Here is a 251,299-nt window from a genome sequence, read left to right on the forward strand (position 1 = left end):
CGCCTGATCACTTTAGGTTCAGACACGTATACAGTGTGTTAATTACAGTAGCATTTTATGGTAAGTGCCTTTCCAGAGTTCAAAAAGAGCACTCCCAGGGACTGAAATTTTTTTAATTAAATATACAGACCTGTATTTTAACACTTCGTATATACCATATATGTAAATAACAATTATACTAGCACCATTACCAGTTGTTATATAAGCGTTGAAAGAGTGTATCTGACTGACAATATGACGTTAATACAACGATATTGAGTGTCAGTGGTGATTACCCCCAAAATAGCTAACGTTTTGAATACTTCGGCTCCTTAATTCCGTATCAAAATCAAGACAATTCCACATGGGGGCTGCATCTGCTGAGAACAGAAACCCACAAAAGGCAGCCGAACGGGTATCCTAGGGAGTGCATACAGGTGAGCAAACGAAACTACTATGAAAGGACTTGTAGTCTCTGTGTTTGATTTTGTCCCGTACGTGTAATATATCTGACTAATTAACTGAGGCTCATTTAAGTAATACAACAGGCATTCACATCAAAATTTCCTTATTTAAAACCCCTTCACACTCGAGAGGGTTAGGGGTGGCAGATCCCCGCGAAAGTTAAAATTCGCGAAGGATAGGCAACGCTAACCTCAACCCATAACAGTCTGCTAGCCTGGGGTGCGTTTCCCAAAACCATAGTTCCGAACATGCGTGGTTCGAACTACAGTGGTACGACGGTTTTGGATGTTGGTTAGTTTGAACTACCGTAGTACGATGTATCGTTAATGTTAACTTCCGGCGTTGTTTGGGAAACGCACCCCTGAACGATATCAGAGAAGTCTATTTATGACCAATTCCTAAACAAATAGTACTGCATTAAACACTTCGCATGTAAAATTACTTTGTCATTTGCTATCAAAAGCTTTTTGTTTAACATACAAACCAATAGGCTACCCCTGTATTTACAAAGTTTCTACTGCACGCACCGGGAGCACTACGTTTTGTACTAATTATTGAAAGTGCAAAATTAACGGCACTGAAAAGTTTAAAAGTTACTGCGGGAAACGGTCACAAAGACTGCTAACACGTGAGTGAGACTGGTTGCAGAGACAAACATGCGCAGCGTGGCCTACCTAAGCCAAGACATTTACATTAAAGATGCACTTACACTAACAGATACTATGTATTACTAATATTCGTATATTACATGATTTTATGTGATCTAAATAATTTTTGTCTTGTTTTTGGTTTACGCTTTGTTTGCGAGTTTCAGAATTTCAGCAAGCCCCAAATATTCCAGTTTAATTGATCACAGTCAACCGGCTAAAAACCAAAACCACAAATGTCGAATGTGCTCATGTGAATGGGTTACTAGATGCATTTGTCCTATACAACCACACGTATGACTGATTAAAGCTGGGGAATTTTGGCGTTAACGCATTGCGTTCATTTTAAATCCACAACGTGTTATTATTTCTTAGATAGCATTAAGGCATGCAACATTTTGTTACCCAGAAAGGAAAATAGTACGAGTAAAGATTTTACAATAGACACTATCAGTCAAAACTTTTTGCGCACCCTGAGATTTTCTACATTTGCATGTTACTCACTTAGCAATTACTAAAAATACACTCAATATTCTTTGCTAACAAAAAAAATTACAGTATGTTCACCATTTGAGTACCTTTTTTTAGCAAGATGTCATATCTTTGATTAATCAAAGTAACCTCCTCTAGCAGGTATAACAGCAGAAAACAACGAGGCATTCTGAAATTAAACAGTTAATTAACTAGTGCTTTTAAAGTTAAGTGATTTGACTATGCCATCACCACACAACCAATTAATCAAATATCAGACATGCACCGTTACATACTCTTTCCATGTTATAAAGCAAACTTGTTTTATATCACTTATATTTTCATTTATACTTGTTCACTCAACTTTGGAATGCTTAACGAATAAAAAATATGCTGTTTATGGTAAAAACCGGTGGTGCGCAAAAACTTTTGACTGGTAGTATATAGTGTTCCTTCCTGATTGTAAACAGTGAGAGTTTAGGTTATGACGTTGCACAGAATCTCAGTATTCAGAGCTAAAATCAAAACATTCAGATTAGCGTCCCATGGGAAGCCAATGTTATCTGGTTTATTTCATTTTTTTAAAAAATGCTAGTCGGAGCATAGAGCATACATGGCATAAAAATATCGTAATTTGCCAAAGTTATATTGAAGGCTTATGCCTTAAAAAACATGGAGTAAACTGTCTGTCGATCCGACTGTTGAGCGCTTACTATTATATATATGCTTGTGGAATATGCCATTAATCGCGTAGGTGTGTGATTTTTAAAAATCCGTTTAACTTTCCTTCTTTTAATACAAAACCTTATCTTTTCTTACTGTGATCTGTTCATGGAGTCTTTCTGAAAGCACTCAAATCCATCTTGTATTTGCTTGAAAGTAGTATTTTTGTTTGAAATAAATAATCTGTATATCATAAGCTTACCTTAAACCATTAAATAAATATTAAAGCATGCGTCATTCTCACAAACTTGTGAATTTTCTTGAAAGAAATATATACTATGGTGAAATACAGTGTTTTTTGGGTAGTGCAACTGACACTACCATAACTTTTTAAGTATATTAAAACGATGTATTTTGTTGCTCTGATTTGATGATTTTAAACCATTGTCCCTAGTTAGGTAGCCAAAAATCAGTAACATAAAACTATGTAATGTTTTTAAACCTTTCAACAATCAATTTGTATGATAAGATGTATATTTTCGCTATTTTTTTTCTCTCATCACAGTAATTTTTGCCATGGATGTTTTTTTACCGCAGAATTTTTACTTTTGATATAAGGTGTGATTAATCGCGATTAATCAGAAAACACTGCATTATTTTTTAATCAATTCCCAGCCCTACTGATAATACATCACAAGAATACAGCTGTCAACAAGAATTGCGAATAATAATATGAACAATAACAAACATGTCACTAGGAACAAGTACAAGATAGTTTTGGGAACAACAGCTATAAAATCCAGTGTTTTGTCCCAGAAAAGATAGAGAATCTCGTGGTAACTAGAGTCTGAAGGTAAAATGTAAGAGCTGAGCATCCGGTAGTGCCAAGTGAAACCATATCAACAGAGAAGTTAATTGGAGTCAGATCTAGTGAGTGTCAGCAGTTGAATGACATTAGGGTGACCAGATAATCCATGTCAGGGAGGATACTTTGAGCTACTTTGGGTTTTACAAACTACTTTCAAATTGAAAGGCTCCTGTGCTCGGCTAAATAGTTCAGTGGCCTGTACTACGAAGCGGGGTTACTGGCTTATCGGGGTAACTTGTCGGATTTAAGGTAACACAGTTTAAATGGACTTCATATTCGCTCACTTACATTTTGCCCAGACTACCTTAAATCCAACAAGTTACCCCGATAAGCCAGTAACCCCGCTTCGTAGTACAGGCCACAGCTCTTCTTGTGCTTTGACTGGTTTGTTTCCTTGACTGAAAGACTCATCCAGCTGTTTCACATTAGCATTAGTGACACATTAGATTAGATTAGATTAGACTTTATTAATCCCACAATGGGGAAATTCTTTGAGAAACAGCAGCAATAATGAAAAAAGACAGTACATGCATGATTATAGGAGACTGACCAATCAGCACACAGCAAGAGCTCAGTGCTCAAGTGAAATCCAGGTCCTTTTAATTGAAATGGTAGTTTACAATTCCTGTCCTAGCTCAGAGTGTCCTGCCTGACATGGATTATCTGGTCACCCTAAATGGCATTAGTCAAGGCGTTCTTTACCATGATAAAATACTCTCTCGAGGCTTTCTGTTGCTACTAAATCCCGATTAAACTCTGTCTAATTTACATTTTGCTATGTATCATTTAATTTTAATAAAAGTAAAAGTATTGTATCCTGAATGCTACTTCATGAGTTCTAATTAAGGGTTGCCTAGGGTAAAAGGCCTGGGTAAAAGGAAGCTATGCTCGATGTAACCACAAATTTTCCATTAAATAACGTACTTGCAGCCAGATCCCATGTAACTAATTTTGGAATTTACCCGGAAAAACAAATGCTATTTTCTGATTGGCTGGTCGATGGTTATTAACGTGCTTGCAGCGGGATTGCTTGTAGATTATTTTGGAATTCCCACGGAAACAACAAATGCTATTTTCTGATTGGCTGGTAGAGGGCTATTAACATTGTATAACTTGGGACAGCTATGAACTCGGCGGAAAGTTCTACTCCGTATGCAGTACATGCGCCTCCTCCATTAATTCTATATAACGGGACATCTTGGGGGGCGTTATGCGGTCCTTCATCGTGGTGAAGTTGGTTTTATGTTCGATATTTGCTAGGTTTTTGCCATATCAACGGCAATATGTTCCTGATCATGGCAGTAATTCCTTTTAGATTAGGCTCGGATTGGAAAGTAAAACGAGGGGAATATTTCACACTTTTAGATAGCTCCACATTGTACAGCAATATGAATAAAAAATATAAAGCAAGACGCGAATATAGCCTACTTAAACTAGCACAAAACTGCCCGAAAACTTAGGGACCGTCTTGAAAGTGCAATGCAGATCACCAGAACACCACTAGTATGTGACCTATAACCGGCTATCAGTATCGTAGTTGGATAATTTGTATATCAAACATCAAATCTAGTTAAACTAGTTCTTCAAGGTCTGTCTAATCCTTCACACCCCATTTTTCTTTTTAAAAAATGGAAGGGAAGCCATTTGTGGTTATTAAATAAAGTTGTTTAATAGGATGTTCAGGCTGTAACATACTAACATCAAACCATGCAATTAATGTTTCACTCTTCAGAAAATTTTCACGTAGGGTGTGAAAGATTAGACAGGACTTGGGGAACACACTGAACATCGTTCAGTGTTGATTGATTTAAAAATGAAGGAGTTATTACAATTTACTCAACTGCAATACTGATAGACGGTTATAGGTGACACACAAGTGGTGTTCTGGTGATCAGCATTGCATTTTTAAGACGGTCCCTACGTTTTCGGGCAGTTTTTTGTGAGCAGTAGGATAGTAGGATAGTCGTGTCATGTTGCTATCTAAAAGTGTGAAATATTCCATTCGTTTTACTTTACAATCCGAGCCTAATGTGAAAGGAATTACTTCAATGTTAAGGAAGTTATTGTAGTTTAGATGGCAAAACCCTAACGAATATAAAACCAACTTAACCGCGGTCCTTACTTCTCAGCGTGAGAAACACAAGATGTGCGGTGTAAGTGTGTGAATTGGTTGAAATGAGTGTCTCACGGTCAGTGCGTGAGACTTCAGAGCCCTAGTCCAACTGAGAAAAACGGATCCTGAAACGTAAAATAGTACTAATATAATCTTATAAAAATCTTAAACGTGCTTTAGTAAAAATGTATTAAATATGCCTATATCCAAGATGATATATGCCTATATATCATCTTTATTCCTCCTTATCCATCCACCCATACATCTTCTAACCGGTTTTTGTAGTAAATGAATATCTTTAGTTACTGAATAATTCAGTTGCTTAAAAAACTTAAAATTTTTCTTGCGTGAATTTGTCATTTTCACAGTGCTTACAATAAGCATTTTAGTACATCTTAATAGAGAATTTCCAGTTGGATGTTATTGATATGTTAGAAAGAAAACAAAGATAAAGAAAAACAACACCAACGTGACATTCAATATTTGTAACATGGATTTAAATAGAAAGTTAACTTTTAACCCCAAGCATTAAGTACTGCAATACGTTGCCGTATAGACACCGCGTAAATGGAAGAGTAAAAGCTGATGGTGCATATAGCTTACCATATTTGGCAGCTAAGCCATATTCTTCCATTTATTTGTGTTTTATCTCAGTATCTCCGTGCCGCCGTAAAATCTTATATTTACATATATTCAGTTGCCAGTAGATGAACACAACGATAAAACACCCGATCAAATGAAAGTAGATGAGTGACAGCTGAAACTTGTGGCACCCGCCTGAATCACAGCTTGCATAATCCACACCCAGAGCGACCGCATTCATGCTGAATGTTTGGTGCGCCGGTGAAGCCACGCCAGGAATCTAAAAAGAGCGTACACGAAAGAATAAATTACAAATATGTTTCAGTTATGTTTTTAGGCATATCAATACAACCTATACATTTAGCCAGGGGCGTCGTAGTGGGGGGAAAAAGAGTTACCAGGGCCCCATGTGGGGGGAGGGCCCCTAAGGAATCTGTAATTTTTTTTCCTTTAAATATTAATATTATTCAAAGATCACAATAAATGTTGCTATCTAATGTAAATGTAATTTTTGTGGGAAAATAAATCGGTTGACGGATTGAATTGTGTCCTAGCTTACAGTGCCTGAGGACAAGCACCCTCACCCCCTGCAATGGTTTAGTTTTTACCGGGCTTTTTAACTATAGGCGCATATAATTTAGCGGCCATTCTGCTGAAACAGCTGAATCCGTGCTGGAAGATGATGCCAAAGAAAGCTAAATCCGGTTTTCAAAAAAGAAAAGAGAGGCAGGAAAGAAACAAAAAAAAGAAATAAGGGAAAGCATGCTTACAAACTTTTTTCCCAAGAAAGGTGAACCCAAATGTGAAAGCAAATAGCCTACATCAAATTAACTGTGATTATTAAACACTTCAATACCACCGCGAAATTACACATAGCTTAACATGATGTAGTCTAGATAAGTCTATTTTTTTTTTTTTTTGCTTAACCCTCTGGGTTCCCGACGATGTCGCGTATCTTTCTCGTCTTTCAGTTTATATCTCGCTGAAATGTTCTTGTATAGAATCATGGAAAAAACGCTGGCTAAATCTGTAATCTGTCTTCTTTTCAAAACGTCCATTGTCGGAGGTATTTAAAGTTTTTAAAATTAGGTTAAATCGGCAAAAAGTAAACCATGTACCTTTCTTTGTTTTACCTGCATGGGGGGGCGTGTAGTACCGCCTTCGCGTGAAGATAGCTAATCACATTCTAAACAGCCGCACTTCCGCGTATTGAAATCGCATTCGCATGGTAATTTGATGAACAACGCAGCGGTGAAACCGTTTCACCGTTTCAAAAGTGTTACATTTTCATGCAGGCCTATGATGTTAGGCTACCTTTGGTGACATTTCCTATTATAGCTTTTAATCATTCTACAAATAAAACCAAATTCCAGTGAAGTCTTGTGTGATTAGGCTGTTTTTTTTTTTTGGGGGGGGGGGGGGGGGGGCTGCATGGGCACTGTTTGTGCATAGGGCCCAGAATTTGGTGCTACGCCCCTGCATTTAGCCTATAACAACCCAACTGGGGCGCCAACTCATCGCAGGGCACTCTTACACACCATTCACACTGACGGGTAATTAGGTAACTCTATTTCACCGTAGTATGTTTTTCGACTGTGACTTTGGTAAAATCTCGAGTACTCGGAGGGAACCCCACAACGATACGTGTGTATTATGTACATTTTATGCAGCAATGCATATACCAATCATTCTCATTGTAACACCCAGGACAGGACTTTTTTTTGTCAATTTAAACCAGTGACCTAGATGATTCCTAAATAATTTAGAAATAAGAAATTATACACTTCAAAAAAATTAAAGGGACACTATTTAATCAAAGTATAGCATCAAGTCAGTTAAATTTCTGGGATATTGATCTGGTCAGTTAAGTAGCAGTTTCAGCTGCTTTGGTGTTAATGAAACACTTGCACTGGAGGGGCAATAATTAGACGACAGGTGGAGGCCACTGACATTTTTCCCTCCTCATCTTTTCTGACTTTTTTCACTAATTTTCCATCTGGCTACGGTCAGTGTCACTACTGGTAGCATGAGGCGATACTTGGACCCTATAGAGGTTGCACAGGTAGTCCAACTCCTCCAGGATGGCGCATCAATACGTGCCATTGCCAGAAGGTTTACTGTGTCTCCCAGCCCAGTCTCAAGGAGATGGAGGAGATTCCAGGAGACAGCAGGACCAGTATCTGCTTCTTTGTGCAAGGAGGAACAGGATGAGCACTACCAGAGCCCTACGAAATGAGCCATGGAGAATGTTATGCGGCCTGTAACATTGTTCAGCATGACCGGTTTGGTGGTGGGTCAGTGATGGTCTGGGGAGGCATATCCATGGAGTGACACACAGACCTCTACAGGCTAGACAACGGCACCTTGACTGCCATTAGGTATCGGGATGAAATCCTTGGATCCACTGTCAGACCCTACGTTGGTGCAGCGGGTCCTGGGTTCCTCCTGGTGCACGACAATGTCCGGCCTCATGTGGCGAGAGCAGACAGGCAGTTCCTGGAGGATGAAGGAATTGATACCATTGATCGGCCCTCATGCTCGCCTGGGCTAAATCCAATAGGACATCTCCGGGACGTTATGTTTCGGTTCATCCGACGCCACCAGGTTGCACTTCAGACTGTCCAGGAGCTCAGTGATGCCCTGGTCCAGATCTGGGAGGAGATCCCCCAGGGCACCATCCGTCCTCTCATTAGGAGCAGCCCCGACATTGTCAGGCATGCATACAAGCACGTGGGGGCCATACAAACTACTGATTTATTCTTATTGTCTGCACTTTATATTTATATTATCTTATCTGCACTTTTTTTTTTTTTTTTTTAATACTCTTTCTTTCTGTCTTTGGATCAGTCAGGGTTCATTTCACTGCATGTTGTACTTGTTATAACTATGTATGTGACAAATAAAGAATCTTGAATCTTGAATCTTGATTAAGATTTTGAATTGCTGCAATGAAATTTCTGCAAAATGAACTAGCCTGCCGCATCATTTTTTCACTTTGATTTTCGGGGTGTCTGAATTCAGCCCTCTGTAGGTTGATAATACACACCGAGGTCTTTCTCATAATCAGCTACCTTTATTTCAGTGGAACCCATAAAATATCTGCACTTTATATTTCTGCTCCCTGCATGGATTACCTTACATTTATCTATGTTAAATTTCATCTGCCAAGTATCAGCCCAGTCGCTAATTAAATCAAGATCCCGTTGTAGCCTCTGTGCTGCTAGTTCAGTATCTGCTACACCACCCACCTTGGTGTCGTCTGCAAATTTAACCAGTTTACTGAATGTATGGGTGTCCTTATAATTAATGTAAATTAGGAACAATAGTGGTCCTAAAATTGAACCCTGCGGTACCGCACTATGAACACAGGCCCACTGTAACATTGTGCCTCTAATAATTACTCGCTGCTTCCTGTCTGTTAACCAGTTTTCAATACAAGCTGCTACAGTTTCTAAAATCCCTGCAGCTTTGATCTTAAGCAAGAGCCGTTTGTGGGGGACATCAAAGGTGTTCTGGAAATCTAAGTAGATCATATCGTAGGCCTTTTTGTGATCAATTTCTCTTGTAGCTTCCTCAAAGAACTCAAGTAGATTAGTTATACAGGATCTACCTCTAAATCCACGTTGACTATCCCTCAAAATGTTATTTGAATCCAGGTAATCTACCATTTTCACTTGGATTATAGCTTCCATTACTTTTTTACTTTGAATGCAGCCTTAGAAGTATACAGCCCCTCAATTCAGACATAGCCAATATGCATACTTGACCATAGGCTACTTGTGTTCTCGTGTACCTGTTTTACGTTATCTTCCATTGCCAAAGAGCAATTCCATTACTAAGTACAGAAGTAATAATTAGTTATTGTTTTTCATTTTTATCGTGGGGGACTCCCCCATTCAGAATTGAGTGCTGACACTGCAGTATCTGTGTTCATTTGGTTGCCAAGCATTGGAGCTTTTTTGTATTATATGTGGAAGTGTCCCACTTTTGTTCTCACTGGTTCTCTTTTGTCGAGAACCAGTTGAACCAGATCAAGTCAACGAAACAATATACCTGTGTTTCAGAAACCTTTTTCCAAACACGTTTGATTTAAAAGGTGCTTTTAAAATCACTACTCGTTTTATCTCTTGTGCATTGTTTGTTTGCATCCATCCACTTGCCTTGAACCAGTAGTGTAAGTTTGTGGTGGAACCTGATCCTAAAACCCGCAGTGAGGGTAGGAGGCGGGGTACACCCAGGACAGGGCATGCTCACACAAGTTGGCACAAGTAGCATACAGCAATTTAAATACAGTCATGCCTTGTGTAACGGGAATATGTTCTGAGAAATGTGTCTTTAGGGGATTTTGTCATTGTGCAAAGATCATAGTGTACTTAAACCTAGATAATATAGGCTACTGTTTTACAGTAAAGATTCTTTATAAGTAGAAAGAGCATACTCTACAATAATCATAAAAAGTCTAATAATTGCATGAACCAGTAACAGTTATCATTATCCAGTATTATGCAGACCTACTGTACATAAATGTATGTACAGTATGATACTTTTATACTGTATGACTGGCAGCCCAGTAGGTTTGTTTACATCAGCATCACCACAAACACGTGAGTAATGTGTTGTACTACGACGTTACGATGGCTGTGACGTCACTAGGCAACAGGAATTTTAAATTTTCATTATATCATAATGTCCGTGCGGCCCATTATTCATTGAAACATCGTTTTGCAGCACATGACTGCATGTATATCGTAAAAAGTAAAATCGTAAAAGCCCTTGATGACAAGCAATGTTGCCTTTCTTTGTTTTTAGACTTATCTAAAGCATTTGACACTGTTGATCATAAAATTTTGATTAATCGTCTTCTAGATATTGGTTTTTCCAAACAAACAGTTGGGTGGTTTGCAAGAACCCAGGCAGTTCAAGCAGAAGGCTCTACCTCAGACTATTCCTAAGGTGGTCCCACAAGGTTCGATTCTTGCCCCATTATTGTTCAGTATACAGTATATACAGTATAAATAACCTGGGACGGAACATTCCAAACTCAACTTTTCACCTTTATGCTGATGATACAGCAATGTACTGCTCTGCATCTACTCCCGCAAAAGCTTTAGAATATCTTCAAGATGCTTTTGACAAAGTACAAGAACATATTTGTCATCTACAACTCAGTTTAAATGCTGACAAAACAAAACTTATGTTCTTCACCACTTCAAAAACAGATAAATTAACATTAGCTGGAAAAATTTTAACAAGAGATGGTCAACAAATAGAATTGTTGTCTAATTTCAAACATTTAGGACTTTTAATTGACGACCACCTGACTTGTAAGGAACATGTTAAGTATATAACAAAAAAGCTGAAATCCCTTTTAGGATTCTATTATAGAAACAAATTGTGCTTTTCTTTCTATGTAAAATTAAAACTAGTTGAATCAACGTTTTTACCTATCATCGACTATGGTGATGTACTGCACATGCATGCATCTGCTCATTGTTTACGCATGTTAGTGTGTATCATGGAGCACTGAGGTTTATTTCAAACAGCGGTTCTCTAACTCATTACTGTGTGCTTTATGCCAAAGTAAATTGGTCTCACACACATGTGCACACCTACGGACAATTTTGTAACTCCAATTAACTGCAACTTGTTTTTGGGCTGGGGGAGGAAAACCCCGAACGACACGGGGAGAACATGCAAACTCGAGACACATGGAGCCGTGGCGAAGAGTCTAATCTCGGTCCCAGAGGTGTGAGGCAACAGTGCTAACCACCGTCAGCCCCTACATAGACACCCTTCGCTAAAAGGGGCTACTGATTTGCCGCATTATCTGGGAAAAATCAATAGAGCTGTCCATGTAAAGACTTACTGAAACGATGTTTGCCAAATAAAAGCATGCATACGATCCCAAAATTCACATTCGGGCTGCGGAAACCCTAGACAAAAATACAGGAGCAGTCGAAGATAAAACTGAAAACGAGGCGGTGATGCCTCACTGTAAAAATATGTAGGCTTGTCCAGGCAAACAATTTACAATCATGTTTTTTTGTACTGCTAGAAGTTATACCTCCAGTCCAACAACTTTTCAGGTACGTTATTGTAAAAGTGGGAGTTTTTTCTTGCTTACCCAGAATTACATTTTGCATTTCGTGAGTTCAGATTCATTAATAAAGTGCACCATGTGTAACCCACCAATAAAAATAAATTCTCGTCATCCAGCCGCTCTTAAGAACAGGACTGTCTTCCAAGGCTGCTCACATAGGCTACCACAGTTAAGCTGTAACTTTTTTTCTAGCAGCAAGAGACAAAGGAAATACAGAACCGAAGCACTTTTGCCATGGATAATCACCGACTGAATTGCACAGTTTAATTGATCATGCAATGCATGTGTGTTTTGGTCCTTTTTAAAACAAAGATGTTGTATTTTTGAAAACGTCAGTCTAAGTGAATTTCAGTCGGTTGGATAAATATTGTTGTGCCTTTAAGGAGCACGTTCCTTTAAGGTTCCCTTGGTTACTTTGCGTATACATTAATGGCCGCCCGGACGCCAAAACAGTTATCCAGGTTTCCCAAAATCGTAAAATATTTAATAAAAACATTTAATAAAAAAGTTCTGTCCTAATTGTTAAGGTTGTGTGCAGTTTACTCTCTTCTGCTTAACCAGTTGTCACTGGCAGTTCTTCTAAAATTTGTATCATGTTTGAACAAAAATCCGAATCACAAATTCATCACGTTTGCGATCCACCCGTTAGCAGACACAGACCTTCTTCAGACAAATCCCAGGTAGGACATATTTTATTAAATATAAGTGAAATTGTTAAATGGCAGCGTTCATCTTGTAGATCGTGTAATTTTGTGACTAATTTCCACTTTAAACCACCAGTGTATATGTTGCTAATTAGAGAAGATCCTCAGCTTTCACCTTAATTTAAATTAGCTTCTCTTTTAGTTTTTTATCATATGGTGTATATTTTTGTACACGGCGGCTTTTTGTGTCTTTCCATCAGGACATTTCCCATTTTCTGGCTAATATCTACAAATACATATATACGTCAGATGTTATTTCGAAAGAGACTGTCGCTAAGCTTAAGAAGTCACGAAGAGGAGATAACAGCTACCATGAAAAGTACCTGGACGACCTTGAACAGGTGTTAAAAGTTTATCTTTAGCACTACATGGAATGCAATTTTATTTATTCTTTTGTTTTTTTATTGAGTCGGAAAATAGACTTGAGATAAACGCATGTATACAAAGGCTTGGGTTGAGCTTTGGGGCGGTTGAGGTCTCCACCCATTTAAGGAGATCCAGGGGGTTGTACTGGCTGGTTTTAATAATGGGAGGGGGGTACAACCACGTTCCCCCATAATTTACGCCTATGCATGTATAACTACAAACACTTATAAATACATAAGTATATACGTAGGTTCAACCTACAGCCATTGATCCAAATGCTGGACCGCTTTCTTGCAGGCGCATGCGCAGTACAGTCGGCGGCTGAAGGACGCGGACGCGCTGGAGAAGCACATCATACAGGCGCGTGAACGAGCCGCGGCCGCGGAAGAGTTTGCGCGCTCCAATTTACTGGAAGATATAGGGGAGGCCTATGGTGAACTGGGCTTACCTCCAGGTATTCTGCTTTTATGAGAAACACTTTACGAATTCTGATATGTTTGTTCAGATAGATGTTTACCTGTGTTTGCAAGAGGGTGTCATTGTTCTTTTGTGTTTGGAGTTACTTGAAAGTAATTATGCTGATGAATGGGTTGGGGACTATTATCCTTCATGGGGTGGGATGTCACGTTGCCTGTGAGGTACCCTTACTCTCAGCTCCCATTGAAGTAACCTAATAAGAATAAGAGCATAACTCTGCAAACCTTACACTAGGCTTGAGTGATATTACAGTGAAATACTGCTGTGCAGTGCAGCACCAAGACAAGTAGTGGGGCTCTGGCTAACGGTAAATTTTGCCAACCGGGGCTGTCCTCTTGGGTGACTTTTGCATTTTGGTTATCAAGAAGGGCCATTTACAACCCGTGAAAGGGGCACAGTCGTTTGGATGAAAGGGGCAAGTGGTCAGGAGCCCCCCCCCTCCTCATGCATGTGCCAGTACCTGCACTTTGAATACACCTCAATAGAAAAAAGATTATCGTGGGGCCCCATCGGCAAAGTTTATTGTGGGGGGACCAAAATACCGGAATAGTGATGCTTTTGAAAATATTGTCAATATACCGCATGCTGCTGTATAATGCCTGGGGTATGAGACACTGGATAATGCCCTCAAAGCACCAGGGTGACCCGCTGCTGAGTAGCAGAATTTATGTATAAGAGGTCTTGTCTTTTTTCCTAGTTAAATCAGCTTTCAGGTGGTGTGTGGACAACAGCCTCCTCAAAAGCAACAGTTTAATTTGCCCGGAGGATTACAGCGCAGGTGCTGCACAGCTCATTAAAGCGCCTAAAGGTACATTTAGTGTGTCTATGATGTTTGACCAGTCTCACTCCACCAGAGATTTGATTCCTGCACCTTCCTTTGTGTGTGTCCTTGTGTTCATATGGGTTACAGTTAGGGTTGCACCAATCCGATATTCAGATCGGTATGAAAGGGAAGTGTACATGTCTTTTTGCATTTTCAGTATTCTTAATCCAGAAGATTAAGAATCCACAAAGTTAGGAAATCAGAATTTAAGTCAAGTATTTAAGACTGATGTTTCAGAACATAACAGAATCATCTATCTCCTCCTCACAGTGAGATATACAGCTTATTAATTAAGCACTGGTATCAGATCGGTAGTCAGGATCGACCGATACCCGAAACCCAGGTATTGGTATCAGTATTGGAACTGAAAAAGTCAGACGGGTGCATCCCTAGTTACAGTGGCAGACACAGGCTGTGAGTTTCTCCCAGTGTGTGTGTGAGTGTGATGGGTAGGTATCTTTCCCAGGGTGTTCCTTGGCTCTGTGCTTCCTGGGAAGGGCTCCAGGCTCACCCAAAGCCTGTGATGTGACAGCCTGCACAACACAACTGCTGCAATACACCTACCAAAAATTTAATGAGAATGTGACGAATGATATAACATGAATCATGATAATACGCCCATAATATTTTCATTTGTTTCATTTGTTTTTCCAGGCTATTCGTTTAATTTTTGGGCAGTAACGTGCAACTGTTCATTTGATGTGACAGCCATAACACTACTAAAATGCCACATGTTTCTAACATGTAAATTGATATATGAGGTTTGAGAAGGGGGCAGCACTATTGTACAGTGGTTAGCACTGTTGCCTCAGACCTCTGGGACCAGGGCTCAAGTCTCCGCCACGGCTCCATGTGTGTGGAGTTTGCATGTTCTGCCCACGTCATCATGGGGCGTCCTCCAAGTACCGCAAACCCCCCCAGCCCAAAACATGCACACACACCCTCAATTTTACAAAAATCTGTGACTGCAATAAAAAAAATATAAATGCCAAAAGACTTGTATTTTGCTTGGTTACTTATGGTTAGTATTAGGGCTGGGTAGGGGTTAAGGTCTTCATTTTTGGATTTTGGTTTTTCCCATAGAAATGAATGGATGGTCCCCACAAAGATATGAGTATTTGTGTGTGTGTGTGTGTGTGACTGTGAGATTCGTGTGTGAGTGCACCCTGCAATGTGTTGGTGCCCCATCCTGGGTTGGTCATTGCCTTGCACCCATAGGCTCCAGACCCCCCATGACCCTGGAAAGGACAAGCAGTTATACAAAATGGATGGAGTTTTGGGGTTCTGTCTATATTCATCTCAAGAAGTTACATGGAAAGACACGCAGTGTTCATGCTGTGAGACCTTTTCTTTGTATAGAGCCTAAATCACATCCATAACACTAGAATTGTGCTTCTCCCGCTAGGAAAATGTGCCCCAGGCTTTGCCAAAGCAACCATCGCTTATAATATGCGCATATGCCGCCTGGCTAAGGATGATGGGTACACTGTGAGCCCAGAAACAGACAGGAGGCCACCGGAAATGCCGGAGTCTGAGGGGACCCTAACTCTTCCTTCGACTCCAGAGTCTATTGCATCGAGCAGCAAAATTCCCAGCAAAGTAAGTCTGTTAGCATTTAACATAATTATCCTGTCTCTGTGGGCAAGTTATCAACTAACTTATGTATGACTAAGTGTAACAGAAATTTGGGTGCCACATTTGTGTGTGTTACTTTAGCTTCTCTATAGGGGGCAGTGTGTGGCTCAGCAGGTTAGGATGCTGTGATCAGATGGTCACTGGTTCAGATCTCCTAGCAGAGTGATGTCAGTGTTGGGCCCCTGAGGCCCTTAACCCCCAATTGCTCCAGGGACTGATTGACTCTGCCTTCTCATTTGTGTGTCATCTTGCTACAAATCTCCTGACAAACTTCATTTTTCAAGCTTTATTTTGGTGCTTAGTTTAGTGGGTTTTTTTGTACCCATCTGAGATAATTGAGGGTGAAAAGCACCAATATTTTAGCGGAAGAATGCTGTAAGATGACATTCAATGGATAATTTCAGTGTGGAAAATGACAAGACTAAAAGAGTAAGAGATGCCTGTTTTTTGTGAAAACATTACTTATGTGTGATATTTCTGGACTGAGAAGTTGAATCTGAAGCGTTTTGGACCAGTTCTTACGCTTTCCTTCAGTCATTGCGTTCACCTGCTGGCACCTGCTTTAAACACAGTTGTACAAGTTAACTGCATCCATGGCGACGGGCAGTACTGCACATGTGCGTATTTGTTTGCTACACGTGCGCAGACACGCAGGCCTGCAGGGGCCACAGCACTGACCGGGAGCAGCCGCGCTGAAGTCGAGGCCGCCCTGCTCAGGCTGAGCCAGCGAGGCAACTTCCTGCGCAACCCTCGCTTCCCACCTCATGGGGCATCCCGCGGGGGAAAGTCACTCCTGCAGGTCACCAAGGCGCCGGATGGGGAAGAGGGGTGCGTCCCAGTCTGACCCTCTGCCTGCTGGCTTTTTTGTTCAAATATAGCTTGAGGTCTGATAGGGTAGGTTTGCTCAAGTATTACCTCCCTTCCAGTTGCACCAGTGTTTCTCAACCCAGTCCTCAGGCATCTCCAAACAGTCCACAGTTTTGCTCCCTCCCAGTTCCCACACACCCAAAGCAAACAATCAAGAACAGGGAATAACTGGTACAGAGAAAGACTGCGACCTAATCAGGACACATATCATATGATAACCATCTCGTTGATCCTTCAGCGATATACACAGTGCTGTGTAAAAGTCTTAGGCAGTCAAAGAAAACGTTTGAAGTTATCTGGGTAGTAAGAGTATATTTACTCTGAAAAAAAAACACAAGAAAAAAAATTTACATTCGAACTTATGAACATTAAGAGTAATGCAATAGAAACTAAAAAGAATTTCTTCTGTTCTCCAAAAAGTTGCTGATATCCTGCTGGGTGGCTAGAAAAGCACCATTTCTCAAACTATTCTTCAGGGGCTCGGGGGTGCTGTAGCTATCCCTGTGATAGCCATAGCACCCCCAAGAAATATCTGTGGTTTATTTAAAAATAAAAACAATTAATGTGTGAATACTATAATTTAGGTATCTAAATGACCGTGTGTTTACCATCAGATGTCATTGTAACTATGGTGGAGCAGGTACTGCACATTTGTGCGCGTTTGTGTTCGTGTGTCGGGGGTGTCGCAGTAGACATTAAACTGTGGCTAACCCTAAACCCTAAATTCCGGAGTGCCCTCACTGAAAAGTCAAGCACCTCCATTCACCAGCTAGAGAAAATCTCTGATGCCGCCCCTGTGTATAACCAGCTAAACTAACTGCAGTGAAAGCCACCCATCATTGTGTTTTGGCAAACAGGTTCCCCCTGTACATTTGCGTCTCATTTTCCTCGTACATACTATACCCATGAAGAAACCTTATATTCATTACACACACAACATAACAGGCCTGGGCTCAAAGGGCCCTTCAAAGCCTGATAAAACACAGGCCCTCTTTCTGTTTACTGGCCGCTAAATGCTGCCGTGGCTAATTGTAACTTGAGAATGGTAGCCTGAGAGCAAAGGCCCAGTAATACGTTGTATGCGCAGCTTTCTCCATTTTGTGTTGTGATGGCCTGGTCACATCATGTCTGCCATGTGACCAACAGCACTCCCGACCAATCGGCTCCCGTCTTTCTCGCCAGCCCGTCCTCCATCATCTTCTCCCAATACAGAGTCGGGCAGGTTTACGAGGTACATCCTTTACTGTGTTTGCACTCATTCACTCTATACTTCCTGTTGTAATTTTTACTGATAGTCCTTAAGATCAGTATATTTTCTTAATTGTTTCTTGTGAGAAGTATCTAAATAAGTGTTTCCCAAGGCAGTCCTCAGGGACCCTCTGGCACGCCACATTTTTGCTCCCTTCCAGCACCCCTGGTGCAGGTGTGCTGTGCGCTGGGAGCAAAAATGTGGACCGTTTGGGGGTACCTAAGGCCTTGAGAGACACTGCTCTAAATGTCTGTTTTCATCCTTAGCCATCATTGACTATCATCTTTACTTTTGTATTACCAAATAAGCATTAATACATCAGTGTTTTGAAAACTACTCCTTGAATGAAGTAGAAATTTTATTTTCTATACTTTATAACTGTGAATTTTTAGTTGGGGGTGAGTGGTTGTTAGACCCCCTTCCCTCCATTATTGTGGTGCTGGCTAACCAGCCCTTTCCTGTCACTGGGCTTCCCTCTGCGGGGCCACTTCCCGGATGCAGACCACAGTGGAGCTGAGGAACGTGACGTCAGCCAGCCGGCACGTCCGCGTCATCCCCCCCGGCACGCCTCACTTCACTCTCGGCCTGGGTGAGGCTGCACCTCCTGCTCCGTCCTCTTCTAGCCTCTCCTCCACTGCGGTTGGCTGCTGTGGATTCGAATGTGATGTGAAATACGGTGGTGCATCTTTCTGCCACCGCCGCTCATATTTATTCATATGTAATGGATGTCGCTGTCTTTGACAAATCATGATTGGCTTGGTGCAAGGGATCCTGTGATTAGACGATACCTGTAATGCAAGGCATGGCAAGTTTATTTATACAGCAAAATTCAGATGCAAGGCTGTTCTAAGTACTTTAAAATGATATTTATAAGACAATAAAAATTAAACCCTAAAGATGAAAAGGAAAAAAAAATAAAACAGACATGAATAAGTACAGATGTTTAAGTTTTATAAATGCACTAAAATTATTAGTATTTTGCTGTTGTACCTGAAGCAGCTGGGAATTTTTGGTGTAGTTTCCTCTATTTTTAACTTCCCGCTCTTCTGGTTTGGTGCTGGCGATGCAGCGATTTGCGTTTTAATGAGAGCGTCGGTGTTCCAGGTAAATTCCCTGGAGACGGGGGTGTCGTGGCCCCTGGCATGAGCTGCCATTACACGGTGCTGTTTGCCCCGGACTCCTTGGCCAATTTTCAGGACTGCCTCCTGGTGGAGACTCAAGACCCATTTCCCCTCGTTGTTCCCATTGAGGCTCGACGCCCCCCTCCCGTTCTGACTCGTGAGTTCTGCGCATTTGCCTCCTAGACGTGTTTGTTTGGAATCAAATCTTTGGAGTAGATTAGCGGGAGCCAGCTGGAGCCCTGCGACTCTAGTCTGAGTCCTCAGGCAGACGGGGACTGCCAGTCTCCAGGGATGGATTAATCTGCTGCTGTGGGGGTGGCTGAGAATCCACACAGATTCAGCCCTCTGGGTTGAGGTACTAATGCTCCCACAGGTGCCTACGTGTTCCTGTCTGCCCATGCTGATGATTTACACATAATCGTACAGCAGGGCTGGTGAATTCTCAAACCTGTTTGGTCGGAAGGGTGTCGATTAATTTTCTGTAACCACTCACATAGTGTAAGCCAGGTGAATCACAGTAGTAAATCACTGTGCTATTATAATCTTTAATTCTGACTAATGTTACTTAAAATTCTGTATGTAGATCACTATTTAAAATATACAAAAACTAAATGGAAATGTTTAATTTTTTGGAAGAAAGCAGTGGTATTAATAAATGTGTTATTGGTTTGCAAACATAAAGTTGATGTATTTAGGTACAAACTTGTAAGCAAAACGTGTCATTGCCGTGGTGTAAGCAAAGTAATGCACTCATACTGTTCCTTATACCATTTTTAAAAAGTCTTTATTAAAAGCCTAACTCTGTGTGCCTGGTCTCAATGTAATCAGGTTCCCCCGATCTGTGTCTGTGGCTGTCCTTTCGTGTGTCACCCCCTGTATGTACTTCCTGTCAATCCCCAGTGCCCCGGGTGCTGGACTGCGGATACTGCTTGGTGGGCGGGGCCAAGGTCCTGGAGCTCCAGTGTAGCAACGTGGGCCTAAGTGGAGGCACCTTCTGCATCATGCCCAAGAAACTGTGGCCGGCGTCCAGCCTCAGGGTGATACGCATGTTTTGTTTTACATTATTTTTTATTATAAATAGGTTAAGGAGTCAATCAATCAGATCATAATTGTATGGCCATATGTTTTTGATATAGATGATATACTGTAGATATAGATGTTTCATTAAAGTTTAATATTCCTTAAAGAATTCAAGCCTGGTCAAAGTGGTTTTTTTTTTGAGAGGAACAATTTGTTGTATATCAGCAACTATACTGTTCACATTGCTGCCAAATAATCAGGATTCTTACTTCATATCCAGTGCACAATGTGAACAATGTGAATTTTTATATTCTGAACTTATCCATTCATCCATCCATCCATCCATCCATCCATCCATCCTATCTTTCTGTGTGTCTCTTCCCAGGCTGTGGTGACAGCCAGCTTTGCCGAGTTGCCTCCTTTCGGGGTCAGTCCCTCGCTCTTTGAGCTCCAGCCCGGCCAGGACACAGTTGTGGAGGTATAGCAGAGCCCCCACCGCTCACTTGTCTCGGGACTTGTCGGGGGGGCTGCAATGCTTTGAGTAGTCTGTACTCTTTTTCTTTCTGAATTGTCGAACCCTGCTCACCTCACCATACATTTTTCTGCTTCACGATGCATGCAGACATTAAACACTCAAAACATGCAGATGATTGGTACCCAGTGAGCAGCCAATAAAATGTGCCTCTCCCAGAAATCACACTTTTCTTTAAAAAAATTCAGGTGTTTATTAATAGTTTATTAAAAGTTTTATTGGTTTGCCTTAAATTCTTTGTAAAAAAATTTTTGCAATTGTCCATCACTGCATTCTTAATGATGCTCCAAAAGTTACCCAGGCACGGGCCTGGATGCCCGCCCCCCCAGCTGAGTGTTGCAGGGTGCAGACCTTCAGGGATGAGTTGAGAGAAGTTTCATAATGCTTTTCATCACCCAGGTAGCTTTTTTCCCCACGGCGGCTGACAGCTTCTCTGAAGTGTTCACCGTCGTTTGTGACAACTGTCAAGTGAGAGACATCAGCATTCAAGGTGTGTTCATGGGCTCCCCAGACTAGATTGTCCTCTTTTACCTTCTCAAATTGAATTTATCTGCTAATAAATACAACCAAAGCACAGTTGGAGGTGCTGAGTTTTGAAGTCTTATTTATAATAAATTATAACGACGGTTATAATACTTATTTAAGATATTGTAATGTTTTTCTTCAACTCTAAGTTAATGTGTTGCTTATTTACTTTCAGTACATTCACTCGGTACTTCCTGCGGTAGTTTTACTCTGATGTATTTGTTGATTTTGCCCTTAACATCTATTTATTTTGATAATCAGGCTGACTTTTTGTATCTGAGAAATGTCTAAATGTCAGGGATTACAGACTAACATATTTCCTTTACAATTAACAAATAAACATTAATCCATTGGTGTTTCACATCATGATTAAAATATAAGTGCAAATGTATTTAGGGACATGTGCATGCAGTGTTTAAGTGGAAACAGAGGGGGCAGTGGTTCCCAGAAAATGAATCTACTCCTTGAATGAATCAGAAATGTTTTTTTCTAAACTTTTATAACTGAGAATTTTGAGTTGGGGGGGCTTCCTCCATCAATTATTCCTTGGGAAACCAGCTTAATTTTGGGCTAAGCTATTTTAGCAGAATACAGTAATGGTTTATTGTGTAGCATTGTTGCTTCACAGATCCTGGTTTGTGGATTCCAGAATATCGCTCTGGGATCAATAATGTTCATTCTAATTTTAGTTCTAATTCTCATTTAAGTTTGACTGTTATATGTGTGTGGGTTAACGTGAATGATTGCCCTCTAATACGCTCATGTATGCCCCACGGTGTATCTGTGATCATTCTAGCCTTCATTTGATAAAGGATTGCTGAAAATGGTTGGACTAGTTAACTGAAAGCTGACATGTAGCCTCTGTATGTCTGAAATGGACGGCAGTGGTCCGTGCTGTGTGAAGGTGGTTCTCCTGGTGTGTGTCACCAGGTACCGGGCAGCTCGTCACCCTCCAGCTGGTGTCCGTCACCGGTGGGGAGGAGTGGCCCATGCCAGGCGAGCTGTGTGACTTCTCAGCGCAGCACCTTGTTCGCTTTGGGCCCACCAACCCCCAGTGCACGCTTCAAAAGGAGCTTGTCATCCGGAACAATGCGTGAGGCACTCGTCTGCCCTCCATATTAGGGAAATATCTATAATACATCGAGAAAAATGATTGGTCACGTTTACATGCCGTAGTGTACTATAGTGATCCTTTATTAATACCAAAGTGGAAGTTCTCTTTTCACCAATCCCATATTGCTCTCCATGAGACACACAGACACATGGTCAGCCAGTGTACAACGCACCTGGAGCTGGGGGTTACGGGCCTTGCACAAGGGCCTGCGGACTATTGTGACTATATGTGACTATTCTGCTGAGGCTGGACCTGGCGATCACAGACACAGACTTGGTGACCTCCTGATCACAAACACAGACCTGGCGATCACAGACACAGACCTTGCAACCTTCTGATCACAAACACAGACCTGACGATCACAGACACAGACACAGACCTCCCACATAGGAGCTGATGTTGAAATCAAGAAAATATGAGATTTTCAGAATGACAAAATGCTGCCCTCTACAGACATACGCAATAAGAATCACTTGCAAGGACACTGACAGGTAATAAAATTATGGGTTTGACCTCCACCCCCAAAATTAGTCTGAACCCCCCAGCCCTTCTTTGTCAATTGTGTTTATGATGGAGGGGATCCTCCCAATCAGCAAAATCTTCTCAGTTGGCTGGACACCCCATATCAAATATTTCTGGCCATGGAACTGCCTACTTACATATATATTTTTTTGAAAATGACACTTAAAGATAAATTACGAGTAGTTAATGCCTATTATTCCTATTATAATTAAGTTTATTCCCCTTCAGAGAGTTTACATAAAGAAGGACTGCATATCCTAAATTTAGTTTTCTTCATCCCAAAAAGACAAGGTTATAGTAAAACCTAGAGCTGCACCCCACCATCACATTACCTTAGATTATATTACATTGCGTTACATTACATTACATTAGATAAACTTTAACCCTACATAGGACAAACAGGTATAGAAACTGGGTATAGATATATGATATAAACTTTCTTGATCTGGGGATAATTCTTCAAATTGAAATTGATGCTGACAGAAACATCTGGCTGAGAATGTAAATTCACATACCATTATCATTCAGCTGACAGAACACAGGAACCTTTTAGGTAAGCTAATTAAATTAAGCAAAGATTATAACCTCTGTGGTTTCTGTTTATTATCAATTATTATGTCAGATGCAAGCTAAATTCAGCTTGTCGTCGCTTTTGTGCCCGCAAGACACCTGGTGCTGCCTTTCCGATGGCAAATCATGAAGCCCAACTTACAGCCTCACCTTTTTGGGGAGAGGGCAGAGCCCCCATGCTCGGAGCACCACGTGGACACAGACGCAGCCTTCGATATCAGCCCAGCAGACGGCCAGCTGCTCCCCCACCAGGATCATCGATTCCTGCTTAGCTATCGCCCTGAGGAGGTACGCACAGCCTGAGGGCGATCAGCGTCGCTGGACCCCCTAAACATGGAGTAGAGTGAATACTAAGGGCTCTGGTCTGAATCCTACATTATTAATTTCTGGTTCCCTTGGGTTTCATTTCAGCGATTCTTTTTTAAGTTCTCAAAAATGGACAGCTTTGAGCAGAGCTACTAGGCTATAAGTTGGTTAAAACAGTCCTCGAGAAATGGTACCGTTTTACAGTCATTCCCTAGAATTACCCAAAGGCCTTTGCTGTTGCCTTTCAGCTGAAGGATTACCATAGTGTCCTTCACTTGGTGCTGATGGACATCCCTGATCCTCCTGAGGAACACGACAGCGATGGGTAACGGCCAAATTAGTACAAGCTTAAGTCTCGGATTTGTGGGGCAAAATAGTTACAATATTACTGCCGCAGTATAAATGAGATAGAGCTCTTAATTCGGAGTTCATATTTAGGCTAATGGCTTCATAAATCCCAGGTTAAGTTGGGTCATATTGGTTTAAATTATGGTAACCTTTTAAGTTTAGTAACATTTGCTTTTCTCTCTGAATTATTGTCAAGGAATTCTAACTTTTAGATAAAGTTAATTTATTATGGATGCCGAATCTGTTTTGCATGTATTTATATACAGGTATTGACATAACTGGTACTCAAGTACACATTCATGGTGTAAAATTAACTTCTTGTCATAAAAGCATAAATGCGTGGAAAATATTTACATGTGTGCTGTTATGACAAGAAATTAACATGTATGAATGAATGCTTGCTTTAGTACCAGTTATGTGTCCTGTGTGTGTGTGTGTGTTTGTGTGTAGTGAATATATACACTACTGTATGTGTAACTGTACGGTTCTGTTGCCATGGAACCACAGCACACTTCATCATCTTGAGAGAGCGGCCAATGTGAATGACATCGTTGTCATGGAGATTGAGGTCAAAGGTTTGACGGAGCCTCGCCAGGTCCTTCTGGAGCCCTATGCCATCCTCTTCCCCGGGGAGACCTACGTTGGGGCAGCCGTAAGAAAGCATTTCAAGGTATATGCATTCTGCTAAAAGGTGGCCGAGAGCCTGTAATGCGGAATCGTGCAATAAAAATGACAGCGGTTATGGGAGAGTGAGTGTGACAGGTAGATCACTAAAGGACACCTGATCAAAGCTTTACCACATATAGTATAATAAACTCTTTATAAGATCAAGCTTTTCCATGGGTGTTTTTTTTATGTTCAAGGCCTGTCATTTTACATTTTACATATTTAACGGATACTTTTATCCTAAGCAATGTACATTTGAGAAAGCAGGGTCAGGCAGTCCCTGGATTAAGGGCCTTTGGTCAAGGGCCCAACTGTGAAATCACCGTGCTGACCTTGGGATTTGAACTGGCGACCTTCTGATCACAAGCACAGTGTCCCAACCCACTTCATAGACACTTTCTTGTCATCATGTTCACTCGCAATTCTGGAAATGGAATGGATATTGTGAATATGAGCACTTAGAAAAATTAACAATGTGGATTAACTGAGTAACAAGCACCTGCATATTTAGATGTTTCTTTATTTGACAACTGGACTTTCATTGGTTGGTGGTATACTGTACGGTAACCCCACCCATTCTGGCAGTCATGGCCTAATTTCCCATACTTACTCCTTAAACTTGGCCTATATTTACATGACTTTGTTTGCCGTATCAATTTATATAACATTAACTTGTATATTATTTAAAGATGTGGAACAACAGCAAATCAGGAATTCGATTTCAGTGGGACAGGATAAGTGACTGCCACGTAGTGGAAGTGAAGCCCCCTGCAGGTGAAATAGGTAAGATTGCTTATCTGACTGTTTATTCACTCCAAGAAGATTCCATTATCGCTTCTTTGCAAAGAAATGTAGTTAAACGGTAAAGAACTAGGAGTCCTTAATGGGAACCACAATTTTAGTTATTAATTCATGTAGTTAGCCACTATGCCACCTGCTGGTCTTATAGTGTATGTCAATTAAATAATTTCTCTATTTGAAAGCCTTGACCAGGGTGTGGGCAGCCCCCCCTCCTGTACGGGTGTAATCGAGGCTCCCCTGTTTCGCCAGGTGTCAGTAAATGCTGCGATCTGGAGCTGGTGCTGATTGGACGGATGCCTGGCCCATTCACATGCCACCTGCCATGCCACATAGAGCACTGCCGGCCAGGCGCCGTCCTTGTGGTGCAGGCTGCATTCAAGGTGGGGGGTGGAAACCTTGCAGCCGTCTCTGTGCTCGGTGATTGACCTTTAGAGAAATAAGCAAGTGCCTTTATCCCAACTATATTACAGTATTTCTATTCTATTTTAAATTTCTGCTGTAAATTCTACTATAATTGGTTAAAAAAATACTAAAAATCATGCTCGTAATTGGAAATTAATTTACAACACTCAGTCCATTTTTGTTGTTATTGTTGAGGTGAGACCCCCAGTGACCAAAAGTCAGGCTCGGTCCTCATATAGTCCAACAAATTCCTTAGACCTTTTTTTGGAAAACATACCCTGTGGATGCTGTCTTTGGTAAATCCTCATCATGATTGTATCGGGGGTCCTGATCTAGGGTCCTAAGCTGTCTATCAGCGTGCCCAGTCTGGACCTTGGGCTGATTAGGCTGGGAGAGCAGGTCTGCTCCAGCATCCTGGTCACCAACAGCACTGAGCTGGATGCTTCCTGGATGCTGCAGGAATGCTGTGAGATGAGAGGCCCCAGAGATGCACAGGTACCTCCCCTCTTGGTCACTGTGTCCATTTTAACATTCTAAATATATAGTGATGTCATGCAGATAGCAGGTGACTTTATTTATGCAAACCAGTTAGTGGGGATGTTTGTGGTCTTACTGGGCACACAGGTTACAGTGGAGCCCTGTAGGGGAGTCCTGCCCCCCCTGTCCTCCTGCACTGTAGATGTCTTCTTCAAGCCTGTGGCCTGTCAGCACTTTGAGACGGTGCTGCAGCTGGCTGTGGAGAATGGAACCGGCTGGTGAGGAACGCACAAGGGTGGCCTTTATTGGGGACATGCGTCACCAGGTCCATTTCCAATAAAACCAGTGTAATGTTTCACCAAATCCCTAAACCCACAAAGTGGTTAAGTGCTTATGCTAGGAATGCTTGGATGTGAGGCACGGGACACCCTGAATGGCACGTAAACACATTTAACTCTGTTAATTATGTAATATCCAGGGCAAGTTGGTTTCATAATCTTGAACATTATGAACAGCTGATTATTTATTAACCAGACTGGCATTCCTTCCAGTGTGTCTCCTGTCGTCTACCAGGTACTTTCTAGAATATTGTCCAGGCTCACTATACTCCTATCCTAGATAAACAGCTGGAAGATGGATGAATGGATAGATGAATGAAGATTTAACTATATTCACTATTCTATGTTCACATGTGTGCAATATATACTACAGTTTTTGAATTTTTCTGCATACCCAAATGCTGCAGTACATTATAGGTATAATGTTTCTGCATGCTGGAGTGTTGCAGTGCATTATGGGTGTAACGTTTCATCCTGCATACATGCGGTTGTTAATGGCGGCAACATGCTCGCTGCAGCAACCTGCTGGTGCAGGCCGACGTGCAGTCCACGCAGGTCTGCCTTCTCCGCTGCCAGCTGGAGATCCCGGAGCTCTTTGTGGGTGTCCCAGCCAATGGAATAGCAACCCTCTTCAACCAGACCCTCCTACCAACACGCTTCTCCTGGATGGAGGTGAGGAAGCTCTCCTAGTCCATTGAGGATACAGAGATGGAGGTTTAACCCCTTCGTGGGGGAGTCTCAGAAGTGACCTTTCTTTTCCTTTCCTTCCTTTCTTTTAGCAGCTTCAAGGTCAGCAAGCGTCCCTGTGCATGGCATCCTTCTCCCCCTGCACTGGCACCCTGGGCCCCAACGCCAAGCTGGAAGTAGCCGTGCAGTTCACAGCCCACACCGACGTACGTACAGCAGGCAGCTCTCGTTTTTCCACCCTGCGCCGCTCCGTAGGTCAAACGCTTGGGTCTCCTCCCCATCTCTGCAGGTGCAGCTGACGGAAGTGGCAGCCGTCTGCAAAGTTGAAGGCATGCGAGAACCTCTGCTCCTGGGGATCTTCTGCAAAGCTGAGAAGCTGCGCATCTCCTTTTCTCTCCCTGATGGGTACGAGGTGCCTACAGGGTGGAACAGGCAGAACAGATGTACAAGTCACGGACGGAAATTGGTTTGTTTTGGTAGTTTGCAGCCCTGGATGTGTAGGGTGAAGATGGGCTTTTTCATGCTACTCTACCATTTAAATATAACTACAGAAGGTGGGGTGCACTGTCTCAGAGACTAGCATGGCTGCCTCACACTTCCAAGGTTGAGGTTCTGAACCCTCCTTCCCCCCCACTTTGTGCATGTGGAGTCTGCATACTCTCCCATGACATATGGTTAGGTTAATAGGCGTCTCGAAATTGCCCGCAGTATGTGCCCATTGATGGACTAACATACTGTCCTGCGTGTCACTTTGCTTTTACACTGTTCTGCCTGGGACATTCTCCAGGACTGCCAGTGATCCTCTACTGGATAAGTGATTGGATCGTATGGCATAAAACTGCTGCTGCTGCAGATCTCTAGCCAGCTACCGAGTTACCTAGTTAGCCTCCAATTTATTTCTGCTAAACTTAAGAAAGGGTATAAAAATGAATGGGGGAGCTGGACCAAGTAAGAAGCCAAAAACCTGCCACTTCCATACGGAAAGGGAGGAGGACTGTTTTATTTCACCATGTCATATTCGAAGTGCGTTTGCCTCATCTGTCAGTCTACCGTTGCTATTCCGAAGAAGGGAAATGTGGAGCGGCATTTTCGGACTGTTCATTAAAACTACGACATTAAATTCTCTCCAAAAAGCAAGCTATGAAAGAGAAAGGTGAAGGAACTAAAATCCCAGTTGTAAGGACAAAAAAATGTACAGAGGTGTATTGTGCAATATGGGTCCATGCAGTTATGCAAGGTACACCAACATATATTGTAGATTAAATTCAAATTCAATTCAAAACTACTTTATATATCCCAAAGGGAAATTATTATTATTATTATTATTATTGTTAATAATAATAATAATAAGAAGAAGAAGAAGAAGAAGAACAACAACAACAACAACAACAACAACAAATACTCAATATATTTATACATAAATATATGTTTTGCATTTTTATAGTAGGTAGATCATTTTGACTTGGTCATTTATGAGTAGCTCGCAAGCTGAAAAAGTGTGGGCACCCCTGGTCTAGACCAGTTAGCCTGCTCACTTTTCAGAGACGCACAAATGAAAATAGAGTAACAATTCATCCAGATGTAACCATACTTGGGAGACTATAGCTACTGTATCTAATTTACTAATCTGTACCGAAATTAAAAACTAAAAAAAGTAATAGCTTAATTGGAACAGCCATACTGTACACAAGGAGGTGCCCAGGACCCGTGCTGAGAAACACTGGTCCACCTCAACATATCAAATAGTACACAATGTTGATAATATATTATTATTGTTGTGTTATCATTGTAGTCTGGGGCGTAAATAAATGAAATAATTGCTGATTAGGAATAGTCTTCATACGAGAAGAACCATATTCATCCTTCTTCTGTGATCATATGTTCTTAGCCGGATTCTCCTTCACAGCCCAGAAGAAGAAGCACAGGACCCTTCAGCATTGATGCTGGACTTTGGAGATGAGGTTCTGCTGAAAAGGGCCGTCACTAAGCGGCTGGCAATAACCAATCACACGGCCATCACTGCCGGGTTTACCGTGGAGGCGGAGTATTTCACTGTGCCTCGTGCTCCGTCACCACCCACGGACGAGGTCTCGCGGTTTGGCCACAGGTTAGTCCTCATCTCCGTGTCTGGCATGAGGTTTGACCCATGAATGTCTGAAATCAGGGAAAGATATTAAATAGATGTGAATGGGAATTAATTTAATTTAAAGCAAGCTGTAGAGTCCAGGTATGGTTCAAAATCAAGAGTGGATTTATATCAAATGTGTTCACAAATGATCTGAAATCAGCCAAAACCTTGCAAATACTTTACCAGATTCATGGCCTTTCCTGAACTTTCATCTTAGAAACTTCTTAGTCGTACATCAATTAAGGGTACGACAGTTCTCAGTTGTATAGTACAAAGCCCTGTCATGTTACCTACAGTTGTGTACCAAAAGTGTTCCCAAGAACATCAAGGCAGTGTCCAGTTCATGAAGAATATTCTGCAGATTTGTTGTTGTTCATGATTTCCTTCAATTTGACTCTACATCTCAGGACGTCAAACTCGAGAAGACCTCTGCACTCTCTGCATGCCAAACAAATGGAGAAGAAAGCACATGAAGGTATGTGACTTTGAGGAAACCCCTTAAACTATCTTCATACATGAAATGAATATAGCCTTCAAGCAGAGATAGAGCAAGGGATTCTGGGAATCTGGGAAAAAATATTGGAAAACCAATGAAAGTTTTTAGTTATAGTCCCTTTAAATCAAGCAGGTAAGGTTGCTAGTTAAAAGTACCTAAAAGACCTAATTGCCATTCCCTTTAATGAGGTGATTAATCCAGTTTGCTTTAGGAAAGTACCTTCGTGTAGGTGGATAAGGTCTCCAAACAACAATAAACAGAGACCCATCCAGGAGTGACCCATCCCAGAGTAACCCAGATGTTTTACCCTTAGACTTTGTGAGTGCTCTGCTGGCTCATGGGAAAGGTGCTGCATTCTACATCCAGCCGGCCTCCGGGACACTGGGACCTTACAAAACCCAGACCGTGGACGTCACTGCCTTCACCAGCATGTGGGGCCAGTACAGAGACCGTCTTGTGTGTAAAGTAAGCTCAGGAATGGGGTTTTGTACTGCAGGGTCAACACTCAATATATTGTACCCTGAGTTGAGAGAGAGAGAGAGATATATATACACACACACACACACATATATACATATATACAGACACTCCTCTACTTACAAATGAGATACTTTCCGAACGGCCGTTCACAACTTGAAATGTTTTAAGGGTATACACAAGTACAAAGAACTAGGATGCTGGGAGTCCGCACGCTACGCTGCTGCGCGGCGGGAGTAGCGGCCAGAAGTCATACTAGGCGGAATTGGCACGCAGAAAAAAAATTGATGTTGCAGACAGGAAATGGGAGCCCAAGGAACACAATTTGGACTTACAGTCCTCTTCGTTCGTATGTCTGAAAGTTCGTAAGTTGAAAGTTCGTAAGTAGAGGAGCGTCTGTATATCAACTCTGGGTACAACAATTTTCAGTTGTATAGTACAAAGCTCTATAATATTACCTACAGTTGCGTACCAAAAGTGTATCAAGGCAGTGTCCAGTTCATGAAGAATATATATATGAATATTCATAAAGCCTCTCACAGGTCAATCAGGTAGCACTTCATTTATGAATAATAATGAGCATTCTCCTGCAAACCTACACACCGGCCAATCATGTAGCACTTACTTTATGAATATTAATGAGCTACCCCCTGCCAGTTATTATATCTTTTGTTGACGTGTTAGGTGGGAGACCTGGAGCCAGTGTTCGTCCCCGTGACGATGACAGTGAAAGGCTGTGCCCTGCACTTCCAGCTGATGGGGCCGCAGCCAGAGAGCCAGACACAGGGACCAGTCGTCCGGTATAGAGCTTTTCCATCATCGCCGCAGTTGTTAAGGGGTGGCTGACGGGTTTCATGTATTTAACGATGCTGGTGGTCTGTCAGGTTTGGCACTCATGTCTCCGGGGGAGATACGATCTCGCGGGCAATTCGCATAAACAACACCAGCCATTATGGTAAGTCTGCGCTTCTCACTCTGTGTATGTTCCCCCACTATAATTATAAGAATTAGTTATGGAATAGGGGTGGTGCCATGGTTAGCACTGTTGTCTCACACCTCTGGGCTTCTAGTCTATTCCATGGCCCAATGTGTGTGGAGTTTGTTCTCCCCGAGTCGTCATGCGGTTTCCTCCAGGTACTCCAGTTTCCCCCAAAGTCCAAATATAAGCTGAAGTTAATTGGAGTTACCAAATTGCCCATAGGTGTGCATGTATGAGATAATGGTGTGTGGGTGTCCTGCGATGGGTTGGTGTCCTGCGATGGGTTGGCGCCCCATCCTGGGTTGTTCCCTGCCTTGTGCCTGTAGCCTCTAGGGGGTCCCTGAGGACTGGGTTGAGCGCCAAATAATATTGAACCAAATTTATTTCCCAAAAAATTGTGCATTAACAGTAGCACAGTGCCTTCATATACTGTTTAAAAAATATCTAAAATTAGAAAAAGAATCAAAAATATATATTTTTTAACTAGATACAAAAAGGTCCTGTGACCCACTTTTGGGGTTGTGACCCTCCAGTTGAGAAACAGTGCTGTACAGAGACTCGTGATGGGGGTTGGTGAAGCTGCGAGTGTGTGGCAGATATTCGTCTGGACTGGGAGACCTTCAACCAGGAGAGGGGCGACATGAAGCTGTTGGACCTGCTGGTGACGTACGGGGACCCCTTCCCCCTGAAGGACGCCGACGGGAATGAGGTTCTGGGAGGCGGGTCTGGATCCGGCGGGAACAATGGTGCGAGCGCAGGGGGTACAAGTGCCTCCATCGCGAGTGAGAGTGTGAGTCCATGACGACGTGCCGCCTCGGTGCCTCCAAAGGCCGCAGGAGGCCGGGGAGTCAAGGCGGGTTGATTCCTCACACCACAGGTTACTGAGGAGGAGTCCAATGAGGAAGAGGCGGAGAGCTGTGGGCTGAAGCCACCCAGGAAGCTGATCTCGGTGCACGTGAGAATCCACGAGGGCAACGCGTCGGACTACCCATACTGCATCACCCCGCGGCAGATGGTACCCGCCCCTCCGCAGGGCCAGTGGGTTTCGATGTGGCCCTGAAGGCCATCTGCTGGCCTGTGCTCTCACGCTTCTGCTCCGTTAGGAAACACGCTCCTGTTCTGTACAGCATTAGCGCTTTGAGGACTTCAGAGGAACTGCTTTTGGACAAACGGGGATCCTGGTTGGCCTCTTTGACTAATGATTTAATTTAGACTTATATTTAATCAAAATTCTGAAATTGGGTATCAGGCTTTGTTTACTTTGAGACAAATATCTTAGTTCAAGGATGCTTGGCTTTGAAGAAAATACTACAGTATATAAATTATAGTAGCTACAAAATCGACACTAAAACCAAGGCAAAACACCCTTTTTCTCAGTTTCAGGGCCCACGTATTAACTGTGTTTTGCCTTTTTAGGACAGTATATGTGTCTGTATGTGTGTTAGGCAGTGTGTGCCTATTGACTAACTGGCATCCCATCCAGGGTGTCCCCTGCCTAGTGCCCTGTGACTAACTGGCATCCCACCCAGGGTGTCCCCTGCCTAGTGCCCTGTGCATTCTGGGATGGCCTCCAGGATCACCGCCACTCTGCATTGGAAAAGCGATTACGGAAGATGGCTGGATGGATGTTCCTGTTGCTTCTGTCCTTGGAAGCCATGAAGCAGTAATTGCCAGCAGACGGGATCGTACCCAGATCTGGCTCTGGGCTACAAGCCCGGCTCAGATTCTGTGTGTCACTGTCTTTTTACAGGTGGTTCCAGCAGGGGGCAGCTCCACTGTCCACGTGTCCTTCACCCCTCGGACTCTCTCGGGGTCGACTAGGGACTTTGCCTGTCTGGGTTTTGGCCTGGGTTTCATGAGCCTGGACTGCGAGGTGAGGCCTCATTAGGGCCAGATGTGCCTTGGGGCTGTGTGCTAAATCAAAACATCGCCGGGGGCACATTTTACCATATCGGTCACAGGATAGTCAGGGAATTGGGGGGGGGGGGGGGTCTTCAGTTCACCCCTTAAATCTAAACATTTATCTAATATAATCATGTAAAAATGCTGGAAATTGTGATCAATGCAAATTATTCAAAGACAGTGAGAAGGTAATTTAGAGGACTTAGTGGCCTCCCACCTCTAGGGTTATGGGTTTGATTCCCACCCGCTGACTGTGTGCATGGAGTCCTTATGCTCCTCCTGCGCCTGTGAGGGCTTCCTGTCACAGTCAAAACATGCCACTAAATTGTCCATGCAAATGAGACCAAATGGTGAAATGATTTCATTTCATTTCAAATATGTGGTTTATCTGAATTTGTTTCTCCAAATTAGCCACACACATGAGATGAACTAAAATGAAATTTAATTTATTCTCAATATACATGTGTCAATCTGGGTACATATGTGGAATAGCTGAATTGGTCCCTCTAAATTGTCCAGAGAAATGAAATTAAATGGTGAAATTAAATGATTTCATTGCATTTCAAATGTGTGGTTTGGCTGAAATTGTTTCTCTAAATTGCCCATAGAAATTATATGAATGTTGTAATTTAATCTAGTTTAATTTAAATGTGCGGTTACATGTGCAATTTTGCTGAATTGGTCTCTCAAATTGTCCATAGTGTGTGACTGTGTTTGCCCTGAGATACACTGGCCTCCCACCCAGGGTGCCCCTTTCCCCTGTATTTATGCTTCAGAAGGTTATGGAGATTGATGACTATGCATTAACCCTGGGTTTTATTATATCCGATACATATCACAGAAGCTGAGTAACTGATCCTGGTTTCAGGAAACGTGCTGCGTTCCTGGGAGGGTGGAGCGAGCGCAAGGCCTCCAGCTGGAACCCTTAAGGCTGGACCTGCAGGCCAACGTGAAGGCTGCCCTGTGAGTGACTGCCCACCCGAGTGTGTCACATGAGCCCACAGCACCAATGAGGCTTCGCTGTCAGGTCACTAACTCAACGCAGGCTTTCTGATCAGCCCTGCTTCCTCTTCCCCCTGGCAGCCTTTGTGTCGAAACAGAGGAGGACAAGATGCTCGAATTCTACGCCATTGCCAGCGATTTGCTGTTGATGGGAACAGAGCAAGGGGTGAGCACACATGTCCCAAGGCAAACCACCAGGGGGTGCCAGTTTGGAAATAAATCTCACTCATTCTTCCAAGTTGCACGTCCAGGGATTCACTGCTTCCCTGTCCCATTTAAAACCTCCCACACCAATTACTCTCATGAGCATTAGGTCATACTACGCCCATGAAACTTATATTTAATTTCTCTGCATGCCTGAGATTTATATGTGTGTCATGTGGGTGCAGTTTCATTACTCATCTTCTTGATTACTTCGCAGCTCACGTACAGCTGTGTTCTTTAATGTATGGCTTTCTGTTTTAGTGATGTTCCCGTTCTTGCTGACCCACACGGCTGACCTTAGGGGTGCCTAATCGCCGTCGTACGCAAGGCCATTTTTCTCAGTTCCAAGGACACCTTGGGGAAGAAGGGGGGGGGGGGGGGGTGGAGGGGTGGTTGGGCCGCTGGGCGATTTGTGGAAAGGACCTTGAGATGGGTTTTGTGGCAAACCTCATATAAGTAATTCCATTTTAACTCAAGAAATGGCCTTTGCATCACCATATTTGATTTTGAGGAAATGTGAATTGCACCTTCCGGACTCTTTCTCAAATGAAAGGGATTCTGATGTTTTAGCCTAATTGTCAAGAGATGATAGAGCAATGAAAAACATATCATGTATCAAAGGATGACAGAGCAATGAAAATTCATCCAACAATGGATGAAGGAACTATGAAAAACTATACTGTTACAGATTTGTTTTCTTTTGTTACTATTACAGGTTTAACTTTTTTCTGTACCAAGGTTAATTGCAGATAACTAGAACCATGGACACAGGGGGACTACTGTAATTCATTCCCACGATTTATTAAAACATGATCTATATTGATGCATATGATAGTTTTCGTTATACCATAAGCAGAGCCCATGCATTTTGTTTGTTATGTAAATGCTGTGAAAGAGCAGCCATACAGATTCAGTACGTTTAGCTATAGCCAGCACTGTGTAGTGGCCCAGCTTCAGTGTTATTCTAAAGACAGGAGAGCTTATTTAAGATTTTAGGAAGTTAGCATGCAGTACAGTGCCAGGATGGAACAGACAATTATGGTTATAAATGGTTATTGTCACAAAACACCCTCCATACGTTGAAAATGTTCTTTTGTTGAAAAAACCCTTTAGGATATAGTGCCCTTTCTTTATCTCAGGTAGGAAAAAAAGAGAATTCAGAGTGTTTCATTATAAGCTGTAACTTATTTACTATTACTTTTTTCTTTTTACTATTATCGTAGCTCGACAAGTGAAGCATTACGCTAATGACACATAGGTGATGGGTTCAAAGCCCAGGGAGCACACATAAATTGTTTTTTTTTTTTTTTTTGTAACCATTCTTCCTACTGTAAGTCACTTTGGATAAAAGTATCAGACAAATGAATAAAAATATTACAGCTACATGGCTGTGATGGAGCCCATGTTGTAAAATGCAAGTAGCTTTAGCGCTTGTTTACGATTCCGGAAGCATTCGGGGGCAGACAGAGGTCTTGTGGGATGCCTCGCGGAGCTCTGGCCGAGATGCTTAGCTCCACCTGCTGAGCTGCTGTGCTTGCAGGTGGAGGAACCGCCGGCAGTGACCACCCGGAGCTTTCGCCTCAGGAACCCTCTAGAGATGCCTGTCTACTTCAGACTCAGCGTCCAGCCTCCCTTCTGTGTCCTTCCGCCTTGGCCGAGGAGCAGCACCCAAAGCCCCTGCGACCACGCCAGGGAGCCCCCGTACCTGGTCCTCCAGCCCCGGCACAACCTGCAGGTCGGATTCTGCCGCTTTATCCACAAAGCCCCCTGGAACTTCCATCCTTCTCCATGTCACTTCCTGATTTCTTGTTTGACCTGCAGGTCAAAGTGGCCTTTCACTGTTCGTTGTCCCTGCTGGCCACTCCGGGTTCACCCTCAGAAGAAACCCCGCCCACTCCACAGCTGATAAGCAGCGTGACAGGGGGGCGCAGCCTCCGGTTCCATCAGAGCCTGCTAGTGGAGTACAGCAATGGAAGTATACAGGTGGGTGGTGCCAAGTCAGCAGATTGGCATCTATCATGATGAGCCCTGATGTTTTCCATGCAGCAAATGGGCAATACCGTCCCCTGCTGAACAAAACAGGCTTTTAATAAATGCAATTCTTAAAGCATTATACTCTGGTATTCATATATTCCCAGTACATCGATTCAGTGATTTGATATAGTGCCTCGCACCTCTGTGTCTGCCATCAGGAGGTGCCTCTTTGCGGCTTCCTCTCCTTGCCCACCCTCCATCTGATACCCGACAGCCTGGACTTTGGCACATGTTACGTGGGACAGACCAGTGTCAAAGAAGTCATCCTCTCCAACCGCGGAAGGTCCAGCAGTCACTGGGCAGCCACTATAGGTAACGGCCGCCAACGGGGTCCTGAGGCTCAGAGCTTTGTGCAGCTCAGCATTGGGTCCCACGCACTCGCAACTGACTAAATGAGCTCTGTTATACTGTTGATATGACCACTTCCAGTATTTTTGCTGCTTTTAAAAAAAATAAATGTATATTGATTTTGCATGTAACTTCATAACTGTATAATGGTTATCAAAAACCCAGAATGTGTCAAGTGTGCTGTACGTAGAGAGATGAAGTGTGGTTTGGCAGGTTAGGATGCTGAGCCTGTGATTGGAAGGTTACTCGTTCAAATCCCAGGATCAGCAGAGTGATGTCACCATTAGGCTCCTGAGCAAGGTCCTTAACCCCCAGTTATACTCTAGGGACTGGCTGACCCTGTTTGTTGCTTCAGATAAAAGCATCTACAAAATAGATACTTATGGACTGTGATATGACTGTCTGGGTTCTAGGTCAGTGTTTCCCGACCTGGTCCTTGCGGAACCCCATGCAGTCCGTGTTTTTGCTCCATTCCAGCTCCCTACTGGATGCCGTGTTATGTTTTTGAAACTAAATGTAGACATTTTGCATATTTTGCATATTCATCTTTAATATAGGATACAAAATGTCTTTTCCCTTCCCTTTTCCCTGTTTCTGTTCTGTATAAATGATGTAATCTTGGAATGCCACACACTCTTGTCAAATGCCTTGGGATGACTCTGTTGTGAAAGGCGCTATATAAAAATAAATTGAACTGAAAAATGATTGTGTGCCAGTGACCTCAGTAAATTGGAGCCTTGTTTAGCAGGTTAGCAGTAATAGCTATTATAAGATCATTCATTCGTACTTCGACTTTAAAGATGCTTTGAAGAAATGATCCCCCAGACTGGTTATCCATCATTTCTGCCCCGCATCCGTCTGGATTTAAACACGCTGCCGTATCAGCAGGCTTTAGCCACTTGTCCTCCATCTCTGTCCTCTCACAGAATCGGTGGGGGGAGGTGGCTCCTTTGAGGTGACCCCCAGCCGTGGTGTCCTGCGGCCGAAGCTGCCGCTATGCTCCTGTAGACACCCTCTCCAGATAAGCTTCACTCCCAGGTTCGGCCTCCTCCGCTCTTTGCTAACTGTAAGACTTTTACAGACCTCATCAGTTAGCTGCCAGTTAGTGGTGCACCATAAAGGTACAATTAAATAACTCAAACTACATTAAAACAGAACAGTTGAGGTGTGTATAAGGAAGTCATTACTGAGTGTCCTTGGTCCAGTTCTCCCCGAGCCCTTCAGACTCCTATTATTGGTGTGAAATCACTGGCCCAATTCGCACTAAGCCCGCCCCCAGACTGATGTTCTATAGGCTGTGTGAAACAAAGGCCACATTTGCTGGGGCATCAGTGGAAGGAGCTTGGTGTTGTAGGTTCTGTCAGACACGGATGTGATAAGTAGCAGAGAGTGGGCGAAACACTAGTGGGAGTTTTACTTACACACAAATGTTCTGAGGGCAGAGAGGAAAATGACTGGTTCAGAGAGATAGCCAATCAGATTGTAGAGGAGCTGGGTCAGAGCAGCTAGAGGAGACAGGACCAAGACATCTGATTGGTTGGACCCACCTCCTCTACAATCTGATTGGTTGTCTCTCTCAACCAATCATTTTTCATTCTGCCACTTTTTTCTAATTTTTCATTAGTGCTTATACAATTTGCAAGTCAAATATCTAGCTTCCGATTGCGTACCATGTGTTTCCCAACCACAGGGACACCAGTGAGGCCAGAGCCACTGTTACAGTGCAAGGGATTCTGGGAGAGCTGCCCGTTTCCCTTCAAGTTTGGGGAAGAGGCTCCTTTGATGAGGCTTATGTCACTGCAGACTAAAGGCTAGTGCTGCATCTGGACAGAATTATCCACATCTGAGTCATCTTGTGTTCACTCCACCCCAGCTGGGAACTGGTAAATACAAAGAATTATTCTAGTAATAACTACAACATTTCTTATTAAAATGACCCTTTGCAGGTATAGTAAATTCAGAAATTAGCATGTGCTTTGTTTTTCTACCTGTGAATGTATGCTGCATTGTTTAGTGCACGAATCAGGAAACTCATAGCAAAGTTTTATTAGCATCAGAGTACAGTGGAGACCATACAACTGCACAGGAATAAAGAGCCTGGATTATTGTACCTGCAGAAAGCAGCAGCTGGTCTTCATTCCCAAATCACTTCCCGTGATAATGGAACATGACACAGGATTCACATGTCGTCACATGTTCTGGTCCCGTCCACGGACAAACTTACCATCCTATTAGTGCATTTTTTTTTCAAGTTTTCACAAAAAGTTCTGTTTTTTTTTTTTTTTTTTTTAATTAAATCACATTTTTGCGCAGAGGTAATGTACCAAGCAGGATTTTCTGTGAGATTAAGGCCCCCGGTGTGAGACTACAGCCTACTACTACAGTAATAAACATTCAGTGCCCATTTTCTTTGCACCATGGTCCATCAGTTTACACATTCAGGCTGCTGTGTGCGTCTGCTTGGATAATCGCCCCCCCTTAGCGTCAGTTCCCTGGGTATTCAAACACAGCGGCTGCCCCCATCCCTGTTCCGATGCACATTGACACCACACCATATGCTCTGAAAGTTTAGAAAGATTAAAAAAAGAGGCTTATATTTCAATATCATAAAGAAACTCAGAGGGCTGTAAGTTACTACTTCAATCCTGCTTCCTTTAAAATTAACATCTCATTTAATTAAAGTAAATAAAATATAAACATTTTCTGTTGATGGTTTCTGAACCAGTTAAAGAGTGATAAGCTCCTGAATCTCCAGCATTACTGGGCATAGCAAGGCGCTGTAGAATTCTTGATTCTGACTGGTGAAGATGGATGTGTAACTTATAACTGCACATGTAGTGCCAGCCAGGTGAATCACAATAATCGATACGCTGTTATAATCTTAAACTCACAATCTAAACACAACTTAAAAATAATGGGAACTAAACATAAATGTTTGGTCATTGGCGGAAGAAAGTACTAATAAATGCGCTTTCATCTAGCAAACAAAGTATGTTGCCTCTGCAATCACGCATTTAAAAATGTATAATGCAGGGCTTGTCATGCATTAACCCTTACACATCAATCACTGGCACAACTGGGCTCACCTCTTGCCCCTCCGCTTGAGCTCATTGAGCAGGGTGACCACCTGCCGGGCCCCGGTGCAGCCCAGGGGGTGTCCCAGGGCAATGGCACCCCCATTGGGGTTCACCTTCTCCAGAGGAATGCCCAGCTTCTCCACGCAGTACGCAGCCTGGAGGATCAGCCCACGTTCAGCAATGTGAAGCCAGCAAGCCCCCCCCCCCCAAGGCTAAAAGTGAAATCTACCCATGATCTAAGACTCGAGGTGAACTTACCTGACTGGCAAAAGCCTCATTGATCTCAAAGACGTCGACGTCAGCCACGGACAGCCCTGAGGGATAAAACAGCTTAGGTCAGAAGACACAGTGATTCTGCATGTGGAAGTGTAACCGGAAAGACACAGGTTCAAGTCCTAGAGACAAGTTCTGTTCCAGTATACATTACATGCTGAATAAATGAACAAGATGTAAGACTGTAAGCAGCCTTAGATAAAACCACCAAAAGGTTGTCCTTTTGCACGATGTCACCTTCTGGCTGTTTCTGGAAGCCAAGGCAGCAAACTCACCAGACTTCCTCAGGGCTGCAGGGATGGCGTAGGCGGGCCCGATGCCCATGAGGTCCGGGGGGACCCCCACCACGGCGCAGGCCCTCAGCACCCCCATCACGGGCAGATTCAGTGCCTCCACCATGGACCGGCGTCCTAGTAGCACTGCTGCTGCCCCGTCGCTTACCTGGCTTGAGTTTCCTGCGGGTCGACACACCACTATGAGCCACCTCCTGTGGAACGTACCAGATCTTCGAGCGTACGGAGAGAGTGACATGAGATCCACATGCAAAAACATGGCTGATTTATACAACTACCTACTGCTGATACAAGGGCGTGTACCATGGTGGGGCTACAGATGCACTGACCCCAGCTAAGAGCTGATTGGTCCCCAGAGTGCCCCTCTCTGTCACTCAACAATTCAAAACATATCATTGGCTAATGATAGGGTTGACCCATGCTTTGCCTCCCACCTTTAAAAATTCTAGAATCACCTCTGAGCGGATACCTTTGACATCTACACAGTCCCGTAGATTTCCTCTCTTTTTAAGACACCTTTATGATTACTTAATGTTATTATATACTAAATTATTATACACTGGAGAGAACTATGTGCATCTTTTTGTATGTGTCCATCATCACATTTATACAGTTGTGCAGAGATAATTTTTTTTTTTAACTCTTAGTGGAGACTTTCTCAGACATGGTCTCCAAAATCAAAGCTTGTACACAGACTCTTTACTAGCCTGCGGTGGTGCTGCCGTCTGGTTTGAATGCCGGCTTGAGTTTGGCCAGCCCCTCCACGGTAGTTCCTGGCCGGATCCCGTCGTCCTTGGAGACCACTATGGTCCGCTCCTTGCCGTCCTCATCCACAAATCTTGTGGTGAGCGGCGTAATCTCTTGCTGGAACACGCCTCGCTCCTGCGCCTTGCTGGCTCTTTAACACAGTGACAGTCCTTTTACAGGTCAAAGAAATGCCCGACAGAAGCTTAAATAACGATTAATGGTCAATGACGTCCACCCAATGCATCAAATGATAACTACAATGGCGGTTAAGCCGCCGTTCTGTAGGGCGCTAATCGTACTTTTGTTGGGAGCTCAGCGCGAAGGCGTCCTGCTTCTCCCTGGAGATCCCGAATCTCTCCGCCACATTCTCCGAGGTGATTCTGCGTGACGGACATGGACGGTCATTGAGAGACAGCGGATGCTACAGATTCTCCCACGGGGATCACAAGACGAGAGCTGGAGAGTGAATCTCTGAGCACGGAGGCTTTTTAAACCTGTACAGTTCTCCTGGCAGGGGGGCTGCTCTTGGTACGTGTGACTGAGGAAGAGAGGTTTCAAAAAAGTAAAGTAGAGCCTCTCAATTGCTGAAGGTCAAATAGGTTATTTTGTAGAAAGGACTCAGTGGGTGTGGTTTCAGAAAAGAATGCACTATCCACTAAAAAATAATTTATCTAGCTTTCCAAAAGTGATACCAGAGAATGAAAGACTTTTCCCCAAAGAATTTCAGGCTGCACTAAAATCTGATGCTTTCAGCCTGATTTATGGAAGTTAATATCTACAGGATTTCTACTTGTAAATATTGATTTGTGGTGGGGGAGGGGCGGTCAAGGCAGTTTTGGGAGTCACATAACCAGGTTTGGAGCACTAATATATTCCACCTCTCACTCCTTCCCATAATGGGTATAGATTGGGTTTTAGAGATTATGCAGCCTTAGTACCGACAAATTAATGACTTAACATTCTAAAATAAAATACAGTAAACAGTATAGACTTAACATCTTTAATAATATGTATGTATGTATGTATGTATGTATGTATGTATGTGTGGCCAGGTGTCCCAATACATTTGTCCATATATATATATATATAGACACCATTACACGTACAGGAACTTTTGTAACACCACATTCTAAATCTATAGACATCAATATGGAGTTGGTCCCCAATCCCCCCCCCATTGCAGCTACCACTCTGAGAAGGCTTTCCACAAGATTTTGGAGTGTATCTGTGAGCATTTGTAATCTGTAATCGGGATTCAGCTAGAGCACAGGGGGTCACTCGGGGTCATCCTTACCCCATGGGGATGAGGCAGTCCCGGGCCTTGGCGTTGTCCATTAACCTGGAGCTGACATCACCTGGGTTTCCCACAGAGCGCAGGCTCATGCTCTCCACTCTGAAGGGCACACAGAGACACAGCATCAGCTCAAAGGGCACGGAGTGTCAAGCGTATCCCTCATCACCTGCTCTGCCCCCTACTGGTACTGTGACTGCAATTACAGGCCTGCTGCCAAATTACCAACTCACGGCACTTATTAATTGCCAATTATGTTGCCATGGAAGACGCAGGAGAGGTGCCCATGTTCACTCGAGAAGCTCACCCACATGCCAGTCCAAGGTCATATGATCCATTCCTGATGCCACCTGGACAGGAAGATAATCATCTGCAGTTTACATGAAGAAGCTATTATTGTAATTGAGCAGCAGCATTAGGCAAACACATCCATAGCATAAATCCATCCTTCTGTCCATTTTTAACAACTACTTATGCAGTTAGCTGGAGCCAAGAGACAAAGGAAAGGAAGGTGGTCCAACCAAAAGGAAGGTGGTCCAACCAATATATTTGATTTGCAACATATCAAGCATCCATCCATCACCGTAACCGCTTAATCCCAACCAGGGTCTCGAGAACAAGAGGCACGGGCGGAACCAACCCTGGGCAGTCGCCAACAAACCGCAGGGCACACACACACAATCACAGGGCCAATTCAGACTCGCCAATCAACGTACCCTGCATGCTTGGACCTGGCAGAAACCCCTATGCGAGCTCCACACAGAAAGGACGCGGGACCAGGACTGAACCAGGACCTTCTTGCTGTGAAGCAGCAGCGCTAACCACTGTGCCGCCCCATATCAAGCATATTAGTATGTTATGAGTAAATTGTGCTCTGAATCAAAGTTCAAAACCTTTTAAAAATGGAGGGTGGTGTGTGGCTCTGGGGGTTAGGGTGCTGTGCCTGTGATCGGTAGGTTGATGGTTCGAGTCCTGAGGTTGGCAGAGTGGTTTCACCTTTGGGCCTTTACTAAATAGGTTTGCTAAGACAATAGCAATATACTGTAGGAGAAGCAAAATGTTTCATACTTTAATTACAAAAAGACTTTACCTGCTACATTGAAGAGGGCTTGTAGGCCAGAAGAACACATTCTATTAACGGTGTAGATGGGCACAGAGTCTGGGAACCCACTGTTAAGGGTGAAAAAAAACCCTACGTAAATATCCAGGGGATACTGGGTGTAATCCTCCAGCATAACTGGAGAGGAGATGGTTTACCTGAGAAACTGAGCTACTCTGACCATGAGGGCACCTGCACCAGGCTGCAGAACATTACCTACAGAAGAAGAGGGGAACGATGTATAACCACATGACACCTTTACACCACCTATGGATCCCTGGCAGGCTACATTTCTAACAAGATCTCTATCTACCCACAAAGGTTTGTATAAAAGTGTGAAAACTATGACTGCCCATCACAGAAAGCTGGGCTTTCAGTGAGAGCCATTTGCAACTAGACACCCTAAACCGCAAGTCAGACAACGGAGGCAGACAGCGTGACTTCCTCACCCACGCAGACGTCCCCCAGCTTGTCCGGCGAAAGGCCCACATCCCGCAGGACAGCGCTCATCACCGCAGACAGCAGCTCGTCGGGGGTGGTGTCCTGCCGAGGAATCACACGCGTTCAGTTGAGCAACCAAACTAGGAGGCAGGAAGCGTTTATGAGTTCCGTAATCCGCGTCAATCCAGGTCTTAAAAACCTCTTCTTTAGTCTTTTGGAACCGAGCAGCAATTAGTCACGACATGCATAAGCACGCTTGGGTGCAGCTTCATGGAGCTGGGTTTGGAGAAAGGTTTTCTCCGGTACAATGAACAAGATGTAACTTTTAATTTACTTTAACGTGAGCCATTACCTTGAAGGATCCTCTCTTAGCTTTTCCGATGGCTGTCCTCAGTCCGTGGACCACAACGATATCATCCGCAGCAACTGGGAGCGATGCGCTGCACTCCGATCGGGCTATTTGGGCATGACTGTACGGTCCAAGCCGGTTTTGGGGTGACAGGTGTCCAGAAACAACCCTTAGCCTATGCATTTTAAGGACCTGCACCAGTAAACAGCGGCCAAATTACTGTTACTCGAATCGACAGCGGTCACCCACCGCGTATACAGAATCGCTGACTTTTTGTTAAAATAACTTAATTTGCAGGGTCGTAAACAATAAATGTTGTTACGTTTGCTTATGACGGTTCAAGCTGGACTTTGACGGCTTGTACAGCTCCTGGCACGCAACCCTGAATACGGAAAGTAAAGAGGGTCATTAAAGTTGGGTTGAACCGCGTTGTCCTAAAACACTGTGCTGTGGTAATCTAAGTTGGGTTCAGACCTGCACCCACCAAGCAGAACAAAATCATTTATATAATAACTTTTATATGAAGGAAAGGAGGAAATATATATGTGTGTGTGTGTGTGTGTGTACTTAACAACGAATAGCAAGGAAGGATAAGATATTTTGTTGTAGTTAACAGTTGCCTGATTTCCCAGTTTTAACTGCAACCCGCTTCGCTATTTTAGGAGCTGTGGTTAATTCTGTTCTGTGACAGCGATCGACATGTTTAAACGTGTGTGAAAGTGGCTCCTCTGCAGGAACTTGAGGGAAATCTATCAAAGAAAAGAGTGATTGCACAAGTCCTTCGTGAAATGCACAGTGGTCACAGTGATTCCCCGTCTTTAAAATTGGAAATGAACGGAAAATACAGGAAATGTGGCAGCGCGAGGCAATGTCTCATCTTTCTGCCGGGAAGACGGGAAACTGTATTCGCTATACCGGTTTTCTTTTTCTTCTCTATTGTTTAGAAAATACGGTTCATTGGGCTGTTTTACAGGGCTCATAGATCAGTGAACCATCGCGGTTTCCATGCACCTTTTAAGTAGGTTAGTACTACGGCTTATCAATAATATATGAGCAGAACAACTACTATACTGATCTGTGAACAGACAAAACCATCATGTCAGCATTTTAAATAGGAACATTAAATCCAGAAAGTCACTCTTTCGTGAAATGTACCTCTTTTCAAATACATTTAACGTGTCATACATTCATATTTATCTATAATATATTGCATAATAGTGTGTTTTAAATGTCGGCCTATCTTGATTTAGTTGAAAGATTGCGCATACTTCAGTGGTGGAGAGGTGGAATTTGTTAGTTACTAATGTTGCCTTTCACCGCTATGGTAGGGGTTTGAGTCCCACTCCATGTGAACAGAGATTGCATGGTCTCCCTGTGTTGTGTAGGAGCCTTCTGGCCCTACAGAATGACCTCCAGCAGGTCATTGGTGTGCATGTCTCTGAGCAAACAATCAGAAACAGACTTCATGAGGGTGGCCTGAGGGCCCGACTTCCTCTAGTGGGCCCTGTGTTCACTGCCCAGGACCGATGCTCGATGGGCATTTGCCATAGAATACCAGAATTGGCAGGTCCACCACTGGCGCCCTGTGCTTTTCACAGATGAGAGCAGATTCACCCTGAGCACATGTGACAGAAGTGAAAGGGTCTGGAGAAGCTGCGGAGAACATTATGCTGCCTGTGACATTGTTCAGCAAGACCGTTTCAGTGGTGGGTCAGTGATGGTCTGGGGAGGCATATCCATGGAGGGACACACAGACCTCTACAGGCTAGACAATGGCACCTGACTGCCATTAGGTATCAGGATGAAATCCTTGGACCCATTGTCAGACCCTACGCTGGTGCAGTGGGTCCTGGGCTCCTCCTGGTGCATGACAATGACCGACCTCATGTGGCGAGAGTATGCAGGCAGTTCCTGGAGGTTGAAGGAATGGATACCGTTGACTGGCCCCCATGCTCGCCTGACCTAAATCCAATGGAACACCTCTGGGACATTATGTTTCAGTCCATCCGACGCCACCAGGTTGCACCTCAGACTGTCCAGGAGCTCAGTGATGCCCTGGTTCAGATCTGGGAGGAGATCCCCCAGGACACCATCCGTCGTCTCATTAGGAGCATACCCCGACATTATCAGGCGTGCCTACAAGCATGTGGGGGCCATACAAACTACTGAGTATGATTTTGAGTTGCTGCAATGAAATTTCGGCAAAATGGACCAGCCTACCGGATCATTTTTTCACTTTGATTTTTGGGGTGTCTTTGAATTCAGCCCTCTGTAGGTTTATCATTTTCATTTCCATCAAACAATGTGGCATCCTTTCGTTCCTAACACATTACCCAGTCCATATCAGTATAGATATACAGCATGGTTTTTCCCCCATTGAGATCTGATGTGTTTTCAAAGCGTTCCTTTAATTTTTTTGAGCAGTGTTTAAATATCCCTTCTCAGTAGTATTGTACCTGAATGTGGTTTATGGAATTTCTACGCTGTGAGTCTCATTTAAAGGTCCAGTGATGCCGATTGGTACAAAAATCTGTCGTATATAATCCCCAGAAGCATGATTTTATAAACCAATGTATACGAAGTACTGTATACGTGCAGTGTTCGGGTCCGAGGTATGAAGAGCCGAAAGAGGGCAGCAGACGACGGGCTGGAAAGTAGAGCTCATAAAATGGCTCTGGGGCTCGTCACCGCTTCCCGGACCGCACGTCACGGGCGACATCATCGGGGGGGACTTGCCGAGTGTTTACCGGAGCCAGGCAACGACGGCCGGGGCTGGAAAAACTTTGCTCTTAGCCGGACTCGGCAGCGCACGTACGGCTTCCCCTTCTGCTACCAGCCGAAGCCCACGGAGTGCGTCGATCGCCGGGATTATAAGTGATCTTCGTGGAAGACATTACGTTATAATCTTTTGCGAAGCGTAATTTAATTATTCTGTTTTTCAATAATCAAAATACTCCTTATAATATTGCTTTTCTTTCGTATACACTTATCGCACTTTCCGGATATTAGTGCCGCTGGCAAAACTACGCAGGATCACATCAGTGGGATTTCAGATACATAATTTTTGCTGTTAATTGGTTGTTACCTTCCTTAAGTTTTATGGTCTGGCAATGCTTTTTCAAGTCATTTAGACCTCGTCGTGCCGATTTCTGGACAATGAAGTTGCAGAGGTAACCAGGTGAGTTTTGCACAATTGCACGTTATGAAATGAGTAGTAGCCTACTTCCCGAACCGGTAACACGCAAAAGTATGTGCGTAATATGAAATGAGTCATAGCATTAAAACACCATCTTCCCTTGATAAACAGAAATGACAAAACTATTCGTTTAGGTCCTATCCTGTAAAACATGGATTACAGTGAAATGGCGAAATACACGAACCAGTTATTGCGCTGTCCATTGTTACAATATCTGCCTTTACAAATTTTTTTTTTCTATTGCAATATTTTTAGCGTGTATGCCAAGCTTTGCGTCAGTTTGTTGGACCTTAACTAAATGTGACCGGTTTCTGCGATGTTACGCATATATACATTTACAGATGAATATGTGCTGTAGCTTTTATATGAATTAACTAATTTTGAGTTATTCATTTTGATTCATCTGCTGATAGCGCTGACTGCGCATCCTTCTGTATTCAGGTGTGCGCGTTGGCGTCTTTGATGCCAGTTTAATCGGCCGGTAAGACTTGGCCGTGTTAATGTGTTTCGTATGTGGTGGCTAAGAAAAGTCTTTCAATGACTAATGTTTTCCAAGCCGTAAGTGATAGACTTTGTCTTTACACTTGCTTTTCAGACAGGAAACAACCCTTCCGGAGTTTATCAGGCGCGCGGAAGGCTTATAAATAACACCGAATATGCAGAGTTCGATTTTAGTCTTCAGTTTAGTGTAGTAGTTTTATAACATAAATTTGACATGTTGGCAGTGTTTTGCATGAATTGCAGTTGCCTCATGCAGTCTAGAGTCATCCAGCTTTGCAAACTGGTGACTCTAAATTTGCGTGGGGGTGTGTGGCCTTTAGTGGGCTGCCATCCCATCCCGGGTATCCCTTTGCCTCAGGTCTTGTTCTTCATAAGACTGGCTCCAGGTTTACTGTGAACCTGTAGCGGGTAAGTGGTTATGGAAGGTGGGTGGATGTTTGGGGATTCTAATGCAGTTACTCAAGTTTCACACTGATGCTGTGGAATGTGTTGGGGGAGATTGCATTGTACTGTACCTTTCCCCTCCATGTTCAGACCAGCTCTAAGACGCTGTGCATGATCATTAGTGACTACAGGACATCTACATCAGCCAATGGGCACTGGATTACCATTTTCACTAGTGCCCGAGAATTCAGGTCGGATATATAGTATTGTTACCAAAATTACTGCCAGGACAGAGCTCCCACAGATAAGATCCATGAGGAGGGGAGTAAAGTTACAGGTTTGCTGCTTGGCAGCAGCGTCTGGTGATATCTTATGGAAAATATGTCTTTGTCACTCGTATGGTGAGAAGATCTCACCCATTCTATCTCGTGATCTGCAAGCCATGTGGTTAATGTTCTTGGTTTGTGTTCAAGGTGGGATGATCGAATCTGTCGTAAGCGCTTACTGCTGAGAAACTTGTGCAAAATTGAATTAAGATTGTTTTGAATGCAGTGTTTGTTACCTAGGAAATTCTAATACAAGGTTTGTTTCTGATGAGACTAGTCATTCATTTTCCAAACGCACTTGTCCTATGCAGGAGCTATTAAACTATAGAGCTCAAATTTTACTATGCAATTAAAAAAAATGAAATTTAAGCTTCACACACTAAATTCCAAGCTACACTCGTTTTTCCCCATTGGGTAGAATACTGAAATATGTGATCAGATAATACCTTTTATATAACATATTTCGCAGTAGTTCAGTCACTAAGAAAATTATCACTCTTTTTTTCCTGTGGTGTGGATCTCTGCCAATAACTAATGGCATCTGTTCCCATTGACCAATCTCTCTCTGAGAAGTCTACTCCACATCTTACTGTTGCATGAAGGATTTACAGGGTTAGAAACCAGCTGGAGTTGTGGGCCTGATCTAACTATCTATCTAAATATGACAATGAAGCCATAAAGTTGAATTATTCCTGAAACCACAAAGATGCCAGAGAAAAAGTGATTTGTTTAGTAGATTTAAGTTTCAACTTGAGAACTGTCGTGAAGATGGACGTTATGAAATATTTGATCACATGTAATACTTTTTTGATTTAAATACAGTGGTCATTATTGAGTGATAAGCAAATTTGCCTTAATACCTTTAACATGGGTCACCTTCTATAACAAAGATAGACAGACTTGCAGTTTCAGAGTACATATGACTGGAGAGTGACAAGGCTGAGCGTTTGGGTGCTGGTCTCCATGGTGACCGTAACACTCCAGAACTGGTAGTGAGCATCTCTTCCACTGCCTGACTTGTTTAGTGCTACATATCCGATTCTGAGAAGTCACCATGGGAAATGAGGTGTCCACTCACTGGGCAAGATCAAGGCTTTATGAGACAGTGCCAAAATATAGCAGAAGCAGCTTTTGTTTAATCTTGATAGGCTAATAAGGTGTTCTACTGTGTATTAATTCATGCTATTTTCATTTCTGTACAGAACTGTGGAAATGCAATAAGTAGATGTAACCCCTTAGTGGTTTATCATGATAGATCATAGTACTCCTTATGAGAAGTTAATATGTACAAATATTTCCTTTCACATTTGAAGACCAAATGTCCAACCTCCACTCAGTCCATCTTTGTTGTTTTTGAGATGATTCTGCCAATAACCTAAAGGCTGCCTCGTCTTATGTTCCAGTAGCTCGTGGGAGTTTTACTTACACGAAAATGTTCTGAGGGTAGAAGGAAAATGATTGGTTCAGAGAGATAACCAATCAGATTGCAGAGGAGGTGAGTCCGAGCAACTAGAAGGCGGGACCAATCCCTCAGATGTCTAAGTCCTGCCTCTACTCTCTGAACTAATTATTTTTTCCTTCTGCTCTCAGAACAATTTTGTCTAAGTAAAACTCCCACGAGTGTCAAAAATTTCTTAGTCCACATGTAATCCAACAAAGAACTTTTGTTAAATTTCAAAAACTAAGTCCACAGAAATGGTTCTTTTGAACTTTTCCTGTCCATGTGTACCGTGGGCTGGGTGAGTTTTGGAAATTTGTTTTTTAATTGTACTGAGAAAAAGGATACATTTTGAAGAGAGTCTATAAAGTCAGTATTGTTTATTTGCACGACATTGATAAATTTGTCAGATCCATAGTGCTTCACGTTGGGAGCTAAAAGAGGGTTCATTCTTTTATGTGAAATGTTTCTCGCTCTAGTTTCAGTGATGATCATATTTATCTGAGTAATTCTGTTGTTGCCACTCCAGGCACTTTTTTTAGGCGAGGCAGGGGACCAAGAAATTAAAGTTTGTCACGTTAGTTGCACCATTTTCCCACTACTGATAGTAACTGAAATGTCTTGGGGGTTGTGTTTAAAGTTCTGGAAATGTTGTAGTTGGTTGTGTTTTTAATGTTTCATGCAGTTACCATTTAGCCTGCATGATGCCACTGGTTAGATACTTCAGTTCTTTATGAATCGAACAACTCTTGTACCCTTTGCTTGGATATCTCATCAGCCTTTGAAATGTTGAGTAAAAAATGTCAGGATTAAGACCAGTGAGTTCTGGGTTGAAGCTGGCTGGTTTTTGCGGTTTCCCTAAAGCCCGTCATCGCTCAAGTCCATGCCTGCCTTACCCTCTGGGATTTCATTAATAGGCCGATCTATCCTCATGCCTTCTGACCGCCACAGAGTCGTGATTCCAGCTGTCTGTGGTCTGGTCTACAGCCATATCGCTGTCTGCCATTTCTTCCTCTGGCCCTCAATACATAGCAGGGTTCTGTAGCATAGGATGATAAAAGCTGCTCTTAGGATGCCAATGATAGCCTAGGCCAAGGTCCTAGGGATTCATATGCCACAGTCTCAAAGTAAAGAAGACCCTCAAAAAGGAATTAAGGGGGGCTTAATTTATAGGATATAAAGACAGACAGGACTCCAGTGGGCCTGTGCTGATGAGAATTCAATATCTTCATGATTATAGGCAATGGGTGTCATGAACTGTCTAAAACGGTGCTTCTCGTTCCAGTCCAAGCACCTTTTAAGGTGCTCCCTCCCAGCCAATCAGGAACACCGAATACCTGGTGCAGGTTCTGGGAACTAGGAGGGAGCAAAAACATGGACTGTCTGGGGGTCCCAGAGGACTGAGTTGAGAAACGTTGGTCTGAATAAAGTCAAAACATTTGTGTTCTGTTATGTATTCATCTGGATATTCACTTGAAACGAACACACCAGAATAGCTCCGTATCGGTCTTTCAGTCCGGTTTACTTTAGCTGTAGGACACGCTCAGCTACACTCTCCTAAATCAACCCACATGCCAGGCATGCCTTTCTAATTGCACTTCCCGATTGGCATCACTGGAAGCTTCCATCCGGAAGCGTCGTCTTCACGCTGCCTCTGATCCAGGAGGCTGGACACGTGCTGGGTCCATTCCTCCTCCATCTCCGTTTCCCCCGTTCGGACTGCTACGATCCTTCAGGGGGCCACTGTGTGGTTCGGGATTTCCTGCCAATCTGCTGTGGCGCGTAGTGTCCCTCTGTTTTCCGGGTTTCTCCCGTTCTGGCTACAGGGGATATGCAGAGCCAAAAGAAAATTGGTTTCTGAAGAGGGAATCTCGCCATTAATTTACCTCTTTGAGCACTTGGCCAATCAGATCGGCAGTTTACTTTTGTTGTGAACTGTTAATATGACATACGAGCAAGAATATCTATGAAGGAGGAACAGCTTGACAGTTTCTGCCTGGGGAGGTTTTCGCCCTTCCGTACAAACGTGTGGCATGTGACTTGGTGGGTTGGGATGTAGTGCTTATGATCGGAAAGTCACTGGGTCAAATCCTAAGGCCTGCAAGATTTCCCCATTAGGCACTGGAATGAGGCACTTAATTAACCCCCCCCCCCCCCATTGCAGTACAGTGTGTGGCTCAGCAGGTTAGGACGCTGCCCATGACTGGGAGTGCGGCAGTTCAAATCCCAGGGTCGCCAGAGTGATTTTACTTCTGAGCCTTTAAGTGTAAAATGGTGATACCTTAAATGGTGTTAAAGTGGTAAATCTTAAAATAGGACGTGGAACATAAAGTTTTATGGTTATTCAGAAAGAGGCTCAGTTTTCAAGAGTGATGGAATCATTCCGTAGCCCCTCTTTGGTGGCTCGCTTCTCAAATGGGGGGGTGGGGAATCCAATTGTGGTTGCATGCTTACCAGCATGCAGCAGAAACATGATTCTGTGCCAGAAATTATGCTCTGGTTGGTGTCGAACAATGGAGTAATTCTAATCAGGTTTCTGTTGCTCTTATCGTTAGTAATAATAGCAGTGGGACAGAGGTGAACACTCAGGATAGAAAATGACAACCACAGAACGAAAATGTTTGTGCACATTTTTCTCAGGTAAATCCACTGAGACCAGGTGACATTAGGAGAAGGTGAATGATGCAGAGAATTAAATGCCGCCCCAGGTCTGCCTCAGCGCAGAACTTCAGGGACTGACAGACTTGCTTTTATTTAGCAATGTCTTTTATCCAAAGTGATGTACAATTGACAGAGCAGAGTCAGACAGTCCCTGTAGCGACTGGGGGATAAAGGCCTTGCTAAAGGACTCAACACTGAAACCACTCAGCAAAACCCTGGGATTGGAACCAGTGACCTTCTGATCACAAGCACAGCATCATAATCCATAGAGCCACATAGTGCTGTATGAATATGAAGGTCTATCCTTGAAGACAAACACACATGAATGACTCTTAGAGTCACCAGTGTCAAACTAACATCTATAGCACTTATAGATTTCTAAGCGTGATTGTGTAAGACAGTACTCTGACAGGAGTTCACTGTAGTTCTTTTAGTAAATGTTTAGCCCAGAATAACATCTACTTTACGTGTAAGTCATATGTTTGTTCAGCTAATCTGGCCATAATTAAAAACATGTGATGTTGATTTACAGTGGGAATGACGTCGTACGTATGTTATGGCCACCTGCTAATCCAGGCCGCTCTTTATTCCGTTTCCATGGTTTCAATAGAATGTTTTGGTTGCTCCGCTCCCTCCCTCCCCCTATTGGGGAGTGACATCACCACGGTCCAGGGTGACCCTGACGTCATGCCCTACGCAGTCCCTGCCTGCCCGCTCCCATTCCTCTGCTCTTGGAAAGACAGGCGACACGTGAGTGGAGCAGTAACAGTTCGGTATTTGTTAAGCCAGAGAGAGCCGGCTGCAGAGGCGCCTGTCTAAATGGCTGCAGTGTCTCCATTCTGCAGTGGCTTCGAAGGATTGGAGATGAAACTGAAACATCAGGGGAACCCAAGAACAATCGTTGGACTTTTTTTGTTCTATTTTCAATTTTATAAAATGTAGAAAAATGACACAATGATTTTTTTTCCTTTCAAAGTACAGTTGTCCTACTGTGATTCGGGGAATCTGACTTGTACAGGGATGATTACTCTGCTGTACAAAGGCAAAACACTGTAACTGTATATTTCAAAATTCAAGTTGAAATTGGCTCTCTTAAGCTTTGTTTTATCTCTTGACAAAATGTCTTAGTTATTTCATAAATACATATTTAATGATGATTATACTTTATTGATCCCTGTGGGGAAATTCTCTTTACGCCTCCCCCAACTTGCTCTCTGTAGGTGTGAAGGGCAGCTGCCCAAGGGCCCACGGACGTGCTGAGGCTGGGTTTGAAGCGGCAACTTTCCAGTTGCTGGCACAGAGGCTTAGCCCCCTGAGCCACACCCTGCCCCCTGTCGCTTTGCATCTAAGTTCATTTACCTACCTACTACACATACGGATGGACAGTTAAAAATCTCTGAAGCTCTTTTTCTCAGTTTCAGTGTCAGTATGGTTACTGTGTTTTGCCTTTGTAGGACAGTACTGTCGTCCCTTCCGACAATTTTCAGTCTCCCTACTGCCTTTTCATCCTCCTAGCTTGGAAATACTCCTCTGTCCAGTAGGTATTTTTTTGTATAATATGTTTATCAGTTTAATATTATATGCTGGTTCCTCATATAATGTTTTTTTTTTTTTTATTGGTTCGTTCTCTATATAACCCAAAGCAGTTCAGGTTTTAGGTGCAAGTCTGTTGGGCTTTATATCCACAGAGTTATGGCAGGCAGCAATCGCTGGCCATGTTTCAGCCGCTGAGTTCGCAATTCCTCTGGATGACGTCAGTTTCTCCCGTGGTGGGGGGGCGTAATGTGGGGAACAATGTGGGTGCCGGCTAGTGGTGGTAAGATAATACATTCCACAATATAACAATAGTGAATTTTTCCTAAGAAGGGAGAAATTGTTTTTGAATGACAATGCCATAATTATGGGTTATTTCAAAGTTACCTGTTGCATAATTTAACCTCAAAAATAGATGAAGTACTACTTCCTGTATTTCTATGCATCATCCCCCTCTGGTGCCGGCAAAGTGTTGAGTTTAGAGTTGGGATCATTCTGGCATTTTTAAAAGCTGCTCCCGTTTTCAGGTGATGTAATAATTTACGTCCCAGCTAGCTTGCCGTGCATTGCTAACACGTCACACGCGGGTCTTCCTGGCTGTGGCCTGTCCAGGGCCCTTCCCCGATCCAGGAAGATCTCCGCCCATGACGTTATCCCTGCCTTCTCCGGGTGCCTCCTTGCAGGAAACGACAGGTACTGGCATACGGCTGGCATGACGTGATAAGACCGGATTCCGTCCGCGGTGAGGGGACTCCGGCTGAATGTCAGAGGCGGGTGTTTGCCCTCCGCACAGAGTATGATGTCTGACAGATGGCTTATTTTCCTTCCACACCCCCCCCCCCCCCCCCACTACCGGCTGCCCGGTGTAAATGAACTCGGCGCTCAGACGGCTCCCCGCACCGCAATGCTATTCTGCGGCCAACATGTATAAAGACCACCTGTTCTGTCACGGTGCCCCCCCCCCCCCGCTCGATTTCCCACAGTGGACCCACAGCCCATTATGATCACACCAGGTTACCAATGCTAACCTTCCTCCTCAGGATAGATCTCAGCAAAGAGGAGCTAACACTACGAGCGCTAAAAGACTCGGTATCTTTCATATCAGCTATACTATTCACTGTTTGTAATAATATTACATTGCGTATTGCATTACATTGAGGCTGCACTATATTGGCACAATAGTCAAAACTCGACACTGACAACAATGTATTCCTCAGACAATTCATTACCCGGGCAGCATGGTGATGCTAATCACTGTACTGCTGCCTCACAGCAAGAAGGTCTTGGGTTCGGTCCCGGGTCCTTTTGGGTTCTCCCCGTGTTCGTATGGGTTTCTGCCGGGGGCTCTGGTTTCCTCCCACAGTCCAAAAGCGTGCAAGGCAGATTGATTGGCGAGTCTAAATGTGTGCCCTCCGGTGTGTTGCCGACTGCCCAAGGTTGGTTCCTGCCTGTGCCCCTTGCTCCTGGGATAAGCTCTGGTCCCCCCGCAACCCCAGTTGGGATTAAGTGGTCACGGTGATGAATGGATGGAGTCATCACCCCCCCCCCCCATTTCCTACTCCTCCTACATCCCCCAACCTTGACAATCTCTAGCACCCACTACACACACTCCCCACCTCAACAATTCCAGACCTTCTCCTGTACAAAGTTTTTGTGAAGTTTTGAAAAGATCTGTCAAATTCTTTTTCAGTTATCTTGCTAATAAGATCAAGTACCTGGGGCTCCTTGTTATCACAAAAGTCTGTCATATACTTTTTGAATTATCGTGCCAGATCAAGAATCTGAAGCTACACTTTTCTTTGTTACCACTGTGTGGCACTAATTCAGTTTTGGTGTGATCTGTCCCACTTCCAGAAAGTCACCCCTGTAATGTGTCTGCAAAGTTTGAAAAAGATCCGTCAATTACTTTTTGAGTTATAACGAGCTTATTGTCTGTGGTGGCATCAGACCAGTGCCAAAACCCTCCAAGAAACACAGTTAGTGTTTCCTCACAAAAGTGCCTTTAATTGCTCAAAGATGTTTGAAAGAATAGGTCAGCTGTTTTTTCCTAATCGTAAATTGGCTGTAGTTATTTAGAAGTGTTTGAGGTACTGTGTCAATCTGCTCAGTCAGAACAGAGACCCGCTACCCCTTCCCCTTCCTCTACCCGATTCCCTTTCCAGTTGCCCGGTTACAGCTGCGCCCGTTGTTGCCGTGGATGCAGGGCCCCCCTTTGGCTTGGCTTCTGGAAACTTACAGTAAGCCTTCGGATTGGGGACATTTTTTCCCGTTGACTGTTTGGGAGGGGAAAGAATAGTGAGGGAATGAAAAGACGTGGCAAAAACAAGTCTGAGGAAAGGGAGAGCGAGTGAGCGGCTCCTCAGCTCCTACCAGGTCATTTTCCGACCACGGCCCTTCATCCCACTCATCAACCAGTGTACCATGTCAGCCTTCTGTTTTGAGGGAACATTGCCCATAATTCTTCCAACCCCCTTTCATAACCAGGTTTGTAGTGATGCTGGGGCCTACCTCAGGAAGTAGGAGACATCCTGGGCAGGATGTCAGTCCATCTCATGGCACAAGCTCAGTAATTATGGGTAATTGAGAGATGCCAGTTCATCATAAAGTATATTTTTGAATTGCTGGTAGAAACCCAGAAACCACAGAGCTGGTGGTGGGAATCAAACTCGCATCCCTAGAGCTGACAAGGTGTATTGTATGGGTGTATATAGGGGTGGGGCCACAGCTGCAAGCTGATTGGCCCTGGAGTGCACCCTCCCCTGTCACTCACCAATTCAAAATGTATCATTGGCTAATGATAAGGTTGGTCTCTCTGTATGAATTATGGCACCTCTTATGCTTTTAAAAAAATCTAGAATTACTCCTGCTGCCCACTGAACAAACCCTGCCACATTTCACACACTGGATCAAATAAGTTTGGTAACACTATTAAAAAGCATCCATGTATAATGCATTATAGATACCTTCATAATGCATTATATTGCATTCATAAAAGACATAACACATTATAGCCATGCTTATTGTGCAATATGAATGCTATATGAAGCTCTTATCTATAATGTACTATACTGTAGATACCTACATAATACATTATAATGGCTTATATTGATCATGTTTTGCTGGTGAACGGTGTCTGATGAATTGAATGCCTGCAAGTTCCTTATTTTGCTGTTCTTGTGTGTCTTTATCACTTCAGAAGTACAAAAAATTACCCCATATCACTGTCGAGTGGCAGACTTTAATCTGTGCTCCATACATACTGCATTTTCTTAAATAAACAAATGTGCTGCTTAGATTAACTTTCCATAACTGGAGTGGCCTTAGAAGCATATTCTAGAACCGGCTTGGTGATTGCGTTACTTCAAATCAGCGTTGCTATGAACCGTAATTCTCAGTGTTGCTAAACATTGCATTTATTGTGAATTTAATTGTTTCTAAGTGCCTCGATGACATCAGATATTCCTTGAATTCTCTTCTCTAGTTTATTCACTGTAAAGTTTTTTTTGTTAGGCTTGGAATCCAAAAGGCATTACACAAACATTAAAAACATTAAAAAGTTTATACAGGAAGCACATATAACAATATTAGTTTTTGTCATTGTAAATGATAAAAGTACTTTTTCAAAATATTAATTTAAATAGTTACAACGTCAGTCATTCACGGGACATTAAAGATTTTAAAGCATAACTAATTTGGTGTATGAATAAACTGAAGTGTAGTAAGTTTTTCTTGCTTTTCTGTTATAGTGGTTGGTTTTTGGTTTCAGTGATTTCAATTTACTTACAGGTATGACTGGGGGGGGGGGATGGCAAAAAGGAGAGAATTTTTGCAGAAGTTGTGTTTTTTTTTTTTCTATGTCCTTGGCTGCCACTTGTTTTGTTGTGGAGACAAAATCCTTCCTCTACTTCAAAAGTTGAAATGTAGAGCTCAGTTACAGATCCTTTCATCTGTGGTGGTGACAGTTCTTTAATCAAAAAAAAAAACGGGGGATGGCTTCCAGGCATTTTTTGTTTTGCTTGGCATCGTCTGCGTCTGATTCCCACACATTCCGGGTAATCGTATCCCAAAGGTAACGACCTACCAGCAAAAGACTACATTTCCATCAGAAGAATGATGGTAATTCCCATAATGCAATTCTTCAGGTGGCTTGAGGGCGAGCCTTCATTGATGTTGCTGTTTGTAAATGCGATTCCATTAGCATCGCAAATTCACATTTTACCGGGCTTTTAATTGGTGGGGATGAATACCCTCGATGATATGCCAGTGCATCTCGTTTGGGGAATTCTGGGAATTGTGGCTGATGTGTCATGACCGCACACTGATTGGCTTTGGCAAATGTTTAAAAATGGCTTCGTTTGCTCCCAGGCGGAGATCCAGACGAGGAGGCGAAGATCCAGCTCTGAGCCCGAGTTCAACGCAGCCGCCTCCTGATGATGACTGTAAACATGGGTGAGCAGTGCCCCCTGTGAATGACAGCATCCTTCCCGCATGGCCACACGCAGCCACCGCCACACTCCTCAGACAGAGTTGCATGTTCCCTTCCTCCTCGAAATGTAACAATTTGAACAATCAGGGATTGAACACGTTTGGGAACCAATAAGATTTTCCCACTTGCTATGGTGTTCCCTAGCAAAGCTGCGTGATGAAAAAACCTCGTCCGAGATTGGGTGGAGAGATACAGTTTGCATCCCTTATGCAGCCTCCGTGCTCATCCAGTGTCTGGACCTTATGGCTGCGCAGGTTGTTTGTGATTCTCATGAGTGGCGATACGACTCTACTCACATAGACACAAGGGGCTCCAGCCATCATGGCTCTTCTTAGCCTGGATTCAGGTGTCCATTTCTTGTACTGCTTATCTGGTACGGGGTTTCTGGTCAGTCTGGAACCTATCTCCAGAGGCACAGGGCTATCACACACTTAAAGCAGGAATCAAACCTTCACCCACAAAGGTGTGAAGCTACAATGCTACCCACCAGAGCCAACATGCGTAAAGCATAAAGCAATGCATGTTTGAATTTTTCAAGACAGGTTTACGATACGTAGACCTCCAGAGCCTTTGGAGCATGTATGTCCTCAAAGCATGAACTGTTCATTACGTACTAAAGGCTGACTGCATCTGCCACGATCTGCAGTAAATAGCTATTGTTCACAAAAGGGGAAGTAGGTACTCAAACAGAAATTATAGAGTCAGGTCCATAAATATTGGGACATCGACACAAAATCTTTTTGGCTCTATACACTACCACAATGGATTTGAAATAAAATGAACAAGATGTTCTTTAACTGCAGACTTTCAGCTTTAATTTGAGGGTATTTACATAGAAATCAGGTGAACAGTGTAGGAATTACAACAGTTTGTATATGTGCCTCCCACTTTTTAAGGGACTAAAAGTAATGGTACAAATTAACAATCAAACTTTCACTTGGTTGCAAATCCTTTGCAGTCAATTACAGCCTGAAGTCTGGAATGCATAGACATCATCAGATGCTGGGTTAGATCCCTGGTGATCCTCTGCCAGGCCTCTACTGCAACTGTCTTAGGTTCCTGCTTGTTCTTGGGGCATTTTCCCTTCAGTTTTGTCTTCAGCAAGTGAAATGCATGCTCAATTGGATTCAGGTCAGGTGATTGACTTGGCCATTGCATAACATTCCACTTCTTTGCCTTAAAAAACTCTTTGGTTGCTCTCGCAGTGTCCATCTGCACTGTGAAGCGCCGTCCAATGAGTTCTGAAGCATTTGGCTGAATATGAGTAGATAATATTCTCCGAAACACTTCAGAATTCATCCTGCTGCTTTTGTCAGCAGTCACATCATCAATAAATACAAGGGAGCCAGTTCCATTGGCAGCCATCCATACCCACGCCATGACACTACCACCACCATGCTTCACTGATCAGGTGGTATGTTTTGGATCATGAGCAGTTCCTTTCCTTCTCCATACTCTTCTCTTCCCATCACTCTGGTACAAGTTGATCTTTGTCTCATCTGTCCATAGGATGTTGTTCCAGTACTGTAAAGGCTTTTTTAGATGATGTTTGGCAAACTCTAATCTGGCCTTCCTGTTTTTGAGGCTGACCAATGGTTTACCCTCTCTATTCACTCTGGTGAAGTCCTCTCTTGATTGTTGACTTTGACACACATACACCTACAGTACCTCCTGGAGGGTGTTCTTGATCTGCCCAACTGTTCTAAAGGGGTTTTTCTTCAACAGGGAAAGAATTCCTCGGTCATCCACCACAGTTGTTTTCTGTGGTCCTCTGGGTCTTTTGGTGTTGCTGAGCTCACCGGTGCAGTCTTTCTTTTTAAGAATGTCCCAAACAATTGATTTAGCCACACCTAATGTTTTTGCTATCTCTCTGATGGGTTTGTTTTTATTTTTCAGCCTAATGATGGCTTGCTTCACTGATAGTGACAGCTCTTTTGTCTCTGATAGTGACAGCAGCAGATTCCAAATGAAAATAGCACACTTGAAATGAACTCTAGACCTTTTATCTGCTCCTTGTAAATAAGATAATGAGGGAATAACACACACCTTGCCATGGAACAGCTGAGCAGCCAATTGTCCACATCTTGTTCGTTTAATTTCAAATCCATTGTGGTGGTGTATAGCGCCAAAAAGATTCGAATTGTGTCGATGTCCCAATAATTATGGACCTGACTGTAGATTAGGAGTTCCTTGGGCAGCTCATACTTTAAGATAATGCCTTCTGAGCTATTTAAATAGTTTCCAGTTAGTGATGTAATGATTCCGGTGTCCTAATTAAAAGGAGCTGTAGAAAGTATGACCGATAAAGTTCAGGCTACGGGTCAAGCTGCACTTTTGAGATGAGAATCTAGTTAAAACTGTGGTTTTCTGACTGATTTTGAAATTATTCCTAACGCATACTTGATATGAGGCAGGGACGCCCATCAACGCAGTTCCTGTGAGATGAACGACTAAAAATGAGGAGTGAAACCATAGCACTCCTGTCTCTTACCGAGGCTGACAGCATGTCCCCCTTATTCCACAGCTGACGGTTTCCCCGCTAGACCTGGACTTCACAGGAACTTGAAAGGTAAGCCGACGGTCACCCGTAATGCCTCTCAAACCTTAACAGCCGTCTCACTGAGAATTTGAGGGCAGTTCACACCTTCATTCATAAGACCAGACTGATCTTTTTCTTATTAAATAATAATGTTGTTTGATTAAATCCAGAATGTCTACTCCTGTGAGGTGAAAAGTCATTCTGCATGCTAAAGCTACCCATGCTCATGCTGTTACATTTTTATTAATTCAGCAGATGCTTTTATTGAGTGACATACAATTGAGAAAACAGGCTCAGACCGTCCCTGGAGCAATTGGGGGTTAAGGGTCTCACACAAGGGCTCAATGGTGAAATCACTCTGCTGACACTAGGATTTGAACTGGTGACCTTCTGATCACAGGCACAACAGCTTGACCCACTGAGCCACAATCCACCGCCACACCATTATGGCTGTTTTTATAGCTAAATATATGCGATCAGGTGGGAAGAATCTACTAACATGTGCTGAACTGCTGAGTTTGTCCTGAGTGGCATCAGCAAAGAAATCAAGAAGTATCCACTGTTTTTCCCATAAGGACTTGGTCAGCTTCATCACAAGAGCCTCCTATTTGACTGAAGCCTGGTAATCAGGAGACAGACTGAGGATTAAGCTTCCTGCTCCTCATGTCCACGTACTGAAAAAGTCTCCCGTGGTGTTCAGTCGCTTAAGGTTGTCTGGTTAACCGTCTTCCAACTCCGCCGTGAATAATATTACTAGAGTGGTAGGAGTAATAAGGTAACTCGTCTCAAGGGGACAATGGTGAGCTTCAGTGTTCCGCCTTTCCCTGGCTTCTGTTGTCTTGGCGACACTTCTATGACGTGTTTAACTACTTCCTGTCTGAGCTGGGCCGTCGAGCTGAAGCTGTGTCTCTCGTTTGTCCTGTAGTTATATGTTTTTCCCAAATATTATTACATGGGTGAAAATAAAATACTACCAGGGGTGGTATTTTGAAAATATATACAGTCTGCCCCCCATATCCGCCAGTTCCACATCCGCAGATTCAGCCAACCACAGATTGAAAATGCAGAGAATGAATGTATATTTTCTGTATTTATAATTAATATAATTTCCTATACATATTACTATGGTTATATGTACTGAACATGTACAGATGTTTTTTCTTGTCATTGTTCCCTAAACCAAACAGTATAACAACTATTTAAACAGCATTTACTTTGCACTAGATATTATAAGTAATCTAGAGAGATTTAAAGCATATAAGGGGCCGACTATGTATTTCTTTATGGTCTTTCAGAAATTTCAAAATGATTCAGTAACAAACTACAAGTACAGCAGAATCACTGAACCGAATCTTCTTCAGGATGCCTTAGCTACCCTTAGCTGTGCTGGATAGATTCCTGCGTGGATGTATCAGAAAGGGCAGGAGAGGGAACGACAATAAAACATGACATAAAATAAAACGGAAAAACCGTCAGAGTTACAGGATGCTAGATAAGAACTACAGGACAAAGTAAAATACCATGAATTACAGTAGCAGCCTTAGGGCCTGGGCAGGGTGTCCTTTTATCTGCGGTTTTCTGACTGATGTTCGGCAGCCATGGTGCACCCCTCCCCCACACTACCTGTTGGGTTCGGCAGAGAGACTTTCTTGGGTTTCTTGGTGACCCATTGTCATGTACGGTGAAAACTTTCTCAGGCTTTTTAATTGGTGTGGCCCTCATCCATGGAACTTGGGCGCCATTGGAAGCGACGCAGCTGCGACGCCTTTGACTGGATTCATTTATCCGAATGCATTTGCCATGTGTCACTGGCCACCAGCAGCTCTCAATAGCTCCTTTCTCTCTGTGTCTGTTTATAGTCTGGTTGCTCTGACTGCCAAACCCACTTGAGAAACGAGGTGCCCCCCCCGTTTCCCTCTGATTCCTGTTCCCGACTGACCTAAGAATTATCGATGAGAATTATTTTGCCTGTAAAACTTGTAGTAAAACAGGAAAAAGTAGAAGGTGTCACCTTCTGCGTCAGGGAAGTCTCACCCAGGGAAAATGGTTATCAGTGATGTATAGGAGGGTTAGGGTGAACTGGCAGAGTGAGATTTGCATCGTAATCGGCACCGCTGAAAGAATGCCGCAGGATTGCATGTCGCATAGTTTGAGTTTGGAATTTGCACAGTTGACTTGATGTTACTTGAAAACAAGGAAGTTGGAACAATCTGTCAGTGTGGCTAAGCCAGACGTGGGCATTAGCGTCGGCTGATTGGTCTACTGCGTGGTCCCCAGCCCGCGATTGGCTGATGAGGTAAATGACACGCTGCAGAAACCTTCCACACTTTTCCCACACTGGGGCCCCTGGGCTGTTTGTTTTGTAACCTTGACGACAGGAGTGTGGGCGGCGGGACGTCTCCGTGGGGTGGGAGAGACGGACTGCAGAACCCGCTTCCCATTTTTTCCATGGAGAGGAGAAGGAACATTTTCTCTGGACGTCACCTGTTTGTGCTCCCTGGCATCACCAGTTTTCCCCAAACTGGGACACTATACGAATCAAACAGGTTCAAGTCTTCATGAAAGGGCCTAGAATAAAATTTTCTGTCCAATACCTGTTCCGTCTGTGGTTCTGGTGTCACTTCGATGTCAGGTTTTGAGACGATAATCATGAACGGCACTGCTGGGTTCTGTGATGCTGTAGCTAGTTTAACATATAGTGACTGTAAGGCTGTAGGTTCGGATCCTTCAGAACACCCTGCCCTTCTTTTTTCTCACACCCTACCTATCTGTGGGGGGGATGCTGGCTCAGTGGGTGGTGGGGTCACTTCACCTTCAGGGTTGGGGGTTCGACTCCCCCACTGTGTGTCAGTGAAGTTTGTATGTTCTCCCGATATTTCATGGATTTCCTCTTGCAGTCCAAAGACATGCAATAGGGGTATCTCTACATTTCCCATGGTGTGTGTGTGTGTGTGTGCACACCCATCCTGTAATGCACTAGCATCCTAACCAGGGTGCCCCCTGCCCTGTGCATTCTGGGATAGACTTCAGGCTCCCTGTTACGCTGTACTGGATAAACAGTTGCAGAAGATGGATGGATGTTCAATAACAAATACAGAGTAATAAAGAACCAAAAAACTGGGTTTGGTTGTCATTCCAAGTTTGGAGTCACTTTCATTTTCCAGAGATGTGATAAGTTGAGACATTTAAACCATTCTGTCTTCTATTTACTTTTTTATTTATCTTTTAATCTGATAATAAACTTCTGGATTCTGTTATCAGCCTTTGTCATCAGCCATAGCTGCCGGTACAGCATAGTGCCTCCACTGCATTAGTCTTATCAAAGTTCTCGCTGTCTTGGATGCCTTGATTTCACACTCACTGAGCCAGACAGACAGAAGCTTTTTTTTCCCCCAGATTCAGATCAGAAACTTTTTTTTTTATATTCAGATATTCTCTATATCATGTGCCATTGTATATTTTGACCACTGGACGAGTGATTCACAGTTCAGATTGAGCCCACTCTTCCTGGGCACCCCTTGTGTCTACGTGCAGTTTATTAATCGATATTTAAGTAAATAAAAACACTGGATTAACTTTACACAAAAGTTTAATATAAACACTTTGGAGTGTCCTCATATTTTATTTCAGTATTTCGGTGTGCTATTTAATTTAAAATGATCTTGGATTTTTCCATTTTAACAAGTCAGGGCTATAAATGATTGGCTCCATAAAATGTACATAGATTCATCCATCGGTTTTGCGTCTGCTATCGCCGGCAGCATCGGGCACAGGCCTGAGGAACGACCTGCCCTGAAGACGCCGTATTAGCCTAATAGTCTCTGGACTGCGGGAGGGACCTGGAGTGGCAGCATAAACCCATGCAATAGAGGGAGTGCTTGGCGGGGAGGGGGTGGGGGGGGGTCATAGCCAAACGCAGAGGGGCTATTTGGTGTCAGATTCCAGCCCCCGCTGTCCAGCTCCCAGCCCCCGCTGTCCAGTTCCTGTACGGCTGCTCTGTTCAGTGTGATTCAGCATTACTGGAAATGCCAGCCTGGAGCTCCTCAAAGGAACACTGAGGTTTGTCAACAGAGTTGTGTAGCGACTTACAGAGTTTATTAGGTTTTTGGTGCTCATTAACAGTAACAGAGCCCTGCAGTCACTTCTGAAACATTGTGAATGCTGGCATAAAATTGTATACGTAGTTTTGGGTATGATGTGGAGTGAATACTGCTGTCTTTGAACAAGTGCCTTAATCACCAGGCTTGATTTTCATGGTGAATAACCAGAGATGTATAATTACTTTGGAAGGTGCCCAGACCTACCAGCAGAACCTTTCCGTAACTCTGCAGTCTGTGTCCCATGCTTTTCTGCCTTTCTGGTCCCTAAATCATGCCCTTCTAGGAGCTGTGAATTGGTGATCAATGGAGAAGTTCAATGTTGAAGAGTGTTGCACAGTAAACAGTCAGTTCCACTATACAGTGAAAATCGTACACTACATATCTTTCTAGGCAGCCATAAACAGAAATTAAACATAAAATTACAAATCACAGATACATATTGAGGTTACAGTCAGACAATACGTATGATTACAATTATGGCAATAAATACATAAATGTGTATTTAAATGTATAGTGCAATTTAAATATTGTGAGTATTGCGAAAGACTCCTTATGCACAAGGTAGATAATTGGTTACTCCTAATGTGCCGAGTTTTAGTGCAAGATAGAGAAGTTTGTGCAAGTGACCAGGTTGTTGTGCAAAGTCTGCAGAAATCCATGTGCAACATTGTGTTGGAGGGGATGCAAGCACAGCATTGGTTGGAGGAAGATTGTGGGAGGGGCAGTGGGCAGGATTTGTCTACTGATGCATTCAGCTCTGCTGAATCCCACAGAAACTCCTCCTGCATGTAGCATTTGTTGTCATTTAGCTGCTTTCTTCTCAGCGTGTCTTCATACCACATTAGCTACGTGGTGCGCCTTATCTCCGAAGCATGTTAACAACTCCTCACCGCTTTAAAATCCCTTTCAGCTACGCCTCACGGCCTGTTGTTAAGGTCGCATTTTCAAGCGCGTTTCGCTCATATTCGTATAAATCGAGAGCTGGCGGGGGGCCAATTTACATTTCACGCGAAGGCTCCATGCATTTCACGCATCGTACGTGACATGCGTTCTCGATTTGGAGTAAATGAGAACTAGCGTTTTATACTTTGCATCTTGCATTTTTTTTAACCTTGTTATCAGTGTTTGGCACTAATTTAATTTAACTTCTGCTGACACCCAAAATGTGGGGTTTGTATGCAGGATACAATAAATGTATCATATCGGATTCATGCTCTCCTTTTGTTAATTATGTAGGCCCTGTGAAAAAATGCCATCACTTCTCTGGGCTGCGGAAAACTATTAACCAATAGGAAAAAGGGTAGCAGAGGGGTGGGCGGAATCTGATCCAGCCATGTAAAAGCACACCTGCATCTGACTCATACTATTAACCAATAGGAAAATGGGTAGCAGAGGGGTGGGCGGAGTCTGATCCAGCCATTTAAAAGAACACCTGCATCTGACTCATACCAATATTTTCGGTGGGATAAAATGAAAACAGAGCTATCTTTGATTCAGAATGATGAGTCGATCCATGGAGGAGATCGGCTTCGTTGCTTTCAAAGGAGCGAACGGAGGGATGAGATGGGCTAAAAAAGAGACACGCTGAGTGTTATTGCGGATAAGGAACATGGGACCAATCTGAAGGGCCTGCTTGTGGCACAGGTGGTGACCTGGCGTAGGAGGAGCAGCCAGGACCAATCGTTTCATAGAACGCAGGTGATAAGTTGCGGTGACGCAGAGCCAGGCCTGAGAAACTGGGGCACAGAGATCTATGGCCAGATTTCAACCCGTAAGCCTGCGTTTCTGAAATGGTATGGTTGGGCCGTTATTGGCTGAAAATGGTATGGTTGGGCCGTTATTGGCTGATCCCAGCAGCTGAGGAAACTGATGTTGGCTGAATATCGTCTTGATCTTACACATGCAATATCTGATATCGAGTTTTGCTGATTCGCTAGCAGGTTAGATCTGTAGGTGGAGGACAGGATGAGAGCCAGCTGTTTGTCAGATCTATGCGCTAAACGACACCCCTGCCCCCACCGCCCTTCCTGCCTTGCTGTTTGCGGCAATCCATGTGAATAAAAATGGCACCTGTGCGTCTCCTTATACTCCCTCGTTGCTGTCAGTCACTGCTTTGCCACTGTCCTGGGCAGCATGAGAGAACGCGCTCTTCCGGAATATTCCGAAATTTGCTGTAGAGGGGTGGGCGCCCCTCTTTGGCATGTAGCTTTACAAGCCGCTTCTTGCGTTCTGGCCTGAATAGTTTTCCCCAGTTGTGAAGTAATTACCTGACTCAACTAATTGGCTAATTTTGAGCCCGTTGACTCATAATATGTTAATTTATGACTCGCTTGTCACCTTGATTGCTTCCATTTAACAGGACGGGCAGTCAGAGATGAGACTTGGAGCCCAACCCTATAGGCTGTATAGTCTGGACACACCTGAATTTAATACATTTGTCTCTGTTCTAGCTATGTTCTTTACCATGAGGCAGGGAAGTAATACAGATCAAATATTACAATCAACAGAGGTGTTCAACATCTCAGAAATTTCTCAAAATTTAGATTCTTTGAAGAGCTCCCTTTTGCTGCGATGACAGCATTGCAGACTATACTCATTCTTTCAACCAGCTTCCATCTGTAGCCACCTGGGATGCTTCTCTAACAGTCCTGAAGGAGCTTCCACAAGTTCTGGGCACACGTTGGCTACCCTGCTCTTACTCTTTGATCCTGCTCATCCCAGATCAGCTCCATAGGGTTTACGTCCTGGGGTTGTGGGGTCCAGGTCATCTGTCACAGCACTACATCTCTTTCCTTGTACACAAGATAATACTTATTACATAACCACAAGGTGTTCTTAGAGTCATTATCTTGTTGAAAAACAAATGATTTTCAGTAGGTGTTTCCAGACTTTTGACTTGTACTGTATCATTTTCTGTATTTCTGTAACTCCTCAGCAGATTGTGTGAAAATAGCAGAATAGACATTTATCAGTATAGCGTCATTTAGATTTGTTCCCCACATTGCAATTACTGATTTATTTATGCTCAATTTAGTGTGATGGAGGAGAAAAAGTAGTTTATTAGTTTTCTGTCACAAAAAGATTTGATTTTAATTTGAAGTTATACATCTTTGTATGTGGCAGCAGTAATTTATTTGTATTCATTAAATTTCCTTAACTTATATCTCATGTGTACGTTTTGTACGTTTCCAGCGAGACATGCAGTTACAGCTAAATTGTCAAATAGGTGCGTTTCTGGGATAGACTCCAGGACCACCGACAATGCTGAACTGGATACATGTACACGGTCATGGAAAATGGATAATTACAAGAATATGATATCACCCCCTCCCCCCAAAAAGAGTAACATCTTTCACAGCTTTTGGTTCAGTTAGATGTCACGTTTGTTCATGAGAAGGCCGAGCGATGATGTAATCTGGAAAATATGCAGGAGTGCAGCCTGTAGAGCAAGGTGGAACTGGCTGATTCTGCTCAATAGTTTATATGATATACTCTTCTCATGTTCTCTGGACAGCCTGATTTATCTGTGTGTGTGTGTGCATGTTATCCCAGTGTCCTGCAAAGAAATAGTCTGAGATATTCAGCTAAGCTAATTTGTGTTTCTAAATTGAGGCATGTCTGCCCAGTGATGGATTGGCACCCCATCCAGGGTGTCCCCTGCCTCGTGCCCTGTGATGGACTGGCATCCTGTCCAGGGTGTTCCCTGCCTCGTGCCCTGTGATGGACTGGCATCCTGTCCAGGGTGTCCCCTGCCTCGTGCCCTGTGATGGACTGGCATCCCGTCCAGGGTGTCCCCTGCCTCGTGCCCAGTGATGGATTGGCACCCCATCCAGGGTGTCCCCTGCCTCGTGCCCTGTGATGGACTGGCATCCCATCCAGGGTGTCCCCTGCCTCGTGCCCTGTGATGGACTGGCATCCCATCCAGGGTGTCCCCTGCCTCGTGCCCTGTGATGGACTGGCATCCTGTTCAGGGTGACCCCTGCCTTTTGTCCTGTGGTGACTGAGGTGGGCTCCAGGCTCTCTGTGACACTGTACTGGAGATGCCTCTATGTAAATGGGTGGAGATATATACAGTGTTTTTTCTCTCTTGAAGGAGATGTTGAGGTTTGTGGATTAGCATGTGTTTTCTGTGTTTCTTTGATATTGTCTTTGCAAGAAAATTCAATAATCACTTATCCAGTCAGGGCCATGTTAGTGCTGAGTTTTCATGGACATACAGGGTGTAAGATAGGGACCAGCTTGGGCAGGGTGCCATCAATGCCCGTTGTCCCATTAGGTGTGATACTCAGCCACCAAGGGCGCGGTCTTCTGAAGGGGCGACGACTCAGCAAGCTGCAATCGCTGAAGCTTGCCTAGGAAGCCACATGGGCTCCGACCACCACTAGGTGCCCTTTAGGAGACCCCTGGTGCACACAGTGACACAGTGAGGACAGTCGACACGATCACAGGGAGGACATGCAAACTGCACACACACAGATCTGAGACCAGGCATAAAGTTGCAGCCATGGAGATGTGCAACTTAGTCTACCAAGTGGTGAGATTACATCAATTTACCCCAGTTTTAGTCCACGTTTTCTTTTTTTAATTGAATGAAATTGTGACAAGGACAGATACTGACCCGCTGCCCATTGTATGAAATGGCAGCAGTATTGTCTGTAATCTCGTCGCTAAAGGTGTGAAGGGAATTAGCATAATGCTGCAAAACAGCACTGCTGCACCAGGTTAATCTTTAATGTTTAATTTAACACATTTTCTGACACCTTTTTCATTCTGTTTTTTCCCAAGCAAGGACCCAAAGTTGACATGAATGCAGTGAATATGCTGACACCTCACACACACACACACACACACACACCACGCTTTGCACATGCCTACACCCCCCTCCCTGGGCACCTTTTGTTACCTGTCACCAGCCTTATTAATGCCTGCCGCAGATAAGAGTGTGCACACTGGGGAGGGGGTGTCCCAGCTGTGGGGGAGGGTGCCGAGACGCCACAGGCTATGCCATTATATTTTTATATTTATGCACATTATTTTTTCTTTATGGTTTTTTTTATGTTCTGATTATTTCGATTAGTTTATTATCTCAGTCATATAGAGTAAAACAAGATGATGCTCTTTCTGAAATTATATATATATATAGATATAGATTACTATATATTTATATAAGATGGAACGGTGTGAAGTTTTTTTTCCCCAGTGGTTGAAGTGCCAATCCTGCCATCAACTCTCAATATTTCCTGGAAGTTGGGCATCATACCCAGGAGGAAGCAATTGCAGGTTAAGGGCCTTGCTCAAGGGCCCAAAAGAGTATAATTTCTTCTGGCACTCACAGGATTTGAACCAGCAACCTTCCGATTACGGACACAGAGCCACCACCCTGCCCACGCGGTCGTGCCCCTGCAATTTGACAAGTGGCTATAGAACATGGATTGATGGATGGAGTGTAAAAGACATTAAGACAGATAAATGCAGATAAGTGGCTGGAACAAAGATGGGTGGATATATAGTCAATTTATTTCTGCCAATCAGCTAGGGGGGGGTTAACTCTATGCCCCCAGCACTCTGGGCATTGCATTATTCTAGCACATGGTTTTGCGTGTTTGTAGACATGGAAGGAATACAGGGATAACACGGGGTGATCCGAGTCCCATGTTTTGGCCGTGCAGCAAACCTGCAAAGGTTCTGTGGAGGCTAATGGTTTAACGGCTAACGGGTGCGTCATCCCAATCCAGGCGTGTCGCAATAGTGACAGACCGACAAGGGCGTGTTTAGCTTAATGTTTAGTCTATTAATCACCTTGGTTTTCAAGATTGTTTTTCCTTGGGGTAGTGTTTGTAACCAGTAATACATTTAAGTGAATAAATTAATGAGAAATACAATTATTTTCTTATATGAAACTTTTTCCAGATGCCATTGCCTGTTGTTTCACTTTTAATCTTTGAGTGAAAGATGGATTTTCTGAAAGGGAGTTTAGATACCGAGTGGTTGGGTTTAATTCCTTGTTGCTAGGTGTGTCCATGCTGTTGCCAAAACGCGGTGGGTGGCTGACGCCAGCCTGACCGCGCGCGCTCCCGGTCGACAGAGCCTGACCGCGCGCGCTCCCGGTCGACAGAGCCTGACCGCGCGCGCTCCCGGTCGACAGAGCCTGACCGCGCGCGCTCCCGGTCGACCCAGCCTGACCGCGCGCGCGCGCTCCCGGTCGACCCAGCCTGACCGCGCGCGCGCGCTCCCGGTCGACCCAGCCTGACCGCGCGCGCGCGCTCCCGGTCGACCCAGCCTGACCGCGCGCGCGCGCTCCCGGTCGACCCAGCCTGACCACATATGGACCACTGTTCCTGTCCACAGATGATGAGGAGGCTTTGAACTCCATTATGAAGGACCTGGTGGCTCTCGGGCAACGCTGCTGCCCCTCAATCACCAGCGGCAAGGCGAAGACCAGACCCCCACTGTTCAAACAGGTAAGGAGCTTCGCTATTACCCTTGCAACTGCTCATCCAATCAGGATCAGGGAAACTATAGCATCAGTCAGGAAGCATAAGGTTCAAGGGATGGATGGATGGATTAATCATATAGCCTGGACAAATGGAATTTGTCAATACATTTTTGTTTGCCTACATTCTTTTAGATCTAAAAATCTTTTATATGCAAGTGTTTTTTTAAGTGTGGAAAATGTCCTCCTAACAATTATGCTAAATAAGGAACTGTTGTGGCATTCTGTGGCTTCCTGTTTCACTGGGGTATGAAAATGAGGTCATGCGTTTGGAATCTTTTTGTTATCCAAAGGCCCAGCGAATGAAGAAAAAAAAATGATTGATTGGATAATGGGTATTAAACTGGTAAAGGCTGGATTTATGACTAGTGGTGAAATCATCAGCACTAGAGTGGCACTTAAGTTGCAGCTAAGAAGGTGAAATCTTGTCCCTTCACAAAATGAGGATCATCAATGTAACAAAATGACATCACCAGGGGCCTGTATCACACAGTGAGATTTGGTGGTTAGCTAGATAACTCGTCACATTTAAGGTACTCTCGTTTAAATATACCTTATCTTCATTCACTTACAATTATCCCATCTTAAATCCAACAAGAACCCAGGTCTCCAAATACAGCTATTAGGCCTCACATCCATACTAACATACTGTTTTGATTGGCTGCTAGAAGACAGGCCTCATTTACCACAATAAACAAATTGGCACTTTAATTAGAAGCAGGTGATAAGAGTCGGCTGAGTCCAAAAGCTTTTTGCCAAGTCATTGGAATGCATGGTAAGAAAAGTGCAGCATTCCTGAATAAGGTGCCGAATCATTATTTCAATGGGGCTGTTTCGTTTAATCTGGTGCAGACACATGTTAAAACACATGGGGCCGTGATCTCAGTACCAAGACTTTTGGGAAATCCCAGAGTGTCACCAGGCTGCAGTTTAGCTGCAGGTACATCTTGGAAAACACTTATAATGTTACTAGACGCCTCAAATCAAAGACGTGATTGACTGAGAGGAGTCGGCATTTTACAGTGACTGTCTCTGCATTTAAGCCTGTTTGAAAGCCAGCAGCTGCTGCGCTGAATTGGGCTGTCTGCACATGTGTCTGACAGCATATAGTGTCTAGAAAGGTTTGGAAACATGGTCCAGGACCCTTGTATTCAATGTGTTCACTGGCCTTTGCTATGGATGACTTAGATATCGAAGAGTATTTTATCTATTGTAATTAAATAAATTACAAATACCTCTCAGCTAACTCAGCTAACCTTATGGGTCCCACTTAGTGAATGTTCCACTTGACCTTCATCCAGTGCTACATCGCCTGTTATCCTGGCAGTAAAATAGCTTGAAGTGAAAGTAAGGGGCCCAGCTGGAGGCAGATGGGTTGATACTTACAAAAACTGTCTTTTCACTGGAGTGTCCATAAATTTAGAATGTTGGCGCATCTGCTTATAGAGTGCAAAAGTGGGTTTAATGTTCTGTTATCCCATAATAATCTAACCCTCACAGCTCCCTCAAACTTGCAATTGTCTGAGACCTGCTGTAAAATACTAGCATGCATTTATTCAGTATTTAGTCAATGTTTCTTCATTTAGCTAGTCCACTATGTGTTTTACATATATATGCAAACACCCCTGTAAACTTGGCACTGCTCCCGTAACATTGCACAGTCTAACACTGCATCATTTTTATTAATATGTATATGTTCATTGTATTTATGTCTTCATATTGTACATTTTCACTGTTTTTATTGTATTATTTTTTGTCATTTCATATGGAAGAGTTGCACATTGAATCTCAATGTACTGTGTACAATAACAATAAAGGAAATACAGTTCAGTTCAATTAAATCAAAGGAGTCACTGCAGACTTTGTCAGCAATGAGCACAACATTAGCTTGACTAACTGAGATGAAATATGCACCAATCAGGCATCACATTAAAACCAGTGGTAAGTTAATTGGAACACTGATAACACTGATTATCTAGTTATAATGACACCTTTCAAGGGTGCCATTATATATTAGGCAAGTGGACAGTCAGTTCTTGAAGTTCTTGAAGTTGATGTATTGGAAGCCAGAGCAATGGGCAAGTGTAAGGATATGAATGACTTTGACAAGGGCCAGATTGTGATGGCTAGGCGACTGGGTCAGAGTATCTCCAAAGCAGCAGATCGAGTGGGGTGTTTCCAGTATGCAGTGGTCAGTACCTACCAAAAGGGATCCAAGGGAAGGCACACCAGTGAACCAGTGTTGGGGTCATGGGCGCCCAAAGCTCATTGATGCGCATGGGGAGGGACAGCTAGCCCACAGAAGAGCTAATGTAGCATAAATTGCTGAAAAAGTTAATGCTGGCTATGATAGAAAGGTGGCAGAACGCACAGTCCATCACAGCTTGCTGCGTATTGGGCTGCGTAGCTGCAGACCAGTGACAAGGCCCATGCTGACCCCTTTCCACCACCGAAAGCACCTACAATGGACATGTAAGTGTCAGAACTGGACCATGGAGCAATATAAGAAGGTAGTCTGGTCGGATGAGTCACGTTTTTTTGTTACATCATGTGGATGGCCGGGTGCGTGAGTGTCATTTACCTGGGGAAGAGATTGCATGAGGATGCAATGTGATGCTCTGGGATGTTCTGCTGGGGATCCTTAGGTCCTGGCTTACATATGGACGTTACTTTGACGTGTACCACCTACCTAAACATTGTTGCAGACCAAATAAATCCTTTTGTGGCAACAATGTTCACCAATGGCAGTGACCTCTTTCAGCAGGATAACGCACCCTGGCACACCAGCAAATTTCTCAGGAGTTGTTTGAGAAACATGAAAGAGAGTTCAGGGTGTTGACTTGGCCTCCAATTTTCCCATAACTTAATCCAGTCGAGCATCTGTGGGATGTGCTGGACAAATAAGTCCAACCCTTGGAGACTCTACCTCAAAACTTAAAGGATGGAGGGACCTAAACAATATCAAGCAGGTGGCTTTAATGTTACGGCTGATTGGTGATTTTGGTCAAACATTCAGATAGAAATCAAGTATAGATCAATAATAATGATATCTTGCCTTTGTCTTTTTTTGGATCATGATTTCTAAATGCTTTTGTAACCACTTGTACATGGGTGCCTTCTGGAATTTTCTTATTCATTAATACCTGCGGGTGATGATCATTCGGCAGTAGTCGTTTCTAAAGGTCAGAAGGTCTTTTCTGCAGTACTTGGCTTTGCTAACTTTTCATCTCCAGTTACATATCTCACATCCACCATTATAATACACAAATAGGCACATTGTTCTCAATTACTTTTTTTTTTTGTCTTCTCTCCTCCAGGATCTGCGTGTTAAGTTGGAACATGAGCGAGAGAAAAGGTAAAGTCGTAACTTGTTACGTTTGTGTTTTGTACCTTTCTTTACTCTGTGTCCGCTTCACCTTCAGCCGGGTTTGTTGGCCACGGAAGCAGCACTGACAGCGGCAGACTGTGAAACATTTCAGTTTGCTGACAAATTATGCAGAGCGGACCTGCTGGAAGTTAATTAATGGCTAAAATACAAGCTTTCGAATCCCGCCACTGTGCACTAAATTGATCCTATTTTAAAGTAACGTCCAGGCCGTTCAGTGGGGTATGAAATCTCAAAGGAGAGGATGCCAATTCCTCGGATTACTGTGGGGTTTTTTTGAATCAGAAAATTCATTTCTGCACAAGCTTCCCTGAAAAATACATGATTGTTTTCCCCCTGTTCAATTAACAGATATTTCCTAGCAGGGTTTTGTGCAGTAGTGGCTGGAATCTTTTTTTTTTTTTCTCTAACTCTCCTGGAATGTCTCCGGCCATCTAAGGAAATTATGCCAAGGGTCTTAAACCCCGGACGCAGAACCACATCCGCTGCTTCTGTACCACAACGCCGTATAGGCAGTGACGTCTTACTGGGTCTGCTAGACTTAAATTTTCCAGTCACTTTTGTTGGCCACATACAGTCACTTCATACTTGCAGAGGTATTCAAGCCTGGGGGGAGGGGGGGGGAGGAACTACGTGGAGCTTTGCTTTAGAAATGCTAAAAATGATGTGGACACATTATATGCCTGTACACATAAAAATAACAATTTAAAATAATTTTATATTATTTAATAATGAAAGTTAATTTGTGGTCAGTGTGTGTGTGTGTGTGTGTGTGTGGTGGGGGGGGGGGGGGGGGTAAAGTCAGGGCAAATATATCAGCCCTAGCGGATCAAATAAAGTTTTAATACCACTGCTGTGTACCTTAGTTTAGAGTTTAGGCCACTGGCTTCTGACCAGGGGCTGTGTTTAGAAGCCGCTTGGGGGGGTGTCTGGGGGCAGTATGTGGCTCTGTGCCCGTGAACAGGAGCTTCCCGTGCTTATATAGAGCAATCGTGTCACTGTTAAATGCTTGAGCACTGCTTCAGGGGAGCCAGGTAACTGACGGAGCCCAAGCCACACTCTCCCTTCTGTGTGTTTATCCCAGAGGAGGGAGAGATAATAGAGAGATGTATGAATAATAAAGAATTCATATGGACTTGACAAATGGCAAATAAAGCATCATTAAAAAGAGTTATACCACGGTACTGTGGAATTCTCCAATCTAATTGGTTGGAAGGGTGTTGAGTAATTTTCTATAACCGAACACATAGTCCCATTCAGGCGAATCACAGTAGTAAATCACTGTGCTATTATAATCTTTAATTCTAACTAACGTTACTTAAAATTCCAAACCTAGAACACAATTTAAAATTAATGCAAAGTAATGGAAATGTTAAATCTTCAGCAGAAGAATGCAGTTTTACTAACACAGCTGCAGAAAAAATTAAAGACCACAGCACAATTTTTTGTTTCACTCATTTCTCAATTTATGGGTGTGTGTCTGTGAGCACCTCAGTCCTGCTTCTAGAAGCCTGATATGATCCTGTCCTAGCAGTTCACTTCACACCTGCACTTCATGACCACAGAGACAAAACATTTTTGGGTGAAAACCTAAGGCTGAGATTTCAAGCTCTGATCCCGAGGCTTGTTAAAACGCATGGGACCATGATCCAAGTACCAAAACCTTTGGGAAATCCCAGAGTGTCATCAGGCTGCAGTTTGGCTGCAAGTGCACATTGGAAAACAATTATAATATTACTAGACACCTCAAATCAAAGAAGTGATTGACTGAGAACAGTCGGCATTTTACAGTGACTGTCTCCGTGGAAAAAATATGAGCATGAGGGAGGTTGTGCTGCCGTCACGTCCATCGGGGAAAAGACCATAAACAGGCTGGTTATCTGCAGTTCGGCCATGTGGAGGAAGGAAAGGCATCTCTTATCTCCTCCTTCTCCTGGTGCTCCTCTGACGCCGTGCCCCCGGTTGACCATGGAGACTGGGGGGGGGGGGGGTGTCCTGTCTGAGCACCAGACCTTGTGCCTTTGGGTCAGTGAAGCACCTCAAGGCTATGAAAATGACAGCTAAAGCATGCATCCAATAAAATTATCCAGTATTCTGCAGCGCAAACGTTGACACTATCAAAATTAATAAAATCATATTGAGTGCGAAGTATTATTTAGTGGATATATGGTAAATGCAAAAAAAAGTACACAACAACTAAATGTGTAATCTGCATTTAACCCAAGTAACATAGCAAGGGGCAGCAAACTCAAGGCACTTCAGCAATACTTTACTGATCAGGGATTCAAACCAGCACTCTTTCTATTGGAGGGGCACATCACTAACCATTAGGCCACCACTGCTACTATTAGAGCCATGGGTTTCCAGCTGAATGAGACCCGATTCTTCAGCTGGGTTCTTTTTTTCAGTTTGAGTGAAGCCAAGTGTTGCTGGAGAGCAGTGTCCTGTTTCCTCGTTTGCTTTCCGGTTCTTTCACTTTCCTCCCAGGGAAATTGGCCTCATTGCCATTGGTCCGGCCTTGAAGCAGGCCCTGTTGCTCTTGGCATGGCTAGACAGTTCATTTCAACCCCAGAGTGGTGCTGAGGACCAATAGAATTGCTCCCTGGGTCAAACTTTTTATTTTTATTGGTTGCAGTTGACCTTTATCCCTCCCCCCGTCGCCCCAGCTGATCTGTGTTTTGTTAGTCCTGTTAATCCTGTTGCCACATTGACAACAGAAGCAGCAGGTCCTGACCATGAACACCAATACTGTATATTGTGAGGGTATTCATAAAAATAAAAAGAACAGTAGTATTAATAATATTATTAAAGATGCTAGAGCGTGATGTTGGCTCTTCTGGGAACTCCATCCACTGAGGTTAAAAAAGGCAGAATTATGTCTCACATTGCCAGATGCCTGATGGCTCTCAACAGAACTGAAGTTTAACATACTGTAATTAGTTATTAATACCATTCTTATTTCTCAGGCTTTTGCTGCATGGCTGAAGCTGCAGTGGTCAAGAGAATATTCATCAATGGTCTACATACGAGTCCATTTATAGCAGCCTGACCTTAAATGTTGCTGCTTGCTGACATACTGACCTGAACGCTTTGGTTCTGCCTGCAGGATCATTCTCTTCCAGAGGCCCTTAAAATACAAAGAGCTTCTCCAGAAAGCTACTGACGCCTTTGGACAGCAGATGGACCTCTTCTACGCGGAAAAAGAGGTAAGACTGGGCAAAATGAGAGGAGAGACCCCTACTGAGGACTCTATACCTGCTAGCTAGGCCCCATTGATCAGCATGGTTTCCTTCATGCCTGTAAACCTTCTGCACCCTATGGAGGGAAGACCATTAAGGAGGTTGGCTTGGTATCTTAGCAGCTGTCGTGTTTCTCCAGCTGCTGTATTCGCTGAAGTGCCAGGATGATGTGGATAAGGCCGTGTTGAGCCTGGACCGCAGCAATGGCATAAGTAGTCTGCTCAGGGTGCTGCTGAAGACCCCAAAGAACAACCATGTGAGTGTCCCACATCTGGTCATCTCTTGCCTCAAACAGTCCTCAGCATCACCTCCGTAAGGAAGGAATTCAGCACTGTCCTAAACTTAGGTCTAGTACAAGGGTGAAGAACGTTCTTCCAAAACAGGAAGCCATCCACCACATGTGCTCTGTTTATTTACCTTCTGACGGATCGCCGAGGCATGATGATTGTTTGGGTCTGCCTCGTGGTACCGCAGTCAGTCCCATTGTTCGGCAAACGCTGAGTTTGGCTCAGTGTTTCTCTTAACGCCTTCCTCCTCGAGAACATAACAAGTCACGTTTCCGAAGTGTGCCATGTTCGTCCGGGAAACTAATATATAAATGGAGTTATTCTGGATCTTTGAAAACAAGCCTATTGTTGTTTGAGTGTTGTTTTCCAGCCAGTAAGCTAAAAACTTATTCAACAACAGCAAACTCCGGGTCATGACAAACCTGACTGTACAAACAGTTATTGAAAATGGCTGGACTTAGCTTATGAACATGCTAAGAGCCTTTTTCTAAAGTGGATTAGACCCAAAAGCCTTGGCAAACCAGTTTTACAGAGTTCTTGTGGACAAGTGGTATTATTCTGCCATAAAACCAAGAGCCTTTGGTTAAGCAGTGAGATTCCTCTCTGACTGAGAGCGTTATTCGACAAATAAGGAGAACGGTGACCATTCCAGATTGACTTGTATCTTTATTTATTGAACTGTTTATACAATGGCTGTTCTCTCATTTCTGCGTGACACAGTTCTTGGAGGTCAACAGCAGAGCAGATAAACAGAGTGAGATGAAGCCGTCTAAGTCCCTGGGAGACTTGAAGGGGTCCTTATTCAAGGGTCCGGAGAGAGTCCGCAAACACTCGGCGGGTGAGTCTGGGTGAACTGCACCATGTGCAATGTGCAACTTCAGTTTGATCCAAAGCTGCTAGCTCTCTCGCTCTCTTCAGTCTAAATTCATCCACTATCATTTCTTCTATTTCTGAGTATTGTAATGTAAATATAAACCATCGTCTTGTCTCTTGATGAAGAGAATCAGGGTGTGAGATTCTCTCTTTAAGGCAGAGGAGCAGGGGCGGAGCCAGACAGACACTGGCCCAGGATAGAAGCTGATTGGCCTCCCCTGTCACTCACCGATTCAGAACATATCATTGGCTAATTAGGATGTTATAGCACCTTACAAAAATCCTAGATTTTCCACTGCGGAGGGGTCCATAGGATCCTGAAGACCACAGTGTTTTTTCTCATGGCTAATTTCTGGTTTCTTACACGACTACTAAGTGACTCTTAATTAAAGCTCATAAAATTTCACGCTGTTGCACAGTAGTAATAAGGTAATGAACTCCAGCTGGGGGGGATCATACAGATCATTCACAGCCTGTCTCAACAAGGAGATTCACACACAGTAGCTCCAAATTCACACACAGTTCTGCCAGTCTCAAGTTCTCCTATATTACATTTAATGAGCCTAGGTGGCCAGGTAGCCTTACAGGCTTCCCCCCTCCCTTGTGTTTAATATAAATGATGGCGGTTACTGTGACATTGCCTCCCCCCCCAAAGGTCACCTTTCTGAATGCCATATGACTGACAGTGCGAGTCTGGTGTAAAGATGTGATGAAATGTTCCTTTGAGTAGACATGGAGCCCTCGTCCCGTTGCGCCATTTCACCTGCCTTTTGCTTGCCTCCGGTCACCCAGGCTCCCTGCACCCTGGGCGCACCTCCCCCCCCCCGGGCAGTGTTCCTGAGGAGCAGCAGCAGATCGCACGCCAAGGCTCCTACACCAGCATCAACAGCGAAGGAGAGTTCATTCCCGAGGCCCTGGACCAGAATGTAGGTTCCCCCGTCTGTCCAGGAAACCTAGTGGGAGATGGAGCTTAGAGGCGGGTTATGGGGCAACATCAAACAGTCGCCCTACCCCCCAAAAACTAAACAGTTAGCCAGAGGATCATACCTAGCTGGCTGGATAGAAGAACATGCTGCTTCAGCTTTTATTTGGTATTTAGTGCAGTAACTGTTTGTGACCAACAGGGGGCCTACTGCTAATGCAGGGTTTGAGTGGTGGTACACACTGCCACTGGATGGAGTTGTGATCGAGTGGGTTGCAGGTCCTTTTCCCAGCAAGATACTACCGTTGTACCCCTGAGTCACACTTGACATACTTATTCAGTTAAGACATTTCTGCAAGAAATCTAGCCACAAGGATGGTTTGCAAAAAAGCATCAGCTAGATAAATAGACTATATAAAAGAGTAACGATTTCTTTCCCTGGGTTTGTTCCACCCCCCAATAAGTATAAACCTCAAGCAGGCTGTGTCCTCGGCATGGAGACTTTCCATTAACGAAGCCTTGGCCCTCTTGCTTGCTGCTCTCCCGTGAGCACTTCTAAAGGTGTGGTCAACAATAGAGCGAAAAAATTCTCATTTTCTTTACGGCTCCGAGTGAAAGTGTGCGTCGTAAAGGATGTTTCATTTCAGTTAGTGTTGGTGCAGTGATGTTAATCTGGAGTATTGTTAAGGAGTAATGTTAATATGGTGAAATGTCAGTAAGGAGTAATGTTAATATGGAGTAATGTTAATCAGGAATAATGATAATATGGAGTAATGTTAATCAGGAGTAATGTTAATAAGGGATAATGTTAATAAGGAGTAATATTAATAAGGAGTAACGTTAATAAGGAGTAATGTTAAATTAATAAGGGATAATGTTAATGAGGAGTAATATTAATAAGGAGTAGCGTTAATAAGGAGTAATGTTAATCAGGAATAAGTCACATACATTGCCTTTAAAATGTATATTTGAAAACTACTTATCAATTTTTTTTCTCATACCTCGCCAGCCAGTATTGGTTAAATTAGTAGCTCACAGTGTAATAAATGCATATTGTAATATTAGCCTTCTAGCTTAGTGTGAAGCATACTAACTAGCGACTGTAATATGGTTTATACCTTTGAGAGACGTTTGAATGCTCACTGCCGGTCATGCAGCTTTTCGCCTGTTTACTAATTTATATTCTGGCAGTCAGCAATTAAAAAGAATTGGTTGTTCCACAGCCCACGGTCTGTGAAGCAGAAAGGCCATCCCCATGCACACCACGCCTGGCTTGGCGAATTTACAGGTCAAAGTTCAAGTAAGATGGTGTGAAATCACTCTGCTACCAGAAGTGAAGAATCTGATTCTCGCATCGCATAGCTATAGTGGAAGTGAATGAGACGCAAATATTTTTTCAAGCTAGTTTGACCGCTCCTTTATTGCTGAGATTGCCATGTCACTGCTGTTGGCCCGTTGGTGGTTTCGGGTCAACATGGATGTGACCAAACCCCCCCGTTCTGCTTCCAGCCCTTTGGCAGCGCTGAGGACTCCCTGTCCGGGAGCTGTCAGTCCCTGGACCACTCACTGGACAGGTGAGACATTTGGGTTTGGGGAGCTGACCCATGTGCCATATTTATTCAATTATTATTACTATAATTCCCACAACCTCTTATTCAGCTTATGTAGGTGAGTCTAAAGCCCACGTGGTGCATTGGGATTGAGACAGAACATCTTTGGTTGGGATGCCCATTGCAGAATGACAATATATTATTATTATTATTATTATTATTATTATTGTTGTTGTTGTTGTTGTTGTTAGTAGTGAATTGCCCTAGGAGCGATTCAAGGATTTCACCCTCAGGGGGGCTCAGCCCCCTGAAAAAAATACGGGATGCCATACCCGCCCCCTTAGCTCAGGGGGTATGAAATGTATACAAAAATAAGGGTTTTAGAATTATTTTTTTTTCTGGGAGGCTGCAAAAATAGAGAAGCTATTGCAAGCCATGCTCGTCCACCCCTTTAAGGACAGATGTAAACATTACCATCTTGACAAGGCCAGTGTCCCTGAATATAGAGGAACAGCACAGGAGCAACATGCTTCAGAGCCTTTGTTGCTAAGCACCAGAGCCGCATTATCTGCATCCCAGATTCTGCTACTCTCAGCGCCCCCTGGAGGCGGCCAAGAGTCCTGCTAGCTGACCGAGACCCTTATCTGGGTCCTGCAAACAATTGTAGGAAATGACTGCATGGAAATTCTTGCCCCTGGCACGGAACACCATGCGTCCTGGGGATGTGTGACCACGTGCCATTCCTGTTCTGAAAAAGCGATGTCGCACATACAGGTTTGAGGAGAGCGAACAACAAAAACCTTTGCTAGAAGAGTGGAATTTGAGTGCTCTGGGAAGTTTCCGGTCTGCAGGGAGAATTCCTCGGTGTATTCACGCTGTATTCACTAACAGTCAATTAAAACCTCAGATCACAATAACCTGCAGTGTTGAAGTCTTCACATGCCAACAAGGCCCAGTGCATTTAGGGAATAACACAACACAATTGCCTAGAAGCAATAGAATAACAAATTGGACATTTTGCTTATTTATTAATTTGCTTATCTATTTATTATGATTGTTTTTTTTTTGTATTTTAGCCCTCCATTCTCCCAGCTAAACAGGGACAATAACTACCTGAACTTCAACTATGATTACAAAGGTAAGAGAATCTTGTGGTGATCTGCTTCTAGTTCCAGCCCCTATTGTATCCTATGTACTGTACATTTTTAAGGCCCAGCCGTCGCAATATCTCAGGTAATACCACAGATACGCTGTGAAAGTGCGCCGGTTCCTAGCAACGTTGGCATTATGGTAGTGATGCGCTGCGGCTCCAGATTTCCCAGAATTCTCAGACTGAGCCAATCAGAGGAAGGCAGCCACCGCTGCCTCACACCTGCTTCTAGCTTGCTGCCCGAAGGTGTTTCAGTTTCGAAAGCTGAGCAGATAACTTTTCTGCATCCCCATGAGGCCCGTTAAGGAGTTTATCCACTCAAATGTTGGCCTCGGGGAATGGATCTTTTCCACTACACCGATAATGCAGAAATCGGGGTTTACGCTCTTGTGAGTGTTCTCAAACACTCTACTCTAAATCTTCACCCACAACCCTGTCATTGTTCTGCTAAACAGTTGTTATTCGTTCTTTCTATCTCTCCATCACAGTTTGCCTGTTTTCCTCTCTTAGTCCTCTGGTACGCAAAACACTGACATTAAGCAAATGGTGTCCCCTTTGGTGCCAGTAATGTAAACAGTGGAGAGAAGGCAGGTCGTTAGCACACACATCTGCTCCCCATTTCCTATGCCTCTGGTGGACTCTGGTTCAATGTCGGACCAGAGGACAGCACTAACTTCAGCACGAGGCTGAGAACAGCCATGGCCACCAGGGAATACATCGTTTTTGTCATAAACATTCCTAATAATATGGTCGCTCCTACATATAAAGAGTTCTAACTACCAATAAATAATAGTTTTGACCATGGTTAGCATTGCTGTCTCACATCTCTGGAACCAAGGTTCGAGTCTCCACCACGGCTCTACGTGCATGTTCTCCCCATGTCGTTGTGTGGTTTCCTCCAGGTACTACAGTTTCCCCCCACAGTTCATAAAAATGCTGAGGAGTTATCAGGCTCCAGATCCCTTCCACCCTGAATAGGACAAGTCTGCATTTGTGTGTGTGTATATATTCAGTGCCAGTCAAAAGTTTGGACATGGCAAGCCACCTACAAAGGAGAGTGATAGTGTCGCAGGCCACCTGAGAAATGGTTCTGTAGAAGTTTGACCAGAGACTGAAGGAAAATCAGCCAATGAATGCTCAGTATATATGTGAGACCTCTTTCAGGACAGCTGGAAAAGCATCCCAGGAGGCCACCTCAAGAAGCTGTCATAGAGGAGAACATAGGGTCAGCCAGTCCCTGGAAAAATTAGGGTCAAAGGGCTTGTTCAAGGGCCCAATAGTGGGATCATTCTGCCGACCATGGGATTTGAACTGTCAATCTTCTGAGTCCGAACCCACAGAGCAGTTTAATATTTTTTTTGGCCAGTATATAATTCCTTATGTGTTCATTTCTAGTTTTCATATCTATATATAGAGAAGTATAAATGAACCTTTCAGTGGATATGTGTGTCCAAACTTTTGACTGGTACTGTATATAAACTTATATAGATTATGCCCAGAACATTACATTATGTACATTGGGTCACATGCAAAATTGCATAATTGCTTCAGTTCACTGGCTATTGGAAATCAGTGAAAATATAGCAGGTTGTGACTTTATCATTCGTGGCTGGTCGAGGGGCCCTCTCTGTGGTAATTACTAAAATTGTTCACTCTGGGCCGTGCAAGAAACGGGTAAAGCTTCTGCAGGCCTCTCTGTGATGGTGGTCCTTTTGATGCTGAGGCCTGTATGGCTCCCCCTGCAGGTCGGCATGGGAAGGGCGGCACCTTCCCCCGGCAGTTTCACCTGTCCCGGCGCAGCAAGGACTACAACGACGGTAAGCAGCCCTGCCTATGGTTTGGATTCCACAGTGTCAGTCAGGGGTGTGTTCATTTTCAGGGGGCAAGGAAGGCTGCTGAAACTGATTGGGGTGGGGTGTCGAGGGGTCAAACCTGGGGGGCAGATGAGGCTGGTTTTCAGTGGCAGTTACTGAAACCTAATCTGGGATCACAATGACCCTGGTCTCTCTCACACAACTTATACAAAAGCCCTTGGAATGGCTTCCTGTCTGACAGGAAGTGAGGCGCATGTAGTGGAAAGCACGATATCCTAGTGGGCTTCATCCTTGGCTGGGAATCAGAGCTAACAGCAGTTTTAATCTCTCTGTTTGTGTGTGTGTGTGTCTGTCTGTCTGCGATCGTCTCTGTGTGTCCACTCTGTGTGTCTTCTTGCTCTCTTTGTTTATGGATACGCCTTCCTGCTTTCTTGTGTGTTTACCGATTGGGGGTATGCGTGTGTCTGCATGGTGGTGGTGGGGGGGGGGGGGGATGCCTGCAGGTCGCCGGACCTTCCCTCGTAGCTTCATGCCTCAGGAGAGCCTGTTCCAGCCGATTCCCCCCACCCTGGCGTACGCAGACCGCTGCACGGCAGTCCGGACTCCAGATGACAGCTCGCGGCTCAAATGTGAGAGAGTTCAACAGCAGTGACATCAGCAATGACTGTTGCCTTTACACACCCTATGATGGATTTTAATTATTTAACATTCACTGATTTATTACATTAATTGAAGTGGAGGATTGATTATGGCGTGAATGTACTTATTTTTTAATTTATTGTCTTTTTTTACATTTACTTGATTTTTTTTAGAACCTGTGTTTATGCTTGAATGATCTTCCAGTAAAACCCTTTATCCAGAAACCTCCCCGACAGCGATAACTCTATGATTCTGCGTCTCAGGTGGGTGGGCAGGAGGGCTGAGCAGTTTTTATTTTCATTGTAGCTCCTCGTGCTCCAGCAAACTGGAGGTTGGGGAAGTTGCTGGGCCGGGGAGGATTTGGAGAGGTCTACTTGTGCTACGACGCCGACACGGGTCGCGAACTGGCCGTCAAGCAGGTGCCCTTCGACCCCGAGTGCCAGGAGACAAGCAAGGTGAGCTGAGAGCAGTGTGGAGTTTCTCCTGTGGGAACGCCCTCCTAAGTCATGGTGTGACGTGATGCTCATTAGCACCTAATGTATGACTCCTGATTATAGTCATGTCTGTGGTTGTTTTGTGATAAATTTTGGGAAAACACCCACACAAAAGCAGTAATTCCATGCAGGGGCACAGTTTGGGCATGGAATATGTAAATTTATGTGTGGTAGGGAGGCAGGGCAGGGCGGAGGTCTAAGCTGGCATTTTGTCTAAGGGCACAGATTTTTTAGTTATACTGCTGATTCCAGGAAAAAAAAAACAACCACTGTGGTGGACTTCGTACTGTGTACCTTTTAACAGTGTTGTTTGATTCTTTAATGATCACGATGAGTAATCAGAAAATATACTGGGAGTTCGCTAGGCTAAATACTGGAAGTCACCCAATACACTTGATATTAGTGCTGGTGAAGAAAATGTAATTCTAACAGCTGCCTGTAGAGGGTATGGTGGCTAAATGGGACTGAGGCTCAGGTGTTTCACCCTATCTGCCCCATGCAGGAGGTAAATGCCTTGGAGTGTGAGATCCAGCTGCTGAAGAATCTGAGGCATGAGCGCATTGTGCAGTACTACGGCTGCCTGAGGGACCCCGATAAGCGCAAGATCTCCATCTTCGTGGAGTACATGGCTGGGGTAGGTGTGGTAGTGGGTGGAGTCTGTTTGGGGGGATGCAGAGATGTTTGGAGGGTGGAGTCTGAGCCAATGAAGGCGGAGACTGAGCTGAGTAGGGCAGGGTCTGGGTCAATGAGGGCAAAGTCTGAGCTGAGGAGGGCAGAGACTGAGCTGAGGAGGGCAGAGACTGAGCTGAGGAGGGCAGAGACTGAGCTGAGTAGGGCGGGGTCTGAGTCAATGAGGGCAAAGTCTGAGCTTAGGAGGGCAGAGACTGAGCTGAGTAGGGCAGAGACTGAGCTGAGTAAGGCAGAGACTGAGCTGAGGAGGCCGGGGTCTGGGTCAATGAGGGCAAAGTCTGAGCTGAGGAGGGCGGAGACTGAGCTGAGGAGGGCGGAGACTGAGCTGAGGAGGGCAGAGACTGAGCTGAGGAGGGCAGAGACTGAGCTGAGTAGGGCGGAGACTGAGCTGAGGAGGGCGGAGACTGAGCTGAGGAGGGCAGAGACTGAGCTGAGGAGGGCAGAGACTGAGCTGAGTAGGGCAGGGTCTGGGTCAATGAGGGCAAAGTCTGAGCTGAGTAGGGCAGAGACTGAGCTGAGTAGGGCAGGGTCTGAGTCAATGAGGGCAAAGTCTGAGCTGAGGAGAGTGAAATCTAAGCTGAGGAGGGTGGATCCTGAGCTATGGACGGCAGTTGCATCCTACTCCAGGCATCCAGCGTCTGCACTCAAAAGCCAGACACCCTGGGATTTAACAAGCCGGCGGGCCGTGCCAATCGTGAGCGGCAGTTATCCTCAGAGGGTAGTTTACACGCTTTTACGAGCTCGTTTATTTTCGATTTCTACTCTCCACAGTGACATTCTGGGCTAGCAGAAGCTTACGTCAGGGTGCGAGATTAAAAAAAAAAAAAAACACAATAATACTAAAATTTAAGATGTTGTGTTGAGAAGCCACTAAGGGTTTTGAGGCATAATTTGCGAAAGGAGGGATGTTTGTGTTCCAGGGAAAGCTGCTGGCAAACCGGGGGGGGGGGCTGGACCTCGTCACTTTTCTCTCCGTTGACCAAAGGTCTCACAGGGGGCCCATGTGTGTTGAGATGTGCTGATAATAATCCCCAGCCGGGGAAGGGGGGGGGGGGGGGGGGGTTGCAAATAAAGGGAAAACAAAAGAGCTTGGATTTCAATAAAAGGATGTCAGAAACAGATCAGTTTACCGATTTTGGCATTGGGCCATGAGGCTAAAACAGGAAGTGGCAGGAAATACGGTGTTCTGGTGGTAAACGGCATGGACTGATGGTCAGTACACCACACATGGACTCCTGCTCTGCATGAACCGGACAGGAAGAAATAGCAGTAGGAACTCTGTGTGGAAGCAGATCCTTATATTTATTTATTCATTTTTTATGCATGTTGTGGCAGAATACTCTTTCTCACACCCCTGGTCCTCTTCCTCCTCCCTCAGAGCTCCATAAAGGACCAGCTGAAAGCGTACGGGGCCTTGCCAGAAAAACTGACTCGCAAATACACCAAGCAGATCCTGCAGGGGGTGTACTATCTCCATAGCAACATGATCGTACACCGGGACATCAAAGGTAACGTGCCTGCCCCCTGCCAATCCCACCGCGCCCGTCTTCCTCAAGCCAGAGCTCAGGTTCCTCGAAGAGCACGGATGAGTTGCTCGCTGCTTTTCGGGAACCAACAAAGCTCATTCGAATACAAGTTAGACCTGATTCTTCTCTGATTGTTTTCAAAAAGGTGGAACTTTTTCCATGACTGCTGTGGCCCTGTCATTGCTGATGTCACTGTCATTGCTGATGTCACTGTCATTGAGATCAGATGGCGGGTACATGTTTTTACGCGTTCTGAGCATTACACAGCTCTGTGCTGTCTTAACACAGGTCTGCTTCTGATGCACCAGCTCATGTCTGCTAAATTAAAGGCCTGGAAACAACCTTTTTCTTTCACATTAAGCAATCTGTGTGCCATATGAGTGCATCGAATTGCACAGAAGACAATATCACTAAAAAGGAGCCAATTTTTAATAGCATATTTTATTACATTTTTTTTAATGTATTGTATTATTTGTGTGCGTGTAAATACTTCAATTCATTCAGGGGTGAATTGAATGAATGTACACTAGTTAGTTTAAGTAGCATGTTCTCATTCATTTTAATTAAAGTCAGACCCCCCCCAGTAAAGGCTTAGCCCCCATTTCCATAAATCTCTAGTGACGCTCCTGAACTTATTTATTTAGTTTTAAAGTTGTTTGATGCGCTTTACCTACATTGCAAAACGTATGTGACGAGTCAGCTGACCGAACGCACTGCTCTGCGGACACTGAGGTGGAGACAGCAGGCCTTCATGGGTGTCCTGTCCATAACTGGGTCTGTTTGTGCTCCCTGGCATAAGCGATTGCTCTAAAAAATTGCCAAAAGAATTGAATTCATCAATGTATAAATATTTCATTTTATTTTGCAATTAAAATGTGATGTAGCTCACTAATTGAACCACACCACTCTTTGTATCACTGGAGTTGTTTTCAAAAGCAGGCGCAAATTTTCCCTTTGAAATCAGGACAAATTCAGCCCATAGAGACCCACTGTGTGTCACTGGGAGTCTATGGAAGACTCTTGTACGCTTTGTCTACTTGAATATGCTTCAGTTACATGTTTTTAGAGCCCGCCCGGATGCCCTGCTGCTCTGGGAGTCTATGGAAGACTCTTGTACGCTTTGTCTACATGGAGACTAAAGCTTATTGGTGAATATGCTTCAGTTACATGTTTTCCGCCCAGATGCCCTGCTGCTCTGGGAGTCTATGGGAGCTTCATACATAGTTTTTACTGAGGCAACGTTGACTGGACAGATAGACTTGCAGTCAGATATTTTAGTCCCACCTGGAAACCAGGTTTCTCTGCATAGTGATGGGGAGACATCTCAACAAGACAGGATAAGCTACCAATAATGTTAATGTTCACGACTGACAAGGTTGGGTGTTGGCTTGCAGTATCTATTGATTCTGTCCCATGCAACGGCGGAGAAACATTTTGTTGTAATCCAGGGAGACAGTTTATCGTAATGGCGTTTGTGGATATTATACATAAAATCGTTTCCATTGCGTTTTTGAGTTTGATCGTTTAATTTTCTTTGAAAGTTCAGTGATTTTTAGTAGACTAGTTTTGTAGTTAGCTTGCTGACTAAGCTATCTGTATATTCAAATCGCTTGAGGAGGAGTCATGCTGGTATGAAGGATTATAGATAATTTCTTACAAAAGAAAGGAGAGTAGAATTTACATATAAGTAAGTGATCCAATAAAATAAGAAAATAAAGGACTTTTGTTATACTGCCAACCATTTTGAAAATCACCACCAGCCGCCCCTCCCTAGGTCTGGGGGGGGGGGGGGGGGGGTAATGTCTGGAGCAGTGAGCCACTGGCTGACGGGGCATTAAGGCACAGTTAGCCTATGCTAACTGTGTCATCCTTATGAACCTTGGACCAGGGTGTTACCATAGGGGCACAGATACACTGGCAGATTCGGGGGGGCGGCGGCAGCCCCCCCTTCAATCCAATGTTTTACAGGATTATCCAATATGGGACGTGATTTTGTACACATTTCGTGCCCCCAACCCTGGGTACATTTTGCCAAGCATGTGGCATACTATATTTATCAGATTGATCTTCACCAAAGGTGATATTTTTTCAGGGGGCTGAGAATTTCAGGGGGAGCCATTGAAGTGCCGAAGTTATTTTAAATACATTTTGAAGAGTCCAGGCTTCTGAGAAACACCTACTGAAGCTTTACAGTATATGTGTGAGGTTCAAGCCTGTAGCCACCAAGGAGGGTTTGCCCAGTTGCCATTTCATTCTCTGTACTGACAGTGGAAACAAGAGTGGCAGGGGCAGAACCACAGGGGCACTTCTCCCTAGCTAAAAGCTGATTGGCCCCCACAGTGCCCTCTCCCCTGTCACTCACTGATTCAAAGGATGTCATTGGCTAATTATAAGTTTGGCCCTTCTGTATGAACTATAGGCCCTCATGCCTTCCACCTTAAAGAAATCCTGAAATCGCCCGTCATTTGGGTTCATGCAACATTTCCTAATACCATATATATGTCCCGTTTCAGGTGCCAACATCCTTAGGGACTTGTCTGGGAATGTGAAGCTGGGGGACTTCGGCGCCAGCAAACGCATCCAGACAATCTGCATGTCCGGCACCGGGATCAAAACGGTCACCGGCACCCCCTACTGGATGAGTCCGGAAGTGATCAGTGGGGAGGGCTACGGGAGAAAGGCAGACATTTGGTAGGGGGACGTGCCACCTTTTCTGACCTGTCATGTTGAGATTGGTTTCCAGGGAAAACACTGATTAAAGATTCTCCTTCATACATTTTAGCAATTTATAAAATTACTAATACACACTTATATACAAATATGTAGCTAATGTTTTAGTTTGGGGTCCGAGCACCAGGGCAGCCACACCCCAGAGCATTTTGGGGGGGTTAAAGGCCTTGCCTTAGGGGCCATTGAACACGTAACTCGTCTGCTGAGGATGGGTTTCAAACCCTGCTGAGCCACATGCCACGTGTTAGCACCTTGTAATTACTGATATCCTTCCATGACTCTTTCTGAGATAAAGGATTACTGTGCCCATTTACTGGCTGGATGGAAATCTGTTGCTATGGAAACTCTGTGCAATACCTTCCCTAGCATTCTTTGCACTGTTACTATTTATTATGTTATTTATTGTTTTCATCTTTTAATGTGTAAATGTCTTTTTCCTGTCTAAATGGGTATTGAGCTACTCTGAAGCTGCAGTTTCCTTCAGAATTACAAAGTACAGTCAGTCCTGCTACAATGCGTGATATCACACTGCAAATCTGCTCTAACGCAATCAATATATTAGTATACAAATCCAATAAAATGTGGAATCACATTTGTATTTGCGCGATTTTCAGTCAGAGAGAACACTATGTGAACTACAATGTGATATGGTCTTCGCAGGAAACACGACTTGCAGGCAGAAACAGCTACAGTATCCAAGACAGATGTTCAATTGTGGATATTATACATAAAATCGTTTCCATTGCGTTTTTGAGTTTGATCGTTTAATTTTCTTTGAAAGTTCAGTGATTTTTAGTAGACTAATTGTTCTTTTGAAGCTCTTTTCAGTGAATTGGTCAAACTGGTTTTCACATCTAAAAGAATGCAACTCTTTGTACAACCATTCACAGGTCAAAGTCTAAGATTCTAAAAAATGTTTAATTATTTGACAAATTGTCAAATAAAAACACAGCAACATTTTTTAAATCACTGACATTTGCTTTTCATGGTCTGTATGTAGCCACGTTGCCTTCAGTAACCCTCCGCATACTGTAATCTGTTGTATTTGTGCTGTGTGCATGCCCAGCTGCATTGTGGCTGTGACCCACTACTCCTGACTAATGACCACCAAAACGACGCTTTATGAACCATTTGCTGTGTTTTCTGACCCCACTAGATGGTACTGGGGCTCAAACCTGCCCCAAAGTAAAGCAAGATCGCCATCTAGTGGGATCACAAAATACAGCAAATGGTTCATGAAGCATCATATTGGATACCATGACCCCTGAGTACGGACAATGGACAAGTTAGCGACTTCGGCACATTCAGTTACTAAGCAATTCTCCTGAGAGTTATAAGACTCATAGGAGATGTTTATGATATAATGTATTATTATTTCAATATACTTAAATAAAATTAAATAAAATGCACATAATTACAGTGTTAGCCACTGGTATTACTGTTTTTGTTATTTTATTTATTTTGTTTGGTATAAGTTACTAAGTTTTGGAGTCGCATCCTCTTCACGTTTTTTCCATTGAATATGTGTATTTTAGTATGTGGTTTTGGTGAACACAAGGATTTTCAGGAACACATTAGTAGCGTTGTAGCAAGACTGACTGTATCCATCCATTTGTCTATATATTGAACCATACACACACCTACCCATCCATCCAATCATCCATCTAAAGGCTGTTTTGTGAAAGACCTTCCCCTCCATCCGTCCATCTATCCACCCAAAGGCTGTTCCCTCTTGGTGTACATTGACGGTTCTCGTGTCTGTCTTAGGAGTGTAGCGTGCACGGTGGTGGAGATGCTGACCCAGAAGCCACCATGGGCAGAGTTCGAGGCCATGGCTGCCATCTTCAAGATCGCCACACAGCCCACCAGGCCGGTGCTGCCCGAGGGCGTGACTGACGCCTGTCGAGACTTCCTCTGGCAGGTCTTTGTGGAGGAGAAGAGGAGACCTACTGCTGAGGTGCTGCTCAAACACCTGTTTGTACAGAGTGGCTTTTAAGTCACCCAGCATTCGCACCCCAGTTACGTCCCCTTCAGTGCCTGCCTCATACTGCCTGCTGGGGTCACCCGAACTTCCCTTGTCTGGCAAAAACTGACCTTTCCACCCCTGGCGCATCTATCACCTGGAAGCCGAAGCTTTAGCAGAGCAGGTTTTTTGACATCTGTCATTGGTGCTGGGAACCACATTTGGAACTTCTGTATCAGACCCACAGGCACAGATGTACAGTGGTTGCTAAATCCATAACTTGCCATCTTCTCTGGATCCCAATTGGGGTGCATCTTTCTCAGACTACTAATGTGTTTTTCCCAACACCCTGAGGGTGTTTTCCTGTAACCAACAGGATAGATTGTTTTTCATCCCGTAACCTTCTCCACGTGACTCACTCCGACTGTTGGCTTGGAAGAAGCCAACGGATGAAGAAAGTGACAATAATATGTACAGAAAGTACTGAATGTGTCAACGGAAAACATTTTATAAATCCAAAGTTCAAATTTACTTTGTCTTAATTATATCGGACACTTTTACCATGTTATGAGAAACTGTTGAAGCAGTTAGAACTCAAAAATTGTTAACCTGCTAATTTCTGCCAACCTACACTATTGTGATTATTCTTGCACTTTTGATATAACGTTTTAATAGGGAATAATCCAGTTGAAATGGAGGTCATATTTTTGATAATGCATATGGCATTTTTGTAGATGTATATTACAAGTAAGAAGAGTCTTTTTTTGGTCTGTAGTGATGTTTACAGAAAGATCAAACTACTGCGCTGTTATGAGTTACGGTGTAAGCAATGAACAAGTAACAATCCAGGGCTGATAGCAAATGCTGCCCATACGAATTTGCATCTGGTTAAATGTCCACACTGTTGTATTGAAATCAAAAATAATTTTTTGAGTTACGTTTTAGTTGCCAAGCAAATGGATGAAAGATTTATTTCAGTTCAGTACCCCTCTATTGAATACAGACCAGAAATGGTGTAATGCAGAATCTATAAATACTGAAACTATAGGTAAGTAATCAAACGCACTTAAAGGCACTGAGAGAATCTCTGAGGTGCCCATTTCGATCTTGCCTCTAGGTTGGCTTCTAGGATTATTTACACTTCTGACAAAAATGACAATTTACATGTAGGGCTGGATTAATATCAAGAATCGCCCTTGGAATTTCCCCCCATGGTAAATTTTCCTGAGAGGGGAGGGTACCCTATTGCTGACCAGGGGGGTCCCTAACAATCAATTTTGGCAGCCTGCAAGCCCATCAGCCTACTGGGAAATCGCCCAGTATACCAGATGGCCATTATATGATAAGAGTTGCATTTACATGGAAAGAAAACCCTCACGGATGCCCAGGTCGCCATGGACAGCAGCTGTGCTGTTTTTAGAGGTTTTTTTAAAAAGGTGTTTCTAAGGTTTTTAAAACAGAACATGCTGAAGCTTTTAATACATTGTTACGTAGTTTCATAGAGAGAGAGCGCAAGCACATGCTTTAAATAACTTAAGGGGGAGGGCCAATCCCCCTATTCTAAACCCAGTTCCTCGTTTCAGCCCATGTATGTCACTGTATTAGTTGCTACTGTCACTTCTTCACTAGTCTCACATTCCTGCAACTGCTCAACAGGTTCTCTGTTGATCTCCAGTTGTGAAAACTGAAGAATGATCCAGAAATCTGGGTGTGGGCATCTGTGCCTTGTCCATGTCCCCTGTGCAAACACCAGCCAATCAGCAAATAGACTTTATTACTTTTGCATGGATTTGGATCTCTGAGACCAAAGCATTACATCATTCTAACCCACGGGACAGGCTAGGGATATGGCACAAAGCAGGGTTCGAGTACCATGGCAGGACTCTCTCTCTCTCATTGCAGTCAGAGATTTTTTATAAAATTGAATTTTCTTTTGTGGGGACTGAAAAAAATAGCTCCCACAGCATCACAGTAGCGGGTTTCTATCACATTGTGGGAACCAAATGTCCTCACAATGGAATTATATACATACCACACACACACACACAAAGCCCTGGAGGAGTGACACAACCGCGTCACTCCTTGGTCAGCACTTTTTCTTAAGTACATCTGTAAATGAGACACTGAGCAACATCACCCTGCATTGAACTGAATTGAATCAATTTCAGGCACATCCTGAAGTTCTCAGATAGATCGACAGCCCCCCCTGTCTAGCTATATTGGAGTCAGATATATCTTACAGTACCTATGGAATGAGTGCCAAAAATTAAACCTTTTCTTCATTGAAATGGAAGGCAGAGCACAAACAGTGATGGAAAAGGTTACAGGTGACAACATCCAGCCAGTGCCTTCTGTAAACACCCTTAATGGGTGAAATAGGTGTATCACCCCGTGCCTTGCGCACTATTTCCTACATCGTGTCAAGTGAAGGTGTTTATCCGCGCGGCTGCGAACCTTGCAGTTACGTTTCTGGAAACACATGATCGCGTGCCCGGATGACACCGTTTTCTGGAGGAGCAGTATGAAATGATCTCCGCCCGAAGGTTTTTGACTGTACCCGGTATAAGGACCTTAATTAGGCAGCCAAAAGACGTTGTTTATGACTGATTCTTATATATGTTTAAATAAATAAGGAAATAAACTGATTTTTTTTTAAGGCCGCCGGAGTGTCCCCTGCTTTTATATTTCTCGCTCAAATAATCGCTTTAAAGTTCTGCATATGGTTTAGATCAGTGACAACAAGGGCGCCGTTACTTAGTGACAGGCAAACTCATGCACAAAATATGGGAACATTTGGGGAAAATGTGTTTGACACTTGCAGATGGCAAAAGGTGCATCAGCAGATGGTGCCTTGCAAGGTGTCCAGTGGTTTCACTATCAATGAATAACAAACAGCGTGCAGAGTGGGTGCATTAATCAAAATTCAAACGATTTTTATGTGAGAAACTTTCAAGGTATGGTTAAATTAGACTGGTGTTTCTGGGTTGTTACACGCATTACTGGGTCCGTATTTTGTGAAAGTTGACCGAACGGTCTGCGCGTCGCTCGTCTCCTGCGGTTTCCCGTCACAGTCTAAGCGTTTCCGTGATATCGCCCATTTATACGTCTACAGCCGGTATCTTTATCTGTTCCATTTGAAATTGCTTCTGTTTCCGTGATTATAAGTGAAATTACACCGTTTTCTTTCTGCATGCAAATTGATCGGGACATGCATATTGGCATGCTGTGAGATGATTTTTTTTATGTCTCGAGTGAATATAATGAGAAAGCCGAAGATTAAACGACACGACTGCATTTGTTAGAGATGCACAGACGAACGTTTCCATATTAGGAAGATAGATTTAGCAGCAACCCCGCCCCCCGCACCAGCCCACAACCGTAATGCTAACCATTATTAACAGGGAAGGAGTTTTGGTCATGGGAGGGTTTTCTGGTAAGCAACATTTTAAATCATCAGTAATGTAGGGAACTCATTCAAACGTGTTAGTCTTACTGATGTATTCCAAGGTGCATGCTTGTGTGTTGACTGTAGATCACCTAAACATAATTCCTTTGACATAATTGTAGTAGATTTCTTGGTATTTCCTTTTAATCTGGGATAAATTGACGCCCTTGGCATTATGTGACATAGCTATGTAAATACATTTTTAAATGAAATACCTAACGTCTTAGGTTTGTGGGAACCATATTCCTTCCACGTTCCCTCACATGCCCCCTAGCTGTGCTGGCACTGAAATGAGCATAATCAGCTGGAAGAGTTACTCTTGGACAATACACAGTATATTTTCACTGTAATCGATAACCAGCTGCTGGAAATTAAACTCCCTGCACTGCCAAAATGAAACATAACACTGTGTAAGTAGTTTAAATATTTACCTATAACCTGAACAGCATGCTACTATATTTTTGAGGAAAATATGACTAGGAGTATAATGAATCACAGACACAGCCTGATTGAGCATGTTATTTGTTCCAGTACTGGAGGGAACTACGCATTTTCCATAATCCACCCATCTTCCAACCGCTTATCCTGGCAAGGTCATATGGGGGGGTTGGATCCTATCCCAGACAGCACAGAGCGCAAGGCTGGGGCAGACCCTAGGTGGGATGTCAGTCCGCAGCACTGCAGACACACACACTATGGGTAATTTAGAGATGGTAATTAGTCTGACATCATGTTTTCAGGTCGCTTGAGGAACCTGCATTAAACCTGTATAACAGTGAGAACAGGCAAACCCCAAAAGGCCCCTAACCCCATTTGCTCCTGGGGTGTCGGAGCCAGGAGCTGCTGCTCCCTTGTTCAGCATGTGTGGTCGCTCTTGCAGCTGCTGGTGTCATCGAGTAGCTGAGCTGGGTCAGCGCTGTCATGTTTCACGAGGAGCAGAGTACAGTAACTGCGGCTGAGCTCAACAGCTGAGTCATCTCACTCTTCCGGTCATCATTCCTGGACCGGCTAAAGGTGACCCATGAGGAGCCAGGTGTGGTGGAGAAGGTCAGAATGCACACCAGGTGAGTTTCCAAATTCTGCCACGGAGAGGACGCCTTCGCAGTGACGTTCTCAGGCAAGAGTGGCAGACGTGGCCTTATTCAGGTTCAACTGTGGGCGGGTTTGCCATATAAGGCTTTTTCTGAGGTCCACATATCCAGCTGTATCTTCAGCATCCAGGGTAGCTGGTGTCAAAGTATCTAAAGACACAGTTATCCAGGATGGGTTTTGGTCTGTACCCATGAGCATAATCACATTAACACGGTCAACGGGGCTGTTTGAGTTGTGAGAAGGCTCCCTGCTTTCTTTTACGATGGTGTAGCTGTTGACCAGGAAAAAGAGTAAGAATAAAAGATGAAAGAGGTTAGCTGAACCCCTTTTTAAAGCTGCCCCCTGGGCTTCAGCCTCTGTAAACCCATGCATTAAAGGGCCCCTGAGCATGAGCAGGTAGTTAACCTGTATATCCAACATTTAGCAGGTGCTTTCATCCAGAGCGACTTACAAATGAAGCAGGCAATTCATAACAAGCATTCAGGTGTGAAGAAGTCAACTTTGGTGCTGATAGGCTGAGCTTCCAATGAATGACCAGTAGGACGTGCACAGTAGTTATGAGCAATAAAAGTAAAACACTGCCTAGAGCCTAACATCAGAAAAGTTGTAAAGATAAATCTAGTATCAATAAAGTGCATTGAGGTGTGTTTCAGCGACCAGAACCACGTGACATGGGGAAGGGAAGAAGGAAGTGTAGAGGAGAGTGGAGGAGTGATGCACGGTGAGAAAAGACAGGCACAGCGTCTTAATTGTGGAGTTGGGCATAAGGGTCTGGGTGTCTTTTTTGGGGAAGAATTAAAACAACACCCTATCTTGTATTGTGAACAAACCAATTAAAAGATGCTCATCGCATAAGCAAGAATATGCCCCATCGTCAACTTGTCTGCACACTTTATAAGCAAATGTATGGCTATAATTACTGCGAAATGTAACAAAGAAATTACAGGTAATTGTTTGTACAGGTAATTGCACCTTTGAAATTTATATACATAACACAAATTCCTCTAGAAATACCTGTCATTGCAGGTACTCAGTAAATAACTCTTGCTTTCTAACAGCACTTGACTGCAGGAAACGAGAGCTCCGTGTTTGCCACAAATATTTGTGACATCCAAAAAACGCTTGCCCTTCAATGATTTACTTCCCCTTCATTGCAGATTTCACATTCAACTATTTTAAAAGGCTGATTAACTGTAGGCAAAAAAAAGTACTGTTCTTCAATTGAAAAAAATAAAGTTTTCAGTGATTGATTTGCAGTTTATTAATTTGTAACCGCTTACATGAGATTAACATTTCTGTATGATTATGTTTTGCGTACTGAGGTCTTAATAGTTTGTAAGACCAGTTTTCGATACAAAACTTTATTCTGCCTTCCATGACAAGTATGGAACAATCCCTGACGATTCGAACTTAAATCCTGTTAAAAACTGTACCCAAGCATCACACAAGCCACGCTGCTAGCATAAAACTTGAGTCATATAGTTGTTGCCCCCTAGTGGTTACACTTCAGTTACTTGTGCCGCAGAAAATGTACTCATTTCCAAAAAGTTATCCGGATTTAGCAGCTCATTGCATATGAAAATGAATAATTTTACAAATGTGGTAGTAGGCCTACAGCCTTTTTTCTGTTGCTCATCTAATATTATGTTGTGTTATTTGAAGGGTTCAGATGAGCGTAATGAGTCACCATACATACCACTATTATTATACTTGAATGAAACAAAATTTCAATCAATTAAGCAACAAACAGCATACCAGAATTTTATTGTAGTCTGTTTGGGTACCTATTCACGTTAGCTAGAGACACTCCTCCATTAGGTCAATAGGAGGGAGATTCACTTATGGTCGGAGACTGATGTAACTGGTACGCAAGTATGCATTCGGCGTATAAATTGTTAACATGGACAGAAATTTCTTGGTGTAACAGCAGATAAGTACTCATTCGCGCTGTTACAACAACAAATTGCCGTGTGTACCGCTTGCGTATCAGTTATGTCGGTAACACTTTACTTGAGGGGTCACAAATACTTAGGCTAGTAATAACTCAGTTACTACTGAAGTACAAATTATAAAGAAATCATGAATACAGTTGCTACTTGAGGTAAAAGATGCATCACGATTCATTAATGATGAACAAACACGACCAGATTTTCACCTGTGTTATTCATTACTTGTTCCTTCAGTAGTTCCTTAGTAGTTCCTTCAGTAGTTCACAAGGGTTTAAAGAATTAACAGATATAGTAACAAATACAGTAACTGCTTGGGATGAAAGATACATCATGATTCATTAATGATGAATTAACATGAGATCAGTATGTAACTAAGACTCAGTTTGTGGTTAATTAATACATAAATAATAGTATATTAGTACCTCATGAAGTAAGGTGTTACCGTTATGTCCCTGCTTATGATGATACCAGCCCTTGCAGTCTTTGAGACTTTTGCGATATTTCATCGTACTAAAGTCCCTGTTATGCTATTGGTTTGTTTGGTTATTGGCATCACCTATTCACTGTGCCGTATCTGATGAGATCAGGAGATCAGACTCTTTTCATTCCTTCAGCCTTCTGTTTTATCAGGACTTGTAGCTTGATTAGCAGTTTTCACACTTCCTGTTGTTTTAGCTCAGTGTTTTCAGGGCAGTTGCTGTTATCTCGCACCCCCAGTGGCTGTGAAGTTTGAATCAGGACGTCGCAGATTGGATTTTCTTATGTTCTCATTTTGTTTGCATGCATTTGCTTCAAGGTTCAACATTTTTGTCACAGTCCAATTAAATACTGTTCAGGATACTGAATTTCCCATCCTGAATGCTGGAGCTTGTGTGTTTGTGTGTGTTTCTGACCGCCATACAGTGGACCAGAGTCCTCTCCCTTACAATCTTTGCTCCCCAAAAAACTGCCCCTTTTTCGGTTAATTCCTAAGTCAATCAAATTTCAAGGATGAGAATATTTGTTGTTTAAATTCAGCTTTTCCTGCTTCTTCACCCCCCAGTGCTTTCATTTTGGCTCCGTTTTATATACCAATAAAATTCAACAGACTGTTTATTTAGTATAATAATCTCCCTTTCAGACGGACTTTCAGGTGCGCTGTCACTACGGCAACTGGCGGTACTCGGTGCCAGTGCTGGAAATGACCCATGAGGGAAAGAGGAAGTTTAATATCAGCAAATAATGGGCCCATTATGATTACAGTGCGACAGAAGTGCAGGTATGGAGACACAAAAAGCCAGATAAACCCTAATACTTCTTTTCCTAAAAGAGAATTAAGTTGTTACTGACATTTGGCTGGATTTTCTCGGATCATGTTTCCTAGTCTTTTGTGTAGTGCTTACAAATAACAAATAAAATGAAGGCATTGTTCACTGTGTAATAAACGAAACAACATATTTTCACATTTTTGAAAGTGCTGATTTCCTTCTATAGCAGACACTTTTCTTTTTTACTTGTTTATACGTCAAGGTATTACAGCTATCATTCAGGTTACGTATTTTGCTTATGGATCACATCAGTACTGCTTAGGGGAACTAGAACCTGCAAGCTACATCTTTAACATCTTCACTAAAATTAATAGCAATCAAATGTCTGCATGCTGTAACCTGTTGAGCACCAAACCCACTCTTTCATTCTGCACCACGAAGGGTTAAACAGCTTCACTCTCCACTTGGAAATTATTTTCTGACGAGTTAAACACACTGCCGTTTGATGCAGGTTTTTGTTTCGGAAGTTGCACCGGAAACCGTGTGGCTTAAACAAAGTTTCTAAGAAAACATTTCAACTTATCAGGTATAACCAAGGAGCTGTCTGTTGGATGCTTTAACCTGCTGGTGATGTTGTACTTCAACTGCACATTCTGTGTCTAAAATATTTGAGTTAATTGATGTTTGAGGTGTGAAGGTTAATAGATGCATGGTTTGACATTTAAAAAAATATATACAAATAAATAATAAATGTCACCCATTCAGTTTCAAGCCTCCATTCTTCGAAGTCCAAACCACCCATCAAGGACTGGGTCACGGTGAGTTGGAGTTTGATGCAGGAATCCCAGCATATGAGGAAGGAGATACCTTAGCACTAGGTGCAAGTCTGCAGTCTAACTATTGTTTCGAATAAACCAGTGTTTTTTGAGAAACATATTGTATATTGTTCATTATATTACATGTTTCCATAAAAATGAGTGTCTGGTCCTATTCTGGCTCTAATACTTACTTGAAAACTCTAACTATCAGTGTAATGTTACCTGACATGCAGCTGAATTCAGTGCCTCAATACATCCTTTTATCACATTGTGTTTTGTGTATTTACGCTGCTTAAATTGTTCTTATCCCTTGTGAACCCAACAGCAGAGTCGATGCATTGTGGCTGTCTGAAAGTGGTGGGCTTTCCTGCCTCTGAATATCTGGCATTAATGGGAGCTGAGCGTCATAGCGGGTCTGTGGCACGCTAGTGCTTAGTGAGCTAGCATGCAGGAAGGAAGTGAAACACTCTGTGGCTTTTTTTAGGGCTTTATGTGAAAAAGGAAGAGAAATTTGATCTGTGAAGACCAAGACTAGTTCATTTAACCACGTTCTGCGAGTCAAAGTCTACTTCAATGATACCGTTAAGAAATTTCCAGATATTTTCTTGTCTATAGGCCTAATGAATGATCCACCCATAATTTTAAGCATTGTTGAAAAATGACAAAAGAAGTAGACTACTGCTGAGAATGAAATTGTTTTACCCTTGTATATTCAAGGTCTCAGCAGAACAACACAGTTCAGAAAGGTTAGTACTTATGAGTGTTTCTTCTGGCCTTTCTGCATTTTGGTGAGGTCCAAATACATCTACTCCTGCTGGAAATTCACATGGGTAACAACCTACAGGTCAATCTACGGGATGCCAAGATCTTAATCCAGAAACAAGAGCTGGTGAAGATCAGCAGATGCTTCCCAGCTCCAATTGCAAGAATGTTGTGTTTTCTTCCACTTGGAAATAATGCATTGCATTTGAATTGATCATAATTGACTCTTCACAGTAACTCATTGGTCTACTGTGGAGGTTCTTGGAGCCTGCTCATAAACATCAGGCTGATAATATTCTGTAGGTGTTGCAAAAGTGGATCTTGGACCAGCTGTTCCTTCCTGTGACGTGAGCTGCGTTTTTTTCTACCGCTAAAAAACGAGGAAACGCGGCTGTCACTTACATTGCTAGTTTGGGGGGATTCGACCAGAAAACACATGGTATTATTACTATTGTTGTTGTTTTGTTGGGAAACATCCCACTAATAAGCAACATCAGCGAAGTTTTCTTGTATCGTAGTACGATCCCTTAAATTAAAAGTGGATGGGTGAGTCTTCGGTACTTTGTTTCTCTTTATCCGCATTTATTCCACCATTGTTGAGAAATAACAAAGCTGTAGGCATCGGCAACTTGTAGCGACTTTTCGGATCCGGACGAGCTGGACTTCTTAATTTAAATTTTACATAAATTCAGACCGGTAACATGTCGGCTCAGTGCAAGTCCAGTGTTGATTTTTGTAGTATCCCTCTGATCGCCCTGAATTTCGGCGTAAGGAAAAGGCTCGGGCTTTACTTAAATCCCAGAAATGCCGTGGCTGCGGACTGGACGGCCCTGGCCGAGGCTATGGGCTTCAGCTACCTGGAAATTAAAAACTACGAGAAATGCGAGAACCCCACCATGACTGTTCTGGAGCACTGGCAAGTCAAGGGATCGGAGGCCACCGTCGGGAGGCTTTTGTCGATAATGGAAGAAGCAGAGAGAAAGGACGTCATTACAGACCTTTATTCCGCGATCGGTGAGTTAAAACACAAGACCGAAAACACTCAATGTGCTGCAATGTGTGGTGTGTTGCAACAACTAAAAAAAGTTTAGTAATAGATTTGGGTCAGTAAACGTGGCTATTTAGGCAAGACTGATTTAATACTTCGCTATTGATTTCTCTTCGTTTAATATGTCTTTGTGCTTTAATGTTAAATTACTTCTATCAGCTTCATTTCCGTGTAATGTGGCGGTGACTTGTTTGATCAATACCCGTGTTTTTTTCCATAGAAAAGGACTGTTTAGAGTACCTGAAGAAGGCAAGTGAGGCCCCACTGCAAGTACCGGAGGTGGACAGCTGTGAACCCCGCACGGCGGAGAAGAGGGGCATCACCACACGAGACGATCCGCAGGGTCCGTAAAGCACAGCAGTTTGATCGACACGTACATCTTATGTGATTGTTGGTCTGAATAGGTTAACGATATTTGGCTTTTGTTTTTGCCAAGAGTGGTTCCTTTTCTTGCTAACAGCCTGCGTCTCTCGCTGCAGGCATCTCGCCCGAGATGTTTGATGCCTTCATCTGCTACTGCAAAAGTGACTTCAGCTTTGTCTGTGAGATGATAAACCAGCTGGAGCATACAGAATACAGGTTGAAGCTGTGTGTGTTTGACCGTGACGTCCTGCCTGGCACCTGCGTCTGGACCATTACAAGCGAGCTCATAGAGAAGAGGTGAGTCACACATCTGTGCTGGGATAGTAGCCTGTAGTTCAGTGTTCCTCAACCCAGTCCTCAGGGGACCCCAGACAGTCCACGTTTTTGCTCCCTCCCAGCACCAGATATTTGCTGTGAGTCGGGAGGGAGAAAAATGTGGACTGCTGGGGGTCCCTGATGACTGGGTAGAGAAACACTGCTGTAGCGGATTTGCCATCTGTGGGGTGGGGGTGATTCTAGAAATTTTTAATTGGGGGACATACCAGGGGGCATAATTCATACAGATTGGCCAACCTTATCATTAGCCAATGATATGTTTTGAATTGGTGAATGACAGGGGAGTGGACACTATGTGAACCAATTAGCTTTTACCTGGGGCGAGTGCCACTTTGGCCCCAACCCTTTATACTCCCCTGCTGGGGAGTGCTTATTTTGGTGTTCTGAGATGCTCTCTTGACTGTTTGCAGTTTGTCAGCTCTCTGTATGACGCTGAAAATTTTCTGTGTTATTTTGTCTCAGATGTAGTATGTAGCTTTACTCTGGGCATGTATGCGTACCTTTGAGGCCTTTGTCAAGGTTGCCATGTTCTGCCTGTGTACAGGTGTAAGAGGATGGTGGTGGTGATCTCGGACGATTATCTGGAAAGCGATGCCTGTGACTTCCAAACCAAGTTTGCTCTGAGCCTCTCTCCAGGTGACGTGCCGCAGTGAGCAAGATGGAAACATTTTCACACTTTGTGAAGCTTATAAGCATGATCCACTAAAGAATAGAGTAACGACAATGATAATTAATCACTTTCACTTCAACTATCGTACAACATGCAGCGCGCACTAGGTGGGGTAGCAATGCCGTGCGAACAGCCAGCCGGAATTTGTTTTTAGAAGAAACTTTGGCTGTATGTGTGAGTTGTCATAAATCGCATAGGTTATAAATCAGGGACAGTCTGTATATGTCCTGATAATTCGGCATAAAGTCACTTTCACTTAGTCTATAGTAGTTATTTTCAACAAGAGTAACATGTAAATGGACATTGTGTGGCTCAGTGGGCTAAGCCTGTGTGCCTGTAATCACAAGGTTGCCAGTTCAAACCCAGCCTCAGCACGTCTGTGGGTCCTTGAGCAAGGTCCTTAACCCCCAGCTCCCTGGGTGCCCCAACAGGGGGCTGCCCTTCACAGACAGCTTACTCTACAAAGAGCAAGTTGAGGGAGGCGTAAAGACAATTTCCCCACAGGGATTTATAAAGTATCGATTATTATTATTATAACATCAGGGACTTGCTTAGATACAGGTTCTCTGGCAGCTCATTGGTTCAGATAAAATGAATGCGATACTCTGTTCACTCTCTCGGTCACCTCCTCCAGGAGCACGGAGCAAGCGGCTGATCCCGGTTGTGTACAAACCCATGAAGAAGCCCTTCCCAAGCATACTGCGGTTCCTGACCCTGTGCGACTACACCAGGCCCTGCACTCAAGCCTGGTTCTGGGTCCGTCTGGCCAAAGCTCTGTCGTTGCCGTAATGAGGATACTATTGGCTCCTGTGGCCCAGGGTAGTTCCATTTCAAGTAATGTGACTTTACACATAAGACCTTCCCAGCATCCCTTGCAAACCAAATACAGAAAGAATGCAGCACAGCCATCAAACATTACGTTTGTGAATTACATTCAATTTGGCTTGCTGGTTTGAACATTGATTGCTGAATTGTTTACTTGTTACTTTTTTAACAACTCTGAACTATTAGTTAAATTCTCACTAAACGAGCTTGATGAGCCGAATGGCCTCCTCTCGTTTGTAAATTTCTTATGTTCTTATCTGAATCGGTTTAGCCTCGAGCAAAGGAGACTAACGGGGGACGTGATCCAGGTATATAAGATTCTAACAGGTCTGGATGCTGTTCAGCCAAATGGCTACTTCAATATTAGTACTAGAACTCGTGGCCATAAGTGGAAATTAGCAGGAGAACATTTTACAATGAATTTGAGGAAGCACTTCTTTACACAGCGTGTAGTTAGAGTATGGAATAGTCTTCCTGCTAGTGTAGCACAAGCTAAAACCCTGGGTTCCTTTAAATCAGAGCTAGATAAGATTTAAAAAAAAATAAAATGAAGTTACTGTTTGACATTAGCGTTCTAAGTGTACGTCAGTTATACGATACATGCCATATCTGTTCATAATAAAACTATACATTTATCGTAATGTGCCTTCCATTGAAACTGTGAAACGCAAGATTAGTTCTCATTGCAATTTGGTTGCATTTCCTAAAATTTGTGCAAATCGACATTCACGGACTAAGAAGTGGTGTTTGAAATAGGACCAGATGTTTTCACTTTCACCCTCTGATTGTAGTTTGCAGTTTTTTTGTGTAGTTCCTCAGAAGTTAGAAAAAAAGGACTTTTCCTTATGGTTGCATGTCTACTTGTCATACCACTTAATGACAGATTTTGCAAAATTTCAGATGACTTGACCTATTGGCTGTTTTGCAGGTATAATGTGCAATGTTTTTTCCAATAAAGTTCAGAATTCAAGATGTCAGTATCTCGTAAGAAGAAGCCAAACTAATATTTATTTAGTATACTAATTGTTTCAGTTATTACCTGGTGTACCAGCACAAATTAACTTGACAATCCAAGAAACATATACATTAAGTCAAAAACTAATTTAGTGAATAAAATATACTGCAGTCACAGATCACAGATCTTCTGAAGTGAAATTTGAGCGTTTTGGAGTTGAACTTGAAAGAGTTATGAAATTATGTGTATGTTCTGTTTAATTTTGTTGTGTTGCAGTCCTGTTTTGTGCTTTTTTTTTATTTGATTGTTTTGATGAGACTGCCTGTCTAGATTATATTTTTATTATAACAACACAATGTGGTAAATTGGTAGATTGCTTCCTCTCTCCTGCATTCTGTGTAATATAATGTTGGCACAACTTCAAGATTAATGAAGGAGACAATTTGTAACAGTTTTCAAGATAATGGTTGATTACTGTTTGTGCTTTTCATTACTGCCATTGTTTTCTTTTTTTGTGTCAGGTTCTGCACAGCGTAGGTTTAGAAGATTGAGCCATTCTTCATGGTGCCCTGTAACTAAAATTGTTTTTTTTTAAAAAATAAAAATAAATAAAAATAATAATAATAAATGCCAGACTTCACAAGGCTGCTCTTATTATGAAAAAACTGAACACTGTGATGGTGACCTGCTAATTCTGTTCCCTTTTCTTGGTGAATCAGGAGGGGAAAAGCAGACCTCAGGGTCAGGAATTACATTTGGACAGACTGAGCGTATAGTGGATTCAATTTAAAAAAAATCTATAAAAGTAAGCAGTTTTTTGGGAGGTGGTGGGACAACAGATATACACTAATTAATTTAAAAGTGCATTTTCCTTTCATTAAAATCAGACCTGCATTGTAAATACTTGGCTTTCTCTATATTATTTTTAATCTCCTCCTGAAAGTAAGGTTTCATAAAAGGAGCTCATTAATAAAGGAATGCGTCATTGACTCATAAACAGCAATGATAGTGAGCAGTAGTAGTGATACACAGTATCAATCTGAGTCATTTAGGAAGCAAAATATAATCAAAAAGAAATAAAATATTCATTAAAACTGTTTAATCCTTCATTGTATGTAGCATTTGAAGGATGGACTCCAGACTCACCCTGACCTCGTGCAAAATAATTCCTATCAGCCCAGGACACAAAGCAGAGGAACTCCCTGAATGGGCTGGTTTAAAAATCCACCCCAGCCCAATTTTATATGAAGTCATCATGCTTAAATGTAGTGTTGTTATAAATAAATTATGGTTGATTAAGCTTTTCTGAATGAGAACCCTAAAGCAATTAATTCTGCACACAGAAGACAAATCTAAATTAATTTTCACATTTTGTGTAGCAATGTAATTTCATTTGGCAATCACTGTAAAAAATGTATTGATTTTCAAAAGCTTCTTAGTGTCGCTGTGAGGAGCAGCCTTTCCGGGACAGTACAGGAAATATAGCAGCTCATTAAATGTCATCAACTGAACATGGATCAGAGAAGAACCTATAGGTGACCAAGACGATTGTGCCAAATTATTAAATCAGTACTTGGCAAGCGGTGTTTACCTGCTGATTCTGTTAGGTGACAGACGACTAGCCAGCGAATGTATTTTGGGTTGTAGTTTTTCACACGGCAAGCCTGTCATCATTCTTCAGCATTTTATTTAAAATTGCTGAGTATGTACTGTGTAGTCTGCTTTTGAACATTATATTAATTAGTTTGTATTTTATATTTCTCATTTTACCCATTTTCATGGGCACATTATTGGTGCACGTGTGAATGTTGATGTTCCTGGAAAACAGTTTTTATTAATCCCAGTTACTTTACCTGTAATGTAATACAATCTCAAACAAGTAAAGCTATAGTAAACATCCTTGAAGAGCTATTTGTTGTTTCCACAAACAAAGCCATGTGGCAAGGAAGCTCAGTGACACTGCAGTCTCATACCTCCACTACTGAGGATTTGAGTCCAATATCTATCCCAGTGCAGCTTGCATATGCTGCAAATTTTCCTGCAGCCCAAGGCCTTGCAGTTGGGCTCAGCAACATCACTAAGCTGCCTGTAGTGTATAACTGTGTCTGTATCCACCGTGTGATGGACTGGTACCCCAGCCTTGTGCTCTATGCTGCCTGGTATAAGCCCCAGGCCCCCAATGACCATGATTGAGTTAAGCAGTTGAATGACGGATGTTTGAGAGTCTACAGAGTTGGATGTTTGGCTCCCTCTATTGGTTAATCAGAGGTGATTTGTAAATCATTCGGGCCATTTTCTAACGAAACTTAAATTATTATTATTTCTAAAATTACAACCTTTTTTTTTACATTCTTCTAGTAGGTGTGTTTTACCTTCCCTAACGCTGTCTCTCCTCAGCCAGACCATTTAAAGCAGGGTTATTCAACTCACGGTCCTCGAGGTCCGAGCACTGCTGGTTTTCCAGCCTTCCTTTACCTGTCAGTCAGGTGTGAAGCCTCTGACCAATCAGAATCAGTAATTATTAAACAACTACCTGGGAGAACTGAAAACACGGCCTGGATTTGGAATCGAGGTCCAGAGTTGAAGAGCCTTGATTTAAAGGATCTGAAGTACTGTAGGCTCCTTGTGGGAGTCAGTCAGGGGCTATTCTTAAGAGCTGCAATACCACTGACCTCCACCGCATGGCAGCGGAGCACAGATACTTCCCAGGCCTGCGAAGACTGACCACAGCGTGCTCAGGTTTCCTGGCTCTCCAAAAGTCACTGATTTGCCTTTTTATTTTGCTGGAAAGCAAGGCTAATGTGCTTCAGCTGCCACTAGGCTGAAAAGCTGGCAGAAGTGGGGTTAACGATGGCTTCAACAGAAACGCCAGTGATAATGTGTCTGGAAGCTCATAAATTAGAATGCCAAGACCTTATTAGTTGAAACAAGATGTGCTATAAATCTTATAGATACACTTTAAATCTAATTAATCACATATTACATCCAAGTTAGTGCCCTGAAATGGACTGACACCATGCGTCCCCCCTGTTTTGTTCTGTATGCTGCTTGGGAGAGGCTCCAAGCCCCCCACCCCCAAATGAGCCTGATCAGGGTAAACAGTCAGAAGAGAGATTAATGTAAATCACTGTGACCAATGGCTATTCGACAGTGGACTGTTTTTCATGGATGTATTCAGGATGGCTCCGATGAAAATGAAAATAATTTCAGGGCAGGCTAATATTTATGAGTCATCCCCAGCCTCTACCCTGGTGGGAATCATATGGCAGGGTGTGTTTCCTTATAGGCTGTTGAGGAAAAGGGGCTGCAGAGAGTGATGGAGTAGTTGGGTTTCAGGGTTTCCCTGTAGCCGTGTGACTCAGAAACGTGCTGTCCGACATGCACTCCGCATGGAGTAGCTGGGTTCCAGGGCTTCCCTGTAGCCGTGCGACTCAGAAACGTGCTGTCCGACATGCACTCCGCATGGAGTAGCTGGGTTCCAGGGCTTCCCTGTAGCCGTGTGACTCAGAAACGTGCTGTCCGACATGCACTCCGCATGGAGTAGCTGGGTTCCAGGGCTTCCCTGTAGCCGTGTGACTCAGAAACGTGCTGTCCGACATGCACTCCGCATGGAGTAGCTGGGTTCCAGGGCTTCCCTGTAGCCGTGTGACTCAGAAACGTGCTGTCCGACATGCACTCCGCATGGAGTAGCTGGGTTCCAGGGCTTCCCTGTAGCCGTGTGACTCAGAAACGTGCTGTCCGACATGCACTCCGCATGGAGTAGCTGGGTTCCAGGGCTTCCCTGTAGCCGTGTGACTCAGAAACGTGCTGTCCGACATGCACTCCGCATGGAGTAGCTGGGTTCCAGGGCTTCCCTGTAGCCGTGTGACTCAGAAACGTGCTGTCCGACATGCACTCCGCATGGAGTAGCTGGGTTCCAGGGCTTCCCTGTAGCCGTGTGACTCAGAAACGTGCTGTCCGACATGCACTCCGCATGGAGTAGCTGGGTTCCAGGGCTTCCCTGTAGCCGTGTGACTCAGAAACGTGCTGTCCGACATGCACTCCGCATGGAGTAGCTGGGTTCCAGGGCTTCCCTGTAGCCGTGTGACTCAGAAACGTGCTGTCCGACATGCACTCCGCATGGAGTAGCTGGGTTCCAGGGCTTCCCTGTAGCCGTGTGACTCAGAAACGTGCTGTCCGACATGCACTCCGCATGGAGTAGCTGGGTTCCAGGGCTTCCCTGTAGCCGTGTGACTCAGAAACGTGCTGTCCGACATGCACTCCGCATGGAGTAGCTGGGTTCCAGGGCTTCCCTGTAGCCGTGTGACTCAGAAACGTGCTGTCCGACATGCACTCCGCATGGAGTAGCTGGGTTCCAGGGCTTCCCTGTAGCCGTGTGACTCAGAAACGTGCTGTCCGACATGCACTCCGCATGGAGTAGCTGGGTTCCAGGGCTTCCCTGTAGCCGTGTGACTCAGAAACGTGCTGTCCGACATGCACTCCGCATGGAGTAGCTGGGTTCCAGGGCTTCCCTGTAGCCGTGTGACTCAGAAACGTGCTGTCCGACATGCACTCCGCATGGAGTAGCTGGGTTCCAGGGCTTCCCTGTAGCCGTGTGACTCAGAAACGTGCTGTCCGACATGCACTCCGCATGGAGTAGCTGGGTTCCAGGGTGTCAGGGTCAGCCCCTGCTGTGGTCCTTCCGTGTCCCTTCCCTGTTTGACCAGCAGGCATTGCTGGTCATCCTGTCCTTCATGTTTGTCTTTGAGTTTCTCCTGTTACCTGTCTGGTCTTGTGGCTCAATGTGTAGAGCATGTGGTTATCTGTGTACCCTTCTGTCTTGAGTACCCTTCCGTCCTATGTTTGAATCCTGCCTCCTGTTTTTGTATTTTGCTCCCTAGTGTTTCAGTTGAGTTTGTCTAGTTATTGTATTTGGTGATTTTGTATATGGTTTTTGGTTTTGTTCCTTGTGCCCTCTGCTTGTGTCTTTACCTGTTTAGATTCTCCAGTGTTAGTTTCTGTTTCCTTGGTTAGTTATTAGTTTCCCTGTTTTCAGTTCCTTTTGAGTTCATTAGTTTCACCTGTGCCCGGTTTCCTTGGTTTTGTTAATTAGCCTCACCTGTCCTGTGTTAGTCTCGTTACCCATTAGTATTTTAGTTCCTGCCTGTGTTCAGTTCCCCAGTGGTTCATTGTTGATTGGTCTATGAGTGTGTTATTGCTTGTCTTGGTTAGATCTGTGTCCTGTGTTTGCCTTCCTGGTTTTTGTTTTGTAATATTTAGTCTTAGTTTATTCCCTTTAGTGTTTGACCCCCCGTGGTCCTTTTGGTTTTGTGTTTATAGTGTTTTCTGTTATATTTAATAAACCCCCGTCTGTCTCTGAGCCGCAAGTGGGTCGTCCGCCCTTTTTTGTGCCTGCACCATGCCACGCTCCCGTGCCCGAGATGCCCGCAACCATGACACAGGGCTTCCCTGTAGCCGTGTTACTCAGAAACGTGCTGTCCGACATGCACTCCGCATGGAGTAGCTGGGTTTCAGGGCTTCCCTATAGCCGTGTGACTCAGACACGTGCTGTCTGACATGCACTCCGCTGGCTTGCTGTGTGACAGATACCGATCAAACACTAGAGTACACATTCCTGCAGAGAGGTTAACTCGCCGAGGATTTAATTAGTCTACGAAGCTGCTATGCCACTTTGTTAGAGGGCATATTTGATTTGCCTGGCTGGAAATTATGCATTTTGATACATGCGTATCCTAGCTACAATTCTCAACATTAAGAATAGCTATTCAATTTTTAGACCCTAACAATGTTTATTTGGAAAAAATAGCTGTTAATGCTTTAGATTTGCTTTTACTACGTCTTGATCTTTTTTAATGTCTTTATGCTAGATTGGAAAAAAACATAGGTAACTAAATTACACTTAAGATGTACAGATTAAACCTAATCAAATGATATATCAATAAAAGTAGTTCAGAAATAAGCGAATTGAAGCAAGCCACATGTATGTGAAATAATAGGTGGTGATATATTTATTGCTTACTTGTTTAGCCACATCCAGTACAAAAACAAACCAACAGATTACAAATGATCCATAGGTAATAGGTGTGAAATTGTGAAGTGAAAACGTGACACGGACACTGCAGTTGATGAAGAGCAGATGTGAGTAGTGCTACAATGGTGCAGATTTAGTTATTGATTATGTGGATGGTTTTGGGGAAGAACTGTTCTGGAATTTGGTCGTCAGTGAGACCTCCAGCCCGAATCATGGGGTGAGGACAGCATGTCGCCGGGGTGATTTGGGGTCCATAAGACAATTTGTGCTTTGCTGTGGCAACAGTTTAGAGAAATAATGGTAGCACACCTGACCAGCTGGATTGCCATCCATGAATAGCTCATCATATCTTATGCCACAAAGAAAATTTTGAACCAGTTTCAAGTGGCTTTTTGGGACAGGGGTGACCTGACTGGTTGTTATGGTTTTCTCAGCCAGTAGCTCAGCATCTGTGCTGATAAGAACCTCCAAGCAGATCCTCTTGTGGTTAATGCAGGCCAGTTCAAAATGCACCACTGAAAGCAACTGATAAGTCTTCCAGTGAGTCATGCTGACCAGTTTATACCCACTGATAAGCATTGCTGGTTTCAACTGGAATTTTTACACAAATAGATTTGGCAATGCATGAGTCTATAGCACGTTTAAAACCATAAAGGAGTGTAGTATATCTAACTGATAAAGTAGCGCAGGGTATACAAACAATGACAGGAGCTGTGCTGGCTGCTTCTCACCCCATTTATATTAAAGATAAGTAAAAACAGTTATTTCCAAATAATACATGTGTAACATAAATAATGACACTATTTCATTTCACGTATCAACGAATACAGCAGGCACTGATTCTTCGCTGAAACTGCTTAAATGTATTATTATTACTTCACTGAGGCCAAACTGAGTCTCAGCGACCACACACTGCATCACCACAGTAGTCGAGATATAGATGATCATGATTTACCGTAATTAAATAAATCTGTTGGGTGGCACTAACAATTTTGAATCAATCGCCTCATAAGTGCGTAGAGATATGTCAACAATCCTCCATGCAAGGGTCCATCCCTCTACGAAGCGCCAGGTGGAAATTATGGAAGTTTTACAGGGAAGTATAAAATGGTCGGGTTATTATTTGATTGACAGCTGGTGGCACCGCCCCCGGTTCCCCTCCAAAAAATGCACGAGACAAGCGAGCTTGTAGCGTCACCGCGCGGCGTGTCACGCGGTGTCCGTCCCGTGCCATGGAATTTAATGGCAGCCATTGTTGGTGTTGCCTTTTCTTCAAAGTATTGCTGGGACCGTGAAAATGTACGGATGTAAATCAACGCATGTAAATACATACATCTCAGGCGGCAAGAAAACATGCAGTTGTTGTGGCGTTTGACCCAGAAAACCACCGTTTTTGGAGTATTAAAAATAGTACAAACTACACAAGCAGTTTCAATATTTTCGTGGTTGGCAATTTGCTCTGTTTTTGCTAACGTTGACAATAGCATTAGCGTAATGGCTCATCTGTGGATTATCATGTCTTTGCTATTTCGAAATCATAATTAAAACAGTACAATCGGGCGGACAGCCGGTTTGCTGCGTTGCCGCACCATTCGTCTGCCACACTCAAGATGGCCCCCTTCCGCGTCTGTCCAAGCCCTTCAGATGGGCGCGCGGTGGGCGGGGCCAACGTCGCCTGTGGCAAAGTTTCGGAATGGGAGTAGGAGCTGCTAAAGGCTCCCAGTGAGAAGTCCCGTGTCTGGTTGTCTCAGGGTTCAAACTATATTTACATCCGGAAAGAGAGGCACTTACATTGCAGTTTCGGTGTGTACGATTGTCGCTCAGCTTCATCGCAAAATTGCAGCTATGTCGGAGGACCTAAGTTCCCAGCCTTGGTCCATCAACAAAGATGACTATGAGCTACAGGAGGTGATCGGTAAGTGTACTGCATCGTGCACCGGGGTCCCTGCCTGCTATGGCTCGCGACATTTGCGGCGGCGATCAGATAAGCTGCCAGACTCGATTCGCATTATAGCCCTTGCACTCGGTTATTGATGTAAGCTCTGTGCTGAATGCAGCTACCGTAGCTGGATAAGTGATAAACGGCAGTATGCCTGTCACAGGTAAGCGACGAGTCTTTCCGGATTATTATGATCGCTGTTATTATATATCAATGCTGAAGCCATGCCGACTGGATTCCCGGCTTCGCAGTTTTGGTATAGCAGTATTAGCTAACACCGCAATCAGGTTCACATGCGTGGGCCGGCTGGCCGTGGGGAGGTTGACAGGGGGGGTGCTGTCGGTCGCCTTGACCGCGAACCGTGAGTACCAGTCTTGACCGCAGCTCCCGCACCCCGCGCTTAGCTGTCAATGGGTGGTGCTCAGCTGAAACATCTGGGCGGGGTAAGGGGAGGGGAGGGGAGGGGGGGGGGGGGGTGCTACGCTTGACAGCTTAATTACTCTAAGGGTTCCTCTGACACATTGTCCTGATTGGTGGGATATCTGACTGCTGGTTGCTGCAATAATAGTCATCACTGACCAATGTGCAGCCTATCATTATTGATTCATTCATTATGCGTTACTCTTTAATCATTTTGGTTCCCTCGGACAGATTGCAATAACTTGCTTCGTTTTCAAAGTTATTTTCAATATTATTACTATTACTATTAATATTATTATTGCATTACTATTAGTATTTTATCAGTATATTTGCTAAGATTAGCTCAGTGTTTTATAAATATACAGCACAAGAGTGTCAAACAGATTTATGCACTGTGGAATTTTGGGTGTGAAATATGTGGCAACTTTACGGATTTCTTAACTATGTCCAAAGGAATTTAAGACACATACTTTAAAGTATTTGCAAAAGTTTGTTAGAATGCATAACTTGTGGTAATCGTGTAATTCACGTTACTTGTTTGGATCCTAAATTCATAATTTTTGTTTGTTTATTTGTTTTTGTAGTTGACATGTGTTTTTAAGTATTATGAATATTTGAGTGTTCTTGTTGCCTTTGACATTTACAGCAGGTACTTTTGAATGTAATAATACTTGGTAGCTCTTCTTGGTTTTCATGATTGGTAAAAATTTTCAAAAGTGAGAGTAATACATTTGATATTTGTTTATGTTTTCAACACCGGCTTTTTAATTTGTGCAACATTAGTCACTGCTATAGCTGTCAGTGATGTCGTTATTTTAATTGCCACAAATTCAGTGTTGCTAAATCCTTTAAGAACCTTGGGTAAAGCACACCAAATTGCGTAATCAATTTGAATAATCACCAATTGAATAATCATTTTACTGATTATTACATGTCTCACTGTTTCTACCCGTCTATATATTTTGATAGAAAGGTTTTCAGCTTCTTGATACTTTTAATACATTTGTGTTTCAGCATGCTCTTTCCTCCGGAGTTTCAGGTTGTCCGGATGTGGAGTTTGAGGTTTTCTGATTGCCATAATCGCTTTAGCATTCCCTCAAATAACCATGCTGTTATGCAACATTATAAGTTATTTTGTTTTTGTAAGCCATTACCTGAAATGAATTTTTCAGGAGAGATGCACTTCAGTGGGTAGCACTGTGGCCTCACACCCCCAGGGTTGCTGGTTCGATTCCCAGCCCTGGTTCCTTCTGTGTGGAAATTGCATGCTCTCCCTGTGTTTAACTGGGTTTCCTGCTATAGTCCAAAAGCATGTGGTTGGGTGAATTGGTGTCTCTAAATTGCCCGTACTGTTTGTTTGCGTAAGTGTGATGATAGACTGATGTCCTGTCTAGAGTGTTTCCCTTGCTTACGCTCTCTTGTGTTTTCTGGGATAGGCTCCAGACTCATTCTAGGTCTGGATTAAAAATGTAATGAGGGAAATTGTATGGTTTCTAAATTTTTAGATACGGTCATTAAAATCTTTCTTTGCAATGGTGCAAACATGCTTTCTCTTTAGCAAAATCAGTGTGTATGTCACCATGATGTAGCCTGAAATATGGTGGTATCTTCCATGTTTCATACGGCTAAGGAACTCAGGACTGGGCCTTATGTGTGTTTCCTTACTCTTGCAATAGGTACTGGCAGGGAAAAATTTAAATCTGACTCAGGTTAGATTTAATAAGTCAGAATGTTTTATTTTGATACCAAATGAAGACACCAAAAATTTCAATTTCAGCTTCATTCATCTTTATTGGTTTTTGAGATATGGCTATTGGAGTACCCCTGATTCCACCCTAATTTCCACTGTGGTATTGTGATTGTGGGACTTCACTACCAATCTCATTTAAAAACTTCATTATTCAAGCTATATTTTAGTGCTGAGTTTGGTGGGGTTTTTGTAAACTTCTGTGAAAACATTGAGGGTGAAATTGGTTGTCAAACTGTTGAAAAATTGTTGCATTTCAGTGGATAACTTCAGTGCAGTTTTTGAAATAATGACATAGTTTGGCAAAAAGAGTAAGAAACATCCTCTTTTATTATTAATAAATATACTTTATTTGTATTACTATTAGTTACAAAGAAGTGGATTAGTATAATAAATTAGGTTGTAGTAACTTTTACTTGTTGCCCTTAAAAGGAACATATTCATCTTTTTCCCTGAAAAAAAACACTGCTTTGTTATACATCATAGCATACTCAGCATTTTTTGAGTCTCAAAATTACAACCTAAAAATGGTGAGTGCCACCAAAATATTTTTAAAGAATGTCAATAAATATCCCTGCACTGCTGTCCTGGTAGTTTATCCTTCAGACGGCGCGTGAAGGGTGATAATTATGCACACACGATGTAAATGGGGCAGAAAACGATTTGTAAGAAATCCTGCCAGGTGGAGACCAGCCGGTCCCTGTTTATCTAACATTTGATATGCTGAAATAAAAATGCATATGAAGGCGGCATTGAGATGTACGGCTGGGTGACTGACGGAGCAGGAATGAAGTGATTAAGGTGTCCATGCTGTTCTCTTCATCAGGACGGCGAGAAGATACAAGACAAGATGTCCGCCTTCCATATGCGATTAAGTCTGGCTGCTAATTTCTTTTAAAAAGTTAACGGAAGTGGCATCGGGGTGCCAGATGTGCACAGGTGTTTGTCTTCATCTCAAAGTTTAACTGTTATCCTCGTTTCCCACTGAAAACTGGCAGTCACAGGGAAATGCTCTCCAAAATCTCTCCAACATATGTTAACCCTTAAGTGCACCCCCCACCACCTAGAGTAGCTGTCTGATATATGTTTGCATCCAGTTAGCTCAATTTGCTGTCATTATTTATGGCAAACAAATGTAGAAGTAACAGTTCAATTTTCATATGTTTTCCCGAAACTTTCATTGTATACATTAAGTTTTATAAGCCTGGGCAATAAATAAGAAAGTATATTAACCCACGCTTGTTTCTCGGGAACCTGGCAGAGTCATGCATCTGCAGACAAACGGCAAGCATGCTAGCCGCTAGCTAGCTCTGTTACACTGTCTTCACACACGTTTTTTCCGTGACATACATTGTTTGATTTTTCTTTGGGCCTAAAATCTGGAACCCTGAAGCAGAAAATATCTGAGCATTCTATTACTAATGTTTCATTTAGTCATAATGTTATTAGCTTATTTTGCAAATATTCTGGTTTGGGAACTCTGCCATTTTGTCTGTCTGCAAACAATGGCATTATGATTACACAGATCTGTAGCTATGATCAAAAACTGCACAGCCCTGTGTGTTACCTTTAAACACTGGTTCAGGACCATTGTAAAATGGTCGGTATTGGCTGATAAAATTGAACTTTAAGCTGGGAAACTGGTGCGTGTAGAACCGTATTATTCAAATCATGGTCCTCAAGGTCTGAGCACTGCTGGTTTTCCAGCCTTCCTTTACCTGTGAGCCAGGTGTGAAGCCTCTGACCAATCAGAATCAGTAATTATTAAAGTAACTACCTGGGAGAACTGAAAACAAGGCCTGGATTTGGAATCGAGGTCCAGATTTGAAGAACCCTGGTGTAGAAGAATCTGAGAGTAACTGGATGAGTCTGCTCTTTGTATGTCCTTTTATTGAAATTAATAAGCTCGTTTTTAAGCAGTTCGTAGCACAAGGGATTAATAGTCTTTCTCAGTTGTATTGTGGGTAAATCACCCTTCAACATTTGTTAAGTTCCTGAGATCTATACTCGTGAACTTTGACTAACAAGCTGCTGGTTCCAATGTGCTGTAACGGTAAATAGAATGTTTAAAATTAAATTTGTAAAACATCCTGCTTCATACAGCTGTTAAATTGGAATGTCTCTCTTTGGGGGAAAAAGTTTTTCAACAAAGCTACATGATGTAACATAATGAAGAAGCCCAGCATTCGCAATACAGAGGAACACAGCTACTTCACTGACTGATTCAGAAGATGTAGCAGAATGTCCTGAGTTCACAAAAATCACAAAACGCGAAACGACGACTGCTCCTTTGCTGGGTCATCTGCTTATCTCTAGGATCTCATCAAATGTAAAACTTGTGTGTAATTTAAAACAAGGAATTCAAAAGTGCCCGTCTAGAAGGCATTCATTAGCAGTGTGGTTATGCTTAGAAGGACGTGGTGCAAGTTTGGAAATGCACCCGTGACTAGACACGCCTGTCCTACCTAACCCTTTCCTTAACCCAGACCATCCTGTGCATTAACAATAGGAGCTTTGTACATTCCAGAGTGACTGTGAGAATATGTGCTCTCTCACAATGCCAACTCGCTTTGCCTGGGTGGAGACTGCCCTGGCTTCCCCAGTCAGGTCTGACATGGATCCCTCCGTTCTGCCCACGGGCTTGATACGTGTCGGCTTCAGCCACATATCTGCTAGGCAAACTCTGGGTTCGTGACTCTGCTTAATGGAATTTGGATGGCTACTTTTTTTTCTTCTTCTTTTTCCTGAATGGTCTGCATTTATGACAATGCCCTGATACTTTAGTGTGGGAAACTTAAACAGTTGTCATTCATTATCTCTGGTCATTATTATCGCCGTTTATCAAGACCGCTACTAAGCAACAGTTGAGTTATCACTCTGCGGATAGATGAAAGCTTTACTGTAAATTGCAGGCTAGATTCTGAAATGAAAACCAAGTTAATTCGAGACCTTTGATCTTCCTTTTTTATAGGGCTGGTGTAGTAGATTTGGGTCCCTGTCATTATTTCAGGCTTTTAGTGGATCTGGCTTGAAGTAGAAACATTGAAAAGGTCCCAGATCAGGCTCAGATATGCTCAGCACTGGAAGCTGTGGTCGACCCATTTTTTGAACTGTCAGGAAAGCTTGTGCAGCCGTTGATTGAGAGATGGTACGGTACGTCCTTTCAACAAGATGCCTGCAGATGTCCACAGATGTGCATGTTGCAGAGCAAGCCTCGCAAACCTGACAGCTGCAAGACTTTTGTGTGGATGTGCCAAGATTGACCAGGTCAAGAAACCATCTAATCGACCCACCAGACAGTCTAGGAGATTGTGATGAGCTCTTTCCAGCAATGGCCGTTAAGTCTTATGGTAGCGTTATAAATTGCACCCCTCCTGAAGTTGATAAGTTTACAATCTGTCTGAAATAGACACAAAAGTTATTTTCAGCATTATCTTCCAACTTCTTATTCAGTACAGTGTAGCAAGGAGTGGGGGGGGGGGGGGGCATACCCTGTAGAGGATGACTTCATCCTTGTAACAAGAAAAATAATTCTGTGGATTTCCTTCAGTGTAGCTGCCACTGAAAATTACAGATCTGAGACCTGGGACCTGACTGAGGATTGCTTATGATCCAGCTAACAAGCACACAATTATAGAAGATGTTTGAAGACCTTCTGTGGGTACACATGAGTATGCCTTGTTGATAGTACAGAAAAATGAGTGGGATATGTAACACATGACTTAAATTCTCATGGTGAGCCTGATGAAGGGGTCGTTGATTTCCTGCAGCTTTTGCCAACTGCGTCATCATGAAGAATTCTCCACGTTTCTTGGTATGGTGATGTGTCAGCTTTCCCACATTATGTTCCCACATTCACTGTGTCCTGCTGATGCCATTCTGCATTCTCTTCAGATGATGTAGTATTTCTGGGAGTCCAGATTTTTTTCTTTCATGCTTCTTGGGTGAAATTTATGATGGGTCTGACTTTAGGGTCAAACTCTTAGGAAGGGCCTGACTTTAGGCTCAAACTCTCAGGAAGGGCCTGACTTTAAGGTCAAACTCTCAGGAAGGGCCTGACTTTAGGGTCAAACTCTCAGGAAGGGCCTGACTTTAGGGTCAAACTCTCAGGAAGGGCCTGACTTTAGGGTCAAACTCTCAGGAAGGGCCTGACTTTAAGGTCAAACTCTCAGGAAGGGCCTGACTTTAGGAGTGAGAAGTACTGTTCTGAGTTTGCTAGTTGTCTGAGTCAGTTTGTTCTGTACTTCAATTTGACTCAACATCTGTTGTTACCATACCTCTCTTGGATCACTGTGCTAAGCAAGTTAAGTTTCAGATACGGCCCTGTGCACTTTTGCTCAGAACAAAAAACAAAACTTAGCATTAGAACATATGGAAATGAGTAACACAATAAAAAGTAGCAAAATTTTCCTCAGCTCTCCGGAAAGTTACCGATATCTTCTTGGATGGCTAGATGAACACGGCCTCAGGTCCCAAACCTCGGTTCAGGGGCACCTCAGCCATTCCATGTATTTGTTACATTTCACCACCAGCTCACTTAATTCATTTAATTAGTTAAAAAAAAGTCAATGGGACATTGATTAACTATACAAGGTGTGCTAGGGGTTGAGTCAAAAAATACACTGGTGTGTTGGATGGTCACTGTAAACACTGGAGTGATTTTAGCAGATTTTTAATTTTTTTTTTAAAAAAGCTGGCACACTTTGACTGGCATAATAGCATAGTTTTACACCAACATGAAGATCATTTAAACATCATTTTCTTTGGCTGCCTAAGACTTGTTCTGCACAGTGCTGTACAGTGATCCCCCGCTATATCGCGGTTCAGCTATCGCGCCCCCGCTATTTCGCAGATTTTACCCTGACCCATCAGAGTTCACTCCGTATCGCGTACATTGCTTATGGTCCGATTGTTTTCATTGTGTTTTAAGCCCTACGATGGCTCCCAAGCTTCCTGCATCTTCTAAGCCTTCTGGTATTAGTGAGCCTAAGCGCCAGAGGAAGACCTTGACCATTCAGGAGAAGGTAAAACTCCTGGATATGCTTCAGGAAGGAAAGTGTTACGTGAACATCACTCACCATTATTAAAATGTTCTTATTTTTACATATTCCATTACGTATATATATATAGAGAGAGAGAGAGATGTGTGTGTGTGTGTGTATGTATATATATATATATATATATATATATATATATATATATAAAAAATATACATTACATATTATTATTATTATTTTATGTTACTCATATTCTTAGCCCAACATCCACATACCATATGTGTTATTTTAATAAGTTTACATGTGTTTAAAGCATGTGGGGGGGGGGGGTACTTTAAGGCTTAAACTGTAAACAAATGTTTATTTACATGGTGTTTCTATATCGCGGATTTTCACCTATCGCTGATGGGTCTGGAACACATCCTCCGCGATAGGTGGGGGTTCTCTGTATACGACTTTTTTTTCCTTCTACGTTTCACCTTTAATGCGCTCTGAACTACTTTCTAAGTGCAGGAAAGGACGCAGGACGCGGTGCTGTGCGACGTGATCGTGAGGCGCATGTGGCATTTCTCACCCTACCTTGGGCTGGCGTGAGGAATGTGTGCGGAGCCCTTGGAGGGAAATTAATAAAAGCTTTGGTGTGTGAGGATGGGCCCTGGGGGGGCTCCACAGAGAGGAATGCATAACTCTCAAACATGGGTGGTGACTTTAAACACCATAGCAACATCAGACGTTCTTTGTTGCTTGTTGGATTCGTTCACTATTCAATCCCCATTAGGATATACATACATATATATATATATATATATATATATATATATATATATATATATATATATATATATATATATATATATATATATATATATATATATATATATTAAATCTGGTTCATTACTCTTTATTTCAAATTCTTTCATTTAGATTTCAATTTTTATGAATTTTTATACCACACTGCTATGAATTGTAGAGTTTGCCTTGATTTATTTTTCAACCTTTTTTGTTTAAAGTTTCCCTGTTGAATATTAAACACAGCTTTTGACGTACATTTTGGTGGCTGCCCACATTTTTATCGGAGGTGGGTAATTAGAGACGACTGGGCCCTGCAGCTTTTCAGTGAGCCTCAGGTGTCCTCTGAAAGTAAACAGCTGCGCAGGGCAATGACTGCAAAAGAAGCTTTAGACATCCTTTCCGGTTCCATTCGATATTCGTCAGCGGGCGACTATTTTCTATGCCTCTGCTTTCTCAGATTGTTGTGGGTCTTATTTTCCTATTTAACAGTTGGGGGGTGTGTGTGTGTGTGTGTGTGTGTGTGTACCAGTGGTGGACGGTAATTTTTATAATGGGGGAGGCACAGTGTCAACAGTTGGCAGTATAACCAAAAAAGTCTTTCCTTTTCTTATTGTAGTGGGTCTCCTACTTACAGTAAAACCGGTCTAAGTCGACACTCGCGGGACCAGCTTAAAAGTGACGACTTAGAGAATTGACGAGATACAGTCGACACTTTGGCGACTTATGTCTATCTCGCCCTTTTGTCGACTAGTAAATATAACTCGCCGTTTTGCCGACTTATAAAGTCGACACTTCGGCGACTTATGTCTATCTCGCCGTTTTGCCGACTAGTAAATACAACACCATACCTCTACTACACCGCACTATACACGCGAGACTTAAGACCAGGGAGCGACTAGTGCGATAGGTGGGGATTCCCCGTTTCTACATTGCAGTGGTGACAAGCAGGCGGCGGGAATGCAGCGATTGGGGTGTCGACTTACAGGTAGGAAAATCCATTCATTTGTGTTGTTCGGGACCGGGATTTAGGTGACGACTAAGGGAATTTGACGACTTACAAGCGGCGAGTTACACAAGGAATTTTAAAGGAAACATCATTAGGAAAAATCGGGACTTTTGCTTGAGCGTCGACTTGTGCACATTGACGAGTTACAAGACGGCGACTTAGACCAGTTTTACTGTATATCTAAATTCCGCTCTCCATTTGTAAGAAATTATCTATTATCCTTCATACCAGCAGCTACAGATAGCTTAGTTAGCAAGCTCACTACAAAACGAGTCTAATAAAAATTACTGAACTTTCACTGAAAATTAAACAAACGATCAAACTCAAAAATGCAATAACGACTTTATTCGCAATTTATGGCGAAATGCTTTTGTGCCCCTACATGCGACAGAAAGAATGAATTCTATGAACCAAGACCTCCCACCGCATGTGGAACTTGTCATTATTGAGCGTTAGAATTATTGGTAGCTTATCCTGTCTTGTTGAGATGTCTCCCCATCGCTATGCAGAGAAACCTGGTTTCCAGGCGGGACTAAAATATCTGACTGCAAGTCTATCTGTCCAGTCAACGTTGCCTCAGTAAAAACTATGTATGAAGCTCCCATAGACTCCCAGAGCAGCAGGGCATCTGGGCGGAAAACATGTAACTGAAGCATATTCACCAATAAGCTTTAGTCTCCATGTAGACAAAGCGTACAAGAGTCTTCCATAGACTCCCAGAGCAGCAGGGCATCTGGGCGGGCTCCGAAAACATCTAGTCAAAGCTTATTGACCAATAATCTTTTGTCTGTTCTCCATTTAGACAAAGCGTACATGAATCTTTCATAGATTTCTCGTGTATCACTGCATCAGTTGGCATCTATGTGCTGTATTTATCCTGATTTCAAAGGGCAAATCAACATATGTCGTCGAAAGCAACTTCCATGAAACGGTCAGCACTGTGGTTCAACTACTGTAGTAAGATGGATTGCACTTTTAATTGCAAATAAAATTCATTTACATTTTTATATTGACTAATTAAATTCTTTTGGCATTTTTTTGGTGGAAGCCAAGCTTCTTATGTAGTCCTGGAGTAATCGCCTGTAGTGTGCACAGAACAGAACTTTTAGGCAGCTTAAATTGGTGTAAATGTATGATTTTTATGTCTGTCGGTGTGCGTCAGCAGAGCCATTTGAACGCTTTTCTAAAGTTACCCCAGTATTTGAAGCAACCATCCAATACACGCCTGTATTTGTAGAACTCAATCCCTCATCCAGTTAAGTGACTAATTAAGTTAATTAAATGAGCTGTTAGTGAAATTTAGATTGACAAATATTTGGAATGGCTGGTATGCCCCTGAGGACGGGTTTGGGAACTGAAGCGATGTTCTTCATCCAACGTTTTGGAGAACACAAGAAATTCTTACCTTTTTTTATTGTATTACTGTTATTACTGAGTTTTATAATGTTAAAATGTTTGTTTTTTTCTGAGGAAATATACACTTACTGGCTGTTGGCTATCTTGCACAATACTATATACATACATTTTAATTGCTTGAGGCCCATTGCTTTTCAATTAAGGAAAACGACGCAGATACGCAGTGGGATGTGGGAGAATTGGCACCTGTGTTCAGCGACATTAGCTGTAGTTATGGGGTCCGTGGGTCATGCTTGTTATGTCATTTCAATAATTTGTTCTGTTTCACTGCATGTGTTAGTTTCTTTGAGTTTTTGTTTGGTTACTGATCCTGTATGGTTTCAGCAGCTGTTATAGTAACCCTCTCATAGACTCTAATGATATGCTGTCTTATTCTGTGTGAATAATGGTTATATGCACTACAGTTTGCATTCTGGAACCTGGATTCCCTTTCTTGCTAAAATGGGGAGGGGTTAGGAGCCGAGTGACTCTGATGAGGCTCAGAACATCTCCGAAACGTCGGCATTTTTGGCTGCCCAACACCCTGCCAGCACTTTGTGGTTTTTCCCTCCATAGACCACTCTCAGCAGGTCCTGACCATGGTAGACCATGAGCACCCACAAGCCTTGCCGTCTCTTAGATGCTCTGAGCCAGTCGTATGGCCATAACGGTTTGGCCCTTGTCAAAGTCACCCAGGTCTTCATACCTGCCCATGACCTCTACATTCAACACACCAACTACGAGTAGTGAATGTTAGCATACCTTGTAATGTATCCCAGAGCTTGACCTGCAGCGTTTTTATGAGATAGTCAGCATTTTTCACTTCATGTGGGGGTGGTCTTAATGTTTTGGCACATTGTTCTGTATATTACAGTATGGTCATAAAATGTACGCTTACTGAAGGGATTATGTTTTTGTGTATTGGTGTATTTGTTTGGCGTGTTTTCTTTTTGCACTTGATTTTAACGAAATTCATGCACAGTTGTTTAGTGCAGATTATTGGAACTGCATTGTATCATTCACAGTTCTTATTTTTCTGCAGGGGCTGTTTGCATTCAGTGAGTAAGACATTAATTTAATGTTATCTGGTCTGTTTAGTAAATTAACTTAACGCTGGTAATTTTTGGTGTGCTGAATTTGTTTGCAGAAGTGAATGTGATTCAGGACAAGTAGCCTGACCCAGATAAACATTTTTTTCCAGGGGTAATTCAGTACATGCAGGTCACAGATAATGTTGGTTTGAAATGATTGGTAAGTCTGTCTGTTTAGCTAGCTTTGCAAGTTAACTGTGTAATACCATCAGATGCCAGTCAGAATGTATGTGTCTGTGGTTTTTGGTTTGTTTTTGTGATTTATCTCTGTGTTGGAATATCCCCTCATCAACAGATAAGGTACTACGCTGATGTTTTTTGAGGGGGTTGGTTAATACTCCCTCATTTGTCCTGCATGCTCCTGTTACTCATCTCTAGGCGCTTTAACACCAAAGTTCCGAACCTGGGTCCAGGTTTACAAGTCCCTGGGCTGTTGGGCTGTCTTGACCAGGAACTTATTTAGTTCCAGGAAACTTTCATGTGTTGCTTTCACACCGCACAACAGGAACTGGGACCTTTATGCTAAATAAGCATGGGAGACACAGAAAGTTAGTAGATTAAACTTCACACATAGTTTTATATGAAACTTCACCACAACCCCAAAACAATGGAGGAAGAATGAGACATTTTGTTAGTTATTAATATTTTTTATTAATATTTTACTTGTATGACTCGAGACATTTTTTGATTCTTATTAAATCTGGCCAGTAGATCAATCTTTCATTTTCCACAGAATAAAAAATGATGTAATGTTATCCCGCTAATAAACACTATTAGACAAAAGTATATAGGTTAGCGATCAACTTTTCCGATGCATAAATATGGTGATGCAAGCAAAAAATGTATTAACTGATGTATTAAATGTAACTGAGGTACAAAAATAATTCCTTCTGCTCAGTTTTTGCTCCACTACATCTGTTTCTCTGCACTTCTACGTAACTTCCAAGTACCGGTGCTTGTGGTCAACCAATCAGCAAGCTATCACAGTGTGAAAGCATGTTCATGATGCAATTCCAGCCTTGTTAGGATGGTCCCATTGGTGTTTGTAAACTGCCAAACGACACCTTCAGTTTTGAAAGATGAGAAGCTCGTTAGGCTGATACCCAGAGAAATTTCTGTTTGAGGAACCGTAGACATTAATGCAGCGTTCCTCAGCTCAGTCCTCAGGGACCTACAGACAGTTCACATTTTTGCTCCCTCTCCAACTTCCAGCACCTAGTATTCTGTGTTCTTGGTTAGCTGGGAGCTGGGAGGGAGGAAAAATGTGGACTCTCTGGAGAACCCTAAGTAATGGGTTAAAAAATATTTTCATTATGGCCTCATGACCTATACAGAATGTTAGGCTCTTTGTTTCATGTTGTACATTTATTCATTCATTTACTCATGGTCTCCCCTCATGTTTCCTTCATGCACTCTGTATTCCTCCTGCAGTCCAGAAGCATGTGGTCAGGCAACATGCTGTCTGTAAATTTCCCGTATTATGTAGTGATGTAACATGCACTAAATTAACGGTTTGGTACAAATTGTGGTTCAGGGCAATTTCAGTACAGCAGGGACTGTAACCAGACTGTAACCAGCATAAATCTTTAGTAAAATGTTTTCTGTGTTGAACACCTACTTGTGAGTAGTCTATAAATGTATTAATTCATTTCATTATGCATTCAGGATAGACGTGTACTGCCATTGCCCTAGTCGTATCTGTTCACTTTCCCTTTGCTTCTTGAAATTGGGTTCCAGACTCACCATGAACCTGTACTAGATATACGGAAGATTGATGGACTTACTGTGGTTAAAAACACTAAATTAACTTTAAAAAGTTGTCTCGTCTCCTAAAAGTAGAATGCAGGCGAGGAGGGAGAGTGAAAGATAATGAATAATATATCAAAAATGGCTCTTTGTTATTATTGACATTCTTGTCTTCATCCTTGATGTCATCTTAGCCCAGTTCTTTTCATAAAATTGACTTTAACCTGTTTGCTGTCTGAAAACTTGTGAAACTGATAAAAGCTTATAAATGAATCGTGTTGTTTATTAAGAGCCATTTGAAGAAGCAGACAGAAATCGTGTTGACGTGACCGATGGGGACACATCACTTGTGATTGATCGGTTTGCTTCGAAACCACAAGTCTTAACTCTATGACGCCGCATTCTGTGATTCACATGCCCAGCAAGGCATTCTGGGAAGGGAGCCTCACTTCTTTTGCCATGAAAGGGACGGAGGAGGAGGTGATACCTAGTGAGCAGCTGAAAATAACTGCCCCCTAAGGATGTTTTCTTCTCACCTATCAAACCTAGTGGCTGCTAAATATACCCAAACATACGTCCGAAAACAGTAACACCGTGTGTTGTATGCGAGTGACAGCATGGAGTCATCTAATTAATAGAGCTGTTGATTGGTGGTGAGAGTAAGTGGTAGCCATGCTAGGGACATGTGTAGTATCACATGCTGGCACTGCTCAGCTTGTTGCTTTTCGATTGCCAACTGTGTGCAAGTATGGTCACCAGGAGAACTCTGGTGCATCGCACAATCACGACCCTTTGTTTTAATAAGTTAACATGTTTTTAAATGATGATTGAACCTATGGGGTTGGGTTGCCGGATGCCTACTATTGCCCCCCCCCCCCCCCCCCCCCGGTTCCACTGGAGGAAGACATGAAGCTCATGGCTTTTTCTGTCAGCCGTTAAAACATCCAGACTGTGTGGTTCAGCAGGTTAAGACACTGTCCCTCAGATCAGAAGGTCATCAGTTCAGATCCCAGTGTCAGCAGTGAGATTACAGACTTGGGTCTTTGGGTGAGACCCTTAACCCCCAATTGCTCCATGGGCTTTATTTTGGAGAAAAGCATCTGCTAAATAAAGTAATATTACAATGTAAATCAAATGCTAGCTGAGGGAGTACCAGATGTCTTCTCAGAATGATATGCATGAGAGCAGCATGTACTGTAAGGTCCTCGTTATATCCTCCTCGGATTCATATCTGAGCTTTTTATGAGTTTTTCATATTCAGTGTTCAGTATTGTCTTAAGTTTTTCCATGATATATTTTAATGCAAAGTGTAGCTTTAAATGTATGTAATTTTAAACTATCCTGTCAGCCTAGAATGTGCCGGATGTGCATGTATTGCGATTGTATTTATACTGGTTGGCGTTGTTCCAATTTTCTTGGTTCCTGATACCAAATTTATCTACTTTCAGGAAGCGGCGCTACAGCGGTGGTCCAGGCTGCCTTCTGCGTGCCCAGGAAGGAGAAAGTGGCCATCAAACGCATCAACCTGGAGAAATGCCAGACCAGCATGGACGAGCTTCTGGTAATGTCATTCCTCCCTAACCCCCCACCCCCACCTGTGCAAGTTAAAAAACGTTAACCTCTCCAACTGCAGAGATTAATTTTGTGTCAGGTTGTTATCTCAACCTGTTTGGTCTAGTGATCTGACGAAAACTCGCGTACGAGTTCATTAGCTAGTTGAACAGTCATTTCCTGCTAAATGAGAGTGTGATGGAAGGTGCAGTGGGAGGGGAGTTTCCCGTCGCCCGGCAGGTCGCACGGCGCTCTGCCTTTGAGGTATCTCGTCAATGGTGGAGCTCGAGGCTTTTTCTTCCTGAGCGGGAACCGAACCCGTCAGACCACTTCAGTCGCGTCTCTCTTCTCTCGGCCAGCCACAGCGTGTGCTACGTGACAGACCCTAATGCAAGTTTCTGGTGTTCAGTCACGTTTTCGGCTTTTAAGATAAAATGAAGCTTTATTTACTTTTTTAGTTGCACGCACATACATACCGTTGAGCGTGAAGCTGGTGGTCTGTGCATAGGGTCAGCCATTCATGCAGTGCTTCTTGCAACATTTTCAGGGCGGGCTGGGGGGAGGGAAGAGGTGAGGACCTTGCTCAAGGGCCCAGTGAAGATGTGGCTGTTCTGCTGAGCATGGGATTCAGAAGGATGACCTTCTGATCACAAGCACAGAGGCCTAACCCGCTGAGCAGCACAGCAACCCCCCAAAAGGAGCAGCGTCATCCCAGAGCCGACACACACTTCATTCATGAAGAAACCTCCGCCAAGAATGTATGACCGGAGAAGTCATAGCAGCTATACTTGTCAATAGGGAGTGGGTTTGGTTCTTATCCTTACGTTTTGAGTCAAATGGAACAAAGTGTCTCAAACAAGAGCAAGATGGGATATGTGAAAAGAAGCATTACAGTGTAGCTGTACCCGTACTTTGCAAATGACAAATGAAGCATAATTTCATTAAATTGCTCTCTTGTGCTCGGGATGCTGGTGTAATCCTAACTTGGTGGAAGTGTGTTGCACAGTGGGATAGGGATCTGTACCCATGTCCAGAAGGTCGTAGGTTCGAATCTCATGGTTGGCAGAATAATCATATAGCTGTTTGGCCTTTAGAAAAGACCCCAACTGCTCCAGGGGCCCTGGCTGAGCTTGCTCTCTCAAGCTGAGTTATACTTTGCTTTTGACAAAAACTATATAAATGCAACATCATAACCTGGATGTCTGGTCATGAGAAGCAGGTCTTAAATCTGTGCTAGATGTTGAGAAGCTGACAAAGAGAATCCTGCTGTTATGATGACTGAGACCGGATGTCCACGGAATCTGTGGAAGATGAGCCTGTTGTTGCCATAAACCTGTCATTCCTGATTTATGCGAACTGGTAAGACGGTGGAAGGGTGTGGACATCTTGGGGCGGTGCTGCAGTGAGCCTTATAGAGGCATTATGCTAGCTGATTTGTCAACATAACCAGGGCTTGCAAAATCACTAGCCCAACATCCCGGGACAAAGAAGTTTTCCTGTCAGGTTACCAAAATGTAACAACGCCCTGCCTGATAACCTATCAGAAATTGTCCCCTAAATAAATTTAAATTCCCTCCTTTGTTTGTTTTTTCAGTATAAATCAACAAAGTTTTGAGAGGTGGAAGTGGCATTTAGTGGAAAATCCCACTAAACAAAGTGCACACAATTGTGCAAGACCACGCAAGTAATATGAATCCCTATGAATCCCTGGATGTTCGGCTGCAGGATCTGTCTAAGGAGTCATTTCTTTGTTTTCCTCTCAATGTCCATGGTGCTCATAGACTGCCGTGTCTCACATTTGCTGCTGGTGCTAGTTAATGTTGCCTCTGTCATAAATGGTGGCTCCATTTTCGAGCCCTGATAAGGGGAAGTTGTCTTCACCCCATCAGCCGGCTCCAACGCAGATCCTGTGGATAAATTGGAGATTTCCGTACACTGCTTGGAAGGTCAAAGAGCTGCAGAATTTCTCCATGTTTTATGTTTTAACGCAGGCATATGACATAATACATTTCCATTGCTATTTACTATCAGAGGTTTTGGCTTTTCATTCTGAATAGATTAACTCCTTTCCACTAGGCCCAGAATGTCAATGTGATGTGCCCTTGTTTGTCACTTTATGTTGGAAAATAATAATTTTAGTTGCATTTTTTGTTTTTTGCTATATATTCATATTAAAATATAATATTTTAGCACTCTGATAGTGGGAGAATATAATCATATAAGGCAAAGAACTTTGAAGGAACATGCCCAACTAGGGCTATTCTTTTACTCTCTCTCTATAAGTTCCCTTATGTCAAACTCAATTCAAATGAAGAATTAGCAGTTAGCAATTAAAACATATTTCCCATGATTATGGTTTATTAGTTAATTAGCATTTGGTTAATTTTCCCCCATGCTCCTCATTCGGCAGCATAAATAAGATAAATCTGTCAATCATGTTTTTTCTTGTTCTTTTTCGTGAAACGTTATTAAGCTTTATGTGACGCTCTTAGCATGGTTGCGTACCTGGCACTGCTACTAGAGTGAAAATATATTTAATTCCACATTCAGTCCATTTTACTTGCATTTCTTTTTATGTAGTGCCTTTGTAAGTGACGGTTTTCAAAAGCTCAAAGAGTGTCAGATGCATGCAACAGATGAAGTTGTTCGGTTAAACATGAGAGGATAGTTCTTCGACAAGGAATTTTTCTCTTGCGGTTCTGTTTGGCTGTGATTTTGTTGTTATTGGTCATAATGGATCAGTTACAGCTGTGGGAAGAGCACAGTAAAAAAAAATTGGTTTAAATTTCTTATGGTTGTCCGAATCAGTTGTTTATATTTGTGAAACTGTGACAATGGCACAATAGCTACTACCTTTATAGGTGATGTTAATTGCATGTAAAACCAAGATATGAGCTTCATGTTGTCAGCCAGCAACATGGATTTACTATCCATATAAAATGCAAATAGTGATTATGCTTTATGGCTTCATAATGTTTTGAATGAGTCTCCAAGTTCTAGTTTATTGGCTAGCTGGTTTTAAGTATTAGCGATGTTAGCCACTTGAGGTGTCACTATATCGTTCATTATTAATGCTGACGGTATTGCTCAGTTGCATGTTTTCATGCAAGGTCACGACCTTTCATCATCTTAGCTAGTTTCAGTTCAGCATTGTTAGCAAAGAAACCATAATATTTTGTGTGAGTATTGGTGTAGGTACATTACCACATGATTCTAGTAGGCCTAATTTTGTGCTGGAGTAATTATTTGTCAGTGCAGAAAATGGGATATTGGAGAATTGCACAAATTAAATAGGCCCGATAACACAGTATTGATCATTAGTTTGCAAAGTCTTGGGGTGGTGTTCTCAGCTGAGATTAGTAATATCCCATCGTCATTCAATTTTCCCTCTGTGGTCTTTCGTAATATCTGAAGCTAATTGGGATTAAGCGCGGTTTGTGGTACATGTGCTTCAGCACTAATGAGAACTTGGGTTGAACACTATACCACAATCTACAATATATTTTATGTTCCTGAGATAATTAGGGGATGTAAAATATGATTTATACAGAGCTTACAGTTTTACTTGGAGATTAGACTTAAGGACATGCTGTACTTTTTGTAATATAAATTTTGATTTACAAAATATTTATCATGCACATGTGAAGGTTTGCTTTGCAAGCTCTGTCTTCACCTCCTCCCTCTTTCACCCCCTACCCCGCCAATGTAAATTTGCTTCTTTAAAAACCTGTCACACAGTGTTGCCAAAATAACACGCACAATATTCGTGAGATGTCCCTGAATGAGCTTGTGGTTTGCTGTGCTGCTCGGTCTGATGCGTTACCAAAGTGGTGGTCGATTTTCCGGAAAAGTCAGTTTTTGTTTGGCTGCATGATAATCCTCCCCTCCCCTCCCCCAGGACACAGGAGGCCAGTTTTGATGCCGGCTATGTGGGGAGGGGACTGCCAGGGATCACGCAGCAATTAGCTGTGGGCTGCAATGTGCTGACCACACTTCTTACCATCTGTAACAAAACGGCATGAGTCAGCATGAATGAAATCTGTAGGTCTCCATCGCATTGCATGTATAGAAAGAATCCACTTTACTACCATGACCTGCAACACATTCATAGTTATTTCCCTGAAAGATGTTGTTTTATTTTTTTCTCTTCACTGTGCACCATCATTTAACCTTTGGCCATCTATCGACCTTGACCATAAGATGCCCCTAACCCTTTTTGCTTTAATGTTTACACCGACGCTTATGTCTAAAAGCAAGATAGAGACTTATGTCTACAGTGGCAGTTATTTTCCTTTGACACCAGTAATGCTTCTATGTTTTATGCCTCAGACCTATTTGGGGTCCCCTTCACTTCTTGTCTGTTTTACGACTGGCTATTTCGCAGTTCCTCTCATGTTAAGGCTGATGTTACATCCAAGGGGAACCCAGTGACACGCCGGTGATTCCCTCATTCCTGTGGGGAGTGTGCGGCTCGTCTTCGTCTGTTTTAATTTTACCAGAGTGCATTAGCCAGATGAAATCCAGGCTAACGGCACGTACTTGCACAGGAAACACAGAGACCTGCTTTGAGTCTCCAACCTCCTGCAGCCTTTCTGTTAAGAAATATCTGCACACTGTGAGTTCAGGGGAGTTTCCAGGCTCATGTTGATGGATGGATGCATGGATGGATGTATTGATGGATAGACATGGATGGGTGTTCCTTCTCTTGCAAGCTCAGGTCATTCCTGTACATTACCCTCTTCTTGAAACTTAAGCGGTTTGCAGGAAGCAGGACCTCTGTAGCTCACAAACCCCTTAACGTATCTGTTGATTGGCCTTAAGGAGGCTGACCAGAGTCTCTCTGACCAAGTTCCCCATGGGGATTGTGACCTACAGATACCTGTGCATCTCTTTACTGTCAGTGGCTGCTACCTTCAGGCCGGTCTGTCTATATGGACATGGATATGCATAGGGAATGATGAGTGACTATGGATAGCAATAGGTAGATGGATAGATTGATAGATACAGTCAAAGTATCTTTTATTGTTCGCTTCAGATATGATATATGATGTGTGGAGTTACACACCAAGCTGAAATATTGCTCTCGTTGGTCGTAGTGCAAATGAAAAATAAGCAATAAATGGAATATAAATAATAGGATGTATAAAAGAAATTATGTAGACATGACATTTTAAGATATTAAGACAGAGACAGAACTTTACAGTTGACTACCTGATTGGTGGGGAAGATTGTGCAAATTGGTATTGGTATGTGCCATTGAATCAGAAAGTGCAGTGATTAGATATATATTCAGTGATGTTATCCCAGATGAGGATCCATAGATGGATGCATACTTTTTATTAATATGAAGGTGCACAGCGTGCACATTTAAATGGTAAAAGAACAAAAGAAGAAACTATAACAGTGCAAAGAATATCACAGATTTCTGTAGTAGCGGCTCAGTAATGACTAGCATGAGGCAGTGGGCTGTACAGGGGATGACTGAATGTTCTGTGAGTGAACACGATAACGTCACAGAGGCCCAGTCACTGATGCACTGGATCACAGTCCATCCTCCCTGTGCTGACCATCTCCAGGTGAAAAAGCCATTTTTTTTTCTTCTTCTGATTGTGACTCAGCTCTTTAGTGACAGTGCTGCAACCCCCCCCCCCCCCCAGTCATTAGAGTTTATTCCTGCAGCTTCGGAGGGACTTCGAGGCCAGCGGCCGCCTGGGACGCGTGGGATGGATGGGGGCGGTGAGTCAGCCGTGGCAGAATCGGCATGGATGGGCTCCAGGACGTGGGGGCGGGGTCTCTCGCTGTCATCGTGAGCTCCGGGGAGGCGGCGGGGACAGCCGCTGCTGATCTCGCTGTCAGCCTTACCGCAGAGCCCAGGGTAATTAAAGCAGAGTGTGGGGGGTGCTTGGTGGGCGGGAGTGTGGCACTGAGCACAGCCGTGCCTGAAGTGCTTCTGTCGTCTGCTGTCCTGGCAACCAATTTAAAGCTGCAGTGCTTCTTTTCTTTTTTTTCTCAGGTAGCTGCTGTTTGATGGACTGTACTACTTATCTAGAACACTCGTAGGGAATATACCAGAAGGAAGAGTTTTTTTTGTTACCTGTTACATGCATTGAGCATCAGTTCAATGTAAATATATAGAAATCATTGGGCTTTTATTCACATAGTGCAGGGCTATTCAACTCACGGTCCTCAAGGGCCAGGCCCTGCTGATTTTCCTGCCTTCCTTCACCTGTGAGCCAGGTGTGAAGCCTCTGACCAATCAGAATCAGTAATTATTAAACTATCTAGGAGAACTGAAAACAAGGCCATGACAGAGTTTTCTTTTGAAGATCTTTCTCCTGTCATGTATCCGCATCCACAAATCTATACTCATTCACTCTAGTTTTGTCAGTACAATGCAATAAAGGCTCCAGGTAAATAAATTTTTTAACACTTCATCTCAGTGTTTCTGAACCCCATCCACGGGGACCCCAAGTCAGTCCACATTTTTGCTGTCTCCCAGCTCCCAACACATGTGTCCCAGGTTTTTGATGTTCTTGATTGGCTGGGAGCTGGGAGGGAGCAAAAATGTGGCCTGTCTGGGGTTCCCAAAGCACTGGGTTGGGAAACACTGCCTTTCCAGATTCTCCCTGTTGTGTGGGTTTCTTCTCCGAACTCTGGTGTCTTCCTGCAGTGGTGCCCGTAAATTGTTTCTAGTGTGTGCACCCTGTGATGGACTGCTGTCCCATCCTGCCTTTTCCCTGTGCTGCCTGGAATAGACTCCAAGCTTGCAATCCTGTATAGGATAAGTGATTGGAAGCTGAATAGAAGGATAGGACTAGATTTGCTCCTTCTTGCTGAATTATTACTGTTACTCTGAGAAACCTGTGCATTCCTGTATCTCTTATGCTTTTCATTTTCTGAAAGTTAGTAATAATTGTCTTTTAACTCGTATTTGATGATGATTCAGTCTCGGCCTGACTTCCTCTGGGCTTCTAGGTTTCATGATCTTCAAACGGAGATCAAAGGATGCTTTGGGCTTCAGAAGAAGGCCTATGCCCCCACTTAGCTCGCAGTCTTATTTCACATGCCGGTTGTAGAAAATTCCATGCGGCTGGTGGCGATCAAAGGCAGGTTGGATTTAGACTGGGGGGGGGGGAGACCACGTGTGAGGTTTAATCAACCCGATGTCGTGAATGAATCAGACAGGACGTTGCCTCTTCAGTTGACTAAAAGCATATCAGGATTTTGGATGGTGGGGTTTTACAATGAAACAGATGATCTTAACAGCAGGATGGAAACAAGGGTGGATCATCTTATCTGGGGGTCGTAGGCTGATGTACACATTGGCGCTCAGGTGTTGTCGGTTTAACTAGTGTTGCTATTCCACTGGCATCGACACAGATCACTGGTGTCTCCCTGCATTTCGACCAACCAGACGGTGGAGACGCAACCAGCCCAGTTTGGTCACACTTTTGGTCCCACTAGTAAGCAGGGTCATGTCAGTCCGGGTACGGCTCCGGTACAGTTCAGGTACGGCCTGCATAATTTATAATGGAACCAGTTTGCAGTACAGCTCGGTTCTTAGTGGCAGTGGAACAGCACCATAACTGAAGTATTAAAGGGCCCTGATGTTTGCCCAAATCCTAGGCCAGTGTTTCTCATCCTGCTCTTCAGGGACCCAAACACAGTCCATGCTTTTGCTCCCACCCAGCTCCCAGCCAATCAGCAACACCAAACAACTGGTGTAGTTGCTTGTGGGAGTATTACACAAAACTCTTCTGAAGGCAGAAGGAAAAATGTTTGGTTCAGAGAGATAACCAATCATATTGTAGAGGAGGAGCAACTAGAGGGTGCCTGACCATGACATCTGATTGGTTGGTATAGTTGCTTGGACCCACCTCCTCTACAGTGTGACTGGTTATCTCACTGAACCAATCATTTTTCCTTCTGCCCTCAGAACATTTTTGTCCAAGTACAACTCCCATAAGCGGTGCAGTTGTGCTGAGAGCTGAGAGAGAGCAAAAATACAGACTGGCTGGGAGTCCTTGAAGACTGAGGAATGCTGCCCCAGGCTGTAGCAGGGGATAGTTTATACTGTACATTAATCTGACCCTAGATGGAAACCATATAGCTAAAAATTATAGTTTGTTTTACATTTTTCATAATATGCTCTGTATTTTTATTGTATATATATTAGGGCTGGGTGATATCATATCGATATTATATCGCGCATGCGCAATAATCATCAGGGCTTCAGATGACAGGCGCAACATTTAGCCATGCGCCAGCTTTTCGGTGCTATACGGACATTTATTTACGCCCACAATTTAAGCAGTTTAGTAATATGGCTCAAATGTTAATGAGGCTTTGTATGACGTCCAAAAGTCATTATTAGTATAAATATGTTTAATAAATGTGTCAGACTTTGAACTGCAAAAAGTACCACCACAGCGCCGACGTCTTTTTACCTTGTTTATCCAGAAGATCTCCTCTTTTAAAAGATGTTGTAGCTGCTCTTCTTCACTGTGACTTATATACCAAACCGTAGTATACCAAACCGTAGTATACCAAACCATAGTATAGCAAAACAGTATTAGGTGGGGTGCTCCGCTAATCGAATTTAAGAAACATTTAACATTAAAAGTTTATACAGATCACTAACTTTGGGGTATCACAAAATGCATAAATATTTAAGCCATACTACTAATCCTCTTACCAAATTATGGGCGTAAATTAATGTCCGTATATCACCGAAAAGCTGGTGTCCGGCCAAATGCTTCGTCTGTCACCTGACCAGGACGGTGATTATTGCACATGTGCGATATAATATCGATATGATATCGCCCAGCCCTAATATATATATATATATATGTTTGTTTTCATGTTTATGGGTTTTGCCCATAGAAATGATGACTGGAGAATCTCCACAAAGACATAATTACAGACCTGTGTGTGTGTGTGTGTGTGTGTGTGTGTGTGTGTTAAATGCTTTGTTGTCTGTCCCTGTTTGCTTTCTTCTTGGAAACTGGGGTAATCTGACGTGTTCCTCTCCTGGTCATGTCCCAGTTGATGTCATGTTGAGGCCTGAGGGCGGAGCCGACCCAGCTGGACGCTCCCTCCCAGCCTTGGGGGGGCCGGCGGGTCCGGCCTGCTCTGGCCACTGAGCCTCTCTGGATACCTGGGTCAGACACCGGTGTGCAGTACATGGGTCCGGCCTGCTCTGGCCACTGAGCCTCTCTGGATACCTGGGTCAGACACCAGTGTGCAGTACATGGGTCCGGCCTGCTCTGGCCACTGAGCCTCTCTGGATACCTGGGTCAGACACCGGTGTGCAGCACATGGGTCCGGCCTGCTCTGGCCACTGAGCCTCTCTGGATACCTGGGTCAGACACCGGTGTGCAGCACATGGGTCCGGCCTGCTCTGGCCACTGAGCCTCTCTGGATACCTGGGTCAGACACCGGTGTGCAGCACATGGGTCCGGCCTGCTCTGGCCACTGAGCCTCTCTGGATACCTGGGTCAGACACCGGTGTGCAGCACATGGGTCCGGCCTGCTCTGGCCACTGAGCCTCTCTGGATACCTGGGTCAGACACCGGTGTGCAGTACATGGGTCCGGTCGCTGCTGACGGCACCTTTTTGTGTCACTTGCCAGATTTTTGATGCAGCTTTTCCCCACAGGCCTAACCTGGTCCCTTACTCTCAGTTGTTTAGCATTTCTTTTTCTTTGTTTAATTATCGATAGAGTTGTTCTATTCAAGCTGATCCGTTGCTTAAGACCAGCTGGGATCCAGCCAGGGTGGAATTAGTCACCGCTGGGCAGTTTCTTCCCCACTTTCTCATTTTGGGCTCTGGGCTCCAGGCCATTGCAGCTGACCAGACCCTCAGGGTTTCTGTAAATGAAACCAGTTTGGCAGAAGTGCAACAGATGTCACCCAGGTGACCATGTTTATGAGCGCAAGTGCACCTATATATCCGGTTACTGCCTTTCTAATTTCATCTTTTTGGATGATAGACTGTATTGCCATAGATACATTAACCTCTGGCCTGTGTAGTTTTTCAGAAGGCCCCCTATTTTTTTCTACGATGCAGCTGTCGAACTGTGGGGGTGGGGATCGATCACTTGGTCTGGATTAAATTGAAATTCGGTCAGGACGCTAAAATATGGGGCAAATCGCGTCCTGCATTGGTTCAAAATAGGATGGATTGTTAGTAGAGGTCCCTGGGCTTCAGCCCGGGCAAACCTGTGCATTAAAGCAGCCTCTCTGTCATGTGACTTAAATTACTCCCTTGTTTCTCACTCCAGCGGTTCAGGGTGTCTGAATAAAGGGAAATAGCAAAGGGGATTTAATGCTCTGATAGAGCCATCAGAGCTGAATATAAAGCAGAAGACTACAGTCGCTTCCCACAATGTTTTTATAATATATATATATATATATATACAGTATATACACACACACACACTGTATAGACACGCATATAATTTAGCAGACGTTTTTATCCAAAGTGACAGACATTTTTCAGAACGCAGGGCAGGCAGTTTGCTCAAGTGGCCAATAAGGAAATAATCCCTCTGCCAGCCGTGAGATTTGAACATGTATTATTGCACTGATTAGAATTTGTTTTCTCCATCAGCATTTCTCTCTTAGGTTTGGCTCAGTTCTTTTTGTTTCTTCGTTCTGCTGTTTAGAGTGAGATAGCTACGAAAGGCCAGATTAGGATAAGTAACTTAATTCTTGCAGCCTTGCGCTATGTTTTTATTTATTTTCTTATTTTTTTCATTCTTGTCAACGTAACAACGTAGCTTTGAAAGCCTCTATGTTCACCCCGTCTTTGAGTGTTGCTGAATTGGTCTGGAAGAAATGGGCGTGAAGAATAACAGGGCAGGTTTTATTTTGTGTCATTTTAACCCTATTCTTCCCACTCTGTAGGGGCGGCCTACCTGCCGGGCCTTTAATGAGTTAACCAATGAAATGGGGCTCCTGTTCAGAAGAGTCTTCCTGATTGGCTGGCGACTGCATGGCATATTAAATCACCTCCCCCTCTTCCAACAGAAAGAGATCCAGGCGATGAGCCAGTGCCACCACCCCAACATAGTGTCCTACTACACCTCCTTCGTGGTCAAGGACGAGCTCTGGCTGGTGATGAAGCTGCTCAGCGGGGGTAAGTCTCACCCGTCACCCACCGCCTTCTCATTGGCTGCCCCAGCGTGCTGTATGTGCCCCCCTCATTTGCACATTCCTCCAGCTGATTTTCTCTTAGACCCCCCTGCCCCACTGGTACCCCCCCCCCCCTACGCCCCCCAAACCCAAGTCCCCATGAACAGTAAGGTAGCAGTGAACATTGTAGTGGCTAAAAGAATTCATTAAGGAGGACCGAACACTTGGCCGCTTTCACTCTGGACTTTCGGCTTAGATTCGCCCAGCGCGTTCCCATGTGCCCCCTCCATGTGTGTGCCCCCTCCATGTGTGTGCCTCCGGGCGCCGTGTCCTCCGGGCGCCGTGTCCTCCAGGCGTCGTGTCCTCCGGGCGTTTCTCTCCCCCGTGTGGAGACGGCATGTGTGGTTCTTCTGTGGGGTTTTTTTTCGGTTCAGTATGTGGCCAGGAGCGGAGGAGGAAGACTTTGACAATGGTGGAGTTTTACACACTGTGTTATTATTGCCAATCTCATCCATCCATCCATCCATTCTCTACTTGGCTATAGCAGCAACAGCACATTAACATGGTCAAAAGTCCCAGGGCTATATAATATGTTTTTTTGTTTTTTTTTTGGGGGGGGGAGGTGTGGTTTTTACTTTTATCTAAAAAGGTAAGTTGAGGCCCATTTTTGTTAAGCCTTTGTAAGCACCCCTGAGTACGGTCATGGGGGGGTCTAGAGCCTATCCCAGGTAACACAGAGAACAAGGCAGGGATAGGCCATGATTGGGGTGCCAGTCCATCACAGGGCTCATACAAGCTTATCTGCTGCTGTTGCTGTTGTTGTTGCTGTTGTTGTTGCTGTTGTTGGTGCTGTTGTGTCTCTCCCCCCCATAAGACCATGTGTTGGATGGATAATGAGGATGGTTGGATAATGTTAATCATTTCTTTTCTTATTTTCCTGTTTTAAATTTGTAATTTTTTTGGTATTGTTTTAAAATGACTGGAACATATCTATGTCACTGTGTGACATGACGGGAGTGTAAATAGCCGACATGGTGACAAACCAATGTCAGTGTGTCAAATAAAGTACATCTGCCGTGTCTGAAAACACTGCTTCTTACGATACATCTTAGAACTAGAAAATAACGAGAGCATTCCTGTCTAAAAGTTTAAAAAACATATTAACTAGTAAACCAACTGGATAATTAGTGGATTAGTGACCCTGTATTTTTAGCATTGCTTCGTGTCCTGCATGCCCTTAAATTGATAGAGCTGAAAAATGACTATTATATTGATGCATTTATGGAAACAGGAATATAGTTACAGCATCTACTGATCTGTGGTTTTGTTATTGTTTGTCATATGTTGCATCCCATTACCCAGATGTATCTCACAGTCTTGTGTATTGACATTACATGAAAATGATGATACGAAATGCATGTGACACTCATGCATATCTGAAAGAGAAACCAGTACGTCTGCTGAATGTGCCAGTCTTTCCTTAGAGGAATAAAAAAAATCAGATTTATCAGGGGAAATGGGAAAGCCATCGCCCCTAGGGGGCGCTCTCTGTGCCGCCTCTCTGCAGCTGGCATGGTATTACTCCCAGTGCTACATTTCAGCCTCTCTTTAATTGAGCTTCTGAGGCTCATTTTTACTGTGGTGTGTAATTAAATGACAGTGGCGTGGAGGAGATTTCCAAATGAGACCTCCTTTATTTTTATTGGCTGCTATTTCCCATAACGAATACGGGCGCAGGCCTGGATACACTGAGGTCTGCTTTTTTTCAACTTAATAGGATTTCCTAGCAAGATTTAAGTCAGACCATTTGATTGGTCCATCTCCATTCCTTGCATTCTGTAACCGCTCTTCTAAGAATATGAGGAAACTGTTGAACAATGTAGGCCTTTCATCTTCTATGGTTATTGCCATGGAGATGTATAATGCCATAGAAACCCTTTTATCTGTACATCTGCCCTGCGTAATTATTGTGGAAGTTGGGAAGGCTTTAATAATACAATACTAAGGTACTAACTTTCACCCAATTCTTGTCCTTCAAAGTCCTTCCAAGTCAATATTTATTGGTCCAAATCCCCTAGTATTGTGGAATTAAGTGCTTAATTAAGAATAATATAAGTCTACTGTCACTGTGTGGCTGCACTCAATAAGTAGTTAGGAAGATGGATATGGATAGATGGATGAATAGGCTACTGTTAGGCTACTCTGTGTGTGTTCCACTCCAGAGCCTGTGATTCATTATGACAAGTAAGAAGTGTTAAAGTCTTTTAAATTGCCTTTAAACACGTGGGTCTTGATATAGTTGCATTCTTTGATCACATGAAACTCTGAGACATGGAAATATCCAGATTCCCCAAAGTAGCATTGCCTTGAAAATGCACAGAACCCCCCCTGGCTCCGCAGATAATGCCAGTATATTGTGATCAGTATGATATGTTGTACTACTTTTCCTGTGTTAAATCCAGTTTGGTTTTTGCTATTAGTTTATTTAAAAACAAAGTATCTTACTTCTGGAGTTTAACAGTATAGCACAGAGTGGTGTTGCTCAATACATTTTATTTCAGTGTTACACTCCACTTCGACACTGCAGTTTATTTTTATATTTGAGATTTTAAATTTTTTTTGCTTTCTGTTATTCATTGAAATTGTTCAGTTTAGTCTGATTTAATTGTTGACTGTATTTTTGTAGACATTTAATAAATTTTTTTCCATTGGAAAACCTAGTTTTAGCCACCGTCCTCTTGAACTGAAATATGTTTCGACTTCTTTAAATATGGCCCCATAAAAAGAAAAGAAAAGAAAGAAAGAGGAAAAAAAGGAAGAGAAAGAAAAAAGAAAAGAGAGAAAAAAGGAGGAAAAAAGAGAGAAAATATATATATATATGGCCCCAAAAGTTGCTTCTGTGCTTCATAGTTATTTGAATTTCTGTGCTTCATCCTGATTGACTAGAATGATTTAGGCAGAGATTCAATTCACAGATCACCTCACGCTTGTCACAATGGCACTACCTTTGTTAGCTATCTCTATGGGCAGTGTGAGGCTTAGTGGGTTCCATGCCTGTGATTGGATGGCCGCCGACTCAAATCACTGGGTCAGCAAAGTGATTTCACCATTGGGCCCTTTGCCGCAAATTGTTCCAGGGACTGTCTGACCCTACTTTCTCCATTGTGCACTTTGAATAAAAGCATCTGCTAAATAAATAAAATGATAAAAATGACCTGTCTAGCTTATCCATGTTGATTTCACTGTGCAGAATGTAAATATCCTGAATGCAGGGTTGTAGGGTTTTGATTTGGTTCTGGTACAGGTTGTGCTGAAAGAGATCCTTCCAATGCTAGACCTCCTGCCTTCTGGCTGAAGTACTTATGCGGGATCTGTGTTGCTCATCTCACCTTCCCAAAGAAAAATTGGCAGCAGTTTGTCTTGTGTACTTTCCCTCCATGTGATTAGATCTCGAAAAGGTCAATAGCCTAGAGGGATGGGGGTTCAATTCCCATAACCTGATCTGTGTGTGGGGAGTTTGAATCTTGCACGTTTCTGTGAGGTCCCTCCAGGTACTGCAGGTTCTTCCCACAACCCACCTTTCTCTTCATTCAGTCTCATTGCCCATTTTCAAAGTCCTATTTTTTAAGCAGTATTTTTAACTGTATTTTTCTGTCTTAGAGGGGTTGGGCAATGAAACAGAAACACCTGGTTTTAGACCACAGCAATTAGCATGGTGTAGGGCCTCCTTTTGTGGCCAATACAGCATCAATTCATCTTTGGGAATGACAGATACAAGTCCTGCACAGAGGCCAGAGGGATTCTAAACCATTCCTCTTGCAGAACCGTGGCCAGGTCACTACATGATGCTGGTGGAGGAAAATGTTTCCTGGCTCAGTCCTCCAAAACAGCCCAAAATGGCTCAATATTCAGATCTGGTGACTGTGCAGGTCGTGGGAGATGTTCAACTTCACTTTCATGTTCATCAAAGCACTCTGTCACCAGTTTTGCTGTGTGTTTTTGTGCATTATCATCCTGATACATGACACCACCCTAAGGGTACAATGTTTGAACCACTGGGTGACCACGGTCCTCTAGAATAGTTAGGTAGTGCTTAGTAGCAATGTGCCCATCTAGAACAAGTAGTGGGCCTAGGGAATGCTATGATATTGCAGCTATAACCATCACTGATCCAACCCAGTGTTGCACTCTGGGTACGCAACAGTCCGGGTGGTGAGCATCTTTGAGGCTTCTCCCCACTCTAACTCTCCCAGATGTGAGAAAGACAGTGAAGTGACTCATCAGAAAACTATACATGTTTCACATGGTCCACAGCTCAAGATGTCTGCTGCTGGCACCATTGAAGCCAATGTTTGTGCTTGGCACGAGTGACCAAATGTTTGGCTATAGCAGGCTGACTATGAATGTTGACCCTGTGGAGCTCCTGAGTAACAGTACTGAAGAACATAAGAACATAAGAAATTTACAGCTCAGCTACAATCAGTAGAAGATAAGCTTGCACCAGTGTGCATTGAATAAAAGGTGATGTATGGATGTTCATAGTGACTCAATTACAGCACACATGAATCATAGTTATCTGCTCTGAAACCTGAATAAAGTTGGTTTGAGGTTGGTTTCAAGTTTTCAACCACCTACCGACCAGTGGCTGTGGATATAGTGGCATGAGAAGGTGTTTTGACTAGAAAAGGGACAAGTTATTCAATTTCTGGGTTGTCTTTATATTGCCCTCTATACCAGGCCTGAATCATCATAATTTATACAAGCGGCCTAATCATCTGCCATGAAAAGGTACCTTTCTGTTCCACACATGGTTGTCTTTCTCCTGACTGAATGGGGTTTCCTGTTTCACATTTTTTCTTGCATTCATCAGTTCATGAAGTCTGAGGGTCTGAGAATAGAAGAGTATCTTGTGTTTTCTCACTTATTCCTCTCTTTTTTTTTTTTTTTTTTTAATCCCCCCCGAGTCTGTCACAAGGGCTTTAATCTCTGTGAGATTCTCCCTCTAATGCCCTGCAGGGGAATCCCTCACCATACCCAGGCGTTCATACATCAAGCAGAGATTTCTGCATATCAGGAAAGGGTCTAAATGTGTGCTTCTCCGTGAAGCTCCAGCTCAGCCGGGGTCTGATGTGTGCTTCCTTGTCATTTAAACGGGCTGGCATTCTACAGGAAGAACCCAAGACAGTGCATCCTGTTTTCAGTAAAACACACGTCCTGTCAGTTCATTGACTTGTTAATATCTCCTGCCTGTAAGCTCCGATGTACTTGATGAGATCTGTCAGTACAAATGAAGAACTGATTAAATTTTCTGAGGCGAAACTAATCCGAAAATTGTACTTCTTCTTTTGTGATTAAAAAAATATTGCTTATTTGTTGTCATTTCGACTCATCTTAACGTTACAACATTTTGCTTCAGAATTCTCATTTTACTTGTTTTTCCCCACCTACATTAGACTATTATAATGCTTGCCAAGGGGGCATTTTCAGGTTCCCATGAGTCTTTGAGGGGTGGCGTCTCCTCAGGTTGTGCTTTGGTGGTCTCGAAGAATCCTCAGCGGAAGGTGCCGGTGGTGAGCGGACAGGTGTCTTTCAGGTGGCTGTAGGTTTTTACAGGAGTGGTTTTGCTAAAGCACAGTGTGAGAAAGTGCAGATGTGGGACGGTCTGTCTCCCCTGTGGTGACGCAGGTGATCAGAAGGTTCACAACTCCGAGCTGGCAGATTGAGCAAGGCCCTTAACCCCCAATTTCTCAGACACTGGGATATGGAAGAGGGGTAGGTCTCGGCACAGCCGGGAAGCGGGAAGCAGCGGCCCGAGTGTGTTGACACATGTTTTCCGTGTAGCAGAGATTAGACTGCTGAGGAGAAAAGGGAGCCCCCTGGGGGAGAGGATGTTTGCATTGCATTTTGCTGGAAAAAATCCTTGACATTAACAGAAGATTTACAATGGACACTGCTACTTGACTATTGATATTACTCTAGAATATGCAATTACAGGGGTAGGACAATGAAACTGAAACACTGGCCTATATAGTGTTTAAGGTTTGATGCCTATATATGCATGGCCTGGGGGCCAGTCCTCACTGATTGCACATTACATCAGTAAGAGCCGAGTGTGAAGGTTGATTTACCAGAGCAATAGCACAACTACATAAAATATTGCAATCCACACAGCATAATGGGAGACACATAACAGTTCAAAAGAAGACAAATAGTTGGTGTGTTTCTCGCTGGTGTGTCTATGACCAGGGCAGCAAGTCTTTGTGGTGTATCGAGAGACACAGAATCCAGGGTAATGTCATCATGCCACCACGAAGGACGGACAACATCCAACAGGAGTAACTCTGGACGCAAGAGGTAGCTGTCTGAATTGACGTCCAGGTACTAATCTGGACTGTATCCAAAAAACATAAAACCACAGCTGCGAACTCACTGCAGAATTAAATGCGAACCTCGACTCTCCTGCTTCCATCAAAACTGTTTGTCCGGAGTTTCATAGTGTCAATATTCATAGTCTTCATTCTAGCCACTGTGCAGGACTTGTACCTATCATTCCCAAGATGAACTGATGCTGTATCAGTCGCAAAAGGAGGCCCTACACCATAATAATAAATTTTTGTGGTCTAAAGTCTGGTGGTTCAGTTTCATTGTCCAATCCCTGTATATGGTTATTATATGAGTACATATATGCTGTTTTTGCGAGTTCTCAGAATCTGCTGAGGGTACTTGGCACAGCTTGAAACGTACAGTCCTAGGACACACTGTCAGTCAAGTTCATCACCAAAATGTAGCTGTATTTATAAAGTAGATTTCTTGAAATATAAATTTGCTAATCTGATTTGTATGGTTTTATCATATCAGTTTATTAAAGTCTAGAGAATTAAAATCTTGCAAAATGCTTTTAAAATTTTCAAAAATGTGTGGAGGCTTTGATTTCATTTCAGTACATGAAATATTAGAATTTACTGCTGTTTAATACTGTGTTTAAAGATTGAAAGAAGACTTAACTTAATTACTTTATTTAACAGTCCGGAGCTGACAGTCCCTAGTTAATGATTGTTGAGTGATGACTGAGTCTTGTCTGAAAAAAGGCAAAACCATCAATGTAACCCTTTCAAAGTTAGCAGCTGGTGACCATGATGGGCATAGCTGACCGTGTTCTGACCGCGCCTTTCTATGACTACCCTCATTCTCACCTTCCGTCTTCCCCCAGGCTCGGTGCTTGACATTATCAAGCACATCATTTCGAGGGGGGAGCACAAGTCCGGAGTCCTGGATGAACCGAGCATAGCTACCATCTTGAAGGAGGTCTTGGAGGGGTTGGAGTACCTCCATAAGAATGGACAGATTCACAGGTAGGCTTTGCTTCTCCATTAATCTTCCAATCCCAGCATGATTCCCTGACAAACAGTAACGGCAAACCATTAAACAGTAGATGTAATTGTTTAGCTATTTAATTAGCAATAAACTGTCAGGTGGTAGTGCAAGCTTAGTGGGTTGGGACGCTGCGAAGCTGTCCGCTTCAAATCCCAGGATCAGCAGAGTGATTCACCATTGGGCCCTTGAGCAAGGCCCTTAACCCCAGTTGTTTTGGGGTTGACTGACCCTGCTTTCTCAAAAATAAAAAAATCTTGCTTTGGATAATAGAACATAGTACTGGATAGTAGAACATTTTTAAGCATAGGTCCTAGACACTGTCTTCATTAAGGACCTGATTTGTATTGGGAACAGAAGTTTGGTTAGTAACTCAACTCAGGTCTCATAGGTCTTTAGTATCAAAGTGATGCTCGATGTCACCGTGACCCCAATAGGGATCGTGGGTTGTTAAAAATCACGACCCTAAATTCGGGCAGAGAAACCAGCACTCCAAGTACCGCTGCACCCCCCCCATGTGTGGGGTATTGACCTTAAAGGATGAGTCTTACTCTGGAAGGTTAAGCCGCCCATTAATATCCCCTTACTGCGATACTTAATGCCTGATCGTGTTAAAATTCCAAAATTCCTAAGTTGTCAAATGATTTAGTAGGTCTGTAAACATTCCTGATGAGCTTCTGAGAATCCATGGCAGCTCGTGGAAAATAAAAAACGCCATACAAGCAATGGTTGGATTAACAGTAACTTTCCTGACATGGTTCGGTTTTATTTCTTATTTATCTATTTATTTTACGGCGGAAGCTGCATAACTCAATTCTATTTTAGTCTGTCATCTCCTCTAATGTTAAAAACTGACAAGAACCTTTTTTTTTGCGCCCCCAAAATGGGAGCATTCAAGCTTTCGCTTGACGTGAGGCTGTACCTACAGCTGAAGGTTCAAAGAGTGGAAGGAATTTGTGGATTTTTAAATTTTATTTATTTTGTTTCCCCCTAACCTAACAGTGTCATTTTATGTTAGGATGTGACTGAGCACTTTTAAAAGTGAAACTTTTGGAAATGAAGGATTTCTTTTGTGAATGTCAGTCAGTTCCGTCATCGTTTGCTCGCTGCAGCCGTCCTTCCTCGCCAGAGCAGCCGATGCCAGATTGTCCCTAAAGCATCTGGCTAATTATCCGCCCAGCTGAAAGAATCCGGTTCCTCAGACTCTGATTCTGTGGGGGAGTTGAGGATTGATGTTCGGGGAATTTGATCTAGACTGAGGTTGTCCTCACGGCCTTTTTTTACTGACCCAGAAGTCCTTTCAACGCTCAGTTTATTGAAACACTACATTGGCTTCCATCGACCTTCCGACCTCAAGCATCATGGCCCAGCCTGCTTGGTCACCAACTAACCTCTTGAATCATTTTCACATTTGGACACCCCTTGCCAGTCTGACACCCCCTTGTTCAGCACGGAAGTCTTCCTTGATTTCTGCATCGGGAATCTCAATGTGTATCATTGGCTTTGTAGAAAATGTCATGACCAGAGAGATGTATGTACGGTCATATAGTAACCATAACAGCCAACCGCCAAGATGGAGTACATTGCTACATTCCCTCAAGTTAAAATCAACAGCAGAAATTACTCTTTCCATCACTCTACCTCTTTGTCTCTCCGTCTACCGTGAACTTGTTGATGCTTTTCGGTTGTTCTTGACATTTTGGTCGTCCTTGAATATTCATGACCCGGTTTTTAAGAGCCTCTCATTACATAGCTTTTTCTTCCAGCTTAGCCCACCCACCTGTCTGCCCCGGGGGACATGGAGGTGTAAATAATGCATTGCCCTTTAGCTTGCTGCAGCGGTCTGCAGGAAGGTGCAGAATCTCAATAAGGATACCGCCACCCTCTGGCCCAGCCCCTGTCTGGATGTCCGTGTAAATCAGCCACAAATCTGCGTAGATGCATTATCCTAAGATTGGACGGTGGGGATGGGAGCGCCCAAGGCAGGGCTGTTTTGTGGGCTGAGAGAAATCGCAATGCTTTTAGGTTCTTGACAGTGGCCAGCCTGGGGTGCGTATTTTCGTATGTTGGACGCGCACCAGTGTTTGAATTGTGAGGTCTTGAGGGGTCTCCCAGTGGGTAATAGTTGTCGACCCAGGCGAGGTGGCGACAGTAAAAGTTACTGACCGCTGCAGGTGGGCAGCAGCGATTCTATTGAATCACTAATGATTGGTTAAATTGGGTCTGTCCCTGTTAGGTGAGTAGACAATCCGTTTGGGTGGACACTGTCCACCTCCTGTCTTCCCATAGCTACAGAACTTATCAAAACGCTAAGGGGAAGCGGAATGTGGACTTTGAGTGGGTATCAAAGTGTGTTCCCCTTTAAATTCTGCTCTCCAGGCACTTATCATAACAAACTGATGGTGCCATGGTAGTGCCCGATGAGTCTGGGTTTCTGTTTCCTGCAAGCAGCGGCAGTGTGATTCGGTCGTGGTACTTTCCTGGGCCAATAATGGCTGGAGCTTCTCCAAATACATTTGTTATGAAATATTTGTCACGACCCGGTGACTTTCTCCACCTCCTTCTTGACATGATGGTGGGAGATATGGGGGAGGGAACACTGCCACCCCCCCCCCCCCCCCCCAGCAGTTACTCCTGCTTGTCCATTCCCATCATCGCATATAGCGTCAGGGTTTCTGTAGATGGGTGGGTTTTCCCATGCTGCTTTTCTCTGGGTGTCATACACAGTAAAAGGCGTTGACTTGGATGTGGGTTTAGCTACTTTATTTCACGCTTTATCATTTTGGTGACTATGAAAGCACCTCTGTATCTTTTGGACTGCACTTGGGATTGCTTATGGACCTAGTGCCTCCTGCCGTTCTCCTGCCCCTGGTCACAGGATGAGCGTAACCAATGAGGCCTCGGGATATGAATCAGTGAGCATTGCTTACCTATGTCGGCTTTAGATATGGTCTGTGGCAGGGCATAGTGCTTGTAGGGGACCCTACTCCGGGTGCCAGTGTCTGCAGAGGCCTGTGCAGCACTAGTCAATAAAGACTGCTAACTATCCTTAAGTAAGAAATAAAGCAAAACAAGCCATCTCTTGCACATTTTTTTTTACACATATTAGTTAGTGGTTCAGTCTCTGTGCCCATGTTCATGGGATCACCGGCTCAAGCCCTGGCCTCGGCAGAACGGGCACATGTCTGTGGGCCCTTGAGCGAGGCCCTTAGCCCCCAGCTGCTGGGGTGCTGCATGCTGGCTGAGCCTGCGCTGGGGCCCCCATGCTATGGAGAGCAAGATAGGATAGGTGAAGAGAAGTGTTCCAATGTACATGGAAATGGCAAATAAAGGATTCATCATCGTGCCGCTTTCTTCCACCAATGGTTAAACATTTCCTTTTAGTTTCCATTAATTTCAAATTGTATTCTACATCTGGAATTAGTTAATATTAGTTAGAATTAAAGATCATAATTGCGCATTGATTTACTACTGTGATTCACCTCGCTGGCACTATGTGTGCAGTTATACAAAATTAATAAACATCCTTCTGATCAGATTCGGAAATTCGGCAATGCTGTGGTATAATGCATTTAATTTATTTAAATTTTGATATATCACCTGGATTCTGGATTGTAGTTTCTAAATGAAAAATAACATTTTACTGAAATTAATTCCACCAATAAAATAAAATTAAGTTAGAGTTTAACACTTCGAAAAAAATAATTTCCTGGAGTACTCAGTCTTCCTAAACCTAATCTTTCTTCATCAGTGATATATCTTTGAAAATAATGCCATTACGTAACTGTATTCAATATACAACAGCATGCACTGTATACAGAGGACTTCAGACTAGTTCCACAAATAATAAGCAATCTAAGTTCTAAGTCATGGTGGATACCAACATGCACTTTTACGAAATAATTTTAATGATTTTAAAAGTTGGGTGTAACACTGTGGAAGAGATTTTGTGGTTATAATTAATTTGTATTTTCAGTAGAATATTTTGTGAAGCCTATTTTGATTGGTCAAAAAGGGGGTGTCAACCCATCAACATGACTGTCGCGGGTGCACATTAAGTTAATGTTACGAGGTTATTGGTTGTAAAAGCTTGTTTGGGAGCTCAGTCCCTTCCCAGCATTTGGAACAAGCCTCTTTGGTTAATTCCTCTACTATTTTGGCCAGATCACACCGCTGCTTGGCTGGGTGGTGGCCGTCCTTGCAGCAGACACTCTAACGGTGGATTACCGGGGGGGGGGGACTTCACTGTGAGCTTACTTATTGATGTGCGTTACATCTCAGCTAGAACCACTGGGAAAGGTCACCTCTGCCTGCTCTTAGTGTCAGTGGCCTAACTGCCCCATCCTTTACGTTTCATTTGTTTAGCCTGACCTTTTTGTTTTTCCCCCAAAAATGTAGGGTCAGGCATTCCCTGGAGCAGCTTTGAGTTAAGAGCTTTGTAAAGAGCCCAACGATGAAATCACTCTGCTGACCCTGGTATCTGAACCAATGACCTTTCAATTACGGACACGCGCCGAGCCACATATTGCCCCCTATCACCTTCCCCTGTCTTCCCTGAAAGATCACCACCTGGAAGAGACACATTGGTTCCTTTTGTTAACGGGTATCTCTGATTGGTGCATCTCTGAAGCATCCAGTGAGAGCTGAAAGATGCAGTTCTAATAGCCTTGGTCGCATGTCGCAGTCTCCGATCTGCTCTGTGTTTACTGCAAGGCTGCCCCCGGTGGACGTGCAATGATACTGCATGGAGAACTGAGAAACCTAGGAGTTCGGTCCAAAGGTTAATAGACAATGCAATAACCTCAGCCGTTCCTTAACGTGAGCTAGAGAAGATCACGAAACACAGAAAATAGAACTTTTGTGAATGAGTAAAACTGTCTTCAAAATTAAAGTCCCGATGTTTTATAGATACTACTTTTGCAGTCTATGAATCACTGTGAACTGATACAATTAATGAATACTAAAACGAAACAGAAATTATCTCCAAATACAAATACCAAAAAATACTATCCATTACAACTAAACTGTAATGAATTTTTAAAAATATTTAGAAAGATAAACAAAATAATAGAAATTAAATAAACAATAGAAATACAAACCAAATGAAATATAAATAACCTTGTGCACTAAACTTGCTTCTTGTGTGTGCGGTTTGAAGTCAGGGTCATTGGCAGGCATTGCATCACAGATTGTGATATTAATAAGAAATTTCACAGGAAGGTGAACGCTGCCTGGAATGTGTGTGCCTAAGTGGGGCTGGGTTTGGCCCCGCCTTCCTCTGATATGATTGGCTGATCTGCGCGTGAGAGGCGGGCTCAGAATGGAATTAGTGCCTGTGTTCAGGGACACAAGGAAGGCTTAGCATGACGCGATATCACTGATAATGATTTCTGGCTCGAGTAACGTGCGGCTCAAGTCATCACTGTGCCCAGACAGATGGTGTTTGTTTCATGCAAGAAAATGGTTGAATCTGATGCCTCCTATTGGAAGAGTAAGGAACGGACATTCACGTCGTTCATCTGTAAATGTGCCCTTTACATGGTGCATGAAGCTGTGCTGGATTTGACAGCCTGGCGCTAAGATCACTGGGCACACGTGGTATTTGGACCACAGGAAGGAACCTGGAGTACCTGCAGGAATTCTCTCACCTGTTACTGTGGGGAACAGAGAAGCTTCACCTGGGCGGAGCCATAACTGAGGCAAACCTGCAGCCCTGCCGCTGTGATGCCCAGCTGGCCCATAGCTCCGCCCCTAACCATTTAATATCCAGGAGTCTCTGTGCTGATAGTTTGTGTTGTTTACAGAATGTGTGAATTAAAAGTACCAAAGCAGTTTTTCATTCCGGAGAAAAATATGTGTGTACATACAAGAATACCTTTCTGGTTGTTTTTTGGCATGCCCGTATATCCATGAAGAGTTTTAAAATTTTATATTAGCAACAAAACCTGCAGTTTAAACCGTGGAGCTGCCCTCCAGTCTGGTGACTGGACTGACATAGGCCTGTACCTCATTTGAATGCCTTGGTCTTACAATCAAAACAGACCATGTCTATTAGAGATGCAACAATTGTACCAATCCAACTATTAGTATTGGCCGAAACAGCAACATTCGGCTGTCAGCCAATGGTTAAAAACGAGCCGAGATTTACCGCCGATAATTCCCTTTAAAATGGTGACCCATGTTGCTCTGCAAACCCGGGTACTAAACAGTTAGAAAAATGTCTGCTGTGTGGTATTTTAACATTAGAAATGCTTTTTGCAAACGTTGATAAAATTTCACGAGGACGATCTACTAATAAACATTGCAGTGTAACAAATTTTATCGCTCACCATAAGCTGAGACAGTGATGAGGATGAAGTTTCTGAAAAACAAATCCGTTCCAGTAAATAAGGCTGCAGTACTGCTGAATAACGCCAGTCTGTCAGTAACGTGTTTGATAGCAAAAGAAAATTCAGTGCAGACAGCGCAAAATCAAAATATATTACTCAGAAAATTATGGCGTTTATCAAACTTCTCTGTTATAAATGCTATAAAATATTTAAGATGTGTAGAGTTATATTAAATTAATTCCTCTTGGAATGTTGCATGCTTTTTCATATTTTTTGGAATGTATTCATTTATTTTTTTATTTATTTGGCTGAGTGTCCCTTTAAATTTTTTAAGCAGAAACTCCCAAACAATCGGTGTCTGTATCAGTTTTTGAAATAATCGGCTATCTGTATCTAATTTCCTTATCAGTGCATTGCTGGCGTCCATGCAGCTAAGTTTACACCCACCACTGTACTATGTGCACTGACTGCGCACTGAGCTGGGAATGTTTTATTTAAATAAGCTATGATATATCGTACATCCATCATACATAACCAGTCATGAGACACAGAGTGTATGCACACACACACACACATACACACACGTTTGTGGGGGCCATCCATTCATCTCTATGGGAAAAACCCTTTTCCGAACAATGACAACCTCAACAACAATGACAGCCCTAACTTTAACCATAAGTAACCAAACAAAATACAAGGCTTTTGGTATTTTTAGTTTTTTTGATTGCTATCACAGATTTTTATAAAATTTAATTTCCTCTTGTGGGGACTGAAACAATGGTTCCCATAATGTCAAATTAACAGGTTTTTGTCACACTCTGGAGACATGGTCCCTACAGTGTAATGCATCACAGACACACATGCCCACACACACACTATATGGACAAAAGTATTGGGACACCTGGCCATTACACCTGCAGGAACTTTTATGACATCCCATTCTAAATAGGCATCGATAAACTCTTCTGGGAAGGCTTTCCACAAGTTTATGGAGTGTGTCTATGGGAATTTTTGCCCATTCATCCAGAACAGCATTTGTGAGGTCAGGCACTGATGTTGAACATGAAGGCCTGGCTCACAATCTCCGTTCTAGTTCCTCCCACAGGTGTTCGATGGGGTTGAGGTCAGGGCTCTGTGTGGGCCAATCAAGTTCTTCCACACCAAACTCACCCAACAATGTCTTTATGGACCTTGAATTGTGCACTGGGGCACAGTCATGCTAGAACAGGAAAGGTCCTTCCCCAAACTGTTCCTTCAAAGCTGGAAGCATAGAATTGTCTAGAATGTCTTGGTATGCTAAAGGATCAAGAGTTGTCTTCACTGGAACTAAGGGGTCTAGCCCAACCCCTGAAAAACAACCCCAAACCACTATCCCTCCCCAGCAAACTTTACAGTTGGTACAATGCAGTCAGACAGGTAACGTTCTCCTGGCATTCGCCAAACCCAAACTCATCCATTAGACTGCCAACAGGATTCGTCACTACACAGAACATGTTGCCACTGCTCCAGTTTCCAGTGGCAGCGTGCTTTACACCACTGCATCTTACACTTGGCGTTGCGATGGTGATGTGAGGCTTGCCTGCAGCTGCTCGCCCATGGAAGCCCATTCCATGAAGCTACCGGCACTCAGTTTTTATGCTGGGGTTCCTAAACATTTCCGCTTTGCAGTAATACCACTTACTGTTAACTGGGGAATATCTAGCAAGGAAGATATTTCATGAACAGACTTATTGCAAAGGTGACACACACACACACACACACACATATATATATGTGTGTGTGTGTGTCTGTAAAATATGAGTGCAGTACATAGTGAAGTTTAGCTCTTGTGACAGAGAAAACAATTCCAAGTTCTTCTTTGCAGAGTCTATCACCATGGCAACCGTGGGCTGGACAATAGTTGGGCCCAAATACCTATGTGACGAAAACCCATGAGGCAGCTTATTACCACAAGGGGGGGTCCCATCGGCAGGAGCTGATAATAAGCAATTTCACCAGCAGCCTCTCGTTGTTGGACATCACAAAGACAGCTAATTATAATGCACCAAACGCAGATGCAGTCTCTGCCATGATTTAGCTGAGAAATCCGTGTGGTTTCCACTCGCCGAGGCAATGCGTCTGCGACCGGATTGATAAGGGAGAAAATCAAAGGCGGGAAGTCGCACTAAATTTGGGTGTAATTTCATCCTGAAAACTTTCTCGCGTTGTCATTCTCGTCTGACAATTTTCATTCTGCTGCAATTAAGATTCACATAATTTCAGAGCTTGGTTAATCTTTTCATTCAATTACGCATTCAGTTCATTTGTTCACATATGAATGCTGAAGATAGTTTTGTTTCTTAATTAAACTTTGTGTTTCTGAAGGTTTAATTATTGCAAAGCAGAGTGGGGGTGGCGTTGGGCATCCTGATACCCATTATTTGGGTTTTTTATTTGTTTGTCCTCCCACCCTGTTCCAAGAACTCCCGTCCAGGCTGCTTTGCCTGCTCACTAACCCACTTGTGTTCCTTCCTTTGACCTGAATCTCACTTTCTTTCCCTTTCTGTCCCTTTTTGCTGAAGCAGAAATATCTGTCTCTTGTTTTTGCTTCTCTCTGCTATTTCTTTGAACCCACCTCCACTGCCATCTGTAACAGTATCCGCATCCCTATTAGGTCCCTTTTTCTGTTCTGCCTGGAGAAAAGCTTAATAAATGTACATTATTTTTTATGTAGAAACATACATTAAGAAAACAGGGTCAGACAGTCCCTGGAACAATTGGGGCTAAGGCTGTTGGTTGGGGGCCTATTGGTGCAATCAGTCTGTCGATCCTGGAAGTTGAATCAGCAATCTTCTAGTCACAGGCTCAGCATCCTAATCCGCTGAGCTGTTAACTATACGCACCTACTTTTCATGTATGTTTGGCTCTTGTGATGGATCCATCCATGCATCCATCAGTCTGTCTTCTAATCACATATCCAGCATAGGGTCACTGTCAGCCCGGAGTCTGTCCCTGGAAGCACAGGCCAAGAGGCAGGGCGACACCTTGTATGCATGCAGTGAAATACTGCTGAAATGAAAAATGAGAGCCATCACTGCTCGCACTGCAGCACACTATTTCGCAACCCAGTCCTCAGACACCCCCAGACAGCAGAGAGAAAAACAGTAAAACCGTCATGTCATCCCGCCTATCAGCAGAAGTAAGAGGCTAGGTTGGTGTCATTCCCTGCCTAACTGAGGTTACCCACAACTTGGCACCAGACATCTCTAGTTAAAATCATTTCCTAAATCCCTAATGGAAAGGTCTAAGCTAGGGATGCTGCCGCTGTTGAGTTCCTGACTAGAGGGACCCACTTTGGCAAAACCTTCTAGGTCAAGGTCAAGGCCAGGCTTTGGTCTGCAGTGTTTCTCTACCCCAGGGGTGCCCAACTCCAGTCCTGGGGGGCCAGAGCCCTGCACATTTTTGGGTTTCCCCTCATTTAACACACCTGATTCAACTCCTTGTGCTAATTACCATGCAGCTCTTGAGCTGAATCATTTATGGTGGAACAGGGAAAGCTACACAGGGCTCCGGCCCTCCAGGACTGCAGTTGGGCACCCCTGCTCTGCCCAGTCCTCAGACAGCCTCAGGTAACTCCACATTTCTGCTCCCTACCAGCTTCCAAGCAATCAAGAACACCGAATCCTGGTACAGGTGTGTTGGTACATAGGAGGGAGCAAACATGGACACTGTCTGGGGGTCCCCAAGGATGGGGTTCACTGCTTTAGCAAATTCAGACTTGGGACGGCCTAGTCCTTTCAAGCACTATTCCAGAGATGGTCACTACACACAGCATCCTAACTGGAAGTGGAGAAGAGAATGTTTATTGAGCTTTAAGAAAAGTTTACTTACTCCACTCTGAAGTCTTGGGGGGCTGAAAATCCATGGTAATTGCTGCGTTTTACTGAAGTACTTACTGAATTCTTAAGGAGCTGTTTTGTAAATAAATAGTAAGTGAGCTGGATATATTTGTTTCTGTCTTGGCAGGGACGTGAAGGCTGGGAACATTCTGCTCGGGGAAGACGGATCGGTGCAAATTGCAGGTATTACCTTGGGATAAATTTCCTGTTTGGCCTTTTTGAGTGAAGTGCGCTGTGGCTTTTGACTCGTCAAGTGAAAATGTTTGCAATGTCACTGTGTCATTGCCACAGTCTGGATTGAATTGTACTCCCCCATTGCGTCTTTGCTTTTAATGAGTCTTATTTTACAGTCATTTACCTGCATGTAACTAAATTGCTAATGTGAGGCACAAATCAGGCAGAATGTCTGCACTTAATAGCTGAAACTATTTCTTTTAGCAGTTAAAGGGTCTATTATGGCATCTCAGACGTTTTCTCCAGGGCTGATAGAAATACTGGTATAATATAGAAAAGATGATTAAACCATCTGTCATGAATAAATTTGGTAAAACCCAAAGGTATAATTTATTAGCGTTTTTTCCTGAGAAATGACGAACAAATTCCTGATTTGTTAGACGTTTCTTTTTTTGTTGTCCTGTCCTCCAGTGCAGTTTTCTATGTCTGTAGGATATGTCCTTTGTCAGAATCGGCAAATACATTAGGGATGTATCCCTATAAATTCAGAGCCCAGCAGAGCTTTGTGAATAGGTTGCATATCAGTCTGCTCTTCATTCCTTCTCATTTATGAGCTTTTGACGTGGTATTTGGGGTGATTTATTTGTCATGTTAGCTCACCATGGACAGACTCACCATCTCCATTTCTATTTTGTACTCTATATGTTGGAGGTAAATAAAATATGGATTTTTTTCATTTAAATATGTTGCTTTTTTAATTTATCTTAGATTAGGTGACTTTTAAAAAAAATTATCTTGCCATCTAGTCACTGAAAAATGCTTGGCCATGTGACATTCACTGGGAAGGGGAGCACCCCCAAATCATGTAACTGCTTCCTTTGTACAGTTTCACCAGGTTATTTCTATGTTGTGTCTCTCCCAGCCGAACCGACGCTGACTAATGATGTAATGGAAGTATTACAGGCTGATTTGGGGTAAATTAAGGACAGCTTTCCCTGCACAGCAGAGGTTTGTGTGGTGATGTTTTGAAAGTTATTATTATGGGGTGTTGGGGGACAGTAACCGAGCGATGGGGAGAGGAGATGAAAAATCCGGCAGCACATAGAGAATAGAAAAGAAAATAAGCTTCATGTCCATGTCCACCCCCCATAGAATGGAATAGAATAGAGTATTAACATCGAGCGATAACTAATCAACAAGACAGAGTATACACAAGTAAGCAAAGTGAGATGTTTGGATAAGATGCAATGGGACAAACTGCCCAGCCAGTCCTGTGCCAAAATACAAATGTTAGTGAATAACACATATGATGGTCATAATAATACGGCTAAAATATAATCTGGTACTATCATTTATGTCAAGTTACATATTTATGTAACGGATGCCAGGGTGGGTCTGTGATTAAATATTGGCTCTGGACTTTGAGGTCCAACATGATGAATTCTGCCGGGGGTGGGCGCAGGGATGTTTAAATATGGGGAGCTTGGCAGTGTTGCCTTCTGCGTGGTTTCCTGTAGGAGCTCTGACTTCGTTCATTCATTCGTTCATCCATTTGTGCGTTCTAGCACCCTGAAATGTTTCTTTGTTTTCTGGTTCACTGTGCCTTGCCATTTCCCTGCTGGTTCAGGGATTCTGACCTTTAAGTGGAGAGGGAGTGAGAGAGAGAGGGGGAACGGGAGCAGAGAGTGGGATTTATGTTGCGGTCTGACGCAGGAGATGCACGGTGGTTTGCCATTGACGTTAACAGCCCTCGGATGACTTGGCCTGATTACAAAATGAAGTTTCGAGGCCGTTTTGATAGATGAGTTGTGTCTTCCAGATAAATGTTTGGCACTGTGGTCCACACAGTGACATTTATTTGTGACGTTTATATTGCAGACCTACATTATCGATGTCAGGTCATGTAAAATCAACAACCGAAGCCTTTACTCAAAGTTAAAGTTGAGAAAATGTCTCGTAAGTAACTTATTCCTATAAATACATGGAATGTGTGAGTGGATTGAATATCTTAGTTGAGCGGGATGATTTAAAGCTGTCAGTCCTTTTCTACTCATGCTCTGCTGCTTGTAGTATAGTATTTGGACACTTCTGGGTTAGATCCTTCACTGCCAAGATCCCTTCCAGCATCACATGACTTAATACTTTATTTCAGCATTTATTTAAAGTGAACTTTGCCTGGAATGTGTTGTTATGTTTTTAAATGCAGCGTATATTGTAAGAGTAACGTGGTTGACCTCAATGTCCAGGCGAGCCTGATTTGTGGGCCAGGTGTACTGGTAGATCCAGGAATATTTGCTGTTCTGGCCTCGGTCATATCTGGAGAAAATGCAATCCATTAATGCACGACATGAAGTTTCAGGAAGCTATTTTCTTGGACCATTTCCCTCCTCTTTTTAAATGCTAAGGTGGTAGTATATTGAATTCGGTTTTTGTTTATTCAGTAAAGTGTTACTTCTGCTGCACATCCTTCAGGTTATATGTGCTCTTCTCCTGTGTGTGGAATCCAGGGGTGTTGTGCTGGAGGTCCACAACCATATATGGCATGCGATGCAGACCCCTGCAGATTAGACCAATGGTGTGCCAGCCCTTTTCTCTGAATACCCAGAATGCAACAGGCTTTAAACAGTATTCCCTACAGCTCAGCATCGAACGAATGAGACCACAATAACAAGCCCCTCCCTGTCCCTCCTTCACCCCACCCCCTCCCCCTTTGGCAGACTTTGGGGTGAGCGCCTTTCTGGCGACGGGCGGTGATATCACCCGGAACAAAGTGCGAAAGACCTTTGTGGGCACACCCTGCTGGATGGCCCCAGAGGTCATGGAACAGGTCAGATTCTCCATGTTCTCCCAGTGGTCTGCAGGAACAGGTCAATACTCACATTAGCATACATACACACGGGCATAGTGATGTGTACATGTATGTATATGGGTGAATATCATATCAAGGTGAATGTGCCGTTTATCGTCAGCTCCAGATATACGGTGCATGTCATACACTGAGCTGAAATACTGTTCTCATTGGCCATAGCGCTAATGGTATTTTAAGGTATGGACGTTAAGACAGACAAAAGAAATTTGGCGTGGAACTGGATGATAAGAATGTGCAATTCTTATCAAAACAAACAGATATTACTTTCTGAGTTATGGGTGCAGTGCTGTTAGTCCTTTTAACTGACCCAGTCTTATGCTGGGAGGGACGAGACCGTTCAGCAGTCAGATAATGTTTGTAAGCCACCCTGTTCTGGCTTTGAGGCTGCACACGCATGCATGTGAATGTTTCTGTGTACATATGTGAAATCTTGTATAATTCTATAATAAAATCAGTCCATTATGTACTTTTGATACTACAGCATTTATTTCCATGTCTGCAACAAAATATTCAGTTTGTAAAGATTTATGAATTTACATTTGAGAACATTCAAAACGATGTAGCTTGAAGAATGAACTTCTGTGTTCCTGCATTCTGAAATCTGATTTCTTGTGCTGCTGTGGCAGACTTACCCGGGAGGTGGGGTTGTGTGATTTTTTTTCATGATAACCAGGCCAGGGTAAACAGAGCTGGCCTGTGGCCTGGGAGTAAACAAAACGTTTTGCAAATACAGCAGTTTGCAGACCCGCTCACTATAGAATGCCAAACGAATGGTGCCTGAACTGTCAGCGATGACGGCCTGGGTCTGATTTCCATGCAGGTCAAGGGATACGACTTCAAAGCAGACATATGGAGCTTCGGGATCACGGCCATCGAGCTGGCAACGGGGGCCGCGCCCTACCACAAGTACCCACCCATGAAGGTCAGGCTGTGGAGGGTGTCTCTGTCCGGGGGGGGGGGGGCTTTAGTCTTTGTGCTGGTGGTGAATTTTCAAAGCATAGTATGTCAGTGGAGGGTGATGAATATTCATGAAGGAAGCACTACCTGATTGGCCAGTGAGTAGGATAGCAGGCGGAGGAAAATTAATTTTCAGAAGGAAAACACTACCTGATTGGATGATGAGTAGGATGGCAAGGGGAGGCTCATGAATATTCATGAAGGAAGTGCTACCTGATTGGTCACTGTTGCACCACTTCCTTTATGAATATCGGAAATTTCCCCCTGCCGTCCCATGTTTCACATATTCTTGAGCTGTCACACACGGCGCACAAAATATTTTAACGAACAGCTGCCTGCCGATTTTGTCAAATAGAGGTGCTCTGTGGAGGGTCGCAGCACATGACAGGGATGTAGGAGAAGGTGTTTTTCCAGGCTGAGCGGAGTGTGGGGAACCCGTCCCAGCCTGACAGGTTAAGGAGCAGCAACAGTCGTAGGAAAGTTTTGTGAACCCCTTGGAATTATCTGTATTTCTGCATGACTGACTCCTAAAACGTGGCTTGATCTTTTTAGTCATAATGAATAAAAGCAATCTTACTTAACCGAGAACACAGGCATTTCACATGGCCGTATCTTTATTGAACAGATGGTTTGAGCAGTCAGGGTCACTGAGCACGTGTTTCTAGTAGCTACTGTAACCCATTCAGTTTATGCCTCGGTGTTGCAGTTTAAGTCTATCTCTGGGATGTCTTGCCTGTGTTGCTTTGCTGGGCTCACAAACCTCTTTTGACAATGGTTACAGGAAGCGATTACAGCTCTTCTTTTATTCTCAGTGTGTCTCTGGCTCCCCATAAGGAGAGCCTGCATCACATAAGCTAGTACTCCGATTTTACATAAAATTTACTCTCCTGTTTCAGATCCTGTTTCAAGCTAGACATATTCCATTCACTATTGATCAAAACAGATGAGAAAATCAGGACTGTTCTGTCCTCTACAACTAATGTCATGGATTCCAGATTGGAATTAGGCCAAATTTCTATATCACTGTCATTTTCTCTTTATCTCCTACTGTATATATTAACAAAATTTAAAACATACAATGGACCATATCAAAAGTTTGACATCACGGAGGTAGTGGTGGATGTTGCCGATGGTGGGCAGCCATGTTTTCCCTGTTCTGGAAAGGTCATAACCCTCTAATTCACCTCCACCCTCAATAATTATGATGATATTATGATTGTGGCATCGCTTGCAGTGGCAGCACAGCAGCTTAGGATGTGAATTTCACAGAGACTGCACCTTCATACTGATCTGACTGCACCTCAATAAGCTGCTTATATTTGGTGCCTCGCAATAGTATATAATCCCTCTTTAAATGAGCAGATTTGCCTGAATTACTTGGAAACAGCATTTTTTAAAGTTTTTGATTCTTATTGTCTTCTTATTTGCTGACAAGTAATTGATTTTGATTTTGAATATTTACCATGAGAGACAATGGGTTTGCAGTAAAAATACTGGCAGGAAAAATGTGTTATCGCATATATCTCAGGCAAATTTGATCATTTTAAGGGGGGGGGGGTGCAATATTTGCAATATTGGGAGGGGGGGGCTTGCTGGAGACAGGCCGGAGACCGGAGGCCTTTCCTGGTGGGTTTGACAGCTAAGTGAAGGCAACCGCGGCTTCCCCCCCCCCGCCAGCTTTCATCTTGGCACCTCTCTCCCTTGCTGTTCCCAGGTCCTCATGCTAACCCTGCAGAATGACCCCCCCTACTTGGAGACGGGTGTCTCAGACAAGGAGATGGTGAAGAAGTACGGCAAGTCCTTCAGGAAGATGATCTCGCTGTGCCTGCAGAAGGACCCAGAGAAAAGGTGACCTCCAGTTAGTCAGCATGATGGATGCTCAGTAACACACACACACATTCTCCTTGTACCTTTACCAGGTTGTTAAAAAGCAGTGTTTCCAGGATACTGACTAACACACAGCTTAACAGCATTAACATATATGGATATTCCTAGCTTGGGGAGGTAGGGGGCTCATCCCTGTGAGAGATGCTTATTGCTTATCCCTGTGAGCGATGCTTATCGCTAGGGCCGGGGCTTATCCCTATGAGAGATGCTTATCGCTAGGGGCGGGGCTTATCTCTGTGAGTGATGCTTATCGCTAGGGGTGGGGCTTATCCCTGTGAGCAATGCTTATTGCTAGGGGCGGGTCTTATCCCTGTGAGTGATGCTTATCGCTAGGGGTGGGGCTTATCCCTGTGAGTGATGCTTATCGCTAGGGGTGGTGCTCATCCCTGTGAGTGATGCTTATCGATTGGGGCGGGGCTTATCCCTGTGAGTGATGCTTATCGCTAGGGGTGGAGCTTATCTCAGCTAGTGGGGGCGATATTTTGTTGCTGGACTGTGATAGCTGGAGCAGTATCCATTTTAATGGAAAAAATTTTGGTTCTGATACAGATGGCCAGGAATAATCCCGACGTGACAAATGGGAGATCATAAGTGTCAGACCACCAGTAAAGTAGAAAAGCTTTCTGAAGCTTACATATTTTAACACAGTGTTTCCCAGTCTGGTCCTTGGGGACCCACAGACCTTTGAGAGCTGGGAGGCAGCAAAAATGTGGACTGTTTGGCAGGGAGCTCTGAAGGCGCACAAATGTGGACTGGCTGTGAGTCCAGGAACACTGCTTTAACAGATTTGGCTTTGTGCTTTTTCAGACCAACGTCATTGGAGCTTCTGAAGCACAAATTCTTCCAAAAAGCAAAGGTGAGCGCTTTCTGCCAAGGGCCTTGTTTCCTCTGGCCCTGTCTGACCTGGCCAGGAGAACAGGAGTGTCCCCCACAGTTTAACGGATCAGAAGCCCCAGTATCAGCCTGCCCATAGACTAGATGCCATCAGGTCATAGGATTACATCCACCAGGCTGCACCGGTGTCATACAGGAACGTTTCAGAATATGGTTCGGTTAACGATGCACCAAATTATTTATAATCCTTTATGATTTTAAATGATCAATAAATAGAAAAACCTTTTCAGTCTTCCTTTGTGCTCATAATTCTTGCAGAAGCTGTGGTGCATGCAAGTAAAATATGAGTAATTGTGACTCTATTATTCTTTAAATATTTTGCATGAAACGCAGGACCTTAAATATAGAAATCTGCAAATCACTACCAGTCCTGGGGGGCACTATAGTGCAAGAGTAGGATACACCCTGAATGGGATGCCAGTCAACCCTCAGGGCACATACTTTATGATTTGGAGTAAATCTGTGACATTTAATCTGTCTCTTTTTTGCCAGAACAACGAATATTTACAAGAAAAACTCCTACAGAGGGCTCCAACAATTAGAGAACGATCCAGGAAGGTATGAGACTTGGCCAGCCAGGGACATCTCAGTCCACACAATGTGTCTTAACACAAAAATCACAGGGCAGTACCAGGCTGAGCCTGATTTTTTTAAGAACACCCCCAAAAATGCCAGGAAAAAGAAGGTTAGTTTGCTTTTAGCCATCTGCTTTCTGCAGGCCCCCCATCTTGGGTTCAGGCCGGGACGCCTGCCCTGCCTTGTGTGTGTCTGCTTTTGTGTTTTTTAAAAATTTACCCACTGTCGCCAGGGCAGAATATGAGGAGTCATTATCCGTGTTTTTATTGGTCCACCAGTTTATCTTCTGGCGACCAGCAGTGGTTTGACTTTAATTAACATTGTGCTTAATTGCCATATGTAAATGGGAAAGTGTTATCTTCAATCAAGCAGATATAGTGCATGGACAGTTTTACTTTTTTTTTTTTGTTTTCTTTAGCCAGTTAAAGTTTTACTGCTGTCACTAGGCAACAGACCACAATCTAGTTATAATAATTCAGGATTATTAGTTTTAGCTTTATTATTGTAATAATAATTATATTGGTAAAATGTGTTGTTGTGCCCTTAAGACTTGGTGCTGTTTTCACACACATGCTCCGTGCTTTAAAGAGCAGAAATGCATTAATAACATAAAAGCGGAATTGGGAGGGTGTTAACATGACTCTGCAGTGACGTGTGGCTGCAGGACAGGGTCGCTGCAATGCGAATGAGCCAGGCTGTTTTCCCTCATTTTAAGACCATCTAACATTTGTGTTTTGTTTTTTTATGTCATGTATCGGCGGTACAGGGCAGGGAAATAGGCGTGGGAGTCCACAGGTAGGGGTAAAACACAGAATTTATTAGCGGGGTAAACATGATCAGGAACTAGCGAAGTAACGACGTTAATGACCAGACTGGGGAAAGACTCACAAGAAAGCACTTAAATACACTGAATCAAGTAGATAAGACTAGATACAGCTGGTAACCAGGAGGATTCCTCATGAGGTAAACGAGGGGGCGTGGCACACAGGAGGAACGGCACGATCGGGATGTGACATTTTATGCTTTTGAGCTTCTTTTTGCCTGGTACAATTACTTTAATGAGAGATACAGTAGCATATGCAAAGTTTTACAGATCTGGATATGGAACGGAGAAATAGCTCAGATCTATAAACCTCAATTGATTTCTGTCAGAATAAATAAACTGTACCAATGATATGCGGTTAACAGCTGATTTGCTAATGGAAGGTCCTGTCGCATATCAAGTAGAGCATAATACTTGCAACCCAATCCCAGGGAGTGCAAATTGTAAAACTGTAACCCTTTCCTCCACTGTAAGTTGCTTTGGATAAAAGCATCAGGTAAATGAGTAAATCTGTCTGCAGGAGTGTCACAAGAGATTTACGACATGAGGGGCTAGGCCTTTACGGGGGGGGGGGGGTTCTGATTTTAATGAAAATGTATGAGATCACACTATTTCAACTAAATAGTTTTCATTTACCTGGTGGGGGATGCTGAAGAACATTTTAAGCTAAAGTCACTAACAGAAAAGTGAGCCGTCTTTGGGGGGATGAAAGGAGGACGTGCCCTTACTCACATTGGCGGCTCTAGGCTTTTCTCCCAGGGGGTGCAAGGTGAGAAAGCTCGACCAGTCATTCATCCAGATAAATAAATTAATGAAATTAAATGGTAAATACATTTACGATTAATTATTTCATATTGATATTACTAACACAAGCCAAGTTTTCAAATAAAACGTTTATAATGATATTTGAATGAGCTTAATATGTTCGGATAGTATTTTCATCTAAGCAGAAGGGGACGTGTGTGTGCTTTTAATCAAAAGGTGCGCAGAGTGCCTGGGTCCAGTGGGCGGCTCCACAAGACCGAGGACGGCGAGTGGGAGTGGAGCGACGATGAGCTGGATGAGGAGAGTGAGGAGGGCAAGGCTGCTGTAGCCGCTCTGCGGGTGAGTCCTCCCCCCCCCCCCACTCCAGACAATTATAATGCCCAGTGACCCCCAACCCCATCACCCCTGAAAAACTTGTTCTAAAGTTTGGTCCTTTAAGCACACCACCAGTACCTCACATGGCCTTTAGGGGGCGATAGAGAGCAGGTAGGTTTGACTTGGCGTGATTCAGCCAAGTGTCAAGCCGCTAATGATTCGCAATGCCCTCTGTCACTGCCGGTGACACAAGGGAAACATTTGCGCTCTTATGCTAATTTTCGGAGATGTTCTAGTGGGGTATGTGCAGATGTAATGGCTGTTTTCACCCTCCCCCCCCTCCCACCTTTCTGTTTTGTCCGCTGGTGAAGGACCCCCAGGCCAAGGCAGTAAGCGTGCCCAGGCGACAAGTGCGCTTCTCCCAGCCCCTCGAGCTGCCCACTCCCAGGGTTGTTCTCTCCACATGGATACAGATGGCATTCCCTTTACATGGAAGAGCTCCCCCCTCAGGCAGGGCAGGGGAGGAGGGGATGCAGTGGTCAGCTAGAGAGCAAGGATTGGTCACGAGGAAGGGAGGAGCCAAGGAAGCAGGGGGGGGGTCATAGACGCCAAAGGGAGCTCAGTGATTGGTCAGGGGAAGGGGCGTGGCCAGGTAGGAAAGGTCAAAGAGAGCTAATGGATTGGTTGCAGGGAGTGGCCTGGAAGGAGGGAGGTGTGAGAGGTCTGGTGAAGAGTTGAGCTGCAGTTCATCTCCTCTCAGCGGGGCATGTACTCCTGTGTGTACTGGCAATACTGTTAGTCGGCTTGCTTTTTGTAAATTTAGCCTAAAAGTATTTTTCTTTCATACTCTTCCATACTTTTCTTTTTTTGTCAGACCTGATGCGTCCGCTATTGATTTATTCCCTCTTCATTTCCCAGGTAAAAAACAAAAAGTTCATAAAACAGCTTTACAGAGATTGTGCGGGAAATGGAACTCTGTCACAAGTTTATCAGTGTGCTGTCCCGACATGGGGACCGAACACAATAACAGATGTGCCACTGTATGGTTATCTGTCATCTTAAATTTGTATCTCATAGAAAATTAAAGTCCTCTCTCCTACACTAAGGAGAACCCTTTAGGTGGACAGATCAACTTTGTGAATCCTAAGGGGAAATATAAAGGAACATTGGCTGGTAATCAAACTCGGGCCTCTTGCAGGCCAGGCAAGAATTCTGCCTCTGAACCCCCAAGAAACCTGTGGCAAAATCATTCAGGTTGACTCTTTAAATTGGAATTATTTTCTTTGGCTAATTGTTATGGTATTTTCTGAATGATTGAGTCAGCTTCCCCAGTGCATCCTGGGAAATGTCAGGAAAATGTGGAAATTTAGCACCAGACTGGCATGTGACTGCATACTGTAAGACTTATGTTGCTAATTCCCCAAGTTGTTAACCCATGATCTAATGGGAAAGGGGGTTTTAATCACCAGTTGGGGAATAGCTCTGTGGCCATTATTTACATCTCCTGTTATCTGTAAGCTTATTTATTTCTTCATCTTACTTTCTGTCCTGCCTCCATAATATATTTGAACCGTAGAAATGGCTCCTTTAAATCAGGTAGCTGAGAACATGAGCTGCATAAATTTCTGTGTTAAATTTGTTGGCCAATTAGCAGAACTGCAGAGTTTGAACGTGAAGCAGACTGAAATCTCTCACGGATTGCATAGCCACAGTAATTATGACACGCGCCTTTTTAGACTGGTGGCAGGGTACACGTGATAAAATGGAGGGGTGGCATATTTGACATGGGGTCCTGAAGTGTTGTATGACACACCGAGGCCATTTCACGTGGGGGGTGGGGTGGGGGGGGGGGGTCCGTCCAAAATTCTTCATAACAAACCCACAAATCCCAAGAACCAGAGAATAATCATGACGTAAATATTGGCTGGCAGAACATGGAGGATATGTTTAATGGAAACTGTGAAAAATGAACTCTTTGCTTTTTTGCAATACAGCCGGAACTCAGGTGGGATAGAAGCAATTTCCAAGAGACGATTATCTTTGGAACAATTTTCAGGATAGGAAATTTAAAAAGCCACTTTATTTTATGTTACTTCCCCTCTCCCACTGAAGAAAATAAAGATGAGGGAAAATTGAGGGGGGGGGGGCATCTGGTTAGAAGCCCCCCAACATGCCCAGGTCAGTGGAGTATCTAAAAATAATTTTCATGGGTTGACAAAGGGGTGACGAGATGTGAGTGGCACAGAGGACGGTATGTAATTCTAATTGTAATTCTATATGTAAATGTACTCAACAAAAGATCCACAGATACATTTTTACAATAATTATTTTGACATTCTGTCAATGAACACTGCCCAAGTTTATGTTAATCGACAACAGGAACAACAGTGTTCATGCAAAACACTGTGTAGCTCTTGCTGGCTCTGCGCTACCCATCTGCTCATGTCTGACCATATTTTTTTTAGGACAGCTTAAGGTGATGGTTGTTGTACTGTGCAGCAAAACAAATATATCCAAATTAAGTGCTTTGCATGCTTGTTCTCAATGCTGAGAACAGCTAGATTCCTCAGACGGTCATCTGCCATGGTTGAGCGGCGGTGATTTTTTTATTATTATTATTTTTATTTTTTTTACAAGTTCTCCAAGTTGAAAAGCTGCGCTCACACCCTACAATCCCCACTGGCAACCCACTGCTTAAATGTTATGGATTCCAACATACCAGTGTTTTGCAGCTCTTTTGTCTTAAATGAAAACTAGCTCATTACATTTAAAATGCTCCTGGAAATCGCACACAATGAACTCGGTTTTTAGCGTATTTAGCCTACTTGTGGCTAACATCACGCTAACGGACTCTCATTGTTGCCATTGGCATATAAGACATTGCCAGTTTAGCATAAATTACATTCGTTACTAATTTTACTTCACCTTAACATGCAGCGCAGCTCAGTCGTTCCTCTCTGCACCAGCATGCAGACTCGCGCTGTGAGCGCACGCCAAGGTACACCTTTCAGCACAGTGCTGTGCAGTTTTTTGTGGTACCTAAGATTGCATTTACAATTACAATTTTCTCAGTGTGTTGTTTGTTTCAGTGTTTGGAGCAGCTTATGGACGTAGTGGTGATTGCTTTTTTACGATTACAGTTTTAGTAACCGAAAAGAGGGGGGGCAGCTAAGGGGGCAAGACCTACAGTAGTGGGGGGCAGCTGCACCCTCTTGACCCCCCGTAGATCTGTCCCTGCGTAAGGTAATAAAGGCAGAGCTCGTAACTCATTAAGGGTCCTTCGTAGCAATGTAGAGCCATGTAGAAGTAGCTTGTAGAGGAGTCAGTTCGTGGGGTATAAAGATACCTGCTCAGGGGTGTTGCTAGAGATTTTGGGCCCCATGAAAGCATATCATATTAGGCCCCCCAGTCCAAACCAATCCAGTTATTTTCCTAATTTTTTAGGGCCCCTGTCACTCAGGGGCCCTTGGAATCGTCCTAGCTTTCCTCCCCCTTACGGCGCCCCTGTACCTGCTTATCCATAAAAGTGAATAAAATATCATAATGTGTCCATATTTACACCCATCTTCCAACCATGTATCCTGCATGAGGGGTATTAATTAAGGAAACTCATATATTCTATGTGCACCTTGATTCTGTTTGTTCTGAACTGAGCAGGTCTGTCTGAAAGGTTGTTTTTCCCCCAAACAAAGTTTGTTTGATGTCCTCCTACGAAGACGTACTTGGATGGTGCATATATTTCTATTCTGGGATTTGGGATAGAGGACAGTCTTAGGAAATTACGGAGAAGGTAATGTGCTTTAAATAATTATTCGCGGGTTGTAAATTTCTGTCGGGAAAGGTCTGGTTTGGCAGAAACATTTGTGTGCTGGGGTTTGCAATGAGAGAGGACAGCTCTTTTCCTGGAAGCCATCTGTATTTATACTTATTAAATCTGTGTTCTTTCATTCTTAAGTCTTTATATGTAATACATAGATCTTTATATACTCACTGTCAGTGCTGCTTGTTAACTAACAGAAGCGATCGCCTTACAATTTGTCAGCACTCAAATAATAAACTCTAACGCAGAATTCATACACGCTGTAAAAGGGGATGGAAATTGCCGCTTTTACAGAGAAATCCGTTACTTTGCCGTACATGGAGACCGAAGACAGGGGCTGTCATTAACGGCACATTTTTAGTGCATTAAATATGCTTTAGTTGTGCAGCTGGTCGTTAGCGTAGAGGCTGGAGTGTGACGGATCTGCATGCAGGTCATTACTGTCCGCCGCGCGATTGCTTCCTGCTAGCTGGGTAGTTTTTGGCGGTAATAGCCTGTGTCCATTCTGACGTTAATCTGCAGACGGCACATATGGCTGTCTTTGCTCATCCATGCCTTGACCGTGTATTTCTGTGACGCAATGTAACCTCGCACGAGGAACCCAGCTCCCAATGAAAGAGAGAGAAATATTCTAAACTCAAGATAGGCGGAATTACATCTACTAATTGGACTGGCCAGCCTGTCGGCTATGTTCTGGAACTGTCATGTAGTAATGCAAGTGAACAAAGGAAGATAATGGCTATGTTCAGAATGTCCACTTGTCCACTCACTCACTCACTATACAGTGTTCACTACATAGAACACTGACTGGGGGATAAGTGCAGACAGCGATTGGTACATTTCATACACTAGCTGGGTGTTTTGCTGCTGCATAATTATGCGCCGGATATTCGTAATTATTATATCTGTCGCATAAACATACACCAGAACATGGACACCGACGTTGCTATTTTTTGATAAGTACACGTTGTAATTGACATATACCTTCACAACGTTGAAATAAAAATAAAGCTGTGCACATGTAACTGTATTTGCAACATATTTGACTGGACTGTATCTACCTTTGCAAGCATGATGGGGACTGCAGCTATAACTTTGGTATTTCATAGTAATCTTAAATATACTGTACTAAGTGTGAATTAATGTTACTCATGTCAAATACGTTAAAATAACTTGTTTTTAAAGCAGCAGTAGCCTTGCCACTGTTACTGTTCATGGGCAATATTTCATAAACAAGCTACTTAACAGTTGACGGTTACAGTTCAGACTGAGCAGCAGTTCCGGTGCCCACGTGGCAGCCCGCAGTCCATGGTGGTCTAAGTTGACCAATGTAGGGTGCAGCTTCTGGTGGATTTTGGTGCAGCTCACAACAATTTTGTAGTGCACTATATAGAAATTCACAGTTGATAAATGGCCGATTCACTATATAGTGGGTGAGTGGGCATTTCGAACACAGCCGATGATTGGGCTTTTGGTTTATATATCTTTAAATACATCTGCTTTTTAAAAGTATTAAAGGCATTTGTTGCTTCTTTATATTAAAACATTGGCTTACCGTAACAGAATATTTTAAGCAGGTGTGAGGACCTGGGACAGGACTAGCAACAGATCCTGTTATTGCTGTTTTATTTGCCGGTATTATAGCAAGTTACCTTCCATTAATTAGCAAGTTGTGCATTTTCCTGCTAATATACACTCCAGTATAGTTATAATTCAGTGTAATTGGATGCTATATTTGACCTGTAGCCCCAGTGCCTAGTAAATGCACTTGCTGCTGTCTTTGATAATAATTATAAATTAATATATTAGATTATTTGAGCAGTTAAGAGGGCCGTAGTTCCCCCCACAAGGCCTGGTCACTCCTGCTTTGATTCACCGCCTTTAATTGTTACTGTTGCACCTTTGAGACTAACAAGCGCGTGCTACCTGCTATGCCAGACCGTGTTACAGAGCTCTGGGGGCATTTTACTAATGTTTCTCATGTTTTTCTTTGTTTTTCAGTCACCCAGAGTTAAGGAAGGGCCACAGACTACAGAGGTGTGTCCTTATGTACTTTTCTTACTGTGTAACTAATGATAATCTGGATTTCTTGCCTGAATAAATACAGAAAATGATCAACACCTTTTAGTAAATCATCGGCTTCAGTGACTGTAGTTGTACTGAGAGTCATAGTGGTGTTGCTGTTGTTTAATGAGTGATTTGAGTAGGACCTTTGTGTTCAACACAGACCTTGCAGGACATGGTATCCCATGGGTTTAACAAGTATGGGCTTGTGTGTGTTTCTTGTTTTTTCCTCCAGCTCTTCTCATCAGATCCCCCGAGTACCCATTTTCAGCCAGTGGTCCAGGAACAGACTTCTCTACCTCATGATTCTGGCCCGGTTGTCCCAGCTGCTGTTCCACCCGCGGCACCCACCCCTGTGGTTGGTACTCCTCACTGCCAGCCCCCTCGCTTGATCGGAGGCCCAAGAAAAGCCACCTTCACCTGATTTCTCTCTTGATGGTTCTTCTTCATTCTGTCACTTGATCATTAAGCGGACAGGCCCCAACTCTATGTTTCTGTGCCTTAGGCGCTGGGTCCGGCTTCCGATGGTGCCAAATCTGCCATCAGCCTGGTACTAAGGTTGAGGTACGTCTACATATCGCTTAATTACAGTTTAATCACAGCTAAAATATTTAACAATATGGTCTGTCTGCATGGGAAATGGCAGATGACAGCTTGTTACATTTCTGAAAGTAACAGAAAATGAGGCAGCTTGTTACATTTCTAAAGCTACATTAAATGACAGCTTCTTACATTTGTAAAGTTAGAGAAAACAAGGCAGCTTTTTACATTTCTAAAGTTACAGAAAACGAGACGGCTTGTTACACTTCACTTTTCACATCTTATTATATATTGACTAAAATGGTGTGTTTTGTGAAGACAGCCCTGACAAATGTTTTGAGTGCATATTTTGGTTAGCTGTGGTACCCTGTTTGCCCAGAAGAGGGTGCTTAGAATCTCAGTTCAAGTATTCATAAGGAACAGAGAAGGCGTCATGCAAGCTCAGTGGGGCCGACACCTGTTCTGTGTGCAGAGTTGTAGGTTCTCCTCATGTTGTCTGGGTCTCCTTGGGTACTACTGTCTTTTTTCTGTAGTCCAAAAACAGTACACCCAGTACAGCCTGAGATAAACCAGGCTGTACTGGATAAGCAGTTATGAAAGATGGACAGATAATATAAACAAGAATTAGAGACTTGTCATATAGTGATACATGAGATTAAAGTAGTGGAATCTCAAAATCACACAATATGTTGCAATTATTTTGTGCAATAAGTTTCCTGTTGCTGCATTTGGCACAGTGTAATGATGGTGCAATGTTACATATTTTCTCTCGTCTTTTTCTGTCTCCTAGAAATTTAAAGAAGGAACTAAATGATATAAGATTTGAATTCATGCCCGGAAGAGGTAAGTAGAGCTCAGTTAAAATTCCACCATAAAAATAACAAATGTGTGTACCATTTTATTACACTACAGTTTGAAACAGTTTACATCACAGTGATTTGCATGACTTTGTTCCATCTTTGGCACAAAGATTCTAATGTTCCCAGTGGCTGATGCAGCAAGATTGCATGGAAATTCACTGGTTGTGTGTCTTAATGACTGTTGAGTTTGCCGGCCCATAATGTCACAGCTAATTTGAACCCCAGTTCAGAAAAGGACAGATTGCAGAGCAGAGGGCTGTCAGGCTGCGTGGGTTAGCAGGGTGTGCTAAACAGGTCTCCGCTGCTCTTCTCGCCATAGACACAGCTGATGGGGTCTCCCAAGAGCTGGTCTCCGCAGGCCTAGTGGACGGCAGAGATTTAGTCATAGGTGAGTGGGAATCTGCTTACAGACTACACCATTCTGCAGGTCGTCTGCCGTTAGCTGCAGACTGCTCCTTAGGATGCCAATCATTCGCCACTAAGGCACGTTGGTCTTCATCAATCCTCATATCAGCTGATGTACATGTGTATATGTAATGTCTATTATAATAAACATAAGTACAACAGATATAGAAAAATATAATGAATATTATTGTATACAGGCAGTTCTTGACTGACATAAGACATCCATTTCGCAAAACGTTACGTAACTCAAATTTTACGTGAGCTGGATTTACCTTCCCATATCATTAAAGGTACCTTATATCACAAAACACGTAAGCCAAAAATATCTAGTTATACACAATGAAGAGCATACATTAAAATAAATGGAAAGATAAACTGGAAATTTACTAACAGATGTATGTCGCCTTTTTTGCATTGGCACTTCCATGAACTTTATGCATCTTGAATATTTCTTGCTACCGTCCGTATTTGCTAAAGTCGGTATTACGTAAATCGAGAGCTGTCTGTATTAACTATAGATATTTAATAACATATAATGGGGGAAACCTCAGCATGTTTTAAAGTCACACTTTTTCTGTAGTAAATAACTCTACATCTTTTTACCCCCTCCAGTTGCTGCTAATTTGCAGAAAATAGTTGACAATCCTCACACCAACAAGAATTTAACTTTCAAGCTGGTAGGTTGTGATACATAAATTTGCCAGTGCTTCATTGCCATTTCTGCCAAACATGGCTGTTCTTTTGGCCTCTAAGTTATGAATTCTCTTTTTGGGGTGCAGTTGGTTGCTATTGGCCTGATACTGAGTGAGCAATTACATGTATGCACTTATCCACCCTTTAACCTGTGATGCGGCATTTTCAAAAGAGCATAAAGTATTATTTTTGAAACGGAAAAAAGTCACCAAATACAAACAAACGTGTATGACCACAATGATAAATAATAAACAAACAGTACGGCCCAAATGACTGTGAAATACTGCTGTTGTTATAATTGTCACTGTTTAATATATGGCCGGTATCATAGGTAATACATGGATTTTTTTAAATTAGCTTTGAGTACCCTCAGCTTTTGTTGTTTCTGTCATGTTATAGAGGAAGTCTAATACCACATCGGTTTATTTTGTGGTGCAGAAGGTTTAATGCTATTTCACAGCAGTACCTGAATGCGACATGTGAAATATGAATTCATTATAAAGTTGGTGGTTATCAAAGTTGCAGACAAGTTGGACAAACAAAGCCAGATTAATGATTTCACAGCTATTAATCCACTGTGGCTGAATGTAGCTATTGCTTTAAGATGCAGTGGAACAAACCTTAAAATGGTTCAAAAGAAAAAAAAGAAAAAGAAAAAAGTAACACCTGCAAGCTCATTTTTCTCTCTATCTTTTCAGGCCTCCGGTGTAGAAGGGTCTGAAATTCCCGACGACGTCAAACTTATAGGATTCGCGCAACTCAGCATTAGTTAAACTTTATTGTCCCTGGACACCCAGCTTGCCTGAAACAAAAATAGACATCATCAACCTAAAGAAACCACTACTGCCAAAGAAAAGAAAAATACCATATTGTCAACCCCATAGGATTTGGAAGCATCACATTAGAAGTAGGATTGCCTACGGATATTAACAAAATAGGAATTATATATTAGTGTTTACAGGTATATGTTCTGAAGGATTATCACCATTGTCCAAAAACCAGATATTAGCCTCAGTTCCGTATTAGTTATCATTCATTAAATGCATTTGCACAAGGTGAACTAACACTGGTGATCAAATTATGCCTTATCTTCTGAATTACTATCGACTCGTACTCACGGGGATGTGCCACCTACTAGTTACTGTGTTTGAGCATGAGACGGGCTGAGTGTGGTCTTGGCTGTGCTTGTTTTCAATCCGAAGACAGCCTCGGATATGCCATCGAGAATCTTGTTCTTCATAGCTTGGGCCGAGACCATTGGGACGGTAGTTGAAAGGTCTTGCCCAAACTAACGTGCCACTGATTCCTAAACCAGAACCGCCTATCAGGCACCGATTACAAGCTTAGAGATGTTTTATGTCCCGGTCTCGGGAGTGCCATAACGTGTCATATGCCAGAAGTGCTCACGGTGCTGTGAGGACCGACATGCCAAGGTACAGATCACATGTTTACTAGCCAGCTTGTTTGTGTTACTAACCCCGAGTCACTGATGCAAAACCTCTGACACACCCCATGACTTGCTGTTCGTATGTGTGACCGTACAGCCTCCCTTCAGCCTTGTTTACTGTGAAGATGTTTCTCAGAGCAAGCAGCGTGAGTGGAAACATATTTTTATTTATTTATTTTTTTGCAAGCTGTGTGTCGTCGACGTTACGGAACAGCGTGTGTCTGTCTTCAGCTCCCCAATTTGAAGACCAAATATGCACAAACGTACATTTCGAACGAGTCTCATGTGCTCTCACTTCCTGGTAATCCCACTTAAACCCTTTCAGATCCGTGTTAGTTTTTCCTGTCTGCCCGTGAATTTGATCGGATCCGTTGTGCGTCCGCAAGCATTTCATTTGGGAGATTTTTGCCACCGTAGTAAACTCGTGTGTGCCGTCGCTTGTGGGTCTGTGTGGCGGTCACCCAGCTGTGACCTCTGAACTGGCTTCTCAGATTCAAGTGCATATTAGCGAACAATTAACGTGGAGCGGAATGCTTTATTCATAGTGTGTAAATAACATTTTGGTGGTTTTCTACTGGGCGTTATACGCATTGCCTTTTGATCTTAAAATATATACACTATATAGAGGAATGGTAATGGGCGTAGCATTTAATTTAATTTTTTTCTGGGTTGATGTCATCATGGTTTAATGTAGAAAGCTTGTTTTCAGCTTGGGGTCTCTGTTTTCCTCACTGAATGTTCTTCGTTTAAGGTATAATGGGTAGTACCCCTGCTTAATCCTCTAAAACGCTAAGCCGCGTGAATCAATTAAACTTTTGGCAAGAGCCTAACTGAAACTCTGCTGTGCTTAAATTTGTTGACAACAGATGTCTTTAAAAAATTTTCTTCTTTACACACAGGCACGCATGCCCTGCACAACATGTGCAAAGGATAAATATGTATTTTTTTTGTCAGTCATATGTTTTCCTGTGACACTAAAACTATTTGCCCTGCAACTCTTGCTAGCAGCCCAGATCTTTAGCCAATTTCAGCATCTCGGACATAGAGCGATTGATTATTGTAAAACAGGAAATCTGTTTGTGTTATGTTTATAAAACGATTGTGTGTTGCGTTGGGTTATAAATGCCAGGTCGATGTGGCTTTTTGACTAGATGCTGTGTGCTGATGCACACTGTTCCTTGTGAGAGCTGGGAGGTCATTGTCGCAGCCCGCGTGTTTGCCTGTCGTCGTTATGCTTCTGGGATATGTGCTTTTGTGCAGTTTGAGATTCTGTGTGGTGTTGTCACTAATTCTCCAGCACACAGTAATTTGTCTTTCAGTGGATGCTCTTCCAAAGGCTATCCAGAGCATTTGAATCCCGAGCATTTCTGACTCTTGGATCATGAAGCTGTATTAAAATGTCAAGTAAAATGGCTGTTGTCTGAGATCCAAGCTGTGAACTAGAGCTTGCAGTATATTCTTGCTTGATTTCTTTAAAAAAAAAAAAAAACTTGGCCATTAAAATAATGACTGTCTACTCTGCATTAGAGAACTTTAGTCGTTACTTGATTTTTATTGAGAATAATTCTTTTTCAACAGTACAAACTCTGAATCATCTTATGTATATAAATTGTACAAAAAGTAGTATTATTTGAAATGGTTTGTAACGGATTAAATTTAATTTTCTAAGGAATAGAAATGAATGACCAATGACATTTCTACCAGTTTTCTTTTGTAATAAAAGGTAATCCCTTCCTCCAGACGTTACTGGGCAACAAAATCCCTGTTCAAATTGAATATATAAAAAATATAAAAGTGTTACCTAAACAATGAAGAAAATTCAGTGCCATTATTACCCTCCAGTAACCTGGATACTTTCCAAAACATAAAATTCTGTTAATTTGTTTTTATATGTATATTTTTTCACTTTCAGGTCTCTTCCCCTTTTAGTTTCTTGTCTGGTTGTATTATATCGTAAATAAATTCCAGTTACGTGGTGATGCCTTTATGTACCATAGAATATCACAGAGTATCAAAGCTGTAAAATATTTAGTTTTAAAATTTCTTTTATTTAAGTTTTAATTTGTTGGTTCTCTTATTTGTTGACTTCACTCTTTTATTGGTTATGGATTTCAATGCATGTTTCGATGATTATTTGTTAATAAAGAATGGATTTATCAGCCTGCTGTTTGTGGCTTGGTTCATTCAGTCCTCCTGTTATTGACGATTAAGGTGGGCAGATTAAAATCCATGCATCACATTCAGAAACTAGCTTGATTTTTTTATACTAGCTGAGTTCTGCGTTTGCTCCTACAGTTATGTCATGTCCTATGCCCTTTCCCTCGATGTTCTGTCTTGCAACTGATGCATGAGATTTTCACTGTGTTCTTTGGAAAACACCTGACAATAAAACTTGAAACAATAAGTGACATCAGTGACTGTGTTACCCAGGAGACAGCGGTGGGAACTTGGACTTGTTCAATTGTTTTTCGTCTAGATGGCTCATGGATTTGAAGCTGGGAAAGTCATTCTTTCGAAGATGGTATTCACGGAGAACATGTGTGACGACACCCACCCGTAGTTACAGGAAGTAACAATATAAACAACACCTGTTTACCAGTGATACTTCCAGATTTCATGAGTATGAATCTTGATGTTTTCATTGTCAAAGCCGTATAAAGCTATACTTAAGTGATTCTCAGATCGGTATCTGCATTGTCTGTCCTGGTCAGGTTCAGGTGGTTTGCCAGTATAAAGCCCAGTACGGATGTTTTGTGAGGAGTTTGACCACGTGGCCAGTGAATGCTCAGCATATGTGGGACCTCCTTCAGGACAGCTGGAAAAGCCTCCCAGGAGGTGTAGAAGAGAAAGTAGAGTAAACCAGTCCCTGGAGTAATTGGGGTTAAGGAGTTTGCTCAAGGGCCTAACAGCGGTACCACTCTGCCGACCATGGAATGTGAACCAGTAACCTACTGAATTCCAACCCGCAAAGCCTCCCACTGTCTCCCAACAATTTTTTTTTGATCAGTGTATAATTCTATATTTTATTTTATAGTTTTGATGCCTTTATATCCTTCCTATGAGTAGGTGTGTCTAGTCTTTTGACTGGTATTGTGTATATATATGTAATGTGCGAGCGTGGTATTTTTATTAGGCAAGGTCACATTGTGTCCTGAAATCCATAGACAAAATGTCTGCATTTCACTATTATACACTCTATGTCCATTCCTTGGACACGAGTCTGCTTCCACGACATGTGCGCAGCGTCCTTAACTTAACTTAATAATTGATGCAATCTAGGTAATAACATGCATATCTGTGTAAAGTCTAAAGGTGCTGTTCGTGCTTTTATGCTCACTGAGGTTCCTAGGCTTTGCCGCCATGCTGAAGTGAGCAGAAAATCAGTGATGGACCTTAAAACACCTTCACCTCGTCATTAAATCACTACGGTTATTGCGGCACTTTGAACCGTCATGTTCCCGGAGGAATTCCCGATTGATACCTTGAGAGTTTTTTTGCTGGAAATTCTTTTAGCTACCAAAGAATAACATAGAGCTGGGAGGGGACTGATTGTTTAGCAGGATATTACAGTGTGTTGGTTTAAAGATTAATTTAAATATGCACGTCGGGTTGAAATGTCATTCCGAGCGCCGGCACAGCCTCACACCTCTGGCGGAGTCCCTGCGTCAGGAGCATGAGCTGCTTCGAGGAGGTCCTCACCGCTATTGGGGAGTTTGGTGCTTTTCAGAAGCGCCTGCTGGTCGCAGTATGTCTCCCCAACCTTTTCACTGCCTTCCACATGTTCGGCCAAGTGTTCATGGTGCTGGACGTCCCGCACCACTGCAACACCAGCTGGATTCTGAGCCTGGGACCCAACCTGACCGTGGAGGAGCAGAAGAACCTGACCCTCCCGAGGAGAGATGGGCAGTATGACTCCTGTCTCATGTTCACGCCCGTGTCCTCGGACCTGGACGAGATCAGGGAGTACGGGCTGAACGAGACCACCAAGTGCAAGGATGGATGGGTGTATGAGAATCCCCAGGGCAGCTACACCATACTGTCAGAGGTATAATGCATCATGTCAACCTTGGGAGAGCTTCTGCAAAGGACCAAGGGGCGCCACAAGTTGGAATTTTATACTGTGTGGTGAAATACATCACCATATTGGTGGGCGTATATGTGATCAGATTATGCTTACGCTGTATGATGGGTTGCCACCATGTTCTAAAAATCCCAGCCAATAGTAAGAGCTCCTGGATACTCTCTGTAATATAGCAAATTACAAATCAAGGCATTGACAGTGTTCACAGTCATAGCTTTATTACAAAGCCAGGAGCAAAGTTAAGCTTATCCTGTTAAAAGAGGAATTACTTGCATCAAACGATCATTGAAATTTGACTGCAAATGCTCAGTTTATAACTGCACTTCATTGCACTTTTATCAGTTACCACTTGAATATGTTGTTTATTATTGTACAGCGTTATATAATTGCAATATGTAATTTCTTTTGTGTTGTTTATCTTAGATAATCCTCATTGTTTTATATGGAAAAAGATTTATAAAAACATCTGGGGAAATCATACCGTTTATTACGTAACCTTTCAAAATTGAATGTCAGAACTGAGTTGGCTGACAGAGCATTTGTATGTAAAATGCCAGGTCATCTAAAATTGTCTCTATTCGCACTATTTTTTTTAACCCCCTGCTAATGATTGGTTAGCCATAAATTGTTAACCCATTTAGCGTAGCTGAAGACAAACGCCAAGCTTTCCCGCATGTCCTCACAAAGCAGCAGAAACACAAAAGTTCTGTGGTAGCTGTGAGCCTTTGTTTTGTAAATGCATGATCCTGTGAAGTGATGCATGATCCTGTGAAGTGATGCATGATTGTTAACGTAGCAGTGGACTACATGCTTTTCTGTAGTGGCTACGTCACTGACTCCATCATTGCTTCCCCTCAGTTTAACCTGGTGTGTGACAACAGAGTGCTGAATGAGGTCTCGCAGTCTATCTACATGGCCGGGCTCCTGGTCGGGGCTCTGGTGTTTGGCCCAATGGCGGACAAGTATGGAACACATAAATTCCAGCACAATTAAATACGACCCACCTGCACATTTAAGTATCCAATAAAAAACTGATTATGCTTACATTCGTTTGGCTTTAGACAATGTTTCCTTTTGCAGTTTCCTATAGCAATTGTAGCTTTTGGATGAAGGCTCTCTTTTACTCCCTTCTCATATACACATCTTCCCGATTACAAAATTGTCTCTTGATAACATATCTGTAAGCTATGCTAATAAATTTTAATATATACATAATCACATTTTTGTGACGTGTGATAATCTAATCTCATAATCCTGTTTATTAGGTGCTTTGTAAAAGTAAATGTAACATACTTAATAAAAGTAGCTACTGTATGCAGATAATCCAGACATTTTGTCTGGTGATTTACTTGTTTTGTTTGTAATATTGATCTGAATAGATTTCCTCTGTGTACAGGGACAGGAATGAGGAGGATTTTGTGTGTTTATTTGTGCCTCTAGGTACGGACGTCGGACCGTGATCCTGATCTCTCTGCTGCTGCAGGTGATCTTTGGAGTGGGGGCGGCCTTCGCACCAAACATCTACGTCTACATCGGCTTTCGCTTTGTGGTTGGCATGGCGATATCTGGGATCGGCCTAAACACATTTGTCTTGGGTACGCCGTCCTTACCAAAGTCGTTAACCGTGCCATGTTATTGGAGAGCTAGACGTGACTTATGGAAGCCAAAAATAGCATTGGAATTGGCACTAAATTTTTTTTTTATAATCTTCTAATAAATTTCAGGTAGAATTTCTCACATTGCTAAACCCTTTACTTCTTAATATCCCTGTTCACCATCGATCCTAATGCGATATAAAGGCAAAGAACTTGAATCCTGGAGTTACTAGCTTGTTTCTACACAAAACATAACCCCCAAAGTCAACAAAATAATAGCAGAAAATAATGGAAGAATAAAAATTGCTGAAAGCTCTTCCAGATGCACATGGTTGTTATCAGGAAGCATCAGACTGACAGTGTAATGCAGTGCACTTGTAGCCCACTAATAAAGCTTGTCCCTCACCGCCCTTTCTTTCAGGTGCTGAGTGGTGTGGAGTTTCCAAGCGGACCTTCTGCACCATTGTGCCCCACGCTTGCTTCGCCGTTGGCCTGATGGTGCTGTCGGGCATCGCCTACGGTATCAGGGACTGGAGGACCCTGCAGCTCGTCCTCAGTGCCCCTGTCCTCGCCCTTGGCATCTACTACTGGTAAAATTGTGGAGTTTCTGTTACTCGCAACCCGGCCTGGAGGCTATGCTAAGCATGGTTTTGGGTATAGAATAGTGGTGTTAATCGATTAAAAAAAATTATCCTGTTAATCACAATAAAAGGCTGTGATTAATCATGATTAATCACACATTTAAAGTGGTAGTAGGCTATTGGCTTGTGTTTTCTAGAAGATGAAACAATTACATGTGTGGTCTTGGAACAACGTAATGCATGACAAACTGGTAAGAGGAATCGTGCATTTTTTATTATAACATCTTGGGTTTGGTTCCAAATGTGTAAGTTGCTAACACAATTAGCAGCTATGCTTTTGGAAATTGTATTTGCTCTCTGCTTTAATTTTTTGATTCTGTTTTTGAACGCATTTTTGAACAAACAGCGAACATGTAAGTTGCATCATTTATGTGAATTTTGTAGACTCTGTGATAATTATGCATTATAATTATAGTGTGTGTTTTTAGTGCAAAAGTTAATATTTTGCGTAAAATATCTTATTCTCAGCAAACGCGATCCCTTGGTGAGCAAAGCAAAAAGATATGTGAAATGAGAGATATCACTGTGAAATATCAGGTTAGAGGCTGCCTCAAACACACTAGGTGTCCTCCTAACCAGCCCTGTACATGTATTTTATGCATTTATGAGTTACTAGACTTTTTGTGTGTCGTCTTGTCTGAGGCTTTCACAAAAGTCCCAAAAACTCATTTATTTTTTTATGCTGACCCTGTGATACATCGAAAGCACAATGGGGAAAGTTGTGATGCAGAAGGGCCGACTATAATTGTACTTCTGATACATGCTTTGGCAAAATAAATGCTGTACGTTCTGATTATTTTGCTGAATTTGTCAGTTGGCTAAACATTAAGTATGGGAAATAACTGGCATATTATTCATTTTCTTTCTTTTCCATTAATTTTTGATGATAATTTGAAATGTTGGAGTCTATCCCTCTTACGTAAGACAGATGCCTTCTGAATGTTCTTGAAAGGATCCTTCCTGAATCTGTACGGTGGCTTCTGACCCAAGGGAAAAGAAAGGAGGCCAAGAAGCTGATTATGAAGGCGGCGAGAGTGAACAAGAAGGAGATCCCAGAATCTCTCCTGGATAAGGTCATATAACAATGGATTCAGGATGGATGGCATAACTGGGCAAAGAATGTAAAAAGCACACAACAGGGGCATACAAAACCAATCTATACTGTAGAGCTGAAACATTTGTTCAGGCACGATGTTCTATTATAAAAATATCTGCGAAGTATGTGTTGGGCTGGAGACCTTTATCAGACATGGTTATTGAGTGGGGCTGACAGTATATATCTTGTAATGTTCCCCCAGATAGAAGTTGAGCATGACACCAAGACCAAGACTGGTAGCTTTTTGGATCTTATCAGAATCCCTTTTCTGAGGAAGCGAGTGCTGACCATGAGCTACGTCTGGTGAGTTAGAGCCACACAAGTACACAAATCCCAGAAATCCTTCCGTTAGACCAGTGTTTCTCATCCCAGTCCTCGGAGACCCCCAGACAGGCCACATTTTAGCTCCCTACCAGCTCCCAGCCAATCAACAACATCAAATACCTGGTACAGCTATGCTGGAAGCTGGGAGGGAGCAAAAATGTGGACTGACTGGGGATCCCTAAGGATTTTAGCAACGTTTGGCCTTGACCTCGACCTCGACCTTGACCTTTCACCAGAATGAGTCCTTCTATGCTGGAACTCAGGAGTGGAAGCTCCCTAGGTTTGACCTTTCCTTTGTAGATTTGGTCCTATGTCATGGATAACCTCAGTTAGGCAGGGAAGGACACCAACCTAGCCTGTTACTTCTGTTGATAGGTAGGGCAACATGACAGTCGCACTGTTTCTCTCCACGTTTCAGTCACTGCTTTTGAGGGGGTGGCAGGAGAGTTTCTTGCTATTGAACAAAAAAAAGTCAAGTCTTTTTTTTTTTTTTTTTTGAAAGTAGACTGGCATCGGGAATAAAATACCCAGGGCTTTAGCCGTGAGTGATTGGACCTAACAATGCCCATGGTGGGTGGTATCCTTGTCTGCATTTTTTCAGTGCCATTCAGTTACTTGTCGAATGGCTATTTTAAAAACCTGCTGATACAGTATCCTTCAGTGAACCAGGATTCTCCAGCCCTCTCTTAGGAGCACTTAACACTTAATTTACCCTTATATTTAATTTATGGTAATGTTTGCAGTTTATAAACTTCATTAAGTTATGTTTTATTCGCACAAACATCTCTGTAATCCTGGACATATCTTTTGAAGATTCTTTAGATAATTGTATTTATATTGTTAATCAAGGGGGTGGTGTGTAGCTAAGCTGGGAAGGACCAGTGATCAGAAAGTCACCAGTTCAGATGCTTTGTTTGGCAGAGGCTTTTATTGATGGGCCCTTGAGCAAGGCCGTTAATCCCTGATTGCTCCATAAGAACATAAGAACATAAGAACTATACAAACGAGAGGAGGCCATTCGGCCCATCGAGCTCGCTTGGGGAGAACTTAACTAATAGCTCAGAGTTGTTAAAATCTTATCTAGCTCTGATTTAAAGGAACCCAAGGATTCAGCTTGCACTACGTTATCAGGAAGACTATTCCATACTCTGACTACACGCTGTGTAAAGAAGTGCTTCCTTAAATCCAGTTTGAAATGTTCTCCCGCTAATTTCCACCTATGGCCACGAGTTCTTGTATTTGAACTAATGCTGAAGTAACTATTCGGTTGAACAGCATCCAAACCTGTTAGAATCTTATAGACCTGGATCATGTCCCCCCTCAGTCTCCTTTGCTTGAGGCTGAACAGATTTAGCTCAAATAACCTTTCCTCGTATGACATTCCTCTAAGACCAGGAATCATTCTTGTGGCCCTACGCTGCACCTTTTCTAAGGCCGCTATGTCCTTTTTAAGATATGGTGACCAAACCTGTACACAATATTCTAGGTGAGGTCTCACCAAGGAATTGTATAATCTTAGCATTACCTCCCTTGACTTAAACTCCACACACCTGGAGATGTACCCCAACATCCTATTGGCCTTTTTTATTGCTTCCCCACACTGGCGAGAATGAGACATGGAAGCATCAACATACACACCAAGGTCTTTCTCATAATCAGCTACCTTTATTTCAGTAGGTCCCATAAAATACCTGTACTTTATATTTCTGCTCCCTACATGGAGTACCTTACATTTGTCTATGTTAAATTTCATCTGCCAGGTGTCAGCCCAGTCACTAATTAAATTAAGATCCCGCTGTAGCTGCTGAGCCGCTAGTTCAGTATCTGCTACACCACCCACCTTGGTATCATCTGCAAATTTCACCAGTTTACTGTATATATTGGTGTCTATATCATTTATGTAAATTAGGAACAAAAGTGGTCCTAAAATTGAACCCTGCGGTACCCCACTATGAACGCAGGCCCACTGTGACATCGAGCCTCTTATAACTACTCGCTGCTTCCTATCCGTTAACCAGTTATCAATCCAAGTCGCTACAGTTCCTAAAATACCTGTCGCTTTGAGTTTAAGTGAGAGCCTCTTGTGGGGAACAACATCAAAAGCCTTTTGGAAATCTAAATAGATGACATCATAGGCCTTCTTATCATCAACTTCCTGAGTAGCTTCCTCAAAAAACTCCAACAGATTTGTTAAACAGGATCTACCTCTCCTAAATCCATGCTGGCTATCCCTCAAAATGTTATTTGAGTCCAGGTAATCTACCATTTTCTCTTTGATTATAGCCTCCATAACTTTACCAGTTATACAAGTTAGACTGATTGGCCTATAGTTTGACAAATTACTTCTATCCCCTTTTTTGAAAATGGGCGTTATGTTGGCATGCTTCCAATCAGAAGGTACCACACCTTCAGATAAGGATTTTTGAAACAGTAATGTTAAGGGTCGGCAAATAATATCCCTCATCTCTTTTAACACTATAGGTAAGATGCCATCAGGGCCCTGTGATTTATTTATTTTGAGCTTAGCTAGGCTTTGCAAAACATCAGCTTCAGTTATATATATATTAGTTATAGACGATGTTGAATTAGTAATAAGAACTGGTAAGTTACTAGTGTCCTCGACAGTGAATACCCGTGCAAAACTATCATTGAACTCATTTACTATGTCAATGTCGTTTTCAATTATAAGACCCTCCAGGGGCTGGTTGATGCTTCTTTCTCAATTGAATGTCACTTTGGTTAGAAGTGGCTACTAAATAAATTCATGTAGATGTAATGAAGTGACGGGTAGAGAAAAAACAGCATTTAAAGGGTAGGAGACTGTAAGAGTGTTGGGAACCCAGTGTTTCTCAACTCAGTCCTTGGGAAGCCCTGGATAGTCCACATGTCTCCCTCTTCCCTCCAGCACACCTGTACCAGGTATTCAGGTGCTTCTCTTTGGCTGGGAGCTGGGAGGGGGAGCAAAAATGTGGACTGTTTGAGGGTTCCCAAGGGCTAGATTGAGAAACATTGGGGAATCCATCATATTGATGAAATCTGAACATCAACAGTGATTGTATTTGGGTTCATGCAGAGGCATTTATTTAGTCAAAATCATAGCATTTAAGAGGTAATTGTCCTTCTCCTTCCTTGGCTTGATCTTACAGGTTTGTGACTAGCCTGGTTTACTACGGCCTCAGCCTGAACGTGGGGAGCTTTGGCCTGGATATTTACCTCACGCAGTTCATCTTCGGCTTTGCTGAGCTTCCTGCCCGTCTGGGCAGCATCCTGGTCCTCGACCGTTTTGGAAGGAAGAAATGCCAGAGCCTTGTGCTGATCTTCGGGGGGGTAGTCTGCCTCCTCATCCTTGCTGTTCCACAAGGTAGCTGCCCAGAGAAGTCCTGCTAGTCCTCCTAGTTCACCTTATCTTTAATAATTTGATCAAATTTCTTATTTGCGTAATGTGTTTACCGATAAATCACAAATGTCTGACTTAATAACCATCTCATTGTTTTAGCTACTTTATAAGTAACATTAAATTCATGTTTATATAGTCTGTATGTGCAGGCAAAGAGCTCAGGACCAGTTTAACATTTAGTCTTGCTTTCCAGGACAGCCTGTGGTGGTGACCGTCTTAGCAGCAATCGGCAAATTTACTCTTGCTGCCTCTTTTTCCATCGCGTATACGTACTCTGCTGAACTGTACCCGACAGTCATCAGGTCAGGGAAACATCTACTGTCCAACTCGAGTGTATTCTTTATTCTTCATTCTGTTCCATGTGGTAACGCTTTACATTAACTGCACCTTCGTAATGCATTCATTGTGCATTCATAGAACATTCATAAGCAGCATGCAAGTACACCTTAACACCCTAACATCTAACAGCTTTAATATGCATTAATAACAAACATTACATGATTATACAATTATAATGTTTGTTATTATTATATAATGTTTGTTATTAATGTATATTACAGCTATTAAGGGATGTTAGGATGTACATGATGTTTATGAATGTTTTATGAATACTTAATGAATACATTATGAAGGTGTCCTGAAAGTTTTATGAATGCAATATAAAAGCATTATGAAGGTGCAGTTAATGTAAAGCGTTACCTTTCATGTTTTATATGAATTTAAGTGTTCGGGTTTGATTTGGGGTATTTTGTTTGAAGGACTGGAAAAAAATACAAAAATAATAGTTTTGGGATATTCCTGGCATGAGCGTGAAAACCATGGCGGTTAGGACTGTTTCTGGAGTGAATTGAAGTGGTTGATTTGATGTGGGTACATATATTAACTTCTGGAACATCTCTGATGCTCTGCTCCAGGCAAAATGGCGTGGGTATGAACTCCATGGCAGCCCGTGTGGCTGGGATTCTGTCTCCTCTGATCCGACTTCTGGAAGTCTACCACCACTCCATCCCCATGATCATATATGGGGTCAGTCCCCTGATTGGTGGGGCACTCTGCATCCTGCTGCCCGAGACTCTGAATGCGGAGCTCATGGATCACACGGACGCCGTAGCCGATGAGGACGTGTGAGTTCATTATTGAAAAATAATTTTGCTTAATACAGTTTTAGTGACTGAGCAAGACTGAAGATTGTAGAGGGATATTCAGGTGACATAGGTACTCATGGTACTCCTTATATCTTCTAAGTAATGAAATAAAATTTAAAAAAACAGGCGGATATGTCAGACAGCTATGAGGTCCTGCAAACTGAACTGGGCCACACTGGTTGACTGGCTAGAGGATTGGACTATGACTCAGAGAAAGTTAATGTACTGAACTGATATGATAAAAACGACTGTATAAAGTATAATAAGATATTGTCTGGCAAGATCTGCCAAAGCAATAAAAGGGAATTACAGCTGGGGTGTTATTTAATCGAGTGGCTGTCTTTTATTGTAGGTCCTCAGAAAAGCCAAGGATTGAAAATGGACTCCTGCACAGTCAAGAACTGAAAGAAGTGCAAGCAAAGGTGACAAAGTTATAGATGTTCTTTATAGGTTGTCATTGCAATGTAAACTTTCATAATTGTTTAAATTTCTAAAGGTGTATAACTTTTGTGATATTTAGTTACCTTGTTTAAAATCCCTGTACTTATTAACACATGCATAGCTCATGTTAAATGTATATACATTCTTCAGGGTATTAAAATAATTAATTTACAATTTATAGTACATACTATGTGCAAAGAACATATATTTACTACATATTTAAGAACACTACAGTGTGCCTCACTGAAAGAAGCCATTTGAAATATACTGTTCCGCTACATTAATATAAAGTACCTATGCGTTTAAAGTCATATATTTTCTTTACCATATTTTTCATTTAAAATATTATTTATTCTTTAAGAAAATGAAAATACTCAGCAAACATCACACCCTGTTCTTACAAACTCTTTTTACAATCAGTGGCTGAAGGTGTGACATGAGGAACTTATCTTGGAGAGATGTGATCTTGTGATTGTGGCGTGATGTGCATTGCACACAGGTACAGAAAGGCTTTAAGTAAAATGAAAATATTGCTGAGACTGAATATACTGAGCAGGAAGATGAATATTGTACTGTAAAGACTTGTTGAATATAAAGCTACTGTTGTGGTCCTGGAGGGCCAGAATGCAACACACTTTTGAGATTTCCCTGCTCGAACGCGTCTAACTCTGCTAATTACCAGGTTAGTAAGTGTCTCTCAGCAGGGAAATCTGCAAACTGTGTTGCAAACTGGCCCCCCAGGACTGGGACTGGGAAAACCTGCTGTATGATAAAGATACATTTATCCTGTGTAACTATGCTTCTGATGTATGTTTTGATAAAATAAATGATGTAAAATTTTCTGTCTTTTCCTTTATTTAAAAAAAACATTTATTTAATAAATGTAATAGTTTTAAGTCTTTCCTTGAATGGTAGCTCAGTGGGTAGGACTTGTTGCCTCACACCTTAGGGGCTGGGAGTTTGAATCCAGTCGGTCAGTGGAGTTTGCATGTTCCACTTACTCAGATATGCCTCTAGCATTCGCTTGTCTGCTGATGTGCAGAGAAAAACAGCAGAAAGTTATCTAGTGACAGCAAGGTTCATTAGGATAGGTGATAGATAAAAGTGAATCAAATCTGAATATCGCTGGTGGTATGTTGTGCAAAACTCAAAACAGTCATATGCGGTGGTATGAGCTGATCGTGATAGACTGGTACAGGTGACGAGGGCCTGAGCTGATCAGCTAATGTGTCAGGCAAGAGTCTGAGACTCTGATGCTTAAATCCTGATTCATCTGCAGACCATGTTTGCTGTTGGGGTTAGCAGTATGCTTACTTTACATCCCAGAAACGAAAGCAGCGATAGCGGAGATGACCGTGTGATAGATATCATTTATCCATTGGCATCTGTTTTGTTTTCGTTGACATAGTCTCAGTGCTGACGTAACTGATTGTAACGTGTTTGAGGCGATGGTCACGACGCATAAGCTAAGCTATCTGGAAAATAACGAAGTCGTAATAAAATCAAGGAAACGACACGCTGCCAATGAGCGGTGGATGTTAAACTGACTTAAAGACAAACGAAAGACCAGTTTAAAGCTCATAGTTCATCACCATTGCTCCTTCTAGGGAGTTTCATACCTTTCATGTGTACCTGTGGCTCATAGCCTTAGAACATGACCTTTGACCTTTTGGCTGCTATGGTGACACCTGTGAAATGGGGCCTGGGCTGTGCTTGCCCACTATATAGTCCACTATGCAGTGAACCAGCCATTTCGTAATGCTATATGGATTCTCAACTGTTAATTTCATTCACTTTATAGTGCAAATCACAAGGTTCTCCAAAATGTCGTGTACAGAAGCTATACCTTGTATCGGTTGACTTACACCATCATGCACTGTGGCCTGTCACGTGAGAGTCAGAACTATATTTGAGAAACTTTATTCCATCTGAATTGCAACCATTAACTGGATCTCAGTAGCTTGCTTATGAAATACTTGCCCATGAACTATAACAACAGTGGCAGGACCTACCGCTGCCTTAAAAACAAAAGGTTATTTTAACGTATTTGACTGCTTTGTATGGGTAACGTTAATTCACTTAAGATTACTTTCAAATACCAAAGTTATAGCTGCAGTCCCCATCATGCTTGCAAAGGTAGATACAATCCAGTCAAGTATGTTGCAAAGTTACACGTACAGTTACATGTGCACAGCATTGTGTTGTAAAGTTTCATTTTATTCTTATTTCAACATCGTGAAAGTTTATATCAATTACAACGTGTACTTATCCAAAAATAGCAACGTCGGTGTCCATGTTCTGGTGTTTGTTTATGCGACAGATATAATAATTACGAATATCTGGCGCATAATTATGCAGCAGCAAAACACCCAGCTAGTGTCTGAAATGTACCAATCGCTGTCTGCACTTATCCCCCAGTCAGTGTTCTATGTAGTGAACACTATATAGTGAGCGAGTGAGTGGACAAGTGGACATTCTAAAGACAGCCCTGGATTCCATGAGACCCGAGGCCGCGCATCGGTAAGGCCGGCCTGGGGTTTGGTATTTTAGAATATCTCTGCTAACAAAGAGGGATCAAGGTGAATTTAAATAGTCATAGATCTTGTGATGGTAACCAAGGCTACTGACCTGTTGTGGCAAAGTTCTTCTTATGCATTCCAGGCTCTCTGGTGTGTGTGTGTGTGTGTGTGTGTGTGTGTGTGTGTGTGTACGTGCGTGTGTGCGCGCGCCTCCTAACATGGACTCTTGTGTGTGTGCGTGCGTGTGTGTGTGTGTGCACGCGTGTGTGTGCGAGCGGGTGTGTGTGTGTGTGTGTGTGTGTGTGTGTGTGTGGTGTTCTCCTGCCTAGTGCTTCCTGGGATACACTCCTGGCCGCTCCCCTTGACTGCAGATTTGAGAACAATTTGCAAGATGGATAGATAATCGTCTATAAATACATATTTAAGTGTTTGATGGAAATGAGGTGGTGAAGTCAAAAACAGGGAACATGCAAAACATGAAACAAGAAGGTTTTATGTAAGATATATGACAAACAGGTGATATGTCAAAGGTGTTAACTGAAGATGTAAAAATGAATGATTAATTACAAACTTTACAATGGTCATTGCAGTTTAATCTTAAAGGATATTCAGGAGAAAGCTTTCGTTCCTGCAGTGAATCCCACTGCAGTCAGTCATCCCGCCCCTCCAGGAAGGATCTCACAGGGCTTCCGAGGTTGCAGTTTACTTTGTCCATATTTGGTCTTCTGTTTACGCCTTACATTTCTTTCAAAATCATATGTAATATTTCTTTTTGTAGTTGTTCATCTTTAATTATGAACATGACACTCTGGGCAATAAACAGTACTCTGCTGTTTATTGTAGTAAGAGGGAGAGGATTTTCTTGTGTGTTTTTACTGTATGGGTAATATGGCTGATTTTCATCTGTTGAATAAAAAAACTTCTGCATAGGGCACTTAAGATGGTGTGTTTTATTTATTGTAGTTATGTTATATGCTACCTAAAAAGATCTGACAGTGTTTGATCAGCTGGTAATAAATGTACCAATCATATTGTTAATGAGTATATTTTTATATTAAAAATCAATACATAATAATGAAAAAATAATAAGATGACCAGGATGAATTATGTCTCCTGAATGTTGAATTGTGACGATGCAGTCAATCAGGCACTGAGATTAACAATCTGGGAAAAACAGAAGACGTAAATAATCGGCGTGAGAAAATATTTGCAGTTTGTAATTCTTTACTTTCTTTAATAAAAACAGGTTGACGTTGCATTCTTTGTTGTTTTCCGAGTATCCTCACAAAAGTTCTTCCGTTTGCAAACTGAAGAATCCTCTTTAAACATTTCTATTTAGGTAAAGTTGTTTTTAAGATTCAATTGTCTCCGGTTATTTTTGTTTGTTCTAGTTTATTTTAATCTGTGCAGTAAACTCACCGAATGAAGAGTCGGAGTTGTCATCGGAGTCAGTTAATTTCTCTTTAGCGTCTTTCCGAGGCTCTTTTGTGGGATTACTGTCTGCAAGCTTCTGAATCCAGCGATCTTTGTGCTGTTTATACCCGAATCCTTCATCGTAATTCCCTTTAGCTCTGAACAGTTGCTGATAATGGAAAATGCAGTAAAACTCCCCATATAGAGCAGCGTAGTTTTGAATACTAGAGTAGAACAAAGGACACAGATCTTCATTAAAGTTCTCTGGAACTGAAAAGAATTTCTAGAGAAATATAGGTTATCTCTGGATCACTTGTAACACAGACAGTTATCATGCCCTTTAAAATCTGATATGATAATTACTCAATTAAACTATCAACTAATAAATTATATTGACTTTTAAGTTAACAAAATAACCAATAATTCTAGTAATTTTTGATCTGAAAAGAATAGCACATCTTCATAGCAGACATTATTATTTAAAATGTACATTTTTGTGAAAGCAGGGTCAGACAATTTATGGAGCAATTAGGGGTCGAGGGCCTTGCTCAGGGTCCCAGCAATTATATCACTCTGCTGACCCTGGGATTTGCACTGGTGACCTTCTGATCCCAGGTACAGCATCCTCATCCACTGCTGTGTTACAGTTAATATATTCATGTATTGTTTTTTCATGTGGACCTGGACATCTCACCTCAGCTTCTTCTTGCAGTGCTTGCAGCAGAAGCAGTTGCGATGGAAGATAAATTTATCTGCCCCGATTTTCTCCATTGGATATACTGGCTTGGAGCAAGCAGAGCACATCTCCCTCTTGGGTGAAAGAAACTACAATTCCAGAAAATATTCAATAAGATTTCACCTAGACATATAATTTTTTTCCACTATTTTTGTGGGAAAAAATAAAATAGTGAACTTGTGAACTGGGAAACAGTTTCATGTTTAAATCAGATTTTTATTGACTAATTAAACATAACTTGGATGCTGTTAGAAATGCAGCATTGAACACCTGGGAACATATAGATGACCTATTGCATCGTTTTGTAAGGGAGTTTGAATTTCATTATAAGTCACATGAATACCAACAAATTGCAGATTGTAATTCTGTGATGGCTGTACAATGTGGCTGCAGTGTAGCTGTTTTGTAACAATAAAGATCTTTATGATATTCATCTACAACCGAGTGTGTGCTATTTTAAAATCTGTTTTCCACTGACATACATTTGCAGTGATTCTAAGACAATCTCAAGATGTTTTTAATGTCTAGAAGTTGTGAACAGTCAACTCAAAAAACAAAAAACAAAACAAAACCTCATTTTATTATTAATGATTTATGAAAGTAATAAATTAGAACAACAGGCATTATAAATCCCAAAGGGGATACACAATGAAAGACACATATTGCCAGTTCCTCTATCATGTCACTGTTTCTGTGGTTGCAAAGGCCAAACAGGAATTGACCTCTAAAGGATGAAGGTGCCCTTAGACATTGTTCTTCCATAGATCCTGCTGAAGAATCCAGCTCCTCCATCAGCAGTATCTCCACCATTCTCCTTTGGGTGATTCCTATCTTTCTTTTCTCCTTCTCCTTCTGAAAGCACCGGCATTATTTCTTCTGCATTCTCTGCTTTCCTTTCTTTTTCACAGTCATTTCTTTCATCACACTTCACTTTGAAACAGCACCTCTCAATGGCCTACTTTCCTCTTCTTCTTTCCCATTTAACAACCTATTTCCTACCGAATCTGTCCAATACATCTTGCTTGACAAATGAGCTTCTGCAAGTGAAGAGATGCCTTGTAATGAATATTTCAGCCTCAGGTCTGTTTTTCCTTTGGATTTTAGCTTCTCACAGAGGAGTGGAAAGGTTGCAATAACACTTTGCTTCCCATTTATAAAATTCTGAAGAGCTCTGAAGTCAAAATTCATTTAATATCTTATTCTGTCTTCTTACAACATACACATTTCTTGTGTGAGGAACTGTTACTTTTACTGGGGATAACTGATTTTTTTTCTCCCAGTTCACTAATGAGGAAAATATTTTTAGTATTTTATTTACAAGTACCTGGTTACACAACTGTATTTGTGATCCTGATATTTTGTTGACTGTTTTGGTATGAATTGTACTCATTGAGGTGGTACTAGGTGCTTATGGTGTGATTAGGTTCTTGGTTTGTTAGATGTTGTGTGGCTCCTGTTCCAGAACTGCTTACATTTGTATCTGCACTTATGCCTTGTTGTTTCATCTGCTATTTGCCTCACTTGTTCATCACCTTGGACAAAAATGTCTGTTAAAATGCATGATTCATCATCTGGATGGGCCTCACAATTAACAAGTTTGAAGAAACTTCTGGGCCTTCAGGAGAGTTATTGGTGGTTGGTGTCCATCTCAGAGTCGTTCATTGTTTTCTAACAAGTGTCCTCCGTGCCACGTGAGCAGGGACTCTGCTAAGTCCTTCTGGCTTGGGTGGAAGAGCGGGTTTTTGTGTGGAAGGCTTTTGACAAACCTTGGGTGGGAGTGGAGTTGGACTCCGAGGGTTAGTTTTAGAAACAGATATATGAAGTGGATCCTTTGTGGTTTCTTCTGTTCTGTCATCTGCGGCAAGTAGTACATTAACTACTTTGGTGGTTGATTGTTCTTTCATAGTTGTTGCTGAAGGAAGTAAGCCCGTATGTACAGATTGTGCCTCTTTATCAGCATTGTCAAAAATAATGTTGCATTTACCTTCTCTGTAGGACAATCTCCCCCTCCTGTATATCATTGCAGCTTTGTAGTCACCTCTGGAAACATTCATGTTCGATTTCTCCAAAGACTGAAGAGCAGCCTGTAGACCACCTCTTATAATTTCTTTTTCTGCTTGTTGTTGTTGCTGTCCTGCAGCAGTCTGTAACGATGTTATGGCTTCTCTGACATCTCCTCTCAAATCAACTTCCGCTTCGGTCCGTTCTTTTGAATCTTGAACTTCTTGGCCTGACTTTGGCAGAGAATTTTGAACAGCAAGTATCGAGTGATCCTCGGTTGTGTCTACAACAGGAAGTTCACATTTTTGACCAGGCTGAAATACCTCATTGGTTTCCTGGTCCTTCTCAGAGGAATGACTGCTTTGATGTTCTGGTCCAGTCTGTTCTTTTGTGGGATACTCTAATGGTTGCCTCACTGTTGCCACACATGCGGACTCTTCTTTGTCTTTTGAGGTGACTTTTTGCCCTAGTTGCATGATTTCATGCTCTTCATCACTCTCCAGCTCAGCAGTCTCATTCTGCTGATTCATTTGTCTTAATTTGACATGTTTCAGCTTTGCCTGGACCTCACGCTGAATGCTCTTCGCTTCAGCCGTTGCCAGAAGGAGACTTCTCATGGCGGCTGCTAGTTCAGAGTTTTGTCTGTCCAATTCCTTCTCCTCTGCATTACCCCAGTTGTCCATCTCACCTTTCCTGTTTTCCTCATGGACATCTGCTGCTGAGTTACCTTCAATTTGCTCAGAAGGTGATGGTTCCTCTGTTGTGATACTTGAAGAGCTGAGTTTTCTTGAGATGACCACATCTGTGGAGGTATTCTGACATCTTGCTCTTTGATTTGTAAAGATTTTATTATCTGGCATGACCTTTTCCTTCACCTTAGGTTCTATATGTTGACTTGTCTCTTTACTTGAGCAGGAGGACTTGCTTACATCTCCAAGGTCACACAATGCGCCTGCAAAGATAACATTCTTTGTTATTGACACACTTGGCTCTGCTCTAGGATCCAGAGACTGCGGATCTGCATTACTTGGCACTACTTTCTCCCTATTTGCCAAAATTGCTTGGTCACTTCTCTGTGCAAGGCCAGGCTTATCAAAGGAGAAATTATCATTTTCTACTGAACTATGGTGACTGAAGACTACAGAGAATGGCAGGTTTCTGAGGTTCTTTGCATCCGAATGTGAAGGATCTTCGGCTGTTTGTTCCCATGCTTCTCTCTCTCGTTCTATTGGTTCTTTACATTCACAGTCCACTTCTGAAGAAGGATGAAAGTTTGTGAGGCACTCTGGATCAGCCTTTTCTGTTTGCATGGCAGTTGCCTTTTCTTCAGGTGTGAATACCAAAGGTCTGTGACCTTGAGAAACTCCTGAAGGATTGGTGACAGATGGGGTTTCCTTCTTTACGATACTTTCTTCACTTTCCATTTTCTTTTTGCAAATATTAAGTAAATAAACAGTCATCCCAACATGCTTCTGCTCTTGTTCCTGCATTAAAATTCCTTTTGTCAAAGCCTTAGCTTGACTTAGGAAGCCATCAATTATATAGTAATATATGGTTTTTAATTCATTATCCCATGTTTGTATAGATGGAATCTGTTGAGATCTTAATTCCAGATTGGTAACTTGGATACATCCATGTTCATCCTGCTTTAGCAGAGCTATCCTGGAGCCCAACCTTTCCATATGCAGGAGGTGCTGCACAATATCCTGTATTCCTCCCTCAGCAGCTCCTGCTTTTTGAATGTGTGGCCCTTCATTATTTATGAGGTACTTGGCTATTTTCACACCCCCATGATCACTGTCTTCCAATACAATTCCAGGTGAATGAATAGCATTAAAGTGATAAAGATGCCTTACAGTGTCTCTGAGACTCTCCATCATAACATCTGATTCTGCCCAGTTTCTAAAAAAGATCCCATCAGCTGCTACTGATTCAAAAATCCAATGCAGCTCCTTTACATCTGAATTCATTTTCTCATCTTGAATCCTCCGGTTAGTCATGTCAACATCAGTTGTGTCAGAAACTTGTGTTCCAGAGAGCAAACTGAAATATTTTGCATCCATGTTCAGACTGTACTCACTGCATACTGTCTTTTCAGAGGTTTGGTTCTGAGCTGCTCCTTTGAGGGAGTCAAAAGGTTGATTTTTGAACAGTGAGAGGGAAGATCTGACGTCTCTCTGATCTACGCCTCTATTCATCATGCCGGAATTCCCTTCACAGCTTATCTGTTGCCACTCTAAGGGCTGATTTTTCATCTGCAAATTGTTTTTCTCAATATTTGTTACCATTTTCTGTTGCTTGTTAGTTCTATAATTCCCTGATGATGTATCAAGCCATATTGAGGATGTCACATCACTTTCCTCCTGGACCTCTTTGTTCTCAACATTAATATCTCCCTGGGATTTACTGTTTTTCAGTGGCTTCGGTTCAGACATGAGCTGACTCCCTCCCATATATCTACTCATAGTTTCCTCTCTGATGACCTCATCAAACTTTTGACTTTTCTCACTACATGTTGCTGAATCATGGCTGTCAGGTTGACCAAAGGAGGACGTGACATCTGTTGCATCCCTGGGGGACTCTGCCCTAGCTGATTGGTGTTCAGGATATTTGTCTTTGTCACAGGTATTTTCCAAAGATAAAGCTTCAGATGTAAATTCAGTGTTGCAAATACCCCCTTTTATGTCACTTATAATACTGGTATTTACTCTGCCTTTGTTTTTATCATTAATCATGTGAATTTTACCATTTTCCAGGTCATTTTCAAAATGTTCACCTCTACTGTGAGTTCTTGAATCATTTGAGATCCTTATTTTTTTTTTAACAATTAGCTTTGACTCAAACATGTCTTGTGCTTTAACATTATTATTATTAGGTAAGGTACTTCTTTGCATGGCTATCTCCCTTGTGATACTCTCTGAAGCCTCTGTTGAATGATTATGAACCATGTCCATTTCATTCTGAGAGATGTTGTCCATTGTTAAGCGAAGTTCACTGCCAGTGTTTTCTAACACGTGTGTCTGAAATTGCCATCTGCAGGTCTTGGCGCCATCTGTTTCAGACATTGACCTTGATATATTTGCCTCAAAGGGTTTTGCGTTAACATTATCACTGGCCACTGGAGGCAGATCTGCTGTTTTAACATTATCATTGTAATCATCTTCACTTGTTATACATATGACTTCCTCCTGTTGTTCTCGATGCTTAAATTTGTCCAGTGGAATTGTTTCAAACATCCATTTGTAGTTTTGAACGGTGCCATTTATTTCCACTGCTTGCCCTTTGCTTATTGACGTGACCTCATGGAAATTTCCTGAACGATCTCTAATAGCAAACAGCGGTATGTTCTCGAAAAATGCCATGTTATTTCTTACAGCACCACTTGCGACATCTTTAATTTCTGTGTGCTCTTTACTAAACTGAGATACACTGTTGAGGGAAAGGGCTTCAAAATGCTGCTTGTGAGATCTAACAGCAGATTTTTCTATCTCGCAGGGCTCAATTTTGGTTACTCCCACAACCATTTCTTTGTTGATGCTATCTAGTGCGCAAGTTTCAAATATATGCTTTATCTCCAGGACAGTTCCTGTTTTATCTTCCGGGATGTTTACTGTCTCAAGGTGGTTAACTTCATAGCTGTCTGCTGAAGTTTCCGTGGGATGAGTTTCAAGGAACCACAGCAAGGAATGACTGTCTTCCACAGCAATATCCTGCTTATCTAAAGTAACATTGATAGATTTTCTATTCAGTGACCCAACATCCATTTCCTCAATACAAAGGCATCTATTCTCCTGAGGACTGTTAAACGTGTCATTAGAGGTTTGTAATTCTTTTCTCTCGACATTACCTCTCTGGGTTTCTGCTAAGGATATCCCTGGAATTACCTGTACCTCATCTTTGTTCAAGATATCCAGATGCTGAGTCTCAAAGAGCCAGCGTGTCTTTTTGACAGTGCTGCTGGAGTTTCCGCCTCTACAGGCGGGCTTGATCTCATGGACGTTCACATCATCACTTTTGAGCGCACAGCAAGGCTCCATCTCTAACAGTCTAACAGTCTTCTTGACATCCGCTTTTGTCTCCTGAGTTGCTTGTTCAGGGTCATGGTGATGTTCAACCTTCACAGAAGTGCAGTGACCAGGTTCATCCAAAGGCTTGGCCTCGAATAGCTGGCATGTTCCTTTCACGTCTCCACAGCTGACAGACTCTGCCATCATGAGCTTGCTTCTATCAAAGGGTAATTTTTTGTGGAAGTCAAGTGATTGCATCTCAAACAACTCCGTGGTCTTCCGAGTATCTCCTTTGATGTCACTGCCTTCTGAACTTGCTGCTGTCGGGAAACATTCAGTGCCGCTGGGTTCAGCAAGATTAGCCACGTGAGAGCTGCATCTGACATCCATGTCACAAAGAGCCTTCTCCTCAAGCCATTTCCTGACCTCTTGCATATCACCTGTTTTCTCTAGTAGTGTCCAGTTCTCAAATATCCAGCGCAATATTTGTACCCCACCCTCATATTTAGAGACACTGACATTTTCCTCGCATTCTGAGGCTGTCTCCTTCATTAGCTCTCCATCTATGACATTGTCCACAGTCTTCAGGTCTGGGTGAATGTGTCGAGAAAGCCTCTTCAGCTCACATTTCTGTCTCTGCAGGGAAATCGGTTCCTTACGTAGAGTCACTTCAGGAAACGCCGGATTTTGATCATTTATCAAATTTAGGTGCTCTATTTGAGTTCTGATTGGTTCAGATGGGACATTGTTGGCATTCAGATGAACTCCGCTGGGTGCTTTGGAGTCCTCAATTTTTTGGCCGTTTTCCGACATCTTGTTTGGGAACAGAAGGGAAGCATTTATATTTGTAAATGTATTTTTCATTAGTGAATGATTTGACACATTTTCAGTTGTAAACGATGATGTTAGTTGTGATGTTAGTGAAGAGGTCATGCAGAATAGACGATGCCGTGTCTTCATGTGAGTACAGAATATAACATACGCATCACAGCAGATCATCCTCACTTGTATGCTGTGACCCTCAAACAGTAATTTAACTCAGTTTCATTCATGATATTAATTGTTTGGGAATCCACAAAGAAACTTGTCCATGGTTTCTCTGGTTTCAGGACAAAATGCACTTTCCTGGTCTCTTTTCTGGTTCCCTAGTACCAAACATGCGTCATCTTCTCTTTCCTGGTCTCCCATCCCACGAGATCATAGTCCCAATAAAAAGGCAAAGTATTAATGATCAACTGTTCACTGGGAATTTTACACAAGTGGCGATGGTCCACATGAAGGAACTTAAATTTCTCATTTCAAGGACAGAAATAGTTGTGTTTCTCCTGTATGTTGAAGCAGCATACCAGCTGTGCTAATATCAATTATACGTATTGTTTGATACAATAATAAATGTATTGAATCCTTTTTCCTCTGACTGTTCACTGAGAACCATGTAATGTACCATGATAGTGAATAGTTCATTTCAGTTTTACATGCAATAAATACACATAAATATGTCTAATCCAAAAGTGTATTAAAATTATGTAGAAGTCCTTCACTATTTCTTCAAAAATCACTCCAAAACTATGTAAAAACAATAGGAATTCTGCCGTTTCAGAATTCCTATATAATATGCATAAGTGCATTACAGCATATTGTATTTCACATGCATCTTTTGAAAATAAAATACACCCCCACTGTGGTTCATGGTTAGTTGACAAATGGACACATAATACATGATCTTGGGACAAGGACCTTTATCTTACCTTTTTCAAGTTTATTCTGTTTCCTGAGGCAGCCGTGTTTTTTTCAACCACACTAACCTAGTGAAGGGGGAAAAAAGCTTTTATTAAATCCTTTATGAAACATTCACAATCCAATAATATGGTGTTTTGTGTAATTGAGACGACCCTTTATACTTAATTGTTCAAGAATTTCTGACTAATCATTTATGGACAAAAAGCAATGAGACCATTAATATATCAGCTGGAAAAAAATAAAACTCCTAAGTCTCACTGTATTTCTCCTCGTTTAATAGAATCTGAGAATATATTAAGCCATTAGTGGGTTTAATTCAATTTGATTAGCAAGGTGCAAATTAACAGCTCTCTGGAGCGTAACTGAATAAGAGCAAGCTTAGAAAGAAACACATGGGCGGGGCTGGGGGGGTTAGAATCTACTGAGGTTTCAGAATATCATGAGTATTGCTGTTCTTTAATACAAAATAATACATAACCCTTCCCACAGTGTAGTGACTGTTGCTGGTCAAGAGGGGGCCCCAAACCTCAGGGGGCCATGCAAATTCATGGTTTGAGTGGTGATAAACCCCACCACAGTCTGCTAGTCAGATGCACGTGTTGGTTTATTTTCACATTGAGCTATTTATGGGGGAAAAAAACACTGCATATGATTTTGGAGATTGGACAAATTAAGCTTTCTTTAGTGCTTTAACCTTTCCAGGGGTGCCGGCAGTGACTCGCCTCTCCGGTGGTGTTTTTCCGAGAGTTTGCCGCTGCCACTCTCGACAAATAGAGCGCAGAAATGTTTTTCACAGAAACGGACTTCTTTAGCTCCTCAGTGGAGGGAATTTCTCTGAGGTCGATCAGGGATCTCCACTTGCCATCTGCAACGAAACAGAGAGGTGTGATAAAGTACGGTTTTTAAAGTTAACAGAAAGGGTGCTGGAAGAAATGATGATGATTTATAAGGGGCTCACAATCAAATCAGTTTGGGTTCTTAGGATTCTTGAACATTATTCGGCATCAACCAATCAAGGCTTTATTTGTCACATACACAGTAAGGCTGAGTTATACTTCGCCATTGTATTGACACCGTAAGCACTGTATGCCATAGCCCAAGACCCTCCGCTGTAACCTACACCATAGCCTACATGCATCTCCCCAGAAATGTAACTATATGTCACAGCGAGGCAAACCGCAAGAACTGTTATTGGTCCACTTGGTAACATTTGGTTTTTTTTTTTTATGGGAGCAAAGAAAGCGTATATCCCAGGTTTACTTATATCGCTGATTGAAATTGAAGCGCTATTTACAGTATATCTAGCATAACCCACCATATGCATCGTATCAACAGGTCTACAAAATGCTAAGAATGACAGCAGCAATTTCATTTACCTCCATTAGGTTTATATGTACTTCACAAGACTAAAAAGTAGAATAGACTTTAGAAGGGATAAAACAGAAAAAGTGACTTTGTAGTGGCAAGAAATTTTTCCAAATTTGTCTATGGGAAGTTTGGGACAACACAAATATAACCAGGACTCAATAAATGGATGATAAATGGATATTTTGTTAAATGTTTGTGTTTTTTCAGTTTCAATTGAGTGATCCAATGGTTGAATATATCGCAGGGTGGGAAGACAGTAAATATGACATCCAAAACCTATCACCTAATGTTTTGGCGGTGTAATTGCTAAGCAACACAGACACACCAGCACACAAGTATAAATGCCTGCAGCGTCGGCCACTCGTGTAGGTCACAGCGTTGGCTCGACCCACAGTATAAAACTGCATAAAGCCTTAATAGGCCTACTAAGTAAAATGTGCAGTGAAATTTTAGGTTGACTGGCTTCAAGACAGTGAAACAGGGGACAAAAAGTACAGACTAAATGCTAAACAATAAACATTATACAATAATCAGAAATATCCATAAATAGTGTGCAATTTTCAGTAAAGTGACAGGCGGTAGTGGAGTTAACCGAATACCACCTGTCACTTTACTGCAAATCTGTGGAAACATTATTCTAAGGAACTTCCATGTTATTTATACCTCGCAGTTTTTCTCCCCCCTAATTTCCAGTATTACTTTAAAGTTGAATAAAGCTCCGATTTGGGAAACAAGCACATTCTCAGTGTATTGGAGCTGCAGTTGTAGATGCCAAACAAGACTGTCTGGCAGCTGGTTTTGTATCAGGATAAGGCTCTGCTCCAGTTAAATCCCTATGACAGGTAAATTACCTTGCAACAGGAAGGCCGGGAGAAATGTAAAACTCGAAACTACCGGATGTGCGGTACGGGGCCAAAATCTCAGGCTGCCAGAAACAGTGATGCTTAAATTATTTTTATATTGGTGTAAAACTGATTTTATGTCTGTTTCAGTCTGTCTTCTCAACTGGCCCTAGTATTTGTGGCTAGCTAAGTTAAGCTCATGTATTAAATGAGCTGGTGGTGATTTAACAAATACATGGAATGTTGGAATTCTTCTAGCTATTCATAAAGAAATTTTTGTAAATTTTTAAATCCATTACTGTTCATGTGTGTGCATTCTAATGTTAATTTGTGCTTTTTTGAACAAATATACACATACTGCCCACCCCCCAACACACACACACATACACAATTTTATATATTTAAGAGCCCCTGTCAAGTGCTGGACCCCCTGAATCTAGCCCCAATTGCCCCCCCTCCCCCCACTACCATGAAGTCTTGTCTCTCCCCTGCATCATTCGACAGTTGTCACCATTTTTCATCACTTTTTTTCATTATTTATAACCACTTAATAGCTGGGATTCATTAAAAGAAACGTTCAATTTAATTCATTTTAATGTTTCATAGCAATTTAGTTTCAATCAACTCGGCTGACTAAGTCAACGCTTAACGGGTTCTTAATGAACCCTTCGGAAATTAGTCAACTTGTTTAGTATTCTGCTGCGTATGGAATGTGCAATGCAACACCCTACCATGCAAAACTATTCCAGCTCAGAACGTATGAAAATAAACCTCTGATGAAAGACGATCCATCTGATGCTGTGGAATGAGAGATTGCTGTTACCAGCTGAGCTATGTAAAGGGCTTTGCACAGCGACAACTGCACGTATGAATGATCTCCACAGCTGGAGCTCAGATCCTCAGCTGCCAGAGATGCTGGCTCCTTTACTGTTACTCAAAACTAGATTGGTTCTTATTTCGACTCATTTTAAAATGTATCTAACTTTTGATGTCACCTTTAAATGCAAATAATAATGCTAAAAAGCAGAGTAGTCAGAGAAATCAATAAAATGAATCTTTATAAGTTAATAAACTTAATTATTAATAATAATAATAATTATTATTATTATTATAATACATGATTATTAAAGTGGGGGTGACATGGTGGCCTCATACCGCTGGGACCTGGGTTCAAGTCTCTGCCTGGGTTACATGTGTGTGGAGTTTGCATGTTCTCCCCGTGTCATCATGGGGTTTCCTCCGGGTACTCCAGTTTCCCAAGATATCCAAAGATATGCTGGGGCTGATTGGAATTAATAAATTGTGCATGTGTGAGTGTCCCCTGTGATGGGATGGCCCCCCATCCAGGGTCTAGCTAGCTTCCAGGATAGGCTCCAGACCCCCCCACATCCCAGTAGGAAAAGCAGGTTGGACAATGGATGGATGGTTATTAAAGTTAATCTTAATCATAAATACAGTGTAAAATATAGCTATGTGAATTCTTCAGCTGTAATAATAATAGTAATACTATTACTATCTAATGACTATTATGATCCACCCATATTCAAACTGCTTTTCTGTTTTTTTGTCATTATTGTTGTCGTCGTGATTTTGTATGTGTGCCCTGTGATGGACTGGCATCCCATGTAACACATGCCCTGTCTCTTGGCTGTGTCTAAAGTCCAAGATCATCATGACCCTCGATCACATGAACAGTCCTGGAAGCTGGACGGATGAAGCTTTACGCTGACTGTAATGTTTACTACTACAGCTGTGTGCCAGCGCCGTGACTCCTGAATGGGGTAACACAAGTCCACAGGGCAGAGAAGTCATACCACCACAGGAAGGCTGACATGCGACCTGTCTCCATAAACATGCCAGCGGAATTATAAGAATAAACTAAGAATAATAATAATAACGTATCTGAAAATCACCCTTTAGCTTTTGTGAAGAAAGCAGAATTTAATAAATGTATTCGGCAAACTATTTTTCATTGTTAATAGTAAATCAATTTTTTTCAATTTTTAAAATTATATATTATATTAAATGTAATTATATATGTATATATAACTACATTAAATGTGTGTACATGCATTTGCAATTGCTGTAATAACAATAAAATTTATGACTATACATTTTCAAAAATATCCTTGTCTAAAGTGACATTACATGCTGAATTATTAAAAATACCGATTTATATGGGATGTAAGTTTCTATCAGTATTCTTCATGCCAGAACGCATCATGCTCTGGTCTGTGAAGCATCACGGTCGACTTCAGCAGGACTTCCCCATAAATCCTCTGGCCGAATCCAGCTTCCTGTCTCAGTCATATGTCACATTATAATCTGTAACATTACATACTCACAGAAAGCAAAGACTTCTGGCACTTGTTCTCTAGAATGTCCGCTTGACCTCCTTGCAAAATTGGACTAGATTCCTTCAGTTCCTGGTCGGTTTCTGTAGAGAAATCTCACCGGCTGACACAGCCATGCAGTCTAGTTCCGATTCTCTGCCTTTCTACAGTGACAACTCATCCTGCGGTGCGACTGTTGATTTTTACTTTAAAAAGCCACTCAAATGAGACATACCGGCTGTTCGGACAGGACTGTCTCTGATCGCAAAGTGAGCCACTGGGATTTGGGAACTCCCCTTCCTCTAAATAGCAACATTAGCCTCTTAGTGATGTCATGATGGGTCAAAAGGCTTGGCTCAAGTTCAGCCAGATTGGCTCCGTACACGATACTGTCGATTTCCGCGTCTGCACTCTTATGGACATTACGGACATTTACATTGTATGACATCATTTTAAACAGGTAGATTATCTTCCCTTATCCACGCAGTATCTATCATAGCATTATGCTCATTTTTAGCATTTTGTATGAAGAATGGCTTTAATATTACATTCATTTATCTCTGCTTGTATTTTACGACCCTGTTAAAGTGGGCAAAATGGCTCCCTGTGAGAATATTTGTCTCTCCATTTCTTTATGATTTCTCTCATCCTCAATCTTCTCCCAAACTCCAAGTAATGAGCAGCTCAGAGAGCTGAAGAGCTTCTCCAATGGACTGATTTAGAGACATCAATAACAAAAAAGCATTATGTCATTCTCAAGAATGACCAGGTTCAAGTGGATTATAAAATGATACTTTGAGGGAGCATGATACTTTCAAAGGCGAAGCTTTAATCTTCATAAAGTTTTCAATCATATTTAAAATCCATTATATTATATTATATTGTTCATTCATTCAGTCATTCATTCATTTTCCATAGTCGCATATCTGATGCAGGGTCCTGGGGGGTCCGGAGCCCATCCTAGAAACCATGGAGGCACCCGGGATGGGGCGTCTGCCCAATGCATGGTACATTTAGTGTATTCAATTTTTTTATTGTATTATACTACATTGTATATACTTTTTGTATGCATATATGTAGCATGTTCGTTCGTATGATCGCATAGGGATTTTCAGTAAACAGATCATCTGACGATAGGTATCTCCAACACTCCTGCCAACCTGATCCCTTGAGGATGCAATCAGTCAGTTTTGTCTCAGACCCAGGTCAGGTCAGTAGGGAATGGAGAAGAAAGAAAATCTCATTGATCAACTGGTGTCCAGGGGACATGTGCCACTGTCAGGGACATGAGGGCGATTTTTTCCAAACCAAACCAATTGTTGGTACCGTTAGCTAAGAAATAGCTGCCTTATTGAAGGGTAGCTAGCCTTTAAATAAGCATTTAGCTTCTGTGAGATTGCTACAATGGCATGGCTAGCAAAACACTCACCCAGCTCATCCTTCTCTTTCTTTGCAAGATCTACTCCACTGTCTGTCTTCCTTCTCTCTGAGGAAATGTCTTTCATCTCCTGTAAGACAAAGAGTCATGGCCCAGAATGACATCACCTTTCTGTTTAATGCTTTTACATTAAATATCTCCAAGTGGTAGTATCTCTTTTGTACAAGAATAGTACAAACAATCTTTTTTCCGTGATGGGCTATATCTAGGACAGTATGTAATATGTTAACCTTGTTTACCTTCTCACTGGACCCATCCTCATTGGCTGTAGTGTTAAGAGTATTTTGGCTCTCAAGTTTTGTTTTCAGGGGTGCTGTTTCCATGTGTTTGGTGACAGTCTTGGTCATTGTGCTCTTGATGATGATCTTCTTGTTCTTGCTGTTCACCGGCTGCTTCTGCGGCTCCTTCTTTAACTCGAAGAGGGCTCTGAGAGTGTTGATCCCAGTGACCTCGGTCTGTGGAATGTGCCCCAGCGATCGGCTGCGAGAGAGATTGGAGCCCTTTGTCGGCGCTTGGGCCTTGGTCTTTGTCAGGATTGAGTCCAGTCTGCTCTCCGGTTCATGTTTCGGACCCGAAACCTGCAATGTCCAGAGATGTGACAGACAGTCATGCAGTGTGGAAAATGAAAGTGGAAGCTAGTGTCACACACTGTCACCACTAGGGTGACCACCTAATCCATGTCAGGAGGGACACTATGAGCTACAACAGGATTTGTAAACTACCATTTCATACATTTCAATTAAAAGGACCAGGATTTCACTTAAGTACTGGGTTCTTGCCGTATGCTGATTGGTCAGTCTCCTATAATCATGCATATGTGTCAGTAATGTTAATGCGAAACAGCTGGATGAGTCTTTCAATCTAGGAACTAACCAAACAGAGCACAGAGCACAGAACCCTTTCAGCTTTAAAGTAGTTCGTAAAAGCTGAAGTAGCTCATAGTGTCCCTCCTGACATGGATTAGGTGGTCACTCTAGTCACCACGCTCTTGGAGAAGTCACATAGGAGAAGCTGTGTAGCCATAATTGAGTTGGAATCATACTTTGTACAGCTTGCCAGGATGAAGAGCTTAACTAATTAGCTTAACTAGCTATGATGAAGAGCTTAACTAATTTCATTAGTCTAGCTAGCTATGATAAAGAACTAAACTAATTTAGTTTTAAATGATACAGTGGTACCTTAGAACTCAAATTTAATCCCCCCGCGGGTACAAGTTATCTTAGGTCAGCGTTCACGGTTTGACTTCTGAGATTCAGATCGAGCTCTAGGTAATTTTTTTCGAACTGGTTGGTTCGACTTCTAAGAAATTCAAGTTCTAATGAGTTCGAGAACTGAGGTACCACTGTATTTGAATTTATTTGCTTGTCCTATTCAGGGTCGCGGAGAGTCCAGAGCCTTCCCCAGAGGCTACTGGTGCAAGGCAGAAAATGAGCCAGGACGGGGCGCCAACCCATCACAGGGCACACTCACACCCATTCACTCACACATGCACTTATTCAAGTATAAGTGGGTGGTTAAAAGTTGCTATAATTATTATTTCAGCTATGGAATTGCTTAAAAAAATAATAATAATAAATATGTATTTAAGGAATGCATAGTATGCCACTAAAACCTTTTTGTTAGCTTCCACTGCTTCTGTGGACTGCAGAACTCCTGCGATTTGATACCTTTTAAAACAAAAATGTGGTTTAGGAACAATAAGACACATTTTCGTAACTGCAAGAGAGATTAAGGGACTCCCCAATGTATCTTTGATAACAAGAAGGTCTCCCTGTCCATTCAGATGCTCACTGGGCCACGAGCTGAGAGACAGACTTCTTCCTCTCCAGAACCACCTCGTCAGCCCAGGACTTGACAAGCCCTGGGGAGGAGATGCTTCTCATGGACTTGGTCTTCCGCAAGATGCCCTTTACTTCCATCTCAGGTCTCCTCTGATCAAAACCCTGGATGAAAAACCTCCCTTGATGGGACATACAAAAGGGGAGAATAGTGAAATTTCCCACTTGAAGAGCATTTTTTTTGTCTTTGAGATGAGTTTGCCAGTGACATAAAGTCAGGCTCCCTCCTCATATGTTACAGTACTGGGAACCTACACTCGCCTCATATAATCCAACAAAGAACACCAGTGAAATTTCCAAAACTGCCTAACTAACCACAGAATTTTTTTCAAATACATATCGAGTGAGTTTTGGAAATTTGCTTTTTGTTCAGTTGTTTATTTATTGCAAAACATCATCTGACTGTACATGCTTCATAACACATATATTTGAAATTCTAATTTAAGGTGTATAGAACATTTTAAAACCTTGGTAAAACTGTATTATTATCATCACATTTTCATTTTTAAAACATATTATAAAATTTCAAATGCATTGCAACTCACCTTTCTGATTCTCTCTCCATGAATAGCTAATTTTAAAATCAGCTTGTCTTTATTTGCATTTGTTTCCTTGACGATAAGCACCTGTTCATGTTTTAACTGAAGTGATATTGCTCTGGGGTGCTCATCTTTTCTAGAGTGCTACCTCAGAAGTACCTCAAATTATGTTTTTCTTACTTTTATTTTCATTCCTTTTAATTTTTACAAATAATATTTTTAATCAGCCCTCTATCTTTCTTTAAAAATGTATTGCATTGTTACACTTAACAGGATTTGCACATCCTGAAAACCATTTCTAGTGCACTATTATGGTTGGTTTTAATTGGTTTAATCTTTAACTTCAGCCTATCTGAATAATGATTAGCATGTCTACCTGCTTGTGGGAGTTTTACTTACACAAAAATGTTCTGAGGGCAGAAGGAAAAATGATTGGTTCAGAGAGATAACCAATCAGATTGTAGAGGAGGTAGGTCCAAGCAACTAAAGGAGGTGGGGCCAAGACTATCTCTCTCAACGAATCATTTTTCTGTCTGCCCTTACATTTTTGAATAGTAACCCTCCCATGAGCTGTAGTTATGTAGTTTATGACTTGTGTCCACTCATGGACACCTTCCTCAATGAGTTTAATTTGTCATTTAATCAAAATAATAATAGACAAATTTCCAGCCTTTTCACTACAAAACAAAAAAATAATAATAACTGGCTCAAAGCTGAAAATTGCTACCTGAGGTCACAGTGCTGGGGAGCAAAGAATAATTCAAACGATATCCGAAGTGTCACAACTTCAGAAGGTTGTTGTTTTGGTTGACTGTTTAATTGTAATAAATGAACCGAGTGTTATTAGTTATTTCTGATAGCCAGTGTTAAGCATACAGCCCTATCTGTGCCCATCCTGTTGCAGCGTTTACTGAGATAAGCTGCTGTTTAACTAGGTGTATGTTTCCCTGTCACAGTACTACCCCGTGACGTTCAAGTGCTGCCAGAAATGATAATGTTTCCTTGCACCATTTGGTCACATATAGCTTTTTGGATTGTCATACTGATTCCCAGAATGAAAAATCATGAACAATTTCTAATAATGTTTGCACAAAATCTAGTAAATTTTGCCCATGAATAAAACATTGTGACAGCTTAGATTTTTAAACATTTTTATAAACATTATTTTTTATATTTTTTACATAAAAAAATATTTTATTAAAGCCACTTCAATGAATGAACTATCATTTTTAAAGCCATCATATTAACTATAGTCTGCATATTCACAGGAGGACCATTGCATTATAGCTAAAAGTTTGAGTCTTTGATCATTTTCCTACAGAGAAAAAGAGATGCTGAATTTTAAGCGCCTTGCGACAGCAGCATTGAACCTTTTCAGTGGAGAAAATAAATAATTAAATGAAATAAAGAAAATGAACGAAATACCTCGGTGTAGTCCGGCTCCTTGCACCACCCGCCGTGATCCGAAGAAATGCAACACCCAGCTTATGGAAGCTGCCGGAGGCCCCACAATTGACAGTGGGCAAAGTTCTCACTTTATGGTTTCCCAGGCCTATAAGGAAGCTGCAGGTGGCGGCGGATCTACAGCTGCTGACCGTCTCTGTATCTAAACCATCATGTTCATGACAGCAATTTAACTTGCCGCCGCGATTCCCGTTTGAGAGAATCAAGCTTCTCCACTGGCACTCCCCATCCACGACATGTCGCCTAATGAGTTGACTGGCACTTACAAGCTGCAGGAAGTGGCCGATTCAACGGAATGTTGCTGGTGAGATGTTTCTGGAATGAGCTGGAATTGAACTCTTCTGCGCAACAGATTTGGAAAATACCTTCATCTCTGTGTGGAGCTGTAGTTGTTTTCATTAGAAGGTTCTGTGTGGTCAGATGGGTCTTTGGGAGATGGACAGCCGTGTTGTTTAGCACCACTCAAAACCCTGCATTTGCAGGGGCCCCGTGTTGGTTACAAAGTCACTCATTGGGGGAGGGGGGGCAAGTGACTTTTTGAGTGGGGACCCAGAAACAACAATCCCTCCCCAGGAGATCGGTGACTTTAACATACATGGCTGCTGAAAATATGTGTGTGGCAGATGCTCGGTGATGATAAATTGTCTGGCAGGTCTGGAATGGCTTAAGGCTTCAGCATGATCTCCTGAAATACCAGGACATCTACTGGACATCTACAGGAGCACTAACTAGGGGTTTCTGACTCCTCACGTCTGGAGCTACAAGGTGTATTGCATGTTTTCCTCAGATCCTTGCTGCTTATTGAATATCGTGATTACACTGTAATTCGATTTCTCTGGTGTTATCAGAGTCACGTAGGTGGTTATGATCATAAATACTGTGGTGCAGCAGTCCTAGGCTGGAAATGACATCTTGTGGAATAAAATATGATTTGACGTGTATCACTTTGAAGAGAGTTTAGTATCCTGCAGTTCGAGAAGGTATTAAATTCTGGCTGTTTTTCTAATATGTTTCTCAGGTTGTTTTTGTAATGCAATGACAGTGTTAGGAAAACAAGTGGAAACGTATTCACCCCACAGCGAGAGAGGCCAGGACGGTGGATATCGGGTCTAGGGTTTCATTATAGTTACTTTAATGTTCTTCCAAAACTCAATGGAAGGTTTATAGCATATCATAAAATGATCTTTCAAGGTGATACATAAGAAAGAAAATTGATTTTTATAAATGAACAAGGTTTGCCGTGTTCCTCTCTTTTTGGAATATAGATTTAGCTGACCTTCTGCATCACGATGTATATGGCCATTAAAACTAGCTTTCTTTTAATGACCTTTTTATTATGTTTCTTTCGTATGCATATCAGAGTGAGTTTCCTTAGGTTTATACTTTATTTCTTGTCATGCCGTCCTGGTCGTGTTATATCTGTTTTTCAGACCAATATAAAATTGGGTCTCTTCATTTGACCAGGCATCCATTATTATTGCTTTTACTTTTTAAACCTTGTTTATTGCTGTTTTTAAGACATATGGTGTATTCTGTTTCAGAGGCAGTCTATTTACATAACCAAATAGAAAAAGAAAGCGTTTTGAGTCCCACACTAAAGTACCAAAAAAAAAAGTATTTCAATTGGTCTGGCACTTCGGGTACTGTATCTCGCACTGAAATGAAAGGAACCAAAAGTACGGTACAGACTGGTGCAGTGCCCAGAGATATCAGTATGTGCATGGTAGCCTGTGCACCGCCACGGAGTGACATCCTACGCAGGGTGTCTCCTACCTCATGCCCTCTAGCCGCCTGGGGTAGATGAAATACATAATCGCTGTATAAAGGTTAAAATGCACGGTAATTTCTTGTCATAACAACGCACAGGTAATCATTTGCGCTGTTAGGACAAGGAAATTGCAGCGTGTATCATACGGCGAATGGTTATAACTCCAGCTCCTTTAATAGCCGTTTATCACTCTGCGGGTTAGTCATTTTATCCCTAGAAATGTAAGGCGAAAGAGGGAAAGGCGTTAATTTAGAGGTGTTTCGTTTGTGAAAAATTCTTTAAGTTGCGCAATTAACGGTTTAAGAGACAGATATAAAGTAGACAGGCATTAAACAGATGAATGTTTTATTTTAACAATAGGCCTAGTTTGACTAGAATGTTATCAATTAAACTTATTTTTAACACAAATAAAAGAAGACGTGCACAGCTAAAGCACCAGTCAGTGTTCGTGTCACGATGTAGTGTCTTTTTAAATATCCCGAAATTCCTCCAAAGTTTCCCGGCCTATACCCAGAGCTTCCTGGCAGTCTCCGTGCGCCCCCTAGTCCTGTGCAAGCGGTCGCAAAGTGGATGAGTATAATTTTTTTAAATTTAACAATATCACCCCCTAGTGGGTCTGCCGTTTTTGTCACTGTTTTGCATTCTTAAACGAAACATAAAAAACTAAATCTATACTGAATACAAAGCAATGGTCTAATCAAAATCATTTTGCATAACTCTTTGTTTGAGGATGCATATACGATTATTGAAATTGTTACATTTATATGTATTCAATTCATAATGCTATATATGTGCTTCCATATTTTATACCTTTATTTATACAATACAGAATAACATGAGAATAAATAAAGTCTGCTAAGCAGCCGGAGGTTGTCAATGGCACTAGCTTTAAATGAGTATAGAATGGGAGACGTCACACTGTGACAAAAACAGGCTAGCAGCACTAGCGCATGCTTTCAGCAGCATGCAGCCAGAGAAACGCGCACAGGCTGATTGAGGATGACTAGGCCATGTTGCAATCATGCGAAAGCTTTGGCAGGAGCCTAAGGAAACAGTCTCCCTGTCGACTAAACCTCATTTATATACAATCCGTGGCAGGCATTTATGGAAGAAAGAAATACTGTCTAGAAAGTTTCCTTGTCCTGGCCTTATCCCGACCCCCCCGAAATTGTTCCTGGGTTCCTCAAACTACTGAGAAGATAAAAGGAATGTGTAATGAGTGACCTTTGACCCCAGGCTTGGCTGTCTGAGTGCAGGATCCCGTCCCTACAACTGAAGCGATTATAGGCTTAGAGGTATGTGTGAAAGGGAGTGAGAGTAAGGGGGGGGGGGGGGGTCTCCTGAAAGGAATGTACTGAAGGGCACCAGAGGTAAGCTGACTTTGGGAGGAGGGGGGGGCTTGGGGGTTGGATTGTGCTGCGGGGTGGCAGTTGTCTCTCCCCCCTCGGCCGATCCTGGAGGCGTACCACACCTGCTGTTTGTCTGTCTCTTTAATTAGGCCTAACTCAATGGCTTGCTTGAAATTAACAATTTCATCAAAACCATAACCATGATAATCTGGGCCAGTTAGCTGAAGACCCACAAGTTGCTACGGCTCTGGCATCTGCATCCCATGGCCGAAGTCGTCCTTTTTTTTTGTGAAATGTTGTGCGTTTGTTTTCCATCATGGCTTTTCTGCTGCTGTGACATCATAGGGGGTCTCGCAGATCTGGTACCACTTCATTACTTTTGGGGTAGACACAGCTCATTCCAAAGGGAGTGAATAAGATCACACCCAGTCTGGATACATTGAATATGCAGGAACATACTTTAAGTTTCATTGTCTACGTAATTTTTACAGCCCCTCCTCTTGCGAGTGATATTCTGGTGTACCTTCCTTCATACTCAAACATGATACTAAATGGTTGTTGGTTCGACTTTTATGTGGGACTTGCTGCTCATTGCAGGAATCACTGGAATTCTGTAAAGGATAGCGAGAGATGGAGCCAGGATTCCGGCAAGTGGGAGCCAGTCGAGGGCAGTTCACATACTGGAGTGTCGGGGGTATTTTTACCCCGGTGGCTCGATGCCCGGTACGGATCTCGCCTCCCCGCATCTTCCGGAGATGCCGTGGTCTCTCCTAGCTGTGGGTTTGCCCGCTGGCCCACCCGCCCCCGCGCTGGTGTCTGCGATGTCTCAGCACGCACCCCCAAAGCCCACACACGTTGCGCTCATAACCAGCCGCCTCTGTGCCTCTGCTTAAACATCTAATGAGAAAACCCACACTTTGGTTTTGCTGCCTCAGATTATAATTAGAAATTATTTAAGTAATTACTGATCATAGATCACTTATTACCAGCACAAATACAACTGAAATTGAATATTTCTATAATTTAATCACTAAATCAAAACAATAATTACCCTTCACCGCATTACTGTGTGGTTGTATTATCAATATTTATGAGCATATTGTTGGTTCTTTGATCCAATACTTATGGTTTTATTTAATTATGTTTGTTTGCTGTTTGTTGATCTAAGAGGGTGTTTGATCATTGTCAAGATGTCAACACTGAGCAATACAAACACCGGGGCTCGTCTGATGCTTTGTTCAGCATTGCAGTTTTTTTCAAGTGTACTTTTCCGTGCTGTTTTTTTGTGCCGAGTGCGACAGCAGTCATTGACCAGCAGGGGGCACCTATTTCCCACCTACCGATGCTGCAATACAGTCTTCTTCAGACTGTGTGGTGCCCATAGAGATGGTATTTCCATTAGGTCAGATCTGATCTCAGCCCTGTGTAGAATCTGTTTTTGGAAGATTAAAATGCCTAATAATTCACACAGTGGCTCAGCGATCGTGCCTGTAGCCTCACATCAGGGTCTGGGGGCTACATTCCGTTTCCTAGCTCTGTGCTCTCTCTGTCTGTACAGGCGTCTCTCCCTGTGTTTGTGTCCAGTTTCCCTGGGTACTTTGGTTTCCTCTTACAGGGCAAAAACATATTTTCAGTGGTCTAAATATTCCAGTGTGTGTGTTGGGGGGGGGGGAGGAGGGGGTGATAAAAACCTGTTATTTTGGTATTGTGGGAGACTTACTTTTATAAAACTGTGTGACTACTATAAAACAACTAAAAATGTTTTATATGTTTTGTTAAGGTTAGGGCTGGGTAGGGCTTAGGGTTGTCATTGCTGGGATTAGGGTTTTCCCCATAGAAATTAATGGAGAGTCCCCACAAAATATGAATGTGTGTGTGTGTGTGTGTGTGTGAGACATGCTTGTCCTGTGAAGCACTGGCATGCCATCCAGGGCGCCCCCTGCTGTAGTCCTCCAAAGGCTCCAGACTCATCACGACCCAGTGCTGCATAAGCTATGGGAAGATGGATGGATGGATGGATGGATGGTTGGATGGGTTGGTTGATTGATTGATCTACAATATTGTGAAACTTTTTAAGCTATGGTGAATATTTCTTTATCAATATCTATCCCACCTAAAATGCCACATCAGTAACCTGCTGAGTGTATGTAGAATGACTTTAATGGCACAGAAATAATAACTATATGTTGAATAATCTGCTGTACTCATGACCATGGGCTAAATGGCATCATTGTCTCCCTGAAGCGCAGCTGTCTCTCGCTGAATGGGACCCGGGACCCGGGGTCTCTGGCACCGTCGGCGCCGCGAGCCTCCCAGTTCCAAAGCGGGCCCCCAGGTGGCGATGGAGAGCGGCACGGCATCACCGCGGCAACCCTGGCAGGAGCAATACAGACCCCGTGCCTTGGAGTTCTGGGGCAGGATGAGGAATGGCTCCCGTGGTGAGGACGCCCCACCGATTCGGGGAAGGGGGGGGTCTGGCATTACGCTACCACTAAGGGACACACCATCATGACTCACCTCATCCTGGCTAGAGAGAGAGGACACCTGGGGTGTCATCCTCAGTCCCAGAGGCTGTTATTCATCCTATGGGGGTGAAGGTGGCGAAAATCCACGTCAGACAAGCACATCTCCTAACTGGCAAGATGTGCTGGAAAAATCCTCCTGTAAATCAATAGCAGGTTTTGATGGCGCCCCCTAGCTGTTGGTAACTATGATGTCATCCTCAGCTTTCCATCTTCCAGGGCCACATGAACAGACCCTTTTATGTTGGGGCCCTGGCCAGCTCTGTGAAGCATCTGTGTGTGGGGGCAGAGAGAGGACTCCAGGAAAAGCCCTTCTCGTCAGGGTGGGGTGGACACCTTGGCCAGCAGGTAGTAAAAGATGTTTGTTTGTTCAGCTGAGGTGGCCGAACCGGACTGGGAGAAAAATGAAAAGAACTTAAAGGTTAGACCACCTTTTAAACAGCCTTCAGTACGTTTTTACAAGAGAATATTTATCTAAGCAGTCTGGTGCACAGTTACCCATATGGAATTTGAACCTGGAAGCTTTTGGCCATACGCGCACACACACGCACACACACACACACACACACACACACACACTCTGTTTACACCCGCGCATTAGATTATGTGATTGAACACATTTCCCATAATCCACCAGCTCACTGGCAGGGTCACACTTACTGAAGGGAAGTTAACTGCCCTCGTTAAAGTGAGAAGGTGTGAAGATGAAGGGAGAGCACTACAGGGCCCCAGGAACATCTATTATGAGCTCAGTGTGTGGGGGGGTGAGCATGGAGTTTCTAGAAGTGTAACTATCTAGGGGAGGGGGGGGGGGGGATTATTCATTATTATTATCCAGAGAAAGTTTCTTGTCTAGTATGGAGGAGTCTGATGAGCTCAATATGATTGTTTCAGAAAGCTGACAACAAGCACCTGAGCTGGACCACCCAGACATGGTGCTGTTTTGTAACCATGGGAGCAGCAGGGTAGCAGTGAGTTAGCCTGTTGAGTCACCGCCCCCCCCCCCCCAGTCTGGTTTTTACTTCGATTTCCAGCCTCCTCTGGCAGCCAGATCCTCGACTGATAGGCGGCGTCCTTGCCACTGTTCCATGACGGTGTGCCGCGGCGGAGGTCACATGGGCATCACGTCCGCTTCCTTTCTCTGCTGTGGATGTGCAGATGAGTGGGTGGACGCCCGGTCCTCAGCTGCCCCGCTGCCGTCACATAGTCCGTCAGATCATGCGTATCTAACCCGCCAAAGTTGTATTCAGTTATCTGAATTAGTTGATCTAGGTGAAATATATTTAAGGTATTAAACTATTAGTCCCGCAGCTCTTCCGATATCATGTGTGATCATATGGTCATCTTATCGCCAGTGTGACAAATCTGGATATTCATTCACTCTTAGATTTGACAGATTAGCAGTTTAAAAGTTCGTAATTAATGTCTCTGTGGTTACTTAGTTACTTAGTAGTGTTTTTACACTTGAGAATTAATTCTGTGTGTATATCGTATCACACATGCGGTAGCCCTGGCTGGAAGCTTCAGTTCCTGCCTTTTTATCTGAGTTTTTCATTGTGTGTTGCTTATAATTCCTGTCACTTGTATGTTTTGCCCACGGGCACCCTGAGTTAAACAACACTGGCAACAGCACAAAGATTCGTAAGATAATGAGGTGTTCTAATGCCTTTCTTACATAATTGCCAACGAATGAAAAACGATGTAGATCTATGTGCACAGACTTGTGCTTGTGCACTGATAATAGATGCAGTTTGTTGTCGAAAAGTTGGAAGTGGAGGTTAACGGCCAAGTCATGCGGCATTTGCCCAGATTTTTACCCTGGCCCTACAATACATCAGTTTGACTTTGAGACGCTTTAAGACGAGAATTATGGAAAATACTGCTTCGAGTTGGTAAACAGATCCACAGGACAGATGCATTTTTGGAGGAAGGAACAGGGGATTTATCTAACCCTCATGTTGTTATGGGCAGGACAGCTACCGGAACAGAATATAACTGTAGCAGAACTCGGAACACTTTACGGCAGTTATGTACAAACATAACCTACCAGAACTATTTATGGTTCATTGCCAAACATGAAGTACAGCACAATATTACACGACACATAGGAGAATCACTTCACAGTACAACATATGCAAAAACTAAGGAGTACAATAGAATACAAGAATACAAATTTACAGAAAACACACTGAAAGACGTCTTAAGAGAATAAAAATTAGCATAAGACCATGTGCAAAAATGCAAAATGCAAGGGAACTATAGGCTATGGCTTTTCTCACTGATTTAAAGTAGAATCCCGTAAACCCCTTGAGAACCAGCACATTACAGTCAATTTCTTTCTCTCCCTGTCATACACAGAACACTAACATATATTATTTTCAGTTATTGACTGAAAACTGCTGAATAGAATGTTTTTTTCCTGGATCACACCCCAGCCCCAAAACATCCATTCCCTCCTGTTTTTCACACGAACATTACAAAATACTTTTTTTTTTTTCAAGCAAAACCCTCCTAAAACATCTATCCATCCATTCATCCATCCATTTATCCATCCACACATCCATCCATCTTCCATAACCGCTTATTTAGTTTTGGGCTGCAGAGTACCTGGAGCCTGTCCCAGAATGCACTGGGCACCAGGCTGGGTTTGGAATGGCCCTTCCCTGTTACAACATGAAAAATAAATTCTGCTTTATCTAAAAGCCTCAGCCATAAAATTCATAAATAAGCAATTTGCTGAAATGGCGCAATTTGCCCAGTGTGAATGTGATTAATTCAATTTATTAAAGGCATGACCACTAAAAACAGCATTTGTTAGCTTTTAATGAGAGCACAGATAGCAAAAAGCATTTATACTTACGTATATACATATACAAAGCATTTGTTATTTAATTCAGTGGACTGCTTATGAAATCACCTTGCTGTTTAGAGAGAGACTGCAAAGTTAACGGCAGAGCTGATGTTTTGAAATGAAATGATTGCACTTTATTGATCCCTATATAGAAAAAAATGACTCCTTTCACCTATCCCATCTTTCTCTCCATAGGGGAGAGCAAGCTTGGCAGCAAAGGGCAGCCACCCAGGGAACAGCAGGTTAAGGGCCTCGTTCAAAGGCCCACAGCCAGGCCAAGACCAGGCTTGAACTAGCAACCTTCCCCTCACAGGCATAAAGACTTAACCCACTGAGCCACACTTTCACACATTTTATTCAGGTTTAGCTGCTGAATTAGTGTTTTTAAGTTAATGTTGCTTATCTAGCTATGCTCACAGTCTCACAGCTTTCTATTAGGGACAAAACAATTCCTGGAACAAGCATGGAGGCGATTAATTCTTAGCTTCTCTCTCTCTCTCTCTCTCTCTCTCAGTCTCTCCCTCTCCCTCTCGCTCTCTCTCTCTAAGCTTTCAACCCAAGTCTGAAAACGCAGCAGGGTTTTCTACTCTCAGCAGAAGTCGGAGAGGGGGATCAGGCGGGGCGGGGGGGGGGGGGGGAGGATGCTGAATTAGAGGATAGTATTGTTGACCTTGCCTGTGGAATCATAGCCTGGCCCAGGGCATGTGTCAAGGAGTTGGCCATGAGCCAATGAAAGAGAGCCTCTTATCTGGCCTGTGGCTTTAGCCCCGCCCCTTTCCACGGGACACCACTGCAAATAATGTGAGTTTCCAACCACGTGTGTGTGTGAGAGGGAGTCAGGTTGAAAAGGAGCTTGTTCATTAATCTGCACAGAGCTCAGAATTTCCCTGCAAGCCTTTTAAACTGACTTACAACTGCTGCATCTCCAGGGGTGAAATTGAATGCTTGTCTTCAAACAGTCGAGGAAATTGAATTCTTGTCTTCAAACAGTCTAGACAAATTTCTCTTAATATGAATCGTTGTTGTGCTTTGACAGTACGTGTTCTTATTCACAGCATGAGTAATCATAACTGTAAAGGTTTGAACTTTAAATTCATACTGCAAAATTAGCTGTAATCGTATGGAGATAAGGTGTAAAGTCTGGGCCATTTTTTTTTACCTAATGATCACTAATGCATGGGGACTTCAAGTGCATAACGTTTGTTCTTGTTGGTGATATAACATCTTCACTTATTCATAGTTCCATTGCATGTGAGTTTTGCTTGTCCTGTTCACGGCTGGCCTATGGTTTGCGTCTGGACCTTTGTTCATGTCCGTCCTGCTGGTTACATTTGGCCTTTTGTTTACACTTGGTCCATTGTTAAGGTCTGTCTTGTTGTTCATGTCTGACCTGTTGTTAAATTAACTAAAACCTCTTCGCCCTAATTGGACCCAGCTCCAGGTCTGGCTGGTCCCTTCATGGTTGAGGTCTGCTGTGCTCTTTGCTGTATGTGTATGTTAAAAAGTTTCTGTTCTTAGTGACTAACACAAGAAATATCTGTAGGTCTTTTGTAGCTAAGGCTGTCTCTTTGCACCTCAGTACATGCTGTAAACATACTCTGTCAGTAGATGGCAGGATTCTCATATGTCGCAAAGCCCCATTAAAGCAGTGATAACATGACTTGCCGTGTATAATCAGGTGGTGCCATGATACTGTTAGCCTTCATCTACGACTACAAGGGAAAAGGGAAGGGAGCTCCACTGAAGGGTCGTCTCGCCGAAAATCTGCATTTTCGTGGATGCCTTTGTTGTCTGACGTCCCATTTTAGAAGGCTGACTCCTTTATATTATACAGGCAACAAGTGATGATTAACAATGTCCCTACTTTATTTTAAAAACATAGGCTACAAGGGCAATAAAACAGAGAAAACAAGAAAAATATATTTGCCTGCTTACAGAGAACGAGCATGCCCTGTTCAGTATATTGTATAACGCAGATACACTGCATGAAGAAAGGCTATAACTCAACCAGAGATAACTGCACAATTAATTAATTCCCAGATGCATAAATCTATGCAGGTTTTTTTTAACCACAACCAGAGTGACTTTATTACTGTATTATTTATGCATTTTCCTTTTAGTTTGCATCTCACCCAATGCAGCATTGAGGTCATTTAAGTGACAAGCTCTGGATCAAATGTGAGTTGTGGATTGAGCTGTAAATGTCTTATGTCTTGTAACCCTTGACTTTACACTGTCTCCAATAACATCAGTACATTGGACCGAGTCCAAATGCTATCTGGGCCACAAGGCAGAAAAAGAATCTTTGATCTCAAATTTTTAACGCAAGGATGACAGATTTGAACCCTGAACCCTCAAATTATACATTGAGTACGCCTCAGGTAGATAACAAATTTCTTCAAATGAAGAGGTTTTCCTCTAAATGGCCAGGAGATGCTACTGCTTAAATGCTCAGAGCCAGACTCAGGAAATGTATGGATCTGTGACCCTTCATGAGCTGTGTGTAAGAACCAGGTGAGACAGACATGCAGTGAAAGAACATAGTGACCCAACCTTGGATCCTGTGAATATTAATGCATTACTTGTCTTCACAATGATGTTGCATGCCTCATTGTCCATTGTCCATTCATTCTTTATTTATTCACTGTTGTTCTTTGCAGTGGGCAGCGCTAAACAAGTAGGCCTTCCAGTGCACTTGTAGGACACAGCCAATGAGACATCTTGAATCTTGTCTTGATTCTCATTGGCTAGCCCTGGTTTGTCAGTGTGGATCTCCCTTGGGGTTTGCGACATAATAATAAATGGTTTTCTTGGCAGCATCCATCACATGTGTATGTTTAAATGGCATGCCGGATCTCCCTGTTCGGTGTGTCACAGAACACAAATGGGATGCCATGTTAATGTATGTGGAGATGATGGCCGTGCTTCCCATAGACCGCCGAGGAAGCCCTCCTATTCCCAGCAAGTCCGCAGTTGGCTGCCTGACTGCTGCTTTAATTCTACCCCGGGCTCTGTACTTTGAGTCGGCAGACAGCGCAGACTCTATCAAACCATTTCCCCGCTGCTTTTTGGCACCCCTGGGGTTGTGCTAGTGTGTCTGTGTGCGCAGCGATCGAGCGGATCCAGAAAAAAAAGAAAAACTTCCTACACCGGTGTAGTTTTTAAGCATTTAAAAGGGAAAAATGAGGCAGAGGACAGAAAAAACAAAGGGGAAAATGTAGACTGCATTGTGATGTTTTAAGCACCATCCATTCATCCATCCATCCATCCATCCATATCTCTTTTAAGTATTCATCCTGATCGGGACCAAGTCCTATCCAAGCAAAATGAAAAGGCAAAGGAACCATTAAAAGTCATCTTCAGGAAAATATAATTAAGGTACAGACCAAAAGAAAAATGCATTAGTTAACGTCTTAGCTTTGTGTGGTGATCATCGACCATCCTGATCATTGCAATGTCGTGTGTTAAAGACTAGATACATCAGCTACATTTCACTGATGAATGATTTGCAAATTCACAGTTCTAGAATGTTGGCGCGACATGTTATATCCCAGTTATGGATATTATGAAAATATGAATGATATGACTTATCTTGATTGATAAATAATAAATATGAATTAAGTGATTTATCTTGTTTACACGTGTTGGCTTTCTGAACTGCACTGGGTCATGTTCTGCACAATGATTAGAGATGATCATCAATCTTCCTGCTGCCCTTTATGCAATGTGGTTGTTGTCCGGGAGAAGGGATTTTGAAGGTTCTCCAGTTTGAAGGAGTATTTGGAGGTCGTCCAGAAAGAACCTGTGACTTCTTTGGGGTCATCCTGAAGGCCACTTCTTTTGGCAACTAAGATTTTTTTTTTTCGATGTTAATTATTTTTTGCATAATTATTTTTTGTCTTGAAGATTTTCACAGAAAGAACAGAGGTTGGTCAGACATCCATAATAATAATAATAATAATAATAATAATAATAAGAAGAAGAAGAAGAAGAAGAAGGAGAAAAATCTAAAAATTGAAATAATAATACAACAATAATAATCAAAAATAAATATGTTAGACTCTATATCAGAGGCAAATGTCACACTAGCATGATTAGTTATGCACAGGAGGAACCTTTCTTGTTAATTATTAACATTTTTGTGAAACTAATATGAAATTGCATTTTGATGTTAGAATGCAGATCTTCTAAACCTCCAAAGACCCCCAAAATTCTAGCCTGTGTGCTCACATTTGAAGCTGTAGTGCAAATTAGTGTGTAGTTCTGCTTGTCTGGAGAGGTACAGCGAGAGGGCATCCCAGAACGACTCCAAGCCCAGAGCAATCGCTAACATCGCCTAGTCCTGAATCCACCTCAGAATCCCAGGCTGATTCTCCATTCTAGGTTAACATCGCTAGTGGGGATATCAAATAATTATAATTCAGACAGTGTAGACGTAGAGGGGTGATGGAAGCAGTAAAGGGTGGGGGCAGCATGAGTTTAGACTGTGATAATTCATTGTTTCTGGAACATTCTTTAAACAACAGGGCAGCGAGTCCACCAAAACAAGCCGAGAACATAAAAGCTCAGTGCCGCCCTTCTGTGAACTTGGCGAATTGTTTAATTGTCTGGAGTACTTTCTATTTTCTTCTTCTCTTTTGTTCTGCTCTTCGTTGAGAATCCGAGAATAATTACTGCAGAGTGACCGGGGAGATATTGGATTTTAAATGAAAGCCCTGGCAAACAAAGCATTTCACGGGGGCTTTGGGGGCTTTTCCTGTTTTAACGGATTGCGGCCCCACGGTGTTTTCTTGACGCCCTTGTCTATTAGCAGAAACTTTCCTCTCAAGCCCCCAATCAGTATTAAATTCATATGTGACTAAACAAAGTTTCCTATGGGGAAACTTTTCTGTCATAGATAATGCTTTTCTCTATATTTATTTAATGCTAACTCTACTGTACCTCAAAAAATCAAAAGTAAAAGTCAGGTTTAGAGATACTGTATATGTATAAATCTAAATCCATTCAATTTTTATAAATAAATGTATTTAGTTGTGGTTTTGCTGCCCAGTTGTCCCAGGCGACAGGCTGTTCATGTTAGTTAACGTTTCGCAATATTAAAGTCAAAAATGTTAAAGGCCTGAGGTTCCTGTGATACGGGGAAGTTCAGCATTCATTAGGACATGAGGGTATAGCTCTCCCTGACATTGTTGTGCCTGTTCATTTAATGCCCTTGTCTGTCAATACAATAGTATTCAGGGTGATGTTAAATGGGGGGGGGGGGGGTGATTGTGCCCCAGGAACTACAGATGGAATGTTGGTGTGTGTTACCTAGTACTTTGTTACTGACCTGGGGATGGCGTGTGGCTCCAACAGTTAGTACTTGTGATCAGACGGTCGCACGGCAGAATAATCACATTTCTGTTGGGCCCTTGCACAAGATCCTTAACCCCCCCCCCCCCCCCCCCGTTGCTCCAGGGGCTCCAGATAGATGGCTGACCCTGTGCTCAGACCCCAGGCTTCACTCTCGACTGTGTGCATGTGAGTTTGTGTGTGTCTCAAAGGAGAGCAAGATATATGGGATATAAGTGAAAAGGCGTTACAATGTACCTGTACTTGTGCACGTGGCAAAGCATTGTTACATTTTACAGGAGGTTTGGGGCACTGCTGACATCACATGAAACAATAGGGACATGTTCCCAGTGGATAGGCAGCCGCGGGGGGAGGATGAAAGGGCACAAGGCACTAGATTCCTGAACCAGATGCCTGCCCGACACCTCAGTCGCACAGACAATAACACGCACCAGCGAGCGCGCTCAGAAGGAGAATTAAAATACCTGAAAAAGTGGCTATTTTTAGCGTTATAGGCAGACATGTCTGTGTAGCAATACGGTTTCCATTATTTCTGATGGTCTCGCTCACAAGAGTAGCTACAGCACTGTAAAAGTAGAAGTTGGGGGAAAAAAAACACATCTCTCTACTGCTTGACAGCTGACTGTGAGGCGATGATCACACCGATATTTGAAATGATCGCTCTCGTCTGTGACCAAGCACCCCTAAATTAGTTTTGTTTACAATTAAGATGAAGGCCACATATTATGTAATAAAGCAAACACTCGACTAGACGTTCAGCAAAATCAGCAATGTGGGACAACTGCGAGGGATTTTGTGCAGTTGGGTGGTATGATAATGAGGGGTTCCTTCTTCAAATCATATGGCATTTTAATAGCCAGTTGATTACAGATAGCGATGATGCTAAGAGGCGCTACGGCAACCGAAGGCGATTTTGTCAGCTAATTGCACGTCTTACTCCTTAGCTTGTATTTGGGCTAATTAACCAGAGCAGATGATTTAATTTCATGCCGGTAACATTTTTAAAAATACATTCAGAAATTAAGACATTAAATCTGAAAACAATGTTTTGATGCAGAAATGTATTTAGGCCTTTAGAAAACCACTGCAGCTTTGAAAAGCCATGACATTGTGATTGTGTGAGTGAGTGTTCACCCAGTGATAGACTGGAATCCCATCCAGAATGTTCTGTGCCTTGTGTTCTGTGCCTCCTGGGGCAGGCTTCAGGTTCACCATGGTCTTGCTTGTATAAGCAGTTATGGATGATGTATAGATGTATTAAAATATGAATTATGCTATATGTACATGTTTTTTCTTCTTGAGTAAAAAAAAAATGACTCATCCCCTAAGGTAAAGGCATAAGAAGTAGAATAGATGTCATGGTTTGATTATATGGAAGTGTGAGATTGTTCAAGGGAATTCTTAATCAAGTCCGTCACAAATCCCCTGGGATTTCCTGCGTACGAGTCTTTGTGTCTGAAGCCGGCTGGCATTTAAAAAAAATATCTTATCAAGGTGACTAAATCTGATCAATGACTTTGCGTGCTTTCAGATGGGATAGTGGCAAATAAGGCTTCCGTCTTCATGGCAGTGAGGCACAACAGAGGATATAAATAAATACAGTACAAGTCTTCATAAACCATAAATCACTGATAAGTGAGTCGCAACCTCGGGTCTGCGGGTGATTTCTGGAGGTGCCATTTTCTGCCATCACAGCTAATTCTGATTAATGCCTTGCCGATGCTGTTTCTGCAGCTGAGAGGGATTTCACAACACACTGTACGCCATCCAAAATAAAAGTATCTATTGATTTTAGCATGGTTTAAGGATGCACAAAGGACTAGTATTTTGAAATTCTGATGTGCTGTACCTGTTTGAAGCTACGCATGCATGTAATGTCAGACGCTGGTCTGTTCAGTTCCATGGGCAGGTCACCTGTCACCTGACCCTTATGTGCAGAAGACTCTGGAAATTCTTCCTGCATAGCCCTGCGTTCAGTTTCACTACTTTCAGGTCTTCCTACGTACTGCAATACAGTGCATCCTACTCCAGATGGACTCCAAAGCCATGCTCTTGAATGAATATCCATTTACCATTTTTATAATTATAGGGCTACAAAATTAGCCTTTGCTAAATTACAAGGTTTTAGGCCGGATGAAGGAAAAATGAAAACGTGGTTGGAGATGCTTGCGGCGCCCGTGGTGACAGGGGTCAGCCTCCTGTCCACTTCCGTGAAGTCATCTGCGGCATTCTGTGGATCCTGTTTGGTTAAGGTTTAGAAGGGCTGACAATGAGCTGATGGCCTGGTAATATGCCATCCCCCCCCCTCCCCTCCCCTCCCCTTCCCCCTCCATCCCCTCAGACCTCCCACCATGGAGGATGGACTCGCCTGAGCAGTACACGCTGTTCCTGGCAGACAGACTTGCAATGCGGGCGGTTGCCGGGGTTTCGCGTCTCGCAGCGGGGCGGCGGGTGTGTGGACACTGTCACCCTCTCTCTCTCTCTCCCGCTCTCCGCTCACCTGCCCGTCACCATGGGAATAGCATGGCAGACGGCATGATGTTCCTCACTTGTGGCCGAGAAAGCGAGCTCCGTCTCGCAGTATGGATTTCACCACATCTTTAAAATCATCTGCTGTTCCTTCTGCTCGCACGGTCTGCCAAGTCTCTGTTTGCTTAGAACTGAAAACGAGGTCTGCTGTTCTATAAATGTCACTTAAAAATATTTTAAGAGTTCAAATTCTCTCCTTTTTTTTAGATTTTGTTAATTCAGTTTTTGTCAGGAAACATCTAAAGTGAGGTCTGTTTAGTTACTGTTTAGTTACTGTAGGGATTCAGGTTCAATTCCTTAACCACTATGCCACCTAGTTGACCATTTTGATGCAACGTCAGATGGCAATGTCCTCAGTAAAGTAGGGTCGGGGGGAGGGTGTCTTACTTCCTATAGAAACCCAGTCAGATTTTTTTGGGATGGTGGAGGGTTCAGGTCAGTTTTCTGTAGCATGTAGACCTTCAGGCAGCCTGCTACTTCATAGAAGACACCAGGACACAACGTGGAAAAAGCATGTATCACTCTGCCTTTGGCAACACAAAGGCCCTGTTGACTCCATATCAGTCCTAAAATAATAATAATAATAATAATAATAAAGAGTTTGGGGCCAGTTACACTAAAGGACCTGCCTGCTGAGAAGCCTGGTGTGAGGGGCAAACAGTGGATTACTGCTAGATGACTGGAGGGAGAGTGAGGGGGAGAGTTCAAGGGGTCAGAACTTCACTGGGGTAGGGGGTGCAAGGGGTAGGGGGTGCAAGGCCATGTGATGCTTTCAAGGCATGTAGTACTACACCCATTGTACGAATGCAAGGTTGGCCTTATTTTTTCCTCTGTGGTGCCCCCTACTGAAAAGACTGAGGATGCACCCACTGCCTGGTATCAGGAGTAACAGGGACATAACCCAAGTTTACAAAAAAAAAAAAAAAACGTTTAAAAATGAACAATTACGTCAGGCTGCCTACTAAAAAGCTCACGATGTAACCTAGACTTCAGAAAACACAATTGATTATATTATATGAAATGGGGACTTCTTGGAATTTCTCGCAATAACAGACATTTTGTCTTTATACCTTTATTTATTCTGTGAAATCACAGAACCGCAGCCCTCACAGTGCACATTTTGATGGGTTTGCATGATTACATACACGTTTTGATTGCCTTAGCAATCCTAAGTGTGATCTGCTGTTAGCCTCATTTATATGTTATGTTATTTAGAAATCTAAGCATACTCACACAGATTAAATACTCACATCAGGGACACCTATGTTCATATAGCTCACAGACATCGCACTTCACCCGTGTATAAGGTCAAAACTGGACCTACACAGAACCTCCTCAACTCCTTCGTCATTTCCCAGCCAAGCAGGAAGCTTCATCTACATTCTCATAAGTCCATGGAATATGAAGCTATCACCACTCTCTATTGGATGTGCATAAAATGGATATGAGGAGGTGTGACACCTTTCAGGCAGGCTTGCGACGGCTTCTTGGCGTTGGAAATGTACCAAAGACGCTCAGATGACATATAAATTATAAATGAAATCTCTCTGCACACAATTATTCCATCCAATCAATTTCCTTACTCTCTTGTACAGTGCAGGGTCATGGGAGTCTGGAGTCCCATGGAGAACCCAGGACAGGGTGCCATCGCAGGGCCCACTCACATGGGGGCGCTATAAAGGGCAATGTCAGGATAATTAAAAGGGCCCTAAAAATTTTGGGACATAATTGGATCTGTCTTGGTTGGATGCTAAATATTACTATGCTTCATTGGGCCCAAAATCTCTAATAGCCCTTCTGCAATGTAGTATACTAATCCACCTGAGTATGTTTGTGGAGCGTGGTGGGGATATCAGAGTACTTAGAGAACATGCAAATTCCACACACGTACAGCTGGGGAAGTCACTCAAACTGTGGTCTCCTGAGGTGTGAGGCAACACTGCTAACCACTATACTACCACGCTTAAAAGCAATTATCTCATCATGAAATATATTGTGGGGAACAGATACTGTTTATTTAATTAAATCCTAGTTAGTCATTCCTTGTTATTATTTCTGCTGTTAACAATGGAGGATTCAGTGGTTTATTGTTTACAGACCGTAGCAGCAACCAGTGACTCCAGTGTATATGAGGCACAGCACAGGTTGGGGATCAGATCTGCGGCAACGTCCCACACGGGGTTTCAGGGAGAAGGATTAATCTTGTAAACTAAAGCAGCCCAGCTGTTGAAACCGATCAGTTCTTTGGCTTTGACTCATGAAGATGACATCACCGCCAAGGTGGACCCCCAGTGGCACAGTGAGCTGTCTCATCCATCCATCCATCCACCCATCCATCCTTCTGAGTGCCTATTCTGGTCATGGTCACAGGGTGTTATTGCGGCAGTAATTTGCCAGCAGCTATTTAAAGTTGACGAATGAATAGCCAGTTTTCTAGACGCAAGAGCATCTAGGTCGCTGTTAACGGAATAAATACTGTAAAATATGCAAATGAGCCACACAAAGAAATATATAAGTCAGATTGGATAAAGTATCTCTACTGTGTCTGCAGTGGTTACTGATTCTCCTCATTGATGATGTGTTCTAAATCTGGCCATGGGATTTTACTCATCTATAAACTGAAGCTGGCTAATGCAAACCTCCTGCTGTTTCTCTGTTTTTATTTTTATGTGTAGGGTTTCGCATAAGATGTCACCTTGTTAATATCCCAAATGTAAAATGAGAGTAGTGGAAAGCCATGGTGTACCCAGTAAGCATTACGGGGAGGGGGGGCAGGTTGAATGGCTGGTATTTCCCCAAAGACTTCCGACAAAAGACATTGCAACCCTGTCTACTGATTTTTTTTTTGTGACCCTTTTATTCTAAGAGACACACATTTCTGAGAAAGCTGGGTCAGTCAGTCTATGGAGCATTTGGGGGTTGAGGACCGGGCGCAGGAGGCTAACAGTAAAATGACCTTGCTACCCCCGGGATTCAAACCCACAACCTTCCAATAACAGGCTAAACATCCTAACCCACTGGGTCACACACCAACCCTCATTTAACCACAGTGTCCAAATGTGAGCTTTTATTGTATCTGCATCTGTTTACCTTCATGTCTGAACAAAATTCCCTATGTTAGTGCAAGGTTCTAAATACTATGTCAAAATTGGGATATGAACTTGGTATGATGTCACTCTGTTGACAGGCTGCAGTATGCAGAGCACTGTCTCAAGACGTGATGTAAGCAGTAAGGTGATGGTCCACCTCCCAAAACAAGGCTCTGTGTATTCACTCCTTTACTCATTCTTCACGTCTAAGTGTCAGTGTTGCTTAGAGTATGTTTATATGCTGCTGAGATTCAGCAATTAATTTTTCTCTTCTGCAGAGGACATCTGTCATTCCATACAGACCACTCCATTGGGTCCTGTTGTTCTGACAAGAGGACATTTAACAATCTCATGAGGTAGTGACCATTTCGCTTAACGACCTGGTTGTTGGAAAGGTACTGTAGTTGTGTACATCCTGTTGGGCCTGTTGTGTCTGCAGTGCTGTAGTCAACCTCTGGTGTGGGTGATGCTTAACACATGGCACCCACTTGGAAGCAGTAGCCACAAGCATGGGGATATTCAATTACCTTTGCCATTTTCCACCCTGTAAATATGTATCATTTTGAGATTAAGAGAGATTATGTCAGGATCAACTGTGACTCAGAATGAGGTCACCCACTGAGTGGAGTGTTTGTTCTTGTCTCCTGTAGAATGAGTGACTCATGCAAACTGCCAGTAGACGCTGTCTTGTCATCGTTATTTATGCTGCTATTATTTAAGAAGCCATCCCACTCTTGAGTAAATCTGTAATAGAGAAGTTTGATGATGTCATATCACATTAAATGATTATAAAATACACAGTCCATGGCTGTCTAAAATGCACAGCCATTTCAAAGTGTACAACTTACATCATGGCTTTAGTTGTCCATGACTTTGTTAGCAGTCTCCCACTATCGACTGGAAACTTTTACCCTTGTGTTCAGTGATGTCATATTCACCCTTGGTAGGACATTTGTCACATGACGCAGCTTTCATCTGGAGTTACAAATTTACATAGCCATATATGGGGAAAAAATGCTAATCGGGTTTTAAAGTGTGGAGGCTTCAGCATCTTCAACCATTTGGGGGCATTAAACGTGCTCGTCATATTGCCTCATTGAGATAAAATGAGAAAATGTCTGTCATATTACTGTCATCAATGTAAAAACATACAAACATATCGAATCCTCAAATTTAAATACTGCAGCAAAAATAATTGGCTGCATCCCTACAAATAACTGCGGACTTGGTTGGTTTCCTGGTGTGTGTTTTTTCATCTTCCAGACCCCATGTGCCCCTGCATAATTCTGCATTCTAAATAAAGTAATAGATAAATTGTGACCTTGAAGCTGCACAGCTGTGGAGAATGAAAGACAGTATCCAGGGCCGGTAATCCGTATGCATTCATGCCACGCTGAGAGAATATGTTTTCATCTCACTGCGTTCATAAAAGACTGCATGCTTTCCACTGGACACACAGTCTTGTTTATTTGTGGCTTGTGTTTGGAAACATGACCAAGGAGGAGCAAGACATCTGAGAAGTAATCTTACTATGCCAAAAACCTCACCCGGCTCTTTATAGAATGTGCATAATGTTAGACATTTCTCATAAATTCCCCCAAAGGCCCCTAAAGTGATGAAATGCAAAGACAGAACAGCACACCTGAAGGTATGAACTCCATTCAGTAACACTGGCTGCAATTTAATGCATCTATAGGTTACTTATAAAACTACATGGCCTTATGCTAAACAAAGTCCTGAAAGAAAACATGGTCTGATTTCCAGTTTTAGAAGGCTTTTAGTAAATCACGGTCAGCTGTTATATTCCAGAAACCTTCTACAGTCAAGTCCAAAGAAAAGAAGCAATGGTATTTTATCATTCTATCCAGATTAAACATTTTACCACAAGCAAATCAATTTTAAAAAGCAATGCTTGGTTGTTTTCTTTTTGTCTTCCTAAAACATGATAGGTCCTTGGGATGGATAGACTGCTACCAAGAAAAATTCTCCAACAGAGGGCAACGTCTGCAGCATAAACGGCGCAGCAAACGCATAACTTGTAAAAGCAAAGACAAAAACAATAGGGATCCAGTAGCTTGGACCGCTAATTAGCCCAGTGGTTTGGAAAACAGTCCGTAGGATTCATGGCTCCAAAGTGCTTCCTACCAGCTTCCTGAAAGACCAAGGTGGGTGGATTAGCCTTGCATAACAGCCCTATCTTTTGTTCATTATCCTATAACTGTCCAGTGAAAACAACTGCTTTAAATAGCACAGAGAGCAAATTTAGCAACAAATGTCCCAGCCTCACCAATACTGGAACTCAGACGGCCAATTCTGCTGTGTTTTGTGTGGCTCCTTTTGTAGGGGTTACATTCGTTTTGCATCCATGATTAATGGTCATTTATGTTTTTCAGATACAAGTCTGACTTTGCTACTAAAGGTCACTTGCCATCTTTCCAATATGCCTAGCCATAAACCAAAGTGTGCATAATCCTACGTCATCATCCAGAGAGAAATGCCATATTTGTATGATATTAATTAAATCCTCAATCCAGAAAATCAATCTCCATATTTTAGATCACAAAAAGTTTGTGACCATGAGGGTTAAAATGTACTATTTAAAATATCTTAAAAGTTGCAACCATCAAGTGGTTTTACGGAATCTCAGGTTAGTTTGATAGAGTTTGATGTGCAATTTGTTACCCCTGGTTGACTCCTTTGCTGACAGACACAGGACACTTCACTGCTTTAACCTACAGATATGTATTTATTTTTAAACCAGTTTAAGTCAGTCTTCTATGATTATAGCTAAGTATTTTTTCTGCTTCTGATTATTATATTACAGCTGCATTCATTTTTAATATAGCGTCACTACATGATTTTTTAAAGATGCAGAGCATTTTGTTTTCGAGTACTCTCTGATCATGCCAGCAGTGCTACTGAGTTTCTTAAAAACTGCAGCTTTACAGAAGACAGGACAGCAGGATAAACACAATTGAAAGAAATGGAAAGTGACATCTAATTTGCACTATATAGCTTTTGGGATTTACATAAAGTGACTGTAAACTGCATTTATCCATGTTCATTTCCTGAAGACTTACAAGCCTGCATTTTGGCTTCTGAATAGGGCTGAGTGTAAATTAATATAATTAAGTTACATAAAATGGCCACATTACATTAACTGAGGAGGTGTAACAATATCCAAAATATTACACACCAAGTTATGATCCCTCAAAGCAGTTTAGTGGCACAAGGCCAAGTGAATAATAACCAGAAAAAATGGTAACAGCATGAAGCATGAACATGGACTTATGGGTGAAGGGACAGAACTGTATGAAGAACTCTGTGACCTGCACTGGACATAGGGTTATCGGAGAATGGACAGAACCGTCTGAAGCACACCAAGACCTGCACTGGACATAGGGTTATCGGAGAATAGACAGAACCGTCTGAAGCACACCAAGACCTGCACTGGACATGGGATTATGGGAGAATAGACAGAACCGTCTGAAGCACACCGTGACCTGCACTGGACATGGGATTATGGGTGAATGGACAGAGCCGTCTGAAGCACACCGTGACCTGCACTGGACATGGGATTATGGGTGAATGGACAGAGCCGTCTGAAGCACACCGTGACCTGCACTGGACATGGGATTATGGGTGAATGGACAGAGCCGTCTGAAGCACACCGTGACCTGCACTGGACATGGGGTTATGGGTGAATGGACAGAACTGCATGAAGCACAACGTGACCTGCACTGGACATGGGGTTATGGGTGAATGGACAGAACCGTCTGAAGCACACCGTGACCTGCACTGGACATGGGGTTATCATTGATTGGACAGAACCGCATGAAGCACACCGTGACCTGCACTGGACATGGGATTATTGGTGAATGGACAGAGCCGTCTGAAGCACACCGTGACCTGCACTGGACATGGGGTTATGGGTGAATGGACAGAACCGTGTGAAGCACACCGTGACCTGCACTGGACATAGGGTTATCGGAGAATGGACAGAACCGTCTGAAGCACACCATGACATGCACTGGACATGGGATTATGGGTGAATGGACAGAGCCTTCTGAAGCACACCGTGACCTGCACTGGACATGGGATTACAGTATGGGTGAATGGACAGAGTCGCATGAAGCACACCGTGACCTGCACTAGACATGGGGTTATGGGTGAATGGACAGAACCACATGAAGCACACCGTGACCTGCACTGGACATGGGGTTATGGGTGAATGGACAGAGCCGTCTGAAGCACACCGTGACCTGCACTGGCCATGGGATTATGGGTGAATGGACAGAACCCTGTGAAGCACACCGTGACCTGCACTGGACATAGGGTTATCGGAGAATGGACAGAACCGTCTGAAGCACACCGTGACCTGCACTGGACATGGGGTTATGGGTGAATGGACAGAACCGTATGAAGCACACCGTGACCTGCACTGGACATGGGGTTATGGGTGAATGGACAGAACCGTATGAAGCACACCGTGACCTGCACTGGACATGGGGTTATGGGTGAATGGACAGAACCACATGAAGCACACCGTGACCTGCACTAGACATGGGGTTATGGGTGAATGGACAGAACCACATGAAGCACACCGTGACCTGCACTGGACATGGGGTTATGGGTGAATGGACAGAGCCGTCTGAAGCACACCGTGACCTGCACTGGCCATGGGATTATGGGTGAATGGACAGAACCCTGTGAAGCACACCGTGACCTGCACTGGACATAGGGTTATCGGAGAATGGACAGAACCGTCTGAAGCACACCGTGACCTGCACTGGACATGGGGTTATGGGTGAATGGACAGAACCGTCTGAAGCACACCGTGACCTGCACTGGACATGGGGTTATGGGTGAATGGACAGAACCGTATGAAGCACACCGTGACCTGCACTGGACATGGGGTTATGGGTGAATGGACAGAACTGTCTGAAGCACACCGTGACCTGCACTGGACATGGGGTTATGGGTGAATGGACAGAACCGTATGAAGCACACCGTGACCAGCACTGGACATGGGACTCTTATATTTGTATGGTAGGAAATAAAGGTTTACATACTGGATAAGTAAGTGGTTTGATGTATTAAATACACTGCATAGTATTTTTGGCTCCTTTCCCAACATACCCTGACATTGGTCTCCTACCTCTATACCACACAAATGTTGATTACGTTTTGTTGTATTCTTTAAGTGCTTTATCATAGGAATTAATCCTAACTGGTTGGCATGTGCTCTATGACGTCAGATATCCGCATGTTATTTTAGATGTGGGTTAAAACGAGTATAACGGGAAACCACAAGAACATTTTCTGATCCTCAATAATGTTAGGAAGTGGCTAACAGGCCTAATGCATGCTTCTACTCATGGTATGAGAACCGCTCGCGTGTTTCAAAACCAAAAGATACCTGAGGCAAGTAAGTATCTAAACACCACGTAAAATGCAGGCGGCATCTGCGTGTTTCCAGTAGCACCAGGGTTCGGCTGGCGACATAAGCAGACTGTTGAGAACAGAAGCGGACTTGTTGACGACATGGTAAAATATTATCACGGATAGAACAGCCGCTTCTGCTGCGCACCTCGCTCTGGTGAATGTCGCGTGCACCGCCAATATCACACGCACCCGCTCGCTGCTGCTCTGCGGATTTATGACCTCGCGACGCCGATCAGTTGGTGAGTCACCCGGCGTGTGACCTTCCGTAAGGATACTGACGGAAGCGCATGCGCTATAACATCAGCCGCGCTGCGTGGCGTGTCACGGGTATCCCGGGGGCTGAAGTCGCGTGCTTCGTCCCGTAGGTTAATCATGCAAATACTTATTTTTATACTTCCTGTCTCACATGGTACAGCCAGTTTCTGCATATGTTACTTCACCTTTGATCAAATATTCTATTTTAACGGAGCACACGCTATTAAAATTTAGCGGTGTTAGTTAATGAAAATCGTATGCCCAGGTTTCCTCGCGTAGACTGAAGACACGCACTTAACTGGCATCTCTAAGTTAGTCGCATCGTGCGTGTAGATGTGTTCTGCAAGTTGTTTCATATTTTCATTATCATTTCTGCTTTTCAGATGCACTGTCCTGGTCTACTATTTTGTACCTGTTAAGAAATTGACCTTATATCGGGTATGTTAAACGTGAGATGTGCACCGTAACGCAGAAACTCTGCGGATTATTCGCTTCAATCGGAAAAAAATGAACCGGGGTAAACAGCAGAATCAGAGGTCACAAGTGGCTGCCCTGCTAGATTTGGTTTCTGCTGTGACGTGTTCTACTCAGACCACATCACAGAACCTCTGTTTGAATAGTTTTGGGGTACTACTGCTCCCTTCTTTCCTTTTCCATGACATTCGACAGACTCGGCCAAACTTCGCAGGGTGAAGCATGAGGCCAATTTTGTCCTGTTACCCTATTTGTACACTCTGTAGTGCTGTTGCCAGGGATACGGGCACATCCTAGAACACCTCGTAGGTCATTTAACAGAATGCCAAGTGTGTTCGTGCACTTTGTTCTCACGAGCAAGCTGTTATTTCGTGAGTTCCACCAGCAATTTATCAAACCACGAGACTGTATATTTCGACATATAGTCTTGGCTGCGTCGCTACACATAAGCAGTAAATTGATAAGCATGTACGATGCTCCACAGCGCATTAATATAATTAATCACTGTTTGTGTGTCATAGCTGATCTGGCTACTAGTATTCAATTAGAGAACCTCGTCATTTCTGTAATAATATACGCTGTAAAACATGACGATGGTTTTTCAACTCTTCTTTTTGTCATTTTATTTCCCTCTGTATTTTATGGTTCAATGTTTTCTACTCTGTTTAGGGGTTATTGGAAGAATAATGTACACTTATACTCTTGTAGCCCTGGATACCGTTTCTTGTGTGCTGATGGAAAAACATGCTACATATTTTTCAATTATTTTGCTATATTATGTAGCAGCAGTCCATTTTCTCAATGTTGCATGAATCTGGCTCTGTAATTCCCTGTTGGAAACCATTGTAACAAGACATATTGAACAGCTTTAAACCTTTTTTTTTATATGTCTGCGTTTGACTGCTTTTATGGTTTTTATAGCAGGTCTGCACTTGAGAATGTCATGAAACTGCTACATGTTATTTTTACTAACTGTGATAAGATCGTTTGTCTCATTTTTATTGGCTATTAGAAAAGGACAGCGCAGTCAAGCCTGCTGATTGGACAGCACGGCACTCCTGCCCCTACATATACTCAAATGGAGATGCAGTAGGGGGTCATTTCAGGTCTAAGTGTAATATACTGCTGTGTTGAACATTGCGCCTAACAGCCTCCTTTAGCTTGGACCATGGTTACGATTTACCACGTCCTGTTGCCTTAGGCCGTCACATGTAATGAGAATTGACATCTTTATAGACCACATCCAAAGTCAAATGGGGTAGTGTGTTGTTTAGCGGGGTTAGGGTTCTGTGCCTGTGATCGGAAGGTTGCTAATTTGAATCTCAGGGCCAGCAGGCCAATGTTGCCATTGGGCCCCTAACCTCCAGGGGCGCTGTGTGCTGGCTGATGCTTCCCCACGCTTGTTCTCACCTGTATATGTGTCTGTGTGTCTCATAGAGAACAATATGGGATAGGCGAAAAGACAATTTCCCCATGAATGAATGAAGTATCACTATTCTATATACAAAAAATGTATCAAAGCCTACAATTTCAAAAGAATTTGCCTGCTGGAAAACAACGATCACGCCAAATTTACCGAGGACATAATTACCCGAATCTACACCCTCCGGTTGGCTTTTTTTTCCGAAGCCACGCCCCCATTTCACTTGCCCCTCAAAAAGTCTGCGCAAAGTACTGGCCATAATTATGATGGTTTAATAATTTATGCTGTTCCTGTAGTAGCCGCTTTCTCCATGTATCCATGCTGTCAGCGTGTTTTTGCAAGCGGGTCCCAGCTTCCTCATACAATCCACACGCGCTTTTAAATAGCTTTATGACCCGGGTCATCAAACTGAATTAGCCCTCAGCTGACTTTCTGTTCAAATAAAAGACTGTCTAAGGCATGATAGGAGGGGCGCAGCTGGAGGCAAGCCAGCGTGGACAGTTTTAAGCAGAATAACTCACGAACGACACTTTGACAAATACGTGAGTATGTTCAGCATTTATTTAATTGATCCACAGTAAAATACAACTCGTGGTTAGGGTCAGTGAATAATGTTGGGCACACTACTATTTGGAATTGTATCGATCATCCGTGAAGAGCTGCGATTAGATATACCCTTGAGGGTGCTGGGGCCGAACGGAGCGTGTACTGAAATCAAAATAAAACAAGAAAATTGTTCTGATCAGCATCATTAAAGTTTATCAGGTGTTAACCCAAAATTGAAAAAAATATGGAAAGGATCAGAATTCATTGAAATGTTGTAGGCAAAGCATAGCGTGCTGCTCCAGGGACGGCTACGTAACATCACATCTTCAGCGTGGAACATTTGATCCCTGTCTCTAGGTGTTTAAATGTTCTCGCGGCATTTGAGAAGATTTCCTCCAGCAGGCCGAACATGTGAATGAGGTGAACTGGTGCTTCCAAATTGAAGTGCAAATTTCTAAAACTCACTGAATTTGTTGTTTTTGAGATGAAACTGCCAATGGCCTAAAGTCAGGCTTCCTCATCATATGTTACAGTATGGAAAACCCAAACGTCCTCATGTAATCCAATGAAGAATATTCATTTCATTTCTTCAACTTACTTGAAGTACATGGAAAATGTGTCCTGTGAACAGAGGTTTGGGAATTTATTTTTCATTTGGTCATTGTCAGTGTGTGTTCTTAGCCTAGGATAGGCTGACATTTTGTGCAGTGTGCTCCCTGTTTTGTTCCCTGCGCATTCTGGGATAGGCTTCAGGTGCACCATGACCCTGTACTGCATAAGCAGTATGGAAAAATGGATGGATGTAGACAAGGCGTATCCCATAAAAACACCCACACTCCCTCGGCTGTCTGGCCTCCTCCAATGTCTCCAGCCTGACCGGCATTTCTTCTACATTCCTCTGCATTCCAAACCAACAAAGCACATTCCGGAGCATTTCTGTGAGTTGTCCACTTCACCACGGCGACAAGGGTCACCGCCCATGTCCCTGAGTCACTTGTCGTTATTTTCAACACTCTGAAAACGAACGGGGAAACAACTGATTTTTATCACATCCTTTTATCGAATCCACCTTTTTTAATGAAGAGAAAAAATTGCCGGTAGATAAGATTCCGTTTCTGTGAAATCAGCTCACAAGGACATCCAGATGCCATCGACAGGGAATTGCACTGGCGAGAGTTCGGCAGGATGTCGACGTCTTGTGCAAATCAATTGCTGCTGCTCTGAGTCCCTAGCGCTGCTGTGGCCTGCTTTATCTGGAACCAAGAATGGGACTGTTGCTCTTATCGTAAGCCCCTTAACAGACCCTGTCTGATTAAATGATGTGTTAATTAAAGACCTCATCTGGCACCTCTTGTCTCTGCAATTCTACCTGCCAGTGAGGGAACATGAGTGGATCGAACCATTCTATTAAATGGACTGAACCATTCATTTGGCAGACAATGTATGGAAAATGTATGGATGACAACCGTCTTTGTGTGCTTCATTCAGGAATGAGTTCATCCTTTCGTGGTTTACTTATAGAGGTCTTTATGGAGTAAAAGTGCTTTAGCAAGAGATGGTGATTGTGTTAAATGTCTTCATATGGCATGCAAGAGGTTTATAGCACAGGGTAGGTAACACATACACTGTAATATTATTCATTCCTCTATTCCTTTGCATTTTATTCATTTAGCAAGCACTTTAATGCTAAGTGACATATGTTTTTGAGAAAGCAAGGTGAGACAGCCCCTGGAGCAATTGACAGTTAAAGGCCTTGCTCAAGGGCCCAATGGTGACATCATTCTCCCAACCATGGGATATGAACCAGCAAGTTTCTGCTCAAAAGCACACCATCCTACCTCATTGAACCACACACCATGCTTGGAAACTTTCTGACTGTTACTAACAAAGGCATAGCCATGGGGAAATGAAGTCGAAGGCTCCGGAACCTGTTTTTTTATTCCAGAATTCTAGAAGGCAGAGCAACGTTAACTGCTTGTGTTGTTTGTGGCCTCTCTGGGCTCCGCGAGCCCCGTGGTTCCGCCAGTCTCCGTGGTTAACCGCACAGAGACCCACGGGTTTTATCCTTGAGACACGTTCCTCTGACATTTCCTGCCAGTGGATCTTTGGTTCCGCCTAGGGGCACGAGGACCGACCTCATCACAACGACACCATTCATTAGGTCTACCATCCCCCCTTCAGCTCCTCTGAATGCAAGCACCAAAGAACAGCAGAACAAAAACATAGGTCACGGCCTCGGGACGTGGCCGACTGCTGCAACTCTTTGCCGTCTCCATCCAAGCCTCTTTTAAGCGGTTTATTTGCATATATTGTTTCTTTGGGCCAATCAGAGCCTGGTGTACACTTGCTGGTGGAACGAGGTCCAACCCTCTCATGGGATTGAGAAGTTCTATGAATGGCAGTTTCAGAAGTTTATTTTCTTCCAGGGAACAATTAATTGAGCAATTAGCTGGTGTGGTGCTTTGCCAATACACTCGAGTGCAGTATATGTGATGGCACTGTCTCTTGTCTTGTGTAAACTGTTCAAATTGTATCAGAGGTCATGGGTCAAAAAATGTCAATAAATGACAGTGGTGTCCAACCTTATTTACAGTGACAGCTACTTCTGCAAATAATATTGCGGGGAGTTACGTGTTTGATATAACAAGATTTAAATTGGGGTGGGGGGTGGTGTTGACACTAAATCTTGTAAGATGGTCACTTTGGGAGGTCTTTGAGCTTTGTTCTTGTCTTATCCATGAACACAGAAACATCCTACATGTAGCCCAGAATGTGAGGGAATGGCTTTGTGGAAATTCTGTGGATGTATTGCTAAGAGAACAGGATCGGCTACTTATTGTTTTGAACTGGTTTGGATCAGGGTTCCCGGATAATCTATTACCATTAAGTACATTTGCAGTGTGATCATTGATTGTCTGCAGTGGAATAGCAATCACTGCAAAACTGTAACAGCTGGAAACATCTGCCAGCGCTACACCTGCGGTTAGAACATAATTCTGGAATAATTCTGTTTTTCAAAAGCAGGATGGAACATAGGCTTAATATTCCATTTATTGTGGACTACAAAAACAACCGCTACAATGTTGTCATTAATCGGTAAGTGACGATGACATTCAGCATGCTCTGTTTATGTATTCCTCCACACCATTGTTAGCCCTGTTTCACCATTGTTGCTAATGACAACACGAATGGCGCGTAGCTACGGCGATGCGTCCGGAATGTAAACAAGCAATCAGAAACGGGCCTTGGGAAGCGACGGGGTTCACTCATGCATGATGGGGCTCTTTGACACGTAGATGCACTAGTGACTCCCTAGTGTCACCAAGGCGGCTTCGCTGCTCTCGTCTGCTAGGCCAAAAATTGACACGGCAGCTTCCAGTATGATCATTCATGGCAGATGATGGAGGGGCTTCTAGGTCTGTAACCCCTCCTACTCCCATCCCGTAGTTATTTATGATTATTGTCTATGTTTAATGTTTAACGCCTTCTTTTATATGTATGTTTCCTGTTAACACAGTCTTGCAGTTTGTCAGACATTGTACCGAGTATAACTGTGTATGTGACAAATTAATCTTTGACTTGATTTTTCACGCTGCAGACTTAGGACATAGATCTCATCCAAAAGCAAAGGGTTTATGGGGGTATAGTTTAAGCAGGGTTACATTAAACCAAATTGTCATTCATTCACTGATTGGGAAAATGGAATTGGCACTAACCTCATCGATCTGCTGATTGATGGATCAGTTGATTGATTGAGGAATCTGCATAATTAGTCTGGTGAATGGGGATTCATTCGATGTGACTGGGCTGTATTATCAGGGGTTATAAGACTGAGTCCATGCAGTAGCTGTCTACAGCCCTAATGTGGCATGATGCTGGCCTTTGTTCTTGTTATTTTCTGATTTGTTTGTTTCTGATTTCACGCCTGTTCTGCTTCTTGGGGCTGGTTTTGTATTTGTCCCTCCCCCATTCTATCCTGAAAAAAAATCCCATCCTGTCTGGTTGAAATCTCAAACCCAGCTGTCTAGATGTACACCTCACTGGGAATATATAATAAAAGAACCACAAGTCTTTTAGGCTGCAGAAAAGTGCCGGGTTCTTGGACTTTGGTGATTATTTTTACATTTATTAGTAAACGTATGCTTGTGGACAGCTTTTCAAGTGCGTGTCCTGCGAGAATCTGAGGACTGGGTTAGGAGACTGAGGAGCTTCTCAGTGTGACTTACCTACAGATGGTTCATGTGGGAGGAACCGGCTGGTTTTCTGAGCGTGGTAGGATCATGCCGCATTTAGAAGCTCGCGGTTCTCAGTATAAATACCCGCTATTATGAGTCTGTATTACATTATTTTTCTTACAGCTCTGCTAGAGCCTTAATTGGCGCTTATCCTTGAAGCGAGCTGCAGGGTAAGCTTCCGTAGAGTCTCTGCTGAAGGTGAAGTTATTCTATTAGTGGTGAGAGATGCGGGGTCTGTGAGCACAGGATAGGGCAGGACCAGCATTGCCTTTGGTTGCTTAGTTAGTTCCCTTCAGGGTAAACCAGGCTATAATTGACAAAGCACTGTTAACCCCTTACCGGTCATGTTTTACCATATGTTCACCTCAGTGCAAAGGTCTGTCAAATACAAATTAATACCTCCTGCAAGCTAACAAGCATTTTTGTTTTTCAGTCCATTTAATGGTGCAAAAGGGTAGATGATGCTGATGCCCCCTGACCAGCATGCCAACATGGGAGAGGATCCCCACCCAGGGTGTCCCCTGCCTCGTGCCATGTGACGGACTGGCATCCCACCCAGGGAGTCCCCTGCCTCGTGCCATGTGACGGACTGGCATCCCACCCAGGGTGTCCCCTGCCTCGTGCCCTGTGACGGACTGGCATCCCACACAGGGTGTCCCCTGCCTCGTGCCCTGTGACGGACTGGCATCCCACCCAGGGTGTCCCCTGCCTCGTGCCCTGTGACGGACTGGCATCCCACCCAGGGTGTCCCCTGCCTCGTGCCCTGTGACGGACTGGCATCCCACCCAGGGTGTCCCCTGCCTCGTGCCCTGTGACGGACTGGCATCCCACCCAGGGTGTCCCCTGCCTCGTGCCCTGTGACGGACTGGCATCCCACCCAGGGAGTCCCCTGCCTCGTGCCATGTGACGGACTGGCATCCCACCCAGGGTGTCCCCTGCCTCGTGCCCTGTGACGGACTGGCATCCCACCCAGGGTGTCCCCTGCCTCGTGCCCTGTGACGGACTGGCATCCCACCCAGGGTGTCCCCTGCCTCGTGTCCCGTGACCGACTGGCATCCCACACAGGGTGTCCCCTGCCTCGTGCCCTGTGACGGACTGGCATCCCACACAGGGTGTCCCCTGCCTCGTGCCCTGTGACGGACTGGCATCCCACACAGGGTGTCCCCTGCCTCGTGCCCTGTGACGGACTGGCATCCCACCCAGGGTGTCCCCTGCCTCGTGCCCTGTGACGGACTGGCATCCCACCCAGGGTGTCCCCTGCCTCGTGCCCTGTGACGGACTGGCATCCCACCCAGGGTGTCCCCTGCCAGGGTGTCATGCCTTGTGCTGCCTGGGATAAGCCTCAGACTCACCTCGACCCTGCATCAGTTAAGCATTACAGAACATGGACAAATGGATGGAAAATGTAGCCTGAATAAATATTTTGTTCTTTATAATACAAATGCAGCATCTACATTTCAAAACAATGACAAAAGCGGCTGACTATTTTGACTGAATGAGGACGATATCGCGGTATCGCGTGAAGTTGCTAGGCGGCTTGCAGATTTATGCCTCGTGTGGTTATGCTTACAATATTTACCCAGGCGATTTTTGGGAAGGGAAACTTTGACGATGGCACAAAGCAGAGCCCCTGCTGGCTCTGTAATCAGCAACCCTCGGATATAACTCCCTATGTTTTACACAATTAGATGCAGTTTTAAATGCAGAACATCTGTGCTTCGCCATGTGATGGCCTCAAATGAAGGCAGCATTTTTCACTGCCCTGTGAAATTTCGAAAGCACACATGCGCATATAATTTGTGTGTCGCTCAAAAAAAATCAAAACACACAAAGTTTGCGGTTACTAAAAATATACATTTATTCAGCAATGTGCTTGTTAGTAGTTTTTTATTTTCAAGTAAAATCATTTAATCATTTAATGTCACTTAAAAATAACAGCATTTAATGATAAATCGCAACGTCTTTACCTGTAAATTGGTATCATAGATCACAATGTGATCATGTGATAATTACAAACTTCCTATACATAACAGACATATTGTCTTGTAAAGCCTGATTTGCCTGATTTGCCTGACGTCTTCTGTAGGATTATCATAATGATTTTATTATATATTTAGCCAGCAGCTTTGAGGTCTTGGTCGACTTGGACTGGTGACATGGCAGATAAGTGGCTCGGCTTAGTTTAGGTGCTCTGACTGTATGGTGGCAGTGCCAAACCCTCCAAAATCTGATTCTCACCTGTTCAGAGGTGTCCGTCCAATAGGAAACCATCTCACTGGCCCTGTCCCTGGCTTGGGTCTGCATTTAGGGATAAGGGACACACTTGTTAGCTATCTTGATTATCCTGGTCAGGGTCGCAGTGAGAAGAGACATTACCCCCCTTATTAAATGCATCAGAACAGACAGACGCAGAAGCACCGGAGTCGCTAAGGGAACGAGTCGTCGGCACGGCGATGACCCTCGGCTTCTGTTACGAGCTTGTGACAGAATGAATGTGACATTATGTCCTAATGCTGCGGTGCATCGGTACCATTTCCAAATTGTATATCTCAGTCAAATGCACAGGCGGTCACTTGCATACTGGTGAAGAAATGGAAACAAAGGGTCTTTCTATCTCGGATTAAAGTGGCGCTTTGTCGGGGTGCTGATATGTGTGTTATATGACACATCGTTCGAGATTCTCCACATTTCTGTGATTTAATGCTAAACGTCTCCACTGATGCATTTGGTTATTTATATTCGTTCTGTTGCTTCCAGGTTTTTCAGTCATGCATCAAATTACAGCCAGCACTGGTTACTCAGGTATTCTTGGGAAGGTTAATGAGTTTATTTCTAAATTAGAGAATGCTTGTTCCTCCTGCAGCCTAAAACCATGTGGTGATGTGAATTTGGGTCTCTGCCCTGCAATGAACTGACATCCCACCCTGGGTGTCTTCTGTCCCGTGCCCTGTGACGGACTGGCATCCCACCCTGGGTGTCCCCTGCCCCGTGCCCGGTGACGGACTGGCATCCCACCCAGGGTGTCCCCTGCCCCGTGCCCGGTGACGGACTGGCATCCCACCCTGGGTGTCCCCTGCCCCGTGCCCTGTGATGGACTGGCATCCCACCCTGGGTGTCCCCTGCCCCGTGCCCGGTGACGGACTGGCATCCCACCCTGGGTGTCCCCTGCCCCGTGCCCGGTGACGGACTGGCATCCCACCCTGGGTGTCCCCTGCCCCGTGCCCAGTGACGGACTGGCATCCCACCCTGGGTGTCCCCTGCCCGGTGCCCGGTGACGGACTGGCATCCCAACCTGGGTGTCCCCTGCCCCGTGCCCTGTGACGGACTGGCATCCCACCCTGGGTGTCCCCTGCCCGGTGACGGACTGGCATCCCACCCTGGGTGTCCCCTGCCCCGTGCCCGGTGACGGACTGGCATCCCACCCTGGGTGTCCCCTGCCCCGTGCCCGGTGACGGACTGGAATCCCACCCTGGGTGTCCCTTGCCCCGTGCCCGGTGACGGACTGGCATCCCACCCTGGGTGTCCCCTGCCCCGTGCCCGGTGACGGACTGGCATCCCACCCTGGGTGTCCCCTGCCCCGTGCCCGGTGACGGACTGGCATCTCACCCTGGGTGTCCCCTGCCCCGTGCCCGGTGACGGACTGGCATCCCACCCTGGGTGTCCCCTGCCCCGTGCCCGGTGACGGACTGGCATCCCTCTGACACACTTGTGTTCTATGCTTCCTGTGATCCAGGTTATCTACGGGTTTGTACTCGGTAAGCGGTTGGGGAAGGAAGGAAGGATGGAAGGAAGGAATAATTAATTAAACAATCAGTCGATCAATCAATCAGTTAATTAATTCCTGGGAAGTAATGCTGTAGGTATCTTCTGATAGGGTTCATGAAATAGAACTGGTTAGTTGACCACTATTTCATCATCAAAGTTATGGTTAGTTCTGATTGAACCCTGCAACAGTTTGTGTTAGTCCTCTCAGCCTTGAAGCCAACTGTTCTCCATGACAATCTCTCCAGTGAAGCGTTTTCAGTCCATTATAGTGCTTGAATTATAATCTTAAATTATTGACCAAGATTGAGAGTGGTTTATGAATCCATATGAAGCCAAGCTCCAAGAATCTCAAGGTGTCCCTAGAGAAGACAGTATGGGTTCAATCCTTCACATCGCCCAAAACACACGTGTCATCGAGACACAAGGAGGGAAAAAGAGGGAAGTCAAAATCAGTTTCAAGAAAACCTGACATCTCAGTTCACTTGGGCCTGATATCGGTCACATGATAGAGCTGTGAGACAAAAGTAATGGGTGCTGGGACATCAGACATAGCAAAGTATGAAGACAGCATTCACATTGAAAGCTACACCCAGTGCCCCTTCTGGGGTAACCCAACCGAGAGAGATTCAGACAGAGTGGCTAACCTTATAATTAACCAATGATGTGTTTTGAATCAGTCAGTAACTGGTAAGGGGGCACTCTGGGGCCAATCAGCTTTCAGCTGCTTCATGTGGCCCCGCCCCTCTATAAACAGCTGGTCAAAGGTTACTTACCTCCACTCTGCACCTCTTAACCACACAAGCCCATCAAAATGGAAAGACTTTCAGAAATTCTCACTAGCGTGTTGCTCTTAACTTGCGATTTTCCATTTCCGGGATTGAGCCCTTAATGCTGAGTCCCATCTTCATGTCTTAGGAGAGACAACAGGGTTTTTCCCCGCCATGAATATACATAAGCCAGCTTTCTCTCTGATTGTTTTTCTCATCCGTTTCAGGATTAATTAAACGCTGGTCTCTCAGTGCCCAGACGGTTTCACTTTACTTAAAACATTTGGCCTTTAAACCCACACTAATTAAAAAAATCCAGCCTGACGGACTCCAGATGCAGCGCCCGCTCCAGAGAGGGATGCAATACAACGAATGATTTAACGTAATGTCCGCTTCGTATTTTCTCTTTTTAACGACACGGTTCCTTGTACTCAATCCGGTCTCTCTTGGCCTCCCCCTCCCCCTACGTCTGGCTCAATGAAATTATGTTCATCGTTTGAATATTATAGCTATTATCTACATCACAAATGAGGACACCCTAAATGATCCTTTGAAAAAACGGCCAAGCTCTTCAGTTGATGCTAAGAGGTGTAGATGGTTTGGTGTGAGATGCGATTCACTGATTGTTGTGTCACTCCTATGCCTGTTACCAAGAAACCTTAAGAAGTTTTTTTTTTTTTTTTTTTTAAATATTCACCCCTTGAGTCTTTAAGGTACCAAGCATACAGGACATGTGAGTGGCTGGCCTACCAGAGAGGCCTGGAAGCAGCCGCGGTACTGTTGTGTCGTTTGCATTTTTAATGCTCTGCTTCTGAAGGCCTGTTATGGGAAAATGCATAAAGTAACTCTACATAACGGTTTAATATTTCAGGAGGCCCCCTGCTCTCTTGATTAGCTCAAGCGAATGTGTCTGTTGTGGGTTTTTTTTTCTGGAGTGTTCCGGCGAGCGTGTGCCTTGCTCTGTGGCAGTGTGTATTGCGTTTTGTTTTGCCGCTGTTCCGTGTCGGTTGCGTGTTATAGACACAGCTTTCGCTTCTGGCTCGAATAGAGATATGTTGCAGTGACTGTTTTGATTAGATTTCACCGGAGGGCAGGGACAAGCTGGAGGTGAAGGGCCTGTAGCCAGAGCACCTGCTAGCAGCTCTCCGGGGAGTCGGACCCTCTGGGTGGACGACTCGCCTGGATTCCAGTTTTGCCGGAGCGAATGAAGGCTAATAACTGGAGAAGGACAGCAGTCACTTTCCGAAGATCCCAGATACCCAAACTGCTACTTTTTTTGTGGGAAATAACGCAGTGTTGGTGCCAGTGATGAGGGGGAGGGGCAGTACGATGTTAATACTGGGAGGATGAATATATATACAGTGAAAACTTGGCAGTGAATTGGAAGCCTTGGAAAGCTTGCCGAAGGAAAACATTGTCTACATTGTCTATGTGCAAAGGTAGTATTTCATGGGCAGAGACAAAAATCAGCGTAAGTGGAGTAGGCTTCAAAAGTACTGACAGCCAGTCACACAATAGAAACAGCATTGTTGTCTAACAATGGAAATTGTGCTTGAATTCTGTTTATAATAATCAAAATTGTTGTCGTTATTATTATTTATAACAACCATTATAATAATACATGTTATTTCATTTTAATTTATAATGTGTAATTAATATCATTTTGATTCATATATAAATATTCTGAACATAGAGTTGTAATATATCGAATATAATTTATTACTTATGATTTGTTTGTATTTATTTTTTGATAAAACCGGTATTCAGACGTATCATCAGACATTTAGTTTACTCATTGCCTTGTGTATTTGAGTGGCTGTGTTTACCGCCCTGAAGCTGCTGATCTGTAACGCTGAGGTTTGATGAATGGCTCTATATCTAACACAGCTAAGAAGGGCAAAGGTCTCCCTCTCTCTCAGTTCTCCTGCCAGCGAGGAGTCGATATTTACTGACCTGTCGCTCAATACGTTGGGATGTCATAGACCTCATGAAAATATATATGGTAACGTTTAAGTTTAAGGCCTGTTCATTAAATATTAATGAATTGGTACTAACCATTTGATAATACAATATAGGAACATTCATTCACAAGTTTCAAAGTTTATTACAATCATATTTTTGTCCTGGTATTTACAAAACAGCCTGTAAATGACATGCAAATATAAAGCAATGGGTTAGTATACTGAAAAATAGCATACCGAGACACCTGCCTGGCCCAGATCAAGATATTAAGCATACTGAGAAATTAGTTACAACTGAGCATTTACAAGCCCATCCATCCACCCATTTTCTGAAACCGTTTGTCCTATTCAGGATCGCGGGGGGTCTGGTCACAGAGGCTACGGGCACAAGGCAGGGAACAACCCAGGACGGGGCGCCAGCGCAACAGAGGGCACACTCACACACACATTTACAAGCTCTTTAGTAAAAGGTTTGTGAGACAGGAG

General features: G+C 43.0%; 8 protein-coding genes and 3 long non-coding RNA genes across 20 annotated transcripts; 7 read left to right on the plus strand and 4 right to left on the minus strand.

Moving 5' to 3' along the window:
• Nucleotides 1–11,885: 11,885 nt before the first annotated feature.
• On the plus strand, nucleotides 11,886–38,941 carry dlec1 (DLEC1 cilia and flagella associated protein). 6 transcript variants are annotated; one of them, XM_072712175.1, is made up of 38 exons: nucleotides 11,886–12,568; nucleotides 12,793–12,933; nucleotides 13,256–13,412; nucleotides 14,133–14,243; nucleotides 15,664–15,857; nucleotides 16,540–16,721; nucleotides 17,907–17,991; nucleotides 18,511–18,598; nucleotides 19,114–19,287; nucleotides 20,031–20,167; nucleotides 20,536–20,628; nucleotides 21,082–21,172; nucleotides 22,138–22,300; nucleotides 23,509–23,701; nucleotides 23,968–24,044; nucleotides 24,575–24,737; nucleotides 25,423–25,516; nucleotides 25,784–25,914; nucleotides 26,273–26,431; nucleotides 26,561–26,691; nucleotides 27,270–27,423; nucleotides 27,531–27,644; nucleotides 27,728–27,843; nucleotides 29,345–29,545; nucleotides 29,974–30,041; nucleotides 30,376–30,527; nucleotides 31,224–31,339; nucleotides 31,424–31,494; nucleotides 32,115–32,308; nucleotides 32,396–32,533; nucleotides 33,269–33,391; nucleotides 34,289–34,383; nucleotides 34,504–34,588; nucleotides 36,167–36,355; nucleotides 36,442–36,609; nucleotides 36,819–36,972; nucleotides 37,935–38,046; nucleotides 38,699–38,941. In XM_072712175.1, the coding sequence occupies exons 1-38, from the start codon at nucleotides 12,482–12,484 to the stop codon at nucleotides 38,814–38,816; spliced, it is 5,019 nt and encodes a 1,672-aa protein (XP_072568276.1). In that variant the 5' UTR covers nucleotides 11,886–12,481; the 3' UTR covers nucleotides 38,817–38,941. The 6 variants fall into 6 exon arrangements, with proteins under 6 accessions (XP_072568276.1, XP_072568278.1, XP_072568283.1 ...); XM_072712177.1 differs by having other exon boundaries at nucleotides 27,534–27,644; XM_072712182.1 differs by lacking the exon at nucleotides 19,114–19,287.
• Nucleotides 35,412–36,524, minus strand: LOC140590858 (uncharacterized). Its single transcript, XR_011991716.1, has 2 exons — nucleotides 36,442–36,524; nucleotides 35,412–36,355 (listed from the first exon to the last, which is right to left on the minus strand). It is a non-coding gene; the product is annotated as an uncharacterized lncRNA (long non-coding RNA).
• A 98-nt stretch (nucleotides 38,942–39,039) lies between the features above and the next one.
• On the minus strand, nucleotides 39,040–44,983 carry acaa1 (acetyl-CoA acyltransferase 1). The gene is made up of 12 exons (XM_023800279.2): nucleotides 44,582–44,983; nucleotides 44,238–44,331; nucleotides 43,947–44,004; nucleotides 43,780–43,859; nucleotides 42,997–43,039; nucleotides 42,693–42,791; nucleotides 41,698–41,778; nucleotides 41,359–41,549; nucleotides 40,634–40,813; nucleotides 40,344–40,399; nucleotides 40,095–40,240; nucleotides 39,040–39,568 (listed from the first exon to the last, which is right to left on the minus strand). Exons 1-12 carry the CDS (start codon nucleotides 44,759–44,761, stop codon nucleotides 39,493–39,495), a joined length of 1,284 nt encoding a protein of 427 aa, XP_023656047.2. The 5' UTR covers nucleotides 44,762–44,983; the 3' UTR covers nucleotides 39,040–39,492.
• Nucleotides 44,984–47,303: 2,320 nt separating this feature from the next.
• On the plus strand, nucleotides 47,304–94,256 carry map3k22 (mitogen-activated protein kinase kinase kinase 22). 2 transcript variants are annotated; one of them, XM_023800262.2, is made up of 19 exons: nucleotides 47,310–47,428; nucleotides 47,702–47,756; nucleotides 58,983–59,066; nucleotides 61,628–61,672; nucleotides 72,091–72,203; nucleotides 75,553–75,590; nucleotides 78,727–78,826; nucleotides 78,999–79,115; nucleotides 79,867–79,984; nucleotides 80,812–80,945; nucleotides 82,451–82,515; nucleotides 83,568–83,629; nucleotides 85,387–85,458; nucleotides 85,959–86,084; nucleotides 86,401–86,549; nucleotides 87,091–87,222; nucleotides 88,657–88,786; nucleotides 91,318–91,495; nucleotides 93,302–94,256. In XM_023800262.2, the coding sequence occupies exons 3-19, from the start codon at nucleotides 59,048–59,050 to the stop codon at nucleotides 93,528–93,530; spliced, it is 1,827 nt and encodes a 608-aa protein (XP_023656030.1). In that variant the 5' UTR covers nucleotides 47,310–47,428; nucleotides 47,702–47,756; nucleotides 58,983–59,047; the 3' UTR covers nucleotides 93,531–94,256. The 2 variants fall into 2 exon arrangements, with proteins under 2 accessions (XP_023656029.1, XP_023656030.1); XM_023800261.2 differs by having other exon boundaries at nucleotides 47,304–47,756.
• An 8,891-nt stretch (nucleotides 94,257–103,147) lies between these two features.
• myd88 (MYD88 innate immune signal transduction adaptor) lies at nucleotides 103,148–108,317 on the plus strand. The gene is made up of 5 exons (XM_023800177.2): nucleotides 103,148–103,824; nucleotides 104,079–104,201; nucleotides 104,338–104,518; nucleotides 105,102–105,193; nucleotides 105,862–108,317. The coding sequence occupies exons 1-5, from the start codon at nucleotides 103,512–103,514 to the stop codon at nucleotides 106,014–106,016; spliced, it is 864 nt and encodes a 287-aa protein (XP_023655945.1). The 5' UTR covers nucleotides 103,148–103,511; the 3' UTR covers nucleotides 106,017–108,317.
• Nucleotides 108,318–114,702: 6,385 nt separating this feature from the next.
• On the plus strand, nucleotides 114,703–179,686 carry oxsr1b (oxidative stress responsive kinase 1b). 4 transcript variants are annotated; one of them, XM_023800205.2, is made up of 19 exons: nucleotides 114,703–114,953; nucleotides 129,620–129,732; nucleotides 140,753–140,861; nucleotides 148,068–148,209; nucleotides 158,563–158,618; nucleotides 161,327–161,436; nucleotides 162,299–162,400; nucleotides 164,150–164,283; nucleotides 165,130–165,178; nucleotides 165,709–165,774; nucleotides 167,597–167,719; nucleotides 168,067–168,144; nucleotides 173,517–173,552; nucleotides 173,815–173,937; nucleotides 174,085–174,143; nucleotides 174,910–174,962; nucleotides 175,299–175,367; nucleotides 175,997–176,061; nucleotides 176,776–179,686. In XM_023800205.2, the coding sequence occupies exons 1-19, from the start codon at nucleotides 114,884–114,886 to the stop codon at nucleotides 176,848–176,850; spliced, it is 1,632 nt and encodes a 543-aa protein (XP_023655973.1). In that variant the 5' UTR covers nucleotides 114,703–114,883; the 3' UTR covers nucleotides 176,851–179,686. The 4 variants fall into 4 exon arrangements, with proteins under 4 accessions (XP_023655973.1, XP_023655975.1, XP_023655976.1 ...); XM_023800207.2 differs by having other exon boundaries at nucleotides 168,067–168,084; XM_023800206.2 differs by lacking the exon at nucleotides 114,703–114,953 and adding an exon at nucleotides 123,780–123,918.
• Nucleotides 179,687–180,573: 887 nt separating this feature from the next.
• Nucleotides 180,574–191,084, plus strand: LOC111837838 (solute carrier family 22 member 13-like). The gene is made up of 10 exons (XM_023800204.2): nucleotides 180,574–181,569; nucleotides 182,464–182,567; nucleotides 183,046–183,200; nucleotides 183,622–183,790; nucleotides 184,794–184,914; nucleotides 185,140–185,240; nucleotides 188,408–188,622; nucleotides 188,852–188,960; nucleotides 189,573–189,782; nucleotides 190,156–191,084. Exons 1-10 carry the CDS (start codon nucleotides 181,198–181,200, stop codon nucleotides 190,238–190,240), a joined length of 1,641 nt encoding a protein of 546 aa, XP_023655972.1. The 5' UTR covers nucleotides 180,574–181,197; the 3' UTR covers nucleotides 190,241–191,084.
• A 2,156-nt stretch (nucleotides 191,085–193,240) lies between these two features.
• On the minus strand, nucleotides 193,241–212,555 carry LOC111837814 (uncharacterized). Its single transcript, XM_023800165.2, has 10 exons — nucleotides 212,444–212,555; nucleotides 210,433–210,601; nucleotides 210,254–210,308; nucleotides 208,881–209,219; nucleotides 208,633–208,711; nucleotides 203,383–203,525; nucleotides 202,669–202,725; nucleotides 194,871–195,001; nucleotides 194,183–194,400; nucleotides 193,241–193,927 (listed from the first exon to the last, which is right to left on the minus strand). Exons 2-10 carry the CDS (start codon nucleotides 210,558–210,560, stop codon nucleotides 193,920–193,922), a joined length of 1,158 nt encoding a protein of 385 aa, XP_023655933.1. The 5' UTR covers nucleotides 210,561–210,601; nucleotides 212,444–212,555; the 3' UTR covers nucleotides 193,241–193,919.
• Nucleotides 195,041–201,812, minus strand: LOC140590867 (xin actin-binding repeat-containing protein 1-like). The gene has a single exon (XM_072712248.1). The coding sequence runs from the start codon at nucleotides 201,782–201,784 to the stop codon at nucleotides 196,571–196,573; it is 5,214 nt and encodes a 1,737-aa protein (XP_072568349.1). The 5' UTR covers nucleotides 201,785–201,812; the 3' UTR covers nucleotides 195,041–196,570.
• Nucleotides 212,556–231,810: 19,255 nt separating the features above from the next.
• On the plus strand, nucleotides 231,811–236,998 carry LOC111837828 (uncharacterized). Its single transcript, XR_002836748.2, has 3 exons — nucleotides 231,811–232,298; nucleotides 233,892–234,107; nucleotides 234,336–236,998. It is a non-coding gene; the product is annotated as an uncharacterized lncRNA (long non-coding RNA).
• A 2,683-nt stretch (nucleotides 236,999–239,681) lies between these two features.
• On the plus strand, nucleotides 239,682–245,762 carry LOC111837829 (uncharacterized). The gene is made up of 2 exons (XR_002836749.2): nucleotides 239,682–243,181; nucleotides 244,754–245,762. It is a non-coding gene; the product is annotated as an uncharacterized lncRNA (long non-coding RNA).
• Nucleotides 245,763–251,299: the final 5,537 nt, after the last annotated feature.

Source organism: Paramormyrops kingsleyae, chromosome 1 (assembly GCF_048594095.1).
Source record: "Paramormyrops kingsleyae isolate MSU_618 chromosome 1, PKINGS_0.4, whole genome shotgun sequence".
NCBI classification, from domain to species: domain Eukaryota; kingdom Metazoa; phylum Chordata; class Actinopteri; order Osteoglossiformes; family Mormyridae; genus Paramormyrops; species Paramormyrops kingsleyae.

Coding starts and splice junctions, on each gene's coding strand:
- acaa1 (XM_023800279.2), bottom strand. CDS start 44,761: ATGCATAGGCTAAGGGTTGTTTCTGGACACCTGTCACCCCAAAACCGG. Junction 41,550..41,697: donor GCGCTGAGCTCCCAACAAAA/GTACGATTAGCG, acceptor ACTGTGTTAAAG/AGCCAGCAAGGCGCAGGAGC. Junction 40,400..40,633: donor TGCAGCCCTGAGGAAGTCTG/GTGAGTTTGCTG, acceptor TTTATCCCTCAG/GGCTGTCCGTGGCTGACGTC.
- dlec1 (XM_072712175.1), top strand. CDS start 12,482: ATGTTTGAACAAAAATCCGAATCACAAATTCATCACGTTTGCGATCCA. Junction 12,934..13,255: donor ACCTGGACGACCTTGAACAG/GTGTTAAAAGTT, acceptor GCTTTCTTGCAG/GCGCATGCGCAGTACAGTCG. Junction 27,645..27,727: donor AGTTCACAGCCCACACCGAC/GTACGTACAGCA, acceptor CCATCTCTGCAG/GTGCAGCTGACGGAAGTGGC.
- map3k22 (XM_023800261.2), top strand. Junction 75,591..78,726: donor GAACATGAGCGAGAGAAAAG/GTAAAGTCGTAA, acceptor TTCTGCCTGCAG/GATCATTCTCTTCCAGAGGC. Junction 78,827..78,998: donor TCTTCTACGCGGAAAAAGAG/GTAAGACTGGGC, acceptor GTGTTTCTCCAG/CTGCTGTATTCGCTGAAGTG.
- myd88 (XM_023800177.2), top strand. CDS start 103,512: ATGTCGGCTCAGTGCAAGTCCAGTGTTGATTTTTGTAGTATCCCTCTG. Junction 103,825..104,078: donor AGACCTTTATTCCGCGATCG/GTGAGTTAAAAC, acceptor TTTTTTCCATAG/AAAAGGACTGTTTAGAGTAC. Junction 104,519..105,101: donor AGCGAGCTCATAGAGAAGAG/GTGAGTCACACA, acceptor GCCTGTGTACAG/GTGTAAGAGGATGGTGGTGG.
- LOC111837838 (XM_023800204.2), top strand. CDS start 181,198: ATGAGCTGCTTCGAGGAGGTCCTCACCGCTATTGGGGAGTTTGGTGCT. Junction 181,570..182,463: donor GCTACACCATACTGTCAGAG/GTATAATGCATC, acceptor GCTTCCCCTCAG/TTTAACCTGGTGTGTGACAA. Junction 185,241..188,407: donor CTGACCATGAGCTACGTCTG/GTGAGTTAGAGC, acceptor TTGATCTTACAG/GTTTGTGACTAGCCTGGTTT.
- oxsr1b (XM_023800205.2), top strand. CDS start 114,884: ATGTCGGAGGACCTAAGTTCCCAGCCTTGGTCCATCAACAAAGATGAC. Junction 148,210..158,562: donor AAGAATGGACAGATTCACAG/GTAGGCTTTGCT, acceptor CTGTCTTGGCAG/GGACGTGAAGGCTGGGAACA. Junction 165,775..167,596: donor TTAGAGAACGATCCAGGAAG/GTATGAGACTTG, acceptor TTTAATCAAAAG/GTGCGCAGAGTGCCTGGGTC.
- LOC140590867 (XM_072712248.1), bottom strand. CDS start 201,784: ATGAAAAATACATTTACAAATATAAATGCTTCCCTTCTGTTCCCAAAC.
- LOC111837814 (XM_023800165.2), bottom strand. CDS start 210,560: ATGGAAGTAAAGGGCATCTTGCGGAAGACCAAGTCCATGAGAAGCATC. Junction 195,002..202,668: donor ACAGAATAAACTTGAAAAAG/GTAAGATAAAGG, acceptor CTGGAATTGTAG/TTTCTTTCACCCAAGAGGGA. Junction 194,401..194,870: donor CACTGCAAGAAGAAGCTGAG/GTGAGATGTCCA, acceptor GTTCTACTCTAG/TATTCAAAACTACGCTGCTC.